Source organism: Pristiophorus japonicus, chromosome 9, assembly GCF_044704955.1.
Source record: "Pristiophorus japonicus isolate sPriJap1 chromosome 9, sPriJap1.hap1, whole genome shotgun sequence".
Taxonomy (NCBI): domain Eukaryota; kingdom Metazoa; phylum Chordata; class Chondrichthyes; family Pristiophoridae; genus Pristiophorus; species Pristiophorus japonicus.
In genome coordinates, this window is record NC_091985.1 from 148,515,779 (window position 1) to 148,782,551 (window position 266,773).

Below are 266,773 nucleotides of genomic sequence, written 5' to 3' on the forward strand. Positions count from 1 at the left end.
AGTCATTAATGTACATCAAGAAAAGCAGTGATCCCAGTACCAACTCCCAGGGAACACCACGGTATACCTTCCTCCAGTCTGGAAAAACAACTGTTCACCACCACTGTGTTTCCTATCACTTAGTCAATTTCATATCCATGCTGCCACTCCCTCTTTTATTCCATGGGTTTCAACTTTGCTAGCAAGCCCATAATGTGGCATTTTGTCGAATGCCTTTTGAAAATCCATGTACACCACGTCAACTACATTAACGTTATTAACCCTCTGTGTTGCATCAAAAAATATGATTTGCCTTTAACAAATCCATGCTGGCTTTCCTTAATTAATCCACACCTATTCAAGTGACTGTTAATTTTGTTCCTGATTACTGTTTCTAAAAGCTTCCCCACTGCCAAAGTTAAATTGACTGGCCTGTAGTTGCTGGGTTTATCTTTACACCTGTTTTTGAACAATGGCGTAACATTTGCGATTCTCTAGACCTGACACCGCCCTTGTATCTATGGAGGATTGGAATATTATGGCCAGTACCTCTGCAATTTTCGTCCTCAATTCCCTCAGCATCCTAGGATGCATCCCAGCCACTCCTGGTGATTTATCTACTTTAAGTACAGCCAATCTTTCTAATACCTCTTCATCAATTTTTATCCTATCAAGTGTCTCCACTACCTCCTCCTTCATTATGTCTATGGCAGCATCCTCTTCCTTGCTAAAGACAAGTGCAAAGTACTCATTTAGTACCTCAGCCACACCCTCTGCCTCCATGCATAGATCTCCTTTTTGGTCCCTAATCGGCCCCACCCCTCTTCTTACTACCCGTTTACTATTTATATGCCTATAGAAGTCATTTGGATTACCTTTTACGTTGGCTGCCATTCTATTCTCGTACCCTCTCTTTGCCCCCAGTATTTTCTTTTTCACTTCTCCTCTGACCTTTCTATATCTAGCCTGATTCGCAGATGTACTTGCAACCGGTCATCCGCCATATGTGCTTTTTTCTGCTTTATCATATTCTCTTTCAGTTTCGTCGTCGAGGGAGCCCTGACTTTCCCCCTAGTGGGAATGTACCTTGACTGTACCTAAACTCAGTTGTATCAAACTGCTACTGCAACAGTACAGGGCACCAACTCACCATCACCTTCGCAGGGTAACTAGGGACAGGCAATAAATGCCAGCAATGTCCACATCAAGAATGAATATATCCATCTATCTATCTATCTAATTAATTAATGGCCAGACAGTGCTTTCATACACCTGCCTAGCAACCAACTATATTATAATGCAAGGGAGAATCATATAGCAAAGGAGAAAGGAGGAGGAGGACAGGACACTTTGTTAAAGTGGGTGAAATGTGACAGGAGCCCAGAGACAGAATCTACTGGAATAAACTGATGGGAAGAGGTCTCCATCCTAAATCCGCAGAGTCAGCAACCATAACCAAATCACACACAGATTTGAGCACGAGAACTGCAAATAGTGCACTAAAATGGAAGCTTAATTCCTGCACATATTAATTGAAGCTAGTGCTGCCAACTCTGGTGGGATGTATTCCAGGAGGTTTCATCAAATGACCACCTATCTCTAACTGCCCCACCCTGCACACTGGTCACCCGACAAATCTCACTGGCCATCCCCACGGTGTGCACACATCCCACACGGATCCCGAGCGAACACACTCAGTTACCCATTTGGATGAATTTTGACCGTCAGTCAAACAGCCGTCACCCCCTCCCAAAATCTCCAATATTTCTAAAACAAAAATATTCAAAGAAATTTTAAAAATGCACAATTCTTTTAACGCCCCTATGATTCTTCTCCCTGGTTGCTTGCAGCAGTGTCCTGCAGATTATCCTTCAATTCCTGGAGACTCCCGGACAATTGGCAATCCTAATTGGACAGGAAGCACGACTCAACAGCAAAAAACAGGTTGCTTTTGGGATAAGTTTGCATGTTAAAGGACTATTGTTGTCTTAGCAACAAATCATTCCAGGAACACCGACAACAGGAGATATCAAAGGGGATTTCCATTTACTAATGGCTCAACTGCATTCACCCAAAAGTACCGAGGATGCTTGGCTGGTCTCTTGTATCATCATTTACTTTTAACAGATTGTTTAGTTACTTTGGCTGCTGAGATCACTTGGCTTCACTTGCTGGGCAAAATGCACACAGCTGCCCGTAAATCAAACACCGTCTGTTGGCACACAAGAATTTTTAAAAAGTTTTCCAACATTTTAAGTGCCACTTTAGCAGTTTTATTATGACGGCAAGCAAACTTCAAACAGTTTGTTTTAAATTGACTGTGACTGTATTCGGAGATGCTGCAATGGAACAAATCAATCAGATTTACTCCTGAACGTTAAGCTCTTGAATAAAAGCAACAAGTCAGACACAACTCCAACACCTTTAACGTAGTAAAACATCCCAAGGTGTTTTCACAGGAGTACTGCAAGGCAATTTCTTTTTGACACTGAGCCATACAAGGAGAAATAAGGGAATTAGAGAGCTTAGGGCCTAGGCAACAGAAAGCACAGATGTGAAATCAAGGTGTTGCTTAACCAGGAGCCAATGTAGGTCAGCGAGCACAGGGGTAATGGGTGAACGGGACTTGGTGCGAGTTAGGACATGGGCAGTCAAGTTTTGAGTGACCTCAAGTTTACATAGGGTAGGACTTGGGATCTAGCCAGGAGTGCATTGGAATAGTCAAGTCTAGAGGTAACAAAGGCATGGATGAGGGCTTCAGCAGCGGATGAGCTGAGGCAAGGGTGGAGGTGGGCAATGTTACGGAGGCGGGAATGGGCGGTCTTAGTTATGCCATGGATGTGGTCGGAAGCTCATTTCAGGGTCAAATATGACACCAAGGTTACGAACCGTCTGGTTCAGCCTCAAACAGATGTTAGGGAGTCAGTGGCTAGAGAACAGAGTTCGTGGCGGGGACAGAGTTCATGGCGGGGACCAGAAACAATGGCTTCAGTCTTCTCAATATTCAACTGGAGAACATTTCTGTTTATCCAGAACTGGATGTCGGACAAGTAGTCTGACAATTTGGAGACTACGGAGGGATTGATAGAAGTGGTGGAGGTAGAGCTGGGTGTTGTCAGCGTACATGTGGAAACCGATGTTGTGTTTTCAGATGACGTCACCAAGGGGCAGCACATAGATGAGAAATAGGAGGGGACCAAGAATAGATCCGGGGGGACATCAAAGGTAACAGTGTAGGAGCAGGAAGAGAAGCCATTGCAGGCAATTCTCTGGATATGATTAGATAGATAAGAATGGAACCAGGCGAGTGCAGTCCCATCCAGTTGGATGGCGTTGGAGGAGGAGGAGGGAGTGGTCAACCATGTCAAAGGCTGCAGGACGAGGAGGGATAGTTTGCCTGTCAGTCACAAAGCATGTCTTTTGTGACTTTAGTAAGAGCTGTTCCGGTACTGTGGCAGGGGTGGAAACCTGATTGAGGGATTCAAACATGGAGTTGCGGGATAGATGAGCACGGATTTGGGAGGCGACAACACGTTCATCGATGAGAGGAAAGGGAGGTTGGAGATGGGGTGGTAATTTGCAAGGACGGAGGGGGTCAAGAGTTGGGTCTTTTTGAGAGGGGTGATGATGACAGATTTGAGGGAGAGGGGGACAGTACCAGAGGGCGACAGAACCATTAACAATGTCAGCTTACATGAGCACCAGAAAAGGAAGTTGAATGGTCAGCAGTTTGGTGGGAATAGGGTCAAGGGAGCAGGAAGTGGTTCTCATGAACAAGTTGAACACTGAGAGGTCGAGGGGAGATAGAGAAAATGGAGAAAGATGAGAATTCAGGGCTAGGACAGTGGGGGGAATTCTTAGAGAAACATAAAAACATAAGAAATAGGTTCTTATGTTCCTCTAAGGATTCCCTTTGGTCCGGTGGGCGAGGGGAAGGAAGGGACGTGGCAGAGGCAGCTGAACAGATGGTTTCACTCTTAGAGACAAAGTCGTCCATGAGCTCTTCACACTTGTTGTCAGAGGTGAGGGTGAAGGAGACAGGGAAGAGGGGTTTAAGACGATGGTTAGCAATAGCGAATAGAAGCTGGGGTTTATCTTTGCATTCCAGAATGCCGGACCCGATAATGCTGTACGTGGTCCAGCCAGATCTGACGATGAATGGCTAAACCAGTTGTCCGCCACATCCATTTACATCTGCATCCGTTTGACTTAAGGAAGTGAAGGTGAGGGTTATACCAGGGGGAAATGAGTGCAATCGTTTTAATAGGAACTAGAGCATCAAAAGGTGGCCGTGAGGGTATGATTGAGCAGAAATGTCAGTGAATGGAGGGTCAAAGGCTGGGCAGTTGGGATTTTAAGTGCAGTTGAGAGAGAGTCTGGAGAGTTTTTTTTCCCCCGGGGGCGGACACAGATGGAAGTAGGGTTGGGGGTGCCTGTGGGGTTGGAGAGCGATATGAGGAAGTGGTCAGAGATGGCCCCATCTGCGATTGACACGATGGGATAGCGAGACCACGAGAGATGGCAAGATCGAGGAGATGGCTGTGAATATGGGTTGGGGCATTTACATGGAGAGAAATTAAGGGACATAGGAGGCTAGTAAACTCAGAGGAGGAAGAGCATGATGAATTGAGATGGAGGTTGAAATCACCGAGGATGAGAAGTCGCTCGGTGCAGAGGCAGAGGGAGAAAAGCAGTGAAGCTATCCCGGTAATAACATTTTTATGGTACTTGGGCCGGTAGAGAACGGAAATTTTTAAATGAGACACAAGAGAGATGGAATAAGGCAAGATTCTCAAAAGGAGGAGAAAATGGCAGGAGTAGGGGGGCAGACCAAGGTGTGATTTGCTGATGAGAGCCACACCGCCACCACGGCGGTCTGAATGGGGCAAGTGATGGAAGGTATAGCCAGGCAGGGAGGCTTCATTTAGGAGGAAGGTATCATCATCCCTCAGCCAAGTCTGAAGAGAAGCAGGAGTCAACTGTCTACAGAATTAAAGGCAAATAAACAGAGCTCCGATAATAATTTAAACACTATACTAATTCTGATACAATACACCAGCCATCTCTGCACACAAAAATGAGGATGACCCAGCACGAAGCAGCCCGTTCCCCTCCTGGCCCCGCACAGATGCACAAATAAGGATTATCCACCGCTACAAAGCAGCCCCCCGCCGCCACACACTTAAATAAGGACTACCTATGACCCAGCAGTCTCTTTCTGCTGGCTTCGCAACCTTCGGTCACCTGAGGAAGAGAACGTTTGAAGACTAGGACCTCAAATCTGGCACCAAGCTTATGATCTACAGGGCTGTACTGATACCCGCCCTCCTATATGGCTCAGATACGTGGACCACGTACAGCAGACATCTCAAAGCACTGGAGAAGTACCACCAATGATGCTTCTGCAAGATGCTGCAAATCCACTGGGGAGGATAGATGTACCAACGTCAGTGTCCTCGCTCAGGCCAACATCCCCAGCATTGAAGCACTGACCGCACTCAACTAGCTCCGTTGGGCGGACCACATCATTTGCACGTCCGACAGAGACTCCCTAAGCAAGCACTCTACTCGGAACACCTACACGGCAAGCGAGCCCCAGGAGGTCAGGGGAAACATTTCAAGGACACCCTCAAAGCCTCCTTGATAAAATGCAACATCCCCACTGGCACCTGGGAATCCCTGGCCCAAGACTGCCCCAAGTGGAGGAAGAGCATCCGGGAGGGCGCTGAGCACCTCGAGTCTCGTTGCCGAGAGCATGCAGACAACGGAAGGAGTGCGCGGCAAACCAGTCCCACCCACCCTTTCCTTCAACCACCGTCTGCCCCACCTATGACAGAGACTGTAATTCCCATATTGGACTGTACAGCCACCTGAGAACTCACTTTGAGAATGGAAGCAAGTCTTCCTCGACTTCAAGAGACTGCCTGACTATGATGATCTTTCTCCTCCTCCCATCCCACTCTTAGTGGTTTCACACTTACATAAGGATTACCCACCACCTGCAGACATCTCCATCTGTTCTCTCCATTAGACTGAGGCTCACTGAAGTAACCCTACCCCAGGAAATCATTGAGGCCCATTCAAGATACAAGCACCAATTAACTCGTTCAGCAAGAGTACCTTTAAGCATGTTTTTTTCTGGAACTAATGACAAGTTTTCAAAGGAAAGAGAATGAAAACCACCTCAGGCACATCCCTGATGAAGCTTAAATCTTGAAAACTGTTTACTTTAAAAACAGTTCCCATTTGACATTGAATCCAAGCCTGTTTTGTAGCCTCCAGCTAAATCTCAACCCCCCCCCCCGACATCTGCTTTAATCCTGGTTTGTCCGACCACAGACCATTTTGCTCTCACTAATTTTTGGGTGTCAGATGGAGGGGGGGAGGAGCAATAATTAACTGTGAATTATTTTTAATCAAGTGCAGCTGTAGGAAATCAGAGAGCCAAAGATTGCCAATTACTGCTGCTGGGCCTGGCCAAGGTGGGCCATTAACCGGTACCAGGCAGCGAGCGGTCGAGGAGGTCATTCAGCCCGACTGCCTGCCTCTCTTCCACTGCTACGTCCACATCAGGGTGTCCCTGGAGATGGAGCACACGGTGTCCACCGGTACGCGCGCAGCCTTCCGCGAGAGGTGGGCACCGGAGGGACTGGAGTGCATCATTACAGCAGGGAACAGAATTTTTATTTGATTTGGCAAGGTTCCCTTTAATGTTTATTTGCTAATTTGTGATTTAAAAAAAACATTGCCAATTACAGGAGAGTTACTGCTCCTTCTGACTGACCATTTGCTGCTAAAGTTAGTTAAATACATTTATTTTTTGTTAAAATTTATTAAACTGGGAACGGAGGAAATGGCAACCCAGGGAAACAGCAACAACTACAATCATCTTAGACAGACCCTCGGAATCGAGGAAGACTTGCTTCCACTCTTAAAGTGAGTTCTTTGGTGGCTGAACAGTCCAATACGAGAACCACAGACTCTATCACCGGTGGGACAGATAGTTGAGGGAAAGGGTGGGTGGGACTGGTTTGCCGCATGCTCTTTCCGCTGCCTGCACTTGATTTCTACATGATCTCGGCGATGAGACTCAAGGTACTCAGCGCCCTCCCGGATGCACTTCCTCCACTTAGGGCGGTCTTTGGCCAGGGACTCCCAGCTGTCAGTGGGGATGTCACACTTTATATTTATATAGCGCCTTTAACGTAGCAAAACGTCCCAAGGCGCTTCAAAGGAGTATTATGAGACAAAAGATTTGATAGCGAGCCACATAATGAGAAATTCGGGCAGGTGAAGGAGGTAGGTTTTAAGGAGCATCTTAAAGGAGGAAAGAGAGGTAGTGAGACAGAGAAGTTTAGGCAGGGAGTTATACAGCTTAGGGCATAGGCAACAGAAGGCACGGCCACCAATGGTTTAGCGATTATAATCAGGGATGCTCAAGAGGGCAGAATTAGAGGAGCGCAGATATCTCGGAGGGAGATTGTGGGACTGAAGGAGATTACAGAGATAGGGAGAGACAAGGCCATGGAGGGATTTGAAAGCAAGGATGAGGATTTTGAAATCGAGGCGTTGCTTAACCGGGAGTCAATGTAGGTCAGCGAGCGCAGGGGTGATGGGTGAGTGGGACTTGGTGCGAGTTAGGACACGGGCAGCCGAGTTTTGGATCACCTCTAGTTTACGTAAGGTAGAATATGGGAGGCCAGCCAGGAGTGCGCTGGAATAGTCAAGTCTAGAGGCAATAAAGGCATGGATGAGGGCTTCAGCAGCAGATGAGCTGAGGCAAAGGCAGAGACGGACGATGTTACGGAGGTGGAAATAGGCAGTCTTAGTTATGCTGCGGATATGCGACCGCTAGCTTATTTCAAGGTCAAATATGACAACAAGGTTGCGTGCAGTGTGGTTCGGCCTCAGACAGAAGTTGGGGAGAGGGTGGAGTTTGTGGTTAGGGAATGGAGTTTGTGGCGGAGTCTGAAAACAATGGCTTTGGTCTTCCCAATATTCAATTAGAGACATTTCTGCTTATCCAGAATTGAATGTTGGACAAGCAGTCTGACAATTTAGAGACCGTGGAGGAGGTAGAGCTGGGTGTCATCAGCGTACATGTGGAAACTGACAAACATAGGAATTACTAAATGAAAAAAGACCAAGATCCATTTACAACAACTATATGCATTTATATATCACCTTTAATGTAGTAAATCATCCCAAAATGCTTCACAGGAATGTAATTAGAAAAAAATTTGGCACCAAGCCAAAAAGGAGATATAAGGTCAGATGAGCAAAAGCTTGGTCAAAGAGGTAAGTTTTAAGCATCGTCTTAAAGGAGGAGAGAGAGATAGAAAGGTTTAGAGAGGAAATTCCAGAGCTTGGGCCTAGATGGTTGAAGGCATGGCCACAATGGTGGGGTGAAGAAAGTGGGAGATGCACAAGAGGCCAGAGTTGGAAGAACAAAGAGTTTTCGGAGGGCTATAGGAGATTACAGAGATAGGGAGCAGTGAGGCCATGGAGGGATTTGAACGCAGGGATATGAATTTTAAAATTGAGGCTTTGGTGGACCTAGTTCACCTTCTACCACCCTGGTAGTCACATGACACAATAATGGAGTTGTTGACTAAGCATGGCAATCACTCTCAATCAATGAGTCTACAACAGACATAACACAAGGAAAACTTCAGTGGTGGAGAGTTTTGGGAACCATAGGTCCAAAGTTACCTGTTCCTCCCAAGCATGTAACACTTACCACGCGTCACGTCTCATTTATCCCAAAATGTTATTTTCTGTAAGAAATCTATCTCATTTGTTTTTGAATAAATCAACACTTCCTGCTTCCACTGTCAACCCTCTTCTCAATTTTTATCACTGCCATGCTCCACCTCACAGTCAACAAGCTCCCCACTAGAGTGGAACTAAACTACAGAACCAGTGGGAACCTGTTCAACCTGCGCCGTCTCCAGGCCAGGTCCAAGACCACCCCAACTTCTGTCGTCGAGCTACAGTACACGGACGACGCCACAGTACAGAGACTGAACTCCAGGACATAGTCGACGTATTTACTGAGGCGTACGAAAGCATGGGCCTTACGCTAAACATCCGTAAGACAAAGTTCCTCCACCAGCCTGTCTTCGCCGCACAGCACTGCCCCCCAATCATCAAGATCCACGGCCCGGCCCTGGGCACTGTGGACCACTTCTCATTACTCAGGAGCCTCCTTTAAACAAGAGCAGGCATCGACAACGAGATCCAACACCGCCTCCAGTGCACTAGTGCAGCCTTCGGCTGCCTGAGAAAAAGAGTGTTTGAAGACTTGGCCCCCAAAACTGCCACCAAGCTCATGGTCTACAGGGCTGTAGTAATACCCGCCCTCCTGTATGGCTCAGAGACATGGACCATGTACAGTAGACATCTCAAGTCGCTGGAGAAATATCGCCAACGATGTCTCCACAAGATCCTACAGATCCCCTGGGGAGGACAGATGCACCAACATTAGTGTCCTCGTCCAGGCTAACATCCCCAGCATTGAAGCACTGACCACACTCGATCAGCTCTCCTGGCAGGCCACATAGTCCGCATGCCAGACACTAGACTCCCAAAGCAAGTGCTCTACGCGGAGCTCCTTCACGGCAAACGAGCCAAAGGTGGGTAGCGGAAACGTTACAAGGATACCCTCAAAACCTCCCTGATAAAGTACGACATCCCCACTGACACCTGGGAGTCCCTGGCCAAAGACCGTCCTAAGTGGAGGACGTGCATCCGGGAGGGCGCTGAGCACCTTGAGTCTCTACGCCAAGAGCATGCAGAAATCAGCAGGCAGCGGAAAGCGTGTGCGGTAAACCAGTCCCACCCACCCCTTCCCTCAATGACTATCTGTCCCACCTGTGACAGTGTCTGTGGCTCTTGTATTGGACTGTTCAGCCACCAAAGAACTCACATCAGGAGTGGAAGCAAGTCTTCCTCGATTGCGAGGGACTGCCTCTGATGATGATGATGATGAGGGTGCCTGTTCCATAGATTGACGTTACTCCCTGCCCCCTTCAAGTGCAGGTTGTGTCCTCTGGTTCTACTCTTCTGGACAGGTGAAAGTTTGTCATGGTCTACATTATCTCGTCTCTTTAGAATCCTAAAAACTGCAATCATATCACCTCTCAAGACTTCTTTTTCCAGTGAGAACATGCCCAACATATGTAATTGCTCATAATCCAATTTCTCTATCCCCTCAATCATTCTGGTTGCCGACTTCTGTATCCATTCAACAGCTGCAATATCCATTCTGTACTGTGGCGACCAGAACTGTACACAGTGTTCTCAGTGCAGTCGCACCAATGATTTATAAAGTGGCAGGCTTACCTCACTATTATTGCTCAATATTGACCTTTTAATACATCACAACATCCGATTTGCTTTACTCATTGCCACCGAGCATTGTTGCGATAGCTTCAATTTACTGTCAATCAGAACCTCCAGAACTCTTCCATTTTCCATGCATCTTATTTTCTCTCCATTTAAGTAATACCTGTAGTCAGTCCTTCCTGGATTTTAAAAATCTCCCTGTGAAGCACTGTGCATTATCCTACATTGAATTTCATCTGCCACCTGTCTGCCTAATTCCTAAGTATATTCAAATCCTCCTGTGGTTAATCCTGTTCAGCTTTGGAGCCTATTAGCTTTGTATCATCTGCAAATTTAACCATTGTGCTTGTGACTACTAACTCCAGATCATTCATGAAGATATTAAACAAAGGGGTCCTAAAACTGACCTCTGTGGGACCCCACTGGTAACATTCTCCCAGGCTGTTGACAATCTCTGTACCATCACCCTCTGGGTTCTATTAGTCAACCAATTACGTATCCATTGTCAAATATTTCCACTGATTACCACTTTCTTTATGTTCAGTACCAGCTTTTCCAGAGGAACTGTACCTTACTCAAATCCAAGTACACCACATCCATTGCCTTATCCCTTTTGAGCTCCTTTGTCACAGCCTCAAAGAAACCAGTAAATTAGACTGGCCAGACCTCCCATTCGTGAACCACAATGACTCTCTTTAACAATATTATTTCTATTTAGATGTTCTTACCTTTAATAAGGATTTCAATAACTTTACCGACAATGGACGTCAAACTCATGTAGTTTCCTGGAGAACTTTTGCAACTTTTTTAAAAAGTAGAAGTAATATTGCCTTTCTCCAGTCACCAGGCACCTCTCCAATATTCAGTGATTTCCGGAAAATTTGTGCCAGAGCTCCTGCAATTTCCTTCCTTATTTCCTTAAGAATCCTTGGATGATCCTTATCCGGCCCCTGAGATTTGTTTACCTAAAGTTTGCACAGCTGTTCAGTAACCGTACTGGTATGAATGTGAATAGTGTCACAACTTACCTCTGCAAACCCTTCTAGTTCCCTTTCCAGATCAAATAAGTTACCTGTCTCCTCCTTGATAAAAGCTGAGGTAAAATATTTATTTAGCACTGTTGCAACGTGTTATGCCCTTGCTCGATCCCACTTTCATTGGCCCAACTCCATTTCTGGTTTTTCCCCCTTTAATATAACTACAGTACAAATTTTTTAAAATTATTATCCTTCACTCCTCCTGCCATATTCAATTCAATTTTTTTCTTTGCCAAATGATGCCCTTTTTATGCTCCTGACACGTCTTTTGATATTGAATCCGTCTTAATTCTGCGCCATTTTCCTTCGTGGCCTTAAATGCTTTGTTTTCTGCTTTGTGAGTTGCTTGGTGTAATGTATGCACTTGTGAGTATGGTAGAGCTGTTGAGTTGTGAGTGACTTAGCCAGACATGTGATATTCACAAGACTCAATAAAACCCCAGCCAGTTGGGTTTGGGGGGTCCACGATGAGGCAGGTGGTTGTGAGCCTGGTGAATGAACTGGTAATGTGTAGTGCGATTGTTAAACCTTTGCTAATAAACCAACTAGTTCTTAATAGCAATGTGTTTCTATGAATTCTTAAGCAAAGAACCCATGAAGCAAACACTTTACACTTGGTAATCCCATTAAACTAGGCAGGAGTGCCTTTGAGCCTGGTACTTTGCTTTGCATGGGCACATTGGTCCACTGCATTCAAAATCACCTCTTGCGGGAACTCCACAGTTCATCCACTCTCTTAGTCATATTCAAATCTCCAGGCCCACTCTGACAAGACTTCTCAAGCACAAAGTTGGTCCTCTTAAAATTTAGCCATTTTGTTTGAGTATTTGTAGCCTCTTGAATTCTTGAAATGACAAATGCGTTCACATCATGATCACTGGTACTTAAAACCTCACCCGTCTTTGTGTTGGAGATTTAATCGTCCCGATTACTCATAATCAAGATGGGATGTTTCCTTCCCTTGGTGAGTCTTTTACAAACTGTATCATAAAACAGGCTGACATTAACTCTAGAAATCCCTTCCCTGTCTTAACAGTGAAGGTGAAGATGAAAGAAGGAAAGAAAGGAAGAACTGGTCTGGGTATACAACTTTAAAAGGGCCAACCAATGGAGGAGCTTAAACAGGTTGACAGTAATACCTAAGAAAACTTCATGTTGGATAGCTTTGAGGACACCCCAGTAAGAAATTGTTCCAGTATTATTATTATTAGCTGGTTGGCAACCAGAGGACAATGTTGTACTTGAGTTGTGAGCAATGCTGGCAAGGCCACATTTATTGTCCCTCCCGAGTAATTGTTTTACAGCCGACCAGTTTGTTGGACCACTTCAGAGAGCATTAAGAGTCAACCTAATAGTGTGCAATTGGAGTCACGTGTAGGCCAGGCCAGGTAAGTGTGACAGGTTCCCTTCCCTGAAGGGGATTTGTGTACCAGTTGGGGGTTTATGACAATCCAACATATGTTGTAGACTATTTTTGCTGATTCTACAGTTATTCCATTCAATTTCACTGTGCTGCCTTATTCTATGATTCTAGTATCACAAGTACCACACTGCTGTACCTGACACATTCACATCTCTCACATTGATGGTTTGGTGTAATGCAAACACTTTTACTGCTGAAATTAAAAGCTGAAAATAGACAGCCCATCAGTCAGTATCTGTAAAGAGAAAAATCAGGTTACTGGTTCAACTGGGTAATTAACTCTCCATTGGAACGCCAATGAAGGATTACGTAACCTGAAGATCCATTCCTCACCCGTCTTTTGTCTTTACAGAAGCGGACTGACCTGCTGTGTGTTTCCAGCTCGTTCACATTTCTGCCATTTGCATTTGCTCCTTTTTATTTTACTTTCAACATTGCAGCCTGCAGCAGAATCGGAAAATCTCTTTGATTTGATAGTAAAGATTCATTTATTGACATTTTTAGCTGTGGCTGTTTTATTATTCAGGCCCTAATGGAAAATGCAAAAAATAAAAGCCTGTGCATTACTAATCCATAATGCTTGTGGCAGCATGTTTTATTGTACATGGTTTCGCTGCAACAAAACTTGAAAAAAATATCGACTAAAAAGTGCAGTATTGTATCAGGCAGCCATTACCTATTTCTGGAATAAATCAGTGTGAATTTAAAATTCTGTTGATTTATGTGACATGATGTTTGAGCACTGAAATATATTTAAGACTGAAGCGTCAAGAAACTCACGATTAAAATAAAATATCGGATTAATTTTAGCAGGCAAGTTAGTCAGCTATAGACGATCATTCACGTGCAGACCGGATAAAGACGTCAGCCGTGGCAGCACTCTCACTTCTGAGGCCCAAGGTTGTGGGTTCAGGGCCCACTCCAGGCGACTTGAGCACAAAATCTAGGCTGACACTTCAGCCAGAATAAAGATGAAAGGAGCATTCACGTTGCGGCCTGTCAGGCTGTTAATCAGCTTGTGAATCCTTCCACTACGTCACACTGAAAGAGCGTGAAGATATAAGCAAAGAAAGACTTGCATTTATATAGCGCCTTTCACGACATCAGGACATCTCAGAGCACTTTACAGTCAATGAAGTACTTTTGGAGTGTAGTCACTGTTGTAATGTAGGAAACGCGACAACCAATTTGTGCACAGCAAGCTCCCACAAACAGCAATGTGATAATGGCCAGATAATCTGTTTTAGTGATGTTGATTGAGGGATAAATTGTGGCCAGGACAATGTGGGGAACTCCCCTGCTCTTCTTTGAAAAAGTGCCAAGGGATCATTTACCTCCAGCTGAGAGAGCAGATGAGGCTTCGGTTTAACGTCTCATGAGAAAGACAGTACCTCCAACAGTGCATTCCTCTCTCAGTACTGCACTGGAGTGCCAGTCTAGATTTTTGTGTTCAAGTCTCAGGAGTGGGGCTTGAACCGACAACCTTCTGACTCAGAGGCGAGATTACCAGTCACTGAGCAATAGCTGACATGGTATGCAATTGAAAACGCTGATGCTGTCACCCTGTCACCGTCAATCAGCCTGTGAGTCCTTGCACTACTTCACAATATTGTCCAAGGAAAGAGTGTGAAGATATATAAACAATGATGATGCCACCCTGTCATACTGTTACTCAGCTTTAAAATCCTTCCATTATTACAAAAAACAACAAGTAGGGTTGCCAACTCTGGTTGGACCACTTTATTTGGAGGTTTGATCACTGACGCTTGTCCACAGTAACCTTCGAATAGTACCATGGCTGTAACCATCTTTATACTGGCTGAAGTGTCAGCCTAGATTTTGTGCTCAAGTCACCTGGAGTGGACCCTGAACCAACAACCTTGGGGTAGATTGCTTCTTGTCGAGTGGGCTGACCTGCACAACATATTCAAATAAACAATCCTGCAGCACTAAGCTACATATCTAAATTGTAAAATTCCAGTCTCTGGTGATGTGTCACAATGCACAGCTGTTTAGTTACAAGCAGGAGCTGAATTCTACACTATCAGCTGTTGTGTCTATCATTTTCTTCAGACTCCATTCACTTTTCAGTTTGACCTAGTGCCCTTTAAATTATCACCTACACTGAAGAATGTTAAACACTTTCCCAAGTACAGCACAAATATTACATTGCAAACATCTGTCACCAAGACTGCCTTCGCAACGTGGCCAGCTCCTAGACTATTGCCCTTGAGACTCTAATCCAGGCTTTCTTTATCTCCTGGCCAAGGTGTCAGTCATGGCTCAGTGGATAGCACTCTCGACTCCAAATCAGAAGGTCATGTGTTCGAATTCCACTCCAGACCCTTGAGCACACAATCTAGGCTGATACTCCAGTGCAGTACTGAGGGAATGCTGTACTGGCGGAGGTTCCACCTTTTGGATGAGATGTTAAACCGAAGCCCTGTCTACCTTCTCAGATGGATGTAAAAGATCCCCTGGTACGATTCGAAAAAGAGCAAGTGAGTTTTCCCTAGTGCCCTGACCAATATTTATCCTTCAACCAACATTACTAAAACAAATTATCTGCTCATTATCTCATTGCTGTTTGTGGGAGCTTGCAATGTGAACATTTTCTACCACGTTTTCCTACATTACATCAGGGACTGCACTGCAAAAAGCACTTCATTGGCTGTAAAGCGCCTTGAGGTACTGATAGGCGTGATATAAATGCATGTTCTTTCTTTATTTTTCTTTTATTCTACTTCAAACATGTCACTACTCTACAAATTGGGTATCTACTTATGTCACATCATGCTGATGACAAGAAACCAATGTCATGTGATCACCTCCACACACCCTACGTTAATATTGTGTAATCTCGGGTTAAATGAGATCCGAAATCAATCCAATATTCAAACCTCAGTCGCTATTGCGCAGAGGGATAAAATGTGATCAAATTTCTGTGCCATTCAGAGAGACCTGAAAAATGAAGACACCTACCGGGGTTGAAATTGGTCTTGGCCGATAGGGCAACGCCTGATAGCGAATCAGCAGCTCGTTTTACACACCACCCACTGAAGTCAATGGAAAAGAAAAGCGGGCGGGGATTAAATCAGGTTGCTGTTTCACTGTCGTCCATTTTATGCCAATGCCCGAGACTAATTTCACCCCCCCCCCCACCCCCCAACGTATTCCAACAGCTTTGTCACTGTTGCATTAGTACAGGAAACATTTTGCTCCATTTTCCGTAACCTTAAGGCACAGAACATCTGGCGTGAATTATATTACAATCAATAGAACAAGCGCCGGTTTGTATTGAGATTCACAAGTAGGGGAATGAGTGGCAGATCAAGTCGAAGATCTTGTCCTTTCCTTTCTGGGAGGTGGGTTGGAACACAGACCAGACAAACCTCAATGCTGTCCTTTAAAGATGAAGTAGGCAGTGGCAATGGAGCAATTCTCTTCCGCCAACCCTCCACCAAAGTTATAATAGCCGATCGGTAGAATCCAGAGGAATTCCCGGGCGCCTGCCCTTATTTTATACATAAAACTTTAATTTTATATTATTATTTATAGCTAATTAGCAAAAGTTACAGCAGTTTGGAAAGTAGAGTAGTACAGTTTGATGGAGCAATGGCGTTTCCCTGCAGTACAGGCTAAGGAGCCAGCAGATGCTAAACTATGAACTACAGTGCCATTTCAGGCAGGAGGGTATAATTGCAGTGTGACAAGTTTACATTGGTTGTTTCCATTATACATTTTTACATAAGAATTTATAATGGGAAAAGTTGAGACAAAAGTGTGATTAAAACATGACAACAGGATAACAGAAAGTACATATGGATGTAATATGCTATATTATAGATAATATAATCTTTTAAAAACACCCCCTCAGTGCTGCACTGAAGTGTCAGTCTAAATTATGTGCTGAAGGTTCTGGAGTGGGTTGGAACACAGATCTGTGAGGTGGGTGATTCAACCCCCAACTTTGATTCAGAGACGAGAATGCTACCACTGAATCAAGGCTGACACCAAATAACCGAGTAAACAGCGATCAAAATGCATTCAGAAGAGGAAGACCCCCCATTTCCCAACTTCTCTACTTCTTTGAGGAAGTAACAACCCAAGTGGGCTGTGGAAATCTCTACAACGTGTTGTACCTAGACTTCCAAAAGACACCTGACAAAGTTCCACATGAGAGGGCCATTAGTTAATGTTATGTCTGTAATGCACATAAATGACTCCACGGGGCAATGTGTTGTACTCAAACTGTAGTGACCTTGGTCCTTTATTCGTAACTCCAGAATGAGGCACAAGCATGGTGGGCAGCCTTTTATACTGGGCCCTGCACATCTATGCAGGTCACCCTCAGGTCACCCACCGCAGTGCCCTCTAGTGGACAGCCTCTGCCACAGGGGCAGGAAACCCCGGTCTCCACCAGTTGCATCCTCTAGTGGTGCCAGCTTAGTATATATACAGTGTAAACATTATTAATAGTACATCAGGTAACAAGTCTCCATCTTATGCAGCTATAGAGTGACTACACAGGGAGTATGTCTATAGTCTGCGTATATAACAGTTAAAAGCAAAGCTCTGGGGATTCAGGGCAAATCTGTGGAATGGATGGAGAAATTGATTGCAGGGCAGTAATCAATGAATACTTGTTTGAGAAGTTATGTCAGGGTGAGGGGAAGTGCTGAGTGGGATGCCCCAGGGCTCCGTGTTAAGTCCACTACTGTTTCTAATTTCCATCAATGCATTGGTCTCTAGCCTCCAATATAAAATGGTAAAATGTGCAGATGATACTGAACTAAGAAGAGGAAGGGAAGCAGTGGAGTCAGCTCATACAGAATGAGCGGGACAAAATATGTAAGTGGGCTGCAGATGAAATTGAATGTAATTCATTGCACACAGAAAGAGAAATGAACAACTCATCTACCCCATGAATGGTACTGAAATAGTTAAGAATTAAGCTGAAAGTGACCGAGGAAGCTTAGTAGACTCAACACTCAACATGCCCAACCAATGCAGAGCAGCAATCAACAAAAGCAAATAGAATTCTGAATTATAGTTAGAACAGTTGAATATGAGTCAGAGGAGGTTACAATCAAATTCCATAGGAACACCTAAAGAACTGTGTCATGTTGATGCACTGGAGGCAGTTCAAAGATAAGCCACTGGGAGATCTCTACTGTTAGAGTTCTGAGGAAAGACTGATGAAACTTGGGCTTCTGAATATAGGCATCTGAGAGGTAGAGGAATGTAAGATAGTAAACAGTGCAGGAAAAAAATAAATCCAGAAATTCAATTAAAATTATAGAATCATTCAGCACAGAAGGAGATCATTCGGTCCCATTGTGACCATGGCCAGCTCTTTAAAAGACCTATCCAATTAGTCTCACTATCCTGGACTTTCCCCATAGCCTTACACATATTTTCCCTTTTAAAGTTTAGAGCCAATTCCTTTTTGAAAGTTACTATTGAATCTGCTTCTACCACCCTTTCAGGCAGTGAATTCCAGTTCTCTCGCCAATTATCTTAAATCTGTGTCCTCTGGATACCGACCCTCCTGCCAATGGAAACAGTTTCTTCCTATCGACTCTATCAAATCCCTTCATGATTTTGAACACCTCTGATAATTTGCCGCTTAACCTTCTCTGCCCTAAGAAACAATCCCAGCTTCTCTCGCCTCGCCACGTAAATGAAGTCCCTCATCCCTGGTACCATTATAGTAAATCTCCTCTGCATCCTTTCCAAGGCCTGACAACATTCTTAAAATTCTTCTTTACACAAAGACTTCAACGTAGCTGCTACCGTCCGTTTTGTGCCCTCTTGATGAAGTTATATTTTACCCTCTGTGGCTGAGGGCTCAATTTTCCCCAAACCATTTTTTTGGTGTACTTGAAGAGTTATGCCCGATTTTTTTTGGGCCTAAGTACGACAAAAAGAAATTCTAAGTTTCCCCGTTGGATTTCTTCATTTTGGCGTGGCCTAACCCAACCTTTAGTTTTGGGGACTGGAGCCTTGATCTGCGCCAAAAAGATCGGGCTGCCTTGGTAACCAGGGACACAATGTGAGCTGAGGCCGCAAAGTGAAGCATACAGCCAGCTACCAACTCTCTCTCGGAGAATGGGACCGGACCAGCAAGCCCTTTGGGTGGGATTGGAGGAAAGTTGCTGCTATGCATTTTTTAGTGTGTCCGGGCATCTGCTGCACCAATTTTCATACCTGCACCGATTTCCTTAACTCTCCAGAAGGGTTTTCTGGAGAGGCCACAAACGCTGACCTAAGCAGAACTGGAGTAACTCTCAGCTGGCCAAACTTCCCTAAATGGCCAGAATTGGCATAGCTGGCTGGTTAGGTCCCCTTTGGCTGAAAAGAAACTGACCTAAAAAAATCGTAACTAACTGAGTTACACTGGTGCAAATTGATTGGGGAAACTGTGGTTTTTCAACTTAGGCCAAAAAGAGCAGCCTGCTCCAAAAAAAACGGCGCAAATACTGGGGAAAATTGAGCCCTGAATTAGGTCTGCGCGCCCTTATCACCAGTCCTCTGACCCTGCGTCACCTGCCAACCACATTTCTTCGAGCAGTGTGAGTCAGTGCAAACGATCACTTTATTCACATACTTTACATAGAATTACATAGAATTACATAGAATTTACAGCACAGAAACAGGCCATTCGGCCCAACTGGTCTATGCCAGTGTTTATGCTTCACACAAGCCTCCTCCCACCCCTCATCATGTAACCCTATCAGCATAATCTTCTATTCCTTTCTCCCTCATGAGTTTATCTAGCTTCCCCTTAAATGCATCTATGCTATTCACCTCAACTACTCCATGTGATAGCGAGTTTCACCGCTCTCTGAGTAATAGAAGTTTCTTATTCGATTTATTAGTATGAGCCCTAGTATTAGACACCTCCACGAGTGTAAACCTCTTTTCTACATCTACCCTATCGAACCCCTTCCCAATTTTAAAGGTCATCGCTTTTCTAGAAAGAAGAACCCCAGCCTATTCAGTCTTTCCTGATAGTTATAACTTCTTACTTCTGGAAGCATTCTTGTAAATCTTCATAAATAAATCGGGCAGATCCGTGGGCAGCTCGTCTTGTGCCCAAATTACTTTGTTGGGGGGGTGGTGGGTTGATTGCTGAAAGTATCCTGTAAATCCAAGCCATGCTCTGATAACCACGCAGTAAAATAAATGGCATCAACCATACGTGACTAAGTAAAGCAGTCTCCACAGTAATTACGCAGAAATACTCCATAATTGTTTACATATTGATGCTATTTTGGAACCTGCTGTACAATTGAATTAAAAATAAATGGAGGAGGGGGGGTTGTTGGGAGGGGCGGAAACTGTCGACAGTGGTTTCAATTTACAAAAAAAAAAGCTTTCCTTTTAATTAGTAACAGGATTTAGAAGGCTGCAACCGATTTTCTCACAGACATTCACTACATAGAGCAATTTGCCACCACTGTGAGATATAATTTTGTAGTCTGTTTCGGAACACTCGTGTGGTATTTCTAAATGGGGAGGGAAGTGATGTTACAGGAATATGAATGTAGAGTTTATATAGTGATGCATTTTGCGAGGAAGAATGAGGAGAGGCAATTATTTGAATGGGGAGAAATTACAACATGCTGCGGTGCAGAGGGACCTGGGTATGTCTTTGTGCATGAATCCCAAAAAGTTAGTTTGCAGGTGCAGCAGGTAATCAGGAAGGCGAATGGAATGTTGGCCTTCATTGCGAGAGGGATGGAGTACAAAAGCAGGGAGGTCCTGCTGTAACTGTATAGGGTATTGGTGAGGCCGCACCTGGAGTACTGCATGCAGTTTTGGTCACCTTACTTAAGGAAGGATATACTGGCTTTGGAGGGGGTACAGAGACGATTCACTAGGCTGATTCTGGAGATGAGGGGGTTACCTTATGATGATAGATTGAGTAGACTGGGTCTTTACTCGTTGGAGTTCAGAAGGTTGAGGGGTGAGCTTATCGAAACATTTAAAATAATGAAAGGGATAGACAAGATAGAGACGGAGAGGTTGTTTCCACTGGTCGGGGAGACTAGAACTAGGGGGCACAGTCTCAAAATACGGGGGAGCCAATTTAAAACCGAGTTGAGAAGGAATTTCTTCTCCCAGAGGGTTGTGAATCTGTGGAATTCTCTGCCCAAGGAAGCAGTTGAGGCTAGCTCATTGAATGTATTCAAGTCACAGATAGATAGATTTTTAACCAATAAGGGAATTAAGGGTTACGGGGAGCGGGCGGGTAAGTGGAGCTGAGTCCACGGCCAGATCAGCCATGATCTTATTGAATGGCAGAGCAGGCTCGAGGGGCTAGATGGCCTACTCCTGTTCCTAATTCTTATGTTCTTATGTTCTTAAACTAAATGGTTCAGTTTTAAAGGGGGTGCAGGAACAGAGAGACTTGGGGTTGTACATACATAAATCTTTGAAGGTGGCAGACAAGTTGAGGAGGCTGTTAAAAAGGCATGTGGGCTCCTTGGCTTTATAATCAGAGGCATAGAGTACAAAAACAAGGATGGTGTGCTAAACCTTTATAACACACTCGTTAGGCCCCAGCTAGAGTATTGTGTCCAATTCTGGGCACCGCACTCAAGGCCTTCGGGAGGGTGCAGAGGAGAATTATTAGAATGGTATCACGGATGAGGGACTCAGTTACATGGAGAGACTAGAGAAGCTGTGGTTATTCTCCTTAGAGCAGAGAAGGTTAAAGGGAGATTTAATAGAGGTGTTCAATATCAGATTTAAGGTCATTGGCAAAAGAACCCGATGCAGGATGAGGAGATTTTTGATTTTTTTGCAGAGCAAGTTAAAAACATAAGAACATAAGAAATAGGAGCAGGAGGAGGCCCCTTGAGCCTGCTCCGCCATTCAATAAGATCATGGCTGATCTGATCTTGGCCTCAACTCCACTTTCCTGCCTGTGAGTTGTTGTGATCTGGAACTCACTGCCCGAAAGGGTGGTGGAAGCAGTTTCAATAGTAATTTTCAAAAGGGAATTGGATAAATAATTGAAGGGAAAAAAATTGCAGGGCTATGGGGACAGGGCAGGGAATTGGGACTAATTGGATAGCTCTTTCAAAGAGGCAGCACAGGCACGATGGCCCGAAAAGCCTCCTTCTGTGCGATATCATTCTATGATTTAACTTATTGACCCACAGGTTCCTGGCAGAAAGCCTCACTGCATCGGGATGGTGGTTGAAGTATCAGCGTCACATTAGCCCTAACTCTGACCCGTGCTTGCTTTGAGCAAGGGTCCCCACTGGACCACTGAATCCCACCCTTATGTTCCACATTTCAATCAACGTCCTTGGCTCTCTGTTTAGGAGTTTACACTTTTAATCAACAGACTGATGCAGTCCATGTACGACACAAGAAAAACTCAGCAAAGAGCAAAGGCCACTCAACTGCCCGTATACATAGAAACATAGAAAATAGGTGCAGGAGTAGGCCGTTTAGCCCTTCAAGCCTGCACCACCATTCAATATGATCATGGCTGATCATGCAACTTTAGTACCCCATTCCTGTTTTCTCTCCATACCCCTTGATCCCTTTAGCCATAAGGGCCACATCTAACTCCCTTTTGAAAATATCTAACGAACTGGCCTCAACAACTTTCTGTGGTAGAGAATTCCACAGGTTCACAATTCTCTGAGTGAAGAAGTTTCTCCTCATCTCAGTCCTAAATGGCTTACCCCTTATCCTTAGACTGTGACCCCTGGTTCTGGACTTCCCCAACATCAGGAACATTCATCCTGCATCTAACCTGACCAATCCCGTCAGAATTTTATATGTTTCTATGAGATCCCCTCTCATTCTTCTAAATTCCAGTGAATATAAGCCTAGTCGATCCAGTCTTTCTCAGAAACATAGAAAATAGGTGCAGGAGCGGGCTATTCGGCCCCTCGAGCCTGCACCGCCATTCAATATGATCATAGCTGATCTTCAGTACCCCACTCCCGCCTTCTCTCCATAGCCCCTGATCCCCTTAGCCGTAAGGGCCACATCTAACTCCCTCTTGAATATATCCTACAACTTCCTGTGGTAGAAAATTCCACAGGTTCACAATTAGCTGGGTGAAAAGGTTTCTCCTCATCTCGGTCCTATATGGCTTACCCCTTATCCTTAGACTGTGACCCCTGGTTCTGGACTTCCCCCAATATAGGGAGCATTCTTCCTGCATCTAACCTGTCCAGTCCCATCATAATTTTATATGTTTCTATGAGATCCCCTCTCATTCTTCTAAATTCCAGTGAGTATAAGCCTAGCCGATCCAGTCTTTCTTCATATGTCAGTCCTACCATCCCAGGAATCAGTCTGGTGAACCTTCGCTGCATTCCCTCAATAGCAAGAATGTCTTTCCTCAGATTAGGAGACCAAAACTGCACACAATACTCAAGTGTGGTCTCACCAAGGCCATGTACAACTGCAGTAAGACCTCCCTGCTCCTATACTCAAATCCCCTAGCTATGAAAGCCAGCATGCCATTTGCTTTCTTTACTGCCTGCTGTACCTGCATGTCTATCTTCAATGTCTGATGTATCATGACACCCAGGTCTCGTTGCACTTCCCCTTTTATTAATCTGTCACCATTCAGTTAATAATCTGCCTTCCTGTTTTTGCCACCAAAGTGGATAACCTCACACTTATCCACATTATACTGCATCTGCCATGCATTTGGCCATTCATCTAGCCTGTCCAAGTCATCCTGCAGCCTCCTAGCATTGTCCTCGCAGCTCGCACTGCCACCCAGCTTAGTGTCATCTGCAAATTTGGAGATATTACATTCAATTCCTTTGTCTAAATCATTAATGTATATTGTAAATAGCTGGGGTCCCATCTTTAATAATTGATTCCAGCATTTTCCCAACCACTGATATCAGGCTAACCGGTCTATCATTCCCTGTTTTCTCTCTCCCTCCTTTTTTAAAAAGTGGGGTTACATTAGCTACCTTCCAGTCCATGGGAACTGAACCAGAGTCCATGGAATATTGGAAAATGACCCCCGATGCATCTACTATTTCTAGGGCCACTTCCTTAAGTCCGGTAGTGTAGTGGTCATTTTACTGGAATGGTAATCCAGAGGCTGGAGTAATAATTCAGAGAACGTGAGTTCAAATCCCACAATGGCAGATTGAGAGTTTGAATTCAGTGATATCAATAAAAGAGGGCTAAATACTGCAGAATCTCGAGAGGAGTATAGAAAATCCAGGGGTGAAATTAAAAAGGATATTAGGAACGCAAAGAGAGAGCATGAAAAATTCTTGGCAAGTAAAATCAAGGAAAACCCAAAGATGTTTTATAAAAATATTAAGAGCAAGAGGATAACTAAAGAAAGGGTAGGGCCTATTAGAGAACATGAGGATAATCTGCGTGTGGAGGCGGAAGATGTGGGTATGGTTCTTACTGAATAGTTTGCATCTGTTTTCACAAAAGAGAGGGACGATACAGACACTGCTATCGAGGAGGAGGAGTGTGAAGTATTAGATGAAATAAACATGGTGAGAGAGGAGGTATTAAGGGGTTTAGCAGTTTTGAAAGTGGATAAGTCCCCAGGCCCAGATGAAATGTATCCTAGGCTGTTAAACGAAGCAAAAGAGGAAATAGCAGAGGCTTTGACCATCATTTTCCAGTCCTCTCTGGCTTCAGGTGTGGTGCCAGAGGACTGCTAATGTAGTACCTTTGTTTAAGAAGGGAGAAAGGGATAGATCGAGTAATTACAGGCCAGTCAGCCTAACCTCAGATGTGAGAAAATTATTGGAAAAAATTCTGAAGGAACAGGATAACTCTTCACTTAGAAAGACATGGATTAATCAAAGACAGTCAACATGGATTTGTTAAGGGAAGGTCATGTCTGACTAACTTGATTGAAATTTTCGAGGAGGTAACCAGGAGGGCCGATGAGGGCAAAGCGTATGATGTAGTGTATATGGATTTTAGCAAAGCTTTTGAAAAGGTCCTACATGGCAGACTGGTCATGAAAGTAAAAGCCCATGGGATCCAGGGCAAAGTGGCAAGTTGGATCCAAAATTGGCTCAGAGGCAGGAAGCAAAGGGTAATGGTTGATGGGTGTTTTTGTGACTGGAAGGATGTTTCCAGTGGGTTCCGAAAGGGCTCAGTACTAGGTCCCTTGCTTTCTGTGATATACATCAATGATCTAGACTTGAATATAGGGGGTATGATTAACAAGTTTGTAGTTTATACAAAAATCAGCTGTGTGGTTGATAATGAAGAAGAAAGCTGCAGACTGCAGGAAGATATCAATCAACTGGTCAGGTGGGCAGAACAGTGGCAAATGGAATTTAATCCAGAGAAATGTGAGGTAATGCATTTGTGGAGGGCTAACAAGGAAAGGGAATACACATTAAATGGTAGGACACTGAGAAGGGTAGAGGAACAAAGGGACCTTGGAGTGCATGTCCACAGATCCCTGAAAGTAGCAGGCCAGATAGAAAAGGTAGTTAAGAAGGCATATGGAATGCTTGCCTTTATTAGCCGAGGCATAGAATACAAGAGCAGGGGGGTTATGCTTGGAGTGGGTGGGGTGGCTTGACCCATCCACCTCCACGGAGGTGTGTGGGGTTGCTGACCCATCCACCTCCATGGCACGAACCTGGTATTGCAGTACTTCCAGGAACGGTGCTTGGGCTCTAGGCCTTTTGGCTAAGAGCATTAGCGCAGAGTGATCCTTGATGTGTGCAAGGTGACCTCTGGCGTTTGTGATCTGACAAAGAATTGGAAAGATTGGCTACGATTAAAAAAAAAGGGGGGTTATGCTTGAATAAACACTGGTTAGGCCACAGCTGCGTACAGTTCTGGTCACTGCATTACAGGAAGAACGTGATTGCACTGGAGAGGGTGCAGAGGAGATTTACGAGGATGTTGCCAGGAGTAGAGAATCTTGGCTATGAGGAAAGATTGGATAGGCTAGATTTGTTTACCTTGGAACAGAGGAGGCTGAGGGGAGACCTCATTGAGATGTATAAAATTATGAGGGACCTAGATATAGTGGATAGAAAGGACAGAGGGGTCAACAACCAGGCAGCATAAATTTAAAGTAATTGGTAGAAAGTTTAGAGGGGATTTTAGGGGAAATTTTTTCATGCAGAGGGTTGTGGGAGTCTGGAACTCACTGCCTGAAAGGGTGGTAGAGGCAAAAACCTTCACCACATTTAAAAAGTACTTGGATTTGTAATTGAAGTGCTGCAACCTGCAGGGTTACGGACCTAGAGCTGGAAAGTGGGATTAGGCTGGATAGCCTCTTGTTGACCGGCATGGACACGATGGGCCGAAATGGCCTCCTTCCGTGCTGTAAACTTCTGTGATTCTATGAAAAGTGACCACAACAAAAATGACCTGTCTGATTGTCTTAAAAACCCAACTGGTTCACTAATGTCCTTTAGGGATGAAAACCTGCTGTCCTTACCCAGTCTGGCCTACATGTGACTCCAGTCTCACACTAACATGGATGACTATTAACTGCCCTCTGAAGTGGCCTAGCAATCCACTCGGTTGTATCAAACCACTCAAGATGATGGCCCACTTCCACCTTCCCAGGGTGACCAGGGATGGGCAATAAATGCCAGCCTTGCCATTATCCCACACCCTGAGAATGAGTATTAAAAAAAGCCCATTCAGTGCATGGAAGTTGAACTCATCCACCTGTACCTTGAGCTCCCCTAACATATTTGACTCGAATATATGAAATATGAAAAGACCAGCTGCCCCACACACCCTGATGGCTAGAGCATCGTGACGAGACAATTCTGACCATCCCTGCAGCCACGTAATCTCCTGGAATTAGAGGCTTATCACCTTTACAATAAAAATGTATTTTTCTAAAATCCATATGAAGTTTAAATTTCTCTCTTCCTGTTCTATGGGCAAGCGTGGTGGCCAGAATTTCGCACAGTGTTTGAGGTCTAGCCAGTACATTATGAAAGCCTCACCACAACCTCTATAGACTTGATTCCTGTGGATTTGGTTTAATTAGTAGTCTTTCACGGGGGACTTTGCTCAGACTACAGATAAACTCTATGACAGGAACTTTCACCATCCGCCTCCCTGATCCATGCTAACTGTCACGATGAGCTCTGACTGTAAAAGACACTCCTCCAACATATTCCTTAGTAAAAATAAAGAAAGAACTTTCATTTATATAGCACCTTTCACCTTTCAGGATATTCCAAAATGCCTCACAACCAATTAAGTACTCACTATTGTAATGTAGGAAACACAACAGCCCATTTGCACACAGCAAGGTCCCACAAAGAGCAATGAGCTAAATGACTGGATAATCTTTATTTAGTGATATCACTTGAGGGATAAATATTGGCCAGGATACCGGGAAGAACTCATCTGCTCTTCTTTGAAATAGTGCCATGGCATCTTTTATGTCCACATAAGAGGGAAGAAGGGGCCTTGGTTTAACGTCTCATCCGAAAGACGGCGCCTCCGACAGTGCAGCACTTCCTCAGTGCTGCACTGGAGTATCAGCCTACATATGTGCTCATGTCTCTGGAATGGGGCTTGAACCCACAACATTCTCACTCAGAGGTGAGAGTGCTATCACTGAGCCATGGCTAGCATTTATCGGGCTAGTACCCCCACTTTTGTGATTATCGCCCAAAAACGGGCATTATTTCCGGCGTGGATGTTAAAAAAGGGTTTTCAGATCGCCGGCTTCTCTCCCATTCTCAAAACACCTAGTTTACATTTTTGAAAATGGGCGTTACCACGAGTGATGTCAAATGGGCGGTAGCGTTAAATTTTTCTGACCTTCTGCCATAAAGTCTGGCTGTCCTTAGCAACAGCATGGCAACGCTTGATTCCTGTGATTCTGGAGGTCAAGGGTCACCATGACATGCACAGAAGAGGAGACAGAGAGAGGGGGAGCTCAAAGGGACTGAAGGCGTGTCTGGGTGTGGTGTGACTGCTTTGGGAGGAAGAAGGGAGACTTTAGAGCTTCACAGCAAGTAGGCAAACAAAAATTAGCTGTTACCAGCCACATATTTGACTGAATTTGCCCTATAATGGAGGGAGGGGAGGAGGCATCACAGCACGCTGTGGAGAGTGACGCTGGAGAGAGCAGTGAGGTGGGAGAGGAGCACATTGGAGGCCGCAAAAGAGCCAGGAGGTTCTTGGACGAGGCAAATGCCTCCCTCCTGCAGGAGGTCGAATCACGATTTGACACAGGGAGGGCGTGGGATGCCCACCCCAAAGGCCTACCAGAGGATATGGACCGAGATAGCAGAGGTGGTCTCGTCGGTGACCAACGAGGTGCGTGAGGGCAACCAATGCCGCAAACGATGGAACGACCTTGTGGGATCCGCAAGAGTAAGTATTACATTGATTTACATGTACTTATGTATATATATAATTTGATTTGTAACAGTCGGGAGTGACTATCAGCAGATATGAGGTCTTGCATTTTACTGGAAATGTTTTACTCAAAGCCTGTGGTCACAGTGTACATCTTTAGGTAAAGAATGATAATAGTCATAATAATCATGATTACATCCATCGGTTATGCGTTGTATCAGTCTCTGTGACAGTACCTAGCAATGATATCATGCAATGATCTCATGCCATGTCGTCCTGTCACCTTTTACAGAAGAAACTATCGACGATGAGGTCAGTGCAGAGGCGAACGGGTGGGGAGCCACCAGTCCCCAGTGACATCACTGAGATGGAGGAGTGGGTGCTCGCACTCGTGGGGAAGCACCCCCAGACAGCCACGGACACATCTGCAGACCCTGAAGTGATGCCACGTGAGTAAAGCTTACACAATTGTGTGATCTAAAGTCAATAGATGCCATACCAACTCATATCTGAATAATCATATATGATAGATGATTTCTAAAAGTGTCATAGAGGCCTGCTTTTACCAGTGTAAGAGTTTTAAAAGATAGAAAAATGAAATGTTTTCAATAATTTTTATATTAAAAACCCTGTCCATTTGGGTAAGTGTATTTTTACCCCTATTAAAAAAAATTCAAAAAATATTTTTTGTCTGAAACATTTAATTAAATTCAATTTCAATTAATTTGAAATATATGAAGTGCTATTCTTATTTATTTAAAATGTTTGTGTTTTGGGGGATATTCTCATTCATACCGTGAATGGGGATACGCCATTTTCATTGGTTGGTCCGGCCCACGTGATCCCAGGCTCCCATACACTCCTGGAATACATGAGCCCCACACTGGAGTGCGAATGGAGACCTTGGAGCACAAGTCTACGTTCCTCCGGGACCACCAGGTACTTTCATTAAAAAATTTTCAGTAGGAGGCATCCGCCCGCAGGAAGCCTCCGACCACAATTCCTGAGCCGATAATTATAATATAATAATATGATAATAAAAATAAGTTAAATTATTGTGCTGAATGGCTTTTTCTATATGCACTCCAGTGTCCCTTTTTCAGCCATAGCACTGTTACTAACCATTTTGAACATTGAAAAAAATATATATAAACCTTTCAAAATCTTTTACTTGTAAGGCGATATCTGGAACAGGGACAAGGTCATACGTACAGACCAGTAAATTAACATCTGTTGTAGGGAAAGTCTTTGAAATAGTCGCAAGAGGTTTGCTCGGTGAACATTTAAAAATGACTAACTGGTTATAAAGGCGTAGAGTACAAAAACAAAGGAGTTATGCTAGACCTTTATAAATCACTGGTTAGATCTCAGATGGAGTATTGTGTCCAATTCCGGAATCAAGTCAAGGCCTTGGAGGGAGTGCAGAGGAGATTTATTAGAATGGTACCAGGGATGCGGGACTTCAGTTACATGGCGGGATTAGAGAAGCTGGGATTGTTCTCCTTATAAAAGAGAAGGCAGGGGGAGATTTAATTCAAAATTGTGAGAGGTTTTGATAGAGAAAATAAGGAAAATTGTTTCCACTGGCAGGAGGGTCAGTAACCAGAGGACATAGATTTAAGATAAATTAAGACCATCCTGATTTGGAAGTATATCGCCATTCCTTCATCGTCGCTGGGTCAAAATCCTGGAACTCCCTCCCTAATAGCACTGTGGGAGTACCTTCACCACACAGACTGCAGCGGTTCAAGGCAGCAGCTCAGCACCACCTTCTCAAGGGCAATTAAGGATGGGCAATAAATGCTGGCCTTGCCAGCGATGCCCACATCCCGGAAAAAATAAATTAAAAAAAAGATAACTGGCAGAAGAACCAGAGGCGAGATGAGGAGATTTTTTTCTTTGCAGTGAATTGTTACGATCTGGAATGCGCTGCCTGAAAGGATGGTGGAATCAGATTCAATAGTAACTTTTAAAAAGGAGTTGGCTAGGAGTTGAAAAGGAAAACACTTGCAGAGCCATGGAGAAAGAGCTGGGAAGTGGCACTAATTGAAAAGCTCTTTCAAAGAGCTGGCACATGCATGATGGGCCGAATGGCCTCCTTCTGTGCTGTATGATTGATCCTACAGCCTCTGTGAGTTGGAGTCCCAATGCTCTCAGAAGCCGCTTTCCATTGTTCTCCCCAAATGGTTCTCCAAGGCCTGAGGCCCAGAGGTCAAATCATCCTCATTGGATGAACCGCTCAGTCTGGAGATCTTTCTGTCAGGTGGAATCAGATCTGCATTATTCACTCCAGATAGTGCATTGCTTCAAATCCTTCTCGAGTATTAGCAATGAGATGGCATTGGACTCTGCAGTGGCCTGCCTCAAGTCCTCCATGATGGTCCTCAATGCCTCCATGCTCATCTAGGATGCTTCTTTTTAGAGTCAGACCCCAGAAATCTGAGTGCACAAGCTCAGAGGTCAGGGGCCGATGCATGTGTAACCTCCGCTCCCCACTGTCAGATCCACCTTCACCTCTCACCTCTTCAGTGACCCCTTCCTCCACAGGGATATGGAGCAAAGGTGGGTTAACGGAGCTGAGGTACAGATCTGCCCGGATCTGATTTGAGTGGCGAAACACACTCAAGGGTCTGAATGGTCTACTCCTGTTCTTGCGCTCCTATGGCATTTTTATTTGCAGCTTCCTTCCATGGAGGTCCAGCAGTATCTCCTTTTTTGCCCAATCCCTTGCAGAAGGGGTTTTGACTCAATTACACTGAAATTCTGAGCTCTTCCTTTCTGCCTCCATATACTGCCCTTGACCCTTCTTCAGTTGCTCCTAGCTGAACCTCAAGTGAAAAACATTTCTTTAAACATGACACATTACACACGATCCATCCAGTGCAGCTACCGAATATTCAACTGAGCCCAGCACTTTCTTAATGACTTGCCACTCCCCAGCCTCCTGCTGCAATCTTCAGCCAGACTTTTAATTTCCAAGCATGCCTGGTGCATTACTCCTGTTTTTCAAGGGTTTTGTGGTATAGAACTGCCAATAGGTACTTAAATGAGCTGACCCCACAAATAATTGCAGGCCCATTCTGCGAAAGGATCACTCTGTGTAGTAACCAACATCACTAAAGCAGATTACCTGAGCATTTATGTCACTGCTGTTTGTGGGAGCTTGCTGTGTGCAAATTGGCTGCCGCGTTTCCTACATTACAACAGTGACTTCACTTCAAAAGTACTTCATTAGCTGTAAAGCGCTTTGGGACATCCTGAGTTCATGAAAGGCACTATATAAATGCTAGTTCTCTTATTTGTACAGTGCTTTATCACGTCTTCAGGACTTTACAAAATGACCAGTGAATTACCTTTGAAGTGCATTTACTATTGTGTATGCAAGCACAACAGCCAATTTGCAAGTTCCCACAAACATCAAATTAGGCGAATGACCAGTTTTAGTGATGTTGGTTGAAGGATAAATCTTGGCTGGGACACTGGGGAGAACTCTCTGCTCTTCTTCAAATAGTGCTATGGAATCTTTCACATCCACCTGGGAGGACAGATGGGGCTTCGGTTTAACGTCTCATTCGAAAGACGGCATCTCCAACAGTGCAGCGCACTCTCAGTACTACAATGGAGATGTCAACCTGGATTATGTGCTCAAGTCTCTGGAGTGGGGCTTGAACCCACGACCTTCTGACTCAAACCATGTTTATAAAGTGAAGCAGAAATATTCCTTACACAGGCTCCACATGTTGCTGCCACATTTTTTTTTAAAGCTTTTACAAATAATTGTGTCACTGATCTGGGTGCAGCTCATGAGGAATATATTGCAGAGTCTATCTTTGGGCCTTACACCTACAGCAGCCACCTGCTAGCTTCAAGAAATAAACACAGAGACAGCCTTATTTTTTCTACTTTGCATCATTCCCACACACAGACAAATAACAGAACCCAGAAAACCGGCTTACCAGAATCTAGGTATACCAGAATAATAAATAATTAAAAAGGCTAATGGAATGTTAGCCCATGTTAGGAATGAGGGCTGGAATACAAAAAGGTATGGAATTTATGCTCGAGTTATATAAAGCTCTGGCTTGACCACATCTGGAGTACTGCGTTCAGTTCTGGGCACTGCACCTCAGGAAGGATATATTGGCCTTGGAGTGGGTACAGCGCAGATGCACCAGAATGATATTGGGGCTACAAGGGTTAAATTATGAGGACAAGTCGCATAGACTAGCCTTGTATTCTCTTGAGTATAGATGATTAAGAGGTGATATAATTCAGGTGTTCAAGATGATTAAAGAAGTTGATGGGGTATTTCCCTCTGGTGGACGAATCCAGGAAAATGGGGGACATAACTTTAAAATTAGAGCTAGGCCGTTCAGGGGTAATGTCAGGAAGCACTTCTTCACACAAAGGGCAGTGAAAATCTGAAACTCTCTCCCCCAAAAAGCTGTTGAAGCTGCGGGTCAATTGAAAATTTCTATACTGCGATCAATCGATTTTTGTTCGACAAAAGGGTATGAAACCAAGGCGGGTAAATGGAGTTGAGGTGCAGATCAGCCAGGATCAAATTGAATGATGGAACAGGCTCGAGGGGTTGAATGGCCTACTCCTGTCCCTATCTTCCTATATAGAACATTGTTTTAATGGCCTTCTCTTCACTAATGGAAGAAAGTCAAACAAGATTTGTTTGTTCATCCATCATGTTGCAGTTTGTTTCAGTTTTGCAACTTTAGTATTCCCACAGCTGTTTCTTAGTAGGAAATTAAGTGTTTCGGCCTGATTAAGAGTCATGATTTTACGAGTCTTCAAGTCAGACTGGTTCAGTACTCCCAAAGTAACAAAAAACATAAACAAATCGACACTCCGATCCCTACCAGCAACAGAAGGACGATTCGCATATGAATCTGTTTTGGAAAGTCCAGTAGACCCAGGAGTTTAACTGGGAGCCCTTTGCTCAGCTTCCATTCAAATCCTTGTGCCTCCTCACTGTGCTACTCTTCAGCATCGCTCAATCAAACAAGTCTCCTCACAAGCTTCGAGAAGGTCTCTTTGTCTTCTTCTCCCTTCGTGTAAAAGATTTTAATAAGTCGACTTGTGTAGTTTAACAAGCTTCGCTCCCTTCCCCCCAGTCCCCCCCCCCCCCCCCTTCCTTCCTTTTCTTGGCAACAGAAGGAAACCAGATGTTCAGATATTTTTTTTCTCTTCACAAAAAATTCTTGTCGATTTTTGCCACTTCGGATGAAGCTGCAAACAGTCCAGTTGCTGTTCTTGGCTCTGCCAGTAATGAGTGAACAAGCACCTCAAGTCTGCGTGAAATGTTTCAACTGTAGCGTACTACTCTGAACAAAACACCTATTCATTGTCACAGACTCTCAGTAACTGCATCTCAAGATGTTGCAAAATGTATTTTACGATGCTAATTGTGTGTCAACTTGTACTGGCCACAGCCAGCTCATACACTAACATCTAACTCTTTTAGTTTGTTTGGCTTTTTTTGTTATTTTTCAAAATTTGGAGGACCTGGTTGGAAAAAATACCTTTACTCAAACACAGCTGGACCTGAAAGTATTTTATATAACTTCAGGGTTGGAGTACAGATGTGTTGCCAATGTTACAAGGCGCCAGATGTAAATAGGCACAGGAAACTTTTGCCAGGAGGTAAATTTGTGAGAAGAATTCTATTTAAAAGAATGAACTTATAAAAAAAATAAAATTCCATGGCACAAGAAAGATGAGAAGGCTGTGGAAATCATTCAGAAATCAATCAAATTTAATGGAATGCAGTGCAAATAAGTATGCAAATTATCTAGGTAAACTTCCAAAATGTTGTGATCTTTGAGAAGTATTTCATCCCTCCCCAATCAAACACCACATGCAATTGTGTTAAATAAATAATAAAACATCAATAAATAATTTTTTTTAAATAAATCAAATGACAGGTTAGTATTTGCTGTCAGCTAGCTCACTGCTTACATAAACCCAGTAGGCACCTCCCGAACAAAGGAGTTCACACAGAGAAGGGGCAAAGCCTGCAAAACCATCACTGCTCCTGGTCATTACCAACACTACCAGTCCACTTCTGTTGTCTGTAAATCACCAATTATCCTCAGCTAAATTGGAATTGTTTAACTTATTCAGTTCACATGTTTGTAGGTTTAAGTCCCACCCCAGAAATGTATGCAGGCTGACACAGTACTGAGGGAGTGCTGCACTGTCATGGATGAGAACCAAGGCCCCATCACCAGCATAGACCAGTTTCCTGTGTGTTAGATTCAATGTAATTCTACAGTAGGAAGAGTTTGCGTGACTTAAAGAACAGAACAAAGCTGAATATTACTGCAAAAGACACAGCATATGTCGACTTGAGGGTTCCAAATAGTTTTAAATATATGCAGAAGAACCAATGGGGGGCAATCTGTGGTGGGTCGGGTGGGAAAGTTGTTATTTTTGACAGTGCAAATTGTAAAAGTGCCTTTCCCCCAAGCGTGTCTATCATTGCGGAGTCCACTCGACCGGCAGCAGCGGGGGACCCAATTGAGATCATTATCAGGTAGTTTACAGGCACTTACGAGCCTTTTATCATTTACTTTTTAAAATTTCCCTGCATGGCCACGGGATTCACTTAGCTCGGGAACCACGTCTGACAACCTGAGGCGGGAGTTCCGTGGTCATTGCTCCAGCTGATTATTTGACGGCATCAAATATTCAGTGAAAGCTCCCACTTGACACATGGTCACTTTCCTCAGGCAGAAGCTGTTGCTCAGTCCATTTCCAGCACAGATTCTGCAGGCTGCAAGTGTTACCAGCAAAGTCTCCATCCAGTGTCACCTCATTGGAAGAATTCTCTCACCATTGACAGATCTGTCATCTGTACTTCACCTGCCATCTATTCCATCAACATGGGTGCCGTTTATACTCTTTCACCTTGGACTTCAGAATCGGACCCAACACTAGCAGCAACAGGCACACCAGCAGCACCAACAACAATACCAACCTTCTCTGTAATTACCTGATGCTGCACAAGACAGAGGGCATCAGCACCCGAGCACATTGCTGCCTGGGTGGCCTCACCATGGCCTGATTTAGTTAACTTGATGCTGTACATATGGCTGCCACATGATGCGCCAGGTTGGCACCACCCCTACACCAACAGCATAAAGCATCCCTACAATGACAAAGCCATTCCTTTCACACTCCTCACCATTGCGGGGGGGAGGTACTGTTATGTCTCACCATTCACTGCAACTCACTAAGCCACTTCCAAAGATGCACACAAATCAGTCCAAGACCAGAAAGCATTGAAAATAAAGATGTTTATGTTTGACACCACATTACCAGAAACGTTACATAAACATTGCATAAAAGACCCAAGTGTGTTGTTAGTTGGTATGATTGCACTAGGATGAGAGTGAGTGTGAGGGGTGGCTAGTGAGATGGGGATGTGATAATGTTGATAGAGAGGGAGGGATGGGTGTACGTGTAAGGTATGTTATTGTGAGTAATGATGTGCAGGAGTAGGGTAGGGAAGGCAGAGTCATGGGGGTGTGACGAGAGGCACTGCAGGATATAGTTGAGTGTGGCTTTGTACTAACATGTCCTGATCTAATGAGATAATTGAAAGTATATGGAGGGAGTCATCGGAGAACCTGGGTGCAGCCCTCTGCCTGTGTGTAGTCATTGTCTGTTTGCAGCACTGCTGTAGTGCACTGACAGCACTATGTTAGATTAAACTTCAAATGTAATGTCCCTTTAAGGATCCCGGCTGAAAACGCGTCATGAATGACATCACCAAACCTGCTCCATCTATTGGGCCGTGTAACGCGCAGAGTGGGTTAATAGGCCCAATTAGGGTAAGTTCATTTTCAACGGCAGGATGGAGCCAGCAGCGGGATTGGGACCCATCACGGACACTGGCCACATTGGACCCGCCCACGTAGGCAAAACTCCGGCCTCTGTTTCTATCCCATCCCTTCATAATTTTAAACACCTTTATCAAATCCCCTCATAATCTTCTCAATTCTAATGAAAACAGTCCCAATTTTTCCACATATTTGGAAACAAGTGAATCTGCACTGTATCCTCTCTATTGCCTCAAGATCCTTCTATAGTGTGGAGCCTAAAACTACATAAAATACTCCAACTGAAGTCTTACTAAGGTTTTATATAGATTCACTTGACTTTTATATTCTATACCTCTTGCCACAATACCCAGAAGGAGATACTGTCCCTTTTTTAGAGGCCTGTTAGTGGGAGGTGCTAATGGGGCGAGAGACACGTTTTGCCCGTGGGACACTACCGGCCCCCGGGAAATTGCTCGGGTGTTTGCGGAGGTACTGCCATGCTGCACCCCCAGGTAGCACTCCAGGCCGCTGCACAACTGGCAATGACGTCAACGACGTGCACGGCGACCCCTCAAATGCATCACCTCACACTTACTGACATTGATTTCCTTCTGCCACTTTTTGGCCCATTCCACCATCTTATCAATGTTCTCTGGTCTTCAAAATTACTTATTGTGTCTCAAAATTTAGTATCATCTGCAAAATTGGAGACCACTTCCTCTGGCCCCATATTAGAATCATGGCATGTAGACATCGGAAGGTCGGTTTCTCTTTCCCTTCACCGCATCGGGTGCCAGGGAGGTGATGTATACCCACGGTGCTGAGTTCAGGTGACCTTTCCACTCCAGGCCATGAACATGGCTTGGACCTGTCCCTTTCCTCTCGCCCCATGCTGGCCTACTGCCTGACAAAGCCAAGCACCGGGACTGAGGGGGTTGCGGAACCCCCAAGATCTGCAGCTGCACTCCTGGCTGCCAGTGGTGGGGCCTTCTGGCTGCTACTGGAGAGCAGAAGGCCTTCAGACCCAAAGATAATGTAATTGAAGGAAGAGGAGTATCTAAGTTACAGCCAGTCTCTATCTTCGGTTTAGTCCCAGTTTTCCCCTCAGACCCTCTGCTCTGGGGAGGGTCGTGGTGCAAGCCAGCTTAATGGGAATGCACCTACGTTTGGTCCTCATGGGCGTAAGTGGCAGAAAGTTAGCCCACCTTGTTTCAAGACTAATATTGCCGGCCCAGTTACCCTCCATCTGGGGTTCAGCAGACAGGGATTTTGATAGAGTAAATAGGGAGATACTGTTTCCACTGGCAGGAGGGTCAGTAACCAGAGGACACAGATTTAAGGTAATTGACAAAAGAACCAGAGGGGAGATTGGGAGAATTTTTCTTTGCAGCGAGTTGTTATGATCTGGAATGCGCTGCCTGAAAGGATGGTGGAAGCAGTATCAGCAGCAACTTTCTAAAAGGAATTGGATATATACCTGAAAAGGAAAAATGTACAGGGCTGTGGAGAAAGAGCAGGGAGAACGAGGATAATTGGATAGCTCTTTCAAAGAGTTGACACAGGCACGTTGGGCTGAATGGCCTCCTTCTGTGCTGTATGATTCCAGCATAGTGTGAGTGATGATGGAAAGTATCTTTGACCCCTTTTGCCCCTGAGTATTCTCTAGGCACAACAAAGAGGAAAATCACTGTTCCTGGGTTCACATGTGAAGAATGACTACTTGGAGGGCAAGCAGCAACCTTGGAACTACAACCCAGCAAGACTCCACACCTTTAGAGAGGAGCCCGGCGGGGGGAAGTGGGGGGGGGAGGGGGGTGAGCAGGGAGGCGGGGGGGGGAGGGGGGGAGAAAATTGGAGAGGATGGCAGAACTGCTTTAATCATGGATACCCATCTAACGCACAAGCTTTGCTTTTTTACTTCGATTGTTAAAGATTGTTAAACACTGGTTGGGCCGCAGCTGGAGCACTGTGTGCAGTTCTGGTCACCACATTACAGGAACGATGTGATTGCACTGGTCAGGGTGCAGAGGATGTTGCCTGGACTGGAGAATTTTGGCTATGAGGAAAGATTAGAGATGCTGGGTCTGTTTTCTTTGGAACAGAGGAGGATGAGGGGAGACCTGATTGAGATGTATAAAATTATGAGGGGCCTGGATAGGAAGGACCTGTTTCCCTTGGCAGAAGGGTCAACAACCAGGGGACATTAATTTAAAGTAATTGGGGGGAGGTTTAGAGGAGATATGAGAGGAAACTTCTTCACCAAAAGGGTGGTGGGGGTCTGGAACTCACTGCCTGAAAGGGTGGTAGAGGCAGAAACCCTCACCACATTTAAAAAATACTTGGATGTGCACTTAAAGTGCCGTAACCTACAGAGCTGCGGACCAAGAGCTGGAAAGTGGGATTAGGCTAGGTAGCTCTTGGTCGGCCGGCGCGGAAACGATGGCATGAAATGGAGGTGCTGTAAATTTCTATGATTCTATGATTCTCAATGAGTTAAACGAGAAGCCAACTGTTGACAAGGAAGGCCAGCTGTGCTTGGTTCCAATCGGAAGGAAATTTACACATACACCCAGCGAACAGACCAGATTGAGTACTCTCAACCTTGACTCATGATGAGCTTCTCAACTGTTTGGTCAGAGATTGTTAATTATTCAAAAGCACAGGCTTCCCAGCCAGCCTTGACAAAATCTTTTGTTTCCCCTGAAAGCTTCCAACCCTGAGAAAAAACATTGCTTCAGGAAATGTCAGGTCACAGGCAGAAGAACTGATTGCTCTCTGTCCAAAAGACACTCGAGTCCAGTGTTCCTCTTGCCAACAGGAAACCAACTGTGAAACAACACAGGCAATGTTATCTACAAGTATTTCACATACTTCTAAGACACGTAACAGGGACTTTTACCAGGTTAGAGAATCAACCACTCGTGACAGGAAATAGAAACCATTTTCCTGAAGGTGAAAGCTCAAAACAAGGGCCTACAAATTCCATGGCATCTTTAGTTGACAATCTCGTTTATGGCAGCAAAATGGTGCAGAAGCCATTTCTGCCTGTTTTCCTTTCCCCCAAAATTGATTCCCCCTAATTCCTTCCTTCCACACTTTTTGGCTCATGCCAAGATCCACCCACAGAGTTCCGAGCCAGCTCATTTGCATATATTATAGTGAGGACCATTTCGTGCCTTTGACACCAGGAAAGCAGTTGAGGGACAGCTTAGAGCGAGAGGTACAAGGCACAGCAGTTGCCAGCAGCGGACCAGAGAGGGATTTCTGAGCCCAAAGGGCTGGCGTTTGATACAATAACCATGATTGTTGTAAAAACCAAACTGGGGGAATGAGCCCAGCCACTCCTACCCCACCCTGGCCTACATGTAGTCACACACTACACGGTTAACACTTAATGCCCTCAGGGAAACTAGGGATGGGCAATAAATGTCAGCATTACCAACAACAGGCAGCCAGGAAAATCGAAGTGGTAGAGAGGACGGGAAATAAGTTTAAATATATGGAAGTAAAGTTAATTTCAATGTGGTCACGCCATGCACTTTGCAGTGCGACTTATATTATCTATTATCTTGAATATAGAAGATTAGGGGGTGAGCTAATTGAGGTGGTTAAGGTGATCAAAGGAGTTGACAGGGTGGATAGAGAGAAACGATCTCCTCTGGTGGGGAATCCAGATCAAGGGAGCATCATCTCAAAACTGGAGCCGGACCGTTCAGAGGTGATGTGAGAAAGCACTTCTTCACACAAAAAGGGTCGTGGAAATCTGGAACTCTCTCCCTCAAAAAACTGTTGAGGCCGGGGATCAATTGAAAATTTCAAAACCGAGATTGATAGATTTTTGTTGGGCAAAGATATCAAGGGATATGGAACCAAGGCAGGTAAATGGAGTTGAGGTATGGATCAGCCATGATCTCACTGAATGGGGGAACAGGTTTGAGGGGCTAAATGGCCTCCTCCTGTTCCTATGTTCCCAAAGATCGAGACTGTGCATGGAAAGAACTCGCTGCCTGGTGGAAATCATCACCATCATCATCATAGGCAGTCCCTCGGAATCGAGGAAGACTTGCTTCCACTCCCAAAGTGAGTTCTTTGATGGCTGAAAAGTCTGATAAGAGAGCCACAGACCCTGTTACAGGTGGGACAGACATTCGTCGAGGGAAGGGGTGGGTGGGGCTGGTTTGCTGCGCGCTCCTTCCGCTGCCTGCGCTTGGCCTCTTCATGCTCTTTGCGTTGAGACCCGAAGAGCCCAACGCCCTCCCCGGATGCACTTTCTCCACCTCGGGCGGTCTGCAGCCAGGGTCTCCCAGGTGTCAGTGGTGATGTCGCACTTTACCAGGGAGGCTTTGAGGGTGTCCTTATAATGTTTCCGCTGTCCTCCTTTGGCTAGTTTACCATGAATGAGCTCCGCATAAAGCATTTGCTTAGGGAGTCTCGTATCTGGCATGCGAACTATGTGGGCTACAATTCATAGCTGTGTCTCTAGCTGCCAATTTCACCTTCATCTCTTGAGCAGTGAAACTGATGGAACTGATGGAACAGATCGATGGAAATGAAAATCCACCATTTTATAACAGGCAGGCAATCAGGGTAAAAAGAATGAAACATCTGCATCTATATAGTGCCTTTCATGACTTCAGGATATCCCAAAGCACTTTACAGGCAAATAAATACTTTTGAAATGCATTAACTGTTGTAATGTAAGAAACGCAGCAGCCAATATGCACAAAGCAAGTTCCCACTAACAGCAATTAAATAATGACCAGATAATTTGTTTCAGTGATGTAGGTTGAGGAATAAATATTGGCCAGGACACGGGGGAGAACTCCCCGCTCTTCTTTGAAATAGTGCCATAGGATCTTTTACATTCACCTGAGAGGCCAGACAGGTCCTCGGTTTAACGTCTCATCCAAAAGACAGCACACCTCCGACAGTGCAGCACTCCCTCAGTTCTGCATTGGAGCTTCAGCCTGGATTTTATGCTCAAGTTTCTGGAACGGAACTTGAACCCACGAATTTCACAGCTGACCCGGCCACCCTCACTTATTTCCAGAGAGATAAATAACATTCCGTATAAGACAACACTGTTCTCCCTGGACCTGTTGGATTAACGAACATGTAAGACTGGAAGATATTGAGGGTGCAGTCATCGTAGGTAATGGTCGATGGAATGCTGTTACTGGCACTGTTCCCTAATCTCCTTGAGCAGTAAACTATTTCCCTTTATCCCTTATGTGCTCCATCTCGTCCTTTTTTGGCACCAAGTTACTGTATAGTTTCCGAACCTAGGCTGCACTGCACGGATGACCATGGGATGTGACGCCGGTTCTTTGTTCGCAACTGTGGTTGCCAGCCCTTTCTCTTGAGCCAACTCATTGTTTTTCCTGGTTCTTAATTTTTCACGTGATCTCATTTGTCGTTCCCTCATCCCTTTCAGCAACAAGAACCCGCATTTATATAACGCCTTTAACGTATTAAAGCGACTCAAGAGGCTTCACAGGGATTATTATCAAACAAAATCTGGCAACGAGCCACAATGAGATATTAGGACAGATGACCAAAAGCTTGGTCAAAGCGATAGGTTTTAAGAAGCACCTTGAAAGGAAGAGCGGGGTAGAGAGGCGGAGAGGTTTAGGGAGGGCGTTCCAGAGTTTAGTTCCTAGGCAGCTCAAGGCACGGCCGCCGATGGTGGGGCGATGAAAATCAGAGATCTCGGAGGGTTGTCGGGCTGGAGGGGGTGATAAAGATAGGGAGGGATGAGGCCCGGAGGGATCTGAAAACAAAAATTGAGAATTTTTTTAAATCGAGGTGTTGCCGGACCGGGAGCAAATGTGTGCGATTTGAATTGAATTTGTCTGCGTTTTTTCACTAGCTCAGGCTGACAGACTGAATGAGGGGAATGGAAAGGGGAGGGGGCGATGTGATCAGTAAGCAACTTTAATGGCATCCTCCTGCCCTGGAACAGGGGGTATCGATACCACAAACACCAGCACCCTGGCCCTGACATTCCGCTCGGATCCTAGCTTCCTCTTGCCGTAACTCAGGAGACTGCAAGAACGCTCAGGCCTGCTGCACCTCACCGTGAAGAGCCATAACAGAATCTAGTGCAGTGTTCACCGGAGATGTAACGCAATTGCTACATCCGAGTCAGGGTGTCCGTACTGGAGATGGAGCACGCGGTGTCCACCGGTGCGCTCGTGGCCTTCCACGAGAGGTGGGTGCCGGAAGGACAGGAGTGCATCATCACCCCCGGCAACCAAATTTTAATTTGATCCAGTTGACTGTCCAAAAGTTTAATTTGTTTAATTGTGTCAGTTTTAGTGCCCACCCCCCCTTTAACCAGGGGGCACTTGATTTAACTCTTTTGAGTTTACCTGCAAAACATAAAAACATTAAACGGTGCCACCCGACCTGGGTGACACTCCAGACATTTTCAAGGCCCTTTTTTTTTCCCCCCCCTCTTTTTTTTTTTGTGTTTTTCTTTTTTGGTTTTTTTTTTTGGGCACTAAAATCACAATTTTCCCCAGTGCCCCCTATAAAAGGGAAGGGGGACACTAAAAGCACCGGCAATTAAAACAAATTAAACTTAAAAAACGTAAAATCAAATTAAAATTTGGTTGCCGGGCGTGATGATGCACTCCAGTCCCTCCGGTGCCCACCTCTCGCGGAAGGCCGCGAGCGTACCGGTGGACACCGCGTGCTCCATCTCCAAGGACACCCTGGACCGGATGTAGGAGCGGAAGAGAGGCAGGCAGTCAGGTTGAACGACCCCCTGGACCGCCCGCTGCCTGGACCGGCTGATGGCACCCTTGGCCGTGCCCAGGAGCAGTCCTACGAGGAGGCCTTCGGACCTACCCGCTCCCCTCCGCACAGGGTGCCCAAAGATCAGGAGAGTGGGACTGAAGTGCAGCCAGAATTTCAGGAGCAGCCCCTTCAAATAGTGGAACAGGGGCTGCAACCTTGTGCATTCAATAAAAACATGGAACACGGACTCCTCCAGACCGCAGAAATTGCAGGCGGCCTGGGAGTCCGTGAACCGGCTTAAAAATTTATTGCACGGCACTGCTCCGTGCACCACCCTCCAGGCCAAGTCCCCGATGAATACTGGGAGGACCCCTGCGTAGAGTGCCCTCCATCGGGGACCCCCGCCTCCTCCGGACGGCAAGATGGTACGCCATGGCGTGTCCGGACGGCCGGCGAGGATGGCAAAGTTGAGGGTGTGCAGGAGCAGCCCGTACAGGAAACCCCTCCGCGCGGAACTGAAAGGCACGGAGGGGATTTCCCCGAGGCGGCTCAAGTTGTGAGGCGCCGGCCCCCGAGGGAGGTTCCGGGGTTTGGCGCTGATGAGGAATTCCGTCCGGACGGGGGTCAGTTCGGACGGGATCTCCCCACGTGCTTGAGCCTCCTCGATGCACCTAACGGAGTCAGGGCCCAGAGCTGTTTTTAGCGACTCGATGGCATCGGCCGCGTGGCGGACGTTGGCAGAATTTAGGCGCCGCGCCAGCGTGTCTGGCGCCATCCAGCCCGCTCCTCCGCCATCGAGCAGGTCCCTGACCCTGGTCACCTCACCAGCCACAGCCCTCTCTTCCGACCGCCACATAAAGCCTCGGCCGTGGAGGTACGGATTCCCGAGCAGCGGTTCCTGCAGGACGGCCGCCACTCCAGCCGGCGGAGAGCTGCGCTTGGTGGAGACTTTGTTCCAGACCCTGATGAGTTCCCTGTAAAAGACAGGCAGCTCCCGGAGGGCGGTCCTGGCACCCCCCAAGTTCACAAACAGGAGCTGCGTGTCACAATTGAGGTCGCGCTGCTGGCGGAAGAAATACCTCGCCAGAGCGCACCACCTAGGAGGGGGCTCGACGTAAAGGTATCTCTGCAGGGTCTGAAGACGGAAAGTCGCGAGCTGGGCGCTGACGCACACCAACGACTGACCGCCCTCCTCAAGCGGGAGACTCAAGACCGCGGCAGAGACCCAGTGCTTCCTGTTGTTCCAGAAGAAGTCCACCAGCTTCTTCTGTATCTTGGCGACAAACGCAGGGGGAGGGGTCAAAGTGACCAGCCGGTACCACAACATTGCGGCCACCAGCTGGTTTATGACTAGCGCTCGACCCCTGTAGGACAGCACTCGGAGCAGTCCTGTCCAGCGCCCTAGGCGAGCGGCGACCTTGGCCTCCAGCTCCTGCCAGTTCGCCGGCCAGGCTCCCTCGTCGGGGCTAAGGTAGACTCCCAGATAGAGGAGATGGGTCGTGCTCCAGGCAAAAGGCCTGAGCTCCTCCGGCAGGGAGTCCACCCGCCACTGACCCACCAGGAGTCCGGAACATTTCTCCCAGTTGATCCTGGCGGAGGACGCGGCCGAGTAAATCTCCTGGCACTCACGCATCCTCCGCAGGTCAGCGGGATCCTCTACCGCGAGGAGCACGTCATCGGCGTAAGCCGAGAGGACGACCTCCACGCCCGGCCCTTGCAGAGCCAGTCCCGTCAACCTCGTCCGCAAGAGGCGCAGGAAAGGCTCCACGCAAACAGCATATAACTGGCCGGACATGGGGCATCCCTGGCGCACCCCTCTCCTAAAGCGAAGGGGCGCCGTCAAGGACCCGTTAACCTTAATCAGACACTCCGCGGCGGCGTACAAAAGTCGGATCCGGGCGACGAAATGCGTCCCGAACCCGAAAGCGCGCAGAGTTCCGAGCAGATAGTCGTGATCCACCCTGTCGAACGCCTTCTCTTGGTCGAGGGATAGGAAGGCGACCGACAGACCAGCCTCCTGGGAACAATGGATGAGGTCCCGGACCAGATGGAGGGCACTTGATTTACTTGATTTAATTGACTTACAGGTGCAACTTAAAATAGTTGTAATGCAATTGCACTGAAAGCTTTCAAAGGACGCCTGCCCCAGATGTAGACTTCGGAGCATTCCCTTCACAAGGGTGTGTGCCTTAGCTAACGGAATGCCCGGGACCTGAAATCGGCACCTCGTTGCAGCCGGTCGGGGTTCACTTAATAACGTCCAAGGAGGTCGCCTTCGGCTGTGCCTCTGATTACAGAAATGTGTTCAGCGTACACTCTCCCTGTCACTGCTTAGACACGCATCGTGTCTACTATGTACGGCTCACACGGGGGTATTGTTCTTCGCAGGTTAACAGCTGAGAGTACAATGGTTGCCAAAATAAAAGACAGCAATTACACTCGAGTAAATGCTCGATGAATTCACCCTGACTGAAGCAAAGTCCAATTTACAGGCAGTTTGCTAACTGACGTGGCTGGGGAAATGGTGCCCGAGTTAATCAGTGAACAATCCCGCTACAAGCTACCGAATGATAGATTCGCTGTCAGCAGAATCGTGAGTGAAACTTCAGGAGAAAATTAAGCAGAACCAGAAGGCTCTTGAAATAAAAACCAGAGAGAACATTTTTTAGCTGAAGTTCTTAAAGCAGGTCTGTTCACAGCTGAAGATTTCACGGGTATTCAAACAATTCAATAAGCAACAGAGCTAAAAGTGACAGATTTTATATATTTGCTCTGACTCCGGGTTTGAATCTAATTGCAGTTGAGATTTAAAATTCTCATCCCTCCATCGCCTCTATCTCTGTAGCTGCCTTCAGCCCTACAACCCTCTGAGATCACTGCGTTCCTCCAAATCTGGCTTCCTATGTATCCCCCACTCCTTTCGTCCCACCATTGGCGGCAGTGCCTTCCGCCGCTTAGATCCTAAGCTCTGGAATTCCCTCCCTGCATCTTTCTGCCTCTTTCTTCTCCTTTAAGACCTTCCTCACAACCTCCTCATTCCCTTTAACAACTTCTTCTTTGTCTCGCTGTCCATTTTTGTATGATAACAGTCCCAAGAAGTGCCTTGGGATGTTTTTCTACGTTAAAGGTGTTATATAAATGCAGGTTATTGTTCAATTCCATCCAGGACTCAATTGTTTAAGCCCGAAAATTGCGGGCGGAGGCTTCCCGCGGGCGGACGCCTCCGACCGAAAATAAAATTACGAAAATATCTGGTGGTCCCGGAGGAATGTGGACTTGCGCTCCGAGGCCGAGTTGCGCAGTCCAGCATACGGGCCCATGTCTTCCAAGAGCGTATGCGTATCCTGGGATCACGTGGGCCTGGACCACCAATCACAACGTAGTGAGCACCTCATCTCAACGCCGAGAGCATGCAGAAATCAAACGCAGGCAGCGGAAAGAGCGTGCGACAAACCAGTCCCACCCACCCCTTCCCTCAAGAGACTATCTGTCTCACCTGTGACAGGGACTGTGGCTCTCGTATTGGACTGTTCAGCCACCAAAGAACTCACTTCAGGAGTGGAAGCAAGTCTTTCTCGATTCCGAGGGACTGCCTATGATTCTCATTCATAGTAATGGGAGCTCCGAGCTTCCATTGCCATCAATGAAAATACTTCTAAAATCCAATTAAAAAACTAACATAAATTTAAAAAACACTTCACTTTTAAAAAAATTAATAGAAATTGCATTAAATGTTTTAGAGAAAAATTTATTTTGGTGAACTAAAAAATATATATATTTTAATAGTGTTTAAAATAAACTTACAAAATAAAATAGACAGGGTTTTAAATATAAAAATAAGTAATAACATTTATTTTTTCTATGTTTTAAACTCTTACGCTTTTACCAGGCGTAAGAGTTTGAAGGACGTTCGCTGGGCAACAGTTGGGCAAGTAGCCCAAATCTTCTCCCAGGGCTGCGTGTGGACATTTTAAAGAGCACAAAAGCTGGTTTTCGGCGCATGAGCATTGCACGCCGAGAACCGGCATTTGCGAGACCTCTTCGAGCGCGTGCGCAATTTTCAGGCAATTAATTTCTGCCAACCACCAGCAAGAGAGAGCATGAAACATTCTTGGCTAGTAAAATTAAGGAAAACCCAAAGATGTTCTATAAATATATTAAGAGTAAGAGGGTAACTAAAGAAAGGGTAGGACCTATTAGAGACTATGAAGGTAATCTTTGTGTGGAGGAGGAAGATGTTGGTAGGGTTCTTAACGAATAATTTCCATCTGTTTTCACAAAGGAAAAGGGCAATGCAGATACTGCTATCGAGGAGGAATGTGATATTCGGGATGAAATAAACATAGTGAGAGAGGAAGTATTAAGGGGTTTAGCAGCTTTGAAAATAGGTAAGTCCCCAGGCCTGGATGAAATGCATCCCAGGCTGTTGAGTGAAGTAAAAGAGGGAATAGCAGAGGCCTTGACCATCATTTTCCAGTCATAGAAACATAGAAAATAGGTGCAGGAGCAGGCCATTCAGCCCTTCTAGCCTGCACCGCTATTCAATGAGTTCATGGCTGAACATGAAACTTCAGTACCCCCTTCCTGCTTTCTCGCCATAACACTTGATCCCCCGAGTAGTAAGGACTTCATCTAACTCCCTTTTGAATATATTTAGTGAATTGGCCTCAACTACTTTCTGTGGTAGAGAATTCCACAGGTTCACCACTCTCTGGGTGAAGAAGTTTCTCCTCATCTCGGTCCTAAATGGCTTACCCCTTATCCTCAGACTGTGACCCCTGGTTCTGGACTTCCCCAACATTGGGAACATTCTTCCTGCATCTAACCCGTCTAAACCCGTCAGAATTTTAAACATTTCTATGAGGTCCCCTCTCATTCTTCTGAACTCCAGTGAATACAAGCCCAGTTGATCCAGTCTTTCTTGATAGGTCAGTCCCGCCATCCCGGGAATCAGTCTGGTGAATCTTCGCTGCACTCCCTCAATAGCAAGAATGTCCTTCCTCATGTTAGGAGATCAAAACTGTACAAATCCTCTTTGGATTTGGGCATGGTGCCAAAGGGTTGGAGGACTGCTAATGTGGTACCCTTGTTTAAGAAGGGAAAAAAGGATAGGCTGAGTAATTACAGGCCTATCAGCCTAACCTTAGTGGTGGGAAAATTATTGGAAAAAATTCTGAAAGACAGGATAAATCCAAATTTGGAAAGGCAAGGATTAATTAGGGACAGGGACAGTCAGCATGGCTTTGTTAAGGGAAGATCGTGTTTGACTAACCTGATTGAATTTTTTGAGGAGGTAATCAAGAGGGTCGATGAGGGTAGTGCGTAGGATGTAGTGTATATGGACTTTAGCAAAGCTTTTGATAAGAGATTCCGCAGGGCTCAGTACTGGGTCCCTTGCTTTTTGTGGTATATAACAATGATTTAGATTTGAATATAGGGAGTATGATTAAGAAGTTTGCAAATGACACTAAAATTGGCTGTGTGGAAAGTCATGGACTGCAGAAGGATATCAATCTACTGGTCAGGTGGGCAGAGCAGTGGCAAATGGAATTTAATTCAGAGAAGTGTGAGGTAATGCACTTTTGGAGGGCTAATAAGGAAAGAGTATACACATTAAGCGGTAGGCCACTTAATAGTGTAGATGAACAAAGGGACCTTGGAGTGCTTATCCACAGATCCCTGAAATTAGTAGGCCAAGTAGATAAAGTGGTTAAGAAGGCATACGGACTGCTTGCCTTTATTGGCTGAGGCATAGAATATAAGAACAGGGAGGGTATGCTTAAATTGTATAATACACTGGTTAGGCCACAGCTGGAGTACTGCGTGCCGTTCTGGTCACCGTATTATAGGAAGGACGTGATTGCAGAAGAGATTTAATATGATGCTGCCTGGAGTGGAGAATCTTAGTTATGAGGACAAATTGGATAGGCTGGGTTTGTTCTCATTGGAACAAGGGAAGTTGAGAGGAGACCTCATTGAGGTGTATAAAATATTGAGGGGCCTGGATATAGTGGACAGTAAGTGCCTATTTCCATTGGTGGAGGGGTCTATTATGAGGGGGCATAGTTTTAAAATGTTTGCTGGGAGATTCAGAGGGGATTTGAGGGGGGGCTTCTTCACGCAGAGGGTTGTGGGGATCTGGAACTCGCTGCCTGGAAGGATGGTGGATGCAGAAACCCTCACCACATTCAAAAGGTGCTTGGATGGGCACTTGATGCCATAACCTGCAGGGTTACGGACCTAGAGCTTGTAAATCGGATTAGACTGGATGACCTCTTGTTGTCCGGTGCAGATATGATGGGAAGTACTGCAGGAAATCGAATATGGCCAGAGTGATCTCCAGGACTAGTTTCGATCGCCTGGATGGGTCGGAGAGAAATTTTCCCAGCTTTTTTTTCCCCCCAAATTGGCCTGGGTTTTTAAATCTGGTTTTTGCCTCTCCCAGGAGATCGCATGGCTCCGGTTGGAGTGGAGTGTAGAATGCTTCAGTGTAAGGGGTGTCACAGTTGTGCAGGGCGGATTGGTTGGGCTGGGTGCTCTTTGCCTTTCCATCATTGTTCATAGGTTTATATGTAATCTTTAGGGCTGCTGACCGGAGGCCGTGCGGCTCTTCGTCGTCCGCCGCGGATACGATGGGCCAAAATGGCCTCCTTCTACGCTGTAAATTTCTATGTTTCTAACCTCCCTGGGTCTCACATTCTCTAGATTATCAGTCCGGGCCTCTGGATTACTAGTCCACCATATCCAAATTGTACATATTGCAAGTTCTGTGGTACCCTCCACACACCACAAACCCCGAACCTTCCTCGTTCTCCCGCCTTGTAGCTGGACAACAAGTTTCTCACACGGAGTCAGTGGTTTAGGGTATGGGGTTCATCGCCTGTTCCATTCTACACCCTATGATTATAAACCTTGAAACATTACACCAGTGAGGAGTTAGAGGTGAAGGTTTGGCTCATGGAAACAGTTTCTTGCAATATTCTCATCACATCATATGTATAAGGTGTCAACTTTGGCTCAGTGGGTAGCACTCTTGCCTTTGAGTCAGAAGGTCATGGGTTCAAGCCCCACTCCATGGGAATTGAGCACATAACCTAGGCTGGCACTCCCAGTGTAGTACTGAGAGAGTGCTGCACTGTCAGTAGGTGCTGTCTTTTGGATAAGACATCAAAGCGTGGCATTAAATCTCGGTGTGTGACAATGGATCCGTGGAGGCTGACCCTGATGTCAGCCTGCCCTCTCAGGTGGATGTAAAAGATCCAATGGCACTATTTCCCTAGTCTCCTGGCCAACATTCATTCCTCAACTAATATCACTGACTATCTGATTGTCATATCTAAAAAAAATCGAGTTCATCAATGGAAGAGGTCACAAAATGCTGCTGATTTAATCCCTCCGGGGCCTCACCCTTCTCTATCTCTGTAATCTCCTACAGCCACCCCCACACACAAAGTCTGCATTCCTCCAACTCTGGCCTCTTGTGCATCCACCACTTTCTTTGCCCCACCATTGGTGGCTGTGCCTTCAGCTATCGAGGCCTTAAGTTCTGGAATTCACTCCTTAAACCTTTCCACCTCACTCTCCTCCAAGACACTCCTTAAAACCAAGCTTTTGGAAGCCCGTCCTTTCTTTGGCATGTGTCAATTTGATACATCTGATTAGGTTCCTGTGAAACGCCTTAGGACATTTTACTAGATTAAAGGCGCTATATAAATACAAGTTGTTGGTGCTGTTGATTTACCTTACAGCTGCCTCACAAAATCCTTTCCAAATGGCACTGGGGAATGTCTGTTACAGGTCAGGTGACCAGGTTAGGGAGTTGTCAATTGCTGCAGGATATGCCAAGCTACATACCAACTTGGATATGAGCACCATAGATCGGTAAATATTCTTGGATTTGCGTCTACTGCTCCATGGAAGATCAACGCGACTCTCTGTCTCACCAGAGATGAGCAACAGATACATTTCAAAACGGAGTAAAAAGTCCCTTGGCTTGCAAAAAGTTGGGAGTTGATGAAGAGCAGCCAACTGGTTGCTCACTCTGCAGACCGAGCACTTGTAAAGGAACGGTTTGAAGACCAAGAGCCAGCTTTGGAGAGAAAGCAGGAATGGGGTACTGAAGTTACATGATCAGCCATGATCTTATTGAATGGTGGTGCAGGCTCGAAGGGCCGAATGGCCTACTCCTGCATCTATTTTCTATGTTTCTATGTTGCGACACGGGGTCTGTTTTTGCTCCAAGTGGAAACCATGCCATTCAGCTGCAATTGATTTCCTGCATGGCCGTTTCGACAGGCCAGGAAGGCTTGTAGCATCTGTGAGACAAGGAAGCATGCCTGCTGCTTGTTCCTGTGCCAGAATAAATACAGTCATCTCGGAGCTGCCAATCAGCTCAGTAAACCAAATGGCCGTTTCCCATTGCTCACATCTTTGAAACTTTTTTATGGTCATCCCCATCTGCCATATTCTGCTATGGCCTCACATGTGACAGATACTGTACTTACAGCCCACCTACTTGCTCAAGGCATCTCCAAGCTGGTCTAAATAAAATGTTTGCGTCAGCCCCCAAAATTAGGACACGGTCAATTCTATTTTATCGCCAGCTGTGACTCAGTGATCAAACTCCAGAGACTGGAGCACAAAATCTGGGCTGACACTCCCAGTGCAGTACTGAGGGAGTGCTGCACTGTCAGGGGTGCCATCTTTTGGATGAGACGTTAAACCGAGGTCCCCGTCTGCCCATAAAGATCCCACGGCACTATTTTGAAGAACAGCAGGGGATATTTCCCCGGTGTCCTGGCCAATATTTATCCCTCAACCGAGAGCATTTAAACTGATTATCTGGTCATTATCACATTGCTGTTTGTGGGAGCTTGCTGTGCACAAATTGGCTGCTGTGTCTCCTACATCACATCAGTGACTACACTCCAAAAAAAAGTGCTTCAAATAAATGCAAATCATTCTTTTCTTTCTTTCATGATTCGAGTAAGAAACTACATTTCAAGGTTTAGTTCTTCTCTCGGTATCTGATTACCACAAATGGTAGGCGAGCTCTGAATGTAATCTGTCTGTACAGTATCGAAGAGTTTCCTAGGTCAGGAGCATTTTGTTTTGTAGCTGTGTCTATGGACTCAAACTGCAAATTCCTAAACAGCTATGTAAGAACTCGCTAAGGATCCCGGCCTCTGATCCCTACAGGGGATTCTGATGATTAGCTATGACTGCTTGCCTCGTACGTCTCTGGGTTGCGAGAAGTACTGTCAATTCTTTTACTTCACAATAGAATATATCTGCGGGGAGGGGGGGGGGGGGGGAGTGGGGTGGGGGGGGGTGGAACTTGGTAATACTTGGAGCAACAGATCCGCTTTCAACCCAAGCAGCCCTGTATCCAGTGACTTTCATTAGCTGAGGGGAGAGAGAAACTGCCTCTGGATGGTTGTCAAAAATGCACTAAGAAAGAAGCCGGCTCTCAAATGGGCTCCCCCGTGTATGTGTCGGCTGGACTGGCTTCCCATTCTGAAAACAGATGCCAAACATCTAAATAAATGTCAGTGTTTCTAGACGTCGCACAAGTTCAGTTTCTATTCTTAAATGTCAGCCATGGGACCTTACAGCAGGCAAATCTGGATTTAAAGGGCGCCAGTCCTGCTCTGTATGCCAGCAGACACTGCAGCTGCACAACAATACTGCAACAGCAGAATTCCACTGCACCTAACACACATCGTCCTCCTCACTAACAGTAGCGGGTACTACATACACATAGGAATGGAAGGGAAAAGGAAGGGAGGAGGGAAGGAAATAAGGAAGAGAGAAAGAAACATAGAAACATGGAAAGAGAAGGAACAAAGAAAGAACTTGCATTTCTATAGCACCTTTCACGACCTCAGGACGTCCCAAAGCACATTACAGCCAAGCAAGTACTTTTGAAGTACTGTTGTAATGTAGGAAACGCAGCAACCATTTTGCGCATAGCAAGCTCCCACAAACAGCAATGAGATAAATGACCCCGATCAGCTGTTTTAGTGATGTTGACTAAGGGATAAATATTGGCCAGGAAAGCAAGAAGAACTCTCCTGCTCTCCTTTGCAATTGTGCCATGAGATCCTTTACATCCAGTTGAGGTGGCAGACGGGGCCTCTGTTTCATAGAATCATAGAAAAATTACGACACAGAAGGAGGCCATTCGATCCATCATGTCCGTTCTAATAACAACTCATCTTAAAGACTGTGGGGCCGAAATTGACCCTCCTGATCAGGCCTCTGGCTGCTTGAAAGAGGTGGCCACGGGGCGGCGGGATTGGCTGCCGACTCTCTGCAGAGGGGCCGCCATTTTGTATATTGCCCTTCATCAGGGTCGGAATAGTGTAGGGGACTGCTCGTTATCCCGCCAAGGCGTGCATACGCCGACCCCTTACCGACCGGCGGAAACCCCTTCCCGAAATTGCCCGGTGGAAAATATCCCTTTTGCATCGGTGCACTCCTTGTTGGTCGGCAGCACCGCCACCCTTAAAGGGGAGGTGGTACTTCTGGCGACGCCATGTTATTTTTTTAGTGTCGGCTGACTGCCAGGTCGGCCCAACAATTATGCCTCCGGGTTTGGCCGGACCGCCAACAGGCCCACTGGCATGGCTGAAACTCTCCCTGGTGGGCCAGTGGACCTAACTTAAAAATATGCAGAGCTCGCAGTGGCTCTCCCCTTTAACTGAAGGGAAGAGACGTTGTGACGCGTCAGCGCGACATGGCGCGTCTGTGTCGCGCTGACGTCATTAGCCCAGCGCTGATGAGTGATCGGGGCGGCCGAGCTGCTGCAAGGACACTTCTGCCCCTCAGCCGCGACTACATCCACACCAAGCAAAAAAAAACTTCCAAGTGCGGAATATCGACAGCATCTCTGCCGCAAACCATGCGGCGGAGAAAACCTTAAAAAAAATCAAAGGTGCGCCCCGTTTTGGGCGAAGGCGAATTTCTACTCCGGCTTCTCTGACAGTGCAGCACTTCCTCAGTACTGCACTGAAGTGTCAGCCGAGATTATGCGCTCAAGTCTCTGGAGAGGGATTGAACTCATGACCCCTTCTGACTCAGAAGCGAGTGAGCTACCCACTGAGTGAGGCTGACAGAAACAAAAAATGAGGAAAAGCTATTATTTAACGGAGAGGAATTTTCCCAGATTTTTTTCTCCCTAAATTGGCCTGGGTTTTAATCTGGTTTTTGCCTTTCCCAGGAGATCACATGGCTCCGGCTGGGGTGGAGTGTAGATGTTTTCAGAATAAGGGGTGTCGCAGTTGTGGTGAGGCAGATTGGTTGGGCTGGGTGCTCTTTGCCTTTCCGTCATTGTTCATAGGTTTATATGTAACCTTTAGGGCTGCTGATCAAGGGCCGTGTGGTTCTTTGTCGGCCGGCGCGGACATGATGGGCCGAAATGGCCTCCTTCTGCCCTGTAAATTTCTATGTTTCTATTAAAAGTGTTGCATGTGATGAGTGAATGGTACTTGGTGCGAGTTAGGAAATTAAATATTGTAGATCATAGAAATTTGCTGGCCCTGAACCTCCAGAGTCCAGAGTATGACAGCAGGAGTGTGGTGGATCGAGATTCAGGTGCCGACAGCAAGCAACGCACACCCCGTCTCAAATCTCAGCGAGGGGGTCATTAAAGTAATCAGGCTCCATTCCTGTTCGAACACCTCAGAGACGCATGCCCATTCCATTGGCAGATGTCAAACTAGCACACAGCCTGGAAGGAGTGAGGATTAAAACAGTTTTTTTTTTAAACCATCTACTCCGAAGGGAGCCAATATCCCTATTAACGAAGACAATTGATGATCGATTACCTTTGTCTGGCCTATTTTCGGGGCCTTTATGAGGAATCCATGCCATCTCTCAGCTAGTGAGATTTCTGCTTCGCCTAACGGCGGCATAAGTGGAGGAATTCCTGGGAATAGGCTGGGACTTCTCCAAGACACTTTCTTCTGCCACACCCCCCCCCCCCTACCCACATGATGGGAGGGGACCAACCAGAAGACTTGCTCAATCCCTCCAAAACTGGAATTTGATGGGAGCGCAAGTTAAATGGGGTGGAAACTTATTGCTTCTGGGTTCCACTCCAAATTTCAGCTGTGCCCACAACCCGCCACACATAGGGCAATTTTGCCACTTTCCATCATTTTACCCCGCCCCTTCACTGCAATTTCAGCCACATTCGACTTAACGTTATCATTTAATGTCAGGTGTCAGCTTAGCACAGTTGGTTCCATTCTCATGTCTGAGTCAGAAGTTCGCAGGTTGAAGATCAGGTTATAGAATCACTTTTAAGGTTCTGCACTCATAGATTTTGAAACTGAACTGATACAGTGCCACCTGTGAGTCAGGAGGTCGTGGGTTCAAGCCCCACTCCAGAGACTTGAGCACATAATCTAGACTGATACTGAGTGAGTGCTGCACTGTCAGAGGTGCCGTCTTTCAAATGAGACATTAAACCATCTCAGTTGGGTGTAAAAGATCCCAGGCCATTATTTGAAGAAGAACACGGGAGTTTTCCCCAGTATCCTGGCCAATATTTATCCCTCAAGCAACATCACTAAAACAGATTAACTGGTGACATATCTCATTGACTGCTAGTGGGACCTTGGCTGCTACACTCGCTACATTACAACAGTAACTTCAGCTCACTGGCTGTGAAGCGCTTTGGGATGTCCTGAGGACATGAGAAGCCGCATCTAAATGCAAGTTCTTTCTTTCAAAATGGACATAGTGTTGCATCTTTGATGCTAATTGTAACACTGCAATTATCTGCCAGCTAACTCTGAAATGTGATAAATATGAGCAGATTGCAAGGTAGACAAAGATTCGTTTTTAAGTTGAAATTAAGATGGCATTCTCATTTCTCTCCGATAGCTATTGTCCTCCAACTGGGATAGTCTGGGCAGGGGTCAGGCAGATGTCATTATCAAGGCCCAAAGCTTTAACACTTCATCGATCACCGTCTGCCGGGCTGACCAAGAATCAGCCCCAACAGAGGCAAGTGCATCTGGAGTACTACTGCCTTGTGACTTTTCTAAGTAAGAGTCAAGTGCTCTTGATCTACGAGGACTAGGGTTGCTTGCCAACCTTCCACGATTTCCCTGGAGTCTCCAGGAATCAAAGATTAATCTCCAGAACACTGCTGCAAGCAACACCCGGGGGGAAAAATCATATCGGCATTAAAATAATTGTGCTTTTTAAAACAAAATTCTTTGAATACGTTTGTTTCCTAGTTATACAAATATTGAACATGGCGAAAAAGGCTGTTTGACTGGCAGTCTAAGAAGCATCCAATCGGGTAATGAAAAGTTTATTCACTTTCCAATTGGCATGTGATGGTGGTGCACCGCGGGAATGGACGTGTTTGGCAATCACTGGCAGGAGTGTGGGGGCAGGGTGCTTGGAGACAGGAGGTCATGTCCAGACACCTCTAGGAATATGCCCTACTAGAGTTGGCAATCCTAATCAGGACAAAATCTTTGAAGATTGTGTCGCAGAAGACATAATCCCTATGTCCAAGTCCATTTGTTCTATCCCAATATCGGTTATGTGAAAAAGGTTACTCAGTAGAAAAGCTAGTGCGCAATCCGATGTGTAACGATGTCTCTCGTTCACTAATATAAACTGAAACATGCAGAATCATCGAATGTTCCAGCTAAGAAACAAACCCGTTAAGTCGCGCTTTTTCTCCCCACATAAACGAAAACAACCTCCATTTATATAGCACCTTTAATGCAGGAAAACATCCCAAGGCACCCCACAGGAGTGTAATCAGTCAAAAATGGACACCCAGCCAAAGAAGGAAATATTAGGAGAGGTGACCAAAAGATTGGTCAAAGAGGTAGGTTTTTAAGTAGAGTCTTAAAGGAGGCACGCCCACCAATGGTGGGGCAAAGGAGGGGTGATGCACGAGAGGCCAGAATACGTGTAATGGAGAGTTCTGTGGGGGCTTGTAGAGCTGGAGGAGGTTACAGAAATATGGAGGGGTGAGACCATGAAAGGATTTAAATATGATGAGAATTTTAAATTTGAGGCATTGGGGGACCAGGAGTCAGTGTAGGTCAGCAAGGACATGTGTGATGGGTGATGGAGTTTGTGCAGGATAGGATGCAGCAGAGTTCTGGATGAACTGAAGTCTATGGAGGGTGGAAGATGTGAGGCTGGCCAGGAGAGCATTGGAATAGCCAAGTCTGGAGGTAACAAATGCATGGATGAGCGTTTCAGCAGGAGACAGGCAATGTCACAGAGGTGGAAGTAGACAGTCTTTGAGGTCAGAAGCTCAACTGAGGGTCAAATAACACACCAAGATAGGGAAAAGTCTGATTCAGCCTGAGACAATGGTCAGGGAGACGGATGGAATCAATGTCACGGAGTTGGAGGCAGGGGCTAAAGACGATGGCTTTGGTCTTCCCAATATTTAACTGGAGGAAATTGCAACTTGTCTGAGACTGGATATCGGGCAAGCAGTCTTGCAACACAGTGGCAGTGGAGGTGTCAAGAGAGATGGTGTAGAGGTGGAGCTGGGACTTTTCGGTGTTCATGTGGAACCTTATGTCATGTCATGGATGATGTCGCTGAGAGACAGCATGTAGATAAAGAAAGGAAGTTGGACAAGGATAGATCCTTGGGAACTCCAGAGGTAATGATGCCGGGGGTGCAAAGAGAAGCTATTGCTAGAGATATACAATGAGATAGGCAAGAGTGGAACCAGGTGAGAGTGATCCATCAAGCTGGACAATGGAGGAGTGGTGTTGGAGCAGGATGGTGTGGTCACTATGATAAAGGCAGCAAAGAGGTTGAAGAGGACAAGGAAGGAAAATATACTATGCTCACAGTCACAGAGGATGTCATTTGTGACTTTGATTAGCATTGTTTTTGTGGCAGGGGTGGGGAAACCCAATTGGAGAACTTCAAACGTGGAGTTGCGAGAAAGATGAGCACGGATTTGAGAAGTTCAGGAACTTTGGAGATGAAATGGAAGTTGGAGATGGGATGTTGGTTTGCAAAGGTAGAGGGGTTGAGGGTGAGTTTTTTTGAGAAGAGGGAGCAACGTTGAAAGGAACAGGGACAGTACCTGAAGAGAGGGAACTGTTTAGCCAGGAAGGGAAGTTTGGTGGTCAGCAGTTTAGTGGGAATGGGGTCAAGGAAGCAGAAGATGGGTCTTATGGAAAAGATGAGCTTGTAGCAGACATGAGGAGAGATAGGACAGAAACTAGAGAAAGACAGACCTTGGGGATGGGGGTGGGGAAGGAGTTTGACTTGGTGGGTAACAAGAAAGGGAGAAGCAACAATGGCAAGTGAACAGATGGTTCACCTAGTTTAATCCCATTCTTCTGTTTACTCACAATACCCTTTGATATCACTCTTATTCAAGCAACTATCTTTTTCCCTTTTAAAAATGTTTGTGGCAGAAAATTCCATAAGCGGACTGCCTTCTGTAAAGAAATGTCTTTGTACCTCCTCTATAAGTTATGCAGTAGTATGACTGGGCCGTGACTATAGTTCTCCAAACAATAGCATGGAGGGAGGAAAAATCTTATACATCCTAGCGCTGCTTACACTAGGGATATTAGCACAGTCCTGGAACCGAGTAATTTCCCAGCAAATGCTTACTGGCTTGAGGAGAGAAGAAACTATGGGAAGGGGAGGAGGCAAAAGGAAGAAAATCAGCTGGAAAATGGGCAAAAATATGCTTCTATCTATAATATATTAAAAGTCTTGCGCTTAGTGACCACTTTGGTAAGTGTTACACTTACTTCCTGTCACACTTTCCCTGTCGCACTTTTTGGTAACAGCCCCAGTATTACAAAACAGTGTATCCTCTGACTCACTGTGAGCAATGCCATGGGGAATCTGCTAGAAATATATTGAAAGTCATGTGCATAATATGCACTTCTTTTAGTGTCACAATTACTTCTGTCACACTTGCCCCATCACACCTTGCTGATAACACCCCTACTGCTATGCAAGCGGGTATCCTCTGAGCAACGATGCTGAAGATCTGCTAATAACAGATTAAATACAGAGAATCCATAATGACCTATTACTTAAGTACAGCAGTGCTTCAATACTCTGCTCTGTAATTTACTAACCAACAAAATGTTTCATAACTTCATTTTTGCATTACCAGAAACATTTAGCACAAAGCTTCCAAATTATAGCACCTTCAGCAGACAAGACCCAGTGTTTCCAAACAGCCTTAGAATTATCCCAAATGTCAAATGTTATAATTCAAGTTTAAATAAAGGTCAGGATCAAATACTTGGCATGTGACTTCATTTTGAAAACAATTACTGTAAAATTTGTAGTATTTGCAGCATGATTCCTTCATTGTACAAATCATACTCAACAGTAATCCTGTTAACATTGTCAGCCTTGGCTCAGTAGTAGCATTCTCGCTGACATACAGAATCCCTGTTCAATTATTTCTGAATGCTGAAGCTGAAAGGGTTAAATTATGAGGACAGATTGCCATAAGCTTGGCTTGTATTCTCTTAAGTCTAGGAGATTGAGGATGAATTGATCGAGGTGTTTAAAATGTTAAAAGGATTCAATAAGGTAGATAAGGAGAAACTATTTATTCTGGTTGAGGACTCAAGAACGAGGGGGCATAATCTTAAAATTAAAGCCAGGCCAATATGGAGCTAAGGCAGGTAAATAGAGTTGAGGTACAGATCAGCTGTGATCGAATTGAATGGCTTACTTCTGTTCTTTATTTGTGTCCTTGTTGTTCACCTTGACTCAGTGGTAGCATTCTTGCCTCTGAGTCAGAAGGCCATGCGTTCAAGCCCCACTTGAGTGCATAATCTACCTTGACACTTCGGTGCAGTACTGAGGGAGTGCTGCACTGTCGGAGGTGCTGTCTTTTGGACAAGATGTTAAATCGAAGCCCCGTCTGCCCTCTCAGCTAGACAGAAAAATCCCATGGCAGTAATCCGAAGAAGAGCAGAGGAGTTCTCCCAGTCTTCTAGCTAACATTTAACCCTCAACCAACATCACTAAAACAGATTTATTTGGTCATTAATCTCTCAGCTGTTTGTGGGACTTTGCCGTTGGCAAATTAGCTTTGGTCGCTGACCTACATTGGCCTCCGGTCCAGCAACGCCTCGATTTTAAAATTCTCATCCTTGTTTTCAAATCCCTCCATGGCCTCACCCTTTCTATCTCTGTAACCTCCTCCAGCCCTACAACCCTCCAAGATCTCTGCCTTCCTCCAATTCTGGCCTCTTGTGCATCCCTGATTTTCATCGCTCCACCACTGGTGGCCGTGCCTTAAGCACTGGAATTTCCTGCCTAAACTTCTCCATCTCTCTTTCCTCCTTTAAGGCACTCTTTAAAACCTAATTTTGATCACCTGTCCTAATATTTCTTCATATAGATTTTGTTTGATAACTCTCCTGTGAAGCACCTTGGTACGTTTTACTACATTAAAGGTGCATATATAAATGTAAGTTGTTGTTGTTAGCTGTTGTGTTTCCCTATCATCATCATCATCATCATCATAGGCAGTCCCTCGGAATCGAGGAAGACTTGCTTCCACTCCTGAAGTGAGTTCTTTGGTGGCTGAACAGTCCAATACGAGAGCCACAGACTCTGTCACAGGTGGGACAGATAGTTGAGGGAAGGGGTGGGTGGGACTGGTTTGCCGCACGCTCTTTCCGCTACCTGCGCTTGATTTCTGCATGCTCTCGGCGTTGAGACTCGAGCAGCTCAGCGCCCTCCCGGATGCACTTCCTCCACTTAGGGCGGTCTTTGGACAGGGACTCCCAGCTGTCAGTGGGGATGTTGCATTTTATCCGGGAGGCTTTGAGGGTGTCCGCTGCCCACCTTTGGTTCATTTGCCATGAAGGAACTCCGAGTAGAGCACTTGCTTTGGGAATCTCGTGGCTGGCATGCGGACAATGTGGCCTGCCCAGCGGAGCTGATCAAGTGTAGTCAGTGCTTCAATGCTGGGGATGTTAGCCTGAATGAGGACGCTGATGTTGGTGCATCTGTCCTCCCAGGGGATTTGTAAGATCATGCGGAGACATCGTTGGTGATATTTCTCCAGCAACTTGAGGTGTTTACTGTACATGGTCCATGTCTCTGAGCCATACAGGAGGGCAGGTATTACTACAGCCCTGTAGACCATGAGCTTGATGGCAGTTTTGAGGGCCTGGTCTTCAAACACTCTTTTCCTCAGGCGGCCGAAGGCTGCACTGGTGCACTGGAGACGATGTTGGATCTCGTCGTCGATGCCTGCTCTTGTTGATAGGAGGCTCCCGAGATAAGGGAAGTGGTCCACGGTGTCCAGGGCCGCGCCGTGGATCGTGATGACTGGGGGGCAGTGCTGTGCGGTGAGGCAGGCTGGTGGAGGACCTTTGTCTTACGGATGTTTAGCGTAAGGCCCATGCTTTCATACACCTCAGTAAATACGTCGACTATGTCCTGGAGTGCAGCCTCTGTATGTGTGCAGACGCTGACATCTTCCGTGTACTGTAGCTCAACAATACAACAATGTCTACACCGCAAATACATTTTATTGGCTGTGAAGCACTTTGAGACGTCCTAAAGTCATGAAAGTTTGCTGTATAAATGCAAGTCTTTCTTCTTACTTTTACAGTTAAACTGTACATAATGTTGTACTCTATAAAGTCACTGATTGACCCACAGATTGAAGTTCGGTTGACATGAGAAGCGATGAATAAATAAGTAGTATGTTTTGGTAGAATTGAGCAAGGTACATTAAAATGTGAGAGTCACTAAATAATAGTGAGCTTACATTTATATGCCACCTCCACAGAATATCCCAAAGTCCTCTATATCCAATGAAGTATGTTGGAAATGTAGTCACCGTAGGTTTGTGGGAAAATGCTGCAGCCAATGTGCACACATTACGATCCCACAAATAAGGATGTGATAATGACCAGACAATCTGTTTTTGATGGTGGCTATTGGGAGATAAATATTGACCAGGACACCAGAAGAATTCCCTTTTTTTCAAATAATGCCGTGGGATCTTTTATGTTCACCTGAGGGCAGATGGGGACTCGGTTTAACATCTCATTTGAAAGACGTCACCTTCATTGTACTCCATTGGCTGTAAAGCGCTTTGGGACGTCAGGTGGTCGTGAAAGGCGCTATATAAATGCAAGTCTCCTTTTCTTTCTTGCCTCCGACGGTGCAGCACCCCCTCAGTACTGCACTGGCGTGTCAGCCTAAAGCTTGTGCTGAAGTATGTGGCGTGGGGATTCAACCCATAACCTTCTGGCTCAGAGGTGAGAGTGGGACCACTGCCCCACGCCTGGCGATTGGTCCCGGCGGGGACTCAAATAAAGTGTTTCAACCAGAAATAATTGAGCGGAGATTCTGGACATCTGGAAAGTGATTCAAATCTTTCAATTCACGTCAGCCAAAGTGTTTTATCTCCAAACATCCCTGTAAAATGCTCAGCAGTCCTAAAGCTTCTAGGTGACTGGCTCCATACTAAAAGTGAAACCTGCTCCTGGTTTTTGGCCGATTACTGGGTCCCAACCTCTGCCCGTCAAGTGACACCACTTTAAAAGTTTTACAGCTAATTCGAACAACTTGTGAATAAACAGACAGCACTGTAAGAAGTCAGACTACCGCTTCGCAAGGGCAGAAAAGTGATTCATGCCAAAAGCTGTCAAAATACTGTATCTCCAAACAGAAAGACATTCATTCAAAATATCCGTTGCTGCGGGACATGTCTCCAGCCTGAGAGAGTGAGAATCACTGCTTTGGAGCACAGACATCAAGCAAAGCTCCCCCACCCTGCACCAAATCTCTAGATAGTAAAGACTCGTCTGCAACAGCTTCTCCATAACTGCTGAGATTGCACTTCTCGGCTCTTCTACAAGCACTTCATGTGCCAAGTTTTACCTTCTCCCTTTACAACGGTGCTTGAACGTCCACTAGGAAAAGTTTTTGCCACTTACCCAACTCTTTAAAGTATATCCACGGTGTTTGCCGTGCTCCCAGAGCCGATCAACAATGAGGCACTTCTGAATGGGGAGAGAGCTGAGCTCCAATACACCCTGCATTTCCTCCAGTCTGCTGACGCCACTCCCTAGCTACAGCACAGCCTCTGGCTAGAACTCCACACTTACTGAAAGGGATTGTATCGACCTCCCTGGCTGTCAGCCAGCTGTACAGCTGAGCTACAGTAACATCACTGCGCTATTCAGCATGCAGCAGCAAACAAGAGATTGGGCACTAACTCGGTCCTTTTTTAGCTTGGTTACTTTTCTCAATTATCTCCTAGGAGCCAGAATTTTCATTTTAAAGCCATCAGTGGGACTTTGCTTGTTTTCTCACCGTTGAGTGAGTTTTGATTCCTGTGACTTGACTGGTTATGTCAAAATCACCAAAGTTCCAGAATTATTATGTTTCCTTTAAGTTGTTGCTCCCTTTTCAGGTCATGTATTGTGTGTGTGACGAGCTGAGCTAGACTCTGAACTGCTCCCCAGGGCCCTACTAATGCTGCACCCCCACTAAACCACTAGAAGGTGCGAGAGAGCAAGCAGCTGAAGTTCTCCAACTGTGAGGAACTGTCAACACTCCATTTCTGACACAGGTCATTGCAGCTGCAAACTATCCTGGTGCCAACCAGAACTGAGCGAGTTGTTTCAAGGAACGACGTCCTTATGAAAAGGTCATAAGAAATTGTGGCTTTCAAAAAGGAATGGGATAAGTACCTTAAGGAAAAAAATTTGCAGGGCTACGGGGAAAGGGCAGGGGGTGGGATTGTCTGAAGTGCTCTTGTAGAGAGCCGGCCGAATGGCCTCCTGCTGTGCTGTAACCATACTATGATTCTATCTCTGACCTGTGCTCGTTTCTGTAGAGGGTGCCTATTGGAAGCACACATCATTGTTGAATTTATACTCCTAGTCCCAATACTGTGACCTGCATGTGTCTTGAGAGGCTGGCAGCCTTGCTGAATTGCCCCAACAATTTTACTATACAGAAGCTCCAACAGTTTTTAAGTTGCTCCTTCGCTTGTACAGAATACAAATTCTGCCTCGAAAGATAAGCATCAGAAGTGCAGCGAAAGATTCGTATAGACCCTACAACCAGGAACACAGCGAAGTTAAATAGGCCGGACTCAGGAAGGTCCGGGCAGGGAGTCGCAGAACATTCTGTTGGAAAATCCCTCCGAAACTCCCACACTGTAGCAAACACACGCTATTTTCAGTGCTTTTTTTTATTAGCTTAGTTCATACATTGGTTCAGAGTCCATCCCAGCCGTGATCTTGGCCCAAGCCCGATCACAGACAGTTTATAGTGGTCAGGGTACAGTTCTGTGAGGGAGGTGCAACTGTTGGCATCAAGGGTTTAGAAGATTTTCCCCCTTATTGCACCTGGGTGTAAAAAAAATCACTTGGGGGGAGGAGGTACAGCGGATTAAGGAAAATTAGGCAGGCAGGCTCTGTGATGCTGCCCGATTTCCGTCCATTAATTTCAGTCGACAGGAAACCAGGCAGGCACTGGTTTATAAAACATTTCTATCACGCCTTTCACGACCTCAGGATGTCTCAAAGTGCTTTACAGCCAATTACGTACTTTTTGAAGTGCAGTCACTGTTATAATGTAGGAAATGCGGCAGCCAATTTGTGCACAAGATCTCCCAAACAGCAATGAGATAAATGACCAAATCATCTGTTTTAGTGATGCTGACTGAACAATAAATATTGGCTGGGGTGCCGGAGAGAACTCCCTTGTCTTTACTAAGAGGGCAGAAGGGGCCACGGTTTAACATCTCATTTGAAAGATGGCACCTCAGACAGTGCAGCACTCCCTCAGTACTGTACTGGGAGAGTCAGCCTAGATTATGTGCTCAAGTATCTGGAGTGGGGCATGAACCCACAACCTTCTGACTCAGGGGCTGCACTGTATCAGTTCAGTTTCAAAACCTATGCGTACAGAATCTTAAAAGTGATTCATAACCTGATCTTCACAAAAATGTGTATTACCACAGGGAAAAGGTTCCCAATTTAGATTTTTAATTGTTGACATTACCGAGAATAATTCCAATTATGATAAAGTAATTGCAGCATAGTAACTAAATATAGAATTTTGCATTCCAGTTCACCACTAGTATTTTAACAGATAATGGAAGGACATATCCTTAAAAGTGACCCACAGGAAGATATGGTACATTAGTGAGTTTAGTGCTCACTGCCCGGTTATAGAAATACCCCTTTATTAAATGTTCTCTTAACTCAAGAAATCACATCAAATAACAGCTTACACAAGAATTAAGGGGCAACTTTCAAACTGCTATAAAATGTCAGTAATGCTGGAGTGAAACAGACGAGCAGGAGCTGGGAACATAAGATTTCAGTCCTGAAAGCTCCAATTGACCTCCCAGCATTTACAGACTTTTGGGGAGAGAGTTCCAGATTTCCACTCCCCTTTGTGTGAGGATGTAATGAGCAGGGTAGATAAGGGGGAACCAGTAGATGTAGTGTATTTGGATTTCCAGAAGGTATTCGATAAGGTGCCACATAAGAGGTTACTGCACAAGATAAAAGCTCACGGGGTTGGGGATAATATATTAGCATGGATAGAGGATTGGCTAACTACCAGAACACAGAGAGTCTGGATAAATGGGTCATTTCTGGTTGGAAAAAAGTGACTAGTGGGGTGCCGCAGGGATCAGTGCTGGGTCCTCAACTATTTACAATCTATATTAATGACTTGGATGAAGGGACCAACTGTAATGTAGTCAAGTTTGCTGATGATACAGAGATGGGTGGGAAAGCAAATTGTGAGGAGGACACAAGAATCTGCAAAGGGATATAGACAGGCTAAGTAAGTGGGCAAAAATTTGGCAGATGGAGTATAATGTGGGAAATAATAGAAAAGCAAATTATAATTTAAATGGAGAAAAATTGCAAAGTGCTGCAGTACAGAGAGACCTGGGGGTCCTTGTGCATGAAACACAAAAAGTTAGTATGCAGGTACAGCAAGTAATCAGGAAGACAAATGGAATGTTAGCCTTTATTGCAAGGGGGATAGAGTATAAAAGTAGGGAAGCCCTGCTACAACTGTACAGGGTATTGGTGAGGCCACACCTCGAGTACTGCATACAGTTTCGGTCTCCGTATTTAAGGAAGGATATACTTGCATTGGAGACTTTTCAGAGAAGGTTCACTAGGTTGATTCCGGAAATGAGTGGGTTGATTTATGAGGATAGGTTGAGTAGGTTGGGCCTATACAGATTGGAGTTCAGAAGAATGAGAGATGATCTTATTGAAACTTATAAGATAATGAGGGGGCTCGACAAGGTGGATGCAGAGAGGATATTTCCACTCATAGGGGACATGGTCTTAGAATAAGGGACCGCCCATTTAAAACTGAGATGAGGAGGAATTTCTTCTCTCAGAGGGTTGTAAATCTATGGAATTCTCTGTCCAGAGAGCTGTGGAGGCTGGATCATTGAATATATTTTTGAGCAATAAGGGAATAAAGGGTTATGGGGAGCGGGCAGGGAAGTGGAGTTGAGTCCATGATTAGATCAGTCATGATCTTATTGAATGGCGGAGCAGGCTCGAGGGGCCGCATGGCCTACTCCTGCTCCTATTTCTTATGTTCTTAAAAGTGCTTCCTGATTTCACTCCTGAAGAGCCTAGCTTGAATTTTAAGGTTATGCCCCCTTGTTCTGGACTCCCCCACCAGAGGAAATAGTTTCCCTCTATCTATCCTATCAACTCCTTTAATCATCTTAAACACCTCAATTAGCTCATCCCTTAATCTTCTATGCCCAAGGAAATACAAGCCTAGTCTATGCAACCAGCCCTTATAATTTAACTGTTTTAGTCCTGGTATGATTCTGTTGAATGCACCCCCTCCAAGGCCATTATCCTTCTTGAGGTGCGGTGCCCAGAATTGAACGCAATACTCCAGATGCAGTCTAACCAGAGCTTTATATAATTGAAGCATAACATCCACCCCTTTGTATCTCAGACCCCTTGAAATAAAGGCCAATATTCCATTAGTCTTTTTAATTATTTTTGTACCTGATTTGATATTACAGATACAAGTACTCCCAGATCTCCGTTATTTCAGCAATGCAGTGCTCGGGATGCTTTTCTTTAGTTTAGGATTTGTTTTAGTTTATGTTTTTTCTCGATATATATCATGAGGACACCATCAGTCAGTGTGCTCAGTCTGTCTAATGTACGATGATGTCCCTGGGAGGACAGACGCACCAACATTAGCGTCCTCGATCAGGCCAACATCCCCAGCATCGAAGCACTGACCACACTCGACCAGCTCCGTTGGGCGGGCCACATTGTTCGCATGCCTGACACAAGACTCCCAAAGCAAGCGCTTTACTCGGAACTCCTACACGGCAAGCAAGCCCAAGCTGGGCAGAGGAAACGTTTCAAGGACACCCTCAAAGCCTCCTTGATAAATGCAACATCCCCACCGACACCTGGGAGTCCCTGGCCAAAGACCGCCCTAAGTGGAGGAAGTGCATCCGGAGGGCGCTGAGCACCTTGAGTCTCATCATCGAGAGCATGGAGACACCAAGCGCAGGCAGCGGAAGGAGAGTATGGCAAACCTGTCCCACCCACCTTTTCCTTCAACGACTGTCTGTCCCACTGTGACATAGACTGTAATACATGTATTGGACTGTTCAGTCACCCAAGAACTCACTTTTAGAGTGGAAGCAAGTCTTCCTCGATTTCGAGGGACTGCCTATGATAATGTCTACACTGAAGAATTCACGACTCCGATGCGAACACTGCAAGCTTTTTGAGTGATGATGTACTGTTGAAGACCATGATATGACGACATTGGCAGCCTTGGCTCAGTCAGTAGCACTCTTGCCTCTGAGTCAAAAGTTTGTTGGTTCAAGTCCCACTCCAGGGACTTGAGCACAAGATCTAGGCTGACTCTCCAGTGCAGTGCTGAGGGAGTGCTACATAAACTTAAGCTCCTTTAAAACTCAACTACCTGTATCCTAACTTGCACCAAGTCCCAGTCACCCATCATCCCTGTGCTCACTGACTTACATTGGCTCCTGATCTAGCAACACCTTGATTTTAATATTTTCATCCTTGTTTTCAAATTCCTACATGACCTCAGCCTCCCTATCTCTGTAGCCTCCTCAAGCCCTACAACCCTCCAAAATCTCTGCGCTCCTCATATTCTGGTCTCTTGCCCGTCCACAATTTGAATCATTCGACCATTAGCGGCCGTGCCTTCAGCTGCCTAGGACATAACCTCTGGAATTCCGTCCCTAAACCTCTCTACCTCTCTCTCTCCTCATTTAAGACACTTTAAAACCTACGTCTTTGACCAGACTTTTGTTTTCATTTATTCTAATATCTCCTTATGTGGCTCAGTATCAATTTTGTTTCATAACGCTCCTGTGAAGCGCCTTGGGATATTTGATTATGTTAAAGGCGCTATATAAATGCAAAGTGTTGGTGTTGGTGTTGGAGGCAGTGTCTTTCGATGAGACATCAAACCGAGGCCCCATCTGCCCTCTCAGCTGGGTGTAAAAGTTCCAATGGCACTATTTCGAAGAAGAGCAAGGGAGTTCTCCCCGATGTCTTGACCGATATTTATCCCTCAAACAACATCATCAAAACAGATTATCTGGTCATTACCGCTTTGTTGTTTGTGGGATCTTGCTGTGTGCAAAATGGCTACCATGTTACCTACATTGCAACAGTGATTACACTTCAATAGTACTTCATTGGTTGTAAAGTGCCTGAAGTCATGAAAGGCACTATATAAATGCAAGTACTTTTTTTATATAAAGCAATGAGCATAATCAAAATTTAGAAGGAATAGAAACATTTCTGCATGGGAAACTAACCAAAAAACAGTTCTAGTCCTGGCCTTTCTTGGACAGAATTCCTGACTCTCTGCTCCAAAAGAAGCAGTTGTTGTTGAGTTAACACAGTCAAAACAAATCTCCCAGTTCGGAGTAGGGCTCCTTGTCAACAAAATGATAAGCAATTTCTGCAGTAGAGCTATAATCGCAAAGCTGGAATCTTCCAAATTAGGTGTGTTTGCAAATTAAAGAGCAAAACACAAAGGCGAAGCAACTGAGAGAGTTAGGACCAGACTGCAAAGTGCTGCTGCTGTTTTCATCTCAGTCTGAAAGGAGGCAAAGCAACCTTTAATTCAGGATATCACACCAATCTGTGCCTGATATAGATCTTTGGATTGAAGTGCTGGAGGATGAACTTGGCATTAGTACGTCTCCATGTTTAAAGCTATGAACAGAAGGCACACTTACACTGCTCAGTCATTGCCACCTCCTCTTGTTTGTTTTCTATTGTAAAGTACGGACATTTACCAGTACCTAAACTTGTGAGCGTAAACAATGTCACACTGTAACGATTAAACTCTGGCACTGGATTAAAACCGTGTGATCTACACCATAAAATCCTAAATGTCTCCTAGTAGTAAACTGGATAGAAATTGCAGCTCAGATGTCCTCTCTACAGAAAAAAATTACGATTATTTCTGCTTTAGCTGTTAGCCAAGGCTCAGTGATAGCAGCATCGCCTCTGAGTCAGAAGGTTGTGAGTTCAAATCTTGCTCCAGAGAGTTGAGCACATAATCTAGGCTGACAGTTCAGTGCAGTGCTGAGGAGGTGCACCACTGTTGAAGGGGCTGTCTTTCAGATGAGATATTTTGTGAAACATGGTAAAATGATGCACTTGTAATCCCACTCACCATGACCAATTACGTGAGAGATCTGTTAATAATATTTTTCATTGTCAATGAATGGATCAGCGCCTGTATCATTGCTGTACTTTGAGTGCAGGTGCTCTGTGTTATCAGGTGCTAAGGCTTACTGAATGCCCATTATAAGGCGATGTGGAGGAATGTGATGCATTCAGAACTTGCTCACCAATTGTAGGGAGCAGTGTGCGGTGGCCCGGCCCAGAAATCAGCACAATCCCAGCCTGCAAGACCATCAGCAGGCCGGGGCCATTGGAGGAAGCAGCGTGCGGCGGCATACCACTGCAGGGAGCAGCTGCAGGAGGCCGAAGGCTGCGAAGTCAGGTCGCTGATTGCAGTGCGGGAAGGCACAGCAGGAGGGGCGAAAGAGCGGCAATAGTTTGCAGAGGAAAGTGACCGGGACCCAGGAGAGGCGTGAGTCTGGGGCTCAGAAGAGATGAGGGCCCAGGGGCAGCACGGGCCAGCCCACACTGCGATATGTGTGCGCGCTCGGTCTGTGCAGCAGAGCAGGTCTCCAGTTAGTCTTGGGTAACCCTTGCCACTGGACCAAGATCTAGCTCTGTCAAGCCCGTGTGGTGGCTGGTGTGCATTAAAACAAATCCAAGCACAGGCATCTTCCACCCTTCACGATGTAGTTCAGGATCTGGAATATTAGGTCCTTCATTGAAACACCTGTGAACTCATCCCTTTTTGGCGTGGAAGCAAGTCATCCTCGCTTCAAGGGACTGCCTATGATGACCAATTGTACACTAGGCTCGTCAAAGCCGTGATGAAATGCTAATGAGGGCTAGCCCAATACTGTACTTGGAGCCCCTGAATAGCGATCCAGATAAAAGCTACAAATCCAGGCTCCTTTGCCCTAACCTGCATTCATGACATAAGAGCATATCTTACTCAGTCACCTAAGGTGCAAATATACCTGTGTTACATGCCTCCTTCTCCTCCTCCTCAACCTGCAAATCGAGAGGGATGTTCAAAGTGATCTCCATAGCTCCTTGGACAGCACACAATGACAGTTCCCTGGTGAAGTTGGAACAAATTATGTTTTAAAAACTCTGAAAATAAAAAGCTGGCATCAGTAAAAATGACCACGAAGCTACCAGATTAACTGGTTCATTAATGTCCTATAGGGAAGGAAACCTGCCAACCTTACCTGGTCTAGTCTATATGTGACTTGTTTTGACCCAACCTCACTGAATTGTTTGAAGAAGTAACACAGAGAATAGACAAGGGTAATTCAGTAGATGTAATTTATCTAGATTTTCAAAAAGCCTTCGATAAGGTACCACATAATAGAATAATGAATCAGGTCAGAGAATGCGGAGTCAGGGGACAAGTAGCAGGATGGATAGCTAGCTGGCTTCAAGACAGAAAGCAGAGAGTAGGGGTAAAAGGTAGCTATTCACAGTGACAGAAGGTAGGCAGTGGTGTTCCACAAGGATCAGTGCTGGGATCACTTGTTCACAATTTATATTAACGATTTAGGCTTTAGAATCAAAAACACAATTTCTAAATTTGCAGATGATACCAAATTGGGGCGGGCGGGCGGGGGGGAGGGGGTGAGGGGGGGTTGGGGGGGATAGTCAATATTGAGGAGGGCTGCAACAAATTACTAGAAGTCATTAATAAACTTTTGAATGGGCATATCACTGGCAAGTACAATTCAACACAGATAAACGTGAGGCACTGCATTTTGGTAAGAAAAATAGAGAGGTCACATATTACTTGGAAAATACAAATCGAAGTGGGGTAGAAGAGCAAAGGGATCTCGGAGTACAAATACACAAATCACTAAAGTTGCGACATAGATTAACAAGGCCATAAAAAAGGCAAACCAAGCACTAGGGCTTATTTCTGGAGGGATTGAATTAAAAAGTAGAGAAGTTTTGCTAAACTTGTATCGAACCTTGGTTAAACCACACTTCGAGTACTGTTTGCAATTCTGGTCTCCATATTATAAAAAGGATATAGAGGCACTGGAGAGGGTGTAAAAAAGATTTACAAGGATGATACCAGAAATGCGAAAAGAGAAAGCTGAGGGGTGACCTAATAGAGGACTTTAAAATTATGAAAGGTTTTGATAGAGTGGATACCAAGAGAGTTTCCATTTGCTGGGAAGAGCAAAACTAGAGGCCATCAATATAAGATAGTTACCAAGAAATCAAATAGGGAATTCAGAAGGAACTTCTTTACCCAGAGAGTGGTGAGAATGTGGAACTCGCTACCACAGGGAGTGGTTGAAGCAAATAGTATAGATGCATTTAAGGAGAGGCTAGACAAATGTATGAGGGAGAAGGGAACATAAGAACATAAGAACATAAGAATTAGGAACAGGAGTAGGCCATCTAGTCCCTCGAGCCTGCTCCGCCATTCAATAAGATCATGGCTGATCTGGTCGTGGACTCAGCTCCACTTACCCGCCCTCTCCCCGTAACCCTTAATTCCCTTATTGCTTAAAAATCTATCTATCTTTGACTTGAAAACATTCAATGAGCCAGCCTCAACTGCTTCCTTGGGCAGAGAATTCCGCAGATTCACAACCCTCTGGGAGAAGAAATTCTTTCTCAACTCGGTTTTAAATTGGCTCCTCCGTATTTTGAGGCTGTGCCCCCTAGTTCTAGTCTCCCCCACCAATGGAAACAACCTCTCTGCCTCTATCTTGTCCATCCCTTTCATGATTTTAAATGTTTCTATAAGATAATAGAGGGTTATGCTGATAGAATTAGATGGGGAAAGACGGGAAGAGACTCGAGTGGAGCATTAACGGCAGCATGGACTGGTTGGGCCGAATGGCCTGTTTCTGTGCTGTATATCCTGTGTAATCCTGTGTGACTCACTAACTGCCCTATGAAGTGGTCTAGCAAGCTACAGTGTATCCATACCACCGTTCTCAAGCAATAAATGCTTCCCAGCAATGCCCACATCCTGAAAATGAAATAAAAGTTGTAGCTGGCTTTCTTATTATTGTAAAATGGGGATGGAGGACAGAAAAAAAAATCATTATTAGAATGATGCAGCACAGAAGGAGGCCATTCGGCCCATCGTGCCTGTGCCGGCTCTTTGAAAGAGCTTAATCAATTATTCCCACTCCCCTGTTCTTTCCCCCTAGCCCTGCAGAGTTCTCCTTTTCAAGTATATATCCAATTCCTTTTTGAAAGTTATATTGAATCTGCTTCCAGCACCACTTCAGACTGTGCATTCAGGGCCGTAACATAGAATGTAGAAAGATTCTATGTTATTACTTACATGTGGGATTATGGATAATTCAGTAGAATGTGCTTCCTTTTTATGGTAAATGAGCAGTTGGAGCGTAGGGTGCCTGGAAGTGCGACTGTAATTACCAACAGGTCATTTACATACACAGATGATTGCAGGTGCATTGATTTATAAGGACATTGTTTTGTGGGAATATCACGTAGTTGCCAACTGGCAAGCACAAAATATTACATTACATTTTGCACGTGAGCCTCAGTCATTATAGACCAGCACTAGAAAGTGAGTCATTTTAGTACAATTGCCTATCAATATTACTGATCAAAAATCTGGCCTTATCACTGGTGCCTGAATCCAGCTTGTCTGTCAGCTCAGCCTTGACAAAATGCTCAAGGATGTGCACTAGGGCCATAAGTATTAAGGGAACTGGAAAAGCTACATCCTGTTAATGCCCCTGGGACTAGTAGTAGCAGCAGTACCGGAATGTGCTCATATAACAGGCTTCCCAGCTCTCGACTGCAGCTCAGAGGTATCATTCCACGGCGTTTTTAACCCCTTAAGGGGTAGCCTATCATTTCAAAACTATGTCAGAATATTCCATTCTCCAAATCCAAACACTCGATCACTTGAACCGTGTCCATAAGCTAAGGGATCTTTTATGAACCTGTTCATTGCAATAAATGCGACGGAATTTCCTCACAAGGATCAAAAGGCTGCATTGTCTGTGATGTTTACACAGTGCACATCATATTTTGATGGGTCTCTAGAATCACTTAGGTGAGCTGGAGCTATTTCAGAGCCTGTTTCTTCCATTATAAGCTCAGCCCTGAGCTGCTTTTACAAGAGACTTCGGTGTCACCCATGGCTCAGTTGGTAGCTCTCTTGCCTCTGAGTCAGAGGTCATGGGTTCAAGTCTCACTCTAGAGGCTTAAGCACCAAATCTAGACAGGCACTCCAGTGCAGTACTAAGGGGGTGCTGCACTGTTGGAGGTGTTATCTTTCTGATGAGATGTTAAACTGAGGCTCCGTCTGCCCCCTCAGGTAGACATAAAAGTTTCCATGGCACTACTTCAAAGAAGAGCAGGGGAGTTCTCGTCGGTGTCCAGACCAATACTTATCTCTCAGCCAACATCATTCATTATCTGGTCATTATCACATTGCTATCTCTGGGAGCTTGCTGTGTGCAAATTGGTTGCCGTGTTTCCTATATTATATCAGTGACTACACTTGAAAAGTACTTCACTGGCTGTAAAGCACTTTGGGACATCCTGAGGTCATGAATGGCACTATAGAAATGCAAGTCTTTCTTTTTTTAAGTACCTTCCCACCTCAAAATAGAGAGGCCGGCGCTAACCTCAAGCTCAACCATAACTATAACACATAACAGTGGATAACTACGAGCGACCAACCTGGAAGGCAGCCTAATTAAAGAGTCTGAATGACATTATAAACCACAAAACTAGAGCTGGAGTGGTTTTAGATCAACTCAGATGCAAGCAGGACTTTCAAGATGTGGTAATGTTACTGACTTCTTGCCACAAGTAGCAATGGTAATTTTGGCAAAAAGGGTATGTTTGGTTGAACAACCACCACTTGGGAATTTTCCAGCAAGGGTTTAACACAGCAGCTACTGATCAGTTGTGTTGTGAAGTGAAAACTCCAATTAAGCACATTAGAATTTTAAAATTTCATTGTCGGGAATATGTGTGTCGCTGGCAAGGCCAGCATTTATTGCCCATCGCTAGTTGCCCTTGAGAAGGTGATGGTGGGCCTTCTTCTGGAACCGCTGCAGTCCATGTGGTGAAGGTACACACACAGTGCTGTTGGGTAAGTGTTCCAAGATTTTGAACCAGCGACGATGAAGGAACGGCAATATATGTTCAAGTTGGGATGGTATGTGACTTGGAGGGGAACTTGGAGATGATGGGGCGCTCATGCACCTGCTGCCCTTCACCTTCTAGGGGGTAGAGGTCACGGGTTTGGGAGGTGCTGCCGAAGAAGCCTTGGCGAGTTGCTGCACACTGCAGCCACGGTGCGCCGGTGGTGGAGGGAGTGAATGTTGAAGGTGGTGGATGGGCTTGATCGTGTTCCGCCATTCTATTAGATCATGGCTTTTTTCTAGGAGGCTTTGAGGATGTCCTTGAAGCAGATGAGACCCAGGAGGGCAGAGAAAACGCTTCAAGGATACCCTCAAAGCCTCCTTGAAAAAATGCAACATCCCCACCGACTCTTGGGAGTCGCTGGCCCAAGCCCGCTCAAAGTGGAGGAGGAGCATCCGAGAAGGCGCCGAACACCTCAAGTCTCTTCGCCGGGAACCTGCGGAAGCCAAGTACAAAAAGCGGAAGGAGGGCATGACAAACCAAGCACTCCACCCACCCGACCCTCCAACCACCATCTGCTCCACCTATGACAGAGACTGTAGATGCCGCATTGGTCTCATCAGTCACCTTAAAACTCATTTTAGTGTGGAAGCAAGTCATCCTCGACTCTGGGGGACTGCTTAAGAAGAGATCATGGCTGATCTATACCTCAACTCCATTTACCTGCCTTTGCTCTGTATCCCTTCATACCCTTCCCTAAAAATAATCTCTCGATCTTAGTCTTGAAAATTCCAATTTAACCCTCGCATGTTGGCCAGGTCACCAGAACTTCCTGCCCTTCATCGAACAGTGCCATGAGATCTTTGACTTCCACCTCAACAGGCAGATGGGGCCTCAGTTTAACGTCTCATCTGAAGAAGGGCATCTCCGACAGTGCAGCACTCCTTCAGCACAGTGAGGCTTGAACCGACAACCTTCTGACTCAGAGGTAAGAGTGCTACCCACTGAGCCAAGGTAGCACTGAAAGGTGACCAATACAGTTAATAATGGAGTTGAGGGAGGGCCTAGGATGTCAGCTCAATTACTAGGACAATCAGTGAGTACCAAAAAGTGCATTTTCTCCACTGTCCCCAGGGCAACTCCTGAAGTTGATGCTCAACTTTCTGTAAAACCAGGGAAAACCGGATCAAGAGCAGCGGAGTTACTGAGAACAGCAGATAGTGGTCGCTCCAACGTCACTGTGCACCAAGAACCTGTGAAGATCCAGGTTCAGCTGGGTAGGTTCAGGACATGAAGGACAATGGGTCTGTTACAGATCTGTTACATAAAGCTGCACACGGAGCTCCCCAATTACATGGCAAGATGTGTTGTGTTATCATAAGAACATAAGAAATAGGAGCAGGAGTAGGCCATTTGGCCTTTTGAACCTGCTCCACCATTCAATAAAATCATGGCTGATCTGATCTTGGCCTCAACTCCACTTCCCTGCCTGTTCCCCATAATATTTAACTCTGTTATCGTTCAAAAATCTGTCTATCTCCACCTTAAATATATTCAATGACCCAGCCTCCACAGCTCTCTGGGGTAGAGAATTCCAAAGATTCACGACCCTCTGAGAGAAGAAATTCCTTCTCATTTCCATTTTAAGTGGGTGACCCCTTATTCTGAAATTATGCCCCCCCTAGTTCTAGATTCCCCCACGAGGGGAAACATCCTCTCCTCATCTACCCTGTCAAGCCCCCTCAGAATCTTATATGTTTCAATAAGATCACCTCTCATTCTTCTAAACTCCGATGAGTATAGACCCAACCTGCTCAATCTTTTTTCATAAGGCAACCCCTTCATCTCAGGAATCAACCTAGTGAACCTTCTCTGAACTGCCTGCAATGCAAGTATATCCTTCAAATACGGAGACCAAAACTGTACGCAGTACTCTAGGTGTGGCCTCACCAACGCACTGTAGAGTTGTAGCAGGACTTCTCTGCTTTTATACTCTATCCCCCTTGCAATAAAGGCCAACATTCCATTTGCCTTCCTGATTACTTGCTGTACCTGCATACTAACTTTTTGTGCTTCATGTACGAGGACACCCAGATCCCTCTGTACTGCAGCATTTTGTAATCTCTCCCCATTTAAGTAATCGAGCACCATCCTTTGCCAACAGTTAATACATGTCTGACGTTAACATTTTCTTTCCTTTTTAGCTAAAGTACTCTTTACACAGCATCACTCCGATCACTTCTGTAACTGCTGCTGTCATCATTTTCACAAGGTTAGAATCAGAGAATGATGCAGCACAGAAGGAAGCCATTCGGTCAATCGTGCCTGTGAATGAGATATCCAATTAGTCCCACTCCCTCCGCCCTTTCCCCATAGCCATTACATTTTTCCTTTTCAAGTATTTATCCATAATCCTGCAAATTGTTCATTTCCAAGTATATATCCAATTCCCTTTTGAAAGTTACTGTTGAATCTGCTTCCACCACCCTTTCAGGCCGTGCATTCTAGATCATAACTCGCTGCGTAAAAACAATTCTACTCATCTCCGCTCTGTTTTTTTTGTCAATTATCATAAATCTGTGTCCACTGCTTACCGACCCTCCTACCAATGGAAACAATTTCTCCCCATCAACTCTATCAAATCCTGGTTAGACTGGGTTATACTTCAGGCTAGACTGGGTTATACCTCAGGTTAGACTGGGTTATACTTCAGGTTAGACTGGGTTATACCTCAGGTTAGACTGGGTTACACTTCAGGTTAGACTGGGTTACACTTCAGGTTAGACTGGGTTATACCTCAGGTTAGACTGGGTTACACTTCAGGTTAGACTGGGTTATACCTCAGGTTAGACTGGGTTACACTTCAGGCTATACTGGGTTATATTTCAGGCTAGACTGGGTTATACTTCAGGTTAGACTGGGTTATACTTCAGGTTAGACTGGGTTATACCTCAGGTTAGACTGGGTTATACCTCAGGTTAGACTGGGTTATACCTCAGGTTAGATTGGGTAATACTTCAGGTTAGACTGGGTTATACTTCAGGCTAGACTGGGTTATACTTCAGGTTAGACTGGGTTATACTTCAGGTTAGTCTGGGTTATACTTCAGGCTAGACTGGGTTATACTTCAGGCTAGACTAGGTTATACTTCAGGTTAGACTGGATTATACTTCAGGTTAGACTGGGTTATACTTCAGGTTAGACTGGGTTATACTTCAGGCTAGACTGGGTTATACTTCAGGTTAGACTGGATTATACTTCAGGCTAGACTGGGTTATACTTCAGGTTAGACTGGGTTATACTTCAGGTTAGTTCAGGTTAGACGGGGTTATACTTCAGGTTAGACTGGGTTATACTTCAGGTTAGTTCAGGTTAGTTTGGATTATACTTCAGGTTAGACTGGGTTACAATTCAGGTTAGACTGGGTTATACTTTGCTAATTAAATGTGTAAACCTGGAAACAATGCAGTGTTTGGACTGCAGATCTACCAAAGAAAGGAAACTTAAAGCAACAATACAGGACAAAGATTCTCAGCCCCTGCCTTCAGCCACGGAAATCAGCAAGAGTGAAACGATTGATGTTTGTGATTAGGACGGGATCTGTGAATTGGAAGAGAACTTGCTTACAGCACAGAAGCGAGTTTGCTGATATTTATCTACGGGGCATCGATTGTGAAAGGTTCCTTGCTTAAGGCTGCTCTAGCTTTCAAATATCCATCTATCCCAGAACAATTACCTATTCTTTTCTCAGTTCACGCATGGTTTGCTTTTCTCAATTTGGTGCTGATTGAAAGCCAGATGCTTCCTTTCCTTCACCCCTCCCAAACTCCTGTTCCGTACTGCGACCCTGATTTATGTCACGGAGAATGGCTGCCTCAGTCAAACACAAAGCGAGGGGCAAGTCGGTCGCTCCCATTCACGCCGATTGTGTCTGGAGAGCGTGTAACAATGAAAAGAGCGGTGACCAAGAAAACCCCCCCCCCCCCACCAAAAGCGCCTCACGTAATCAATCATTCTGAGTGAACATGACGGTAGCTGAATTGGCCCAAACAAAAAACATTATGAAGATAGAAATACTTACGGGGTGCTCCATGACAAGTAAGAGGGATCAAGGGAAGTGCAATCCATTCAGACCTCATAGACGTATTTAGAATAATAACGGTCATAGTAAGACCCTCAGCTGCTTCCTCTTCCTCACCATATGTTCTCACAAGACACCACTCACTCGTTTCCCATCTGGTTCATACAAAGAGAGCAGATAAAGTCGCATGGCAGGAAAGACTACAGCAGTGCACTAAAGGAGCCCAACAAAGATAAACAGCTCGGCAGCATAAATAGCACACATCCTAACTTCATCATCTTCAAAGAGGTATGGGATTGCAATTAAAAGGGAGATCTAGAAAGAAATAAAGTGAACAACACATTCTAGTATTAAAGAACAAAGAAATACTTGCATTTATATAGCAACTTTCACAACCTCAGGACGTCCCAAAGTGCTTTACAACCAATTCAGTACTTTGCTGAAGTGTAGTCACTGTTGTACTATAGGAAACACCGCAGCCAATTTGCGCACAGCAAGATCCCATAGCCAGCGATGTGATAAATGACCAGATAATGTGGGTGAAATTGCCCCGCGGCCCGATTGGGGCGGTAACTTGCTGGGGCTCGGCCTCTGCGCCCGGCGCAGAAGTCCTGCCCCTGCCGCTGAATCGCGCTTGCCGCCCCTCAAAGGATGTGGAGTGCACTCTCGGGCACTGCACTTCCTTATGGGGGCAGTTACTGGGGAGCTACTGGGATGGTGAGGGACACTCCACGAAGCACTGCCTCAACACACTCCCCTTTGCTTAAAGGGGAGGGCCGCTGTGCACTCTGCAAGGCCTCTGATGGCTTTCACTCGGCCACCAGGACATAGTGGGACTGGGTCTGCAGTCCGGCACCCAAAACGGAGAGCCAGGCTGCACGATGGCATCTGGACCACGCTAGAGCCACCATCATAGAGCCGACACAAGAGTCGGCAATCAAAAAACGATGGCGGCCCGGGAGCCCTCCCCTTTAAGGAGCGCCCCGAGATCAATTTCCCCTGCGGGGCATTAAGAGGTCGGCGCAGTGTGGCGAGGGTTCACCGCGCACGGCGATGATGTCATCGTCGGTTGCGCAGCGTCCAGGGGCGCTAACCGCAGGGCTGCAAAGGCAGCGCCTCCGCAAACCCCCGGGCAATTTCCCAGCGCCCCCCCACCCCCGGGCGAAACATCTCCTCCGCCTCGTTAGCACCCCCCAGAGGTGCTAACGAGGCTTTAAAAAGGGGCAATGTTGCCCCCAATCTGTTTTAGGTGTTCATTGAGGGATAAATATTGGCCAGGAGACTGGAGATAACTCCCCTGCTCGTCTTCAGAATAGTGCCATGGGATCTTTTACCCCCACCTTGGAAGGCCTTGGTTTAATGTCTCATCCGAAAGACAGCACCTCAGACAGTGCAGCACTCCCTCAGTACTATACCGGGTGCGTCAGTCGAGATTCTGCGTTCAAGTCTCAGGAGCGGGACTAAAGCCACAACCCGCTGACTCGGAGGCAAGAGTGCTATGACGGAGCCACAGCGGGGCTGTTGAACACATCTGGCTACGTTTACAGGCGAACAAAGTTGACTGATTGCGATTGACGTTACTCGACTGGTGATTGTACAGTAAAGGTGGGAGAATGGTTGGACTAAATCTTTGCTCCCAGTCCTGATCCTGGCCGGACAGTAACGTGGAACTTAGAATCGGGCAATGTCGGTCAGTGTACCCAAGGGGAGGCACTCCAATCGGCACGCTGCAAAATCGTTAGAATTGAGACTGCACTGCCATCCAGTGTGACCTCATTACACCTTTCGATTCCATGTGATCGCACACAGATTGTCCCTTTGCTTGTTCTACCTCGCGCACCCCCAACTTCCCCAGCACCCCGGCCTCGTAAAATACAGGTGCATGGCTATTTGGCTATCCTGGTCTTCAGAAGCTGGCTTCTTAAAGGGCACATTGGAATTCTCAGTATTGGTCTTCATGTTCCCTTTTAGCTTATCGTATTTTTATTCATGCCCTACTTCCTTGTTGCTGGTTATCTCTGATTTTAGTGAGTTATGGGAGCAGTTCACGAGGGCAGTTCATGAGGCTGCCCCAGGATGTACATTTACTAGTCCAGATGTACATTTGTCTAGTGCCATTCATGACATTCCAAAGAGCTTTACAGACAATGAAGTACTTTTTGAAGTGTAGACACAGCTGTAATGTAGGAATCACAGCTGTAAATTTGTGCACAGCAGGGTAGAGAAATTCACAACGGGGCGCAACCGGTTTCTCGTCCGGGGCTCGGGGCCGCTACCGCCTCCCGTGAAAGTCGGCGGGAGTTAGCAGAAGCATTGCGCAGCGACCCGTTTCCGCCCTGCGATAGCGCCCCATGAGACCATCGCGGGCGATGCATGCGCCAGCCTCCTGGGTCACGAACCGGGCCGCGCGTCACTCGTGGGGCAAACATTAAAGGGGAGGCGCGTGGCGCCAACTTACCGGTCCAGCCTTTCGTTGACGATTTTGCGGGGTCCGCGTCGTCATGTTGCAGCCCGGCACTCCACTTCTGTGTCGGGCCGTTGCCACGGCACCCCGCTCCCTGGTGGAGAAGTGGTGGCCCCTCGTCCCACTGCGGAGCTCCGTGTAATTCCCGCGCTTAGCGCCCCGATCCGGCCCCCCGAGAGGAAGTGGAGTGGCCGACATTGCGCTCCACTTCCTCTCAGGAGTGGTAGCCCCAATTTCGCTGCCGGGTTGGAGGAAGTCCTGCCTCACCTTAGTTACCGCCCACAAACGGGGTGTTACCGAATCTCGGCCCGCAAGTTTCTTAAAAATGCAGTGCAAGAAATAACCAGGTAATCTGTTCAGATGTGGGTTGAGGGATAAATATTGGTCGGGGCTCTGGGAAGCACTCTGTAGCTCTTCTTCAAAATAGTGCCATGGGATCTTTTACGTCCACCCGAGAGCAATGTTCCCTCTAAATGGTCTGTGTTGTGAGCGGCCTGTTTATTTTAATGCGCGGTCCCTTTAAATTTCTACGCGTGTGGCATTTCAAATGGAAAAACTTGTGAGCGGCCTGCGCAGAACCTTGTAGATTATTGCGTGGGTGCGCGTGCACGCAGCTTTGGAGAAATATTGCCTGTGAGGGCAGTTGGGCCTCGGTTTAATGCCTCACCTGAAAGATGGCACCTCCGACAGTGCAGAACTCCCTTAGCACTGCACTGGAGTGCCAGCCTAGATTATGTGCTCAATTCTCTGGAATGGCTTGAACCCATGACCTGCTGACACAGAGGCGAGAGTACTCCCCACTGATCCACAGCAGATAGTCCTACCTGGCCATGTCAGAGGAGACCTGTCTCTGCTTCACAAGGGAGGTTGTCACAGAGCCGTCTATTCCAGGCTGACCCACAGACAAAACCTCTGTCAATTGGGACAAGCTCCCCCTTTAGGTGGGAAATGCACTGCTGCCCAGCATCCTATGCCAAATCAGTCAGTCTGCTTTGCCCACGTGTGACATGAGGTTTTGTTTGGACTTGGCAACATGTTCATCACCTTTCCTCTGGCAAGTAGGCACCAGGATGACGAGGCACGGAAAGTTTACGAAGAGGTGGGGTTGCCAAGTGTGCAGGGTGTTGTAGACAGTACCCTTGTAACCCTCTGGGCACATCACACCAACCCCATGGTCAATGTGAACGGAAGGCACGCTACTGATCTCCAGGTGTTGTCAGGCTGTTGGACCCGACTCGTGCAACTCAATGCTCCATGTCCTGGGAGTACAAGGAAACGACAGAAAACCAAAGGACATTTTGATTGCAAGTGCAGAATAAACAGTACACAATACATCAGTGGTTCGGCAATAAACTAAAGCTGTTTGTGTATCAATACAGCTAAATATATGAACACATACCATCGTGCAGTCCTGCACATTGGCCTATACCAAGAATATTGTCAGATTAGGCAGATCACGAAACTCCCAAACACACATCACTTAACCAAACACACCCTCACACTGCCAAACACACCCTCACACCGCTAAACATACCCTCACACTGCCAAACATACCCTCACACCGCCAAACACACCCTCACACTGCCAAACACACCCTCACACTGCCAAACATACCCTCACACTGCCAAACACAAACACACCCTCACACCGCCAAACACACCCTCACACTGCCAAACATACCCTTACACCGCCAAACACACCCTCACACTGCCAAACACACCCTCACACCGCCAAACACACCCTCACACCGCCAAACACACCCTCACACCGCCAAACATACCCTCACACTGCCAAACATACCCTCACACTGCCAAACACACCCTCACACTACCAAACACACCCTCACACTGCCAAACACACCCTCACACCGCCAAACACACCCTCACACTGCCAAACACACCCTCACACCGCCAAACACACCCTCACACTGCCAAACACACCCTCACACTGCCAAACATACCCTCACACTGCCAAACATACCCTCACACTGCCAAACACACCCTCACACAGCCAAACACACCCTCACACCGCCAAACACACCCTCACACCGCCAAACACACCCTCACATTGCCAAACATACCCTCACACTGCCAAACACACCCTCACACTGCCAAACACACCCTCACACTGCCAAACACACCCTCACACTGCCAAACACACCCTCACACTGCCAAACACACCCTCACACCGCCAAACACACCCGCACACCGCCAAACACACCCGCACACCGCCAAACACACCCTCACACTGCCAAACACACCCTCACACCGCCAAACACACCCTCACACTGCCAAACATACCCTCACACTGCCAAACACACCCTCACACCGCCAAACGCACCCTCACACCGCCAAACATACCTCATACTGCCAAACATACCCTCACACTGCCAAACACACCCTCACACTGCCAAACACACCCTCACACCGCCAAACACACCCTCACACTGCCAAACACACCCTCACACTGCCAAACACACCCTCACACCGCCAAACATACCCTCACACCGCCAAACACACCCTCACACTGCCAAACATACCCTCACACTGCCAAACACACCCTCACACTGCCAAACACACCATCACCAAACCGTACACATCCTCACACTCCCAAACACACATCACTTAACCAAACGCACCCTCACACTGCCAAACATGCCACTGGATCCTTCCAAGCCACTGCCCAGCATCCTATGCCAAATCAGTCAGTCTGCTATGCACACTGCCAAACACACCCTCACGTCTCCAAACACAAATCACTTAACCACACACAACCTCACATTTCAGATTTTTATTGGATAATTTTGCCACAGGAGGATTTTAATGTTAGTTGTTTTTTTAAGCATAGTTTATTCACATGTTTAAAAAGGATACTTAAATGAAAGATGGTTAATGTGCCAAATGGGAGTTGTTCCCCCACAGAAAAAACCTTATGCCCATTGCTTTGGCTTTTTGAAACTGAAAAGCTGCAAGAGCAGTCACGTCTGTTAAAGGGAAAGCTGGGAGGCCTTTCACTGAGGTGAAGAGAGCTGTACTGATCACATACACCCGGCAATCATACGGTCAGTTACTCACACAACTGCTAATTCTTATCATAGTTTCCTACCTAGAATGCCATCCTCACTGGGTACTCCTTCACTCCTTCACGTACGGGCACCACTGGGCACGTCACTGTCAGATTCAATAATGGTTTGACTGCTGCTGTTGCTCCACTGCTACCCTTCCATGGGTCATTTATCTGAGTGAGTGTATGAGATAGCACGGCCAAGTCGTTCAAACCTGGGCTTCCAAATGGCTAATGCCCATTTTGGTCTGTGTTTTTTCAGAAGTGGGATGATTAAAGTTTGTCTCTAATTGCAGAAACACAACTAGTCAATCCACTCCACTCTCACTCTGACCTCTCCGTCCTCGGCCTCCTACACTGTTCCAATGAAGTTCAACGCAAGCTCGAGGAACAGTACCTCATCTTTCGTTTAGGCACTTTACAGCCTTCTGGACTCAACATCGAGTTCAACAATTTCAGACCATAATCACTGCCCATATTTTTTCCTCATTCCTCCTTTTTTTTTTTTTACAAACACCTCTCCTTTTTTTCTCTTTCCCATGGCAGCTGGTGATGATTCTGCCACTCACACCTCATCTAGACTCATCTTTTGTTTCTTAACTTGTGCCATTACCATCTCATTTTTGCCCATTATCTCTTTTGTCTCTTAAATCTTTCCTGCCTTCCACCCTGTCACAGACCTCCCCTTTTGTCCTTTCCTCCCCTCCCCCTTCCCCTGCCCCCTGCACTTCCTTAAGAAACTGTTACATCTCCAACTTTGCCAGTTCTGACAAAGGGTCACAGACTCGAAACATTAACTCTGTTTCTCTCCACAGATGCTGCCCGACCTGCCGAGATTTCCAAGATTTTCTGTTTTTAAGTCAAATGCTGTGAAGACTTGAGGATCAAGAACGGAAGCAGCTCCTCAGAGTGAGGTGACGATGATCATCCCATCAAAACAAGTCACTTTGTTGTTGGTGCACATGCCTTTAAGAAAGACTTGCACTTAAATAGCGCCTTTCACACTTCAGGATGTCCCAAAGTGCTTTACAGCCAATGAAGTACTTTTGAAGTGTAGTCGCTGTTGTAATGTGGGAAACACAACAGCCAATTTGCACATAGCAAGCTCCCACAAACAACATTGAGATTATCACCAGATAATCTGTTTTAGTGGTGTTAATTGAGGAATATTGGCCAGGAAACGGGGGAGAATTCCCCTGCTCTTCTTTGAAATAATGCCATGGGATCTTTTAGGTTTAAAGTCTGTAATGTATGTATGCCTGGGTTTACCTGCCAGGTGTAGCTCTGCCAACCGACGACACAATCTGGCACACAGTATTTGCCGTGGAGTTCTGCGAGGATATCTGCTTTGTACAATCGACCGTGGTCAGGCAAGCCTGAGCAATCATGACGGCCCTGCTCAGATTCAGCGTTTCCGCAGTCAGCAGCTTCCGCAGGATCACCTCGTGGTTTATGCCTATTACAAAGATGTCACACAGCATTGTCTTCCAACGCGGTTCCAAACTTACACGGCCCAGCGAGATGTCTCAGGTCGGCAACAAATTCCGCCACGTCCTGGCCCTCAGAACGAACATGCTGTAAAAGCGATATCTCGAGATAATGATGCCTTCTTTAGGTTTGAGATGGTCCCGAATCAGAGCACACAATTCCTCATAGGTCTTTTCCGTTGGATGTCCAGGTGAGAGCAGATTCTTTATGAGGCCATAGATTTTTGGACCATAAACCGTGAGGAAAACTGCCCAGCGCCTAACTGCGTCAGCGTCTTCGTCCATCTTATTGGCCACGAAGTACTGGTCGAGGCGATCTGTAAAATCCTCCCGGTCTTCTCCCTCCACGAATCACTCCAGGATTCTAATGGCGTTCATTTTTTTTGTGTGTGAAAGTTCGTATTGTGCCTCGTCGCCAAATGTTGCGTATGCAATAACTCAATAGGCTTAGTACCGTCAACTCAATCAGGTGTGACCTGACTCTACTTTATTAGCTCTCAAAGTGAGGATTAAACATGGAGGCTTTCTCTATATACAAGGGCTGCACATGTGTGTCCGTGTCCCAATGACCTCCGACGGTCGCTCCCCCTGGTGGCAGATAAACCCAGGCCTACCCGACTGTTTGCGAAACCTGTAGCTGCTCGAAGTCCGCCATTGGGCATGAATCCGATTTCACCCTGTTGGCATTGTGGGGGCAATTATCGGCCTCATCAGTGCCGTTTCAGGCAGTATATTTGTAGAGGCTGTGTGAGAATGGGGAACCTTCAGCGGATGTGTCCGCAGCTCAGCAAGCGTGCTGCGACACACCACGTGGATAATGATGACCGATCCGGAGCAGATCCGGCAATGTAACCCGAGATACCCGAGGAGGAATGTATAGTGTACATTCGTTCCTGACAAAGGGACAACCGATAATGATTGAAGTCAAATTGAACGGCGTGCCAGTGTCTATGGAATTAGACACGGGTGCGAGTCAGTCAATTATGAGCCAGAGGGCTTTCGAAAAGCTGTGGGACACCAAGGTTGAGAAACCCAAGCTGAGTCCAGTAAATGCAAAATTGCGTACCTACACCAAAGAGCTCATACCAGATTGGCAATGCAGCAGTCAAGTGTCGTAGGATGGGGCGGTTCATGACCTATCGCTGTGATCATTCCAGGCAATGGTCCAACGCTGTTCGGCAGGAATTGGCTCGAAAAAATAAAGTGAAACTGGAACAATATTCAAGCTTTGTCATCGGTGGATGATGCTTCGTGTGCTCAAGTGCTGAGCAAATTTCCCTCGCTGTTTGAACCGGGCATCGGCAACTTCACGGGAGCCAAGGTGCAGATCCACCTGGACTCAGATGCAAGACCCGTCCATCACAAAGCCCGGGTGGTCCCATACATGATGAGGGAGAAGGTCGAAATCGAACTGGACAGCCTCCAACATGAAGGGGTCATTTCACCGGTCAAATTTAACGAATAGGCTAGTCCCATTGTTCCTGTGCTGAAGAGTGATGGCACTGTTAGAATTTGTGGAGACTACAAGGTTATGATCAACCGAGTTTCGAAACAGGATCAGTACTCGTTACCAAAGGCCGAAGACCTGTTTGCAACAAAGTCATTCACCAAATTGGATCTGACGTCGGCCTATATGACACAGGAGCTTGTCAAATTGTCAAAGAAATTTACGTGCATCAATACGCATAAAGGGCTGTTTATTTACAACAGATGTCCTTTCGTAATTCGCTCGGCTGCAGCCATATTTCAGAGAAACATGGAGAGTTTACTGAAGTCCAACCCTTGAACCGTGGTGTTCCAAGATGACATTCTGGTCACAGGTCGTGACACTGCCGAACACCTGCACAACCTGGAAGAGGTTCTACATCGTCTGGACAAAGTGGGGCTCAGGCTGAAATGTTCAAAGTGCGTCTTTATGGCACTGGAAGCCGAATTCCTGGGAAGGAAGATTGCTGCAGACGGTATCAAGCCTACGGACTCGAAAACAGAAGCCATCAAAAATGCACCCAAACCCCAGAATGTGATGGAGCTGTGTTCATTCCTTGGTCTTCTCAACTACTTCTGTAATTTCTTACCTAAATTGAGCACATTATTAGAGCCATTGCACATGCTGCTCAGAAAAGCAACAACTGGGTTTGGGGTGTATCTCAAGAGAGGGCCTTTGAGAAGGCTAGAAATCTGCTTTGTTCCAACAAATTGCTGGTACAATATGACCCGTGCAGTATCGGCCTGTGATGCTTCATCACATGGGGTTGGTTGCGTGCTCCAACAATCCAATGAGTCGGGCAAACTACAACCCATTGCGTACGCGTCGAGAAGCATGTCTAAAGCGGAAAGAGCCTATGGCATGGTAGAAAAGAAGCTTTAGCCTGCGTATATGGGGTTAAAAAGATGCACCAGTATCTGTTTGGGCTTCGTTTCGAGCTTGAAACCGATCACAAGCCACTCATATCTTTGTTTTCAGAGCATAGAGATTTCAATACCAACGCGTCGTCCCGCATCCAGAGGTGGGCGCTGACATTATCTGCCTATGATTATGTCATTCGCCATAGACCTGGCATCGAAAATTGTGCCGATGCATTGAGCCATTTACCGTTGCCCATGCCGGAGGTGGAAACACCACAGCCTGCAGACCTACTGTTGGTCATGGATGCCTTTGAGAGTGGAGGGTCGCCTGTCACTGCTCAACAAGTTAGGACCTGGACCAGGCAGGATCCGATCTTATTGATTGTAAAACTTTGTGTCCTTAGTGGTGATTGGTTGGCCATTCCCAGGGAAGTGTATGATAAGACCAAACCTTACAACCGTCGCAAAGATGAACTATCCATTCAATCTGATTGTTTGCTATGGGGTAATTGTGTTGTTATGCCCAAGAAAGGCAGGGAGAGATTTGTACGGGATTTACACAGTACCCATCCTAGTATTGTGATGATGAAGACCATTGCCAGGTCTCACGTTTGGTGGCCTGGCATTAACTCGGATTTGGAGTCATGTGTGCATCAGTACAACACTTGTATGCAGTTAAGCAATGCACCAGTGGAATCTCTGCTAAGTCTGTGGTCGTGGCCATCCAAGCCATGGTCAAGGATCCACATCGACTATGTGGGTCCTTTCCTGGGCAAAATATTTTTGGTGGCGGTGGATGCGTATACCAAATGGATAGAATGTGTAATCATGTCATCCAGCACATCCACAGCCACCATTGAGAGCCTTCGTACCATGTTCGTCACTCATGGTCTGCCCGACATCGTTGTGAGCGACAACGGATCGTGCTTCACGAGTTTGGAGTTTCAAGAGTTTATGAGACTCAATGGTATCAAGCACGTAAGGTCAGCACCATTCAAACCCGTGTCCAATGGTCAAGCGGAGCCTAAAATGCGTAACTCACGGTTCTTTGCAGATGCGCTTGTCACGCATATTGCTTAGTTACAGGACGAGACACCACATGCTTACCGGGGTCCCTCCTGCTGAACTGTTGATGAAGAGCGGTCCAAAGACCAGGCTCTCGCTTGTCCACCCTGATCTTAACGATCACGTCAAAAACAGACGTCACCATCATTGGTAGTATCATGATCGCACTGCCGTAACACGTGACATCTCTATTAATGATCCTGTGTGTGTGCTAAATTATGGTCAAGGCCCCAAGTGGTCACTGGCACTGTTATGGCCAAGGAGGGTAACAGGGTGCTTATTGTCAGGCTCACTAATGGGCAAACATGCAGGAGGCGCATTGATCAGCCGAAATTGCGGCACACAGACGAACCGGAACAGTTTGAAGAAGACACCATTCATATTCAGCCATCAGAAAACCCTGCTGTTGTCAATGAATCTGGACCTTCAATCCCCGACATGGACACTGCCACTCCCATTAGATTGGCTACCCAACCTCAAATCATGAATGACTCAGAGAGCTCACCCAGATCTGGAATTGAATTGAGACGATCAACTAGGGAACAGAAAGCCCCGGACCATCTCAATTTGTAAATAGGACTGATCTGATACCAAGATCTTGGGGGGGGGGGGGGGGAGGAATGATGTAATGCATGAATGCCTGAGTTTACCTGCCACTAGGGGGAGCGACCGTCGGAGGTCACTGGGCCACAGACACACACGTGCAGCCCTTGCATATAAAGAAAGCCTCCATGTTTAACCCTCACTTTGAGTGCTAATAAAGTAGAGTCAGGTCGCACCTGATTGAGTTCACGGTACTAAGCCTATTGAGTTATTGCATACGCAACAAAGTCTCATCTGAAAGACGGCACCTCTGACAGTGCAGCACTCCCTCAGTACTACACTGGGAGTGTCAGCCTGGATTCTGTGCTCAAACTGAACCCAAAGCCTTCTGACTTAGAGGCAAGAGCATTACCACTGAGCCACAACTGACACCTAATATATAATTAAAACAAATATAAGTGGGGAGAAATATAAACCATAGATTGGAATACAAACTTATCTAAATACTGGCTTTGTTTCTCTACTGCAAACCATCTTCATAAACCCCTCTCCTCTGTCTCCTCCACCCTCATCTCCAACAGCAAGTGCGAGGAGCTCATGGACTTCTTTGTCACTAACATGAGACTATCCGATCAGCTGCCTCTGCCGCTTCCTTCCCTTCACCGAGCCCACCAGGCCAAACCATGGCCCCCTCCTAATTCTCATCTATATGTTGCCCCTTGATGACATCATCTGGAAACACAGCGTCAGTTTCCACATGTACGCTGATGACACCCAGCTCTATATCACCCTCCAACTAAATATTGGGAAGACCAAAGCCATTGTCTTCGGTCCCCGCCACAAACTCTGTTCCCTAGCCACGGACTCCATCCCTCTCCCTGGCAACTGTCTGAGGCTGAACCAGACTGTTCGCAACCTTGGTGCCATATTTGACCCCGAGATGAGCTACCAACCCTATCTCTGTAATCTCCTCCAACCCTACAACTTTCTGAGATATCTGTGCTCCTTCAATTCTGGCCTCATGAACATCACCCATTTAAATCACTCTGCCATTGGTGGCTGTGCCTTCAGCTGCCTTGGCCCTAAGCTCTGGAATTCCATCCCTAAACCTCTCCGCCTTTCTAACTCTTTCTTCCTTTAAGACACTCCTTAAAACCTAACTCTTTGATCAAGCTTTTGGACATCTGCCCTAATACTTCCTTATGTGGCTCGGTGTCAAATTTTGTTTTATAATGCTCCTGTGAAGTTCTTTGGGACATTTTTCTACGTTAAAGGCGCTAAATAAATGCTTGTTGTGCAGATTCGTTTAAATAATATTCATGAACCTGCTCAATTTGGATTAGATTGAACGTGCAAGTAAAATTACTCTGCAGGTCCTCATGGTGTTTTGCGCTAACACTACCAAAAACAGATTAACACCGCTCAGTGTGGGATCTTGCTGGTGCATTTGACAAGTCACTTCAAAATTTGTTTCTGACAAAGGTGATGAGGTGCTTTACAAATAGTCTTTCTTTTTTTGTATTTTGTATTCCACTAGAACTCTGCAATAAAGGCATAGTTACCAATTGCATCGAATTGTTGTCATTCACTAAGGTGGTGTGGGGAGTGGCAAGAATTAACCAAGACAACTGGAGACCAGCTCTGCTGCACGGACCTAGTGCGCACACACATCGCTGTGTGGGCTGGCCCATGCTGCCCTCGCCTCTCCTGGGCCCCAAACTCACGCCTCTCCTGGGCCCCGATCACGTTGCACCACAGTCACTCGCCGCTCCCTTGCCCAACCTCACCGCTCCTGCTGTACCTGCCCACGCTTCAATCAGCAACCTTGGCCTTGGTGACGTCCAATGCAGTCGCCCTCTTCACAGCCGTCGCTCTCCAGCACACGCTGTACCTTGAAGTGGTATGCTCCTTTGACGGTCCCGACCTGCTGATGATCCTTGCAGGCTGGGGCCGCCGCGCCGAATGCCAGCATACAGAGGTTTCATTTAAAGGTAAGGTGTCATCATCCCTCAGCCAAATTTCCATCAGGGCCATGATGTCGATGCAATCATCAATGATAGGCTCATAGATGGGCCCATGTGGTGGCTGGTGTGCAACGGCCACACGTTAAAAAAATCCACGCACAGGCATCTTCCACCCTTCAGGATGTAGTTCGGGACCTTGAATATTAGGTCCTTCATTGAAACAGCTGCGATCTCATTCCTTTTTGGTATGGAAGCAAGTCATCCTCAATACAAGGGACCACTATGATGATGATGAGGGAATCAGAAAGGGTTCCGTTTCATCAAACCTTCGGTGTCTAGTTGCATTCTGAGGAGAAGGGAATGGTGGTGTGATTCGTCCAAACTTCCAAGTTCCAGCTATCTAACAATCTGTGTGTCGGGGGGGGGGGGGGGGGCGGCATTTTATCCCCAGTATTTTTCTCCGGGGGCTACTTGGGAGGGTGTAGCCCGCTGGAAAACCCCACCGCATCCTCACCTGTGAGCTTGAGAGAATGACAATTGGCCAGCTATTCGACCACGCGCCGAGCCTGATTCTGCTGCCAGCAGTGAGTGGATGCTGGTCAGAGTCAGGCTCAGGAGAGCCAGCTGAGGGGGTCGGGGTGGGGGGGGCTGGTGAGGGGGACGCCCCGGGGGACGGATCGGGGACCGAGTTAGCGCAAAGCCGCTGTGCGTTGGGCAGCTAGTCCGGCGACGGCGGCCCTGCCGTCGGGGGAGACTGAAGAGCGCTGCCCGGGCGCCGCGGCAGGGCCCGCCATTGCACGACTATCCGAGTGGGCAAGGGGCTGCAGCGGCCCCCGGCGGCTAAGGTCAGCAACTGCAGCTACAGAATTAAGTTCCGCAAAATGCCACTTTCATCGTACCACCAGTCAAAGCCTAAAATACTGACTGACAGCAGCAATTTCAAAGCAAATCCCAGCACGAAAGTAGCAGTAACCCAAGGGCTCTGCAGTTTCTGGTTAATAAAAGAACTTGCATTTATATAGCACCTTTCGCGACTTCCGGAAAACACTTTACAGCCAATGAAGTACTTTTAAAGTGTAGCTGCTGTGGTATTGCAGGAAAACGCAGCACCCAATTTATGCGCAGCAAGATTGCACAAACAGCAATGGAATAATGAATAGATCATCTGGGTTTTTTTGGTGCCTTTCCTGTAAGGGACTATGGAGCGTCCTCCTCCTCCGTTTTGGCTGCCCCCAAAATGTTGTCACCATCTTCCGCCTGCTCCACAATAACATGCAATCCATGATCCTGACCAACAGATCCACCACAGACCCAATCCATGTCCGGACCTGGGTCAAGCAGGGCTGCGTCATCGCACAAACGCTCCTCTTGATCTTCCTCACTGCAATGCTCCATCTCACTCTCAACAAACTCCCCGCTGGAGTGGAACTAAACTAATAGAACCAATGAGAACCTGTTCAACCTTCGCCGCCTCCAGGCTAGATCCAAGGTCATCCCATCTTCTGTCATCGAATTACAGTACGTGGACGACGCTTGTGTCTGCGCACAGAGGCCAAACTCCAAGCCGTCGTCAACATCTTCACCGAGGCGTACGAAAGCATGGGCCTTATACTAAACATCTGTAAGACAAAGGTCCTCCACCAACCTGACCCTGCCACATAGCACTGTGGTCATCAAAATCCACGGCGCGGCCTTGGACAACGTGGACCATTTTCCATACCTCGGGAGCCGACTACAGGTTGAACCTCCCTTATCTGGAACCTTCGGGACCTGGCCTGTTCCGAATGAGGGATATTTCCGGATAAGGGGAGATCACATGTTTTCAGTGCGGGTGTGTGCGTCGATTGGCTGGAACAACTGTCAGTCAGACACTCTCAGCTCACATTGGAAACCAAACTATTCCAGAGTTTTAGAGTTAGGATATTCTCAAAATCTATGGAATGGTTAGCTGATCCAAAATATTCAATAAAAAGTAGGGATCAGTATCCCTTACACAAGCTGCTGGAAGTGTATTCAACAATAACTATGATAAAGGAGCCCTAGATGGAGTCATGAGCAGATGCGATGCCGGTTTACAAAATATGCAAAAAACAAAAGCACCAATATTAAGCAAAAAAGATTCACGCCCATCTGACTTAACATTTTGTGATATTAAAAAAGTAAGTACTTTGAAAACATTTTCTGAACAATTTTTATTGGAATTTCCATCAGTGTAGTGCTGATGGGCTGTCGGGCCCCGAAGTTGTTAGCAAGCCCCGAGGTGTCGGCTCTAAAGTTGAGTACATTTATTTTACATTGATATTTTTCGAGGATTTTGTGTAAATTTATTGTGGGTCTGTATGTGTAAATGGGAAAGTTTTTTTTCATTGATATTTTTTGAGGATTATAACTGGCCGCATTGTGTGCATGTGCCACCCGGTGGCCGGGAATGGTTCCAAACAAGGGGTAGTTCTGGATAAGGGAGTTCCGGATAAGGGAGGTTAAACCTGTATCAGCAAGGACAAACATCAGTGACGAGGTCCAGCACCGCCTCCAGTGTGCCAGTGCAGCCTTCGGTCCACTGAGGAACAGTGTTTGAAGACCAGGACCTCAAATCTGGCACCAAGCTTATGGTCGACAGGGCTGTAGTGATACCCGCCCTCCTATATAGCTCAGAGATGTGGACTATGTACAGTAGACACCTCAACACGCTGGAGAAATACCACCAACACTGCCTCCGCAAGATCCTGCAAATCCACTGGGAGAATAGACAGGCCAACATCCCCAGCATCGAAACACTGACCACACTTGACCAGCTCCGTTGGGCGGGCCACATCGTCCACATGCCCAACACGAGACTCCCTAAGCAAATGCTCTACTCGGAACTCCTACACAGCAAGCGAGCCCCAGGTGGGCAGAGGAAATGTATCAAGGACACTCTCAAAGTCTCCTTAATAAAGTGGAACCGCCACCTGGGAATCCCTGGCCCAAGACCGTCCAAAATGCCCCTTGGGGAAGAGTGACCATAATATGGTAGACTCTTTATTAAGATGGAGAGTGACACAGTTATTTCAAAGACTAGGGTCCTGAACTTAAGGAAAGGTAACTTCGATGGTATGAGACGTGAATTGGCTAGAATAGACTGGCGAATGATACTTTAAAGGGTTGACGGTGGATAGGCAATGGCAAACATTTAAAGATCACATGGATGAACTTCAACAATTGTGCATCCCGGTCTGGAGTAAAAATAAAATGGGGCAGGTGTCTCAACTGTGGCTAACAAGGGAAATTAGGGATAGTGTTAAATCCAAGGAAGAGGAATATAAATTGGCCAGAAAAAGCAGCAAACCTGAGGACTGGGAGGAATTTAGAATCCAGCTGAGGAGGACAAAATATTTATTTAGGAGGGGGAAAAGAGAGGAAGCTTGCTGGGTACATAAAAACTGACTGCAAAAGCTTCTCTAGCTATGTGAAGACAAACATAGGTCTCTTGCAGTCAGAATCAGGTGAATTTATAATGGGGAACAGAGAAATGGCAGACCAATTGAACAAATACTTTGGTTGTGTCTTCACGAAAGAAGACACAAATAACCTTCTGGAAATATATGGGGACAGAGGATCTAGCGAGAAGAACTGAAGGAAATCCTTATTAGTCAGGAAATTCTGTTAGGGAAATTGATGGGATTGAAGGCCGATAAATCCCCAGGGCCTGATAGTCTGCATCTCAGAGTACTTAAGGAATGGCCCTAGAAATAGTGGATGCATTGGTGATCATTTTCCAACAGTCTATCGACTCTGGATCAGTTCCTATGGACTGGAGGGTAGCTAATGTAACACCACTTTTTAAGAAAGGAGGGAGAGGGAAAATGGGTAATTATAGACCGGTTAGCCTGACATTGGAAAAATGTTGGAATCAATTATTAAAGATGAAATAGCAGTGCATTTGGAAAGCAGTGACAGGATTGGTCCAAGTCAGCATGGATTTATGAAAGGGAAATCATGCTTGACAAATCTTCTGGAATTTTTTGAGGATGTAACTAGTAGAGTGGACAAGGGAGAACCAGTGGATGTGGTGTATTTGGACTTTCAAAAAGCTTTTGACAAGGTCCCACACAAGAGATTGTTGTGCAAAATTAAAGCACATGGTATTGTGGGTAATGTATAGACATGGATAGAAAACTGGTTGGCAGACAGGAAGCAGAGAGTCGGGATAAACGGGTCCTTTTCAGAATGGCATGCAGTGACTAGTGGGGTGCTGCAGGACTCAGTGCTGGGACCCCAGCTATTTACAACATACATCCATGATTTAGATGAAGGAATTGAGTGTAATATCTCCAAGTTTCCAGATGACACTAAGCTGGGTGGCGGTGTGAACTGTGAGGAGGATGCTAAGAGGCTGCAGGGTGACTTGGACAGGTTAGGTGAGTGGGCAGATGCATGGCTGACGCAGTATAATGCAGATAAATGTGAGGTTATCCACTTAGTGGCAAAAACGTGAAGGTAGAATATTATCTGAATGCCGGCAGATTAGGAAAAAGGGAGATGCAATGAGATCTTGGTGTCATGGTACATCAGTCATTGAAAGTTGTCATGCAGGTACAGCAGGCAGTGAAGGCGGCAAATGGTATGTTGGCCTTCATATCTAGGGGATTTGAGTATAGGAGCAGGGAGGTCTTACTGCAGTTGTACAGGGCCTTGGTGAGGCCTCACCTGGAATATTGTGTTCAGTTTTGCTCTCCAAATCTGAGGAAGGAAGTTCTTGCTATTGAGGGAGTGCAGCGAAGGTTCACCAGACTGATTCCCGGGATGGCAGGACCGACATATAAGGAAAGACTAGATCGACTGGGCCTGTATTCAATGGAGTTTAGAAGAATGAGAGGGGATCTCATAGAAACATATAAAATTCTGACAGGACTGGACAGGTTAGATGTAGGAAGAATGTTTCCGATGTTGGGGAAGTCCAGAACTAGGGGTCACAATCTAAGGATAAGGGGTAAGCCATTTAGGACCGAGATGAGAAGAAACTTCTTCACTCAGAGAGTTGTGATCCTGTGGAATTCTCTACCGCAGAGAGTTGTTAATGTCAGTTTGTTAGATATATTCAAGAGGGAGTTAGATATGACCCCTATGGCCAAAGAGATTAAGGAGTATGGAGAGAAAGCAGGAAAGGGGTACTGAAGTGAATGATCAGCCGTGATCTTATTGAATGGTGGTGCAGGCTCGAGGGGCCGAATGGCCTACTCCTGAACCTATTTTCTATGTTTCTGACAATCGCCCTCAGAATCTTACATGTTTCAATGAGATCACTTCTCATTCTTCTAAATTCCACAGAATATTGGCCCAATCTACTCAGTCTCTCCTTATAGGATAACTCTCTCAGCCCAGGGATCAATCTCGTGAACCATTGTTGCACCGCCTGTAAGGCACGTATGTTCTTTCTCAGACAAGGAGACCAAAACTGTGCACAGTACTCCAAAGCCCTGTACAATTGTAGTAAGACTTCCTTACTCTTGTGCTCCAACCCCCTTGCAATAGAGGCCAACATGCCATTTGCCTTTCTAATTACTTACTGTACCTGCATGCTAACTTCGTTTTTCCTGTACGAAGACATCTAAATCCCTCTGAACACCAACATTTAATACCCTCTGACCATTTAAAAATATTCTGTTTTTCTATTCTTCCTACTAAAGTGACTAACATGACTTTCCCCACATTATACTCCATCTGCCACCTTATTGCCCACTTCCCTTTGCAAGCTCTGTGTCCTGGATTTTGACCAACGACAATTAAGGAACAGCAATATATTTCCAAGTCAGGGTGGTGAGTGACTTGGAGAGGAGGTGATGGTGTTCCCATGCAACTGCTGCCCTTGTTCTTCCAAGTGGTAGAGATCGCTGGTTTGGAAGGTGCTGTTGAAGGCGGCTTGGCAAGTTTCTGCTGTGCATCTTGTAGATGGTACACACTGCAGCCACGGTGCGCCGGTGAAGGGAGTGAATGTTTAAGGTAGTGGATGGGGTGCCAATCAAATCGGACTGCTTTGTCCTGGATGGTGTTGAGCTTCTTAAATGTTGTTGGAATTGCACTCATCCAGGCAAGTGGAGAGTAGAATCATAGAATTGGCTGTAAAATGCTCCAAGATGTCCGGTGGTTGTGAAAGGCACTATATAAATCCAAGTCTTTCTTTAGAATGGTTACAGTACAGAAAGCACGCATTCGGCCCGTCGAGCTTGTGCCAGCTCTCTGCAAGAGCACCTCAGCTGGTCCCACACCCCTGCCCTTACCCCGTAAGCCCTGCAATATTTTTTCTTTCGGTTACTTATCCAACTCCTTTTTGAAAGCAGTAATTGAGTCTATCTCCACCACCCTTTCAGGCCGTGCATTCCAGATCATAACCACTCGTCTAAAAAAGCCTTTTCTTATGTCGCCTTTGGTTCTTTTACCAGTCACTTAAATCTGTCCTCTGGATCTTGACCCTTCCGCCAATGGGAACAGTGTCTCTCGATCTATCATGTCCAGACCCCTCATGATTTTGAACATCTCTATCAAATCTCCTCTCAACCTTCTCTGCTCTGAGAACAACCCCAGCTTCTCCAGTCTATTCACGTAACTAAGGGCCCACATCCCCAGAATCATTCTCGTAAATCTTTCCTGCACCCTCGCCAAGGCCTTCACATCCTTCCTAAAGTGCAGTGTCCAGAAGTGTGCACAATACTCCAGTTGAGGTCGAACCAGTGTTTTATACAGGAACATCATCACTTCTATGCTTTTGTACTCTATACCCCTATTCATGAAGCCCAGTATTGCGTTAGCTTTTTTAAAACTGCTTTCTGAACCTGCCCTACCACCTTCAACGATTTGTGCACCTCTACCCCTAGGTCTCTCTGTTCATGTTCACCCACTTTAGTTTATATTTCCTGTACCCTTTAGTTTATTTTTCCTCTCATTCTTTCCACCAAAACGTATCACTTCGCACTTTTCTGCGTTCAATTTCATCTGCCATGTATTCCATCACACTTTTGACTTGTGCCTTGTAGATGGGGAAAAGGTTTCAGAGAGTCAGGACGTGAATCACTCGCTGCAGAATACCCAGTCTCTGACCTGCTCTTGTAGCCACAATTCGTGTCAAGTTAAGTTTCTGGTCAATAGTGACCCCAGGATGGTGGGGGAATTTGGCGATGGTAATTCCGTTGAACGACAAGGGGAGGTGGCTAGACTCTCTCTTGTTGGAGATGTTCATTGCTTGACAACTTGTGTGGCATGAATGTTACTTGCCAAACAACCCAAGCCTGAATCTTTCAAGTCTCACTGCATGGGACACGGACTGCTTCATTATCTGAGGAGTTGCGAATGGCACTGAACCCTGCAATCTTCAGCAAACATCCCCACTTCTGACCTTATGATGGAGGGAAGGTCATTGCTGAAGCAGCTGAAGATGGTTGGGCATAGGACACTGCCCTGATGAACTCCTGCAGCAATGTCCTGGGGCTGTGATGATTGACCTCCAACAACCGCAACCATCTTCCTTTGTGTTAGGTATGACTCCAGCCAGTGGAGTTTTCCCCGATTCCCACTGACTTCAGTTTTTCTAGAGCTCCTTGATGCCACACTCTGACAAATGCTGCCTTGATGTCAAGGGCAGTCATTCTCACTTCACCTATGAAATTTAGCTCTTTTGTCCATGTTTGGACCAAGGCTGTAATGAACTCTTGAGCCGAGGAGGTCCTGACAGAACCCAAACTGGGCATCAGTGAGCAGGTTATTGGTAAGTGCCGCTTGATAGCACTGTTGACGACACCTTCCATCACTTTGCTGATGATTGAGAGCAGACTGATGGGGCGGTAATTGGCCGGATTGGATTTGTCCTTTTTGTGGACAAGACATACCTGGGCAGTTTTCCACATTGTTAGATAGATGCAAGTGTTGCAGCTGCACAGAAACAGCTTGGCTAGATGTGCGGCTAGTTCTGGAGCACAAGCCAGGGTCCGTAGTCTTTGCTGTATCCAGTGCACTGAGCCATTTCTTGATATCAGGTGATGAGTTGAATTGGCTGAAGACTGGATTCTGTGATGGTGGGGACCTTAGCAGGAGGTAGCAATGGATCATTCGCACCTCTGGCTGAAGATGGTTGTAAACGCTTCAGCCTTGTCTTTTGCACTCACGTGCTGGGCTCTGCCATCATTGAGGAGTGTTTTAATACTTTTAAGACAACATTTATTTACTTACAGATATCAGTGAGATGGACGTGCCTGCTTCTCATTCCCGAGTCTGTCTATCCTTGGTGTGATGTTTGCGAAGTCATGGCCAAGGTAAAGTTCCGAGGTGCAAGATATCAATTTAAACTCGCAGCATGTCCAAAGACCTTGGTTGGCTTCTTCAGATGCTTTATATTTTGAAGCAGATATTTTCCTACTGTCTCAGCTGCCGTAGCCAAATCTTTGTTTATTTTCATTTGCCGCCGCTCATGCCCACAGGAAAGGTTTCATAGAAAAAAACTAGAAGAAATAAATCCCTAACTTTTCATTGGTTCATTGATGAGACATTGTGCGGTGATTGGATGAGGATCACATCACTCGTTAGCAGCACGTTTATGAGTATTTGAAATATTCCTGCATGAGTGCGGTGATGGTTGGACATGAGTAGGCACTGGGCAGTCACTAGTTTGCTCACTATCAGCAATAGCCCACATGCTGTTGACGTGATCTTCATCCAATCACAGCACGTTTCTGGCCACCGCTTATTTCACAGACCCCCTGGAAAGGCTCTGCGGACCCCAGTTTGAGAACCACTGCTCTAGAGGGGCTGGATCCACGACTTTGACTCAGACGAGTGCGACCACTGGGATACCACTACTCGGGGGAGAGCCCCAAGAACACTGGGTGGGAGGTTATAGGAACACAAGAGGTGGGTCATGGAATCACCTGCCAGACACCACCTCCTCTTCCTCCTCCGACCTGTCGCAGCCCATTGTATTCCCAATAATGTACCCCCCATCTTTAACCAATTCCTATCTTTAAATTTCTGCCTTAAACTATATAGATGTAAACTGCTCCTTAAAATTAGTGCACAGAAAATCGCATGGTGGTGGTGCTCACTTGCCTAACTTACATCAGGAGCAACTATAACTGTGTTTGCTAACTTGGTCTTTAATAAACATAAACTTGCTTAAATAAAAATTACCTCGTAAAAGGCTTAAAAGTTCATGATTTATGCAGTTTCCAATTTTTATATAAACATTCCTTAAGCATGCAAAAATGGATCAGGAGAGATTATGTTTACTGGATATATACAACCGAAAGGTGATTGACTAAAACAATCTCTTCGCTTTCTTTTCTAACCAACAATCCATGATAACAGCAGCTGCTCTTATCTAGCAAGTATTGTGTATGTACATGTGGAAGAGATTCCCGTAAAGCTCAAAGCACCAGTATCTGCTGTACTACACTGTACACATGGGTGAGATTCCCCTATATCAATGCTCTATTGTACTGTGTATGTGGGAGATTTCCATGCGTCACTGCTCTCTGATGTACTGTATCAGTCATGGGGGAAGAGACGTATTGCAATCTCTCTCCCACGTACAGTACCTCAGATACTGGAGACATAAAGGGGTCTCTCCCCAGAGTACCTCAGATACTAGAGCATCAAGACATAGAGGAATCTCTCCGTAGAGTTAGGAAAAGGAGCAAGTCATTCAACCACTCGAATCTGTTCTGCCAATCAACTAGATCATGACTTATCTTTATTCTTACTCCATCCACCTGCCTTGGCTCCTTTTCCCTCAACATACTTGGCCAGCAAAAGTCCATCTATTGCAGATTCAAAATTATTAATCAAGCTATCATTTACTGCTTTTTGTGGAAGAGTGTTCCATACTGCTACACCCTTTTGTGTTTCTTAATTTCTCTCTTGAACAGCCTGGCTCTGATTTTAAGGTTATGTCCCCTTGTTCCAGAATTCCCCAAAGCAGAAAAGAGTTTCTATCTACAATTCCAATTCCTTTCAAAATCCTTTTGTCAGCTGTGGCTCAGTGGGTAGCACTCTCACCTCTGAGTCAGAAGGTTGTGGATTCAAGTACCACTCTAGGGACTTGAGCACAAAAATATAGGCTGACACTCCAGTACAGTGCTGAGGGCATGTCGCACTGTCAGTGGTGCCGACTTTCAGATGAGTCCACTCTCTCAGGTGGACACAAGAGATCCCATGGCACTATTTTGAAAAGCAGGGCAGTTATCACCAGTGTCCTGGCCAATATTTATCCCTCAATCAACAAAAACAGATTATCTGGTCATTATCACATTGGTGTTTGTGGGAGCTTGCTGTGCACAAATTGGCTGCCGCGTCTCCTACATTACAACAGTGACTACACGCTAAACGTACTTCATTGGCTGCAAAGTGCTTTGAGACATCCAGTGGTTGTGAAAGATACTTTCTAAATGCAAGTCTTTCTTTTCTAAAACCCTCAATCAAATCACCCGTAACTTTCTGTATTCCAGGAAATACAAGCCTAGTTTATGTAATCTCGCCTCATAATTAACCTTGGGGCCCTGGTAACATTCTGGTGAATCTGTGTTACACTCCTTCCAAGTCCTTTCTAAGGTGTGGTGCCCAGAAATGTGCACTGTACTCCAGATGTGGTTTAATTAGGGCTTTGTATAGCTGTATCAAAACTGACTCCTATTTATATTCTCTCCCTCTAGTTATAAAGGCTAACATTCCTGTAGGCTTTTTGATTAGTTTTTGTACCTGAATATTACATTTTAGTGATCTGTGTACATAGATCCCTAAATTCTTTGAACCTCCACTGTTCATAGCTTATCATTTAAAAAAATACTTGGGATCTATCCTTTTTTTGGATAAAATGGATGACCTCACAAATACCTGTGTTGAAATCCATCGGTCACAGTTTTTCCCACTCATCTATCAATGTCTCTTTGAAATTTTATTCTCACGTCTACATTGCTTACTTTACCACCTATCTTTATCATTGCCAACTTTGGATATATGGCTGCCGTGTTTCCTACATTACAACTAGTCACTTCTCCGCCTGACCAGATCAATAATTTACCTTCAATTCCATAAGCTTTAATTTTTGCTATCAGTCTCTTGTGTGAAACTTTATTGAATGCCTTCTGGAAGTCCATATAAATTCATCCATAGACATTCTCCGACTATTTTAGTTACTTCCTCAAAAAATAAATTCAATTAATTAGACATGACGCAACCTTTACAAATCCACGTTGGCTCTCCCTAATCAGCTCAAAATTCTCCAAGTGCTCAGTCATCTGTTCTTAATTATAGATTCCAATAACTTCCCCACACAGATGTTAGACCAACAGCTCTATAATTTCCTGGTTTCTCTCACCTTTCTTAAATAATGAAGTTACGTTTGCAATTTCCCAATCTAAAGGGACAATTTCTAAATCGAGAGCACTTTGGAAGATTATGGCTAATGCAGCTGTAATTTTGCACACACTTATTTTAAAACCCTGGAGTGGAAACCATCAGGCCCTGGGGATTTGTCAGTATTTAGTGCCATTATTTTTTCTAATACTGTTTTTTTTGCTTACTTTAACGTTAATGAGTTTCCGTCCTCGATTCATTATTAGTTTCCCTCGAATGTCAGGTATATTATCCTCTTCCTCAGAAATTAGAGTATTGTGATTTAGGGCATCTCTCCACCATGCACAGTAACAGAGATATGAGAGTATCGAGCTGTAGGGGATCTCCCCGTCTACAGTACCAGAGATACTACAGTAGAGACATAGGGGCCACTCTCCACCATATACAGTACCCGAGATACTGGAGCAGACATAGGGGACACTCTCCACCATGTACAGTACCGGAGATACTGGAGCATCGAAACATGGGGATCTCTCTCCAAATGTACAGCACCTCAGATACTAAAAATCACAAATGGGGAATCTCTCCCACATATATCCTACACTAAGCCAGAGATAGTCAAGTAAATTTCAATGTTACTTTTTGTAATAAATAGCTTTTGTGTCAGAAAGACAATATACCTAATTAAAATGGAAAAGCATCAACTTAAGATATCCCATTATGTTTTATTAATAAAACGTAAAACCAGTCAATTTTCATTTAGACCTGCAGATGAAGCTCAGGATCGCTGTGTGACAATATAGCTGTTTTTATATGTACTCTACTTCTCATAATTCAAAGTTTTTTATTTTGCACTAAAAATTTTGAATTATCCAGCAAGGTCAATTGAGCAACATAAATAACAAAAGTAGAAATTTAGTGCTTAAAAAATTTGAATTATCAGGTAATTTGAATTTGTGAACTTTGAATTACGCTTAGACTGTACCGAACATGTGGCATGGCAACTGAGTATTTCTGGTCTGTTAAAAACCTCAGCTGTTGATCTCAAATTCTTCTTCAACAATTCAAAAGCTGCGATCTAGCACTTTATAATTACACAGTGCCTGGAAAGCTGTGATGAAGTACTGCACATCATTGAAAAAATAAAATCCCTCTCAAATGGATAAATTGTGTATTTTCACACATAACCGTCACACTGATGTCTTATAAACTGCATTTGCAGGTCTCTTCAAGAGCATAATTTATAGAAATGCTGTACAGAAAGGCCACAGAAAGCTGCTTTATACATAGCTTTGTTTTTTTTTTAAGTTAATTTAAGGCTTCACTTCTCATAGGTATCAAGTCGACTGAGACAATGATTTTACTAAAAACCGCTCAATGAAGTTAGCTACCAAAGTCTAAAGCATGATACATACAGGTAATACAGGAAACTCAGGAGCACAGGAAAAAAGAAGAGATTTCCCTCCCCAAGTTTCTCCCCATGGGTACGGTAACGGCAATCATGGTTGCACCAATGCCAGTCCACCCCATTACCCATTCTTCATGTGTGAATTTAGATGGTGACTGCCAGTAGGCCATTCAGTCACGGGGGGTGGGATCACCTCCAAACCCAAACCTGCCCTCACCGGATGAGCACGTTATCTCTTTCCAGCGGTAGACTCAACAGATAGGAATTAGGAGCAGCAACCCTTGCTGAAGATGTCCTCGCCATCTCTTGTACCTGAGCACACAGGAAGGAGTCAACTGCGTACCTGCCCGGTTTGTAGGGCTCAGTACAGGAAGCTTGCAGAGTAGATTGTCGGCATTGTAGGAAACTTTGAAGTAATTTGCATGTGTGACATGGTCGTTTTATTTTTTTCGTCCCAACGCTGAATCTTCTAAAAGTTGCAGAGTAGAAAGATGATCAGAGCAGTGAGGTTTGTTAGTGATGCACACGTTCTGTTCCACCCCATCCACAGGTTCTTCTCTCAGGCAGGCTTTCCGAATGACCTCTGATGTTCTCAGTTCATTTGGTTGCTTTTATTTTTTGTCAAACTTTGTTTTCGTTCCCATCTGCAACATTCTGAGAATTTATATATTTTTTCTCCTTAAAAATGTATCTTGGGGAGGAAAGTGGGGGAAGAGGACAGGAGAGACAATAAGACCCACAGCAGTTCATATAGATGTGGCTTTGTGAAAACCTTGTGTCTCGATTTGTAACAATGCATCTGGTACGGGCAAACCTGGCTTCAGCTCAGGCCCCGGCAACCGACTGCACAATCTTGAATCTGTGCGTTCAATCCCGAAAACCACTGTGCTGAAATAATAATCTTCATTAAAGACCACCTGGTCCAGACTAAATTTCTTTCCAGCATCGTATTTGCTGAGTCACTGCAGTATTTGTAAACAATTCCTTTATCCTGGGATTTGTTGGGGCATTCGTCCTTTCACTGGAACCGTTCTGGCTCAGAAATGCTTGGGCATCTCGCACTGTTCACAGCGAATCAGGGCTGGATGGTTTAGGAAGGTACAGGTACTACAGTTCCATTGAGCCCCTTCATCCTCCTCTGGATCTAGTACTGGCTTGGGTGGTTTAACTGCAGGTTTCTGCTCTGTTAGAAACAAAACGTTAAAGGGTGTTGAAAATAATGCTTCCCCCCTCAACTTTCTAAAGCCTGTTAAATTTAATGGCAGATTATTCAAGAGAAATAGTCGAGAATTCAAAAAAGATTTGATCTTGTCTACCCTTCCCTCACCTCTGCAAAGACAAATCACCACTTCTTGACTTAGCTCAACGCTGGGGTTTACTGCTTTCAGTGGTGGGTGTCTCGCTTTTCTTTTTAAATCAGCCTGAATGCACTTTGTTTTAAAATTCAACATGCAAAAAAAATCAAAAATCCCCAAGAATGATTAAGAGGGGTGACCAAAAGCTTGGTCAAAAAGGGAGATTTTGAGGACAGGTGACAAGAGCCCTCTCGTAATACAAGCTCCATTTGAAGGTGTTAAGAGTAGCTGTCTTTAAACCAATACCTTACCTTTTGGTTTGGGTGGCACAGGACCTCGAAATCCCATATTGTCATAAAAATTGTGGATAGCGCTGGGGTTAAAGTGTGGTCCTGCAGAGAGAGATCATAGGTTGGTAATATATCACAATGTTTGCTCGATGCTCCATCTTGCAGATACCGATTCAACATGTCAATAAACCATATATTATAACATTATGTTTACATTTACACTTCCTTGCACTTGATACTGGAAGGTGGTCCAACTAGTGAGGAAGGGAGAGTCAGCACACTTAAGAGGCGAGTCAGAACTTTCCACTAAACTCCTGCTCACCCAACTTCCCTTCCTGGCACTTATGTGAGCCGATATTGTAAATGGTCCCCTCTTCTCACGACACTTCCTCCCTCATTTTCAAAACTACCATCATCCCCCACTCTCAAATCTTCACCATCAACCCCGCTGTCCTCACGAACTAACACCCCATCTCCAAACTCTTGTCCCACTCCAAGGTCATTGAGCGTGTTGTCCTTTCCCAGATCCATGCCCACAACTCCTTGCTTGAATCCTTCCAATCCGATTTCTATTCCTCCCACAGCACCAAAACTGCCCTAACCAAAATCACAAATGACATTGCTCTATGGCTGTGACCATGGTGTATTATCCTTCTAAACCTCTCTGCAGTTTTTGACATGGTTGACCATACCATCGCCCTCCACTGCCCAGTTCAGTGGAACGTCCCTCATGGTTCATCGAATCATAAAAATTACAGCACTGAAGGAGGCCATTTTGGCCCATCATGTTCGCGCCGGCCAACCAAGAGCTATCCAACCTAATCCCACTTTCCAGTTCTTGGTCTGTAGCCCTGTAGGTCACAGCACTTTAAGTGCACATGTTCTAGTATGATTTATCCAATCATAGCCAGAACATCTCGAGCAATGGCTTCTCTTCCCATCCCTGCATTGACATGCTTGTAGTATCTCAAGGACTCATTCTTGGGGCCCCTGCCTCATTTACAAGCTGCCCCATGGTAATATCATCCACAGACATGGGGTCAAGTTCCACCGATGATACCCATCTCTACTACTCCAGCACCTCTATTGACCTCTCCACTGCCTCTATGTGGTCAGATTGCTTGGAGGATATCTAGTCTTGGAGGAGCTGCAATATCCTTCTGCTAAAAATTGGAAGGATCAAAGCTACTGTTTTTGGCTTCAGTCACAAACTATGTTGCCTCACAACCGACTCCATACCCTTCCTCAACCATTGTCTCCAGCTGAACCCAGTCCAGTTAAAATCCAGCTGAGCTTCCGACTGCATACCCTCTCCATCACAAAGGCCACCTACCTTCACTTCCATAACATCACCCACCTCTGGCAATCACCTCCACATGTGACAACTCTCCCAAAGCTCTCCTGGCTGGTCTCCTGTCCTCCACTCTCCAGAACCTTCAACTCATCCAAAACTGCGGGCCATATCCTATCACACAGCAAGTCCTGCTCACCCATCACTCCTGTCTAGACGCCAAACCAATTCCTCAAAGGCCTCAAATTTAAAATATTCATCCTTGTATTTAAATCCATCTATTGCCTCTCCTGTCCATATCTTTGGACCTTCTCCAGTCCAACAAGGTTCTCCCCCCGCCACCTGGGAAAATGACCTCTCTAGCTCCAGCCCCTTATGTAGCCCAATCTCCTCATCCCTCAAGGAAAGAGGAGAGAGCCAACAACCTCAGTAAAAGTCCTTAAAGAGAGGATGGGTGAGGGCCAAGCCAGTGCCAGCACCTTCAGCAGAAAAGCTCTTCCTTCTGGGAAAGAGGGCAGTTGAGTCAGTACCTTCAGGTGAGAACGAGAGAGCACGGTCTGCTTTACATTACAATTCTCGGGCTCTTCATTACATAACTATGCTCAGGATCTCTCTTACATGAAAGCATCTTTAATGTTACAGTAGTTTTCACATTGAGTTGTTTTGAAGTTATTGATGATTCTTGCACGCTATAACAAGTTACATTGCATGTGTGTTAAGGTCAGAAAGTTATCGTAAAACTTTATAATTTTTTAAAAACTGATTATTAGTGCAGCATATCGATGGTGTCAATTTGTGTGAAAATCAAACGTACCTTTTGCTTGAAACAGGTCAATCTCTTTGGTTATGCAGTCTATATCGATTTGCAGCTGTCGGTTGCTGCTTCGTAGCTGCTGCATTTCCTCTAACTGAAAGACCAAAGGGTATACTGCCGTCACGCTCAGCAATTTCAGAGACAATAAATCACAGCACTATTATAATTTTTACTTTTGATTTTATATATTATATCACTTACAGTACTTAATTTGAATCATTGGATAGTTTGTTTTTTTAGTGCAAAAAAACCCCTTCGAATTGTCATTAACCAACTGTGCGTCAATAGTTGAGTGTGTGTATTTACAAAGGGAACCCAATTATTGATGAGGGAAGGCCTTTATCAACTTTAACTTAAACACTTGACATGACAAATTAGTGCCCAGCACACAGATTATGGTATGCTGCTCTTTATAGAATAATTAGGAATCTTCAGCACTGAATACTACAGTTAAACTGAAAAAGTTATGATTTATTGCATGAACTCAAATCAAAATGATCCAAAAGCTGTTCATTAATTGCGGTGTACAATAAATACAGCAGTCTTAGCAATTTACATTAGCTTGAGCAAGAAAAACACAAAGTAAATTTGTTAACATTGTTGAGTTGTGAATCGTACCGATGGGATCTGTGAAGCTGAATTCGATCGTTTCATGCGCCGTTGGGTGAGGTCACTTTCCATCTCATTAACTTCACTTTTCAGTTTGTCCAGCTTTTTCTTCTCCAGCTCAAGTTCTCTGTGCAATCGATCCATTCTGGCTTTCTGATGCACTAATAAAGCTGCAATGCACATCAGCAAATCAACATACAGATCACTGGGAAGTGGACAAAGCATAATTTTGTGCATCATAAAGAACCCAACACAAAAAAAATACACCCTGTTGGTTTTTAACTATTCAATCACTAGGTTAATTTCATTGTACACCCAATAACTGCTAATTTGAAATAAACTAATACAGCTATTTTGAGATAAAGGTGAATAAAGACAAACTGATAATAGCAAATAAAAATTATTTTTATAAAAAAAATGTTGGTGATGTTTTGCATGTCAGGCAAAACAATAGCGGCAAATCCTAGCCGCTACTGAACTATACGTTAATTAATTCAAATGGGGCAGGTCCCAGTTACTTTTTGTCTTTGCCTCTTCTAGCATTTTAAACATTTTACATTAACATTAAAGTCTTATTTTCGTGCACGATCCAACTCTAAGCCACATCTCCATTGTAGTTACTGTGTCACATCCCTACATAGTTATCAATGCTTCCAACTCTCCAACTTTGATTTAAATTCACACATACCTCTCAGTCCTAACTCCAATTTTGTGAAATGTTGACCCTCATTATATATATATTATACACACATATATATATATATATTCCTTCTTTTTTTTTTTAATTACTCACCACCTTGAAGCCACTTTCTTCAAATCAGTTTATTTCAGATAAGCTTACTGCTTTCTATTCCAACTGATTTGTTAATATGGCTCTCGGTCTCCAGACTCGAACCATGCCGTTATCCACTTCTATTCCATATTAGTTTAAATCCTCCACCCAGAAAGGCTGCATATTATTTGACAGCAGGGAGTATAGTAGTGCTGCCACAAGATGAAATGAGAGCTGGAGATCTAGTTATAGTGTTGCAGTACAATGAGAGAGCAAGAAAGCAGCATACTAGTGTTGAAATACTACTGGAGTAAGTAGGGAGCACTGTGGTAGTGCTGCAGCACTAGACGAGAATCAGGGTACAGCTATTGTGTTGCAATATGAGAGGAAGGGAACAGCATACTAAATTTGAAATACTATTTGAGAGCAAGGAGTATAGTACTGGTGCTATACAACAGCAGGAGGTACATTTGTAGTACGGTAATACTATGTGAGAGTTCAGTTATAGGACTGTAATACATGATTGTAATATTATCCTCCTTCAGCATTACAACATGCAACTGGACTCTCCATTTCTCTGACCTCGTGCATTATCTGTTGACGGACGTGCTTTCAGCCACTTCAGCCCCACACTCTAGAATTACCTCCCATGTCCCTCCGCCAATCTGCCTTTAAATTCACCTCTTTCACCGAGCTTTTGGTCACCCATCCTAACATCTCCTCCTTTGAATCAGTGCCTATTTCATCCATACAGCTCTGTGAAGCGTCGAGATGTTTTTCTATGTTACATTGCATATATGCAAGCTCGTGTTGAGAGCAGAGAGTATAGTATTAGTGCTGCAATACTAAGAGAGCAGAAAGTACACCACAGTGGCTTATTGCAAAAAATACAACTACATAAAGTTGCAAGGAAGCATTCATTAATTCCTTTAATAAAAGGCTGTTGGCCACACTAATTGCTCCTTTAAAGCAGATTTTACAGTGATACTACTGGAACAAAACTATCTTCTGTTTATTTAAGTCCTCGCATGAATCCATTGCCCAGTGCAAGGTCTGTAATGGCATCAGCACTCAATCTATTGCTTTTTCAGTTTTTACCTACCTATAAGAAACCCATCTGGGATGCATCCAAGCTGAAACAGGTTGAAATGTTAAACCCTCAGGTATATAAACATTCAAAATTCTCTGTACCTTCTGTATAGGCAGCATCATCAGACCCCGCACTCATTCTTCGTGTGTCGCTGATCCGATCGTCGCGGGTTGAAGCAGGGTCGGCCGCCAGCTGCAAATGCTGGACAGGTTCAGGCTCTGCGTAGTGATCGGGGAGGCTCAAGACATTGGAAGGTTCAAATGTTGGGGACGCAACCCCGGGGGAAATAGCAGGCGGCTTGTTGGGCGAAACCGTAATCTTAAAAGTGTACTTGGTGTTGGGTTGGGTGACCACCACCCGAGGAGAAGTGGCAGCATTGCAATTGCTTGCACTGCGGCTCTTGGGTGGATGATGACGGATGTAGGAAGGCTGAATGAAGGCGGCTTGCTGAGGACCCATGCTGATTTGTCCTGCGGCACTCCGCGAGGACGCCGCCGACCCTGGGTTTGCCGATATGTACACAGTGGGCTGATTTCGCAGACCCGGCTCGTCGCCTGCTACCGAGTTTGCCGAGATATAGACCTTCGGCTGGCTGCGTCCAACCATCTCCTCGCAGGATGGAGGGCTGGCAGAAATGTAGACCGTGGGCTGACTCCTGACCAAAGGCTGGCTGCCCATGGAAGGTAATGGGGCTGTGCGAGAGCTGGAGGAACGCAGCATAGTTGAATTATTCCTCTGTGGCGATTCAAGTTTGATTTCAATTTGGTTTTTCCGTGGCCCTGTTGAGATATTCTGAATGTTATATTGACTGTAAATCGAAGGTTGTGCACTATTAGAGGACTGATATGGGGGCACTTGAGAATTAGTAGGGGAGCTGATAGGCATATACACGTGAGAGGTCTGGTGGCTTTGCTGACCTGGGTGCACAGACTGCTGGGATGAGGTATATGCTGAACCACACTGCGAAATAAGAGGGGCACAGAAGCCTGGCACTTGCTCTACCTGCTGCTGATGTGAGAACTGTGGAGCCTGGAAGAGCTGCTGCTGCTGATTGTGACCGTACGGTGAAGCGCTGGCATGTTGCCCGGATATCCAACCAGGTTGCTGTGACATCTGGCGGCTTGTACTGCTTTGCGCCGTCACGTAAGGTCTAATGTAGATAGAATTACCTTGAGGGCTATTAAGTACAGGCGGTGGCACACCACGTATGTGCAAAGACGTAGGGGTGGTATGGCCAGTCTGAATGTTGGGTGCCAGAGTGACAGTGATTGGGTTGAACCTGGGCATTTGTTGGGCTGTGCTCGATATTCCCTTGGAGCTCAAGGGCTGAAGAAGTCCAAGTTGCTGGGGTGAAGAAGGGCTGCGACTCATGTCCATCGCTCCAAACATATTGAAGCTTGCGGCCAACTGAGTTGGCGTTATCTGCGGCTCTTGCGTGGGCTCATAGCTACTTAGAGCAGTCTGCAGTGCCCCATCACTGACGCTATGAGGCAGAGTTCTGCTTCCATTTAATTGACTTCCTTCCTTCCAGCGCTGATACACATTTTGGGACTGGACATCCAGATTGAGTTCAGACATGTGATTGTGAAGTCCAGAAATGTTGGACTCATCCAAAAAATTCAGGTCCCCTTCTCCATAAAGATACTTAGTGCTCTCTTGAGACAAGAACTTACAGCAAGCATCCAAATTATTACCGTTCTAGAAAAAAAAAACAGCAACAGAAAATTAGGAAGCAAATAAATGTGCCTCAACATTAATAGTCCCTCTCTTTTAAATGACTCAATTCATTGATTGCAAACTTGCATGTTTAAATTACAAAGGAAAACACAAACCGCACTGCTCAAAATACTTCTGAAATTTCAGCCATCAATTTTCCTCCTCAGCGGGCCAGAAACCAGATCTATGTAAGGTTTTTCTTATGTTAGAAGCACATACATGAAAAAGAGAAAAAAAAAAGAAAAAAAAGAGAAATAACAGAAAGAAAGAAAAAAAGTAACGGTTGATTGGTTGGCTCAGGCACCAGGAGAACTTCTTGCTCTTTAAAGTAGTGTCATGAGCTCTTGAAGGTGCACCTGGCCAATAAATCTTCAGTTTATTATCTCAACAGAAGGGACAGCTGTCAATTCAGAATTCCTTCAGCACTTCCATGGAATGTCAGCCTCAATTAAGCAATCACATGGCAAGGTACAGTCAGCATGAAGGAGGGATCATGAATAACTTGCCGTACTTTTTAAAAAGACACCACTGCCATAATGAACAGGGATGTTAGATTTTTTTTTTTAAATCAATGGACCAGTTTTCAGAGATTAAAACTAAAGGATTGTGGAATCCGCTTGCTCAGATTTTACTGCACCTACCTTCAGAATACAGTGGGAGACAACACACTCGGGTACTTCAGGGAACTTTTGCCGCAGGTCATGCAGAACCTGAATATCAATTTGTTGGCTTCCCTGGGCCATTCGTATTCTGCCTTGTCAAGTGTAACACTGCGTTGGCATAAAGATGCAAGCCTCAATCACAGCAAAACTCTCGTCTGCCATCAGGCATTTTCTAAAAGATTCGGGTTGAAATAATTAGCTTCTGAATACTGGAAACACGTTAACTTAAAATATATGTTAAGACCATCAGGAACCTGTGCAGATTTCATGGAATTTACAGCATAATGGGAGGCCATTGCTCATTGTGCCTGTACTGGAGCAGTGGAACTCTATGTTGAGTGGAACTTCACACAACTCTTCACACAAAGGATAGTGGAAACCTGGAACTCTCTCCCCCAAAACGCCATTGAAGTTTGTGATCATATTAAAATTTTAAAAACTGAGTGTTGGACAAGGTTATTAAGGGATATGGAACCAAGGTGGGTAAAAAGATAAAGACCAGCCATTATCTAATTGAATGGCACAACAGATTCGATGGGCTGAATGGCCTACTCTTAGTCCGATGTTGAGTAGAAATTGCAGGATGTGGGAATTTCAAGGACCCGACGATCAGGGACGGCAACAGGCATAAGAAGGGGCTCCAGGTGGACTTGTGGAGCTCCAAGTTCCTGTGTTTGGGACACAGTTGAAGACACTGCACCACCATACAGGAGGAAGAATACTACCTGGAACACATGTTCATGAGTTGGTCACCCCATAGCGAGCAGAGTAAGGGAAATGAGTGATTGGGCACAGGAAACGGGGGTGGGGGGGAAAAAGAAAGAACTGTGGTAGAGGATCCTGGGGATCTTGCGTTTCCTGATGGATGCGCTGTACTGATGGATACCTAATGGCACAGACAAGAATAGCGCGACTATGGGGAGGGAAATCACGAGCTACAGAGCCATAGAGCAAGAGTTGACCTGCAGGTGAGCTTGGGGGAGGGAGAGGGCAATGAGTAAGAGGATACGCTTAAAAGGATTGATCAGTCTTTTCCACAGCTGCAACCAGGAACCTTGACTGGTCTGTTGCCTCCCAGATACTGGAAAAGGGACCTAGCAGAGTGGGTGAAGATGATTTTGAAGCAGACTGAAATAATGGTTTATTGAGGAACCAATGATGGTAAAGTATACACTTTTGTCGCTACCCAATTCTTGGGTCTTCGCCTACCTGGTTCTCCCAAGAAGCATGCCCAGTTTTTAACCTTTTGCAGCCACCCAATTCTGTTTCTCCACTGCATCTGCCCAATTTTAGAGACTGGCAATTAAATAATCTGTGATTGGGTCAATTAAGTAAAGTGAAATTATTAAATAATTATAGTAGACTGGTAAAATAATATTGTTTGCCTCCTGCACTCTCTCTGTCACCCTATATCCACTTAGATACCCACTGTTTACCCAATGCCCACTGGACATCTTCAAACCATTCCCTTCACCCAATTACTTGATTACTGACCACCCAATTCCCCCAAATAATACCCCCCTTTCCGCATCATTACTCACTACACCTCTCTAGTCTTCACTACTCAGTACCGAATGCAAGTACTCAACCCAAAATTATTATTTTCTTTGCCAACTACTCTCACAAACTATTCACCGTCTTGCATTATACCTCACCAGTCTCCTAAAATTATTCCCACACCAGCTCCCCACATTGCACATCTATATCCATTAATAACACCAGACACTGTCCACTTCCTTAAAAAACACTCGACCTTCCAGCTTATCAGCAGTACAACAGGAGATCCACTACCATATAAAACACACCTTTATCTATCTGTATTTAATGTTATCCGTTATCTTTTTTTGAAAAAATGCTTGAGATAAACAGCAAGATAGTATGAAACATGTACCAACCAGGAATGGGTGGGGAAATTGCTGTTTAGCTGTACTGGAAATAGGGCAGGTTGTGAGGGACTTCGCAGCAATAAGCAGGATGGCTCTGGGGTGGAGTTTGGCAACTTGCAGGGGCGGGGTAACTGTTTGTGGTTTAGCAGACCAGTGAAGGGGGAACCGGAGTTTTGGTAGAACAGTGTGGTGGGGTTTAGCTCACTGTTGGATTATTGGGGTTTGTCAGCAGAGAGGATGCAGGGGGGCATAGGTCTGACAGAACTGGTGGGTGCGCAGCCGGAAGGTGGGGAGTTTTGGCAGCATTGGTTCGTAAAGTTCTAAGAAATAGATTCTTGTGATTGTTTCCTGGAAAATGAATAAATGCAATTTTCCTTCGATAAATGAGTGTCGCAGCTGCATAAATAAATATACTGCACTCTATGTCTCTGTCTCTCTCGAACAGAAAACAGATAGCTGCTTCCAGACAGCAAACTCTCAACAATTCTTGCATCGCTTGAGCAGTAGATATGAAGAGTGGGGTTTGCAGCCAGTATTGTTTTTGCCAGGGCCCATCTCTCTGTCAATCAGACGTGTGTAGAAATTACTTCAGAAAACATTATTTCCCCAAGATCATCAGCCTCTCAAGTGTTTTTTTGCATAAAAACCTAACAATAACAAATAGATTACACTAGCCCATCTCCTGTGGCATTGCATTCAGGGGAAGGGAGAAGAGTGGGCAGGTAATGGGCCAGAATGGCAATTCAGTTCCAATTCTAAAGTCACACATTGTGTTCTTCGCTTTATATTTCCATTATAAATTCCTCTGACCACATTCATAATGGAAATTGCCTGTGTCATCTTGTCGCCCTGTAATTACACCCTCCTGCTAGTATGGTACAGCACCTCCACTGGGGAAGACGATGTAATTGCAGAATGCAAATCAACATCGGCAGCTTACAAAGTAACTATGGACACAGAAATTAATTGAAAAAGTTCATAGTTGTGTCTAGGCACTTAATTTTCAATATATTAAATAGATTGACATCAGGTTAATAACAAAAAAAAGGAATCACCTCATAAGACATCTCGGTTTTTTCCACACAACAACAAATTGATATTTCACTCACCTGCTGCAGCTGGATAAACAAATCTTATGAAAACAAATCACTGTTCCCAAAGAGTAAATGTGAACAATTTGACTGTCTGATTCTGCGGCTCTCTCTCTCAGCTTGACTCGCTTTCTGAAGTTAAAAAAAATTTGAATATTTTAAAGTTGCGTTGTAAACCTAATCAAATTCATAATTCCAGTTAATTACAAAAAGACACACGGAAATACTGTTATACAGAGATACTTTTTTATTTTTCCACTGAGAAAAATAGATTTGTTGTAATTCAAGTATAAATGAAACCAGGCACAAGTGTTTAATCGTTCCTGTCTGTCATGTTGGAAGTGGGACACACACTCTTTAAAAAGCACTCAATGTAAAATAAAACAGACTAAAGTTGTTGAAATCTGTTCTCTGTCTTTTCTTCAAATTACTTTGAAAACAAGCAGATACTGTTAGAGGCTGAAGAGACACACTGTACCAGTTGGACAGACTCATTTGCTAAAGCAGTCTTGAAAATTGTTCACTCTGCATACACTCAGATTCGTCGAAAATATAATATTCAAAGCCAGGCTTTTGAGAGGCTGAGGATTTTGGGCCGGATTTTCGGCTTTTGGGGTTTTTTGGCGAAAACGGTAGCGACGTGTGAAAATTAACATTGACGTTGCACTACCATTTTTAGTCCAAACTTTTAGCCTTTATGTTTGGCATTGCACGATTATTCGCGGCGCAAAATGCAAGTTTCGGCAACTTTAGCCCGTGGTTGTTTGCGCTGCGCTGTGATAGAGGCCTTGGGAGAGGGAAAATAAAATTGCAAAAAAAATTCAAAAAACATTCACAAAACCCCTATCTATCGAATCGCTGAAAGAAAAAATGAACTTACCTTTTTTTGCAAGTTTTCATACTTACCGCTGCTGGTAGGGCTGCACCGACAGGTTTGACCTGTCGCTATTCTGGGCGCAGCGTATGGGTCAGGAGAGAGTCAAAAGTCTGATACAAACGCAGTCCCCGGCGGTACTTGGAAGCGCGCTGCAAACAGGTACCTGAGGATCCCGCATGGGCTTTGTGACCACTTTTTCGCCGCGGAGGGTCAAATCGCGGCAAAAACCTGGTCGCAAACTTCTCAAAAATCCGGCCCTTTTGAGTATAAACATTAAATGAAAACATTAAAAGGCACAAAATACAGCTTTATGGTAAGGAAAAACTTGCATTTATATAGCACCTTTAGCGACCACCGGACGTCTCAAAGCACTGTACAACCAATGAAGTACTTTTTGAAGAGTAGTCACTATTGTAATGTAGGAAACGTGGCAGCCAATTTGCACACAAACAAACTCCCACAAACAGCAATGTGATAATGACCAGATAATCTGTTTTTTGTGATGTTGATTGAGGGATAAATATTGGCCAGGACACCAGGGAGAACTCCTCCGTGCTTCTTCAAAATAGTGCCATGGGATCTTTTACGTCCACCCGAGGGGGCAGATGGGCTTCAGTTTAACGTCTCATCCAAAAGACAGCATCTCCGACAGGGCAGCACTCCCTCAGTACTGCACCGGAATGTCAGCCTCAAATTCTGTGCTCATGTCTCTGGAGTGGGACACAGACCTTCTGACTCAGAGCCCAGAGTGCTCCCAACTGAGCCACCAGCCGACATTGTAAAATTCAATCATGTTAAGTATGTACATTTTTAATGTCCTTATGTTAAACACCTTGGCCCCAAGTTTCACATGATTTGCTCCTGATTTTTAGGAGCAACTGGTGTAGAACGGAGTATCTTAGAAATCGTAATTCTCCACATTTAGTTTCCTCCAGTTCTAGTCAGGTAGAACAGTTTCACTTTGGAACAGAATTTTTTTTCAAAAGGGGGCGTGTCCGGCCACTGATGCCCGATTTCAAAGTTTCCACAGTGAAAACGTACTCCAAACTAACTTAGAATGGAGTAAGTGAAGATTTTTGTACGCTTGAAAAAACCTTGTCTACACTTTAAAAAATCAGGCGCAGGTTACAAATTAGGCGTAGGGAACGAGGTGTGGGGGGGGGGGGGGGGGGGGAGGGAAGTCATTAAATTCTACAATCAATCCTTAGTTATACTTATACAAATATTATACAAATAAATCCAACCTGAATAAAAATTTATAAGCAAAGAAAAGATTAAATAAACCATGTTCCTACCTGTGTGAAAGTGCTTCAGGCAGGCCTTTCAGGCAACGGTGTGGCGTCAGTGGCTCGACGGCAGCGGCAGCAAGCAGCCTTCGAGCTGAGCTGCAGTGCTTGAGGCAGGCCTTTCATGTTGGAGACAGGCAGCGGTGTGGCGTCAGTGTCTCGTCTCGACGGCAGCGGCAGGCAGCAAGCAGCCTTCGAGCTGAGCTGCGGTGCTTGAGGCAGGCCTTCATTCCCCGCGAAGATGCAGCACCCGGATGGACTTGAGGCCATTCGGCCATGGGATTGCAGCGGCGTCAGTGGCTGGCCGGGAGCCGAAGAATGAACACAGGACACACGCAGCTGCAGATTTAAAATTCTTTAGGCCGTTCGGCCACGCTTATGGGGCGGCGTCAGTGGCTCGAAGGCAGCCGAAGAATCAGGAGCGGACGTGAGGCCATTCAGCCATGGGATTGCAGCGGCGTCAGTGGCTGGCCGGGAGCCGAAGAAAGAACAGCAGCAGCCTTCGAGCAGTGAGGGGGACTGACTGAAGCCATTTGGACAGGGAGAGGCAGCCACATCGACATCTTTATATTTAAATTTGCAGAATGGGTGCTGCATGGTCAACACCACATATTATTCAATGGTTTGCTTCCTCATGCAAAAAATTCTTTGTTCTTGGTGGACGTTGATCCATTGCAAAGTTGAATTGGCACTTTTATTTCTCCAAACACACAGTCCTTAATTTGCAGGCACCGGTTCTGCAAGTTTAGCAGTGAAAAGCTGAACTCACTGATTTCAGCAGGTGATTTATTCAGCAGTGCTGCTAAAAGCACTCCCTCACATACAGAAATATCAAGAAAATTAAAATACAAGCCTTTGCAGGGGTCCAAGAAACAAATCTTCACTTTTTCTGCAGTACTTTTAAAAATGGCCGAGTGCCAATGTTTACTTCAGACTGCGCATGCGCGAACGCTCCAACGCGCGCGCGCAGGGTTTCCGGCACCAAGAAGCCTCATTTCAATTGTACCCGCCCCCTCCTACTTACAAAATCGGCGCGAATGGTAGGCTCCGCCCCGTGCGCCGCGCCGCGCAGACATCGAGCTCCAAGGAGCTCGAGAATACCGCACTTTTTTTCCGGCACGAAAAACAGGCGCCCAGCTGAGGTGTGCCTTTTTCGCCGCGTGTGGAAACTTGGGACCCTTATTTTGTACTTAAAAATTTCATTACCGAAGGAAATAAATGGCATAAAAAAATGATCCGAGTCACTTAATAGGTTCACCAACTCCTTTTTATTTTTAAAACTGAGTTCACACTTCAGGTATTGATCCTTCATCAGAACCCATTTCTACATCTGAAGCATTAACACATCTGTTATCTACAAAGGTACTGCCTGACCTGCTGAGTGTTTCCAACATTTTTGGGTTTTGTTTCAGATTTCCAGCATCTGCAGTTTTTTTTTGCTTTTTCTTTTTTTTGTACTTGTTGGTTCTCCTGACTGGTCATTCAGGATTGATGGTTCTCTCAAGTCCTTAGTAGTTTCTTATTGGTATTCTTGATTCAAAAATCCCCATCCCAATCAGTTCTGATTTGTAGCTGTTTTACTTTAGACCAATCGACAAAACAGGATCGACGGGAAGTATTACACAACAGAAGCTCTGTGCAGGTGGGAGACTTGTGATGTACAACTAGCAAATCTTTTACAGCGATATTCGCAGTAAGTCAAAGAATATAGTGTAAGCCTCGGTCTCCCAAATGCCTAGGCTTGGGTGATACTTCTGTTCTTAAAGATGTATTTCTAACAGTTTGAAGGGCAAGCGGAAATATATTTGCAATTGCGAGTGAACACGGTGCAAGAATAAGTGACTATGCAATGATTGTGTAACAGAAAGAGTGCAGTACACGTGCAAGATCAAGTGAGAGTATTGTGTGCGAGAGTAAATGAGAATGCTGTGCAACAGCAAGCTCCCACAAACAGCAATGTGATTATGACCACATAATTGGTCAGAGGTAAAATTGAGCATTTCGTATTAGATGAAGCACAGGATAATGACGAATATAAAACTTACCTGGAAAACAATTGAATATTCGTTCCAAGTTTGTTTTGAAATCATTTGGGAGAAGGAAGGTACGCAGAAATACTGGTGCAGGACAAAGGGACATATGTGCACGAGGGGACACCAGCCTTCTAGTTGCATTCAGGAGAATCCTAGTGGTGCAGGATGAAGAACTACACACACTGCAACAAATCCTTACAACTAAGAGCAATAACTTGAGGGAAAATATCAAATTCAGTCCCACGCTTTTGAGAGGTTGAGGCTTTGAACTAAAAATATTAACTTAGCTACTCTAACGACAAGCTTGCTGCCAATTTTAATCCCGTTAGTTTTACATTTGTAATTTAATGCCATATGAGAAAGTTTATTTTGAGCTTGTAGTCAACAGGATGAGGGGGGAAAGAATACATTTCCACTCACCTCTTCCCCCACCCTATTTCAAATTGTTCACCTTTTTCGTATTAATTAATCTTCACGAGTGGATCACAATTACTAAATCTCCGTAGCAACATCAAGAAATTTATATACAATAAATTTGCTTCTAAAGCGTAACCTGAGATGTACCAGGGAAGTATGACACAGAAACTGAACTAAAACCTCGTTAATGCACTGTTTTATATATATTAAACATCTTGCAGATATTGTCAATCTCCTGTAAGTGTAACACTTGCTTGCATCCCATCAGTTTTCTGTCACCCTCAGTCACATTTTGTCACACTCGCATACACACTTTCGATCATGCTTAATGTTACTACTTTTAGCACTATAGCTTCCAGGGATATGACCACAAAGGAGTGGTGTGGGAAAGAGGGGTTCCATTTCATGGGACATTGGCACCACTATTCGGACAGGAAGAAACTGCACCGTTGGGACGGGATCCACCTGAACCGGTCTGGGATGATGGTCCAGCGGAAAGGATAAATATAGGGCTGTCACAAGGACTTTAAACTAGTGGCTACAAGATGGCCGCCGGAGTGGCAGCTCCCCAGCCAAATCAACTTTACCCTTGCCATCTGACAACTATCCATCCTCAACCTCCCCGATCCCACTGTCTAAATCCCGCCCCCCCACCCCCAGCCCTAATAGACCCCAATAGAGGTTGCATAAATCCCTACCTTAAACCCTAAAATCCGGGCCTACCTCAGGTTTCGCTCCAAACCACCCATTGTCGGCGGTTATTGGACTACAAGCGACGTCTGAGCCTTCTGCAGCGTCATCCTGAACCGCTCCGTCCTGGACCCCCCTCGACGACCTCCTCCTCCGACGTCATCCCAGCTGCTCCTCCCGATCCCCGGCAAGCTAGGTGAGCATCCGACCAGGCATTCGGGCCCCCAGCAGCGTCCAGGCCTCTCCCCAGCAGCGTCCAGGCCTCTCCCCAGCAGCGTCCAGGCCTCTCCCCAGCAGCGTCCAGGCCTCTCCCCAGCAGCGTCCAGGCCTCTCCCCAGCAGCGTCCAGGCCTCTCCCCAGCAGCGTCCAGGCCTCTCCCCAGCAGCGTCCAGGCCTCTCCCCAGCAGCGTCCAGGCCTCTCCCCAGCAGCGTCCAGGCCTCTCCCCAGCAGCGTCCAGGCCTCTCCCCAGCAGCGTCCAGGCCTCTCCCCAGCAGCGACCAGATCCCCTCCCCAGCAGCGACCAGATCCCCTCCAGCAGCGTCCAGGCCTCTCCCCAGTAGCGACCAGATCCCCTCCAGCAGCGACAGCTGTGCCTCTCCTCCACGACGGTGTTTGGGCCTCCTCCTCCTCCAAGACGGCAGCTGGCCTTTCCCCCTCCTCCTTCAGAGACGACTGGGTCTCTACTTCCCCACTGGTGTCCAGGCCTCTTCTGACTGGTGAGCATCATGGCTGTGACCTTCCACTTGGAACTCCAGTGGGCCACTGACCCTCCCAATGCCTGTCCCAACCAAGCCTCGGACCACCTACCATCAAGGACGCTACTCAGCACCAAGCTTGCGGCCAACATCTCGCCATAGGCAATTAGGCTTATACAGCGGAGCCTGGTCTCCACTCGTCTTGGACCCCCTTGCCACTGGACCAAGACCTTGCTCAACTAAGCCCGTGTGGTAGGTGGTGTGCAACGGCCACCCCACATTAAAAGAACTCATGCACAGGCATCTTCCACTCCGTTAACATGAAGTTCGGGACCTGGAATGTCAGGACCCTCATGGACAACTCCAACAGCGACAGGCTGGAACACCGCACCATCATAGTTGCCCGGGAACTTAAACGCTTTGATATCGATATCGCCGCTCTAAGCGAGACCCAGCGGGCAGGGGAAGGCCAGCTCAAGGAACAAGATTGAGGTTACATCTTCTTCTGGAAAGGGAAATCAGAGGAAGAACGCCGCCTTCAAGAAGTCGGCTTCGCCATCAAAAACGAGCTGGCCGACCGCCTCAAAGAATCATCCTGCAGGGTTAACGAACGCCTCATGACTGTTCGACTCACCCTATCCCGGAATCAATGTGTCACAGTCATCAGTGCATACGCCCCAATACTCGGTGCAACAGATGAGGGTTTTTACTCCAACCTCGAAAAATCCCTGTCCCGCGTCCCTCCGGACGACAAACTGATCCTCCTTGGTGACTTTAACACCAGGGTCGGCAAAGACACAGCCCTCTGGGGAGGGGTAATTCGCAGAGAGTGGGTAGGGAAAGCCAACTCCAGCGGTATCCTACTCCTGACAAAATGTCTAGAACATGAACTTTTCATCACCAACATCTTATTCCACCAGAGGGACAAATACAAGGCATCGTGGCAACACCCTCGCTCTAAACACTGGCACCTGCTCGACTATGTCATTGTTCGAGCCAGGGATCGCAAGGATGTGCGCCATGATAGGAGCTGACGACTGGTGGATGGACCATCACCTAATTCGATCCATCACCGACATCAACATAGCCCCAAAGCGGAGGGGGCAGCAGAAGCAGTGCCAAAATAAAGTCAATGCCGGGGCACTTAATGACCCAGCTAAGAGAGCCCTATACAGTCAGTACCTCACAGCTAACCTGGCGTGCCTTGATGACCCTGAGACGCAGAATGCCCACAGCGCTTGGTCTGCCCTCCAGGCCTCCATAACCAGTGCCTGCGAAGAGACGCTTGGTCACTCAACCAGGAAACACCAGGACTGGTTTGATGAGAATGATCAGGAGATCCAAGAGATAAGAGAGTGCAAGCGCAGAGCGTTTCTGAGCCTTAAGCAACAACCTAACTCGGGAGCAGCAAAGCAGCATTACAGAGGGCTCAAGGCTGAAGTCCAACAAAAAAACCGTGACCTACAGAATAGGTGGTGGATGGAGAAAGCACAGAAATAACAGCAGCTGGCCGACAGCCATGATGTGCGAGGATTCTTCATCACAGTCAAGGCCACCCACGGTCCAAACTCCCAAGGCCCCACCCCACTGCTGGCCACAAACGGGGAAACACTCATCAAGGACACTGAGCTAGTCAGAAACCGCATTTCGAAGATCTCCTCAATCGAGAATCTGCCTTTGACTCGAGTGTTCTCGACTCCATCCCGCAACATACTACCCGACACCACCTCAGTAAAACCCCAACACTGCACGAGGTAGAAAAAGCCCTAAGATAGCTTAAGAACAAGACTACGGGAGTGGATGGAATCCCCGCTGAGGCACTAAAGTATGGCGGAGAGGCACTGTTGCCGTGAATACATGATCTCATCTCTCTCATCTGGAGGGAAGAGAGCATGCCAGGGATCTCAGAGATGCAGTAATCATGACCATCTTTAAAAAAGGGGACAAGTCCGATTGCGGCAACTACAGGGGGAATCTCCCTGCTATCAGCCACTGGGAAAGTTGTCGCTAGAGTCCTCCTCAACCATCTTCTCCCTGTGGCCAAGGAGCTCCTCCCGGAGTCACAGTGCGGATTTCGTCCCCTACGGGGCACAACGGACATGATTTTTGCAGCGCAACAACTGCAAGAAAAGTGCAGGGAAAAGCGCCAGCCCTTATACATGGTCTTCTTCGACCTTACAAAGGCCTTTGACACTGTCAACGGCGAGGGTCTATGGAGCGCCCGCCTCTGTTTCGGATGCCCCCAAAAGTTCATCAACATCCTCCACCTGCTCCACCGCGACAGGTAGGCCATGATCCTTAGCATCAGATCCATTACAGACCCAATCAACGTCCGGACCGGGGTCAAACAGGGCTGCTTCATCGCCCTAACCCTCTTCTCAATCTTCCTCGCTGCCATGCTCCACCTCACAGTCAACAAGCTCCCCGCTGGAGTGGAACTAAATTACAGAACCAGTGGGAACCTGTTCAACCTTCGCAGTCGACAGGCCAGGTCCAAGACCACCCCAACCTCTGTCATCGAGCTACAGTACGCAGACGACGCCTGCATCTGCGCACATACAGAGGCTGAATTCCAGGACATAGTTGACAGATTTACTGAGGCGTACGAAAGCATGGGCCTTACGCTAAACATCCGTGACAAAGTCCTCCACCAGCCGGTCCTCGCCGCACAGCACTGCCCCGCCAGTCATCAAAATCCATGGCGCGGACCTGGACAACGTGGACCATTTCCCATACCTCGGGAACCCCTCATCAACAAGACCAGACATTGATGACGAGATTCAACACCGCCTCCAGTGCGCCAGTGTAGCCTTCGGCCGCCTGAGGAAAAGAGTGTTCGAAGACCAGACCCTCAAATCTACCACCAAGCTCATGGTCTACAGGGCTGTAGTAATACCCGCCCTCCTGTATGGCTCAGAGACATGGACCATGTGCAGTGGACACCTCAAGTGTCTACCACCAACGATGTCTCCGCAAGATCCTGCAAATCCCCTGGGAGGACAGATACACCAACATTAGCGCCCTCGACCAGGCCAACATCTCCAGTATTGAAGCACTGACCACACTTGATCAGCTCCGCTGGGCAGGCCACATTGTCCGCATGCTAGACTCGAGATTCCCAAAGCAAGCACTCTACTCGGAACTCCTTCACGGCAAACGAGCCAAAGGTGGGCAGTGGAACCGTTACAAGAATACCCTCAAAGCCTCCCTGATAAAGTGCAACATCCCCACTGACACCTGGGAGTCCCTGGCCAAAGACCGCCCTAAGTGGAGGCAGTGCATCCAGGAGGGCGCTGAGCACCTCGAGTCTCATCGCTGAGAGCGTGCAGAAATCAAGCGCAGGCAGCGGAAAGAGCGCGCAAAACTGTCCCACCCTCCCTTACCCTCAACGACTATCTATCCCACCTGTGACAGGGACTGTGGCTCTCGTATTGGACTGTTCAGCCACCTAAGGACTCATTTTAAGAGTGGAAGTCTTCCTCGATTCAGAGGGACTACCTATGATGAAACTAGTGTGTGGGGGGATGGGGAAGAGGGCTCAGGTGGAAATTGTAGTGCAAATAGTAATCGAAAAACAAAAGGGAAGAGAGTACAGTAACAATCAGAAATTGTGCTTTAGGCACTACAGGTAAAGGGAAAAACTAAAAGATGTAAAGTGATTAAACCAGGAGAGAGAAATAAGAAACGCGAGAATAAAACATTAGAGCTGAAGGACAGGCTGGGGTGTGTGGCTCAAATAAGCATTCTTTATACAAACACACAGAGCATAAGGAATAAATTGAATGAACTATAGGCGCAAATTCAAATTGGAGGGCATGACATGGTAGCCATTACTGAGACATGGCTGCAAGATGGTCAGAATGGGGAACTAAAGATACCAGATTATAAGGTCTACAGAGAAGATAAGGAAAATGGCAGAGGGGCAGGAGTAGCCTTAGAGATTAAGGATGAAATCACTTCAATGATGAGAGGATATAACGAGAGGTAAGCAGGCAGTGGAGATTTTATGGGTGGAATTAAGAAATAGGAAAGGATTTAAGACTGCAGTGGGAGTTGTGTATAGGCCCCCTGATAGCAGCTGTGAAGTGCTAGATTGTATAAATGCCGAGATTAGACAAGCGTGCATTAAAGGCAGAGTGGTTTTAATGTGGGATTTTAACTTTCATATAGATTCGGATAAGCAACTAGCACCTGTCAGAAAGGTAGTGAATTTCTTGTCTGTCCTGGATAGTTTTCTTCAACAATATGTCCTAGAGGCAACAAGGAAGCATGCCATATTAGATTTAGTAATGATCCAGATTTCACTAACAGCCTAACTGTTGGTGAACATTTATCCAAAACGATAACATGATCGAGTACAACGTAGCATTTGAAAGGGAGAAGTGCAAAACAGCACTAAGATTCTAGATGTGGGTATGACTGACTTCAATGATGAGACAGAGACTACCCACAGTAAACTGGGAAAATCTGTTGATGGGTAAAACGTCAGATGATCAGTGGGAGATGTTCAAAAAACAATTCAAGGTGATACAGAACCAGTTTATACCCCTGAGGGGCAAGAGCTTTACTTGCCAAAAAAACAACCATGAACTACTAAAGAGGTGGGGGACAGCGTAAAGCAAAGTAAAAGCATACAAAAATGCAAAACATAGCACAGATCCTAGCGAATGGCAAAGATTCAAAGAACAGCATAAGAACATAAGAAATAGGAGCAGGAGTAGGCAATTTGGACCCTCGAGCCTGCTCCGCCATTCAGTAAGATCATGGCTGATCTGATCCTGGCCTCAACTCCACTTCCCTGTCCGCTCCCCATAACCCTTGACTCCCTTATCATACAAAAATGTGTCTATCTCCACGTTAAATATATTTAAAGATCAGCCTCCACAACTCTCTGGGGTAGAGAACTCCAAAGATTTACAGGAAGAAATTCCTCCTCATTTCTGTTTTAAATGGGTGGGCCCTTATTCTGAAACTATGTCCCCTAGTTCTGGTGACTGAACACCTCTAAAAAAAACTTTTTTGAGGAGGTGACTGAAGTAATGGATAGGGGAACGTATAAGGATGTTATTTATATGGACTTACAGAAGGCATTTGATAAAGTCCCACATATGAGACTGTTAACTAAGATAGAAACCCACAGAACAGAGGGAAAATTAGTGACCTGGTTAGGAAATTGGCTGAGCGGCAGGAGCCAGCCAGTAGGGATAATGGGTAGATACTAAAATTGGCAGGATGTGCCTAGTGGTGTCCTGCAGGGGCTTCAACTATTCACAGTATTTATGAATGACTTAGATGATGGCATAGAAAGCCACATATCCAAATTTGCCGATCACACAAAGATAGGCATGTTGGCAGTGTAGTTGAAAGCATAACATTACAAAAGTGATAGACAGATTTAGTGAATGGGCAAAACTGTGGCAAATGGATTTCAATGTACGCAAATGGAAGGTCATCCACTTTGGACCTAAAAAGGATAGAACCGGGTACTTTCTAAATGTAAAAAGTTAAAGAGGTCCAAAAGAGACTTGGGGGTCCAGGTACATAGATCATTAAAATGTCATGAACAGGTACAGACAATAATCAAAATGGCTAATGGAATGTTGGCCTTAATATCTAGAGAACGAGCATACAAGGGGTAGAAGTTATGCTGCAGCTTTACAAAACCCTGGTTAGACAACACCTGGAGTACTGAGAGCAGTTCTGGGCACCACACCGTAAGAAGGATATGTTGGCCTTGGAGGGAGTGCAGCATAGGGTTTACCAGAATGATACCTGGACTTCAACGGTTAAGTTATGAAGCGAGATTGTATTCCCTGGAATTTAGACAGTTAAGGAATGATGTGATCGATGTTTTCAAGATATTGAGGGGAACAGATATGGTAGATAGAAACTATTTCCGCTATTTGGGGAGTCTAGGACTAGGGGGCATAATCTAAAAATTAGAGCCAGACCTTTCAGGAATGAAATTAGGAAATACTTCTACACACAAAGGGTGGTAGAAGTTTGGAATTCTTACACAAACGGCAATAGATGCTAAATCAATTGTTACCTTTAAGTCGAAGATAGATAGCTTTTTGTTAACCAAAGTTATTAAGGGATATGGACTAAAGACTGGTATATAAAGTTAGGTTGCAGATCAGCCATGATCTCACTGAATGATGGAATAGGCTGAAGGGACTCAATGGCCGACTCCTGTTCTTATGTTCCTAATCGAGGCTGATAGTCCAGTGCAGTACTGAGCCCCTGTCAGAGGTGCCAGTTTTCAGGTGAGACGCTAAACTGAGGTCACATTTGCCCCCTCATGTGGACGTAAAAGATCCCATGGTGCTACTTTAAAGAAGAGCAGGTGAGTTCTTCCCAGTGTGCTGGCCAATTTCTCAACCAACATCACTAAAACAGATGATCTAGTCATTATCACAATGCTGTTTGTGGGACCTTGCTGTTCACAAATTGTCTGCTGTATTTCCTACATTATAATAGTGACTATAAAGCACTTTGGGATGTTCTAAGGTTGTGAAAGGCTATATAAATGCAAGTCTTTCTTCTTTACTTGCCTCAGATTGACTCATTCTTCCCACGTGACTGACTCCTGCTCCCTGTCCTTCCAACTGCATCTCCCAGATCCAGAAGGTGGTCGTCTGCATAGATGTTCAAGAGGGGAATTAGTAAATATATATTAATCCAAATTAATTTACAATAGCATACCTATATCAAAAAAATATGAAAAATTCACTTGACCTTCCTCTCACCTAACCATCACTCTCCACTGCCTTCAAACAAACAGCTCTCCACTTCCTCAAAACTATTTTCTGACATTTATATATTATTCTTAAAAATCTTCCTATCCTATATGTTAACAAAAAAAAAGACATCTCCACCCTTCATGATTTCTCACTGCAGCCTGCAAGACAAACAGCCAAGAACCGAACACGCCCTACCTTTCTGAATGATTCACTTTTAGAGGACACAAAAAGGAGCACACAAAATCATTAACAGCGAGTCCGACCCAGACCAATACCCAAAGTGGTTCGAACCAAGACCTTAAAAATTCAGGTCAGAGGTCAGCCTGTTCTCTGAGCCTCGCTGTGCCAGAGGGCTGAGTGTTCTCCATGTCTCGCTGTAGTGTAGGCCGGTTCCATTGTACTTAGGTTTGTGCTGCTGCTCCTTTTGGCACCAATACCTGAATTTTTAAGGTACCAGTAAGAAAAATGCGCAGGAGCAGTAACGCTAAGCAAACTGCAGCAAGATCTATCAGACCACATCTAGACACAGAGCTCACCTGGGATGACTGGACAACAGCCAGTCACTGACAGCTCTTCACCCCTTCCCCCACCCAAAAGATAACCAGACCCTGACCTTTGCAACAACCACCTCTTCAAACACTTCCCTCTTTCCACATCCCTATAATCTAATTTTGGGGTTTATATAGAATATTGACATACATCCCTATTGCCCTTAAGTATCTATACATACCTATCCTTACACCATATCCTCCTTACAAAAGGGGGGCTCAAAACTGTACATAATACACCAATCGTGGATTAACAGTTTCATACAAGTTCCTTTTACATTCAGATACAAAACCAGGAATTCTGTTTGCCTTTTCCCTGACCTTATCTACTTGCACTGGTACTTTTAATGACCAGTGTAACTGTACACCAATACCCACTCTATCCTGCTTACGGTATATTTCCTTTCCCTGTTCTTTCTTTCATAAGAATATAAGAAATAGTAGCAGGAGTAGGCCACTTGGCCCCTCGAGCCTGCTCCACCATTCAATATCATGGCTGATCTGATCTTGGCCACAACTCCACTTCCCCGCCCGTTCCCCATAACCCTCGACTCCCTTAACATTCAAAAATCTGTCTATCTCCATCTTAAATCTATTCAACCCAGCCAACACAGCTCTCTGGGGTAGAGAATTCCAAAAATTCACGACCCTCAGAGAAGAAATTACTCCTCATCGCAGTCTTAAATTGGCGACCCCTTATTCTGAAACTACGCCCCCTAGTTCTAGATTCCCCCATGAGGGAAAACATCCTCTCTGCATCTACCCTGTCAAGCCCCCTCAGAATATTCTATGTTTCAATAAAATCACCTCTCAATCTTCTAAACTCCAATGAGTATAGGCATAACCTGCTCAACCTTTCTTCATAAGACAACCTCTTCATCTCAGGAATCAACCTCGTGAACCTTCTCTGAACTGCTTCCAATGCAAGTATATCCCTCCTTAAATAAGGAGCCCAAAACTGCATGCATGCAGTACTCCACGTGTGGTCTCAGCAACACCTTGTACAGTTGTAGCAGGACTTCTTTTATACTCTACCCCCTTCCGATAAAGGCCATCATTCCATTTGCCTTCTTGATTGCTTGCTGTACCTGCATGCTAACATTTTGTGTTTCATGCACAAGGACCCGAGGTCTCTCTGTACTGCAGCACTTTGCAATTTTTCTCCATTTAAATTCTAATTTGCTTTTCTATTTTTTCTGCCAAAGTGGATAATCTCACATTTTCCCACATTGTATGCCATCTGCCAAATTTTTGCCCACTCACTTAGCATGTCTACATCCCTTTGCAGGTTTGTGTGTGTCCTTCTCACAATTTGCTTTCCCACCCATCTTTGTATCATCAGCAAACTTGGCTACATTACACTCAGTCCCTTCATCCAAGTCATTAATATAAATTGTAAATAATTGAGGACCCAGCACCGATCCCTGCGGCATCCCCAATAGTGACCGTTTGCTAACCGGAAAATGATCCATTTATCCCGACACTCTGTTTTCTGTTAGTTAGCCAATCCTTTATCCATCCCCAACCCCGTGAACTTTTATCTTGTGCAATAACCTTTTATGTGGCACCTTGTCAAATGCCTTCTGGAAGTCCAAAAATACCACATCCACTGGTTCCCCTTTATCCACCCTGTTCGTTACATCCTCAAAGAATTCCAGCAAATTTGTCAAACATGACTTCCCCTTCGTAAAACCATGTGGACTCTGCTTGATCGAATTATGCTTTTCCAAATGTCCCGCGACTGCTTCCTTAATAATGGACTCTAGCATTTTCCTAACAACAGATGTTAGGCTAACTGGTCTATAATTTTCTCCCCATCTACTCATCTAATTTTGAACACCTCTATTAAATATTCCTTTAACCTTCTCTGCTCTAAGGGGAGCAGATAGAGGTCTTCATTACCACACAGGGTAAGTAGTGTTTCCACTCCGCATTGAAACGATGGTTAGAGAAGATAGATTTTAAGATAAAGTTGAGATTAGAAAAAAAATGCCTTTTATGCGGAGGCTAAATTCTCCGTCACAAATTGTGGTCAAAGCATTGCCAATAAAGTCTCTTAAAAATGGAATTAGATCATTGCTGGAAATGGAAGATCATTAAAGGGTCTGGGAAGGGAGCAGGACAATGAGATTGAACTAGGTGGCTCATGTGGACAAACACACCAGCACAGACTTCATGGGCTGAGTGCTCACCTCCTCTGCTGGACATTCTATGATAGGCCAAAAGAATTTTATAGCTCAGAAACCAGGCAATAATTCCAGAAAGGTCATTCAGTAGTCTGCAGCACACTAATACAATTTTCCATGGAGTTTGGCCTAAAAAGATACAAAATGCTGCACATATATAATTTAAGATTCATCTCTCGCAAAAAGCCTGGGTCACTGCCCTTCATCAACCAGTCACTTTCAGCTGACTCTTGCAGAGGCGTAAGACTCACAGAAATAACAGACCTGTCAAATTCCAGCTGTGGCTCAGTGGTAACACACTCGCCTTAGAGTCAAGCACCCACTCCAGGGACTCGAGCACAAAATCTAGGCTGACACTCCAGTGCTGTACTGAAGGAGTGCTCCATTGTCAGAAGCGCCGTCTTTTGAATTCCAAGGCACTATTTCGAAGAGCGAGAGAGTTCTCCCTGGTGTCCTGGTCAATATTTATCCCTCAACCAACATCAAGAAAAGCAGATTATCTGGTCATTATCTCATTTCGGTTTGTGGGACCATGCTGTGTGCAAATTGGCTACCATGTTACATTACAACAGAAACCACACTTCAAAAGTACCTCTTTGGCTGTAAAGTACTTTGGGACATCCTGAAAGGTGCTCTATAAATACAAGTGTTTTTTTCTTTAAATGTCACTAAATGTCGAAGAAAAATAAACACACACGTTGAAATGGGTTGCAATCAAACAAAAGTTAGCAACATTCACCATGTACAGACATCTTCAGTATCACCAGCATGCAAAGTCAACACCAACTACAATACATATTTTAATTTAAGGTAATTGGCAAAAGAACCAAGGGGAATGAGAAGAACTTTTGTTACATAGTGAACTATAATGATCTGGAATGCGCTGCCTGAAAGTGGAAGCAGATTCAGTACAGGTTGAACCTCCCTTATCCGGAACTTGGCCTGTTCCGGATAAGGGATTTTTCTGGACGAGGGGTGGTCACGTTAAATTGGATGGTACAGGTACTGAGCAAGGGGATATCAGGGCTGGCTGGCTTGGGCCTGGGAGTGCAGCAGAGAGATCACGGGGGGGGGGGGGGGGGGGGCGGTGGATTACAGGGTCAGGCCAGCAATTGCAGGAGCCGACATCGAGGAAGGACTTCAATTTGTTCATGTCGGAGTTCTGCGCATGCGCCACCCGGTGTCCGGGAATGGTTCCGGATATGGGAGTTCCGGATAAGAGAGATTCAACCTGTAGTAACTTTCAAAGTTATCAAAAAGGAAACATTTGCAGGGCTGTGGGAAAAGAGATGGGGAGTGGGACTAATTACATAGCTCTTACTAAGAGCCAGCACAGGCCAAATGGCCTCCTCCTGTGCTGCAAGATTCTATATTTCTTTTGGTCAGTTGGTTAAGAAATCCATCAACATATTCAGAGTCCAATCAACTTAGGCAAATGCTGAGAGAAACCAAGGGTTAGGGATCACCAAGTAGGCACTAGTGGAGTTTGATCAATATCCTGCTGCTTGCCCAGGTAGGATCGAACTGTTAGGGCATTGGCTTGCAGGCTTATCTGGAGCGGACTATTCAGAGTCCTAATCCCACAGTGACACGTCTACCTCTCCTGGGCTGAGTAATGAGACAAGCCGAGTTGTCTGATGTACTAGAGACTTGCCCAGCTCAGGCAGTGAATTATTGAGACTGCCACAAAAGGACAGAGTTGGTGCAATCTTCCATTATTAGGCATGTCAACTGCGATCTAACTCGCCACCCATCATATGCAGCTCACACCTGCGCACCCTCAGGGCATAATCTACAGTTTGTCATTAGAACAACTGACAATATCTGCTGACTCTGGGCAAACAGCAACTCACGAGCAGTTTCAAAGGAAATGCCCAAAAGGTGCAAGCTGAGCATTTGGGCCACTCTGAGCGCCAATAATGAGAGCTGGAATCAGGTACTTTGGGCACACTGTCACTAACAAGGGACCTGGGGTAGGATACTCAGGCCACATTGACTGTCACTAACAGGGGACCAGGAGAGGGTGCTCAGGCCACACTGATCCACAGTGACAGGAGGTCTGGGTACTCGGGCCACACTGACCCACACTAACAGGGGGCCTGAGTACTCAGGCCACACTGAGCCACACTAACAGGGGGTCTGGGTACTCGAGTCACACTGACCCACACCAACAGGAGGTCTGGGTACTCGGGCCACACTGACCCACACTAATAGGAGGCCTGGGTATGGGCCATACTGACCCACACTAACAGGGGGCCTGGGTACTCGGGCCACACTGACCCACACCAACAGGAGGTCTGGGTACTCGGGCCACACTGACCCACACTAACAGGGGGCCTGGGTACTCGGGCCACACTGACCCACACTAACAGGGGGCCTGGGTATGGGCCACACTAACAGGGGGTCTGGGTATGGGTATGGGCCACACTGCCCCACACTAACAGGAGGTCTGGGTATGGGACACACTGACCCACACTAACAGGGGGCCTGGGTATGGGCCACACTGATCACACCAACAGGGGGTCTGGGTATGGGACACACTGACCCACACTAACAGGGGGTCTGGGTATGGGCCACACTAACAGGGGGTCTGGGTATGGGTATGGGCCACACTGACCCACACTAACAGGAGGCCTGGGTATGGGCCACACTAACAGGGGATCTGGGTATGGGCCACACTGCCCCACACTAACAGGAGGTCTGGGTATGGGCCACACTGACCCACACTAACAGGAGGCCTGGGTATGGGCCACACTAACAGGAGGCCTGGGTATGGGCCACACTAACAGGGGGTCTGGGTATGGGCCACACTGCCCCACACTAACAGGAGGTCTGGGTATGGGACACACTGACCCACACTAACAGGGGGCCTGGGTATGGGCCACAGTGACCACACCAACAGGGGGTCTGAGTATGGGACACACTGACCCACACTAACAGAGGGTCTGGGTACTCGGGCCACACTGACCCACACTAACAGGGGGTCTGGGTATGGGCCACACTGACCCACACTAACAGGAGGTCTGGGTATGGGCCACACTGACCCACACTAACAGGAGGCCAGGGTATTCGGGCCACGCTAACCCACACTAACTCAGGCCTGGGGCCTACACTAAGGGGTGCTGGCAGTGACCAGCACCCACAGCCCCCGAGCGCACTGTGACGGCCGGTCCCGGATTCCGGGCCCCGCAGCAGGGTTCGCCCACCCACCTCCACTCCCGGTTGCGCGATGCGACACAACAACCACCACCGTCACCGCCGCCCCCCTTACCGTCACCGCCGCTCCGCCCCCCCCGCCCCTCTCTCTCCAATGGGATGGCCGCCGGCTCCACCCACCCGGCCGGGTTGCTCTCACCCGCGGCCGTCACCGATCCAAGCGAAACCAAAATACCAGCACAACATGGCGGGGCCTGGCGGCAAAACCTCGCGAGAGCTGGCGGGGCAAACACCGCGAGAGTCCCCACAGAGCCCGTGCGCCTGGCCAATCGAAACCTCCCAACCAGCACACAGCAGGCCCACCGTCTCCCTGCTCATTGAAAAACAGCTACCCAGCCGAAGCCCACTTTCCAGCACTCGGTCCAATCCTGTACATTACAGCACTTTAAGTGCACAGCCAAGTACTTTTTAAATGTAGTGAGGGTTTCTGCCTCGACCACCCTTTCAGGCAGTGAGTTCCAGACCCCAGCACCCTCTGGGTGAAGAAATCTTTCCTCATCTCCCCTCTAATCCTTCTAGCAATTACTTGAAATCTCTGCCCCCTGGTTGTTGACCCCTCTGCTAAGGGAAATAGGTCCTTCCTATCCACTCTATCTAGGCCCCTCATAATTTTATACAACTCAATTAAATCTCCCCTCAGCCTCCTCTGTCCCAAGGAAAACCTTGGAAGCAAGGAAGTTATGTTCAACCATTATAAGTCACTGGTTAGACCTCAGTTAGTGCATTGAGTCCAATTCTTGAAGGTGAAAGAGTTGCATGGATGATACCAGAACTGAGAGGTTGTACCTATTAGGAAAGATTGAACAGGCTGGGGCTCTTTTCTCTGGAAAAGAGGTGGTTGAGGAATCACCTGATGGAGATCTTTTAAGATTATGAAAGGGTTTTATAGGATAGGTGTAGGTAAGGTATTTCCACTTGCGAGGAAGACCAAAACTAGAGGCTATAAGGTCAAGCAGCATCGGTGGAGAAACACCGATCCTTGTGGAACACCACTTCCCACCTTTTACCAGTCTGCTCTTAACCCATACTCCCTTTTCTCTTTTGTAACCAGATTGCTATCCATTCTGTTACTTGTCCCCAACTCCACATGCTCTGACCTTAGTCTTGAGTCGACTGTGCAGTACTTTATAGAAGGCCTTTTAAAAATCCAAGTGTATTACTTTTATCACATTACCCTTACCTACTTTTTCTGTTACTTCTACAAATCCATGCTAACAACTCTATTATATTTTTGGTTTCTAAGATGTTTGTCTATTACATCTTTCAGTAAAGATTCCATTATCTTTCCAACCACAACGTTAAGCTAACTGGTCTATAGTTACCTGGACTTGTTCCATTTCCTTTTTCAAAATATCGGAATTGTTATGTATGTAAACTTTGTAATTGTGTAAGATTTGCCACCAGAGGGCGCACCTATTGGAGACCCAGGGGTCTCCTGCACGCCTCGTGCAAGCAAGTATAAAAGGTTGTCTGCCATGCTGCTTTGGCATTCTGGAGTTTTATTAAAGAGACTAAGGTCACATCAGTTTGAGCTTACAGTACACAGTCTTGTGGAGTTATTCTGATCATAACAATTGGCGGCGAGTAACAGATCACGAACTTTCACGCGGTTATGGCTGCCGTTGGTATTCTTGAGAGATTTGTTGAGGGTGATGATTGGGAAGCCTTCGTTGAGCGTCTTGACCAGTACTTCGTGGCCAACGAGCTGGATGAGGACAGTAAAGCGATCAAGCACAAGTCAATTCTCCTCACCGTTTGTGGGTCTACGATATATGGCCTCATCAAAAATCTGCTAGCACCGACAAAACCAACGGAAAAGACATATGCAGAGTTGTGCACACTGGTTCGGGAACACCTCAAGCCGAAGGAGAGCATCTTAATAGCCAGGTATCGCTTTTATATGCACCATCGCTCCAAGGGCCAGGACGTGGCGAGCTATGTCGCCGACCTAAGACGCCTTGCGGGACCGTGTGAATTTGCTGGATTTTTGGGGGAAATGTTCCGGGACTTTTTCGTGCTTGGAATCAGTCACGAGGATATTCTTCACAAGTTGCTGGCTGCCGAATCCCCAGATCTGAGCAAGGCCATCAGGATAGCCCAGGCTTTCATGTCCACGAACGATAACATTAAACAGATATCTTCTCAGCATTGAAGCTCATCGGCAAGTACTGTGCATAAAATAACGCCTTCAGCAGGCAGAACTGTACATGGCAGGGCCTACACGTCTGCAGATACCAGACCTAGGATGATTCAGAGTCCGCCATGGGGCGTGAATGCGAATCCATTAGCACCATGTTGGCGCTGCAGGGGTAATTATCAAGCCCATTTGTGTCGATTCAAGCACTACGTGTGCAAAAGCTGCAAAACAATATGGCACCTCCAGCAAATGTGCAAGCGTGCTGCGACTCACCGCGTGGCAGAGTCGGCAGAAGATGACCGATCCAACGCAGATCATGCTGAACGAGTAAGAGAGGCAACTCAACCCGAGGCTGAAGAGGAAATGTATGGGGTACACACCTTCACCACCAAAAGCTCTCCGATAATGTTGAAAATCAAATTAAACAGCATTTCAATTTCCATGGAATTGGACACAGGGGCGAGTCAGTCAATTATGAGCCAGAAGGCTTTTGAGAAACTGTGGGGCAACAAGGCACAGCAACAAAACGAAGCCCGATTTATACAAAACTGCGCTCTTACACCAAAGAGCTCATACCAGTCATTGGCAGTGTGGCAGTGAAGGTATCGTACGATGGAGCTGTGCATGATTTACCACTATGGATTGTACCAGGCGATGGTCCAACGCTATTCGGCAGAAGCTGGCTAGGAAAGATCTGATGGAATTGGGACGACATCAAAGCACTGTCTTCGGTGGATGACGCCTCGTGCGCTCAAGTTCTAAACAAATTTCCGTTGCTATTTGAACCAGGCATCAGCAACTTCACAGGAGCCAAAGTGCAGATCCAGCTAGTCCCTGATGCATGTCCCATTCATCACAAGGCCCAAGCGGTTCCATAGATGATGCGGGAGAAAGTCGAGATCGAACTGGACAGACTTCAATGGAAGGAATCATCGCCAGTCAAGTTCAATGAGCGGGCTAGTCCAATTGTTCCAGTGTTGATAAGCGATGGCACAGTCAGAATCTGCGGAGACTGCAAGGTAACGATCAATCTAGTCTCGTTAAAGGACCAGTACCCACTACCCAAAGCGGATGACCTGTTTGCAATGTTAGCAGGGGGGATGTCGTTCACCAAGTTGGATCTAACCTCTGCTTACATGACACAGGAGCTGGCTGAATCTTCGAAAAGATTGATGTGCATCAACACGCACAAAGGACTGTTCATATACCACAGATGCCTTTTTGGGATTCGCTCGGCTCCTGCCATATTCCAGAGGAACATGGAGAGTCTGTTGAAATTGGTTCCGCGTATCGTTGTGTTCCAAGACGACATCCTGGTCACCGGTCGTGACACCACCGAACACTTGCACAACCTGGAAGAGGTTCTAAAGCGACTGGACAGAGTGGGACTCAGGCTGAAACGTTCGAAGTGTTTTTTCCTGGTGCCAGAGGTTAAATTTTTGGGGAGAAAGATTGCGGCAGATGGCATCAGACCCACGGACTCTAAGACGGAGGCCTCAAGAATGCACCCAGACTACAGAATGTGATGGAGTGCATTTGTTCCTGGGACTCCTCAACTATTTTGGTAATTTTCTACCTGGGTTGAGCACTTTGCTGGAAACTTGCATGTATTGCTACATAAGGGTGACGACTGGGTTTGGGGAAAATCTCAAGAGACAGCCTTTGAGAAGGCCAGAAACTTGCTATGTTCTAACAAGTTACTTGTATTATATGACCTGTGTAAACGTTTAATGCTAGCTTATGATGTATCTTCGTACGGGGTCGATTGTGTGTTACAGCAAACGAATGTGTCAGGCAAACTGCAACCGGTTGCATATGCGTCCAGAAGATTATCTAAGGCTGAAAAAGCCTATAGAATGGTTGAGAAAGAAGCATTAGAATGCATATACGGGGTTAAGAAAATGCACCAATACCTATTTGGACTCCGGTTCGAGCTCAAAACCGACCACAAACTGCACACACGGAGGTTAAAGTAATAGTGACCTCAGTCTTTAATAAGACACTCCAGAGTGAGGAACAGGCCTTTGGGGCCGGCTTATATATAGTGCTCCCAAGGGATGCTGGGATCCCTTGGGACTTCAGGGGATGAGCTCCCTGGTGGCGGAACATGGGAGTGCAGGCTTTACAGATACACAACATAACTCCCCCCGCAAAGTCAAAGTGAAAACTATTTACAAGGTGAGGCGGTCGGGAGCCTTTCTTTCCCTGGTGGACCGCCTCGGTACAAATGTCTGTTCTGGTGTGTTGGCTGTGCCCTTGCTGGGCTGGCATGTTGTTGGTCCTGCAGGACTGCTAGGTGAGCCTGGCCTTGCTGGGCTGTTGGGCGTGATGGGTTCGATTTCCTGGTCCGGCGTGGTGTTGTTGATCCTTTGGGTGTGTGTTGTGGGATCGAAAAAGGTTGTGTCTGCTGTGGGTTGTTCAGGGCAGTCTGCGAACCGCAGCCTCGCTTGGTCCAGGTGCTTTCTGCAAATTTGTCCATTGTCTAGTTTGACTACAAACACCCTATTCTCTTCTTTAGCTATCACCGTACCTGCAATCCACTTGGGACCATGTCCATAGTTTAGCACATACACAGGGTCATTCAGATCAATTTCCCGTGACACAGTGGCCCAACCATCGTTTACATTTTGTTGCTGCCACCTGCTCTCTACCTGATCATGCAGGTTGGGGTGAACCAGCGAGAGTCTGATTTTAAGTGTTCTTTTCATGAGTAGCTCAGCCGGGGGCACCCCTGTGAGCGAGTGGGGTCTCGTGCGGTAGCTAAGCAGTACTCGAGACAGGCGGGTTTGGAGTGAGCCTTCTGTGACTCGTTTAAGGCTCTGTTTGATGGTTTGTACCGCCCACTCTGCCCGCCCATTGGAGGCTGGTTTAAACGGGGCCAAGGTGATATGTTTGATCCCATTGCGGGTTATGAATTCTTTAAATTCGGCACTGGTGAAACATGGCCCGTTGTCACTGACCAGTATGTCAGGCAGGCCGTGGGTGGCAAACATGGCCCTCAGGCTTTCAATGGTGGCGGTGGCGGTGCTTCCCGACATTATTTCACATTCAATCCATTTTGAAAAAGCAACCACCACCACCAGGAACATTTTACCGAGAAACAGGCCCGCATAGTCGACATGGATTCTCGACCATGGTCTGGAGGGCCCGGACCACAAACTTAGTGGTGCCACTCTGGGCGCGTTGCTCAACTGAGCACATACGCTGCATTGCCGTACACAGGACTCTAAGTCAGAGTCGATACCGGGTCACCACACGTGGGATCTAACTATCGCTTTCATCATTACTATACCCGGATGTGTGCTGTGGAGATCCGAGATGAACGTCTCCTTGCCCTTTTTGGGTAGCACTATACGCGGTTACCCCACAACAGGCAGTCTGCCTGAATGGACAGCTCGTCCTTTCGCCGCTGGAACGGCTTGATTGGCTCTTGCATTTCAACGGAGATGCTGGCCCAGCTCCCATACAGTACACTGTTTTTTTACTAGGGACAGCAGAGGATCTTGGCTGGTCCAAGTCCTAATTTGGCAGGCCGTGACAGGTGATTTATCATTTTCAAACGCTTCCATGGCCATCAACAAGTCTGCGGGCTGCGCCACCATCAACAAGTTTGCAGGCTGTGCCATTTCCACCCCCCATGGTGGGCAATGGTAGCCGACTGAGAGCATCCGCACAGTTCTCGGTGCCTGGCCTGTGGCGGATGGTATAATTATATGCTGATAGCGTGAGTGCCCACCATTGTATGTGGGCTGAGGCATTAGTATTTATCCCCTTGTTTTCAGCGAACAGGGATGTGAGGGGCTTGTGAAATTTGAGGCCAAACAGGTACTGATGCATTTTCTTTACCCCGAACACACACGCTAATGCCTCTTTCTCAATCATGTTGTAGGCCCTCTCGGCCTTAGACAAGCTCCTGGACGCATAGGCGACAGGTTGCAACTTCCCCGCAACGTTAGCTTGTTGTAATACACACCCGACTCCATACGACGACACGTCACATGCTAGCACAAGTCTTTTACACGGGTTACACAATACAAGCAGCTTGTTGGAGCATAAAATGTTTCTGGCTTTCTCAAAAGCAATTACTTGTTTTTTTCCCCATACCCAGTTCTCACCTTTGCGCAATAACACATGTAGTGGCTCTAAAAGGGTGCTTAACCCTGGTAGGAAGTTACCAGAAATAGTTGAGGAGTTCCAGGAACAACAGCAGCTCCGTGACGTTCTGTGGCCTGGGCATGTTCCTGATAGCCTCTGTCTTGGCGTCTGTGGGCCGTATGCCATCTGCCACGATCTTTCTCCCCAAAAACTCAACTTCTATTGCCATCAAGACACATTTCGACCTCTCCAGCCACAGCCCTACACGATCCAGTCGCTGGAGGACCTCCTCCAGGTTGTGTAGGTGCTCGGCGGTGTCCTGATCTGTGACCAATATGTCGTCTTGAAAGACCACCGTGCGTGGTCCCGACTTGAATAGGCTCTCCATGTTTCTCTGGAAGATCGCTGCAGCCGACCGAATTCCAAACGGGCATCAGTTGTAGATGAACAGTCCCTTGTGCGTGTTGATGCAGGTGAAGACTCCTCCAGCTCCTGCGTCATGTAGGCCGAAGTCAGGTCGAGCTTGGTGAACGTCTTGCCTCCTGCCAGCGTCGCAAATAGGTCATCTGCCTTAGGTAGCAGGTATTGGTCCTGTAGCGAGAAACGATTAATAGTTACTTTATAATCGCCGCAAATCCTGACCGTGCCATCACTTTTGAGTACTGGAACAATCGGGCTGGCCCACTCGCTGAATTCCACTGGGGAGATGATGCCCTCGCATTGCAGCCTGTCCAGCTCGATTTCCACTCTCTCCCTCATCATGTGAGGTACCACTCGCGCCTTGTGGTGAATGGGTCGTGCCTCTGGGACCAAGTGGATCTGCACCTTCACCCTGGAAAAGTTTCCAATGCCTGGCTCAAAAAGGGAAGGAAATTTGTTAAGAGCCTGGGTACATGAGGCCTCATTGACATGTGATAACGCTCGGATGTCATCCCAGTTTTTGCCCAGCCAGCTCCTTCCAAGCAGTGTGGGGCCATCGCCCGGGACTATCCAGACTGGCAGTTCGTGCACCGTGCCCTCGTAGGTGACCTTGACCATGGCGCTGCCCAGTACAGTGATAAGCTCTTTGGTGTACGTTGTCAGTTTCATGTGGATGGTGCTCAGGGCTGGTCTGAATGCCTTGTCTCGCAAACATCTTTTTACTCATGATGGATTGGCTGGTGCCAGTGTCCAGTTCCATGGCTATGGGTAAACCATTCAATTTTACATTTAGCATTATAGGTGGACATTTCGTCGAAAATGTGTGCACCCCATGTACTTCAGCATTTGCCTCCTCTCTCTGAGGCTCGAAATTGCTTTGATCCACCATGGACCGATCTTCCTCTACCACGTGGTGGTTAGCAGGTTTTGCAGAGCTTGCAGCTCATTTGCAAGCTCGTTGGAGGTGCCCCATTGTTCCACAGCTCTTGCAAACATACCCTTTGAAGTGGCATGAATAGGCTGAAAGGAAGCCTCCACAACGCCAACAAGGTGTGAATTGCCTTGCATTTATCCTATGTCGGGGACTCTCAGTCATCTGGGTCACCTGAGGCCTTCTGGCAGTTGCAGACTCGTGGGTTCTGCCCTGTACATTTCTGCTCGCAAACACAGTTCCAGTTAATTTATGAACATTGCTAGCACTTGTGTGTTGAGAGATTTGTTTGGTGTTATCACTGGTGGACATAAACGCCTGTGCTATCGCAATGTCCTTACTGAGGGTCGGTGTCTCTACAGTCAAAAGTTTTCGTAGCATGGTCTTGTGGCCAATGCCCAGTAAAAAAAGTCTCTAAGCATTTGCTCCAGGTAGCCATAAAACTCACATTGTCTTGCAAGTTGCCTTAGCTCGGCGACGTAGCTCACCACTTCTTGACCTTCAGATCGCTGGCACGTGTAGAATTGATACCTCGCCATCAGCACGCTCTCCCTCGGGTTAAGATGCTCCAGAACCAGTGTACACAGCTCCCCATATGACTTATCTGTGGGTTTCACCGGAGCCAGAAGATTCTTCATGAGGCTGTAGGTCGGTGCCCCGCAGACAGTGAGGAGGATCGCTCTCCTTTTTGCAGCACTTCCTTCTCCGTCCAGCTCATTGGCTACAAAGTACTGGTCTAGCCATTCGACATAGGCTTCCCAGTCCTCACCCGCCGAGAACTTCTCCAGGATGCCCACAGTTTGCTGCATCTTTGCGTTGGATTCGTAATCTCGTCGCCAGTTATTGTGTCCCTAACACAGATGAGGCTGCACACAGGGAGGTTAAAGTAACAATGACCTCAGTTTTTAATAAGACACTCCAGAGTGAGGAACAGGTCTTGTGGGCCGGCTTAGATACAGTGCTCCCAAGGGATGCTGGGATCCCAGGGGACTTCAGGGGATGAGCTCCCTGGTGACGGAACATGGGAGTGCATGCTTTACAGATACACAACACAGGCATAATCATGATGAAGGCAATCGCCAGGTCGCACGTTTGGTGGCCCGGCATTGACTTGGAATTGGAGTCATGCGTACACCAATGTAACACTTGCACACAGTTGAGCAATGCACCAAGGGAGGCCCCACTAAGTCTGTGGTCATGGCCCTCCAAATCGTGGTCCAGGGTCCACGTAGATTTCGTTGGCCCCTTTCTCGGAAAGATGTTCTTAGTAGCAGTGGATGCTTACTCTAAATGAATTGAATGTGTAATAATGTCATCATGTACATCCACTGCCACCATTGAAAGCCTCTGGGCCATGTTCGCCACCCATGGTTTGCCCGACGTCCTTGTCAGTGACAATGGACCATGTTTCACCAGCTCAGAATTCAACGAGTTCATGACCTGCAATGGCATCAAATATGTCAGGTCTGCCCTTTTAAACCCGCATCCAATGGTCAAGCGGAATGGGCAGTCCAAACTATCAAGCAGAGCTTGAAACGCATGACGGACAGTTCCCTGCAGACCCGGTTATCTCGGGTTCTGCTCAGCTACCGGACACGACCCCACTCGCATACCGGGGATCCCCCTGCAGAATTGTTAATGAAGAGAGCACTCAAAACCAGGCTCTCCTTAGTCCACCCAGATCTCAATGATCATGTAGAAACCCGGCGTACCACGATCGCATGGCTGTATCGTTTGACATTGAGGTTAATTACCCCGTGTTTGTTCTTAATTACGGTCATGGTCCCAAATGGGTTGCTGTCCCTGTCTTAGCCAAAGAGGGGAATAGAGTGTTTGTTGTCAAACTTTTGAATGGACAAACGTGCAGACACATAAGAACATAAGAACATAAGAATTAGGAACAGGAGTAGGCCATCTAGCCCCTCGAGCCTGCCCCGCCATTCAATAAGATCATGGCTGATCTGGCCGTGGACTCAGCTCCACTTACCCGCCCGCTCCCCGTAACCCTTAATTCCCTTATTGGTTAAAAATCTATCTATCTGTGACTTGAATACATTCAATGAGCTAGCCTCAACTGCTTCCTTGGACAGAGAATTCCACAGATTCACAACCTTCTGGGAGAAGAAATTCCTTCTCAACTCGGTTTTAAATTGGCTCCCCCGTATTTTGAGGCTGTGCCCCCTAGTTCTAGTCTCCCCGACCAGTGGAAACAACCTCTCCGTCTCTATCTTGTCTATCCCTTTCATTATTTTAAATGTTTCTATAAGATCACCCCTCATCCTTCTGAACTCCAACGAGTAAAGACCCAGTCTACTCAATCTATCATCATAAGGTAACTCCCTCATCTCCGGAATCAGCCTAGTGAATCGTCTCTGTAACCCCTCCAAAGCCAGTATATCGTTCCTTAAGTAAGGTGACCAAAACTGCACGCAGTACTCCAGGTGTGGCCTTACCAATACCCTATACAGTTGCAGCAGGACCTCCCTGCTTTTGTACTCCATCCCTCTCGCAATGAAGGCTAACATTCCATTCACCTTCCTGATTACCTGCTGCACCTGCAAACTAACGTTTTGGGATTCATGCACAAGGACCCCCAGGTCCCTCTGCACCGCAGCATGTTGTAATTTCTCCCCATTCAAATAATATTCCCTTTTACTGTTTTTTTCCCCAAGGTGGATGACCTCACACTTTCCGACATTGTATTCCATCTGCCAAACCTTAGCCCATTCGCTTAACCTATCCAAACCTCTTTGCAGCCTCTCTGTGTCCTTTACACAACCCGCTTTCCCACTAATCTTTGTCATCTGCAAATTTTGTTACACTACACTCTGTCTCCTCTTCCAGGTCATCGATGTATATTGTAAACAGTTGTGGTCCCAGCACCAATCCCTGTGGCACACCACTAATCACCGATTTCCAACCCGAAAAGGACCCATTTATCCCGACTCTCTGCTTTCTGTTCGCCAGCCAATTCTCTATCCATGCTAATACATTTCCTCTGACTCCGCGTACCTCTATCTTCTGCAGTAACCTTTTGTGTGGCACCTTATCGAATGCCTTTTGGAAATCTAAATACACCACATCCATCGGTACACCTCTATCCACCATGCTCGTTATATCCTCAAAGAATTCCAGTAAATTAGTTAAACATGATTTTCCCCTTCATGAATCCATGCTGCGTCTGCTTGATTGCACTATTCCTATCTAGATATCCCGCTATTTCTTCCTTCATGATAGCTTCAAGCATTTTTCCCACTACAGATGTTAAACTAACGGGCCTATAGTTACCTGCCTTTTGTCTGCCCCCTTTTTTAAACAGAGGCGTTACATTAGCTGCTTTCCAATCCGCTGGTACCTCCCCAGAGTCCAGAGAATTTTGATAGATTATAACGAATGCATCTGATATAACTTCCGCCATCTCTTTTAATACCCTGGGATGCATTTCATCAGGACCAGGGGACTTGTCTACCTTGAGTCCCATTAGCCTGTCCAGCACTAGCCCCCTAGTGATAGTGATTGTCTCAAGGACCTCCCTTCCCACATTCCTGTGACCAGCAATTTTTGGCATGGTTTTTGTGTCTTCCACTGTGAAGTCCGAAGCAAAATAATTGTTTAAGGTCTCAGCCATTTCCACATTTCCCATTATTAAATCCCCCTTCTCATCTTCTAAGGGACCAACATTTACTTTAGTCACTCTTTTCCGTTTTATGTATCTGTAAAAGCTTTTACTATCTGTTTTTATGTTTTGCGCAAGTTTACTTTCGTAATCTATCTTTCCTTTCTTTATTGCTTTTTTAGTCATTCTTTGCTGTTGTTTAAAATGTTCCCAATCTTCTAGTTTCCCACGAACCTTGGCCACCTTATACGCATTGGTCTTTGATTTGATACTCTCCTTTATTTCCTTGGTTATCCACGGCTGGTTATCCCTTCTCTTACCATCCTTCTTTTTCACTGGAATATATTTTTGTTGAGCACTATGAAAGAGCTCCATAAAAGTCCTCCACTGTTCCTCAATTGTGCCACCGTTTAGTCTGTGTTTCCAGTCTACTTTAGCCAACTCTGCCCTCATCCCATTGTAGTCCCCTTTGTTTAAGCATAGTACGCTCGTTTCTGACACAACTTCCTCACCCTCAATCTGTATTACAAATTCAACCATACTGTGATCACTCATTCCGAGAGGATCTTTTACGAGGAGATCGTTTATTATTCCTGTCTCATTACACAGGACCAGATCTAAGATAGCTTGCTCCCTTGTAGGTTCTGTAACATACTGTTCTGAGAAACAATCCCGTATGCATTCTATGAATTCCTCCTCCAGGCTACCCCGTGCGATTTGAGTTGACCAATTGATATGTTGGTTAAAATCCTCCATGACTACTGCCGTTCCTTTTTCACATGCCTCCATTATTCCCTTGATTATTGCCCGCCCCACCGTGAAGTTATTATTTGGGGGCCTATAAACTACGCCCACCAGTGACTTTTTCCCCTTACTATCTCTAATCTCCACCCACAAAGATTCAACATTTTGTTCATTAGAGCCAATATCGTCTCTCACAACTGCCTTGATATCATCCTTTATTAACAGAGCTACCCACCTCCTTTCCCTTCTTGTCTATCTTTCCTAATCGTCAGATACCCCTGTATGTTTAATTCCCAGTCTTGGCCATGTTTCTGTAATGACCACCAAATCATACCCATTTGTAATGATTTGTGCCGTCAACTCATTTACTTTATTTTGAAAGCTGCGTGCGTTTAGGTAGAGTGTTTTGATCCTAGTTTTTAAACCATGATTTCTAGTTTTGACCCCTCCTACAGCCCCTTTATATTCAGTGGCCCTTTTTGTTTTTTGCCTTGGGTTTCTCTGCCCTCCACTTTTACTCATCTCCTTTCTGTCTTTTGCTTTTGTCTCCTTTTTGTTTCCCTCTGTCTCCCTGCATTGGTTCCCATCCCCCTGCCATATTAGTTTAACTCCTCCCCAACAGCACTAGCAAATACTCCCCCTAGGACATTGGTTCCAGTCCTGCCCAGGTGCAGACCGTCCGGTTTGTATTGGTCCCACCTCCCCCAGAACCTGTTCCAATGCCGCAGGAATTTGAATCCTTCTCTGCTGCACCACTGCTCAAGCCACGTATTCATCTGCACTATCCTGTGATTCCTACTCTGACTAGCATATGGCACTGGTAGCAATCCCGAGATTACTACTTTTGAGGTCCTACTTTTTAATTTAGCTCCTAGCTCCTTAAATTCATCTTGTAGGACCTCATCCCTTTTTTTATCTATGTCGTTGGTACTAATGTGCACCACGACAACTGGCTGTTCTCCCTCCCTTTTTAGAATGTCCTGCACCCGCTCAGAGACATCCTTGACCCTTGCACCAGGGAGGCAACATACCATCCTGGAGTCTCGGTTGCGGCCGCAGAAACGCCTATCTATTCCCCTTACAATCGAATCCCCTATCACTATCGCTCTCCCACTCTTTTTCCTGCTCTCCTGTGCAGCAGAGCCAGCCACGGTGCCATGAACTTGGCTGCTGCTGCCCTCCCCTGATGAGTCATCCCCCTCAACAGTACTCAAAACGGTGTATCTGTTTTGCACGGTGATGACCGCAGGGGACCCCTGCCCTACCTTCCTTGCACTGCTCTTCCTGCTGGTCTTCCATTCCCTAGCCGACTGTGGACCCTTCACCTGTGGTAAGACCAGCTCGCTACATGTGCTACTCACGTCATTCTCAGCATTGTGGATGCTCCAGAGTAAATCCACCCTCAGCTCCAATTCCGCAACGCGGACCGTCAGGAGCTGGAGACGGACATACTTCCCGCACACGTAGTCGTCAGGGACACCGGAAGTGTCCCTGAGTTCCCACATGGTACAGGAGGAGCATATCACGTGACCGAGCTCTCCTGCCATGACTTAACCCTTAGATACACTTAAATTGGCAACAACAATGCTAAAGTTTACTCACTGTAATAGAAGAGAAAAAAGAAAAACTACTCACCAATCCAGCCAATCACTTATCTCCTTGGCTGTGACGTCACCTTTCTGTTTCTTTCTACTTTTTTTTTTGCCTTCTCCCTGTAGCTGCACAAGTACGCCTTTTATAGGCCTCACCAACAAACCTCCTCGACGCTGCTCCCGACTGCCACCGACGCTGGGCCCCGGACTCCCTGCTGTGCCTTTTTTAGGCCTCGCCACGCACCTCCTCGACGCTGCTCCCGACTGCCGCCGACGCTGGGCCCCGGACTCCCTGCTGTGCCTTTTTTAGGCCTCGCCACGCACCTCCTCGACGCTGCTCCCGACTGCCGCCGACGCTGGGCCCCGGACTCCCTGCTGTGCCTTTTTTAGGCCTCACCAACGCACCTCCTCGACGCTGCTCCCGACTGCCGCTGACGCTGGGCCCCGGACTCCCTGCTGTGCCTTTTATAGGCCTCACCAACGAACCTCCTCGATGCTGCTCCCGACTGCCACCGACGCTGGGCCCCGGACTCCCTGCTGTGCCTTTTATAGGCCTCACCAACGAACCTCCTTGACGCTGCTCCCGACTGCCACCGACGCTGGGCCCCGGACTCCCTGCTGTGCCTTTTATAGGCCTCACCAACGAACCTCCTTGACGCTGCTCCCGACTGCCACCGAATCATTTGGATCAGACCAAACTGCAATTCACTGACAACGAAGAACAGTTTGAAGAGGACAGTACCATCATTGATCCACCAACACACACCAAACTAGCAATTGACCTCGCTGTCAATCACGAGGATGAACCCACCATGCCCGACAGTCCAATCAGACCAGCCGCGCTGCAGTGCAGCAATGATCCAACCAACTCACCCATGCCAGGACTTCAACTCAGGTGATCAACCCGGGAGCGAAGGGCCCCGGATTGCCTCAACTTGTAAAGAACTTATATTTAAGACTTTGGGGTGGGGAGTGATGTTATGTATGTCAACTTTACCAATGTGTAAGACTTGCCACCAGAGGGCGCACCTGTTGGAGACCCAAGGGTCACCTGCAATCTCGTGCAAGCAAATATAAAAGGTTGTCTGCCATGCTGCTTTGACCCTCTGGAGTTTTATTAAAGAGACTAAGGTCACATCAGTTTGAGCTTACAGTATACAGTCTTGTGGAGTTATTCTGAACATAACAGGAATCACATTAGCTGTCCGCCAGTCCTCTGGCATTCCTTTTTTAATGCATTTTTATACACATGTAATAATGCCTCTGCTGTCTCTACCTTAGTGTCTTTTAGAATGCGTGGATGCAATCCATTTTAGACCAGGGGTTTTATCCTCCCCAAGTTTGATTAGGTTATCAATTATCTCCTTATTTTTCTATCTTAAATGTCTTTATATCTTTTTTGATCACTTCTTCAAATATCATGTCCCCCTGGTAAATTCTGAGGCCAAGTACCAAATCAATATTTCTGCCATTTTGCTGTCATTACCTGAGTTTATCTTGTGCATCCTGGAGTGGCCCTATCCCTATTCTAATTTTTATTTTGTTATTTATGTGTCTGTAGAATACGTGAGGGCTTATGGAGCGTCCTCCTCCGTTTTGGATGCCCCCAAAAGTTTGTCAACATTCTTTGTCTGCTCCACGACATGCAGGCTGTGATCCTTACCAGTGGATCCATTACAGATCCATTCCATGTCCGAACCGGGGTCAAACAGGGCTGCGTCATCGCTCCAACCCTCTTTTCAATCTTCCTCGCCATGCTCCACCTCACTGTCAACAAGCTCCCCGCCGGAGTGGAACTAAACTACAGAACCAGTGGGAAGCTGTTTAACCTACGCCGCCTCCAGGCCAGGTCCAAGACCACCCAAACCTTTGTCGTTGAACTGCAGTAAGTGGACGACGCCTGCGAATGCGCACATTCGGAGACTGAACTCCAGGATATAGTCAATGTATTCACCGAGGCATATGAAAGCATGGGCGTTACGCTTAACATCCGGAAGACAAAGGTCCTCCACCAACCTGTCCTCACCGCACAGCACTGGCCCCCAGTCATCAAGATTCACGGCGCGGCTCTCGACAACGTGGACAACTTTCCATACCTCGGGAGCCTCTTGTCAATGAAGGCAGACAGTGACGCGGAGATTCAACATCTCCTCCCATGCGCCAGTGCAGCCTTCGGCCGCCTGAGGAAAAGAGTGTTCGAAGACCAAGCCCTCAAACCTACCACCAAGCTCATGGTCGACAGGGCTGTAGTAATTCCCACCCTCCTATATGGGTTAGTGACATGGACGATTTACAGAAGACACATCAAGTTGCTGAAGATATATCACCAACGATGTCTCCGAAAGATCCTGCAAATCCCCTGGGAGGACAGATGCACCAATATCAGTGTCCTCGCCCAGGCTAACATCCCCAGCATTGAAGCACTGACCATGCTAGATCAGCTTCGTTGGGCAGGCCACTTAGTTCGCATGCCAGACACGAGACTCCCTAAACAACTGCTCTATGCGGAACTCCTTCATGGCAAACGAACCAAATGTGGGCAGCGGAAACGGTACAAAGACACCCTCAAAGCCTCCCTGGTGAAGTGTGACATCACCACTGACGCCTGGGAGACACTAACCGAAGACCGCCCTAGGTGGAGAAAGTGCATCCGGGAGGGCTCTTCGAATCTCAACATTGCGAGTGTGAAGAGATCAGGCGCAGGCAGCGGAAGGAGCATGTGGTAAATCAGTCCTACTGCCCCACCCCCTTCCCCCGAAGAATATCTGTCCCACCTGTGACAGGGTCTGTGGCTCTCGTGTTGGACTGTTCAGCCACCAAAGAACTCACTTTGGGAGTGGAAGCAAGTCTTCCTCGATTTCGAGGGACTGCCTATGATGATGATGATGATAATAATACTTTATTTCTTTTTATATTCCTTCATACTTTAATTTATACTTTCTCTTTGCTTTCTTGTTTTTTTTTGCTTCTTTCCTCATCTCTTCATATTCTCTTTTGTCATTCTCTCCTTTATTGTCTATATGCCTTTTTCTTCTGTTTCAATTTTACACATCTCTTTATTCCTCCATGGCATTTCATTATTTTTTTATTCGTTCATGGGATGTGGGCGTCACTGGCAAGATCAGCATTTATTGCCCATCCCTAATTACCCTCGAGAAGATGGTGGTGAGCCGCCTTCTTGAACTGCTGCAGTCCGTGTGGTGAAGGTCCCACAGTCGTGTTAAGGAGTTCCAGAATTTTGTCCCAGCGACGATGAAGGAACGGCCTTATACTTCCAAATCAGGATGGTGTGTGACTTGGAGGGGAACGTGGAGGTGATGGTGTTCCCATGCGCCTGCTGCCCATGTCCTTCTAGGTGGTAAAGGTCGCAGGTTTGGGAAGTGCTGCTGAAGAAGCCTTGGTGAGTTGCTGCAATGCATCTTGTAGAGGGTACACACCGCAGCCAAAGTACAACGGTGATGGAGGGAGTGAATGTTTAAGCTGGCTGCTTTGTGCTGGATGGTGTTGAGCTTCTTGAGTGTTGTTGGAGCTGCACTCTTTCAAGCAAGTGGATAGTATTCCATCATGCTCCTGACTTGTGCCTTGTAGATGGTGGAAAGGCTTTCGGGAGCCAGGAGGTGAAACACTCGCTGCAGAATACCCAGCCTATGACCTGCTCTTGTTGCCACAGTATTTATCTGGCTGGTCCAGTTAAGTTTCTGGTTAATGGTGGGGGATTCAACGATGGTAATGCCGTTGAATGTCAAGTGGTGGTAGTTAGACTCTCGCTTGATGGAGATAGTCATTGCCTGGCACTTGTGTGGCGCAAATGTTACTTGCCACTTATCAGCCCAAGCCTGAATGTCGTCCAAGTATTGCTGCATGTAGGCATAAATTGCTCCATTATCGGAGGAGATGCGATTGGCACTGAACAGTCATCAAGGAACATCCCCACTTCTGACCTTATGATGGAGGGAAGGTCATTGATGAAGCAGCTGAAGATGGTTGGGCCTAGGCCACTGCCCTGAGGAACTCTTGCAGCAATGTCCTGGAGTTGTGATGATTGACCTCCAACCACCACAACCATCTTCCTTTGTGTTAGGTATGACTCTAGCCAGTGGAATTTCCCCATGATTCCCATTGACTTCAGTTTTTCTAGAGCTCCTCGATGCCATATTCATTCAAATGCTGCCTTGATGTCAAGGGCAGTCACTCTCACCTTACCTCTGGAATTCAGCTCTTTTGTTCATGTTTGGACCAAGGCTGTAATGAGATCTGGAGCCAAGTGGTCCTGGCAGAACCCAAATTGGGAATCGGTGAGCAGGTTATTGGTAAGTGCCACTTGATAGCACTGTTGGTGACACCTTCCATCACTTTGCTGATGATTGAGAGCAGACTGATGGGGCGATAATTGGCCAGATTGGATTTGTCCTTTTTGTGGACAAGACATACCTGGGCAGTTTTCCACATTGTTAGATAGATGCAAGTGTTGTAGCTGCACAGAAACAGCTTGGCTAGATGTGCGGCTAGTTCTGGAGCACAAGCCTTCAGCAATACTGCCGGGGTCCGTAGTCTTTGCTGTATCCAGTGCACTGAGCCATTTCTTGATATCAGGTGGTGAGTTGAATTGGCTGAAGACTGGCTTCTGTGATGGTGGGGACCTTAGCAGGAGGTAGCGACGGATCATCCATTCGCACCTCTGGCTGAAGATGGTTGTAAACACTTCAGCTTTGTCTTTTGCACTCACGTGCTGGACTCCGCCATCATTGAGGGGTGATTTAATACTGTTAAGACAACATTTATTTACTTACAGATATCAGTGAGATGGACGTGCCTGCTTCTCACTCCCGAGTCTGTCTATCCTTGGTGTGATGTTTGCGAAGTCATGGCCAAGGTAAAGTTCCGAGGTGCATGACCTTTGATGATGAGGTGGTAATTGCCCAGATTGGATTTGTCCTGCCTTTTGTGGACAGCAGATACCCAGGCTGTTTTCCACATTATCGGATAGATGCCACTATTGTAGCAGTACTGGAACAGCTTGGCTAGTTTGTTCTTGCATGATAGCAGAATATATTTCTCCTCAATTCTATTGATCACCTTTTTAAATATTTCTCATTGCTGTTCTGTCTCTTTGTCTGTCAATTCTGTTTTTCAGTTTCCCTTCCCTAGTTGCATTCCAAAAATTAGCTTTTTTCTAATCTATTACTTTGGTCTTTGTCTTACTTGTGTCTTTCTCAATAATTTTAAATCTTATTACGCTACGATTGCTATTGCCTAGATGCTTTCCCTATGCTTACTTCTCATATCTGTTCTGGTTCATTTCCCATTTCTAGATCCAGCAGTGATTCCTTTCTTTTTGGGCTTCTTATATATTGCATAGAAAGGAGTCCTAAATGCACTGTAAAAACGTCATTCCCTTTCCCTACCTCTTCTTGCCAATTTATTTGGGGGTAGTTGAAATCTCCCATGATTATTATTCTATGTCTTTTACTCATTTCATTGATTTGCTTTCATATTTCTTCCTCCACTTCCCTTCCACCATTATGTGGTATGTAGAATACCCTATTAGCATGATCGATCACTTATCACAATCCATATGGATTCTATTTCTATCTTAATATTAGTTATGTTTTCTTTCTACTGCTATTATGTTATCTGTGATTAGTACAGCTTTCCCACCCAAGTATAACCATTAGTACAACTTCCCCACCACTGGCATGGACTGGTTAGGCCAAATGGCCTTTTTCTGTGCTGTATATCCCATGTAATGCTTCCTTCCTTATCCTTTTGAAATATGTTATATCCTGCAGTATTTAATTGCCAATCCTGTTCTTTATATAGTCATGTTTCAGTTATTCCTACTAGATCGAGGCCCAGATAAAAGGGCGGGGAGTCGGAGGAGGTAGGAAAAGGGAGGAGGTCCTGCAGGAAGAGTTTAGGGAGCTAGGAGAGAGATTAAAAAGCAGGACCTCAAAGGTAGTAATCTCTGGATTACTCCCAGTGCCACGAGCTAGTGAGTACAGAAATAGGAGGATAGGGATGATGAATATGTGGCTGGAGAGATGGTGCAGGCTGGAGGGCTTTAGTTTCTTGAGGCATTGGCACCGCTTCTGGGGGAGGTAGGACCTGTACAAGTCGGACGGGTTGCATCTCAACAGAGCCAGGACCAATATCCTCGCAGGGGGGTTTGCTAGTGCTTTTGGGGAGGGTTTAAACGAGCTTGGCAGGGGGGATGGGAACCTGAAAATAGATTCAGTTGGGAGGGGAGCAAAGCTGGAATTAGAAAGCAAAAATAAAGAAAGTGAGTTTGAAGGAGAGAGGAAACAAGCAGGAAAAAAAAAGAGTAAAAAAATAAACTTAAAGGCACTTTGTCTAAATGCACGTGGCATTTGTAACAAAATTAATGAATTGACGGCACAAATTGAGACAAATGTGTATGATCTGATGGCCATTACAGAGGCGTGGTTGCAAGGTGACCAGGACAGGGAATTAAATATTCAGGGGTACTTGACAATCCGGAAGGACAGACAGAAAGGAAAAGGAGGTGGGGTAGCTCTATTGATAAAGGATGGAATCACTGCATTAGTAAGAAATGATATTGGTTCAAATGATAAAGGGTGTTGAAACAGTTTGGGTGGAGGTAAGGAACAATAAGGGGAAAAAAATCCCTGGTGGGCATAGTCTTTAGGCCCCCTAACAGTAGCAACTCTGTTGGTCGGAGCATAAACCAGGAAATAGTGGGGGCTTATAAAAAGGAAACAGCAATAATCATGGGTGATTTTAACCTCCATATTAATTGGACAAATAAAATTGGTCAGGGTAGCCTTGAGGAAGAGTTCATAGAGTGCATAAGGGATGGGTTCCTGGAGCAGTATATAACAGAACCGACCAGGGGGCAGGCTAACTCAGATTTGGTCCTGTGTAATGAGACAGAATTAATAAACAATCTCCTAGTAAAGGATCCTCTCGGAATGAGTGATCATAGCATGACTGAATTTCAAATTCAGATGGAGGGTGAGAAAGTTGGATCTCTAACTAGCGTACTAAGCTTAAATAAAAAGACTGTTAGGTATGAGGGCAGAGTTGGGTAAAGTGGACTGGGAAAATAGACTAAAGTGTAAGACGGTTGATGAACAGTGGTGTACATTTAAGGAGATATTTCACAACTCTCAAGAAAAATATATTCAAGTGAGGAGGAAAGGGTGCAAGGGAAAAGATAGCCATCTATGGCTAACTAAAGAAATAAAGGACAATATACAATTAAAAACAAGGGCACACAAAGTGGTCAAAACTAGTGGGAGGACAGAAGACTGGGAAGCTTTTAAAACCCAGCAAAGAATGACTAAAAAACTGATTAAGAGAAGATAGACTATGAACGTAAACTAGCACAAAATATAAAAACTGATAGCAAGAGTTTCTATAGGTATATAAAAAGGAAAAGGATGGCTAAAGTAAATGTTGGTCCCCTAGAGGACGAGACCGAGGAACTAGTAATGGGGAACATGGAGATGCAGAAACTCTGAACAAATATTTTGTATCAGTCTTTATGATAGAGGACAGTAACAATATTCCAACAGTGGATTGTCAAGGGGCTATGGGGAGGGAGGGGGAGGAACGTAACACAATCACAATCATTAAGGAGGTGGTACTCAGTAAGATAATGGGACTAAAGGCAGATAAATCCCCTGGACTGGATGGCTTGCATCCTAGGGTCTTAAGAGAAGTAGCGGCAGGGATTGTGGATGCATTGGTTGTAATTTACCAAAATTGCCTGGATTCTGGGGAGGTCCCAGCAGATTGGAAAACTGCAAATGTAACGCCCCTATTTAAAAAAGGAGGTATACAAAAAGCAGGAAACTATAGACCAGTTAGCCTAACATCTGTGGTTGGGAAAATGTTGGAGTCCATTATTAAAAAAGCAGTAGCAGGATATTTGGATAAGCAAAATTTGGTCAGGCAGAGTCAGCATTGGTTTATGAAGGAGAAGCCATGTTTGACAAAGTTGCTGGAATTCTTTGAGGATGTAACGAACAGGGTGGATAAAGGGGAACCAGTGGATGTGGTGTATTTGGACTTGCAGAAGGCATTTGACAAGGTGCCACATAAAAGGTTACTGCACAAGATAAAAGGTCACGGGGTTGGGGGTAATATATCAGCACGGCTAGAGGATTGGCTAACTAACAGAGAACAGAGAGTCGGGATAAATGGTTCAGTCTCTGGTTGGCAACCAGTAACTAGTGGGGTGCCGCAGGGATCAGTGCTGGGACCCCAACTATTTACAATCTACATTAACAACTTCTACATTAACAACTTGGAAGAAGGGACTGAGTGTAACGTAGCCAAGTTTGCTGACGATACAAAGATGAGAGGAAAAGCAATGTGTGAGGACACAAAAAATCTGCAAAAGGACATAGACAAGCTAAGTCAGTGGGCTAAAATTTGGCAGATGGAGTATAATGTTGAAAAGTGTGTGGTCATGCACTCTGGCAGATAAAAATCAAAGAGCAAGTTATTATTTAAATGAAGAAAGATTACAAAGTGCCGCAGTACAGCGGGACCTGGGGGTACTTGTGCATGAAACACAAAAGGATGGTATGCAGGTACAGCAAATGATCAGAAAGGCCAATGGTATCTTGGCCTTTATTGCAAAGGGGATGGAGTATAAAAGCAGGGAAGTTATGCTACAGCCAAACACGGTATTGGTGAGGCCACACCTGGAATACTGCGTGCAGTTTTGGTTTCCATATTTATGAAAGGATATACTTGCTTTGGAGGCAGTTCAGAGAAGGTTCACTAGGTTGATTCCGGGGATGAGGGGGTTGACTTATGAGGAAAGGTTGAGTAGGTTGGGCCTCTACTCATTGGAATTCAGAAGAATGAGAGGTGATCTGATCAAAACGTATAAGATTATGAGGGGGCTTGACAAGGTGGATGCAGAGAGGATGTTTCCACTGATGGGGGAGACTAGAACTAGAGGGCATGACCTTAGAATAAGGGGCCGCTCATTTAAAACAGAGATGAGGAATTTCTTCTCTCAGAGCGTTGTAAATCTCTGGAATTCGCTGCCTCAGAGTTGTGGAAGCTGGGACATTGAATACATTTAAGACAGAAATAGACAGTTTCTTAAAAGATAGGGGGATAAGGGGTTATGGGGAGCGAGCAGGGAAGTGGAGCTGAGTCCATGATCAGATCAGCCATGATCTTATTGAATGGCGGAGCAGGCTCGAGGGGCCATATGGCCTACTCCTGTTCCTATTTCTTGTGTTCTTATCTGGCTCCTTGCTACAAATGACTGCCTCCAGGTCCGTTTTGTTTCAGATGCTGTTCACATTACTGTACACAATTTAATTTATTTTTAATTGTTCCACGAACTTTAATTGTGACAGTCATTTTTTATTTATCTTCTACAACTGTATCTGTTCCCTGACCGTTTATGTTACCCTTAAATCTTACCTTAGTCTGACCTTTACTCTCATCCCCTATTTCTTTTATCTTCAGGCTTACGTTATTTTCACCAGATCCCTTCCCACGTCTTACTAGTTTAAAGTCCTATCCACAGCCCTATTTATTCTTTCCGCTAGGGCACTGATCCCATTCCGGATCAGGTGGAGCCTTCCTGTCCCAGTACTGCTGACAGTGTCCAATGAAATGGAACCCATTCTTCCTACACCAGTCCTTCAGCCATGCATTCACCTTCCTGATCAGTCTATCCCTATGCCAATTAGCACGTGGCTCGGTAGTAATCGCGAAACCACCACCCATGAAGTCTTGTTTTAAAAAAAAATTTAGTTCCTTGTTTCAGATATTCCCATAGCAGGACATCTTCCCTTTTCTTCCCATGTCATTGGTTGTGACATAGACCACAACTGGATCTTCCCCTTCCAAGTTCCTCTCCAGTTGGTCAGAGATATTATTTACCCTTGCACCAGGTAGGCAACACACCCTCCTGGACTCTCGGTTGTGATTGCAGAGGATGCTATCTATCCCCCTAATTATCAAATCCTCTACAACTACAACCTTTCTATCCTGCTCCACGGTGCCATGGTTAACATTCTAGCCATTCTTCCCACAGCCTTTATGTTATGTCTTTAATACTCTTATGAATGACTCCACGAGGTCTAGTATTGTACTTGAACTGTTGTGACCTTAGTCCCATTTATTGTAACTCCAGAGTGAGGCACAAGCATGATGGGCAGCCTTTTATACTGGGCTCTGCTCACCTATGCAGGTGACCCTCAGGTCTCCCACCACAGTGCTCTCTGGTGGCACACCTTATATGACTATATAGTTAGTATACATGGTCTACATACATGACATCACTTCCCCCCCCAAGTCTTTAATGCAAATTGACTCTTACATTGACGGTGACCTGGGTTTTGCTCTTTCTGGTTGACCGTTGGAGGGTTGCTTCTAGCTTGGGTGGGTTGGTAGTGAGATTGGTTGCCACTGGAGGTCCCAGTGGTGGTCCCAGTGGTTTCTGGTTGTGAGTCCATGACTACTCCATTCTCCCCCCCCACACAGAGATCAGGCTAATGGCCCGTTACATGCAAGTTACATTCAAGTTCATCACATGGGTTTTACATTTACATCTTGATACATTTGTTGGGTGGATTATAGTCGCGTTCTTTTTGTGTTATATATTTACATGATCAGTACAGGTACACAAGGACAGTCTAGTTCCAGCACAGCCGGATGAGAGCCGGATCATCTAGTGGTGGCGCAGCGCCCCATGCTAGTGGGTCTGTGGGCGAGGTGAGCTCATTTTGCTCGAGTTGCCGGAGCTCAGGGCTTTTGCCGTTACTCCTCGTGTTGGGCAGGCCCAAAGACAGCTGATGTGTGTGACCCTCCTGTCCTTTTCATTTGCAGTGTCTCTGTTGCTCCCTGGGAAGTGGTCCGAGCGAGTGAGCGTTTCGTCTAAGCGATGGTGAGGCTGCCTCGACTTATTTAACAGTTCGCAGGGGACTGCTGAATAGCTTTTCTTGAGGGCACCATTGTGAGCACTCTCTAGTTTAGGATCCTGGCTGGTCCAGGTCCCATTCGGAGGAGCTGTAGCGGATGACCCTTCGCTCTTGGGCATTGCCGTGGTGGCGAGTGGGTTTGTGGGCTGTGCCTTTTCCACCCGGGTGGTAGGCAACAGTAGCCGACTGCGAACATAGGCGCAGGTTACTGTTTCTGGCCCGTGGCAGTTCATGCCATCGGGTGCCTGCAATGTTAAACCGATCTGAGACAGGGTATCGCTACCGTTGCCTCTGCTCTCCGGGGATCATTTACTCTGCGGCTTGTCTACTTCTGTCAGCTGTGGGGACACTTTATGATACAATCGTTCTGGTCCCGGGGACGCAGGCTACAGCATTGAGTGGCCCGCTGGACCTGTATACAACTGTTAGGTGTTCGCCCGCTACAGTGGCTGATTGCAATTTGCACCCGACATCGTTCAACAACATTTTGCTCGTTACAGCTGGACTTTTACATTGGTAACCAATTTCAAACAGTTCATTTAAAAATTGCAGGTTGCTGGCCTCCTTTAAAATGGCCTTACTACTTTTACCCCAATCGTCTTCCTTGTGTGGAACCACGTGTCGTTGTTCCATTAGCACTGCACCTCGTGCTTTGGACACTATCTTTTCACTGTCCATGATGTCGACTGCCGTGATCTTCTTTCCCAGGGATTCTGCCATTGAAGCTGGGAAGTCGCCCTCGGATCCAATCTTCCTCCCCAGGAGTCCTGCCACAGAAACCGGGAAGGTGCATTCAGGTCATCTCGGTTTGATCATCTTGTTCGGGTCATCTCGGCTGGTCCAATCGAAGGTGGGGGCTTGCTCTGCCTCTGAGCATGGGGGATGTCGATCACTGGAGGGATGAAGTCTTCCCAGTTCCAATGAATCTTCCCCATCCATCTTCTTCCAGGTAGTGTTGGTCCATCACCTGAAACAATCCACAATGGTAAATTGTGCACCGCGCCATCATGGGATACATTTACATCTGCACTACGAACAACTGATATCAGTTCCTTGGTGTAGGTGCGCAGCTTTGCTTGAACCGGGACCAGCTTGAGTCGTTCAGCTTGATCGTTCCATAGCCTCTCAAAGGCTTCCTGGCTCATTACAGACTGACTCTCCCCAGTGTCCATTTCCATGAAGACTGGAACGCCATTTATCTCGACTTCTATTATCACTGGAGGACAATCTGTGGTGAAGGTATATACTCCATACACTTCGCCCTGGGACTGAGCTGCCTCTCTAGCCATCTCCTCGTAATCCGCGCTGGATTCACAGCCATCTGCTGATTCCTCTTCCATGTGGTGAGTCACAGTTCTTTTGCACATTTGCTGGAGGTGGCCTTTTGTGCTGCAGCCTTTGCACACAGTCTCTGAACCGACACTGATGAGCCCTGTGATTACCTCCGCAACACCAGCATGGTACTACTCGACTTACGTTTGCACCCCTCGGCAGACTCTGAGTTAAAGGACGCGGGGGCCTGTACGCTCCGCCCTGGGCAGATTCACGTTCAACAGTTCTGCCTGTGATAGGCGCCATTCTATTTACAGTTCTTGCCAGGTTTGAGTCCTGAGAGTGAGTCATCATTTGCTTGGAGCTGCAGCTTGAGGTCATGAACACCTGGCTGATGCTGATGGCCTTCTGCAGTGATAGTGGTTTCGGCAGACAGTAGCCTGTGAAGAAGGGCCTCACGACCGATGCCAATTACGAAGACATCCTGCAACGGATCGGCGAGGGATGCGCCAAAGTCACACGGTCCTGCCAGCCTCCTGAGGTCAGGAGCGTACTTTGCGATTTCCTGGCCCTCGGGGCGGCGGTGTGTATAAAATCGATGCCTGGCTGTGAGGATGCTCTCCTTCGGTTTGAGTTGGTCCTGAATTAGCACTTTCAGCTCCTCGTATGACTTGGTTGTTGTTTTCTCTGGTGCAAGAAAGTCCCTGACGAGGCTGTAGACCGCAGGCCCACAACTGGTCAACAGGATAGCTCTGTGCTTATCTGCCAGCGTGGCCGGATCATCGCCTACCAGGTTGTTTGCTACGAAATATTGGTCGATCCACTCTGAAAAGGCTTCCCAATCTTCACCCTCTGAGAACTTTTCTAATGCACCAACGTTAGTCATTTTTGTGTGAAAGTTCGTAATCTTGTCGCCAGTTGTTATGTCTTTAATACTCTTATGAATGACTCCACGAGGTCCAATATTGTACTTGAGCTGTTGTGACCTTAGTCCCATTTATTGTAACTCCAGAGTGAGGCACAAGCATGATGGGCAACCTTTTATACTGGTCCCTGCACACCGATGCAGGTGACACTCAGGTCTCTCACTGCAGTGCCTCTGGTGGCACACTTTGAGACTATACAGTTAGTATACATGGTCTACATACATGACACTTTATCCATATCCTCACAAGTAGTAGGTACATTGTCCGTGATACCCTGGCCCATTTCGCAGTCACCCTCAGAACCCCTTCCCGTGAAAGCACAGGAGATGCAACACCTGCCCTTTTACCTCCTCCCTTCTCACTATCCAGGGCCCCAAATACTCCTTCAAGATGAAACAGCGATTTACTTGTACTTCTTTCAATTTAGTAGACTATATTCGCTGCTCACGACGTGGTCTCCTCTACATTGGTGAGACCAAACTCAGATTGGGTGACTGCTTTCCGGAGCACCTCCGTTCAATCCGTATGCGCGACCCTGAGCTTTCGGTTGCCTGTCATTTTAATTCCCCGCTCCACTCCCACTCTGACATCTCAGTCCTCGGCCTCCTAAACTGTTCCAATGAAGCTCAAGGAACAGCACCTCATCTTTCGTTTTGGCATTTTACAGCCTTTTGGACTCAACATCGAGTTCACCAATATCAGAGCGTAACTGCTGCCTATCTTTGGTTCTCTTTCCCTCCCCCCCTTATGTTTTTTTCCCTGTCTCCAATAGCAGCTGGTCATTATTCCGCCATTCACACCCTATCTAGACTAACCATTTTTGAATTTGTCATTACCATTTCAATTTGGCCCATCATCCCTCTTGTCTCTATCTAGTCTGTCCTGCCTTCCACCCAGTCTATCACAGACCTTCCCTTTTGTTCTTTCTTCCCCTCCCCCTTTCACTGCTTCTTAAGATCTCATTGACCTGAAACGTTAACTCTGTTTTCTCTCCACAGATGCTGCCTGACCCGCTGAGATTTCCAGCGTTTTCTATTTTTATTTCAGATTCCAGCATCCACAGTATTTTACTTTTGGCACATTGTACTTGTTGGATTGAACCTGTATCTGCAGGACGTCCTTCTCGATCTCCCCTCGGTTCTCCACCCGGCTGACTAACAGTCACTCTCCCTTTCCTGTGAGGTGTGACTATAACTCTGGAGAAAATTATTCAGAAATTCCTCCCCCTCCCTTATGTGCTGGAATGCCTCTAACTCGCAATCCTGCTCAATGACTCTGAGGTGAAGTGACTCAAGGCAGAGGCTTTTTTCCTGGAGATGTGGCAATCCAAGACAGTCTCACTGTCTACTTACTGCAGTCCCGATACTAGCCTTGATGACCGATGCATCAATCGCCTGTTTCATACATTGATACGGCAGTAAATCCCTCTGCTTGCCTGGAAAATTAAGATACTGGTGAACTTGATGAACAATGGCACTGCCATCTCTATAGTGCAGGTTGGCTCCATGTCTCTTTGCAGCAAATGGCACAATTCTGCAACTGGCTCCTTGCTGAATCACAGCCCTCAGAGGCAATTGTTCTGTCTTACTGGTAGGTAGGTGTGCAGATACTGTTGACTGCATAATACCAGCTGTGGGCAGTCCAGCACTGGTGCCTGCTGATAAGAACATAAGAAATAGGAGGAGTAGACCTCGAGCCTGTTCCGCCATTCAATAAGATCACGGCTGATCATCGACTTCAACTCCACTTTCCCGCCCGATCTCCATATCCCTTGATTCCCCGAGACTCCAAAAATCTATCGATCCCAGCCTTGAATATATTTAGAGACTCAGCATCCACTGTCGTCTGGGGCAGCAAACTACAAAGATTCACAACCCTCTGAGTGAAGAATTTCCTCTTCATCTCTAACTTAAATGGCCAAACCTTTATCCTGAGACTGTGCCCCCTAGTTCTAGACTCTCCAGCCAAGGGAAACAAACTCTCAGCATACACCCTGTCAATCCCCTTCAGATTCTTGTGTGTTTCAATGAGATCACCTAAACTCCAGAGAGTATAGGCCCATTCTATACAATCTCTCATCATAAGACATCCCTCTTATCCCAGGAATCAATCGAGTGAACCTTCGTTGCACCGCCTTTAAGGCAAGTATATCCTTCCTTAGATAAGGAGACCAAAACTGTGCACAGTACTCCAGGTGTGATCTCACCAAGGCCTTGCACAAATGTAGCAAGACTTCCTGGGATACAAATTGCCCTCCGCCTCCCACTCTGTTTCGGTGTTTTTTTTACCGCAGCTGCGGTTCAGGTCGAAACTTTCGCGAAATTGCACTTTGCTTTTTGTTTTGATCCGGAAGTTGGTGTAAACGGGGGCGGTGACACCACCTGAGGGGCAAAGACGCGGCGGTGACAGCAATTAAGGGTGCCAGGCTGCCTGTTGGCGGCCCGGCCGAACCCGAGGCATGATTGTCGGGCCGACCTGGTAGTCGACCGGCAAAAAAAAACTATGGCGGCGGCGGCGGCGGCAGCGAACCCTCCCCCTTTAAGGGAAGCCGCACTGCCACTGCAGAAGGCTTCACAGCCTCATTGGACCACTGGGGAAAAGGTTGTTTTGGCTGGTTGGGCCGAAGATTTTCCAAGGGGAATGTCGCCGTTTGGGGGGGGGGGGGGGAGGAGGTGGTGGTGGAGGGAGCGGATTGATCGGCAGCAGCGGAGCGGTAAGGGGGGGATCGGGGCATTGCCGGGTAAACCCGGGAGGGCAATTGGACTAAGTGCACAAAAAGTCGGCCTCCACTCTGCAGCGGGGCCGCCGATTTGCGGTGGCAACAGGCCTCAAGGAAAGGGGCAATTTTAGACCCCTTACTCTTATACTCCAACCCCCTTGCAATAAAGGACAACATGCCATTTGCCTTCCTTATTGCTTGTTGTACCTGCATGCTAACTTTCTGTGTTTCTTGCACAAGGACACCCAAATCTCTCTGAACACCAACATTTAAAAGTTTCTCACCATTTAAAAAAATATCCGGCTTTTCTATTCTTCCAACCAAAGTGAATAACCGACATTATACTCCATCTGCCACTTTACTGCCCACTCACTTAGTCTATCTCTATCCCTTTACAGATGCTTTGTATTCTCCTCACAGCTTGCTGTCCCTAGCTTTATATCATCAGTAAATTTGGATACATTATACTTGGTACCTTCATCTAGGTCATTAATATAGTCTTGGTGGCAAGCCTTCTTTCACCTTGTACCATTTCAACCATGAACTACTGTATTTTAAAAATCGAACCCCATCCTTAATTTTAATTTGATTTGATGACCACCACTGGATTCTTCAGCTTTCATTAGAAACATGGTCATTCGCTGTCTTGTTTATGCAACAGACAGCTTTCTGATCATTTCTGCCGGAATCCCAATCGGATTCCCAGCCCCTGCTTGCGTATTCCACACTGGTGGCATCCATCTCACGTGTTGGAAAATCAAGGGCTCATTGGCTGCTGCTGACAGAGAATTATGTATTTAATGCAAAATATGTAATCTGAACTCAATACAAATCAAGAGCTCGAGAAATGCTTTCTCAGTTTTGAAGAGAGAAACCAGGGTGGATCAAGGACCACGGATCAGGCACCAAAGTTGAAAAGATTGTGGGCCAAAAATTCGGGGGATTAGTGCAGGCCATTACCGCCCGATTTGGGACAACAATGGCGGCTGCTGCATTTCCGTCCGCTGTGGCGGATCCCGTGGTGTCTACTATTTTCGGCTTGGCGGCAGAGCTGCCGATGTCCGTACTTGTGAAAATTATGGAGATTATGCAGATTGTGACATCAGTGAGTGCCCAGCTCTCACTTGATCTCCGATCTGCAATTTTCAGCTTTTCCACTCCACCTACTGACATGCCTCAACTGCGACCAGCTGAGCAAGCGTTGACAAGGAAGGAAGGGGGCTCCAGCAGTGTTATTTAAAGGGATCATTGGCAACTACTTGGAGCCGACATATTTCTTCAGTTTGAATGGCCCTGTGGAACTTTCTGTAACTCCAGCAGCTTTATAAACTTCTTTCCAGGTCCTAAGACAGCAGGGAGTGTTAGGGCAAGTGGAGAGCACCTTCATTCTTATTGAAAAACTTCTGCTCACAACACTGGATCACATCATAGGGTTCTACTGGCAGTCACCCTCATGCTCGAGTATCTTGAGAGAGAGCGAGAGAGAGCAGAGGCAGCAAAGATGAGAAGATGCATGCAAAGTGATGAGGAGGGTGGCTCTCAACAGGAGGCCTTACCCACCTAGGATCTTCAGAGAGCATTTCTCTATCCACTTAAGTGAGGAGCAGTGTATTCGGATGCTCCGCTTCACCAAGGAGGTGGTCACAGAACTCTGCCACCTTCTCCAACCAGACCTGCAGCCTCAGAGCAGGGAGAACATGGCTCTCCCAGTGGCCCTCAAGGTCATCGTGGCCCTAAATTTCTTTGTCAGTGGATCCTTCCAATCTGCAACAGGACACATAGCTAACATCTCCCAGTTCGCAATCCATCACTGCATCTACACCCAGAAGACTACGTTTTCTTCTCATGGAGCAGAGAGAAGCAGGAGGAACACACAAGAGGCTTTGCCAGGATAGCAGGCTTTCCCATGTGCAGGGCGCCATCGACTGCGCACACGTGGCTTTGCGGGCACCGCATAACAATCCTGATGTCTTCTGTAACTGCAAAGACTATCACTCACTAAAAGTGCAGCTGTTGTGCGACCACACCCAGCGCTTCCCGATGATCAATGCCTGCTATCCTGGTAGCAGTCATAATGCCTTCCATCCTGCGTCAGTCTGGTGTGCCAACAATCTTCCAGCCACCACGTCAAACCCAAGGGTGGCTGTTCTGAGACAAGGGCCATCTGTTCTGCACCTGGCGGATGATTCCCGTCTGCAACCCTACCACTCATGCTCAGCACTCATATAATGAGAGCCATGTAGCCACCAGGAACATCATTGAGCAGACTATCGGATTGCTGAAGCAACAGTTCCCCTTCCATGACCGCTCGGGAGGAGCCCTCCAGTACTCGGCGGAGTGGGTGTCTCATTTTGTGGTGTCTGCTATACAACTTGGCCATAATGAGGGCGCAGCCCTTTGCTAGCAGGGATTGCTGGATCACCTCAGGAAGAGGAAGAGGGTGAAGAGGAACATGAGGAGTAAGGGAGCAAGTCCCCCTTTGGCATGGGCTCTCCGCGAACTTCTCATCAGATTCCGATTCTAGGGAATGAAACACCAGGTTCCACATGCTCACCACATCCCCATCATACCATCCCTTTGTCACGGAATATCAGTGTCCTCCTGGGCACAAAGCTGAAATGGGATCCACCACAAAACAAAGATTCCAAACATTATTTAATTTATCAAGAATCAATTCACACCCCCTACTATATAAACTAATCACACTCATGCAATCCCTTAGTGCTTGTCGTTCGGGTGCCTTTTCCTACTCTAGTGCTCCTACGAAGTGCTCTCCCTGTGGCTGCAGAATGGCTGCTGCGTTTCCGAGGGGGTAGACTTCAGATGGCCTTGCAGGATGACCTTGAGCAGCTCTTAACCTCGGAGGCCCAGCTGTAGACTTCACCAACTCGACATGGGCTGCAGCAGTCTGGGCTGGCTGGCTGACAGGCAAGAGCAGTGATGGGAACAGGAATGCAATCACCTTGAGAGAGGTGCTCCACTGCCACTCACCCGGGCGGCGTATCAGCATTCCTAGCAATCTAGTGGAGAACAGATTGCTGGCCTGCTGCGACACCCTGCAAGCCCTGTTTGACAGTGGTAAACCCAACCACGATGACAGCAGTCTGATCTTGTATGGTAGCAGGTTGAGACTACAGGACAGTGGTCTTCCCTTCCATTGCAGTACAAAAATTGAAAATAGGTGCAGGAGTAGGCCATTCGGCCCCTTGAGCCTGCACCACCATTCAATATCATAGCTGATCATTCACCTCAGTACACCTTTCCTGCTTTCTCTCCATACCCCTTGATCCATTTAGCTGTAAGGGCCATATCCATCTCCCTCTTGAAAATATCCAACAAACTGGCATCAACAACTCTCGGCGGTAGAGAATTCCACAGGTTAATAACTCTTGAGTGCAGACGTTTCTCCTCATCTCGGCCCTAAATGGCTTACTCCTTATGCTTAGACTGTGACCCCTGGTTCTGGACTTCCCCCAACATCGGGAACATTCTTCCTGCATCTAACCTGTCCAGCCCCGTCAGAATTTTATGTTTCTATGAGATCCCCTCTCATTCTTCTAAACTCCAGTGAATACAAGCCCAGTTGATCCAATCTCTCCTCATATGTCAGTCCTGCCATTCCTGGAATCAGTCTGGTGAACCTTCGCTGCACTCCCTCAATAGCAAGAATGTCCTTGCTCAGATTAGGAGGCCAAAACTGAACACAATATTCCAGATGAGGCCTCACCAAGGCCTTGTACAACTGCAGTAAGACCTCCCTGCTCCTATACTCAAATCCCCTAGATATGAAGGTCAACATGCCATTTGCCTTCTGCTGCACCTGCATGCCAACTTTCAATGACTGATGTACCATGACACCCAGGTCTCATTGCACCTCCCCTTTTCCTAATCTGCCGCCATTCAGATAATATTCTGCCTTCATGTTTTTGCCACCAGTGGATAACCTCACATTTATCCACATTATACTGCATCTGCCATGCGTTTGCCCACTCACCTGTCCAAGTCACCCTGCAGCCTCTTAGCATCCTCCTCACAGCTCACACCGCCACCGAGCTTAGTGTCATCTGCAAACTTGGAGATATTACACTCAATTCCTTCATCTAAATCATTAATGTATATTGTAAATAGCTGCAGTCCCAGCACTGAGCCCTGAGGCACCCAACTAGTCACTGCCTGTGCCATTCTGAAAAGGACCCATGTATCTGCTTCCTGTCTGCCAAGCAGTTCTCTATCCACGTCAATACATTACCTCCAATACCATGTGCTTTAATTTTGCATACCAATCTTTTGTGTGGGACCTTGTCAAAAGCATTTTGAAAGTCCAAATACACCACATCCACTGGTTCTCCCTTGTCCACCCTACTAGTTACATCCTCAAAAAATTCTAGAAGATTTGTCAAGCATAATTTCCCTTTCATAAATCCATGCTGACTTGGACCAATCCTGTCACTGCTTTCCAAATGCGCTGCTATTTCATCTTTAATAATTGATTCTAACCTTTACCCCACTACTGATGTCAGGTTAACTGGTCTATAATTTCTCCATCCTACTTTAAAAAGTGGTGTTACATTAGCTATCCTCCAGTCCATAAGAACTGATCCAGAGTCGATAGACTTTTGGAAAATGATCACCAATGCATCCACTATTTCTAGGGTCATTTCCTTAAGTACTATCAGGCCCTGAGGATTTATCGGCCTTCAATCCCATCAATTTCCCCATTATCATTTCCTGACTAATAAGGATTTCCTTCATTTCCTCCTTCTCGCAAGACCCTCAGTCCCTTAGTATTTCCGGAAGGTTATTTGTGTCTTCCTTTGTGAAGACAGAACCAAAGTATTTGTTCAATTGGTCTGCCATTTCTTTGTTCCCCATTATAAATTCACCTGATTCTGACCGCAAGGGACCTACGTTTGCTTCACTGATCTTCTTCTCTTCACATAGTTATAGAAGCTTTTGCAGTCTGTTTTTTTGTTCCCAGCAAGTTTCCTCTCATACTCTATTTTCCCCCTCCTAATTAAACCCTTTGTCCTCTGCTGAATTCTAAATTTCTCCCAGTCCTCAGGTTTGCTGCTTTTTCTGGCCAATTTATATGCCTCTTCCTTGGATTTAACACTGTCGGTCCAAGTCAGCATGGATTTATGAAAGAGAAATCGAGCTTGACAAATCTTCTGGAATTTTTTGAGGATGCGACTAGTAGAGTGGACAAGGGAGAACAAGTGGATGTGGTGTATTTGGACTTTCAAAAGGTTTTTGACAAGGTTCCACACAAGAGATTGGTGTGCAAAATTAAAGCACATGGTATTGGGGGGTAATGTACTGACGTGGTTAGAGAACTGGTTGGCAGACAGGAAGCAGAGAGTCGGGATACACAGCAGAATGGCAGGCAGTGACTAGTGGGGTGCCGCAGGGCTCAGTGCTGGGACCCCAGCTATTTACAATATACATCAATGATTTGGATGAAGGAATTGCGTGTAATATCTCCAAGTTTGCAGATGACACTAAACAGGGTGGCGGTGTGAGCTGTGAGGAGGATGCTAAGAGGCTGCAGAGTGACTTGGACAGGTTAGGTGAATGGGCAAATGCATGGCAGATGCAGTATAATGTGGATAAATCTGAGGTTATCCACTTTGGGGTCAAAAACACGAAGGCAGAATATTATCTGAATGGCGGCAGATTAGGAAAAGGGGAGGTGCAATGAGACCTGGGTGTCATGGTACATCAGTCATTGAAAGTTGGCATGCAGGTACAGCAGGCGGTGAAGAAGGCAAATGGTATGTTGGTCTTCATAGCTAGGGGATTTGAATATAGAAGCAGGGAGGTCTTACTGCAGTCACCTGGAATATTGTGTTCAGTTTTGGTCTCCTAATCTGAGGAAGGACATTCTTGCTATTGAGGGAGTGCAGCGAACGCTCACCAGACTGTTCCCAGGATGGCTGGGCTGACATATGAGGAGAGACTGGATCGACTGGGCTTTTATTCACTAGAGTTTAGAAGGATGAGAGGGGAACTCATAGAAACATATAAAATTCTGACGGGACTGGACAGGTTAGATGCTGGAAGAATGTTCCTGACGTTGGGGAAGTCCAGAACCAGGGGACCCAGTCTAAGGATAAGAGGTATGTCATTTAGGACTGAGATGAGAAACTTCTTCACTCAGAGAATTGTTAACCTGTGGAATTCCCTACCGCAGAGAGTTGTTGATGCCAGTTCATTGGATATATTCAAAAGGGAGTTGGATATGGCCCTTCCTGCTAAAGGGATCAAGGAGTATAGAGAGAAAGCAGGAAAGGGGTACTGAGGTGAACGATCAGCCATGATCTTATTGAATGGTGGTACAGGCTCGAAGGCCGAATGACCAATTTCTGCACCTATTTTCTATGTTTCTATGCCTAATTTCCCTTGTTAGCCACGGTTGAGCCACCTTCCTCGTTTTATTTTTACTCCAGACAGGGATGTACAATTGCTGAAGTTCGTCCATGTGATCTTTAAATGTTTGCCATTGCCTATACACCGTCAACCCTTTAAGTATCATTCGCCAGTCTATTCTAGTCTAAGACGTTGGGCTGCTTTTGCCTGTGCTGCAATGGGAGCCACGACATCACCCATCAGACGCAGCAGCAAGTCAGGGTTGACACGGTCTCTCCTGGAGATTTCCACCATGGAAATCATGGGCTCTAAGCTCTGCGCAAAGCCTCGGCCAATGTTGGAGGCGGACTCCTCCATGCTCAACATTGCCAAGAGGCTCTATGGCAAACTTGCCAATGTACCTCGCAATTCGATGTGCATGCCCACCACCCTTCTTTTGATTGCCACCCCATCAAGGTCCTCATCTGAGTCAGGTGCAGCAGAACTCACGTGTGAACTCACCCTCTGAGGAGCTAGCCCCGAGCTACCCTATCCCCCCGGCCTTGCTGCAACCCACTTGTACCCAGTTCTTCACCCTGCGCAGATCCCGCATCTACACTACCTTCTAAATTATGCGCAGTGCCAGTTTCTGAGCTGGTGTCTGCCACTGACGGATGCAGTGACGCTGTGTCTTCTCCTCCTCCTACCCCTCCCCCCACTCTTCTCCCACTCTCCTCCATCGCCTCGGGGACAGATTGCCCTGCTGCTTATTCTTGGTTATCTGAAAGCAGAAAAGCACAAGTTGGGTTATGGTTGAGGGGGGGGGGGGGCATGCGGGGAAGATGTGCATGCATACAGCATCTTGTAAGTGAGAAGATTGTGGGATGAGGGGGAAATGGGATGTGAGAAGAAGGATTAGGAATGAGCATACTGTTACTGTCCCCAAAGGCTTCAACTTTACCCATTGCCACGGCCTTGGTGACTTCTCCGATGATGTCGAGCACTCCTCCAGTTGGCTCAAAGCTGTATGGCCCCTGCGCCTGGCGACTGTGTGGGAGCTTGGCCTGCAAGAAAAAGGGAAGTGTGAATAGTGCAATATGTTTGAGTTACGTGCCTGCCATAGTTGAATAGCTGTCAGTCGGCGCAAGGTGCGAGAGGTGGGTGTGAGTGTTGCAGCAGTGGTAAGGTTGTGAGAGTGAAGCTAGGATTCTGAAGTCTGAGTGGTGATAGGTAGAGATTGTTGGTAGGTGAGTGATGGGAGTGTGGTGCTTTAAACAGTGCGAGAGGCTTGTGGTGCAGATGAACATAAGAATTAGGAGGTGTAGGCCATACGGCCCTTCAAGCCTGCTCCGCCATTCAATAAGATCATAGCTGATCTTCAACCTCAACTCTACTTGCCTGCTCGATCTCCATATCCTTTGATGGTGGGGTATGGCATTTACTGAAGCCTTTACTCACCTTGACCTGCCGTGTGAGGTAATGAAACTTCTTGCGGCATTGGATGGACGACCTGGTGACCGAAACATAATTGGATATCTGCACGTATGGGCCGATAGTTTCCAGCTGGCTTGCAGGAAGAGGTCAGCTCGCCTCCTCTCCATGGCCACCATAAGTGACTCCAGTGCCTCATCTGAGAAGCATCTTGCACTCCCCCCTCTGTTGACGCTCAGCCATCCCTTCGTAGTTGCTTGTGCTTCCAAGCGGAGTTCCAGGTGGAATGACAATGAAGTGCTGCATCATCAATGCATGTCCCCTTTAAGTACTGGATAAAGCTTAGGCTAAACATGACTGGGAATTAGGCTGCATCCGATATTGACCCAGCTGTTGAGCGGTAAGCCAATGAGCAGCCGTTTTAGCGCCAAGATCAGCATTATAATCATATTAGTAAGGACTGAGCATGAATTTTGCGTGCTACCTAGACCAGTTTGACCCGGAGCAGCTAAATAGAGCTGGGCCATGACACCGTCGTTTTCAGGCCATATCTAATATCTCGGCTTAAGAGTACATAAATCAGAAGTGGTGATTTGTCGACACCAAGCTTGAGCTTTCAAAACCTGCAGATTAAAGGAGAGGCGCCATGGTTTTGAGGTCTTGAAAAAGGAGTTAAGAGTAAGAGATGGCGCAGTGAGTAGCTGAACAGCCAAAGAAGGTGAAGTTCAAGGCAGCGATTATAATAATGCAACAGGGGTACAGTAATGGTACCAAAAAATGTTCGAACTAACCCCAGAATACCGAAGCAATCAAGGTACTCTAAGCAGGATAAGAGCAGGCCAATAGGCTACGAACACAGCATGATCCATGTGTTGGAAAGCAGTTTTTCCATGCTGAGGAGCAGATTGCAGTGTATGTGAAAAAACGGGAGAAAAAAAAACTGAAGAGCACTGTCGCACAATATATTTGTACAACCGCTGGGAATCATTTTCAGATACAAATCACGAAATGGTAGCTATTCCTTTTGCCAGTGTGACCTGAACCTTAACTGCAACAAATGAAGAAACAAGAGATTATGGAGGATTAGGTCATGCACTTCACCTCAAATCTTGGTTTAAATCCAGGGCACGCGACGAAATGAAAGCCTCCTCTGTCTGCCTCAATTCAAATCCTAGTTCGTAGGAGTGATAATACAAAACTGCCCCATAATGGCGCTAAACTGGTAATTATGTTACGAGCAGCCACAGAATAGGTGGTTAGGAAATAGAAAATTGTCACACTGGTGTAGTAGGGGCATTGTTGAGCGGTCATGGCTGAAGCACATGTTGAGGCAGAGTAAAGGGAGCTAATTCATGCAGTACCTGTCCTGGGAGTGTTCGATGGAACAGTGTAGAGGGAGCTTTACTCTGTATCTAACCTGTGCTATACCTACCCTGGGTGTGTTTGATGGGGCAGTGTAGAGGGAGCTTTACTCTGTATCTAAGCCATGTAGTACCTGCCTTGGGGGTGTTTGATGAGACAGTGTATTATGTGCACGTAATTCTATGTTAAACAATCGAACCTTGGTTAGACCACACGGAATACAATGTACTGTTCTGGTCGTCATATTATAAAAAGGATATAGAGGCACTGTAGCAGGTGCAAGAAAGATTTACAAGGAGAGGCAGCAGAAATGTGAGGGTATACTTATCAGGAAAGGATGAACAGGTTGGATCCTTTTTCTCTTGAAAAATAAGGCTGAGGGGTAACCTAATAGAAGTCTTTAAAATTATGAAAGGTTTTGATGGAGTAGACAGAGAGAGATTCCACTTGTGGGGGAGCAAAATTAGGGGCCATCAATATAAGATAGTCACCAAGAAATCAAAAAGGGAATTCAAAGGAAACTTCTTTAACCAGAGACTGATGAGAATATGGAACTCACAACCACAGGGATTGGTTGAGGAAAATAGTATAGATGCATTTAAGGGAGGCTAGATAAGCATATGAAGGAGAAGGGAATAGAGGGTTATGCTGGTAGAATTAGATGAGGAAGGACGGGATAAGGCTCGAGTGGAGCATAAACGCTGGCATGAACTGGTTGGGCCGAATGGCCTGTTTCTGTGCCGTATATCCTATGTAATTCTATGAAATAATATCCAATCAGGCCTAAACTTGTCACCAATATACATGAACCGGAAAAAACACAGAAAAAGGGTAATGTAACTAACAAACAATCTTGGATTTTGGCTAGCCTTACATATGTACAATGCTTTCAAACTGTTTATTTTGACTAATCACACGTGAGTACAGTCCTGCAAAGACTACAAAATTCATTTTCTTAAATGCTCCAGTCCAACTTTATTTCCTTGGATGGTGTCTTCCATCTGAAGATCCAGAGGTTTAGGAAAATGAGCGAGTATCTAACTGGATTAGTACCTCTCTCAGATTGATATAATGCGATATTATCTTCTTTACACTTTTTAAACACATAACTAAATAAATCATTCAATATATATTTTAATATGCAGATATAGTAGTTGAAAGTGTCTTACCTGCTGGTACAGCAGTTGGTAAAGAAACTTTAGAAATAAAAAAAATTAAAAATCATGCAATAGCATGAAAAGTGTAAGTTACAAACATCTGCCTGGCAAAGACTGACTGCAATTGTGAATGTGTTAATCTAATCTCCAGAACAGACCAGCACTGCAGCATCTCCTGACCAAATTGCAGTTCCTTGTGAAATGTTCATTGCAAAGGACACATAGAATCCCCCAAAAAACTAGTTTGTTGTAATCATCATCTATAAATATCTTTCAACCATGTGTCATCATCGTCTTCGTGGCTGGGCCCTGCAATCTCCATCCGAGATGGAATTGAGTACTCTTTATTTGGAGTGCTGCCATGAGTCTTCAGGCCAAATTTCCGTTTCAATAAATGGAACTGATCCTTGACATAGTTATAAAAGTCGTATTCGTATCGCATTCGTTGGTACAGGGCCTGAAGTGCTTCCGGGGAGGGCTTTTGTTTTTTCACAGTAATCGTCCCATTCCCAAGTTTCTTATACTCTGCAAAGGAAGCAAAGTATCATCAGCTGTTCAGAAATAGGCAACTCCCTAATATGAAAATTATTACAACAAATTATTTACTAATGATTATTATTTGTTGATGCGCTCAGCTGAAATGCTGGAATTAAGTTAAATAAAATACTCTAATCAACAGACTATTCGTGGCCAATTAAATCAAGCCCAGGTTTCCAAATTCTATTTTTTTTAAATGGAAGCAAACATATTTCAGAGCGCTTTTGGAAGTGTTACCATAGTTACAGTTACATAGACTATGGTAACACAATCACTCAGATAACACACGAGACTACAAAAATACAAACTACGCAAAAATGGAATAAGGAAGAATAGAGCAATTACAGAAAGGAAAAGGTGTAGCAGCAGAAGGGGATAAGGAATGACATAACAGCTGTATCAAGGATGGGGAGAACAGCAGCAAAGGACGAGAACGTAGCAGATATAGAACGTGCACTTGTAAAATATAAAAGCACTTGTATAATGCCTTTAACTTTGAAAAGCATTCCTAGATACTTCAGGCGAGAAAAAAATTAACGTAAAGCCAAAGAGCAAGATATTAAAGGGATGACTAAAAGTTTGGTTGAGAGGTGTGTTTAAGGAAATTCTTAAAGGAGAGGGAAGTTGAAAGATAGAGGTTTAGGGAAGGAATTAGAGTGTGGGGCTTAGATGGCTGAAGGCATGGTCGCCATTGGTGGTATGAAGGGAGGTGGTGAAATACAAGAGGATTGAGTCACGGAATGGAGACTTTGGAAGGATTTTTAGGGCTAGAGAAGATTGCATAGTTAGGGACCAGCAAGGCCATGGACAAATTTAAACATGAATAAGAATTTAAAATTTCAGGCGTCGAAGGACTGAGAGACAGTGTACGTCAGCGAGGACAAGGGCGAGTGGGACTTGAGGCAAGATAGGATAGCGGCAGGGAAGGATGGGAGGCTGGCCAGGAGAGCATTGTAGTAATCGAATCTGGAGGTAGCAAAGGCACAAGCGAGTGTTTTAGTGGTAGATGAACTAAGGTGGGGCTGGAGATGGGTAACATTTCTGAAATGGAAGTTGCCAGTCTTTGTGTTGGAGAGGATATAGGGTTGGAAACTCAAATGGTGCCAAGTTTGCAAACAGCCTGGACCAGCGACCAGGGAGGGGAATGGAGTCAGTGGTGGGGGTACTAAAGTTGCGGCGGGGACTGGAGACACTGGTTTTGGTCTTCCTAATGTTTAGTGGGATAAAATTGGGGATCCTCTGAGACTGGATCTTGGACAAGTAGCCTGACAGCACAGAGGCAATGGAGAGTGGTTCAAGTGAGATGGTGTAGAGGTAGAGCTGGGTATTGCCAGTGAACATGTGGAAGCTAATCCCTTGTCTGCAGATGATGCTGCTAAGGGGCAATGTGTAGATGAGGAAGATGAGGAGGTCCAAGAATAGGTTTAGGGGTACGGCAGCATAGTAGTTACGTTACAGAACTAGTAATCCAGAGGCCTGGACTAATAATCCAAAGACAAATTCAAATCCCACCATGCCAGTTTGTGAATTTGAATTCAGTTAATTAAATAAATCTGGAATAAAAAGCCAGTATCAGTAATGGTGACCATGAAACTATCAGATTGTTGTAAAAACCCACCTGGTTCACTAATGTCCTTTAGTGAAGGAAACCTGCCATCCTTACCTGGCTTTAATGTGACTCCCGACCCATAGCATTGTGGTCGACTCTGAAATGGCTTAGCAAGCCATTCAGTTGTAACAAACCAAAAAATTACAAGAATCAAATTGGATTGACCACACGTCATCGACCTAGGCATTTGATTCAGACACGACAAAGGCACACCCAGCCCAGTCAACCCTGCAAAATCCTCCTCACGAAAAAATGGGGAATTGTGCCAAATTGGAAGCGCTGTCCCACAGACTAGTCAAGTAACAGCCTGACAGTCATACTCACAGAATCATAGCCATCAACCAATGTTCCAGACTCCTCCATCACCACCAATGTCCCCCTGGCAGGATAGACCCACTAGAGATGGTGGCACTGTGGTTTAGTTGGGAAGGAGTGGCCCTGGGAGTCCTCCACATTGACTCCGGACACCATGAAGTCTCAACATGCACAAGGAAACCACCTACTGCCCTCCCTCAGCTGATGAATAAGTACTCCTCCATGTTGAACACCATTTGGAAGAAGCACTGAGAGTAGCAAGGGCACAGAATATACGCTGGATGTGGGACTTCAATGTCCATCACCAAGAGTGGCTCGGTACCACCCCAAGGACACAGCTGCCAGACTGCAGCAAATGGTGAGAGAACCAATATGAGGGAAAACCTACTTTACCTCGTTCTCATCAATTGATCTGTCGCAGATGCATCGGTCCATGACAGTACTGGTAGGAGTGACCACCGCACAGTAATTGCGGAGACGAAGACCTGTCTTCACACTGCAGACACACTCCATCGTGTTGTGTGGCACTACCACTGTGCTAAATAGGATAGATTCAGAACAGATCTGGCAGCTCAAAACTGGAAATCCATGAGGTACTGTGGGGGCCATCAGCAGCAGCAGAATTGTATTCCACCACAATCTGTAACCTCATGGCCTAGCATATCACTCACTCCTACCATTGCTATCAAGCCAGGGGACCAACTCTAGTTCAATGAGGAATGCAGCGAGCTTGCCAGGGGCAGCACCGGGTGTACCTAAAAATGAGGAGCTAACCCGGTGAAGCTGCAACACAGGACTACATGCATACTTAACAGCAGAAGCAGCATGGTATAGACAGAGCCAAGCGATCCCACATCCAATGGATCTGATCAAAGCTCTGCCACATCCAGTTGTGAATAGTGGGCAATTAAACAACTAGGGAGCAGGAGGCTCTATGAACATCTCCCATCCTCAGTGATGGCAGAGCCCAGCATGCGAATGCAAAAGACAAGGCAAAAGCGCTCGCAACCATTTTCAGCCAGAAGTGCCGAGTGAATGACTCATCTCGGCCACCTCCTGAGGTCCCCACCATCACAGATGTTGGTCTTCAGCCAATTCGATTCAACATCCCGGCTGTTGTGCTGAAGACTTGTGCTTCAGAACCAGCCATGCCTCTAGCCCAGCTGTTCCAGTACAGCTACAACACTGGCATCTACCTGACAAAGTGGAAAATTGCCCAGATATGTCCTGTCCACAAAAAGCAGGACAAATCCAATCCAGACAATTAAATCCCCATTAGCCTACTCTCAATCAGCAAAGTGATGGAAGGGGTCATCAGAACACCTCGTCCAACGTTTTGCCAGTCCAGGCTTACCCATTTATCCCAACTCGATTACCTGTCCATTAACCACATTTCCTCATACAATATGACTGAATTTTTCTAAAAAAAACTGCTTCTCACTTTTTCAAACATTTTAAAGATCCATATATGCTACATCTACTGCATTTCTGTTTATCTATTCAATCAGTTCCTCTTCAAAAATCTTTATAAAATTTGTCAAACATGTTGTAATGTCTAGAAAAAGGATGGGGATAACAGCAAAAAGGGATTAATATTGAAAAATGGACAGAACTGAAATGGTAATTGAGAAATTATTAAACTATTCCAGACCATCAGGATATAGTAAATACATTAAGTTCATTCTTCCCATCAATTTTCACCATGGAGGACTACACAAATTCTACTCCAAGTAAAACAAGTTAAGTAATCCGTAGTACGTTCTAAATTATATAAAGAATCCCTACCCCAATCCTTCGTTACTCTTCGACGTTCCTACTCTCCTGCCACCGTCCTAGGCTTGACTCCCTCCTAGGTAAGTCTACAGCTTCCCTCTAAGCCTCTCTCGGCATCCTACGAAGGACCCATCGAGGCACTCGTCGCTGCCTCCTTACGAGTAGCAACCCCAAATGTCCCATCCTACTCTCTCGCCGACCTTCCTACCCAGCGTGCCCACTGGGGGCTAATCTTACCAATCTCCTCCCCATCCAACTCACCTCCCACAGTGCTGACCCTGTGGATGTCGGCAGTGGGGCAGCCATCACCGACCCTCTCCGCCTCTCCCTTCAGAACATCCGTTCACTTGCGAACAAGGCCTTTCCCATCCATGAGCTTATCGTGGATGATGGCATCAACATCATGGCCCTGACAGAAACCTGGTTGAAGCGCGATGACACATTACTCTTAAACTAAGCCTCCCCGCCTGGCTATACCTTCCATCAGTTGCCTCGCTCAGACCGCTGTGGTGACGGTGTTGCTCTCATCACCAAATCACACCTTAGTCTGTCCCCCTACTCCTCCAGCACTTTCTCCTCCTTTGAGCATCTCCCCCTATTCCACCTCTCTCGCCTCTCATTTAAAATTTCCGTTCTCTGCCGCCCACCCAAGTAGCATAAAAATTTTAATTACTGATATTTCTTCACTATTTTCCTCCCTCTGCACCGAATTACTTCTCATCCTCGGTGATTTCAACCTCCATCTCAATTCATCATGCTCTCCTGAGTTCACTTGCCTCCTATCCTCCCTTAATCTCTCCCTCCATGTAAACTTCCCAACCCATATGCACGGCCACCCCCTTGACTTTGCCATCTTTTGTGGTCTCGCTGCTCCTATTGTGTCAATTGTACATAAAGTCATCTCTGACCACTTCCTCGTATCGCTCTCCACCCACTTCCCTCTTCCACCCCCCAGCCCCCCCACCCCCCCTCCCCCTCAACCCTACCTCCTTATGTGTCTGTCCCTGGAAAAAACTCTTTCCCAACTCTATTGCAACTGCACTTATGAACTCCAAATTGTCCAGCCTTTGGCCCTCCATTCACCATGACATTTCTGCAGCTACCGATCTGCTGAACCACAACCTCACCACCACCTTTGATACCCTCGTCCCTGTTAAAACAATTATTCTCTCTCACCCCGGCCGTTCCCCCGGTACAGCCCTGATCTTTGCTCCCTTAAGTCCAAGGGACGCAGACTTGAACGGATATGGCGGACAACAGGTTTATCCAATCACCGCCAGATATGGCTGGATCACATGAAGCACAATCGGGTCCTGCTCTCATCTGCCAAAATCGCTCACTATTCCAGAATCATTCTGGAATGCAAAGATAAACCCCAGCTTCTATTCACCACTGCAAACCGCCTCTTTAAACCCCTCTCTCCAGACTCCATCCGCACCTCCGACAATAAGATTGAGGGGCTCATGGACTACTTTGTCTCCAAGATTGAGACCATCCGTTTGGCCGCCTCTGCGTCTTCCCTTCCTTCCCATGGCTCACCGGGCCAAACTTCCTTTAAGGATCATTCCCCTACCCTAGCCCTGACCTCACATCTTTCCCCAGCTTCTCTCCAATCTCCACTCATGACCTTTCCGAGCTCACCGTGTACATGAGACCCACTTCCTGCTCCCTTGACCCTGACCAAACTGCTGACCACCCAACTTCCTTTTCTGGCTCCCATGTTAACTGACATTATTAACGGTTCACTCTCCTCAGGTACTGCCCCCCTCTAAAATTATTCCATTGAATAAATTTAAGTTGGAGAGAACATATTTTTGAACGATAAGGGAGTGAAGGGTTATGGGGAGCGGGCAGGGAAGTGGAACGTAGCCCAAGATCAGATCAACCATGATCTTATTAAATGGCGGAGCAGGCTCAAGGGGCCAAATGGCCTATTCCTGCTCCAATTTCTTATATTCTCCCACAAATCTGCTGTCATCACCCCTCTCCTCAAAAAAACAACGCTCGATCACTCCGTCCTTGCAAACTACTGCCCCATCTCCAACCTCCCTTTCCTCTCCAAAGTCCTTGAATGTGTTGTCGCTCCCAAATCCGTGCCCATCTTTTTCGCCATTCTATGTTTGAATCCCTCCAATCCGGATTCCGCGCGTGCCAAGGTCCAGAAACGGCTCTCATCAAAGTCACAAATGACATCCTTTGTGACTGTGACAAAGGCAAACTACCCTCATCGTCCTTCTTGACTGGTCTGTAGCCTTTGACATGGTTGACCACTCTATCCTTCTCCAAAGTCTCTTCACCGTCATCCAGCTGAGTCTGCACTCACCTGGTTCCATTCTTACCTATCTAACCGTAGCCAGAGAACCACTTGCAACAGCTTCTCTTCCCGTCCTCGCATCTGGTGTCCCCTCAGGTTCTATCCTTGGCCCCTTCCTATTTCTCATCTATATGTTGCCCCTTGGCAACATCATCTGAAAACGGTTTCCACAAATACGCTGATGACACCCAGTTCTACCTCAATACCACTTCTCTCAACATCTCCATGGTCTCTAAATTATCAGATTGCTTGTCCGACATCCAGTTCTAGATAAGCAGAAATTTTCTCCGATTGAATATTTGGTAGACTGAAGCCATTGTTTGCGGTCCACCCCACAAACTGCATTCCCTAGCCACTGACTCCATCCCTCTCCCCAACTTCTGTCTGAGGCTGAATCAGATGGATTGCAATCTTGGTGTCAAATTTGACCTTGAAATTAGCTTTCGACCACATATATGCACCATAACTGAGACCGCCTATTTCCACCGGCGTAACATCGCCAGTCCTCGCCCTTGCCTCAGCTCATCCACTGTTGAAGACCTCATCCATGCCTTTGTTACCTCTAGACTTGACTATTCCAATGCACTCGTGGCTGGCCTCCCACATTCTACTCTATATAAACTAGAGGTGATCCAAAACTCGGCTGCCCGTGTCCTAACTCGCATCAAGTCCCGCTCACCCATCACCTCTGTGCTCGCTGACCAACGTTGGCTCCCAGTTGAGCAACGCCTCGATTTCAAAATTCTCATCCTTGCTTTCAAATCCCTCCATGGCCTCGCCCCTTCCTATCTCTCTAATCTCTTCCACCCCCACAACCCCAAGATGTCTGCGCTCCTCTAATTCTGCCCTCTTGAGCATCCCCGATTATAATCGCTCAATCAGTGGTGGCTGTGCCTTCTGTTGCCTAGGCCCCAAGTTCTGGAACTCCCTGCCTAAACCTCTCCGACTCTCTACCTCTCTTTCCTCCTTCAAAATGCTCCTTAAAACCTACCTCTTTGACCAAGCCTGCCCTGATTTCTACTTATGCGGCTTGGTGTCAAATTGTTTTATCTCATTATATTCCTGTGAAGCGCCTTGGGACGTTTCACTACTTAAAGGCGCGATAGAAATACAAGTTGTTGCTGTTGTTGATTAAAGTGGAACAATTAAATATCCAAAAGCTCCAGATGGGACACATCTTAGAATCCTCAATAAATTCAAGGAAGTAGTGATGTTTTGGCTAACACTTTCGGAGTTCTATATATACTGGCAAAGTAGTAAGGACTGGAGGATGCCAAGCTGTTCCAGTATTCAAATAAGGAGAAAACCGTGTAATTATAGGCAAGTTAGCCTAATATCCATAGTGGAGAAAACTGCTCCGGGCGTTCCCCAGAATGGTATTTGAAGAGCACAGCTTTTGGAGGAAGGAGCCAGCATGGTTTAGCAGAAACAGACCATGCCTTAGAACCAACTTGGATCTTTTGAGGGCTTAACCAAGGCAGTGCAGTGCATTCGGGTAATCCAGTTGATGCAATTTATTCCTGTGAAGCCAGTAGGGAAGGTTAATCCTTGTGGAATAGTTAACACTTTGTCGACATGGATTAAGAACTGGCTTAGCAACCATGAGAAATGTAAACTTTCCTGTGAAAAAGGAACCTGTGCTGTTTCAAGGGGATCTATTCTGGGACCCCTGTTGATCACAGTATTAGACAACACTATAGCAGAGGGTGACTTGTAGCTATGTGGATCGGTAATGAGTAGAAAAACACAATTGATCATCCTTGGCTCAGTGGTAGCACTCTAACCTCTGAGTTAGAAGGTTGTGGGTTCAAGTCTCACTCCAGGGACTTGAGGACAAAATCTAGGCTGACACTCCCAGTACAGTACTTTCAGAAGAAATGTTAAACTGAGGCCCCTCTTGTCCTCCCAGGTGTGCGTAAAAGATCTCACGGCTCTATTTTGAACAACAGGGGAGTTCTCCCCCGGTGCCTTGGCCAATATTTATCCCTCAACCACCACATAAAAACAGACTCCTGTTTGTGGGAGCTTGCTGTGCAAAAATAGCCTGGGAGAAAAAACAGAATAAAGTGCTAAGAGGGTGAAGGATTCCTAAAATGTGTATAGAAGAACTTTCGAAATCAGTGCGTTTTCAACCCAACGAGGAAGGAAGCAATGTTGGATCTATTTTTTGGGAATGGAGCAGGGCAAGTGGAGTGTGTTTCAGTGGGAGAACATCTGGGTAATAGTGATCATAATATAATTAAGATTAAAGAAAAATCAAAGCTCAAAACCAACTGGAAGGTAACTAATTTCAGTGATTTGAGAAGGGATCTAGGTGCACAGGAAACAAAGGGCCCAAGTTTCCGCCCCCTGTAAAAATGGCGCACATCTTTCTAGAATAAAAAGGGCGCTGAAAAGTTACTTTGTAATTCTCCGAGCTCCTCAGGACGTCTTCGGCCTCGGCATAGCGCAACACAAGGGGTGGGCGGCGGAGCCAGGTCCTGAAAACAGTGCCGGGACCTCTGCACATGCGCGCTAGAGTGTGCGCGCATGTGCAGTGGCTTCTCACAGCCCGAATCTCTGCGATGCTGCGTGAGAGGGGCCCAAAGCACGCCACCCCTAACCCTGGCCGAATGGGCTCCCCGGGCATTGAAGATATGCTGAGTTATCGGGACTCGGGCTTCCGAGAAACATTCACACTCAGCATTTTAACACTCTATCTAGAAATAACACCAGCTCAGAATTTTCAATTTATGGAGAGCATATATTCAAGTATATACATTTGAACTTCGTGCTAGTGTTTCATTATTGCTAGGATGATCCAATTAATGGGGAGCCCAGAAAGCAATGTCTGCCTGAGATGTCTGGGAGGGAAATCGCTGGTTTCATTGACAGACCGACGGACAAATCACCCGATGGGAAGTAAGTTGGAGGGAGAGCCCACTCACTTGCTGTGGTCGGGAGTTACACAAGCCCATGTTCGGAGTCAGTCTGTGCTCCGCTCAGAAGATGGGCGCTCAGGCCACGGACGACTCTGAGCTAGACTCGGGATCCACGTCTTTGAACATTCTCTGACAACCACAGATTTCGGCAAAGTAAGGAGATGACACTTCAAGGTCGCATCTGCGGGGAGCATGCCTAGACTGGGGGAGAAACGCCCTGCTTTTATTCTGGACTGGTTGGAATTCTAAAAGTGGAATCTTGCAATCTGGAAGCACCAAATTAATAAACACCTAAATTAATAAGCGTCTAAGTACAAAATACGCCAATTCTGGTGCGTGCTCCAGTCGGCAAGGTAGGACTTCTGATTTTTATTAATTGATTTAATGTTCATTTATTGTTATTTAAAAATTATGATGGTTTCTATGCATCTTTATGGTTAAAAGTGAAGTGTTTAATGCTTTGTAAAATCCCCTAACTTCCATCTAACTTCCCTTCCCCCCCATCTCTCGGTGCCTGCGCCTAATTTATAAAGTGTAGGCAAGGTTTTTCTGAGCGTACAAAAATCTACACTTACTCCATTCTAAGTTAGTTTGGAGTAAGTTTTCACTGCCTAAACTTGCAAAACAGGCCTAAGTGGCGGGTAATGCCCCCTTTTGAAAAAAAAACTATTCTAAAATGAAACTATTCTGACTAACTAGTATTGGAGCAAACTAAATGCCGAGAATTGCAATTTCTAAGATACTCCATACTAAACTAGTTGCTCCAAAAAAATAGGAGCAACTCGAGCCAAAACTTGAGCCCAACGATTGGCCAGGGATACAGTAAATGAACAATGGCAGGCCTTCAAGGCAGAGATAGATCGGGTACAAACCAAGCATATTCCTATAAAGAAACCAAAAGTTCTCTGGAAGAGAATGGAAATAGAGGTTTAAAAAAACAGAAAAAGGGTCAGGTACAGAATACAATAGAAAACCAGACAGAATATAGTGTGTGCAGGGGGGGGGGGGAAATGAAAAAGGATACAAGGCGGCCAAAAACAGAGTATGAGAAAAGATTAGTGAGTAACATAAAAGGGAACCCAAAAATATTGTATAAATATATAAAAAGTAAAAGGATAGTTAAAGGAAGGGTGGGGCTGATTAGGGAGAAGAAAGGAAATCTTCTTGTGGAGGCAGGGGGCATGACTGAGGTACTGAATGAGTACTTTGCTTCTGTCTTCACAAAATAAGAGGATGAAGTTATTATAGTAGAGGAGCGGGGAGTAGAGATATTGGGTAGGATAAAAATAGATTGAAAGGAGGTGCTAAATAGATTGCTATCACGCAAAGTTACTAAGTCACCCAGTCCAGATGGGATGCATTCTCGGTTGCTGAGGGAAGCTAGAGCGGACACAGCAGAAGCTCTGATCACAATCTTTCCATCCTGCTCGAAATGAGGAGAATTCTTTTTCGCACAAAAGTTTGTTAAGATATGAAACACTACTTGAAAGGGTGATGGAATCAGATTCCATCGGAACTTTCAAAAGGCAACTGGACTTGAAGAGGACTAATTTGCAGCATTATGGGGAAAAAGCTGGGGTGTGGGATTAAACTGGACAGCTCTTTCAAAAGAGCCGGCACAGGCAAGATGGGCTGAATGGCCTCCTTCTGTGCTGCAAGATTCTATGATTCTAACATGTTATATTTTAAGCTAAGTTGGTGGGAGGAGGAGTTTGGGGAAAGTTATATACTTCAATTTGGAATGCAAACTTTTTCTTCTTTATCAAGAAGGTAAGCCGATTACCATTTAATGAGCAGTCAAATGAACGACTGACCAACAGAATGTCACAGCCACCCTTGTTTAACGTTCCCAGTTCTCATTAAGAGGTTCACAAGTCAGTTTAAGATGATCTTTTGAGCGGACGGGTGAAATTGGTCTTCGGCGATAGCGTGAAATGGGCGATAGCAAATTGACAGCCCGTGTTACCCCACTTCCTTCGAGACTCCATGGCAGCTGTGCCTTCAGCCATTTAGGCACCAAGCGCTGGAATTTCTTTCCTACACCTCTCCCCCACTCTCTATTCCTTTAAGACACTCTTTAAAACAGACCTCTTTTTTGTCTAAGCTTTTGTGCACCTGTCCTAATGTCCCCTTCTTTGACTCCAGTGTCAATTTTTCTTTGATGACATGCGTGGAGGCGTTTTATTACGTTAAAGGCGCTAAAAAATTGCAAATTGTTGTTCAGGCGATATCTAATAATGATAGATTCACAGAAATTGCAGAACTGGAGGCCATTTGGTCCATCATGCCTATGCCGGTGCTGACTCTTCAACTGGAGCTGACTAGTCTAATCCAATTTCTCTGCTTTTTCCAGCATCCTTTTATATTCTTTTTCAAACACTTTGAAATTATATTATAGTTTATGTCTCAGTAGGTATTTGTAGTAAAGCAGTCCATATTCTAAAAGTCTGCTGTGCGAAATAAACCTAATTTGACTCTTCGTTTTTCTAGTGATAGTCCTGAGTCTATGCCACCTTGTTACTGATTCACCAACCGATGAAAACAATCTTTCACCTTTTATCTTCTCAAAATCTTTCATCATTTGAAAACCTCTACGAGACCCACATTAACCCAGAAAATACTGGAAAACTCAGCATGATAGGCAACATCTGTCGAGAGAGAAACAGAGTTAACGTTTCAGGTCGATGACCTTTCGTTTCAGTTCTAATGCAAGGTCATCGACCTGAAACATTAAATTTGTTTCTCTCTCCAGAGTATTGAGAGCATTTACTGTTTTTATTTTAGATTTCCAGCATCCACAGTATTTTGCATTAACCCTCTGTTTTCGTCATGTGCGCTCTGTTCCAGTGATCTGTGGTTGTTATATTGATCAGTATTCTCTGGTTTAGTGAGCTGTGTGCTCTATTATCTTGAACTGGACATGAAGATTAAAGGGCATGGTTATTTCGAGAGCCACTGGCGGTATCATCACTATGTTTGTGATTTTCAACAGGTCTTTCGCAAGCAGATAAGCACAGCTTTGTAACTATCTCTCTGCTAAACCTGGGTCTCAGGAGACAGTACTTAGTCATTGCCAAGAAGCTGCACCTGGGCCTGTACTGATACAATGGATGGCATAATGGCCGATCTTGGCAGTCTGACTCTGGTGTCAGCTGACTTTTGTGGCAACTCTTCTCTTCTGCTGGTTACCCTCCACTAAATCAAGTGACAGGGGAGCACAGAAAGCAATCCCCGTGACTACTCAAACTGATCGATACTGCAGTAGTTCCCTTCCGCTGCAGATATGAGAGAACCTGCCTGGGCTCCAACGCCCTTTTCATACAGCGAGATTAGCACATTGTGTGAAGGCAGCAATTTTGCCACCCTCAATGAGCAACAATGCTTCAATTTGCAAAACAAACCAATACACAGTATGTGTGTGTGCCATAGCACAGATCACTTGCAATCATCAGATTCTGGTACCCTCAAAACTGCTGGGCAAAATAAGAATTAGGAACAGGAGTCGGCCATCTAGCCCCTCGAGTCTGCTCCGCCATTCAAAAAGATCATGGCTGATCTGGCCGTGGACTCAGCTCCACTTACCCGCCCGCTCCCCATAACTCCCTTATTGGTTAAAAATCTATCTATCTGTGATTTGAATACATTCAATGAGCTAGCCTCAACTGCTTCCCTGGGCGGAGAATTCCACAGATTCACAACCCTCTGGGAGAAGAAATTCCTTCTCAGCTCGGTTTTAAATTGGCTCCCCCATATTTTGAGGCTGTGCCCCCTAGTTCTAGTCTCCCCGACCAGTGGAAACAACCTCTCTGCCTCTATCTTGTCTATCCCTTTCATTATTTTAAATGTTTCTATAAGATCACCCCTCATCCTTCTGAACTCCAGGGAGTAAAGACCCAGTCTACTCAATCTATCATCATAAGGTAACCCCCTCATCTCCGGAATCAGCCTAGTGAATCGTCTCTGTAACCCCTCCAAAGCTAGTATATCCTTCCTTAAGTAAGGTGACCAAAACTACACGCAGTACTCCAGGTGCGGCCTCACCAATACCCTGTACAGTTGCAGCAGGACCTCCCTGCTTTTGTACTCCATCCCTCTCGCAATGAAGGCCAACATTCCATTCGCCTTCCTGATTACCTGCTGCACCTGCAAACTAACTTTTTGGGATTCATGCACAAGGACCCCCAGGTCCCTCTGCACCGCAGCATGTTGTAATTTCTCCCCATTCAAATAATATTCCCTTTTACTGTTTTTTTTCCCCCAAGGTGGATGACCTCACATTTTCCGACATTGTATTCCATCTGCCAAACCTTAGCCCATTCGCTTAATCTATCTAAATCTTTTTTCAGCCTCTCTGTGTCCCCCACACAACCCGCTAGACAATCACACCATTAGCACTGGAGTAACACTACTCTGACAGCAAATTCTAGGTTCATAGCTCAATTTGACTATTCAGTAAAGTCCTTTCCCAGTGCAGTCGCTCTATTACAATATTCAGTTTGCAAAATCCCACAAGCAGCATACGAACGAAAGGAAAGAGACTGGACTGCATAGGAGGCATGTATTGGTTTGTTCTGCATGCAAATTGAAGCATTGTTGTAAAGGACAATTTGCTTGGGAAATACCAATATGGATCTTATTGTACAGATGGTATATGGAAGCTCTCACTATTGCATGGAGACCAACCCTACTACAATTGTAGCACTCTTGCCTTTGAGTCAGAAGGTTGTGGGTTCAAGCTCCATTCCAGGACTTAAGCACATAATCAGGGCAATACGTCAATGCAATACTGAGGGAGATGCCTATTCAAAGAAGAGCAGGGTATTGGCCAATACTCATCTCTCAACCAAGACCACCAAACCGATTAACTGGTCATTTACTTCACCTTGTAAAATGGTTGCCGTGTTTGCCCAGATAATGACAACAACTGCAATTTTTTTAAAAAAGCAGCTCAATGGCTGTGAAGCACTTTGGAATGTCCTGAGGAGGATGTGAAAGCGATAAATTAATGCAAGTTATTTCTTTCTAACTGTGCACATAAAGGTTAAGTACAGATGAGGGAGGCCATTTGGCCCATCTACCTCATCCTTCCAGAAAGGTCTACAGTTTCTGCCATCTCAACATCTAAATGCAGCTTGAATGACCCGAGTATTTGCCTCCACTTCACACACCCAGAGACCATTTCTGCTATTGATCACTGTACGTGTGAAGTGTTTCTTGAAATTAGTCCTGAACTTGCCTTTTATCAGTTTGTACCTGTGTTCTCTTGCCCTGCATAGTTAATTCTTGAAAACTTAAAGGAATGTCAATTTGAGCAAAATATTAAAGGAAATAAATTCATGGCTTAACTTGAAATAGTGCTCAGGATTAATCTTTTCTTTTCCACTTGTGTCTCTATACCTTGATAATGTGTCCTCTCATTCACCTACTTTCAAAGGCTGAAGGGTCCAAGTTTTTCTAACCTTTCCTCTGACACCAGGGATCAGCCTCCTGGCCCTTCTCTGCACCGCTTCCACTGCTTGGCGGTTTCCCCTTGTGCCGGAAATAAGATGATCACAAAAAGAATGAAAGGGCTGGTTAGAATGTGGAATCATCTGCCACAAACCACTGTTGAAGCAGAGTCCATAAATTCCTTTATTTAAAAAGGGAATTAGATAGTTGTTTCCTCAGAAAAGGGGAATATTGAAGGGCACGGGGAGCGAGCAGGAGAGTGGGATTAGACTAGGTGGCTCATGGAGACAACAACCGGCACAGACGTGATGGGTTGAATGGTCTGTGTGTGTACTGGAACACCCTTTGATTCTAGCAATACCAGTATGTCCTCGTAACCACAAGGAGTAGTTGAGGCAAATAGCATAGATGCATTTAAGGGAAAGTTAGATAAACATATGAGGGAGAAAGGATTAGGTGGTTATGCTGATTGGGTTAAATGAAGAGGGATGGGAAGAGGCTCGTGTAGAGCATAAACACCATGGACTAGTTGGGCTGAATGGCATGTTTCTGCACTGTACATTCTATGTAACTGCTGTCCTCTGCATAGTTAATTCTTGAAAGCTTAAAGGATTGTCAATTTGAGCAAAATATTAAAGGAAATAAAATGCAAAGTAATATTTAGTGCTCATTTTATTAACAAAACAACTAGGTCTGTGCATCTGTTGGGCAGCTGTTGATTCACAAGTTACAAAAGCTGGATTAAAAAAAACTTGGACCATGTGACCAATAAAGACTCCCTTTGATCTACACGAGCAAAGATGCCTAAATGCCACTAACTTTTGGAAAGGTTCTAATATATCTTAAAGTACCACAGGAGCAGTGCCATACAAGTTCCTAAAAGAGCTGATGAACTACCACAGTATATCTAGGGCAGTGCAGAGGTTATATTACTGGACTGCTAACCCAGACAACGCGAGTTGAAATCCCACCAGAGCAGTTTGAGAATGTGACTTCAAAAGAAATCTGTAAATAAAAAGCTGACATTAGTACAAGTGACCATGAAACAGTCGGATTGTCATAAAAACCCAACTGGTTCAATAATGTCCTTTAGAGGAGGATACCTGCTGTCCTTACCTGCCCTGGCCTACATGTGGCACCAGTCCCACACCAACGTAGTTGATTCTTAACTGCGTCTGAAGTGGCCTAGCAAGCCACTCAGTTGTATCAAATTAGGGATGGGCAATAAATGTGACTTCCAAATCACAAAAATGAATTTAAAAGAAAAATCTAACATCCTCAGTATATACTATGGCTAGACCGCACAAGTGTAAAAATAGTTCAAATTGATTCATAGTGCAGCAGTTGAGCCAAATGTAATGATTGATAAGCAAGCTAGTTATGCACCAGACACTCTTGAGTTTGCATCTGACTTAAGGGTGAGAAGATGGGGGCTGTACGTCAGGCAGTGATTGGGGTCGATCTGTGGGAAACAAAGGCATCAAAAGTAGAGGCAAGAGAACAATTTAGGAGTTCGCAGGCAGAGAAAGTGTTGTGTTGGGTGGAAGGCAGAGCAGAGCAATTTTGTGAGGAGCTTGGGTGAATTTCTTTCAGAGGTGGATGGTGAGGATAGTGGAATTGTGTGAGGTCAAAACGAGGAAGTGATTAGAGATGGCCATGATTGACAGTCAACACCTTGAGCCCACGGAGGTAACGAAGGGTGGCAGAAGTAAGAGGGTGGCTATGGGTAGGATAGTGGGAAATTCAAATGAAGGATGGATTGTGGTTACCAATACTAAGGAGTTACTTGATGCAGAGGGTAAGAGAGGAGAACCTAGTGAGGAAGTGAGTGTGGGACTTAGGGAGGATTGTAGATAGCAAGGATTTTGAATAAGAGGCAAGAGGAATGGTGGAGGCTGAGGTGCTTGAAGGAAGAGAAGCTGCTACAGGAATTGGGGCAGAGCTGGAGGTGGGACTTGGCAACAAGGGCTGTGCCACGGAGCTTTCCTTGGTCTCACTCCAGGTAGCCAAGGGGAGCACCCACCCAATCCTATAGTAAGTGGTCAGAAACTCGAGCTAGGCTTTGTTTCAATTATGTTTACTGTTATGCTTTTTGGCTAGGCCATTTATGATCAGTTTAAAAGGCCTGTTCGGAAATGCCACTCAACATTAAAGTGACACAGATCCAGTTATCTGGATTACAAGACAGATTTTCTGCTCTCTCAGTGTCTGATCCTGTGCCACCAAAATATTTCCCCTTAAGTTACAAGCTAGAACAAGTTCAATGTCATTAATCCAGCTTCTTTTAAAGCTGAAACTGATTCTAAATCCAACTACATTCTCTCAAACTCTCTCTGTTCCAATATCTTGTGGGCAAGGAAAAGGGTTTTCGAATCTTTAACCTCGCTTAAGGCTTGTGAATTTTTGACTTGTGTCCTCTAGTCCTGTGCTCACTGTCCAAGTTAAATGGTGAGTTTGGTTCAACCTAATCAGTACCTTTATTATGCCCCACCTTAAATTAGTTTCTTCATAACTTAGATCCCTGAGGTCAAGTCACTCTTCTGTGAATCCTTTCTAATGCATCTTACAATTTTAGGCTCTACTCACATATTTCTTAGTCTCTGCGCCAAACATTACACCTGTAAGTGAGCTTTGCTCCATTACACCTGTAAGTGAGCTTTGCTCCAGAGAGGGAGGACAGCGATTTCATACATCCAATATCTGGTACTGGAGCACTGCCTAAGGGTCAAACAAAAACCCTACTGTATTTAACTTATGGGATATTCACAAGCTCGCTTGTGGTCGCCTAGGCTTCAGAGGGTGGAAAATTAAACATTCTATCAGACTGTGGCATATGCGATAAACTATGGAACAGGATTATTAAAGTAACAAATAAGTTGCAGCAAGAGATAATATAGGAGCTTGCACACTTTACAGAACTTTTAACTCATACTTTCTTCTCAGGCACAAATGCTAGCTATTTGATATTTCCAAACCTGGACTGGTGTTTGTACAGTAACCTTTATACAGGGGTATTTGTAATGGCACAAGAACAGCTTCACATGAGCTATGGTACATTGATTCAGGATATAACTGGAAAATTGGAAGCCCTTTGCCTGGGATATGCCTCACCTACAGGAAGCACTTGCTAAATTCAAGACTTGTAATATAGTATAAATATAGACACAGATTTCCACTGCTAATCTGCAATTATTCACACCAAGCACACAAGGTATAAAAGATGATGCACTTGTTTAAACTCTGGCTTGGTTAACAACCTTACTAAGCAACAGAGGCAATGGGGTGTGTGGTGAGGTGGTGAAGCACACGATGAAATCTTATTACAAGTCTGGATACAGGGGCATCAAACAGAGATGAACAATAGCACACTTTACATATCCCTCTGAGAACTAGTACTCTAGAACCAAGTTGAGGAATCTTCACAACTATTGCAGCCAATTCCAGTCAATACTTGAGCTAAAAAAGTTTTGAATTATCAGACAATTCAAATGAAGCTATTCTGAGTAAGAGGAAAAAATTGTAATGGAATTCTCAAGGATTGCCAAATTCAGACTGTCACAAGGAATGCCACTACCCTGTTTGTCACATTCTGTAAGAATTTAGAATTCCCTCCCTAAACATCTTTGCCGTTCCACTTCTCTCTCCTACTTTAAGATGATTCTTAAAATCTACCTCTTTGACCAAGCTTTTAGTCACTTCTCCTAATATCTCCTTCATTGGCTCAGTGTCAATTTTTGTCTCATTTACACTCCTGAAGTGTCTTGGGATATCTAACTACGTTAAAGACACTATATAAATGAAGTTGTGGTTGTTGAAGTTGTTGTTGTAGAAAAATGTGTTGTTGTCAAAACTTCGGGGCTTATCCTGAAATCTAGATAGACTAATGGTCTTTTCCTGCCTGGAACTGTTAAAATGTTCCACAGACACTTGGCTTGAAGTGTCACACAGATGAAATTGCTGTTGTAAAAGCTTCTTTTAAAAAAAAATGTCGTCTCTAGTTACCAACTCACCAACAAGTGGAAATATTTTTTCCCCCCATTTATCTAATTAAAACTCTTCATAGTTTTGAGTAGAGTGGAATTAGGCTAGGTGGAAATATTAAAGGGTATGGCGAGTGAGCAAGAGAGTGCGATTAGACAGAGGGTTATTAAAGGGGATGCAGAGTGAGGAGAATGGGATTAGATTGGGTGGGATATTAAAGGGTTATGGGGAGCGAGCAGAAGAATTTGATTAGATTAGGTGGGATATTAAAGAGGTATGGGGAGCAAGAGTGGGATTAGTGTAGGTGGCTCATGTGGCAAAAACGTGGAATTGACGGGCTGAATGACCCATTTCAAAGCTGTAACCGATGATCTCCCTCAAACCTGGTAACATCCCAATAAAGCTATGCTGCACCTTTTCCATTATTTTGATATGCCCCCATTCTCCCTTGCCCTAATTAGTATTTTTTTCTCCTCCAATACCTGATCCTTTGAACTAGAAACCCTCCAGCCAATTCCTTATCCACGTTCATCTTGCAGACTCTTGTGCCAGCTCATCAAACAAACTACTTGGCTGTAATGTTTTTTTATGTCAATGGATTTATCTTATCCCACCATTTCTCACTGTTGATAACCACTCCTCTTGGGTTCACTTAATCAGTTGTTACTTTTAAACCTGTTAGGTCTTTGGCATTCTTTCTTCCCAAGAGTAATCTCGATAAACAAACCTGAAATTTATTCCTAATTTTCTGGGCGATGAGTGAAAAGTCCAACTAAGGCAGAGGATAAGTGAAGCTCAGGTAAAACACCAGTCTGCTGTGCTTGCAGCATTTGGGATTTATCGAAAAGGTTTGCATCAGTTACAAAAACCTTCAAATAAACATTTGTGCAGGAATGCTATTGTAATGCTCCAACAGTTTAATGAGATGTGCCAGATAGAAACAGTGACAAAATTACCTGAACTATGATACACAGCACTAGCATCTTTGAAGTAATGAGGTAAAAGTCGCTCCAGTAAAAGCAGTACATCTTCCAACTCTTCGAGAATTCCCACAAGCAGGTAATTCTCATTCATGTTCTCTTTGGCTCTCTGCAAAGCCCACTCCCCTGGGTCCCTTTAAAATTAAGTCAGAATGTTGAATCAAGACACAATTGGTAACATTACAAACAGTGTCAGTGCTGATTAATATCCAGTTACTTTGTTAATTTGAACATGAAGTCATTGTAATTAACACAGAACATTTGTTGTGAAATCATAAATATTTAGCATTAAATAGATAAGAAAATAAAGTGTAGGCGGGCTGTACAGTCCAATGTCCCCATCATGACTTTTCTTAGTTTTGTAGGGAATCACAGGTTGATATTTTCTCCTACAGAACGGACATTTTAGAGCACATCATCAGTACAGATGATAAAGGGCATTCTACCCATCTTGGTCCATCTTCTATAGTAATCTACAGTCTCCCCCCTTCCATAACAGCAATCACCTGCCTCTTGAACGACCCAAGTTCTTGCTTCCACTTCCCTACCCAGAGCCCATTGCAGGTATTGGTCACTGTGTGGTGAAGTGCTTCCCGACATCAGTCCTGAACTTACCGTTACCCAGTTTATAGCCACGTCCCCCTGTCCTGCAGTCATGGCCTAACTTGAAATCATGCTCAGGACTAACCTTTTCTATTGCACTCTCATACGTCTCCTTTCAAGACTGAAGAGTCGGCTCGCTTCGAACCTTTCCTCATAACTCAGTCCCTCTGACACAAGGGATCAGCACCCCTTCCAGAGCTTGGAGGTTCTCCTTGTATTTCTGTGACCAGAAGTGAACACAGTATTCAAGGTGCTGCCTGACCAGAGCACTATACAGCTTCATCATGGCAGCCACAGATTTATGCTCCACCGAATAGATAAAATAACTCTGCATTCTGTTTGCTTTGTTGATTGCTCCTCTGTAATGACTGGTGAGTGTTCACTCTACCATCAGTCCCAGAAGCCTCCCATCTTCTCCTCTAGTTAACATGACACCATTCTTCCATTTAAAATTTTTTTTTTTTTTTTACAATGCTCAAGACCGTGGCCCAGAATTTGCGGTCAGCGGTGAAGCAAAGGCGTTCACCGCTGGTCCCGAAGAAAGCTACCCACAGAAGTCTGCATTTTCCGATGCGCGAGTGTATTCAGGAGTGCAGTGGGGAATCCCCAATGCGATCTGCTGTAATGTCAACAAGCTGTTTAGGCAGCCAATCACATTGCAAAATTCTCAGAGACAGGAAAACAGGAAATGAGAACCTGCTTTTATCCTGACTTTAAAAAAAAGTTTACACAGAGCAAAACAAATATTGGGGCTCTCGCATGGAGATAAGGTAGAACCTGAAATATATATATATTTTTTTAAGTTTCTTAAAAAGTGTAATTTTTATTCATAATGGAGAAATTTGACATGTCACAAAATTAAACTAGGTTCTTCAGGGCCATAACGTTTGTTTAGCAGTCAATATGCAGTTAAAACCCCAGTTACACCTAATCCAACATTTAAAGGGGTATTTAACAGCGATATTACTGCGGAAAAGCCCAAATTTTTGTTTGTTTCACTGATTACATGAATTGCCGGTGATTTGGCCGGGGGGAGGGGGGGTGCAGTGCAGAGCCAGTGTCGGAGCAGTGAATAACTGACTGCAACTTCAGGATTTCCGCGTTTAAATGCGGATTCACTACATCCTGAGTTGTGGTCAGTTTCAAAGGGGTAATAACGGCAAACGCTGTTAGTTGGCCATTTTTACAGAAAATTCCGACCACATACATTTATCTGCATTGAATTTCATCTGCCATAGTTCAGCCCACTTGTCTAGCTCCTTCTGTAACTCCTCAGAGACTCTGTAGAGTCTTGGAACAAATGAGTAGGCCATTTAGCCCCTCGAGCTTGTTCCGCCATTCAATGAGATCATGGCTGATCTGTAACCTAACTCCATATACCCACCTTCGCCCTTCTCCCTTAATACCTTAGGTTAACAAAAATCTATTAATCTCAGATTAAAAATGAATTGATCTAGCATCAATTGCCATTTGCGGAAGAGATTTCCAAACTTCTACTACCTTTTGCGTGCAGAAGTGTTTCCTAACTTCACTCCTGAAAGGCCGAGCTCTAATTTTTAGGCTATGTCCCCTCGTCTTAGATGTTCCAAGTGCTGAAATAATTTCTCTCTATCTACCCTATCAGTTCCCTTTAATATCTTGAAAACTTCGATCAAATCACCCCATAACCTTCTAAATTCCAGGGACTACAACCCTAGTTTATGTAATCCCATCTCATACTTTAACCCTTGGAGTCCAGATATCATTCTGGTAAATCTACACTGCACTCCCCACCAAGGCCAATATATCCTCCCTCAGGTGTGGTGCCCAGAACTGAATACAGTACTCCATGTGTGGTCTAACTAGGGCTTTGTATTGCTGAAGCATGATTTCTACCCCCTTGTATTCTAGTCCTCTAGATATAAAGGCCAGCATTATATTAGCTTTTTGATTATTTTCTGTACATGCCCATGGCATTTTATTGATCTACGTACCTGGATCCCCCAGTCTCTTTGGACCGCCACTATTTCTAGCTTTTCACCATTTAGAAAGTACTCTGTTCTATCCTTTTTAGGTCCAAAGTTGAAGGTTTCACATTTGCCTACATTGAAATCCATTTGCCCATTCACTTAATCTGTCGATATCCCTTTGTAATGTTATGCTTCCATCTATACTGCTTACATTGCCACCTATCTTTGTGTCAATGGCAAACTTAGATATGTGCCTCTGTATCCCATCATTTAAGTCGTTAATAAATACTCTGAATAGTTGAGGCCTCAACAGAGATGCCTGCGGGACACCACTAGTCACATCCTGCTAATTGGATTGCCTGCCCATTGTCCCTCATTTGTCTTCTGCCATGCAGCCAATTTCCTAACCAGGTCAATAATTTGCCTTCAATTCCATGAGCTTCAGTTTTAGTTAAACAGTCTTTATGAGGGACTTTATTAAATGCCTTCTGGAAGTCCAGAAAAATAACATCCATAGACATTCCACCATCCACAACTTTACTCACCTCTCTTTGATCAGCTGAAAATTTTCACGGTCTCTAGCTTGACTTTTACTTCTCTGCTTTTTCTTTGTGTGTTCTCTTAGTTTCTCTCGGTTTCTCTCTCTAACTGCTGGTGTATTTATCAGTATCACACTCAACGATTCCTGGCATCAAACGCTACCTTCGTGCCCTGTTTAGTATTGTCTCTGAATTTGACCAACTTACACAGTGCTTCTGATCCCAGACCATTTGTAGATCAGAAATTGGAGGGGCCCAGCAATAAACCCTGCAACACCCCACTCAGCACATCCCCCCATCGCCCATCTCTGGCACATGCCACTCAGTACATCTCCCCAGCACCGATCCCTGGGATATTCCACTCAGTACATCTCCCCAGCACCGATCCCTGGGATATTCCACTCAGTACATCTCCCCAGCACCGATCCCTGGGATATTCCACTCAGTACATCTCCCCAGCACCGATCCCTGGGATATTCCACTCAGTACATCTCCCCAGCACCGATCCCTGGGATATTCCACTCGGTACATCTCCCCAGCCCAACATCAACATTGCCAACTGCTTCCTTCCTTCCGGCCAATTCCTTATCCATGTTCAAGTTTTATCTAAGATACTCATTGTCTTAAATTCTAATATCCATTATGATGTCTCTTCCTCACAATATTTAAGGTTGTTTGTTCAAAGCGGAGGAAAGGACGTCTAATAATAAATTAGAAAGAGAAAAAAAATACTTAATTTATCTCACCTGCATTTGGGATGCTGCCCACAAAAATATGGGATAATGTAGAACACCCTAGGATTGTTGCATTCTGCGTAATTTTCTAAAATGCAGTCATTGATGTCCTGTAGAATAAAGGAAAAAGATTAAGATAAAGGAACACAAAATCATAGAATGATACAGCACAGAAGGAGGCCATTCAGCCATCGTGTCCATGCTGGGTCTTTGGTTGAAATAAAGACTTGCATTTATATCGGGCCTTTCATGACTTCAGGATGTCCAAAAGCGTTTTACAGCCAATGGAAGTACTTCTGAAGTGTACATAGGAAATATTGCAGCAAGACTCGATTTAACAGCTCATCCAAAAGATGGAAACTCTGACAGTGCAGCACTCCCTCAGTACTCATCATCACCATAGGCAGTCCCTCAAACGAGGATGACTTGCTTTCACGAGTTCACAGATGTTTCAATGAAGGACCCGATGTTCCAGTCCTGAACTCCAATTGAAGGAGTGGAAGATGCCTGTGCATGGATTTTTTTTAACGCGTGGTGACCGTTGCACATCAGCCACCACACGGGCTTGACAGAGCTAAGCCTTTATCCAGTGGCAAGGGTTACCCAGGACGACTGGAGACCTGCACTGCTGCATGGACCTGGTGCGCACACACATCGCAGTGTGGGCTGGCCCGTGCTGCCCCGGGACTCGGTACTGCACTGGGAGTATCTGCCTGATTTTGTGCTCAAGTCTCTGCGGTGGTACTTGAACCCACAACCTTCTGACTTAGAGGCAAGAGTGCTACTCAAAAGAACTTACTATACTGTTTCCTCTGCTAGACCTAAATTTGTGACCTAAAGTGCTTGTTTCTATATAAGTTAAGCTACAGAGCTCATTTTGTGGTACGTTGGAAATAATGGTGCATATTGATAAAGGAAATGTATTAGATATTGTGCATATGGATCTTTAAAAGGCATTTGATAAGATTCCATATAGAAAACTTGTAGATAGAGTAAAGGCATGTGGTATGAAATGAAAGGTGTCAGAATGGATATGGAATTGGTTAAAGGACAAAAAACAGAGAGTAGGGCTAATAGATGTTTTTGGACTGGAGAGATGTATACAGTACTGTCCACCAGGGGTCAGTGATATATATATATATTGAGAACAGCAATGCTTCTATGAAATAATGATGGACTTATGTCAAAATAGGACATCAAAATAGGGAGTGTGGTTAACTGTGAAGAGGATTGGAAGTGACTTCAGGAGCAAATCGACAGAATAGTAGATTGGGCAGCTTGATGTCAGCTAAAATTTAATGCAGAGAAATGAAAGGTGATATATTTTGGGAAGAAGAAAAAGGAGTGGTCATGTATGCTAAATGGAAAAATGTTAAAAGTAGAAAAGCAGAGACTTAGAGGTTCAGCTATACAAATCTTTAAAAATGGGATGACAAATTCTTAAAACTGTTTCAAAAAAACAGGTTTTTGAGAAATGGGGCCTAAAGTACAAAACCTGTATGAATCATTGGATAGGCCACAGTTAGAATAGTATATCCAGCTTTGGAACATAGAAACAGGAGTAGACCATTTAGCACCTCGAGCCTGTTCCATCATTAAATTAGATCATGGCTAATCTGCACCTTAACTCCATTTACCAACCGTTGCTCCATATCCCTTGATAGCATTACCGAATAAAAATCTGTGAATCCCAGTTTTGAAAACAGCCTTTGAGAGAGAAAGTTCCAGATTTCCACTAAACTGTGTGTGAAAAAGTGCTTCCTGAATGGCATAGCTCTAATTTTAACATGATGCCTGACAAAGTCAAACTATCCCTCTTCGTCCTTCTTGACTTGTCTGCAGCCTTTGACACGGTTGACCACTCTATCCTTCTCCAACACCTCTCCACTGTCGTTGAGCTGGGTGGGACTGCAATTGCCTGGCTCCATTCTTACCGTTCTAATCTTGGCAGCGAATCACCTGCAACGGTTACTCTTCCCGCCCCAGCATCGTTACCTCTGGTGTCCCCCAAGGATCTATCCTTGGCCCCCTCCTATTTCTCAACTATATGTTGCCCCTTGGCGACATCATCCTGAAACACAGCATCAGTTTCCACATGTACGCTGATGATACCCAGCACTACCTCACTACCACTTCTCTTGACCTCTCCACCACTTCTCTTGACCTCTCCACGGTCTCTAAATTGTCAAGACTGCTTGTCCGACATCCAGTTCTGGATAAGCAGAAATTTTCTCCATTGGATATTGGGAAGTCCGAAGTCATTGTTTTCGGTCCCCGCCACAAACTCCGTTCCCTAGCCACCGACTCCATCCCTCTCCCTAACTCCTGTCTGAGGCTGAACCAGACTGTTCGCAACCTTGGTGTCATATTTGACCCTGAAATGAGCTTTCGACCACATATGCGCAGCATAACTAAGACCGCCTATTTCCACCTCCGTAACATTGCCCATCTCTGCCTTTGCCTCTGTTCATCCGCTGCTGAAGCCCTCATTCATACGTTTGTTGCCTCTAGACTTGACTATCCCAATACACTCCTGGCTGGCCTCCCACATTCTACCCTATGTAAACTAGAAGTGATCCAAAACTCGGCTGCCCGCGTCCTAACTCACACCAAGTCCCGCTTACCCATCACCCCTGTGCTCGCTGACCTACATTGGCTACCAATTAAGCAATGCCTCGATTTCAAAATTCTTATCCTTATTTTCAAATCCCTCATCCTCACCCCTCCCTATCTCTGTAATCTCTTCCAGCGCCACAACCACCACACCCCCCCCGCCCCCACACTCCGAGATGTCTGTGCGCCTCTAATTCTGACTTCTTGAGCATCCCTGATTGTAACCGCTCAACCACTGGTGGTCGTGCCTTCTGTTGCCTAGGCCCCAAGTTCTGGAACTCTCTGCTTAAACCTCTCTACCTCTTTTTCTCCTTAAAAAGATATCTCTTTGACCAAGCTTTAGGTCATCTGCGCTAATTTCTACTTATGTAGCTCGGTGTCAAATTTATATCTCATAACACTCCTGTGAAGCGCTTTGAGACGTTTCACTACGTCAAAGGCGCTATATAAATACTAACTGTTGTTACCAATGTTCCCTTTATTTTTTTTCTTTGCGCGGTCCCTTTAAATTTGTGTCGTATCTCTAAGTGGCAGGAGCTGGTGAGTGGCCACTATGGGACCTTGCGATTGATGATCATCAAAAGAAAGGAAGAAGTTAGGATCAATTTTTTTTTATATAAACGCAGAAGGTTGTAGAATCCAGAATAGCTTTTAAAAGGGAAGTGAAGAAATATTTTTATAAAAATGTTAAGGGTGTGGTGAGCTTAATGGCCTCCTTCTGTGTTGCAAAATTCAATGATTATATGGGCTGCTCGAAAAGCCTGCAACCGATGTGCAGGATTGAAATCTGGCATGGAATGAAAGCAAGCTTCAATTTGAAGCAACATTTTTTCAAGACGATGCAAGAAAATATTGTTGGTGGCATAATTTTACATAGAATGTTACAACACAGAAACAAGCCATTCGGCCCAACTGGTCTAAGCCAGTGCTTGTGCTCTACACAAGTCTCCTCGCACCCTGCTTCACCTCACCCGATCAGCATTTTCTTGTATTCTTTCCTCCCTCATATACTTATCCAGCTTCCCCTTAAATCCATCTATGCTAATCACGTCAACCACTCTACGTGGTGGAGAGTTCCATATTCTCAACACTCTGAGGAAAGAACTTTCTGAATTTCTCACTGGATTTATTAGTGACTATTTTATATTTATGGCCATTAGTTTTGGACAAGTGGAAACGATTATCATTGAAACTTTAAGACCTACTTGAGCTAAAGACAAATGCGAGGAAACATGGACAAAGGAAAAAAGATGAACAGAGAAAGAGCTGCTGTGCTATCGAGGATGTCCCATTCAGTCATGCTGCAAGGTAACATGGCCTCCTCATGCTCCCCATCTACCAGCAGTCATGTAATGCCCTGAGACAGACAAAAATAGGGAATTCAGGGAGGAGAGAATATTCTGGGAAATTTCTCTCCGATCCCCGATGACTGTTAAAAGTGAGTTCCAGGAAATTAACAGTGACCACTGAGTTACAACCCTTAACCCTCTTGTAAATCAGTGGCCTTAATGACTAAAGGATAAAATGGAAAATGCTTCATCAACTCCTTGCAGGAAAGCAGCAGTGTGATATTGTTGTTGCCAAATGGAAACAATATTCTGACTCAAAGTTGTGGATTCAAGTCCCACTCCAGAGATTTAAGCGCACAATCTCAGACTTGCATTTCTGTACAGTGCTGAGGGAGTACTGCACTGTCGGAGGTGCCACCTTTTGGATGAGACGTAAAACCGAGGCCCCATCTCCCCTCTCGGGTGAACGTAAAAGATCCCACGGCACTATTCGAAGAGCAGGGAAGTTCTTCGCGGTGACCTGGTCACTACATAATCCCTCAATCAACAACTAAAAACAGATTATCTGGTCATTGTGACATTGCTGTTTGTGGGACCATGCTGTACACAGACTGGCTTGCCACGTTTCCTCCATGGCCGCAGAGAGTTGTTGATGCCAGTTCATTGGATATATTCAAGAGGGAGTTAGATATGGCCCTTACGGTTAAGAGGATCAAGGGGTATAGAGAGAAAGCAGGAAAGGAGTACAGAGGGAATGATCAGCCATGATCTTATTGAATGGTGGTGCAGGCTCGAAGGGCCGAATGGCCTACTCCTGCACCTATTTTCTATGTTTCTATTAGAACAGTGACTACACTTCAAAATAAAGCACTTCCTTGTCTGTGAAGCAATTTGGGATGTCCTGAGGTCATGAAAGACACTATGTAAATGCAAGTCTTTTTTTTTCTTCCCACTGTTCCCATTCCTGGGATTCCTTTACCAGATCCAGCAATGTCCTTCCCCAAGGCTCTCACACCCTACCACTGGCGCCTCCATGACCATCCTTGCACACTCCAACACCCCACTCCCAAACTCGCAATACATTATATCCAGAGCCTTCCCACTACTCCGATACCCTTCAACTCCTCCTGCAACTCACGAGCGCATTCCAACACTGCTGAAACAACATCTCTGCCCCCACATTCCTGCTTACCTGCAACCAGGAGCAGCTTTAAAAAAAGCAAGGCATAAAATTTATTGCACAGCTAAACAAAATAATAAGTCATCAAGGCCACTGATTTACAAGGGGGTTAAGGGTTGTCACTCAGACTGGCAAAAGGTGGGAAGTGGTGTGCTGCAAGGATCGGTGCAGGGACCACTGTTACTCACCATTTACATAAACGATTCGGGCGAGGGAATCAGAAGTACAATTTCAGAATTTGCAAACGACACCAAATTGGGGAGTGTAGTTCATGGCGGGGGGGGGGGGGGGGACGACTGCGACAAAACATAGGAAGACATTAATAAACTTGCAGAATGGGCATGTACTTAGCAAGTATGATGTGGTACATTTTGGTAGGAAGAATAAGGACATACTCCTTGGAACAGAAGTGTCAAAATGGGATGGAGGAGCTGAGGGATCTGGGGGTACAGATACCCAAATCACTATAAGTAGCGACACAGATTAATAAGGCTATAAGAAGAGCAAAGCACTGGGATTCATTTCTAGAGAGCTATTACTGGAAAGTAGAGAACTTATATTAAATTTGTATCGAACCTTGGTTAGACCACATTGGAGTACACTGCGCAGTTCTGGTCTCCATATTATAAAAAGGATATAGAGGCACTGGAGAAGGTGCAAAAAGGATCCACTAGAATGACAGCAGAACTGAGAGATTGTATCTATCTGGAAAGATTGGACAGGCTGGAGCTCTTTTCTCTGGAAAAGATAAGACTGAGGGGTGACCCAATAGAGGTCTTTAAGATTATGAAAGGGTTTGATAGGGTAAATGTAGAGAAAATGTTTCCACTTGTGGGAGAGACCAAAACTAGGAGACATAAATATAAGCTAATCAGTAATAAATCCAATTCAGGAGAATCTTCTTTACCCAGAGAGTGGCTAAAATATGAAATTCACTAGCACAAAGAGTAGTTGAGGCGACTAGCATAACCCATGAGATTAACCCATGAGGGAGAAAGGAATTGAAGGAAATGTTGATGGGGTTAGATGAAGGAGGGTGAGAGGAGGCGCGTGAGGAGCATAAACACTGGCATGCGCCGAATGGCCTTTTTCTGTGCTGTAAATACTGTGTAATCTTCTCTTCTTAGGCAGTCCCTCCTTTCAAGGATGACTTGCTTCCACACCAAAAAGGGATGAGTTCACATGTGTTTCGATGAAGGACCTGATATTCCTGGTCCCGAACTACATATTGAAGGGTGGAAGATGCCTGTGCGTGGAGTTTTTTAACGTGTGGTGCCCGTTGCACACCAGCCACCACACGGGCTTAACAGAGCTCCACTGGCAAGGACTGATCAAGGTTTGGTCCACTGGCAAGAACATAAGAAGGCCATCCAGCCCCTCGAGCCTGCTCCGCCATTCAACAAGATCATGGCTGATCTGGCCGTGGATTCAGCTCCACTTACCCGCCCGCTCCCCGTAACCCTTAATTCCCTTCTTGGTTAAAAATCTATCTATCTGTGATTTGAATACATTCAAAGAGCTAGCCTCAACTGCTTCCTTGGGCAGAGAATTCCACAGATTCACAACCCTCTGGGAGAAGAAATTCCTTCTCAACTCGGTTTTAAATTGGCTCCCCCGTATTTTGAGGCTGTGCCCCCTAGTTCTAGTCTCCCCGACCAGTGGAAACAGCCTCTCTGCCTCTATCTTGTCTATCCCTTTCATTATTTTAAATGTTTCTATAAGATCACCCCTCATCCTTCTGAATTCCAACGAGTGAAGACCCAGTCTACTCAATCTATCATCATAAGGTAACCCCCTCATCTCCGGAATCAGCCTAGTGAATCGTCTCTGTACCCCCTCCAAAGCTAGTATACCATTCCTTAAGTAAGGTGACCAAAACTGCACGCAGTACTCCAGGTGCGGCCTCACCAATACCCAATACATTTGCAGCAAGACCTCCCTGCTTTTGTACTCCATCCCTCTCGCAATGAAGGCCAACATTCCATTCGCCTTCCTGATTACCTGTTGCACCTGCAAACTAACTTTTTGGGATTCATGCACAAGGATCAAAAAAGAGTTTCATGCACAAGGACCCCCAGGTCCCTCTGCACCGCAGCATGTTGTAATTTTTCCCCATTCAAATAATATTCCCTTTTACTGTTTTTTTTCCCCCAAGGTGGATGACCTCACACTTTCCGACATTGTATTCCATCTGCCAAACCTTAGCCCATTCGCTTAACCTATCTAAAACTCTTTGCAGCCTCTCTGTGTCCTCTACACAACCCGCTTTCCCACTAATCTTTGTGTCATCTGCAAATTTTGTTACACTACACTCTGTCCCCTCTTCCAGGTCATCTATATATATTGTAAACAGTTGTGGTCCCAGCACCGATCCCTGTGGCACAACACTAACCACCGATTTCCAACCCGAAAAGGACCCATTTATCCCGACTCTCTGCTTTCTGTTAGCCAGCCAATTCTCTATCCATGATAATACATTTCCTCTGACTCCGCGTGCCTTTATCTTCTGCAGTAACCTTTTGTGTGGCACCTTATCGAATGCCTTTTGGAAATCTAAATACACCACATCCATCGGTACACCTCTATCCACCATGCTCGTTATATCCTCAAAGAATTCCAGTAAATTAGTTAAACATGATTTCCCCTTCATGAATCCATGCTGCGTCTGCTTGATTGCACTATTCCTATCTAGATGTCCCGCTATTTCTTCCTTCATGATAGCTTCAAGCATTTTCCCCAATACAGATGTTAAACTAACGGGCCTATAGTTACCTGCCTTTTGTCTGCCCCCTTTTTTAAACAGAGGCGTTACATTAGCTGCTTTCCAATCCGCTGGTACCTCCCCAGAGTCCAGAGAATTTTGGTAGATTATAACGAATGCATCTGCTATAACTTCCACCATCTCTTTTAATACCCTGGGATGCATTTCATCAGGACCAGGGGACTTGTCTACCTTGAGTCCCATTAGCCTGTCCAGCACTAGCCCCCTAGTGATAGTGATTGTCTCAAGGTACCTCCCTTCCCACATTCCCGTGACCAGCAATTTATGGCATGGTTTTTGTGTCTTCCACTGTGAAGACCGAAGCAAAATAATTGTTTAAGGTCTCAGCTATTTCCACATTTCCCATTATTAAATCCCCCTTCTCATCTTCTAAGGGACCAACATTTACTTTAGTCACCCTTTTTCCGTTTTATGTATCTGTAAAAGCTTTTACTATCTGTTTTTATGTTTTGCGCAAATTTACTTTCGTAATCTATCTTTCCTTTCTTTATTGCTTTCTTAGTTATTCTTTGCTGTTGTTTAAAATGTTCCCAATCTTCTAGTTTCCCACTAACCTTGGCCACCTTATACGCATTGGTTTTTAATTTGATACTCTCCTTTATTTCCTTGGTTATCCACGGCTGATTATCCCTTCTCTTACCGCCCTTCTTTTTCACTGGAATATATTTTTGTTGAGCACTATGAAAGAGCTCCATAAAAGTCCTCCACTGTTCCTCAATTGTGCCACTGTTTTGTCTGTGTTTCCAGTCTACTTTAGCCAACTCTGCCCTCATCCCACTGTAGTCCCCTTTGTTTAAGCATAGTATGCTCGTTTGAGACACTACTTGCTCACCCTCAATCTGTATTACAAATTCAACCATACTGTGATCACTCATTCCGAGAGGATCTTTTACTAGGAGATCGTTTATTATTCCTGTCTCATTACACAGGACCAGATCTAAGATCGCTTTCTCCCTTGTAGGTTCTGTAACATACTGTTCTGAGAAACAATCCCGAATGCATTCTATGAATTCCTCCTCAAGGCTACCCCGTGCGATTTGATTTGAACAATCGATATGTAGGTTAAAATCCCCCACGATTACTGCCATTCCTTTTTCACATGCCTCCATTATTCCCTTGATTATTGCCCACCCCACCGTGAAGTTATTATTTGGGGGCCTATAAACTATGCCCACCAGTGACGTTTCCCCTTACTATCTCTAATCTCCACCCACAATGATTCAACATTTTGTTCATTAGAGCCAATATCGTCTCTCACAACTGCCCTGATATCATTCTTTATTAACAGAGCTACCCCACCTCCTTTCCCTTCTTGTCTATCTTTCCGAATTGTCAGATACCCCTGTATGTTTAATTCCCAGTCTTGGCCACCCTGCAACCATGTTTCTGTAATGGCCACCAAATCATAACCATTTGTAATGATTTGTGCTGTCAACTCATTTACTTTGTTTCGAATGCTGCGTGCGTTTAGGTAGAGTGTTTTAATACTAGTTTTTAAACCATGATTTTTAGTTTTGACCCCTCCTGCAGTCCCTTTATATTCATACATATTGTCCCTTCCTATACCTTGTGGTTTACACTGACCCCAGTGCTACTCTGCTCTGTTGCCTCCTGCCTTTTGCATTCTTTCTTGGGATCCTGTTCATCTGAGCTCTCACCTATTCTAACTAGCTCAGAGCCCTCTCCTGTGTTCCGAATACTCCTTGCATTGAGGCACCGAGCTTTCATGCTTGCCTTTTTATTATACTTTGACCCTTTAGAATTTTGCTGTACAGTGGCCCTTTTTGTTTTTGCCTTGGGTTTCTCTGCCCTCCACTTTTACTCATCTCTTTTTCTGTCTTTTGCTTTTGTCTTCTTTTTGTTTCCCTCTGTCTCCCTGCATTGGTTCCCATCCCCCTGCCATATTAGTTTAACTCCTCCCCAACAGAACTAGCAAACACTCCCCCTCGGACATTGGTTCCGGTCCTGCCCAGGTGCAGACCGTCCGGTTTGTACTGGTCCCACCTCCCCCAGAACCAGTTCCAATCCTTCCCTGCTGCACCACTGCTCAAGCCACGTATTCATCTGAGCTATCCTGCGATTCCTACTCTGACTAGCACGTGGCACTGGTAGCAATCCCGAGATTACTACTTTTGAAGTCCTACATTTTAATTTAGCTCCTAGCTCCTTAAATTCATCTCGTAGGACCTCATCCCTTTTTTTACTTATATCGTTGGTACCAATGTGCACCACGACAACTGGCTGTTCACCCTCCCTTTTCAGAATGTCCTGCACCCGCTCAGAGACATCCTTGACCCTTGCACTAGGGAGGCAACATACCATCCTGGAGTCTCGGTTGCGGCCGCAGAAACGCCTATCTATTCCCCTTACAATTGAATCCCCTATCACTATCGCTCTCCCACTCTTTTTCCTGCCCTCCTGTGCAGCAGAGCCAGCCACGGTGCCATGAACTTGGCTGCTGCTGCCCTCCCCTGATGAGTCATCCCCCTCAACAGTACTCAAAACGGTGTATCTGTTTTGCAGGGGAAGACTGCAGGGGACCCCTGCACTACCTTCCTTGCACTGCTCTTCCTGCTGGTCCTCCATTCCCTATCTGGCTGTGGACCCTTCGCCTGCGGTAAGACCAACTCGCTACACGTGCTACTCACGTCATTCTCAGCATTATGGATGCTCCAGAGTAAATCCACCCTCAGCTCCAATTCCGCAACGCGGACCGTCAGGAGCTGGAGGCGGATACACTTCCCGCACACGTCGTCGTTAGGGACACCGGAAGTGTCCCTGAGTTCCCACATGGTACAGGAGGAGCATATCACGTGACCGAGCTCTCCTGCCATGACTTAACCCTTAGAAACACTTAAATTGGCAACAACAATGCTAAAGTTTACTCGCTGTTATAGATGAGAAAAAAGAAAAACTACTCACCAATCCAGCCAATCACTTACCCCCAAGGCTTGGTCCACTGGCAAGGATTGACCAAGGCTTGGTCCACTGGCAAGGATTGACCAAGGCTTGGTCCACTGGCAAGGATTGACCAAGGCTTGGTCCACTGGCAAGGATTGACCAAGGCTTGGTCCACTGGCAAGGATTGACCAAGGCTTGGTCCACTGGCAAGGATTGACCAAGGCTTGGTCCACTGGCAAGGATTGACCAAGGCTTGGTCCACTGGCAAGGATTGACCAAGGCTTGGTCCACTGGCAAGGATTGACCAAGGCTTGGTCCACTGGCAAGGATTGACCAAGGCTTGGTCCACTGGCAAGGATTGACCAAGGCTTGGTCCACTGGCAAGGATTGACCAAGGCTTGGTCCACTGGCAAGGATTGACCAAGGCTTGGTCCACTGGCAAGGATTGACCAAGGCTTGGTCCACTGGCAAGGATTGACCAAGGCTTGGTCCACTGGCAAGGATTGACCAAGGCTTGGTCCACTAGCAATGACTGACCAAGGCTTGGTCCACTGGCAAGGATTGACTAAGACGACTGGAGACCAGCTCTGCTGTACGGACCTAGTGCGCACACATATCGCAGTGTGGGCTGGCCTCTGCTGCCCCAGGGCCCTTGCCTCTGCATCAAGTTCACTGACGTAACAGTGATTTTCCAATTGTGTGTGTTGGGAACCCTTTGCAAACATTAACACACTTCTGACCATTCCCTGCCTTAACTTCTGAAAGACACAAAGGTAAAGCTGCTTTGTCATACTATATCGAAAACATTGAGCGGTGCAATGGGACACCATTGAGAGTTGAAATGTCACAATATTTGGCAAGACCTTCAGGTCTGGCACTACAGTGACAGCTGTGGATCACTTGGTAGCACTTTCACCTCAAACCTGAGATTTGAGCACATAATACCGGTTGACATTTCAGTAATACCAAGGAATGCTGCACTGTCGTTCGGATGAGACGTTAAATTGAGGCCCCACCTGTCCTTTCAGGTGGACGTAAAAGATCCCATGGCACTAGTTCGAAGAAGAAGTGAGTTCTCCCTATTGTCCTCGCCAAAAATCGGATCCCACAACCAGATGAATTATCTTCTCATCATCACATAGCTGTTTGTAGGAGCTTGCTGGGTGCAAATTGGCTGCTGCATTTCCCACATTACAACAGTGACTGCACTTCAAAAGTACTTCATTGGAGAACTTGGAGACGTCTTGAGGTCATGAAAAGCGCTGTAGTTCTTTCTTTTACATTGTTTACAAAGATTAGGCTTTTTTTTTTGCTATTTTGGGTAACTCCTGACAAATTATGAATCTAACCATGCAGTTGGCTGCACTTGAACTGAAGCAAGGAAAGAAATCCAGCAACTTTATTTACAGAAACACAAACTTACCAGGTATCGCTCCTCATCTTTCATCCCTGGTGTTCGGATTTGATGATTCTGTTCAGACCGCCAGTCCCCAAAACGTCGGAAGAAGTAGTTTGACACAAACCGGCTAATCGGATCCCTGATTATATTCATATAAACTGGCTGCTCCAATCCAAACCTAAATCGAGAAATAATTAACTTGTAGCCCATCAAACACCAATATAAAACTTACAACGCCTAAATACAGTTTTGAAATGTCAGCAAAAATCACAGCCTAGCCACTCATATACGGAACAATACAGCCCGTTGCAAATTCTTGTATGCTACTGTACCGTGTATAAATCTGATTTACGCAGTTGCATTGATGGCCACTTGGAGGAGCCACTGCTTCTCCCTCTCTACAATATAAAATATGCCGCAACTGTGACCCTACAGCTCTGCTTTCGACTAAATCTCTCCACATCTGTTCATAAACCAACATCTGGGGTAACTAATTTCAACAAAGCAGAAGGAAGCAGTACATCCTGCATTATCAGGAAGGGTTACGATCACTCGAAACAAGCTCGGAATATTCCCTCAAGTGTACACCTCGAACCTTGGGGTTGTGTTTGAATAAAGCACTAGAGCGTTATTCCATACCAAGCTCACGCCATGTTCTGAATACACATCTATCACAGTACAGCAGCTCATCAACCCAAACATCACAACAGGGTGCAAATGTCCTGATTTTTAGAATCATATAGCACAGGAGGCTGCCATTCAGCCCATTATGCCCGTGCTGGCTCTTTGAAAAAGCTATCCAATTAACCTCAATCTGGTGCTCTTTCTCCACAATCCTGCAAATTGTCCATTTCCATGTGTACATCCAATTCCCTTTTGAAAGTTAAGATTTAATCTGCTTCCACTACCCTTTCAGGCAGTGCATTTCAGATCATAACTCGCTGTGTAAAATTTAATCGCTCCTGTTTTTTTGCCAAGTATCTTAAAAAATGCTGTTGGAGATTGTCTACGATAAGCTTCAGTTTCAACAAAGCATTAAATGGGAAGAGGATTGTTTTGAAGTGAGCACTAGCCTTTTGATACACAGTACAGGGTATGTATAAAACTACTTACAAAAACTACCAGTTAAGCACTATCTAAATATCCAACACTAATTTTTAAAAGTGGCACTTAATTATTTAGGTCAGAATTTCAGTGAGAGGTGAGGTGAATATTCCAACCATGAGTTCATAAACATTATGCAGATTTGCGATACTGGGACAGCTTCAAAAACTGCCAACAGTTCTCCATTAACATTCCATGATCAATGCTGGGCTAATTCAATGCCGACGTCTATATTGAAAAATTAAGTTATCTAGGATTTGCTGACTTCTTAATATGTCACCTTTGGCTCAGTGAGTAGCACGCTCACCTCCGAGTCAGAGGGCCATGGGCTCGAGCTCCACTCCAGAGACTTGAGCGCATAATCCAGGCTGACAGTCCTAGTGCAGTACTGAGGGAGTGCTACACGGTCAAAGGTGCTGTCTTTTGGATGAGACGTTTAAACCGACGTCTGCCCTCTCAGGAGAATGTAAAAGACCCCATGGACACTATTCGAAGAGAAGCAGGGAGTTCTCCTGGTGTCTTTCTGACCCTATCTTTCCTATTTTAACTTACGACAGACATTCTGCCCTCAACTCTGTGTGAAGGTAAATTCGGCCTGGCATCCTATCCCCAATGAGCATAAATTCAGCCTTCCACTTTCCTGCAAAGAACAAATCCCCACCTCCCGTGGACTGGAAGCTTGCATCCGCAACCCTCCACTTAAAACAAATTCAAGCATATTCGTTCAACAGATCAATGGGAAATCTTCAAATACGAGATACACGGGGTACAAAATTGGTATATTCCTACAAAGTGAAAGCAGATCCATCAAAAGAATTGACAAATAGAAAGAGTAAAACGAAACTGAAGTTAATCATGTGGATGCAGAGTGGTGAGAAAGTGGAACTCACTAACACATGGGGAGCAGTTGAGGCAAATAGCATAGATGTGTTTAAATAGAGAAAGAAACAGATGGGTATGTTTATAGGGTGAGATGAAGTAGGGTGGGAGGAGGTTCGTGTGGAGCATAAACCTGTTGAGCCGAATGGGCCATTTCTGTGCTGTAACATTCGATGTCATTCCTGATCCCCAATGAACAGTAACTCATTCCCATCCCATCGCGAATTCCCCCTCCCCACATGCGGAGAAACAACTCGCGCCTCTTCCAGCCTCTCACCCAGAAGAAACAGCATCATCCCACTCCCCACACCACCCTGGGCTGCAAACCACCACCTGCCCATCCATCCCCAGAGATAGAATTGGACTCCTGGCACAATGCAGCTGCTCGCTCCCACTGAAAAGCAATTTTTTTTGTGGTTCAACTTTGGCCAGCACCCAACCCTTCTCCGACCGCCACTGCCCCTCCACTCTGGCCCCATCTCTTTTCCCCTCCCCCTCAGTGTCCACCTTCTCTGCTCTTTTCCTTTCTCTCTCTTCTCCTTCTCCTCCTCCTCCTCCCCCCCCACCCCCCCAGTGAAGGAATGGGCTCTGGTCCAGTGTCACATACACCTTTACTGGCTTCTGTTGGACCCTTTCTGTTCTGTTCCCCTCCTTTGTTTTCTTTTAACCTCTCCATCCTTTGTCTCTTCCTAAACCTCCCCCTTCTATCTCTTTTCTCCTCCTCTCTAGCCTGAGCATCCTTGCTCCATTAGGGTCCAGATATTCCACTGCTTTATAACCTGCTGAACCCGAAAACTGGATTTGGTCTAGATACCCCATGTGCAATGCCACGGGAGGTCGACTAGCAATCAGTATATAATAATGTATACAATTCTGGTCTTCATATTATAAAAAGGATTTAGAGGCATTGGAGAAGGTGCAAAAAAGATTTACAAGGATGATATCCGAACTGAGGCTATAACTGACAGGAAAGATTGAATAGGTTGGGGCTCTTTTCTTTAGAAATGAGAGGGCTAAGGAGTCACCTAATAGGGGTCTTTAAAATAATGAAAGCGTTTGATAGGGTAGACATGGAAAAAATGTTTCCACGTGGGGAAATCCAAAATAGGGGCCATAAATACAAAAGTCAGTAATAAACCCAATAGGGAATTCAAGAGAAACGTCAACACCCAGAGTGGTTAGAATGTGGCACTCGAAATCACATGGAGTGGTTGAGGCGAATAGCATAGATGCATTTAAGGGGAAACTGAAGTGTCCCTAGATGATGTGCTCAATTCCTGGAGTGTGGCTTGAACCCACGAGCTTCTGAGGGAAGAGAGCTACCACTTATGTTCTTATGAGCCAAATTTGATGCTTACATGATATGCAGAGGATTAACTGTTTGTTAGTAATTCAGATCACTTGCGGTATTTAGTTCAGAAGAGATGTAGTAGTATATTAAGGGAGGATTTTACACTGTGCAAACACAGAAAACTGCTGCATTTATTACCTTGTAAAGTTAAGGAAATGGACATGTCGTGTATACAAGTAAGGCTGTTCTCCAATGCTGATATTACTTATTAATTCCATCTGTAAAAATAGGAAAAAGGCAGAAAAGTCATGGGTCTTAAAAAGAGACGTCATTTAGCTCCTGGCACAGGGCTGTGGTAACTTTCTCACTGCTTGTCCAATCAACCCTACCCAAGGAGGGTAATGGCTTCCAGTGTTATCAGAAGCAGAGTGTGAAGAAAAATCCAGTAGCAGCTCCCAGTTAATGAGCCAGGCTGGCTGGCCAATCATGGCCAGTGCCCAGGACTACTGTGGACCTGCACGGCTTGGGGATCGGCTTACCGAGTCTGACAATGGAGGGTTGTCACCACAAAGCCAGCTTGACCCTCAAAGTTACCTCTCTTCCAGGAGGGACAGTCCCGAGTTGGTCATTAGACAATGGATGCACACGAATTTGAACCCTTGTTAGGCAGCACATCATACAGCGCAGCTTGCCGCTCTGTAACCCTGTAAGAATATATGCAACTCTGGATGCACAGGTCAGCAGGCCCTTCATCCTCCTGCTTCATGAGCAATAGGTGGCAGATGTAGCTCAGTACAGATAAGTAAAATTATTATAGAAGCAATGAAGAAGTATCTGTTTAAATTGAATATACACCATGCTGATTAGCAAAAGATCTCGCGATTATGGTGGACAAAGTCATGAAATCATCCCGTGCTTGGCTGCAGTGGAAAAAGGCAAATGCCAACATTAGCAGAGGGATGGAATTGTTGTTGGTCAGAAGCCATGTAGAGCGCAGCGTGCAGTTCTGGTCACCTCGTCACTCACTATCATTGAGAGGCTGCAGAGGTTGTGAACTGAAGATGATCATGGGTATCAGGATTCTAGGTTACCAGCAACAGTGAAGGGAGTTAGGCTCGTTTTCTTCAAAAGAAGGTGACTTGGGAAGCGTGCAGCTCACCTGCTCGTTTTTATTTAGCCTAGTTTTATTGTGAATGTCTGAGTTTATGAGGTTGAAATGGTTTCTCTCCGTTAGAACTCTCAGCAGCTGCACCACGGTCCGGCTTCCGCATTTTCCGACTCTGTTGTAAACCAGCTGGCTGGGGAATGGCAGAACCTGAACAGAACGACAAAGCACAGCTCGTTAAATAGCCGCTGTAGGGGCATCTCAACCATGGCAATACTGCAGGAAATAACGCGCTCCCGCGCTGCGGCAGTTTCACCTCTTGACCAATCTTCAGACACAAGTATCGGCCAGCCACCTGACCATACAGAATATCTTAACAAGCACAGTCGTTACCTCTCCAGATGTGCACACACGCATGGGTACCCACGCACCTACACTTTGCGGCAGGTGTCACAGGATAACAATTAGTAATCCTGGCTGATACTTGCCTTCACTACCCCCATCAACATCCCTCTTGCCTGCTACACTGGAGAAACCCAGCAGTCGCTGAGCGCCCATTGCAAACAGGTGCTGAGAGGGAGGGATGCAGGGAAATTCATTTAAAACATTCTTAGCTGCCACTAGGGTCATCCAACTTTCCTGCAGCTGGACTGCTGGAGCTCAAAAGGCCAACTTAGTTGGGGCACCATTGTTCTCTTCCCCCCACCGCCAACAGAAGTTCCTTTTGCCCTGTTTACACCCAGTAGTTTATATGCTGCAAACTCTGCCTCAGTAAACACACTGCTCTCCCAGTGTCATGCACAACACGTCTAGAGCCATAGTTAAATATTCAAATGAGATGACATTGTATTACTTGAGCGAGCCTTTGGCTCAGTGGTAGTATTCCCGTTTCTGACTTAGAAAGTACAGGGTTCGATCCGAGTGGAGACCGGAGCTCTAAATTCTGGTTGACATCCATCGGGATACCCACGTCTCCATTGTATGGGTTTTGGGAGCCCATAAATCCCTCCCACTGCACAGGACGAGTTTCCTTGTCGGCTGGCCAATGTAGGTCAGCGAGCACAGGGGTGATGGGTGAGCGGGACTTGGTTGGATGCGAGTTAGGACACGGGCAGCCGAGTTTTGGATCACCTCTAGTTTACGTAGGATAGAATGTGGGAGGCCAGCCAGGAGTGTGTTGGAATAGTCAAGTCTAGAGGTGACAAAGGCATGGATGAGGGCTTCAGCAGCAGATGAGCTGAGGCAAGGGCGGAGACGGCGATGTTATGGAGGTGGAAATAGACGGTCTTAGTTATGCTGCTGCGGATGTGTGGTCGAAAGCTCGCAGTGCGTTGTCAGACTGTCAATCATCCTGCGAATCCTTCCACTACTTCACACTGTTCTCCCAGGGAAGAGAGTGAGTAGACAAAAACAACTACCCCATATTACTATGCAACGTTAACTCCTTTGAGGGCTTTGGTAGCACCAACTCCAGCAGTGTCACACACTGTGATCCACTGTCCCAATGGTGGAGGTACTTAGCTTGTTTGATGAGACGTGTGGCACTGCCCATTCGGTGCCAAGGCACAGGAGGCAGGAGGAAGATACCATGACATTGTCTATGCAAGCATGGTTCTCCAGAACAAATGAAGTGAAGAAAGTGTATTGTTGATGGAATTGATGCAAAATTCCAAGTCATCTTGAGAATTATTTTAGATACAATAAGCTGACTACAGAACATAATTCAGTTCCAATTATTTGAACTAAAATTCACATTTGACACGCAATTTGTAAACTGTGCACTCCCAAATTCCAGACTTTCATGTGTTTCTAATCATCCTACCCACTCTCGTTTGACAACAGAATGCAAGGCAGCTACTTACAATTTGGACTAGACTCAAGAGTTTTATTTTAAATTAATCGGGATTTCTTCAATTTAACACTACTGGGTCAAAGGAGAGAATCAAAATAACACTTGATGCAGTATGAGAAATATTTAAGACTACTTTAGAAATAGTTTAAAATTAAAACTGTCACGTGGTTAGATCTGAGAAACCATGGCATCAAGTTATAAAACGTTGCTCTCAGATCCCTGATGATGAGGAAGATCAAAGTTAGATCTTTGTTCTGTATTGAGTTAGTCTATCTTGGCTCATGTAGTTATACGGGGGGTGGGGAGAAATACATGCATATTAATACCTCTGAGCTAGAGGAAAATAAAATTAGTCTGATTACCACTCCCGATCCCCATTAGGTGGCCCCAGCTGAATATCAGGTTAGGATAGGACAAGATTGGACTTGTGACGTTCTGCTTCCTCACAGTTTCTGACACACATACACACACACCCCAACCCCCACAGTCTGCTGCTCTCACTGCTTGGATTCACTGGAGATCTACTGGCACTCGAAGAATTGAACACACCGTTACTGAGCAGTTCCAAAGCGGGGGAAGAAAATAAGCATTGGAGGAACTGCTGCACAGCGTTCTCGTCTTCCTCAGGAGGAGAAATGTAATTTCCCCCTCCCCAACCACCCCCCCCCCCCCCCAATATGCTCACGAGACTTGTTTCAGAATTCAAACAGAGTGTTTGAAGCTTATACAAGCAACACAGTGAGCTGGTTCCTAAAACCAATGCTATTAATACTACAGAAGATCACTGTGTCACTTTTGTGGCTTGAATATTTGATGTAGACACAGAGACCCACAGTTCCATAACTAACCTAATGTGTATGTCAAACCAGTCTGCTTACCAAACAGTGTGTGTCTGTTCTGATCCAGGCCTGGAGTTTGCATACCTGCTGTTTCCAGAACCACTGTGCTGCATTCATGCCAGGAGCTAAATGAACGTCTTTATTTGAGCTGAGAACCAGCGCACAAACAGAAAGTTCCAACTATGCTAATTTAAAAAAAAACTAAACCAGTATCTGCTGAAAAAGAATCAGCTTACTGAGGTCACAATGCAGTATTTATGGGCACAGCTATATTCTGTACAGTCTCCAACTCACCTGAGGCTGCAAGGAACAAGACTGCGATTTTTCTCTTTGGCCGGTAGTAAGAACTTACTGCTGCTTTTGCCCTGAATCTGAATTCTTTGTTTATTGCGGTAAAAAAAATACCCTACTGATTCGGTCATAAGGCACAATTTTCATCAGCCTCTGACAGTGCACAAGGAAACGGCAGAAAACATGCTTTAAAGGAAAAAAAATCTGATTTACATCTGGAAAATGCTGACAGGGAGTTAACATAAATCATTCACCCTTCCTTATTTAATTTGTCTTTTTTCTAGCCTTGTCTCATTCGTTTCAAGATTCTATCCTTTGATTTTCCTTTCCTGTTCAACGCATTTTGTTTTTGCTCCTTTGCTTAAATCTTCCATGCTTTTTCTTCATTTTTGTTAGAAATCCCAGAATGTACGGTATCAGAAAATGCCATTGCAGTCCCCCGGACTGATGCAGAAATATAAAGCATTCCACACTGCCCTACGTCTCATGTTCATTTGCTTTCTCAGTCAAATATTTACCCAGTCCCCTCTTGAATTTGTGTCCATGGCCAGTCTGTTCCATAGATATTCGCTTTAAAAACTTGGAAAACCTCAGGAAAGCCACGCATGAGCCTTTCCTTCAAGGTAAACATTCCTCAGTTTCTATAGCCTTTCTATACTGTGGCCAAATAAGTGTAGTACTGAAGGAGTGCTGCACTGTCAGAGATGCCATCTTTCAGTTGAGTCGTTAAACCGAGGCCCCCACCTGCCCTCTCAGGTGGACGTAAAAGATCCATGGCACTATTCGAATAAGAGCTGGGGAGTTCTCCCTGGTGTCCTGGCCAATATTTATCCCTTAATCAATGCCACGAAAACAAATTATCTGGTCATCATCTCATTTGCTGTTTGTGGGACCTAACCGTGAGCCTTGCCACGTTTCCCATGTTACAACATTGACTACACTTCAAAAGTAATTTCATAGCAGTGTAGCACTTAGTGATGTCCTAAGGTGAAAGCACTACATAAATAATTTCTCTCTTACATGTAAAGACAGGTGGATGCCTTGCACAAATTTTGCATTTCTAGGGTTCTGTGCCCCAACCTTCCAGTGATTCACCTGAAGAAACAATTTTATTCACTACTGTTAACGCACACTGTACTGCTGGCTTCTATCAGCTATCCACTGTTAAGACTGCAGTCATCCACAGACTCTCGGTTACCGTTCCGCACTAGCAAGGGTGAGTATGGCCAAATAAGTGGTGGATGTTGTGGATATGGATTTTCAGCCAACATTTTGACATGTGTGCCACGTAAGAAATATGCTATTCAAAATTAAGGCAAATGTTATGAAAGAGAATGTAGCCACATGAATTTTCTTTTAAATATTTTTTTATTTATTCATTCATGGGATGTGGCCGTCTCTGGCAAGGCCAGCATTTATTGACCATCCCTAACTGCCCGAGGAGATGGTGGTGAGCTGCCTTCTTGAACCGCTGCAGTCTGTGTTGTGAAGGTGCTCCCACAGTGCTGTTGGGGAGAGCTCCAGAATTTTGACCCAGCGACGAGGAAGGAACGGCAATATATTTCCAAGTCAGGATGGTGACTTGCGGAGGGGAACTTGCAGGTGATGGTGCACCTGCTGCCTTTGTCTTTCTAGGCGGTAGAAGCTGTGGCTTTGGGAGGTGCTGTTAAAGAAGCCTTGGCATGTTGTTGCAGTGCATCTTGTAGGTGGTAGGTACACACTGCAGCCACGGTGCGCTGGTGGTGGAGGGAGTGAATGTTTAAGATGGTGGGTAGGGTGCTTTGTCCTGGTGCTCCTGGTGGAACACAAACTGAGCATTGGTGAGCAGGTTATTGGTGAGTAAGTGCTGCTTGATAGTACCGTTAACGGCACCTTCCATCACTTTGCTAATGATTGAGAGTAGACTGATGGTGTGGCAATTGGCCGGATTGGAGTTGGCCTGCTTTTTGTGGACAGGATATACCCGGGCAACTTTCCACATTGTCGGGTAGGTGCCAGTGTTGTAGTTGTACTAGAACAGCTTGGCGAGAGGCGTGACTTTGTCTGCAGCACAAGTCTCCAACACTGCAGCCGGGATATTGTCGGGACAAACAGCTGTATCCAGTGCGCTCAGCCTTTTCTTGATATCACTCGGAGTGAATAGAATATGCTGAAGACTGGAATCTGTGATGGCATTTCTGGCTGAAGATGGCTGCAAGTGCTTCAGCCTTGTATCTTGCACTCACTTGCTGGGCTCTGCCATCGTCGAGGATGGGGATGGTCACAGAGCCACCTTCCCCCGCTAAACGACCGCCACCATTCATGACAGGAATGCAGAGCTTTGATCTGATCCGTTGGTTGTGGGATTTTTTTTTAGCTCTGTCTATAGCACGCTGCTTTCGCTGCTAAGCATGCATGTAGTCCTGTGCTGTAGCTACGCCAGGTTAGCTCCTCATTTTCAGGTGCTGCTCCTGGCATGCTCTTCTACACTCCTCACTGAACCAGCGTTGGTCCACTCATTTGAGTAATGGATTTTCTGGGCTGTGAGGTCACAGGCTGCAGTGGAATACAGTTCCTCTTCTGCAGCTGCTTGCCCATTGTGCCTCGTGGATGCCCAGTTTTGAGCTGCTAGATCTGTTCTGAATCTACCCCATTTGGAATGGTGGTAGTGCCACACAACATGATGGAGAGTAACCTCAGCGCGAAGATGGAACATCGTCTCCGCTCACTCCTACCAATACATTCATGGACAGATAGATTGGTGAGGACAAGGTTAGTAGGTTTTCCCCTCGTGTTGTTTCTCTTCCCACCTGCCGGAAGCCTAGCTATGTCCTTCAGGACTCAGCCAGCTCGGTCAGTAGTGGTGCGACCCAGCCACTCTTGGTGATGGTCATTGAAGTTCCTCACCCAGAGTACATTCTGCACACTTGCTACCCTCAGTGCTTCTTCCAAGTGGTGTTCAACATGGAGTACTGGTTCATCAGCTGAGGGAGGGTAGTAGGTGGTGATCAGCAGGAGATTTCCTTGACTGTCTTAGGGATTCATAGGGACAGAAACCATTGAGTGGGGTAAATTGGTGTCTTTCAAATTGGCAGGAAGGGGTAGTGGTGTGCCCCAGGGACCTGAGCTGGTAAAACGGTTTTCCATTTATATAAATGATTTGTACTAAGACACGGGAGTTGTTGATATGAAATTAGGAGGCATGGCAAACTTTGAGTTACTCAATGCAGTACTCCAGGTTAGAATTGGGCAGTGCTCTATACAAGCTCCCACCACCTGAGATTTGTGCTCTGTTTCTCTGTGAGCCCAAGACCCTGTTTGGTCTCTCTACTGTCGCTGCCCATTGTGCTGAGGGCCTCAGGAACCCATCCAGGAGTGTCCCAATTCCTCTCCTATGTCTTCTCGTGTCCTGTAGACCAATGCCATTTAGATAATATTATCCTTTCCAAAACTTTGCACATCAAATAGCATCTGCCACTCTCGGCCCAGCTCCCCAATCTGAGGAGAGGCTGTAGAAGCTGGGAATGTTTACACTGAAGAGAAGACTCAGGGCTGACCTAAAGGGTACAGACAAGACGAGCATTGATAAGACTAATTTCCTCAGAGCTTTTCCCGTTGCACCGCCTTTGTAACTGAAACCCAATGTACATACATAACCGGGGTTTCCACTAGCGGTACGGCATCACGGTGGGATAAGATTGGAGGAAATTCACCCCTAATATGTTTAACATCATCGCAGATTCTGCAACAAGAGGGCTTATCTTCAAATTTAGAAAAATTAGGGTGTTAGACAGTTTAGATGTAAGTCCTTTACTCTAAGGCTGCTGAATGTATGGAATCGACTACCTTGAGAGGCAGTGGGGGCTAACTATCAGCAAACGAGAGATAGAGCGCAAAAAATGTAAGAGGGATATGATGCCGCCTAGACACGTGGATTGGCAAATGAAAGGCGTCTCTTCCAGGCCTGTAGATTCTTGTGCTCCTTTCTATACCTTTTGTAAAGCAATCACCTAATTCTGTAGATTTGTATCTTACTGTTCTGTCGATGCAGTGCATTCAGCATTTTACTGTATTTCCTTTTTTTAAAAAAAAACTGCTTCACTGCACCGCCTGAATATTAAAAATGAAGAATCAATTAATCCGGCTGTGTCCCTGTCTAAGTCTTACTGCACGAACTGAATTCCAGTTATGTCCCACATTTTTCTACCTGCGTGCGACACTTCACAATTATCCGTGTGAAGTTTCATTTGCTACGCCTGCCCAATTGTATAACCAGTCTAAACCATTCATCCTCTGTCCCCACCATTCTTTCTCCGATTTTATCCGCTTACAATCAGTTCCAGTATCTAGATCATTTATGTAACTGGGAAAGAACAAAGGCCTAAGCATTGATCATTAGGGGACTCCTGTAGGCAATTCCCCAAACCCTGCCCCCTCTACCACTACCAGACTGATATGACACCTCTCCTGAGTTTCTATGGTTTTGTTTGGTATCCAAGCCCGTGCTCAGGGCCCCTGTGACTTTTCCATTTAAGATTAGAAATGCTCCACTGCGGCCTACTGCTGGAATGGCAGTCAGATGGGGCTCCTCAATTAGCAGTCGCCATCTTTGCCACAGCCTGGAGCTGTGATGGCTGCCGGATAAGCAAGTTCAGCCTGACAGAGTTGATGACGAAAACTGTGCCGAATCTCGATGGAAAATCAGTTGCTTGATTAGTTGGAGAAGGCACATTCAGGATTCGTATCGTGGACTGTAACATTGCCAGTTAAAGAAAAAAAAAGAACTTGCATTGATATCGCACCTTTCATGACCTTGCAAAGGACGTCGCAAAGCCAATTAAGTGCTTTTTGATGTGAAGTCATTGTTATAATGTAGGGAAATATGGCAACCAATTTTCAGACAGCAAGGTCCCACACACAGCAATGAGAAACATGACCAGATCTGTTTTAGTAATGTTAGTTGAGGGATAAATATTGGCCAGGACACCAGGGAGAACTTCCCTACCCTTGGGAAATAGTGCCCTGGGATCTTTTACGTCCACCTGAGGGGGCAGATGGGGTCTCGGTTTAACATCTAATCTGAAAGACAGCACCTTTGACCGTGCAGCACTCCCTCAGTACTGCACTGGAGTGTGAATTATGTCCTCGAGCGGGACTTGAACCCACATCCTTCTGACTCAGAGGCGAGAGTGCTGCCACTGAGCCACATTAGGAATAACACAACAATTATGATAAAAATCAAAATACTGCAGCTGCTGGAAATCTGAAAGAAAAGCAGAAAATGCTGGAAAAACTTAGCAGGTCAGGTAACATCTGTGGAGAGAGAAGGTAAGAACATCTCAGATCTGACAAAGGGTCACTGACCTAAAACGTTAACCTCAAACATAACTACTGAAGGCGTCACTGGTGTAGTGGAGGAATGATAGATCTGGTATCTTGGCCAATACCCCGAGTTGCTTGTACACACCGACCGAGGCTACCGTGAAAGGTTGGGACTCCTGACACTCACGTCAAAAGCAGGAGAGTCCATAGTGTCAGAAGCAAGTGCACTCAAATTAATGGGCGCCAAATGCTCTCCTCCTGGTTCGGTAGCACCAGAGGTTGTGAAGGTCTCAATAAAAGCAGAGGATTTCCCTTAATCGGTTCCAGTTGGTGCAAATATCACAGCATTAGCTGGCATCGATAGGGGACAGGGCTATCCCCAGTATGTCGCATACTGAGAAAATACAGAGCTGCTAGCAAATGGTCTTATCCAGGCCATCCCAATCCACAATTGGCAGTGTCAATGTGAGCATAAGCCAGAGTAACTCAATAAATAGCAAGGCAGTCCTCCAGCTGGTAGCATCCAGCAATTCCAGTGGGATCTCCACCTTCTCCACATTTGGCACATTCAACATCAGCTGCTGAGAGGTCTCCTGCAGCATGGCAGACGATGAGGTGAGACTGTGAGTCTGCACTGCAAAGATGACGCAGTGCCGCCTGATGGGGACTGTTCTTGTGCTTTTTAATCATAACTTTCCTCTGAACAGTATGGGCATTTTGTGAATGCATCCCAAATTGGCTACGAGGAGACTTAATTTATAAAATTATGAAGGGTTTTGATAGGGTGAATAGGAAGTGACTTCAGGAGTTAGTGATGAGGAGTCACTGAGAGAGTGAGGAAAAGATGGAGAGAAATTTCTTTATGCAGTTGTTCGAGCATGGATTGACATCAACAGCTTTTTAGGATTCCAGATTTCCACTATCCTGTGTGTGAAGTTGTGCTGCCTGACATCACCCCTGAACTGCCTAACTCTTAATTTTAAGGTTAAATCCCCTTGTTCTGTACTCCCCCACCAGAAGAAATAGTTTCTCTCTATCTACCCAATCTAATCCTTTAATCATCTTAAACGACTCAATTAGATTTTAATCTTCTAAACTCAAGGGATTACAAAAGCCTAGGCTATGCAATCTGTCCTCATAATTTAACCCTTTTAGCCCCAGTATAATTCTGGTGAACCTGCACTGCACCCCCTCCAAGGCCAATATATCCTTCCCAAAGTGTGGAACAAACTGAACACAGTACTCCAGAGGGGGTCTAACTCGAGCTTTATATAACTGTAACATTAATTTCTACTCTATTGCAATCAATATTGCTTTGCTTCACTCCCTCAGTACTGCATTGGAGTGTTAGCCTAGATTTATTGTGCTCAAGTCTCTGGAATGGAACTTGAACCCACAAGCTTCTGACTCAGAGGCGAGGGTGCTAACCACTGAGTTACAGCTGAAAAGTTGTAAATTGGCTGCCGTATTTGCAAACAACAGTACTGTAATTCAAACATGCTGTCAAGCACTTTGGGATGTCCTGAGGACCTGAAAGTCGCTATATTAATGCAATTTCTTTCTCTCCCAGTACACAGTGATTAATTTCCAAGTATTAACATTACAGACTGATTAATTCTGAATGTTTTCCAGCCCACAATGATTAAAGCAGGGTCCACATTGTACGAATGTAAAATGAAAAATCAACTGAAGATAATTAATGGTGACCATTACCTGGTATTCATCCATCAGTTTCAGTTGTGACCTGGCTTGATTCAATATAATATTCCAGGTCAAAAAGATAGGCAGCCATATGTAAATATAAACAGATAAACTGGGGACACGAGAGAAGATTTTCTGTTTGCCTGACATGTAGCAGCAGAATCCTGTTCCCAATAATCCAAATTTACCTTAGGGGGTGGATGTCGATACCCGTCCAGAAAAGAGGAATTACCTGAAAGAAGAAAAAACACAAATCCAAAAATTATAATAAATCTGTTACAAATGGTGACTGAAACACACACATACTAAAACTGTGAGCAATGAAACAGCTATGAAACAATGCTGTGGGAGTTCTGAAAAAGAGTCAAAATTTACAAAGAATTCATATTTTGTTGTGAAACAAAAGCGGCTGTAGCATCAAGGACTCGCAGCACAAATTGCACAAGAACTTCTGAACCGGCTCGAGGCGTTGAATGGCCTATACCTGTTTCTATGTTCCTAGTGAAAGCCAAGAAATATCAGTACCTTAACTCTCTCCGTCTAACACCTATCTCGGTTTCAAATATCTTTGCCTCCAATTCCTTTTTTATGAGATTGGATTTCAGGATTTTTGTAAGTGTGTTGGGATCAAATTGCACAGTTCAGTTCATTTTTTGGTGAAAACTGAAACCCACTGGTCTCGCAGGGGACAGTTGAAAAGAAGTAGTTACAATGGGAATGCAGCGGGACATGAATTTGTCATTACTTAAGTTGGAGCCAAACCCAATATCGTATCAGTTAGAGAATTTGTAAAGTTTCGAACGGTGAAGTGAGCTCTGATGGTGTAAAACTTATTCCTTGCCGGGGGTGGGGGGCTTGACTTTGATGCTTTTCTTGGTTGCTGGAATTTTTAAGTGTAATGCGAGTCAGTGTTTGAAGACAAAAATAAATTATTCTAAATCTATACCATTCCAAAATAAATTACTGTGGAACTAATTATTTTGGGTTTCAAATGCTGAATCACAGTATAATTCACACTTAGAAACATAGAAAATAGGTGCAGGAGTAGGCCATTCAGCCCTTCAAGCCTGCACTACCATTCAATATGATCATGGCTGATCATTCACCTCAGTACCCCTTTCCTGCTTTCTCTCCATACCCCTTCATTCCTTTAGCCGTAAGGGCCACATCTAACTCCCTCTTGAATATATCCAATGAACTGGCATCAACAACTCTCTGCGGTGGGGAATTCCACAGGTTAACAACTCTGAGTGAAGAAGTTTCTCCTCATCTCAGTCCTAAATGGCTTACCCATTATCCTTAGACTGTGTCCCTTGGTTCTGGACTTCCCCAACATTGGGAACATTCTTCCTGTATTTAACCTGTCCAGTCCCGTCAGAATCTTATATGTTTCTATGAGATCTCCTCTCATCCTTCTAAACTCCAGTGAATAAAGGCCCAGTCTTCAGCCTAGTATGTCTCCATCAGTAACAAAGGGACAAATGACAAAATAATAGCTATTCAGGAAGGCAAATTCCCTAAGCTTTCAAGCATAAGCCACACCGTGGTAACAGGAACTATCAATCAGGCGGAGACTTTTAAGGGACAATATTCTTAAACCAGCGACATTTTCCACTTGCATCAATAGATACACTTGGATAAATTCTTTGAATGAACATCCCAGCCATCCCTTGAGATTTTAGACGGAGATAGGGGTAGATTGTTAAATAAATTACAGGAATAAAATGGTGTTTTTTGTGGTTTGACCGGAATAGAATTCAGAAATCCAAGTAGAAAACCATGCACGTTCTCTTGTAGATTTTAGGCGAAAAAAGTTCACGGATATTGTAACGTATTAACTATAGCACGTATGAACTAGGACCTGTAAAATATAGCTCACCAATTTTAAAAAAAGATTTGCACTTGTGTAACATCTTTCATGACCTCAGGATGCCCAAAGCACTTTATTGCCAATTTAGTACTTTTTTTTTTGAAGTGCGACATTGCTGTAATGTAGGAAACATGGCAGCCAATTTATGCATAGCAAGGACACAAACAGAAATGCAACAACCAGATCATTTGTTTTTAGGTGTTGATTGAGGGATAAATATTGGTCAGGACACTGGGGAGAACTCTCCTGCTCTTCTTCGAAATAGCGGCCTTGGGATCTTTTACATCCATTTGGGAGGGCAGACAGGTCCTCGGTTTAACATCAAATCTGAAAAACTGAACCTCTGACAGTGCAGTGCAATGTCAGGGGGATGCTGGGAAACTAGAACGTACCAGTACTACAAATAAAAGTTCACACACCTAATGTTGCATGAGGCCCCATCTCCTTGGTACTGATCTTGTGTCATCTCCTGGGCCAAGCATATTTGATGCTCAGACTCAGTATTAATTAGAGGTCTTCACAGTAGAAGACATAACATACAGGAAACAGTGGAGAACCAAGGGTCTAATGAGAGTGCAGGACTAAAAGTAATTAATATTAGTAAAGAAAAAGTTCTGGAAAAAACTATTGGGATTAAAAGCTGACAAATCCCCTGGGCCTGATGGCCTACATCCTAGGGTTTTAAAAGAGGTGGCTGCAGAGATGGAGGATGCGTTGGTTTTGATCTTCCAAAATTCCCTAGATTCTAGAACGGTCCCTTTGGGTTGGAAAGTAACAAATGTAACCCCGCTATTCAAAAAAGGAGGGAGAGTGAAAACAGGGAACTGTAGGCCAGTTAGTCTGACATTAGTAGTGGAGAAAATGCTAAAATCTTTCATTAGGGACGTGGTAACAGTGCACTTGGAAAATCACAATATGATTAGGCAGCGTTTTATGAAAAGGAAATCGTATTTGACAAATCTATTTGAATTATTTGAAGGTGTAACTAGCTGGGTAGGTAAGGGGGGACCAGTAGATGTAGTGTATTTGGATTTTCAAATAGCATTCAATAAGATGCCGTACAAGAGGTTGTTACACAAGATTAGGGCTCATGGTATTGGAGGTAATATATTAGCATCAATTGAGGATTGTAAATAGTGGAATGCCACAAGGATCAGTGCTTCGGCCTCAGCTATTTACAATCTATATCAATGATATGGATGAGGGGACCAAATATAATGTATCCAAGTTTGCTGATGATAAGAGCTAAGTCGGAAAGTAAGCTGTGAGGAGGACACAAAGGGATATACGTTAAGCGAGTGGCAAGAAGGTGGCAGATGAAGTATAATGTGGGGAAATGTGAAATTATCCACTTTGGTAGGAAGAATAGAAAAGCACATTTTTTTTAAGAAAGGTGAGACGAGTAAATATTGGTATTCAGAGGGTTTTGGGTGTCCTTGTACATGAATCACAGCAAGTTAACATGCAGGTACAGCAAACAAATAGGAAAGCAAATGGTATGTTAAGCCTTTATTGCAAGGGGGTTTGGAGTGTAAGAGTAAGGAAGTCTTGCTGCAATTCTATATGGCTTTGATGAGTACTGTGTAGTTTTGGTCTCCTTATCTAAGGATAAATGTCAAATTTTGTTTGATAACGCTCCTGTGAAGCGCATTGGGACGTTTTACTACGTTAATGGCACTATATGAATGCAAGTTGTTGTTATACTTGCCTTAGAGGGGGTGCAATGAAAGTTCATGAGATTGATTCCGAGGAGGAAAGGGTTGTCCTATGAGGAGAGATTGAGTAGAATGGGCCTACATTCTCTGGAGCTTAGAAGAATGAGAAGTGATCATTGAAACATATAAAATTCTTAGAGGGTTTGACAGGGTAGATGCCGAGAGGCTGTTTCCCCTGGCTGGAGAGTCTATAACCAGGGGTCATAGTCTCAGGATAAGGGGTCGACCATTTAGGACTGAGATGAGAAATTTCTTCATTCACAGGGTGGTGAATCTTTGGAATTACCAGAAGGCTGTGGATGCTCAGTTGATGAGAATATTCAAGGCTGAGATAGATAGGGATTCTTGGATACTTAGGGAATCAAGGGATATGGGAATAGGGCGGGAAAGGGAAGTTGAGGTAGAAGGTCAGTCATGATCTTATTTAAAGGTGGAACAGGCTCGAGGGGCTGCATGGCCTACTCCTTTTTCGTATAGTCTTATGTATAGCAGCAGTGATTGGAGTCATACACCGGTGTCTAGGTTTGTGATTTGATTCTGTTTTAAAATTTGTTCTAAGTTTCCTAGCTGGGCAACAGGAGAAAGAATGTGACTTTGGAACTATGAGACCATTGGAGACTAATGAGTGAATGTAAACAGCACCCTGTAGAGGTATCCTTGCTGTGGACCAGTTGCTAATTGAAGTGCTGCTACATTGGTCTAGAAACAAAACCGCTTTGGAGCAGAACGTGGTGGCTTGATCATGACGAACAGTGCAGGAAATATACCGTAGCAAAATGTCCTTAAGACTCTGCACAGCTATAAAAAAAAAGCTTATTGATCTAGGAAATGTTCAGACTTGATTCCACTGCTGCTGTTGGCAACCGTTCGAATCTAGTTCAAAAACATATTTACTTGGAAACTCCCCAAAAGCTGGGCGTGTCAAATACTCAATGGTTGAATTTAACTCAGTGGGTTACACACTGCCACGCTTTCATGGCTGATAGTAATGTTGCTCTTTGGTTTGCTGAGCGCAAGGCATTCAACGCTTCTTGCCCTGCACAGAAAATTATTGGTGTTCCTGCCTGGGGTAGAAACTACCGCCGCACAGGGATCAGATATGTGGAGCATAAATACAGACCATTAAATATTGACTTTTGGTACTGCCTTTTCCTAAAGCAAGGGCAGGGGAAAGCTTCGAGAGACTTCACGTCGCGGTTGCTGGAAGAGCTAGAAAGAATGGTAGTGGGTCAGCAGACTGGTGCTGCGACAGACTGATTTCATTCAAATTTAATTCAGATTTGTACAGCAGGAAGCCCAAATCCTTGAGATGCAATTAAAAGCTCGCCTTTCCATAATCTCCTATAATTATCTATTTTATTCTCAGTGAAAATCCCTTGTGTAGCATGACACTCAGGGGCACCGACTCACACAGGGGGAAACACAAGCACAAGCAGCAGCCCGGCCCACCATCTCGCCATTCTTGGTTTGTGAACTTAGGCAGGGTGTTGGCTGTTCAGCAAGTCACACAGCCCTTATATTGCCCTCATCCAACATCCCTGCATAAACTTCTCAGCAGTGGGCTCTAGACAGTGATCAGCAACAGGATCCTCAGTTGATTTCCTTCCTCACCCATGCATAGCACATGGACAATAATTTAAAAGGGACCACTTACAAGTATCTACTGGCTCATTACAAAACATGGATCGAGCACAAGACTTATAGTCAGTCACCACATTGGTTCCAACTCCTAGTCACGTTGATTCCTACAGCAGTTACCACATTGTCTGTAATACCTACTGCAGTCACCACATTGATTCAGAACTGAGGGAGTGCTGCATTGTCAGAGGTGCCATCTTTTGGATGAGATGTTAAACTGAGGCTCAATCTGCCCCCTCAGGTGGACTTAAAAGATCCTTGTGGCACTATTTCGAAGATGAGCAGGGGAGTTATCCCCGGTGATCTGGCTAATATTTATCCCTCAATCAACACCTACACACAGATTATATGGTCATTATCGCATTGCTGTTTGTTGGAGCTTGCTGTGCGCAAATTGGCTGCTGCGTTCCCTACATTTCAACAGCGACTACACTTCAAAAAAAGTACTTCATTGGCTGTAAAGTGCTTTGGGACGTCCAGTGGTCGTGAAAGGCACTTTATAAATGCAAGTCTTTCTTTCTTTTGCAAAGTTTTCCTTTTCAAGTATATATTCAATTCCCTTAAATCTGCTTCCTTTCAGGCAGTGCATTCTGGATCATAATAGCTCGCTGCATAAAGAAAGTTCTCATCACCCTCCTGGTTCTTTTTATCAATTATCTTAAATCTGTGTCCTCTGGTTACTGATCTTCCTGCCAGTTGAATGTTTCTTCCTATCTACTCGTTTTATTATTTGGAACTTGTTTGTGTGCCGCTTTAAAAGGGCAAACTGATGGCTTAAGTGTTTCCGATTGACGATTTAATCATCAAAACTGATTAGCCAAGAGTAGAGTGTGGTGAGAATGTGGAACTCTCTAACCACATGTAGTAATTAAGACAATTAGCATAGATGCATTTAAGGGGAAGCTAGATAAGTACATGTGGGAGAACGGAATAGAAGGATATGGGGATAGGGTGAGATGAAGTAAGGTGGGGGGCAGCTCGTTGGAGCATAAACACTGCCCTATTTCTGTGCTGTACACTATGTAATTCTATTGCATAGGCAGTGTAATAGACAGTTTCTTGAGTGATAAGGGGATAAGGGGTTATGGGGAGCAGGCAGGGAAGTGGAGCTGAGTCCATGATCAGATCAGCCATGATCTTATTGAATAGTGGAGCAGGCTCGAGGGGCCTATTTCTTATGTTCTTATTGCGAACAATGGGTAACTTGCTGGTGACTCCTGATGCTCAGGGGCCTTAACTTCAGCCTCTCTAAGCCGGTTACAATAGACACATCTAAAAGATGTATTACTTCCTCTGACAAATGTACTCAAATATTTAAACTGCAGCACACATCCTGCAATGGCATCATTTATTCCCTTTTGCCCACAAAGGAACTACCCAACAGCGCTAAAGATAATAACCCAGCAAGAAGTTTCAGGCAGAAGTAACCTAAGTAACTCAAAGTTGAACAGGCATCAAACACCGATAGCATGCAAACTGAGAAAATATCAGAAGCTCTGACTACAATTAAATTTAGTATCTCCAAATTTGCGAATGACACTAAGTTGGGTGGCAGTGTGAGCTGCGAGAAGGATGCTAGGAGGCTGCACAGTGACTTGGATAGCTTAGGTGAATGGGCAAATGTATGGCAGATGAAGTATAATGTGGATAAATGTGAGATTATCCACTTTGGTGGTAAAAACAGAGAGTCAGATTATTATCTGAATAGTGACAGATTAGGAAAAGGGGAGGTGCAACGAGACCTGGGTGTCATGGTACATCAGTCATTGAAGGTTGGCATGCAGGTACAGCAAGCAGTTAAGAAAGCAAATGGCATGTTGGCCTTCATAGCGAGGGGATTTGAGTATAGGAGCAGGGAGGTGTTACCATAGTTGTACAGGGCCACACCTGGAGTATTGTGTACAGTTGTGGTCTCCTAACATGAGGAAGGACATTCTTGCTATTGAGGGAATGCAGCGAAGGTTCACCAGACTGATTCCCGGGATGGCGGGACTGACATATCAAGAAAGACTGGATCAACTGGGCTTGTATTCACTGGAGTTCAGAAGAATGAGAGGGGATCTCATAGAAACGTTTAAAATTCTGACGGGTTTAGACAGATTAGATGCAGGAAGAATGTTCCCAATGTTGGGGAAGTCCAGAACCAGGGGTCACAGTCTAAGGATAAGGGGTAAGCTATTTAGGACCGAGATGAGGAGAAACTTCTTCACCCAGAGAGTGGTGAACCTGTGGAATTCTCTACCACAGAAAGTTGTTGAGGCCAATTCACTAAATATATTCAAAAAGGAGTTAGATGTAGTCCTTACTACTAGGGGGATCAAGGGGTATGGCGAGAAAGCAGGAATGGGGTACTGAAGTTGCATGTTCAGTCATGAACTCATTGAATGGCGGTGCAGGCTCGAAGGACCGAATGGCCTACTCCTGCACCTATTTTCTATGTTTCTATCAAATGTCCTTGGAAGCGTAGGTTGTGCCAGAGGATTGGAGAATTTTAACACTTCTTTAACAAAAGGGAAAAGGGGATAAACCTGGTAACTACAGACTCGTCTAACTTCGGTAATGGGTAAGCTTCCTATGGCCACAACACAGGATAAAATTAATGCGCCCCGAGAAAGATGTGTGTTAAAGACAGCCAAGCACGGATATGTCAAAGTCAATTGGGGCCACCAAATGTAATAGAATTCTTTAAAGAAATCACAATGTATTGAGAAGGAAAATACAGTGGATGTTGTGTGTATGGATTTTCAAAACACGTTTGATTGGGTGCCACTTAGGCGGCTTGTTGATAAAATGAAGACGCACGACCTCAATTTTAAAATTCTCATCCTTGTTTTTAAATTCCTCCATGGCCTCACCCCTCCCTACCTCTGTATTCTCCTCCAGCCCTACAACCATGAGATCTCTGTGCTCCTCCAATTCTGGTCCCTTGAGCATCCCCGGTTTTCATTGCTCCACCATTGGCGGCCATGCCTTCAGCTATCCAGGCCCCAGGCTCTGGAATTCCTTCCCTAAACCTGTCTGCTTCAAGATGCTTCTTAAAACCTTCCTTTTTGACCAAGTTTTTGGTCACCTGTCCTATCTCATGTGGCTCAGTGTCAAATTTTGTTTGATAACACTCCTGTGAAGATCGTTTTACTACATTAAAGGCACTATATAAATGCAAGTTATTGTTGAGGGTATTAAAGGAAATGTGGTGGCATGGATTAAAAGTCAGCTGAAGAACAGAAACAGAGATGTGGATTAATGGAATTTTTTTGACTGGAGGGAGGGAGGGATATAAACAGTGATGTGTCACTGTTGAGATCACTGCCCTCCCCCACCACTTATAACGTCCACATTTAAAACGGATAGTTGTTTAAATCAGCCAAAACGCAATAACCATTGGCTATTTGCATTAACGTCAATTTCAAAGTTGCCAGTTATAGCGTTGCAAGTGCTATGTTTATTTCGGGCAGAAACAGCTGTGCTTACTGTGATATTGCATCAGCGAAGTATACATGGAAATATACGTCAATTTTCTCCATTATATTAATTTATGCATGTCTATACAAAACACAGAGCGCAAACACTTTACTCTCTTTGCAGCATCCTATCTGCAATATGCTAGAAAGTTAGTTAGTACAAAAAAAAACCTCAGACGTATCTACCGAAGCTCTGCTATCTAACTCGATGCCATGCCCGTTGATGGTGTACTGCAGTTGCTTCACTCTGGTGAAGGACCTGCCCGTCATGATTCAGATTATGAAGCATCGCTGTTTAGTATTGAGCTCTGCTTCCCTTGTGTGACAACAAAAGGATAGGAACTGAAATAAGTAACTCCATGGTCAGCTATAGGGTGCACCAACACCAGTATGGAGATTCATTCAGGTAGTGGTTCAGGGAGCTGAGGATGCTGATGAGTGACAACGTGTATATATAGCATCACCACATTACTCCGGCCATTGCGTACAATGGGAAAATCATGGTTGCACAAACGTGTCCGCTATAAGTGGTGGGGACAGTGCATCGTATAAATATATAATCTGGACACAGGTATAAGAGGCACTATCAACAGTTGCAGATGAAACAAAAACAGGCAGAGCAGTTAACTGTGAAGAGGACTGTTCAACAACTTCAGGAGAATGTTAACAGGGTAATAAATGGGGTAGATGTCAAATAAAATGTAATGAAGAGAAATGTGAGCTGATATATTTTACAAAGAATAAAGAAAGGAAATATACACTAAATCATAAAACTTTAAAAAGAGTAGAGGGATTTAGGGGTTCACGTAAATATATCTTTAAAAGTGTTAAGTTGTTAAAACTAGATTTAAAAAAATCATGGTTTCTTGTTTTTTTTTTAGAAATCAGGGTATAGAGCATAATAGCAAAGAATTAATGCTAAACCTGTACAGATCATTGGTTAAGCTGCAGTTAGAACATTGTGTACAGTTTGGATGCCTTACTTTGCAAAGCATATCAAGGCCATGAAGGGGGTACAGAAGAGATTCATTAAGGTGATGCCAGGGAGGAGAAGTCTTTATCAGGAGAAACCAGAGAAATTGGGGCTTTTTCTATTGCAGCAGAGGAGATCTGACAGAGGAGGTCACAGTTAAAATACACGGTGTCTACTTTAGGTAAGATGTCATGTCAATCGATAGGGGGCAGAAGATTTTCACTATGCTTCCAGTGATGAGAAGCTTTAGGAGGAGAAACTGGGTCTCCTTTCATTAGAATAAAAGTTAAGTGATTTAATGTAGATATTTTAAATTCTGGAGATTTTGATAAAGCAAATTGGGCTCCCTGGTTGATGAGTTGGTAAATGGAGGGCATTAATTTATCAAAAGAATAAAGGGAGAGGTGAAGAGCATGTGTTTCATGCAGCGGGTTCTTGGCACATGGAATTCCCTACCAGAAACAGGGCTGGAAGTAGAATCGATAATTTTTAACAAGGAAACAGAGAAGTATTTGAAAAAGGAAAATTTAAAAGGGAATAAGTATCTCTTTCAGAGTCGACACTGACACGATGGGCAAAATGACCTCCTTCTGTGTCGCAAAGTTCTGCTTTCCAAAAATAACCCTGAAACCTATTTGTCCAGTTTCTTTTTGAGTCTCTCATGATTTTGTGTTCTCTCAGCACTTGCCTCCATCTCCAACTCATTTCACATGGGTTCCGGTTCAAATTTCAGCCGCCTTCTTTCAATGATTTGCAGGTCATTCAACCCATTAACTTGTTTGCTACGACTGAAGTATTACTGTATTCCCAATCTTACGAAAATATTTGCTTTTAAATTCTGATCAACTGTTACATCCAAAGAGTTAACCTGTCTCTTCTCTTTACAAGATGTGTTGTGTATTTCCAGCATTTTCTATTTTTTGTTTCTAATTAATCACTCTCCTTCAAGAAGATCCCATATGCATTCCTTTTATTATGATGCCATCCATTTGTTACTTAGCATGACTTGGACAATGACCAGAGTCCAGGCAGTTTTGGAATATATCAGTGCGGGGGATTCACTATCTCCGAATCCTGGGATGAAAGTTGCCAGAATCTCAAGTTTCTGCGGCGTCCCTAGCACGTACACCCTCGCGCTTCGAAAAGTTTCTATTTGACAGTTGCTGTTAAACTGCATTTTCACTTTTGGCATTTCTCCCCCTCTTACTCAACGATTCCTTTACCAACTCTTCCCAGTCTCTGGCTTGTTCCTCAGCTCCCGAGGTGACCTCCCCCCTTCCACATCACCTCCAAAGCAGCAATCCTGGCTTAATGTTATTTCAACTGCACTTTCCCTGTTTTAGTAAACGTATAGTTGGCAATTCAAAGAACTAAAAAGCAAGATTGTGGCTACAACACGACTATGTCATTCCCTGGACAGTTTTCCCGAGAGAGCGCGGATGTTCACACTAAGTGCTTCAAGCAACTAAAACACATTCTCTTGTACACCCACCCCACACACACTTCCATACGTCCCACCACAATCAGTCCAACGCACACTCTCCCGGACGCCCCTCACACTCAATTTCCCCGACGCCCCTAGCACCCTCTCGGGGACGTGTCTCACACGCTCACTCACTCTTGGGGATGCCACTCTCACATACACTCTCGGGGACACCCCTCACACACTCTCCTGGACGCTCCTCACAGGCTCACTCACTCTCGAGGATGTCCCTCACACGCTCCCTCCCCTCCCTCACATTCTTCAGTTCCTCACACTGTCCCTCTCCCCCATAGGCTCCCTCATTCTCCCGCTCACTCTCCATCCATGTGCTCCCTCACATGCTCTACCACACTCTTCACCACCCCCCCCCACACTCTTTCTCCACCCCCTCAAACACACACTCACCCACCTCCCTCACACACTCTCCCACCCCCCTCACACACACACTCTCCCCCATTCCCCTCACACACACACTCTCCCCCATCCCCCTCACAAACACTCTCCCCCATCCCCCTCACAAACACTCTCCCCCATCCCCCTCACAAACACTCTCCCCCATCCCCCTCACACACTCTCTCTCCCTCTCACACACATTCTCCTCCTCCCCCTCTCACACACACTCTCCTCCCCCCCCCTCACACACACTCTCCTCCCCCCCCTCACACACACTCTCCTCCCCCCCCTCACACACACTCTCCTCCCCCTCCTCACAAACACTCTTTCCCCCCCTCCTCACACACACACTTCCCCCCCCCCTCCTCACACACTTCTTCCCCCCCCCTCCTCACACACACTTCTTCCCCCCCCTCACACGCACTCTCCCTCTCCCCCTCCCACACGCACTCTCCCTCCCCCCCCTCACACGCACTCTCCCTCCCCCCCTCACACGCACTCTCCCTCCCCCCCCCTCACACGCACTCTCCCTTCCCCCCCCCACCACGCACTCTCCCTCCCCCCCCCCCACGCACTCTCCCTCCCCCCCCCACACGCACTCTCCCTCCCCCCCCCACACGCACTCTCCCTCCCCCCCCCACACGCACTCTCCCTCCCCCCCCCACACGCACTCTCCCTCCCCCCCCCCACACGCACTCTCCCTCCCCCCCCCCGACACGCACTCTCCCTCCCCCCCCCCGACACGCACTCTCCCTCCCCCCCCACACGCACTCTCCCTCACCCTCCTCACACGCACTCTTCCCCCCCACCCCTCACACACACGGTCCTTCCCCCCCTCACACACACGCTCCTTCCCCCCCACCCCTCACACACACTCCCCCCCCCCCCACCCCTCACACACTCCCCCCCCCCCACCCACTCTCCCCCCCCACCCCTCACACACACTCTCCCCCCCCACCCCTCACACACACTCTCCCCCCCCACCCCTCACACACACTCTCCCCCCCACCCCTCACACACACTCTCCCCCCCCACCCCTCACACACACTCTCCCCCCCCACCCCTCACACACACTCTCCCCCCCCACCCCTCACACACACTCTCCCCCCACCCCTCACACACACTCCCCCCCCACCCCTCACACACACTCTCCCCCCACCCCTCACACACACTCTCCCCCCACCCCTCACACACACTCTCCCCCCCCACCCCTCACACACACTCTCCCCCCCCACCCCTCACACACACTCTCCCCCCACCCCTCACACACACTCCCCCCCCACCCCTCACACACACTCTCCCCCCACCCCTCACACACACTCTTCCCCCCCACCCGCCTCACACACACTCTTGCCCCCACTCCCCCCCCACACTTTCTCCCCTCTCCTCACACACACTCTCCCCTCACTCTCTCCCTCCCCTACCTCACACACTCCCACCTCACACCTTCTCTCCCACCTCACACTTCCTCACTTTTTCCTTTCTCACTCACACTCCCTCACACAGGTCCAGGCCTCAGCCCCATCCCAGCCAAGCCAAGCCAAGCCACGGCGCCGCCCCTACCCAGGTACTTGCGGAGTTCGAGCAGCAGGGCCGGGGCCCCGCCGTTGAGCTGGTAACAGAGCGAGGCCAGGCTGAAGAGCAGCACCGAGGCCAGGCAGAAGCCGTAGTCCCGCAGCGAGCACTTGAGCAGCTTCCTCAGCACCATCGTCAGCCGCCTCACCCGCACCGATCCACCTCCCATCGGGCTCCGGCACCGGCCTCCCGCCCACCCGCAGCTCATCCGCAGCCACCGCAGCGCCCTCACACTCCGACTGACAGGCTCCAGGCAGGACCTTCCCGCCCGGCCCACAGCGCCCCCTGCCGCCCGGCCTTCCGCTCACAGTGCCGCCTGGCCCGCCGCCCACAGCATCCCCTGCCGCCCACAGCGCCCCCTGCCGCCCGGCTCTCCGCTACAGCGCCCCCTGCCGCCTGGCCCGCCGCCCACAGCGCCCCCTGCCGCCCGGCTCTCCGCTACAGCGCCCCCTGCCGCCTGGCCCGCCGCCCACAGCGCCCCCTGCCGCCCGGCTCTCCGCCACAGCGCCCCCTGCCGCCTGGCCCTCCACCCACAGCGCCCCCTGCCGCCCGGCTCTCCGCCACAGCGCCCCCTGCCGCCTGTCCCTCCACCCACAGCGCCCCATGCCGCCTGGCCCGCTGCCCACAGCGCCCCCTGCCGCCTGGCCCTCCACCCACAGCGCCCCCTGCTGCCCGGCTCTCCACCACAGCGCCCCCTGCCGCCTGTCCCTCCACCCACAGCGCCCCCTGCCGCCTGGCCCGCCGCCCACAGCATCCCCTGTCGCCCACAACGCCCCCTGCCGCCCGGCCCTCCGCCCACAGCGCCATCGGCTCTGTCACAGCGCCCCCTGCACCCTTGGCTTTGTCACAGCGCACTCAGGAGCGCTGGCTCTCCACCCACAGCGCCCCCTGCAGCCATCACTCTGTCACAGCGCCCCCTGCATCTCAGGCTCTGTCACAGCGCCCCCTGCATCTCAGGCTCTGTCACAGCGCCCTCTGCAGCTCTGGCTCTGTCACTTCTTCTTCAGCAGTCCTCCACAGTCGAGTGTGACTTGCTTCCACATTATTATGAGTTCTCAGGTAAATAATGAGTCCAATGTGGGATCTACAGTCTCTGTCACAGGTGGAGCGGATGGGCGGGTGGGGTGCTTCCGCTTGGCTTCCGTGTGCTCCCGGCGAAGAGTCTCATAGTGTTTGGTGTCTTTTCACAAACCGCAAATGTAACGCCCCTATTTAAAAAAGGAGGCAGACAAAAAGCAGGAAACTATAGACCAGTTAGCCTAACATTTGTCAGGAAAATGCTGGAGTTCATTATTAACGAAGCAGCAGCGGGACATTTGGAAAAACATGATTCAATCAAGCAGAGTCAACATGGTTTTCTGAAAGGAAGATCATGTTTGACAAATTTGCTGGAGTTATTTGAGGATGTTACAAGCAGGATGGAATTAGGAACAGGAATAGGCCATCTAGCCCCTCGAGTCTGCTCCGCCATTCAACAAAATCATGGCTGATCTGGCCGTGGACTCAGCTCTACTTACCCGCCTGCTCCCATAACCCTTAATTCCCTTATTAGTTAAAAATCTATCTATCTGTGATTTGAATACATTCAATGAGCTAGCCTCAACTACTTCCTTGGGCAGAGAATTCCACAGATTCACAACCCTCTGGGAGAAGAAATTCCTTCTCAACTCGGTTTTAAATTGGCTCCCCCGTATTTTGAGGCTGTGCCCCCTAGTTCGAGTTTCCCCGACCAGTGGAAACAACCTCTCTGCCTCTATCTTGTCTATCCCTTTCATTATTTTAAATGTTTCTATAAGATCACCCCTCATCCTTCTGAACTCCAATGAGTAAAGACCCAGTCTACTCAATCTATCATCATAAGGTAACCCCCTCATCTCCAGAATCAGCCTAGTGAATCGTCTCTGCATCCCCTCCAAAGCCAGTATATCCTTCCTTAAGTAAGGCGACCAAAACTGCACGCAGTAGTCCAGGTGCGGCCTCACCAATACCCTGTACAGTTGCAGCAGGACCTCCCTGCTTTTGTACTCCATCCCTCTCGCAATGAAGGCCAACATTCCATTCGCCTTCCTGATTACCTGCTGCACTTGCAAACTAACTTTTTGGGATTCATGCACAAGCTCTAAAAGAGTTTCATGCACAAGGACTCCCAGGTCCCTCTGTACCTCAGCATGTTGTAATTTCTCCCCATTCAAATAGTATTCCCTTTTACTGTTTTTTTTTCCCCAACGTGGATGACCTCACACTTTCCGACATTGTATTCCATCTGCCAAACCTTAGCCCATTCGCTTAACCTATCTAAATCTCTTTGCAGCCTCTCTGTGTCCTCTACACAACCTGCTTTCCCACTAATCTTTGTGTTATCTGCAAATTTTGTTACACTACACTCTGTCCCCTCTTCCAGGTCATCTATGTATATTGTAAACAGTTGTGGTCCCAGCACCGATCCCTGTGGCACACCACTAACCACCGATTTCCAACCCGAAAAGGACCCATTTATCCCGACTCTCTGCTTTCTGTTCGCCAGCCAATTCTCTATCCATGCTAATACATTTTCTCTGACTCCGCGTACCTCTATCTTCTGCAGTAACCTTTTGTGTGGCACCTTATCGAATGCCTTTTGAAAATCTAAATACACCACATCCATCGGTACACCTCTATCCACCATGCTCGTTATATCCTCAAAGAATTCCAGTAAATTAGTTAAACATGATTTCCCCTTCATGAATCCATGCTGCGTCTGCTTGATTGCACTATTCCTATCTAGATGTCCCGCTATTTCTTCCTTAATGATAGTTTCAAGCATTTTCCCCACTACAGATGTTAAACTAACTGGCCTATAGTTACCTGCCTTTTGTCTGCCCCCTTTTTTAAACAGAGGCGTTACATTAGCTGCTTTCCAATCCGCTGGTACCTCCCCAGAGTCCAGAGAATTTTGGTAGATTATAACGAATGCATCTGCTATAACTTCCGCCATCTCTTTTAATACCCTGGGATGCATTTCATCAGGACCAGGAGACTTGTCTACCTTGAGTCCCATTAGCCTGTCCAGCACTACCCCACTAGTGATAGTGATTGTCTCCAGGTCCTCCCTTCCCACATTCCTGTGACCAGCAATTTCTGGCATGGTTTCTGTGTCTTCCACTGTGAAGACCGAAGCAAAATAATTGTTTAAGGTCTCAGCCATTTCCACATTTTCCATTATTAAATCCCCCTTCCCATCTTCTAAGGGACCAACATTTACTTTAGTCACTCTTTTCCGTTTTATCTATCTGTAAAAGCTTTTACTATCCGTTTTTTAAAAAATCCGTTTTTATGTTTTGCTTTACTATCCGTTTTTATGTTTTGCATAAGGGGGAACCAGTGGATGTGGCTCTGTGCCTTAATGCAAGGAGTATTCGTAATAAGGTGGATGAATTAAATGCACAGGCAGCTATTAACGAATAAGATATAAGTGACATTACGGTGACATGGCTCCAGGGTGACCAAGGCTGGGAACTCAACATCCAGGAGTATTCAACATTCAGGAAGGATAGACAGAAAGGAAAAGGAGGCGGGCTAATGTTGCTGGTTAAAAAGGAAATTAACGCAATAGTAAGGAAGGACATTAGCTTGGATGAAGTGAAATCTCTTTGGGTGGAGCTGCGGAACACCAAAGGGCAGAAAACGCTAGTGGGAGTTGTGTACAGACCACCAAACAGTCGTAGTGAGGTTGGGGACAGCATCAAACAAGCAATTAGGGATACATGCAATAAAGATACAGCAGTTATCATAGGCGACTTTAATCTACATATAGATTGGGCTAACCAAACAGGTAGCAATACGGTGAAGGAGGATTTCCTGGAGTGTATTAGGGATGGTTTTCTAGACCAATATGTCGAGGAACCAACTAGAGAGCTGGCCATCCTAGACTGGGTGATGTGTAATGAGAAAGGACTAATTAGCAATCTTGTTGTGCGAGGCCCCTTGGGGAAGAGTGACCATAACATGGTAGAATTCTTTATTAAGATGGAGAGTGACACAGTTAACTCAGAGATTAGGGTCCTGAACTTAGGGAAAGGTAACTTTGATGGTATGAGACGTGAATTGGCTAGAATAGACTGGCGAATGATACTTAAAGGGTTGACGGTGGATAGGCAATGGCAAACATTTAAAGATCACATGGATGAACTTCAACAATTGTACATCCCGGTCTGGAGTAAAAATAAAACGGGGGAAGGTGGCTCAACTGTGACTAACAAGGGAAATTAAGGATAGTGTTAAATTCAAGGAAGAAGCATGTAAATTGGCCAGAAAAAGAAGCAAACCTGAGGATTGGAAGAAATTTAGAATCCAGCAGAGGAGGACAAAGGGTTTAATTAGGAGGGGGAAAAGAGAGTATGAGAGGAAGCTTGCTGGGAACATGAAAACTGACTGCAAAAGCTTCTATAGATATGTGAATAGAAAAAGATTAGTGAAGACAAACATAGGTCCCTTGCAGCCAGAATCAGGTGAATTTGTAATGGAGAACAAAGAAATGGCAGACCAATTGAACAAATACTTTGGTTCTGTCTTCACAAGGGAAGACACAAATGACCTTTCAGAAATACTAGGGGAACGAGGGTCTAATGAGGAGGAGGAACTGAAGGAAATCCTTATTAGGCAGGAAATTGTGTTAGGGAAATTGATGGGATTGAAGGCCAATAAATCCCCAGGGCCTGATAGTTTGCATCCCAGAGTACTTAAGGAAGCGGTCCTCAAAATAGTGGATGCATTAGTGATCATTTTCCAACAGTCTATCGACTCCGGATCTGTTCCTATGGACTGGAGGCTAGCTAATGTAACACCACTTTTTAAGAAAGGATGGAGAGAGAAAACGGGGAATTATAGACCGGTTAGCCTGACATCAGGAGTGGGGAAAATGTTGGAATCAATTATTAAAGATGAAATAGCAGCGCATTTGGAAAGCAGTGACAGGATCGGTCCAAGACAGCATAGATTTACGAAAGGGAAATCATGCTTGGCAAATCTTCTAGAATTTTTTGAGGATGTAACTAGTTGAGTGGACAGGGGAGAACCAGTGGATGTGGTGTATTTGGAATTTCAAAAGACTTTTGACAAGGTCCCACACAAGAGATTGGTGTGCAAAATTAAAGCACATGGTATTGGGGGTAATGTATTGATGTGGATAGAGAACTGGTTGACAGACAGGAAGCAGAGAGTCAGGATAAACGGGTCCTTTTCAGAATGGCAGGCAGTGACTAGTGGGGTGCCACAGGGCTCAGTGCTGGGACCCCAGCTATTTACAACATACATCAATGATTTAGATGAAGGAATTGAGTGTAATATCTCCAAGTTTGCAGATGACACTAAGCTGGGTGGCGGTGTGAGCTGTGAGGAGGATGCTAAGAGGCTGCAGGATGACTTGAACAGGTTAGGTGAGTGGGCAAATGCATGGCTGACGCAGTATAATGTGGATAAATGTGAGGTTATCCACTTTGGTGGCAAAAACACGAAGGCAGAATATTATCTGTATGGTGGCAGAATAGAAAAAGGGGAGATGCAACGAGACTTGAGTGTCATGGTATATCAGTCATTGAAAGTTGGCATGCAGGTACAGCAGGCAGTGAAGAAGGCAAATGGTATGTTGGCAGGGATTTGAGTATGGAGCAGGGAGGTCTTACTGCAGTTGTACAGGGCCTTGGTGAAGCCTCACTTGGAATATTGTGTTCAGTTTTGGTCTCCTAATCTGAGGAAGGACGTTCTTGCTATTGAGGAAGTGCAGCGAACATTCACCAGACTGATTCCCAGGATGGCAGGTCTGATATATGAGGAGAGACTGGATCGACTGGGCCTGTATTCAATGGAGTTTGGAAGGATGAGAGGGGATCTCATAGAAACATATAAAATTCTGACGGGACTGGACAGGTTAGATGCAGGAAGAATGTTCCCGATGTTGGGGAAGTCCAGAACCATGGGACACAGTCTAAGGATAAGGGGTAAGCCATTTAGGACTGAGATGAGGAGAAACCTCTTCACTCAGAGAGTTGTTAACCTGTGGAATTCTCTACCGCAGAGAGTTGTTGATGCCAGTTCGTTGGATATATTCAAGAGGGAGTTAGATATGGTCCTTACAGCTAAAGGGATCAAGGGGTATGGAGAGAAAGCAGGAAAGGGGTGCTGAGGTGATGATCAACCATGATCTTATTGAATGGTGGTGCAGGGCTCGAGGGGCCGAATGGCCTACTCCTGCACCTATTTTCTATGTTTCTATGTTTCTATTTGGATTTCCAGAAGGCATTTGTTAAGGTGTCTCATAAAAGGTTACTGCACAAGATAAAAGTTCACAGGGTTGGGGGTAATATATTAGCATGGATAGAGAATTGGCTAATTAACAGAAAACAGAGTGTCGGGATAAATGGGTCAGGTTCCAGTTGACAAACAGTAACTAGTGGGGTGCCACAAGGATTGGTGCTATGGCCTCAACTATTTACAATCTATAGCAATGACTGGATGAAGGGACGAAGTGTAATGTAGCCAAGTTTGCTGATGATACAAAAATTGTGAAGAGGACCAAAGAAATCTGCAAAGGTATATAGACAGCTAAATGAGTGGGCAAAAATTTGGCAGATGGTGTATTTTGTGGGAAAATGTGAAGTTATCCACTTTGGCAGAAAAAATAGAAAAGCAAATTATAATTTAAATGGAGAAAAATTGCAAAGTGCTGCAGAACAGAGAGACCCGGGGGTCCTTGTTCAGGCGATTCTATTCCCGTCCCCCCCGACTCTCTTCCCTTCCCCCCCGACTCCCTCCGACTCTCTTCCCCCCTCCCCCCGACTCTCTTCCCGCCCTCCCCCCGACTCTCTTCCCCCCTCCCCCCGACTCTCTTCCCCCCCCTCCCCTGACTCTCTTCCCCCCCTCCCCCCGACTCTCTTCCCCCCCACTCCCCGACTCTCTTCCCCCCCACTCCCCCCGACTCTCTTCCCCCCCACTCCCCCGACTCTCTTCCCCCCCACTCCCCCGACTCTCTTCCACCCCTCCCCCGACTCTCTTCCCCCCCTCCCCCGACTCTCTTCCCCCCCGACTCTCTTCCCCCCTCCCCCCGACTCTCTTCCCACCTCCCCCCGACTCTCTTCCCCCCTCCCCCGACTCTCTTCCCCCGTCCCCTCGACTCTCTTCCCCCCGACACTCTTCCCCCCTCCCCCCGACTCTCTTCCCCCCCGACTCTCTTCCCCCCCCTGACTCTCTTCCCCCCTCCCCCCGACTCTCTTCCCCCCTCCCCCCGACTCTCTTCCCCCCTCCCCCCGACTCTCTTCCCCCCTCCCCCCGACTCTCTTCCCCCCTCCCCCGACTCTCTTCCCCCGTCCCCTCGACTCTCTTCCCCCCGACACTCTTCCCCCCTCCCCCCGACTCTCTTCCCCTCCCCCCGACTCTCTTCCCCCACCCGACTCTCTTCCTCTCCCCCGACTCTGTTCCCCTCCCCCGACTCTGTTCCCCCTCCCCCCGACTCTCTTCCCCCTCCCCCCGACTCTGTTCCCCCCCTCCCCCCGACTCTCTTCCCCCCCCTCCCCCCGACTCTCTTCACCCCCTCCCCCAGACTCTCTTTCCCCCCCTCCCCCAGACCCTCTTCCCCCCCTCCCCCAGACTCTCTCCCCATCTCCCCCCGACTCTCTCCCCCCTCCCCCCGACTCTCTCCCCCCTCCCCCCGACTCTCTTCCCCTACCCCCCGACTCTCTTCCCCCCCTCCCTCCGACTCTCTTCCCCCCCACTCCCTCCGACTCTCTTCCCACCTACTCCCTCCGACTCTCTTTTCCCCCCCACTCCCTCCGACTCTCTTCCCCCACCCCCACTCCCTCCGTCTCTCTTCCCCACCCCACTCCCTCCGACTCTCTTCCCCCCTCCCCCGACTCTCTCTTCCCCGACTCTCTTCCCCCCCTCCCCCCGACTCTCTCTCCCCCCTCCACCCGACTCTCTCTTCCCCGACTCTCTCCCTCCCTCCCCCAACTCTCTCCCCCCACTCTCTCTCCCCCCCTCCCCCCCGACTCTCCCCCCGACTCTCTCCCCCTCCCCCCCGAATCTCTCCCCCCTCCCCCCCGACTCTCTCCCCCCCTCTCCCCCCCCTCCCCCCGACTCTCTCCCCCCTCCCCCCGACTCTCTCCCCCCCTCTCCCCCGACTCTCTCCCCCCCTCCCTCCACGCCCCCGACTCTCTCTCCCCGCCTCCACGCCCCCGACTCTCTCTCTCTTCCCCCCCCACCCTCTCTCTCTCCCCCCCTCCACGCCCCCGACTCTCTCTCTCCCCCTCCTCCATGCCCCTGACTCTCTCTCTTCCCCACCCCACCCCCCGACTCTCTCACTCTCTCTTCCCCTCCACCCCCCCTATTTTCTCTCTCTCCCCCCCTCCCCCCCGACTCTCTCTCTTCCCCACCCCACCCCCCGACTCTCTCTCCCCCCCCTCCACGCCCCCGACTCATCGTCTCTCCCCCCTCCTCCACGCCCCCGACTCTATCTCTCCCCCCCCGCGACTCTCTCCTCCCTCCCCCACCGACCCTCTCCCCCCACTCCGACTCTCTTCCCCACCACCTCCCGACTCTCTCTCTCTCTCCCCCTCCACCTCCGACTTTCTCTCTCTCCCCCTCCACACCCCCGACTCTCTCTCTTCCCCCCCCTCCACGTCCCCGACTCTCTCTCTCTCTCCCCCCCTCCACGCCCCCGAATCTCTCTCTCTCCCTTCCTCCACGCCCCCGACTCTCTCTCTCTCCCTTCCTCCACGCCCCCGACTCTCTCTCTCTTCCCCCCCCCCTCCACGCCCCCGACTCTCTCTCTCTCCCCCCCCTCCACGCCCCCGAATCTCTCTCTCTCCCTTCCTCCACGCCCCCGACTCTCTCTCTCTCCCTTCCTCCACGCCCCCGACTCTCTCTCTCTTCCCCCCCCCCTCCACGCCCCCGACTCTCTCTCTCTCCCCCCCCTCCACGCCCCCGAATCTCTCTCTCTCCCTTCCTCCACGCCCCCGACTCTCTCTCTCTCCCTTCCTCCACGCCCCCGACTCTCTCTCTCTTCCCCCCCCCCTCCACGCCCCCGACTCTCTCTCTCTCCCTTCCTCCACGCCCCCGACTCTCTCTCTCTTCCCCCCCCCTCCACGCCCCCGACTCTCTCTCTCTCCCCCCCCTCCACGCCCCCGACTCTCTCTCTCTCCCTTCCTCCACGCCCCCGACTCTCTCTCTCTTCCCCCCCCCCTCCACGCCCCCGACTCTCTCTCTCTCTCCCCCCTCCATGCCCCTGACTCTCTCTCTCTCCCCCCCTCCACGCCCCCGACTCTCTCTCTCTCTCCCCCCTCCATGCCCCTGACTCTCTCTCTCTCCCCCCCTCCACGCCCCCGACCCTCTCTCTCTCTCTCTCTCCCCCCCTCCATGCCCCCGGCTCTCTCTCTCTCCCCCCCCTCCACGCCCCCGACTCTCTCTCTCCCCCTCCTCCACGCCCCCGACTCTCTCTCTCCCCCCCTCCACGCCCCCGACTCTCTCTCTCCACCCCCCCACCCACCCGACTCTCTCACTCTCTTCCCCTCCACCCCACCGACTCTATCTCTCCCCCCAACCCCCCTGACTCTCTCTCTCTCCCCCCCAATCCCCCTGACTCTCTCTCTCTCCCCCCCACCGCACTGACTCTCTCTCTCTCCCCCCCAACCCCCCTGACTCTCTCTCTCTCCCCCCCACCGCACTGACTCTCTCTCTCCCCCCCCCACCCCCGACTCTCTCTCTCTCCCCCCCCACCCCCCGACTCACTCTCTCTCTCCCCCCCAACCCTCTCTCTCTCACCCCCAACCTACCCGACTCTCTCCCCTTCCCCCACCCCCGATCTCTCTCTCGCTCCCCCTCCCCCAACCCCCCGACTCTCTCTCTCTCTCCCCATCCAACCCTCCCCCCACCGACTCAGTTCCTGCCCCCCCCACACCCCCCCGACTCTGCCCCTGACCCCCCACCACCCCCCCGACTCTCCCCCCACCACCCCCCCAACTCTCTCCCTCTCCCCCTCAACCCCCTGACTCTCTCTCTCTCCCCCCCCCCACCCCCCTGACTCTCTCTCTCTCCCCCCCCACCCCCGACTCTCTCTCTCTCCCCCCCACCTCTCTCTCTCTTCCACCCCCCCACCTCTCTCTCTTCACCCCCCCCACACCTCTCTCTCTTCCACCCCCCCACCTCTCTCTCTTCACCCCCCCCACACCTCTCTCTCTTCCCCTCCCACCTCTCTCTCTCTTCCCCTCCCACCTCTCTCTCTCCACCCCCCCCAACCTCTCTCTCTCAACCCCCCCCCGCACCTCTCTCTCTCCCCCCCCACCTCTCTCTCTCTTATCCCCTCACACCTCTCCCTCTACCCCCCCACACCTCTCTCCCCCCCCACACCTCCCTCTTCCCCCCCACACCTCTCTCTTCCCCCCCACACCTCTCTCTTCCCCCCCACACCTCTCTCTTCCCCCCCACACCTCTCTCTTCCCCCCCACACCTCTCTCTTCCCCCCCACAACTCTCTCTTCCCCTCCCACACCTCTCTCTCTTCCCCCCCACATCTCTCTCACTTCCACACCCGACTCTCTCTCTTTCCCCCCCCTCCACACCCCGACTCTCTCTCTCTCTCTCTCTCTCTCCCCCCGCCTCCACGTCCCCGACTCTCTCTCTCTCCCCCATCTCCACGCCCCCGACACTCTCTCTCTCCCCCCTCCACGCCCCCGAATCTCTCTCACTCTCTTCCCCCCTCCACGCCCCCGACTCTCTCTCTCCCCCCCCCCGCACCCTCCCCGACTCTCTCTCCTCCCCCCAACTCTCTCTCCTCCCCCTACCCCCCCCCCCGACTCTCTCTCCTCCCCCCAACTCTCTCTCCTCCCCCTACCCCCCCCCGACTCTCTCTCTCTTCCCCCCAACCCTCCTGACTCTCTCTCTCTCTCTCCCCCCCAACCCCCCTGACTCTCCCTCTCCTCCCCACCCCCCTGACTCTCTCTCCCTCCCCCCCCACCCCCCTGACTCTCTCTCTCTCTCCCCCCCACCCCATGACTCTCTCATCCCCCCAAACCCTCTCTCTCTCACCCCCAACCCCCCCGGCTCTCTCTCTCCCCCCCACACCCTGACTCACTCCCTCCCCCCCCCCACCCCCCGACTCACTCCCTCTACCCCCCACCCCCCCGACTCACTCCCTCTCCCCCCCACCCCCCCGACTCACTCCCTCTCCCCCCCACCCCCCCGACTCACTCTCCCTCTCCCCCCCACCCCCCCGACTCACTCTCCCTCTCCCCACCCCCCCGACTAACTCTCTCTCACTCCCCCCCACCCCCCGGACTCTCTCTCTCTCCCCCCACACCCCCCCGACTCGCTCTCTCTCCCCCTCTCAAACCCCCCCCACCTCTCTCCACCCCCCCACCTCTCTCTCCACCCCCCCCCCGCACCTCTCTCTCTCCACCCCCCCAACCTCTCTCTCTCCACCCCCCCCCCGCACCTCTCTCTCTCCACCCCGCCCCCGCACCTCTCTCTCTCCCCCCCGCCACCTCTCTCTCTCTTACCCCCTCACACCTCTCTCTCCCCCCCACACCTCTCTCTTCCTCCCCCACACCTCTCTCTTCCCCCCCCACACCCCTCTCCCCCCCCCCCACACCTCTCCCCCCCCCCACACCTCTCTCTTCCCCCCCCACACCCCTCTCCCCCCCCACACCTCTCTCTTCCCCCCCCACACCTCTCTCCCCCCCACACCCCTCTCCCCCCCCACACCTCTCTCTTCCCCCCCCACACCCCTCTCTTCCCCCCCCACACCCCTCTCTTCCCCCCCCACACCCCCCCGACTCTCTCTCTCCCCCCCCACAACCCCACCGACTCTCCCTCTCTCTCTCTCTCTCTCTCCCCCCCCACAGCCCCCCGACTCTCTCTCTCACCCCCCACACCCCTGCCGACTCTCTCTCTCTCGCCCCCCCGACTCTCTCTCTCTCCCCCTCCCACCCCACTGACTCACACTCTCTCCCCCTCTCAAACCCCCCCCACGACTCACTCTCTGCCCCCCCCACACATCCCCGACTCTCCCCCCGCCCCCCCGACTCTCCCCCCACCAACCCCCGACTCTCTCTCTCTCCCCCCAACCTCTCTCTCTCTCCCTCCCACCTCTCTCTCTCTTCCACCCCCCACCTCTCTCTCTCTTCCATCCCCCACCTCTCTCTCTCTTCCACCCCCCACCTCTCTCTCTCTTCCACCCCCCACCTCTCTCTCTCTTCCACCCCCCACCTCTCTCTCTCTTCCCCCCACACCTCTCTCTCTTCCCCCCACCTCTCTCTCATCCCCCCACACCTCTCTCTCTTCCCCCCCCACAACCACACCCGACTCTCTCTCTCTCCCCCCCACACCCCCCCGACTCTCTCTCTCTCCCCCCCACACCCCCCCCGACTCTCTATCTCTCCCCCCCACACCGCCACGACTCTCTCTCTCTCTCTCCCCCCACCACACCCCCCCGACTCTCTCTCTCTCTTCTCCCCCCACCACCTCTCTCTCTCTCTTCCCCCCACCACCTTTCTCTCTTTTCCCCAACACCACCTCTCTCTCTCTTCCCCTCCCCCCACCTCTCTCTCTCTTCCCCCCCCCACCTCTCTCTCTCTTCCCCCCCCCACCTCTCTCTCTCTTCCCCCCGCCACCTCTCTCTCTCTTCCCCCCCCACCTCTCTCTCTCTTCCCCCCCACCTCTCTCTCTCTTCCCCCCCACCTCTCTCTCTCTTCCCCCCCCCCACCTCTCTCTCCCCCCCCCCGCACCTCTCTCTCTCCCCCCCCGCACCTCTCTTTCTCCCCTCCCGCACCTCTCTTTTCCCCCCACACCTCTCTCTCTTCCCCCCCACACATCTCTCTCTTCCCCCCTCACACATCTCTCCCCCGCCCACACCTCTCTCTCTTCCCCCCTTCCCACAACCACCTCCGACTCTCTCTCTCGCTCCCCCACTCCACACCCCCCCGACTCTCTCTCTCTCCCCCCCTCCACACCTCACTGACTCTCTCTCTCTCCCCCCCACACCCCCCCGACTCTCTCTCTCTCCCCCCCTCCACACCTCCCTGACTCTCTCTCTCTCCCCCCCACACCCCCCCCGACTCTCTCTTCCCCCCCACCACCTCTCTCTCTCTTCCCCCCCACCACCTCTCTCTCTCTCCCCCCCACAACGCCCCGACTCTCTCTCTCTCCCCCCCCACACCCCCCCGACTCTCTCTCTTCCCCCCCCCACCTCTCTCTCTCTTACCCCCCCACCTCTCTCTCTCTCTTCCCCCCCACCTCTCTCTCTCTCTTCCCCCCACCTCTCTCTCTCTTCCACCCCCACCTCTCTCTCTCTTACCCCCCCACCTCTCTCTCTCTTCCCCCCCCCACCTCTCTCTTCCCCCCCCCACCTCTCTCTCTCTTTCCCCCCCCACCTCTCTCTCTCCACCCCGCCGCACCTCTCTCTCTCCACACCCCCCCCCCCCCGCACCTTGCTCTCTCCCCCGCCCACCTATCTCTCTCTTACCCCCTCACACCTCTCTCTCCCCCCCCACACCTCTCTTTCCCCCCCCACACCCCTCTCCCCCCCACCTCTCTCTTCCCCCCCCACACCCCTCTCCCCCCACACCCCTCTCCCTTCCCCCCCCACCCCCCGCGACTCTCTCTCTCCCTCTCCCCCCCCACACACCCCCGACTCTCCCTCTCTCTCTCTCTCTCCCCCCCCATACCCCCCCGACTCTCTCTCTCCTCCCCCCACACCCCCCCCCGACTCTCTCTCTCCTCCCCCCACACCCCCCCCCGACTCTCTCTCTCTCCCCCCCACACCCCCCGACTCTCTCTCCCCCCCCACACCCCCCGACTCTCTCTCCCCCCCCACACCCCCGACTCTCTCTCCCCCCCCGCACACCACCGACTCTCTCTCTCCCCCCGCACACCACCCCGACTCTCTCTCTCTCTCTCCCCCCACACCCCCCCCTGACTCTCTCTCTCTCCCCCCCCAGACCCCCCCGACTCTCTCTCTCTCTCCCCCCCCACACCCGCCCCGACTCTCTCTCTCTCCCCCACCCCCCCACAACCCCCCCGACTCTCTCTCTCCCCCCCCCACACCACCGACTCTCTCTCTCCCCCCCCCACACCCCGACTCTCTCTCTCCCCCCCCACACACACCCGACTCTCTCTCTCTACCCCCCCCCCCCGCAGCCATCCCGACTCTCTCTCTCTCTCTCCCCCCACCACACCCCTCCCGACTCTCTCTCTCTCCGCCCACCCCACACCCCTCCCGACTCTCCATCTCTCTCTCCCCCGCCACACACCTCCCGACTCTCTCTCTCCCCCCCCACACCCCTCCCGACTCTCTCTCTCTCTCGCCCCCCCGACTGTCTCTCCCCCTCCCACCCCACTGACTCACTCTCTCTCCCCCTCTCAAACCCCCCCCCGACTCACTCTCTGCCCCCCCACACATCCCCGACTCTCCCCCCGCCCCCCGACTCACTCTCTGCCCCCCCACACATCCCCGACTCTCCCCCCGCCCCGCCCGACTCTCCCCCCACCACCCCCCCGACTCTCTCTCTCTCTCTCTCCCCCCCAACCTCTCTCTCTCTCCCCCCCCACCTCTCTCTCTCTCTCTTCCACTCCCCACGTCTCTCTCTCTCTTCCACTCCCCACGTCTCTCTCTCTTTCACCCCTCACCTCTCTCTCTCTTCCCCCCCCACACCTCTCTCTCTCTTCCCCCCCACACCACTCTCTCTTCCCCCCTTCCCACAACCATAGAAACATAGAAACATAGAAAATAGGTGCAGGAGTAGGCCATTCGGCCCTTCTAGCCTGCACCGCCATTCAATGAGTTCATGGCTGAACATTCAACTTCAGTACCCCATTCCTGCTTTCTCGCCATACCCCTTGATCCCCCTAGTAGTAAGGACCTCATCTAACTCCTTTTTGAATATATTTAGTGAATTGGCCTCAACAACTTTCTGTGGTAGAGAATTCCACAGGTTCACCACTCTCTGGGTGAAGAAGTTCCTCCGCATCTCGGTCCTAAATGGCTTACCCCTTATCCTTAGACTGTGACCTCTGGTTCTGGACTTCCCCAACATTGGGAACATTCTTCCTGCATCTAACCTGTCTAACCCAGTCAGAATTTTAAATGTTTCTATGAGGTCCCCTCTCATTCTTCTGAACTCCAGTGAATACAAGCCCAGTTGATCCAGTCTTTCTTGATAGGTCAGTCCCGCCATCCCGGGAATCAGTCTGGTGAACCTTCGCTGCACTCCCTCAATAGCAAGAATGTCCTTCCTCAGGTTAGGAGACCAAAACTGTACACAATACTCCAGGTGTGGCCTCACCAATGCCCTGTACAACTGTAGCAACACCTCCCTGCCCCTGTACTCAAATCCCCTTGCTATGAAGGCCAACATGCCATTTGCTTTCTTAACCGCCTGCTGCACCTGCATGCCAACCTTCAATGACTGATGTACCATGACACCCAGGTCTCTCTGCACCTCCCCTTTTCCTAATCTGTCACCATTCAGATAATAGTCTGTCTCTCTGTTTTTACCACCAAAGTGGATAACCTCACATTTATCCACATTATACTTCATCTGCCATGCATTTGCCCACTCACCTAACCTATCCAAGTCGCTCTGCAGCCTCACAGCATCCTCCTCGCAGCTCACACTGCCACCCAACTTAGTGTCATCCGCAAATTTGGAGATACTACATTTAATCCCCTCATCTAAATCATTAATGTACAGTGTAAACAGCTGGGGCCCCAGCACAGAACCTTGCGGTACCCCACTAGTCACTACCTGCCATTCTGAAAAGTACCCATTTACTCCTACTCTTTGCTTCCTGTCTGACAACCAGTTCTCAATCCATGTCAGTACACTACCCCCAATCCCATGTGCTCTAACTTTGCACATTAATCTCTTGTGTGGGAACTTGTCGAACGCCTTCTGAAAGTCCAAATATACCACATCAACTGGTTCTCCCTTGTCCACTCTACTGGAAACATCCTCAAAAAATTCCAGAAGATTTGTCAAGCATGATTTCCCTTTCACAAATCCATGCTGACTTGGACCTATCATGTCACCTCTTTCGAAATGCACTGCTATGACATCCTTAATAATTGATTCCATCATTTTACCCACTACCGATGTCAGGCTGACCGGTCTATAATTCCCTGTTTTCTCTCTCCCTCCTTTTTTAAAAAGTGGGGTTACATTGGCTACCCTCCACTCTATAGGAACTGATCCAGAGTCAATGGAATGTTGGAAAATGACTGTCAATGCATCCACTATTTCCAAGGCCACCTCCTTAAGTACTCTGGGATGCAGTCCATCAGGCCCTGGGGATTTATCGGCCTTCAATCCCATCAATTTCCCCAACACAATTTCCCGGCTAATAAGGATTTCCCTCAGTTCCTCCTCCTTACTAGACCCCCCGACCCCTTTTATAACCGGAAGGTTGTTTGTGTCCTCCTTCGTGAATACCGAACCAAAGTACTTGTTCAATTGGTCCGCCATTTCTTTGTTCCCCGTTATGACTTCCCCTGATTCTGACTGCAGGGGACCTACGTTTGTTTTTACTAAGTCAGTCGAGGAGGCGGGAGCTCGGAGCAGCGCGAGTCCGGGGTCGGCGAGAGGCCTATAAAGGCCAGCGGGAGTCGAGCAGTTCGAGCAGTCAGTCGAGGAGGCGGGAGCTCGGAGCAGCGCGAGTCCGGGGTCGGCGAGAGGCGTACCGGTGCAGCTACAGGGAGAAGGCAAAGAAAGAAACAAAGGTGACGTCACAGCCTAGGGGGTAAGTGATTGGCTGGTGATTGGTGAGTAGTTTTTCTTTTTCTTCTTATATTAGTCAGTAACTTTTAACATTGTTGTTGCCAATTTAAGGGTATCTAAGTGTTAATTCATGGCAGGAGAGCTCGGTCGGGTGTTATGCTCCTCCTGTACCATGTGGGAACTCAGGGACACTTCCGGTGTCCCTGACGACTACGTGTGCGGAAGTGTATCCACCTCCAGCTCCTGACTGTCCGCGTTGCGGAGTTGGAGCTGAGGATGGATTCACTCTGGAGCATCCACGATGCTGAGAATGACGTGAGTATCACGTGTAGCGAGTTAGTCTTACCGCAGGGAAAGGGTCCACAGCCAGATAGGGAATGGAAGACTAGCAGGAAGAGTAATGCAAGAAAGGTAGTGCAGGGGTCCCCTGTGGTCATCCCCCTGCAAAACAGATACACTGCTTTGAGTACTGTTGGGGGGGATGACTCATCAGGGGAGGGCAGCAGCAGCCAAGTTCATGGCACCGTGGCTGGCTCTGTTGCACAGGAGGGCAGGAAAAAGTGTGGGAGAGCAATAGTGACAGGGGATTCAATGGTGAGGGGAATAGATAGGCGTTTCTGCGGCCGCGACCGAGACTCCAGGATGGTATGTTGCCTCCCTGGTGCAAGGGTCAAGGATGTCTCGGAGCGGGTGCAGGACATTCTGAAATGGGAGGGAGAACAGCCAGTTGTCGTGGTGCACATTGGTACCAACGACATAGGTAAAAAAAAGGGATGAGGTCCTACGAAACGAATTTAAGGAGCTAGGAGCTAAATTAAAAAGTAGGACCTCAAAAGTAGTAATCTCGGGATTGCTACCAGTGCCACGTGATAGTCAGAGTAGGAATCACAGGATAGCGCAGATGAATACGTGGCTTGAGCAGTGGTGCAGCAGGGAGGGATTCAAATTCCTGGGGCATTGGGACCGGTTCTGGGGGAGGTGGGACCAGTACAAACCGGACGGTCTGCACCTGGGCAGGACCGGAACCAATGTCCTAGGGGGAGTGTTTGCTAGTGCTGTTGGGGAGGATTTAAACTAATATGGCAGGGGGATGGGAACCAATGCAGGGAGACAGAGGGAAACAAAAAGGAGGCAAAAGCAAAAGACAGAAAGGAGATGAGGAAAAGTGGAGGGCAGAGAAACCCAAGGCAAAGAACAAAAAGGGCCACTGTACAGCAAAATTCTAAAAGGACAAAGGGTGTTAAAAAAACAAGCCTGAAGGCTTTGTGTCTTAATGCAAGGAGTATCCGCAATAAGGTGGATGAATTAACTGTGCAAATAGATGTTAATAAATATGATGTGATTGGGATTACGGAGACGTGGCTCCAGGATGATCAGGGCTGGGAACTCAACATTCAGGGGTATTCAACATTCAGGAAGGATAGAATAAAAGGAAAAGGAGGTGGGGTAGCATTGTTGGTTAAAGAGGAGATTAATGCAATAGTTAGGAAAGACATTAGCTTGGATGATGTGGAATCTATATGGGTAGAGCTGCAGAACACCAAAGGGCAAAAAACGTTAGTAGGAGTTGTGCACAGACCTCCAAACAGTAGTAGTGATGTTGGGGAGGGCATCAAACAGGAAATTCGGGGTGCATGCAATAAAGGTGTAGCAGTTATAATGGGTGACTTTAATATGCACATAGATTGGGCTAGCCAAACTGGAAGCAATACGGTGGAGGAGGATTTCCTGGAGTGCATAAGGGATGGTTTTCTAGACCAATATGTTGAGGAACCAACTAGGGGGGAGGCCATCTTAGACTGGGTGTTGTGTAATGAGAGAGGATTAATTAGCAATCTCATTGTGCGAGACCCCTTGGGGAAGAGTGACCATAATATGGTGGAATTCTGCATTAGGATGGAGAATGAAACAGTTAATTCAGAGGCCATGGTCCAGAACTTAAAGAAGGGTAACTTTGAAGGTATGAGGCGTGAATTGGTTAGGATAGATTGGCGAATGATACTTAGGGGGTTGACTGTGGATGGGCAATGGCAGACATTTAGAGATCGCATGGATGAATTACAACAATTGTACATTCCAATTCTGGCGTAAAAATACAAAAGGGAAGGTGGCTCAACCGTGGCTATCTAGGGAAATCAGGGATAGTATTAAAGCCAAGGAAGTGGCATACAAATTGGCCAGAAATAGCAGCGAACCCGGGGACTGGGAGAAATTTAGAACTCAGCAGAGGAGGACAAAGGGTTTGATTAGGGCAGGGAAAATGGAGTACGAGAAGAAGCTTGCAGGGAACATTAAGGCGGATTGCAAAAGTTTCTATTGGTATGTAAAGAGAAAAAGGTTAGTAAAGACAAACATAGGTCCCCTGCAGTCAGAATCAGGGGAAGTCATAACGGGGAACAAAGAAATGGCAGACCAATTGAACAAGTACTTTGGTTCGGTATTCACTAAGGAGGATACAAACAACCTTCCGGATATAAAAGGGGTCAGAGGGTCTAGTAATGAGGGGGAACTGAGGGAAATCTTTATTAGTCGGGAAATTGTGTTGGGGAAATTGATGGGATTGAAGGCCGATAAATCCCCAGGGCCTGATGGACTGCATCCCAGAGTACTTAAGGAGGTGGCCTTGGAAATAGCGGATGCATTGACAGTCATTTTCCAACATTCCATTGACTCTGGATCAGTTCCTATGGAGTGGAGGGTAGCCAATGTAACCCCACTTTTTAAAAAAGGAGGGAGAGAGAAAACAGGGAATTATAGACCGGTCAGCCTGACCTCAGTAGTGGGTAAAATGATGGAATCAATTATTAAGGATGTCATAGCAGTGCATCTGGAAAATGGTGACATGATAGGTCCAAGTCAGCATGGATTTGTGAAAGGGAAATCATGCTTGACAAATCTTCTGGAATTTTTTGAGGATGTTTCCAGTAAAGTGGACAAAGGAGAACCAGTTGATGTGGTATATTTGGACTTTCAGAAGGCTTTCGACAAGGTCTCACACAAGAGATTAATGTGCAAAGTTAAAGTACATGGGATTGGGGGTAGTGTGCTGACGTGGATTGAGAAATGGTTGTCAGACAGGAAGCAAAGAGTAGGAGTAAACGGGTACTTTTCAGAATGGCAGGCAGTGACTAGTGGGGTGCCGCAAGGTTCTGTGCTGGGGCCCCAGCTGTTTACATTGTACATTAATGATTTAGACGAGGGGATTAAATGCAGTATCTCCAAATTTGCGGATGACACTAAGTTGGGTGGCAGTGTGAGCTGCGAGGAGGATGCTATTAGGCTGCAGAGTGACTTGGATAGGTTAGGTGAGTGGGCAAATGCATGGCAGATGAAGTATAATGTGGATAAATGTGAGGTTATCCACTTTGGTGGTAAAAACAGAGAGACAGACTATTATCTGAATGGTGACAGATTAGGAAAAGGGAAGGTGCAACGAGACCTGGGTGTCATGGTACATCAGTCATTGAAGGTTAGCATGCAGGTACAGCAGGCGGTTAAGAAAGCAAATGGCATGTTGGCCTTCATAGCGAGGGGATTTGAATACAGGGGCAGGGAGGTGTTGCTACAGTTGTACAGGGCCTTGGTGAGGCCACACCTGGAGTATTGTGTACAGTTTTGGTCTCCTAACTTGAGGAAGGACATTCTTGCTATTGAGGGAGTGCAGCGAAGATTCACCAGACTGATTCCTGGGATGGCGGGACTGACCTATCAAGAAAGACTGGATCAACTGGGCTTGTATTCACTGGAGTTCAGAAGAATGAGAGGGGACCTCATAGAAATGTTTAAAATTCTGACGGGTTTAGACAGGTTAGATGCAGGAAGAATGTTCCCAATGTTGGGGAAGTCCAGAACCAGGGGTCACAGTCTGAGGATAAGGGGTAAGCCATTTAGGACCGAGATGAGGAGAAACTTCTTCACCCAGAGAGTGGTGAACCTGTGGAATTCTCTACCACAGAAAGTAGTTGAGGCCAATTCACTAAATATATTCAAAAGGGAGTTAGATGAAGTCCTTACTACTCGGGGGATCAAGGGTTATGGCGAGAAAGCAGGAAGGGGGTACTGAAGTTTCATGTTCAGCCATGAACTCATTGAATGGCGGTGCAGGCTAGAAGAGCTGAATGGCCTGCTCCTGCACCTATTTTCTATGTTTCTATGTTTACATATCTATAGAAAGTTTTGCAATCCGTCTTAATGTTCCCTGCAAGCTTCTTCTCGTACTCCATTTTCCCTGCCCTAATCAAACCCTTTTTCCTCCTCTGCTGAGTTCTAAATTTCTCCCAGTCCCCAGGTTCGCTGCTATTTCTGGCCAATTTGTATCCCACTTCCTTGGCTTTAATACTATCCCTGATTTCCCTTGATAGCCACGGTTGAGCCACCTTCCCTTTTTTATTTTTATGCCAGACAGGAATGTACAATTGTTGTACTTCATCCATGCGGTCTCTAAATGTTTGCCATTGCCCATCCACAGTCAACCCCTTAAGTATCATTCGCCAATCCATCCCAGCTAATTCACGCCTCATACCTTCAAAGTTAGCCTTCTTTAAGTTCTGGACCATGGTCTCTGAATTTACTGTTTCATTCTCCATTCCAATGCAGAATTCCACCATATTATCGTCACTCTTCCCCAAGGGGCCTCGCACAACGAGATTGCTAATTAATCCTCTCTCATTACATAACACCCAGTCGAAGAATGGCCTCCCCCCTAGTTGGTTCCTCGACATATTGGTCTAAAAAACCATCCCTTATGCACTCCAGGAAATCCTCCTCCACCGTATTGCTTCCAGTTTGGTTAGCCCAATCTATGTGCATATTAAAGTCACCCATTATAACTGCTGCACCTTTATTGCACGCACCCCTAATTTCATGTTTGATGCCCTCCCCAACATCACTACTACTGTTTGGAGGTCTGTACACAACTCCCACTAACGTTTTTTGCCCTTTGGTGTTCTGCAGCTCGACCCATATAGATTCCACATCATCCAAGCTAATGTCCTTCCTAACTATTGCCTTAATCTCTTGAACCAGCAATGCTACCTCACCTCCTTTTCCTTTTATTCTATCCTTCCTGAATGTTGAATACCCCTGGATGTTGAGTTCCCAGCCCTGATCATCCTGGAGCCACGTCTCCGTAATCCCAATCACATCATATTTGTCAACATCTATTTGCACAGTTAATTCATCCACCTTATTGCGGATACTCCTTGCATTAAGACACAAAGCCTTCAGGCTTGTTTTTTTAACACCCTCTGTCCTTTTAGAATTTTGCTGTACAATGGCCCTTTTTGTTCTTTGTCTTGGGTTTCTCTGCCCTCCACTTTTCCTCATCTCCTTTCTGTCTTTTGCTTTTGCCTCCTTTTTGTTTCCCTCTGTCTCCCTGCATTGGTTCCCATCCCCCTGCCATATTAGTTTAACTCCTCCCCAACAGCACTAGCAAACACTCCCCCGAGGACATTGGTTCCGATTCTGCCCAGGTGCAGACCGTCCGGATTGTACTGGTCCCACCTCCCCCAGAACCGGTTCCAATGCCCCAGGAATTTGAATCCCTCCCTGCTGCACCATTGCTCAAGCCACGTATTCATCTGAGCTATCCTGCGATTCCTACTCTGACTAGCACGTGGCACTGGTAGCAATCCCGAGATTACTACTTTTGAGGTCCTACTTTTTAATTTAGCTCCTAGCTCCTTAAATTCATTTCGTAGGACCTCATCCCTTTTTTTTACCTACCACCTCCGACTCTCTCTCTCTCCCCCCCCGCTTCCACACCTCCCCGACTCTCTCTCCCCCCCAACACACCCCCCGACTCTCTCTCTCTCCCCCCCACACCCCCCGACTCTCTCTCTCTCTCCCCCCCCACACCCCCCCCGACTCTCTCTCTCTCCCCCCCACCACCTCTCTCTCTCTTCCCTCCCACCACCTCTCTCTCTCTTCCCCCCACCACCTCTCTCTCTCTTCCCCCTCACCACCTCTCTCTCTCTTCCCCCTCACCAGCTCTCTCTCTCTTCGCCCCCACCACCTCTCTCTCTCTTCCCCGCCACCACCTCTCTCTCTCTCTTCCCCCCCACCACCTCTCTCTCTCTTCCCCCCCACCACCTCTCTCTCTCTTCCCCCCCACCACCTCTCTCTCTCTTCCCCCCCACCACCTCTCTCTCTCTTCCCCCCCCACCACCTTTCTCTCTCTTCCCCCCCACCACCTCTATCTCTCTTCCCCCCCACCACCTCTATCTCTCTTCCCCCCCACCACCTCTCTCTCTCTTCCCCCCCACCACCTCTCTCTCTCTTCCCCCCCCACCTCTCTCTCTCTTCCCCCCCCACCTCTCTCTCTTCCCCCCCACCTCTCTCTCTCTTCCCCCCCACCACCTCTCTCTCTCTTCCCCCCCACCACCTCTCTCTCTCGTCCCCCCCACCACCTCTCTCTCTCTTCCCCCCCACGACCTCTCTCTTCCCCCCTACCACCTCTCTCTCTCTTCCCCCCCACCACCTCTCTCTCTCTTCCCCCCCACCACCTCTCTCTCTCTTCCACCCCACCACCTCTCTCTCTCTTCGCCCCACACCACCTTTCTCTCTCTTCCCCCCCACCACCTCTCTCTCTCTTCCCCCCCACCACCTCTATCTCTCTTCCCCCCCACCACCTCTATCTCTCTTCCCCCCCACCACCTCTCTCTTTCTTCCCCCCCACCACCTCTCTCTCTCTTGCCCCCGCCACCTCTCTCTCTCTTCCCCCCCACCTCTCTCTCTCTTCTCCGCTTCCCACAACCACCTCCGACTCTCTCTCTCTCTCCCCCCTCCACACCCCCCCGACTCTCTCTCTCCCCCCCCTCCACATCCCCCCGACTCTCTCTCTCTTCCACAACCCCCCCGACTCTCTCTCCCCCCCCCACACCCCCCCGACTCTCTCTCTCTCTCCCCCCCACAACGCCCCGACTCTCTCTCTCTCCCCCCCACACCCCCCCGACTCTCTCTCTTCCCCCCCCACACCTCTCTCTCTCTTCCACTCCCCACCTCTCTCTCTCTTTCCCCCCCCACCTCTCTCTCTCTTCCACCCCCCACCTCTCTCTTCCACCCACCACCTCTCTCTCTCTTCCCCCCCCCCCACCTCTCTCTCTCTTCCCCCCCCACCTCTCTCTCTCTTCCCCACCCCACCTCTCTCTCTCTCTTCCCCCCCCACCTCTCTCTCTCTTCCCCCCCCACACCTCTCTCTCTTCCCCCCCCACACCTCTCTCTCTTCCCCCCCACACCTCTCTTTCTTCCCCCCCCACACCTCCCTCTCTTCCCCCACCCTCCCCACAACCATCCCCGACTCTCTCTCTCTCCCCCCACACCCCCCCGACTCTCTCTCTCTCTCCACCCCCCCACCACCTCTCTCTCTCTTCCCTCCCCCACCTCACTCTCTCTTCCCTCCACCACCTCACTCTCTCTTCCCCCCACCACCTCTCTCTCTCTCCCCCCCCACCTCTCTCTCTCTTCCCCCCCCACCTCTCTCTCTCTTCCCCCCTCCACCTCTCTTTCTCTTCCCCCCCCGACTCTCTCTCTCTCCCCCCTCCACACACCCCGACTCTCTCTCTCTCTCCCCCCCCACACCTCACTCCGACTCTCTCTCTCTCTTCCCCCCCCACAACCCCCCGACTCTCTCTCTTCCCCCCCACACCCCCGACTCTCTCTCTCACCCCCCCCGACTCTCTCTCTTCCCCCCCAACACCCTCTCTCTCCCCCCCACACCCCCCGACTCTCTCTCTCTCCCCCCCCCCACCCCCACCCCGATTCTCTCTCTACCCCCCCACCCCTCCCCCCGATTCTCTCTCTCCCCCCCCACCCCTCCCCCCCGATTCTCTCTCTCCCCCCCACCCCTCCCCCCCGATTCTCTCTCTCTCCACCCCCACACCCCCCCGACTCTCTCTCTCTCCCCCACCACACCCCCCGACTCTCTCTCTCTGCCCCCCCACACCCCCCGACTCTCTCTCTCTGCCCCCCCCACACCCCCCCGACTCTCTCTCTCCCCCCCCACACCTCCCCGACTCTCTCTCTCCCCCCACACCCCCCCGACTCTCTCTCTCTCCCCCCCCCACACCCCCCCGACTTTCTCTCTCTCCCCCCCCACACCCCACCGACTCCCACACCCCACCGACTCTCTCTCCCCGCCCCCCCACACCCCCCCGACTCTCTCTCTCTCCCCCCCACACCCCCCCGACTCTCTCTCTCTCTCCCCCCACACCCCCCCGACTCTCTCTCTCCCCCCTCACCCCCCCCCCGACCCTCTCTCTCTCCCCCCCACCTCTCTCTCTCCCCCCGCCACACCCTCTCTCTCTCCCCCCCCCACACCCTCTCTCTCACCGCCCCCCACACCCTCTCTCTCTCCCCCCCCACACCCTCTCTCTCTCCCCCCCCACATCCCCCGACTCTCTCTCTCCCCCCCTCACACCCCGCTCGACTCTCTCTCTCTCTCCCCCCCCACACCCCCCCGACTCTCTCTCTTATCCCTACACCCCCCCCGACTCTCTCTCTCCCCCCCCCACACACCCCCGACTCTCTCTCTCTCTCTCTCTCTCTCCCCCCGCCACACACCCCCGACTTTACCCCCCCCACACCCATCCCGACTCTCTCTCTCTCTCTCTCTCCCCCCACCACACCCCTCCCGACTCTCTCTCTCTCCCCCCACCCCACACCCCTCCCGACTCTCTCTCTCTCTCCCCCGCACCCCCCCCGGCACACACCTCCCGACTCTCTTTCTCTCTCTCCCCCCCACACCCCTCCCGACTCTCTCTCTCTCGCCCCGCCCGACTCTCTCTCTCCCCCTCCCACCCCACTGACTCACTCTCTCTCCCCCTCTCAAACCCCCCCCATGACTCACTCTCTGCCCCCCCCACACATCCCCGACTCTCCCCCCGACCCACTCTCTGCCCCCCCCACACATCCCCGACTCTCCCCCCGCCCCCCCGACTCTCCCCCCACCATCCCCCCGACTCTCTCTCTCTCCCCCCCGACCTCTCTCTCTCTTCCACTCCCCACGTCTCTCTCTCTCTCTTCCACTCCCCACGTCTCTCTCTCTCTTCCACTCCCCACGTCTCTCTCTCTCTTCCACTCCCCACGTCTCTCTCTCTTCCACCCCCCCACCTCTCTCTTCCCCCCCACACCTCTCTCTCTTCCCCCCACACCTCTCTCTCTTCCCCCCCACCTCTCTCTCTTCCCCCCCCCACACCTCTCCCTCTACCCCCCCCACACCTCTCTCTCTTCCCCCCCCCCACACCTCTCTCTCTTCCCCCCCCCCCACACCTCTCTCTCTTCCCCATCCCCACACACCTCTCTCTCTTCACCCCCCCACACCTCTCTCTCTTCACCCCCCCCCACACCTCTCCCTCTTCCCCCCCACAACCACACCCAACTCTCTCTCTCTCTCCCCCCCCACACCCCCCCGACTCTCTCTCTCTCCCCCCCCACACCCCTCCCGACTCTCTCTCTCTCTCCCCCCCACAACCCCCCCGACTCTCTCTCTCTTCCCCCCCACAACCCCCCCGACTCTCTCTCTCTCCCCGCCGACTCTCTCTCTCTCTCCCCCCCCACAGCCCCCGACTCTCTCTCTCTCTCCCCCCACACCACCCCCGACTCTCTCTCTCTCTCTCCCCCCCACACCCCCCCGACTCTCTCTCTCTCTCTCTCCCCCCCCACACCCCCTCCGACTCTCTCTCTCTCCCCCCCGACTCTCTCTCTCTCCCCCCCCACCACCTCTCTCTGTCTTCCCCCCCACCACCTCTCTCTCTCTTCCCCCCCACCACCTCTCTCTCTCTTCCCCCCCACCACCTCTCTCTCTCTTCCTCCCCACCACCTCTCCCTCTCTTCCCCCCCCGACTCTCTCTCTCTCCCCCCCCACACGCCACCCCGACTCTCTCTCTCTCTCCCCCCCACAACCCCCCGACTCTCTCTCTTACCCCCCCACACCCCGACTCTCTCTCTCGCCCCCCGACTCTCTCTCTTCCCCCGCCACACCCCCCCGACTCTCTCTCTTCCCCCCCAACACCCTCTCTCTCCCCCCCACACCCCCCCGACTCTCTCTCTCTCTCTCTCCCCCACCCCCCCCGATTCTCTCTCCCCCCCCCACCCCTCCCCCGATTCTCTCTCTCTCCACCCCCCACCCCCGATTCTCTCTCTCTCCCCCCCCCCACACCCCCCCAACTTTCTCTCTCTCCCCCCCCCACAACCCCCCGACTCTCTCTCTCTGCCCCCCCCACACCCCCCCGACTCTCTCTCTCTCCCCCCCACACCCCCCCGACTCTCTCTCTCTCTCCGCCCCACATCCCCCCGACTCTCTCTCTCTCCCCGCCCCCCCACACCCCCCCGACTCTCTCTCTCTCCCCGCCCCCACACACCCCCCGACTCTCTCTCTCTCCCCCCCACACCCCCCCGACTCTCTCTTTCTCTTCCCCCTCACACCCCCCCCGACCCTCTCTCTCTCCCCCCCCCCACCTCTCTCTCTCTCCCCCCCCACACCCTCTCTCTCTCCCCCCACCCCCACACCCCCCGACTCTCTCTCTCTCCCCCCCCACACCCCTCCGACTCTCTCTTTCTCTTCCCCCTCACACCCCCCCGACCCTCTCTCTCTCCCCCCCCCACCTCTCTCTCTCTCCCCCCCGACCCCCCCCCCACACCCCTCCCGACTCTCTCTCTCTCGCCCCCCCCGACTCTCTCTCTCCCCTTCCCACCCCACTGACTCACTCTCTCTCCCCCTCTCAAACCCCCCCCCACGACTCACTCTCTGCCCCCCCTACACATCCCCGACTCTCCCCCCGACTCACTCTCTGCCCCGCCCACACATCCCCGACTCTCCCCCCGCCCCCCCGACTCTCCCCCCACCACCCACCCGACTCTCTCTCTCTCTCCCCCCGACCTCTCTCTCTCTTCCACTCCCCACGTCTCTCTCTCTCTTCCACTCCCCACGTCGCTCTCTCTCTTCCACTCCCCACGTCGCTCTCTCTCTTCCACTCCCCACGTCTCTCTCTCTTCCACCCACCACCTCTATCTCTTCCCCCCCCGCACACCTCTCTCTTGCCCCCCCACACCTCTCTCTCTTCCCCCACTTCCCCCCACACCTCTCTCTCTTCCCCCCACACCTCTCTCTCTTCCCCCCACACCTCTCTCTCTTCCCCCCCACACCTCTCTCTCTTCCCCCCCACACCCCCCGACTCTCTCTCTCCCCCCCCGACTCTCTCTCTTCCCCCGCCACCCCCCCCCGACACTCTCTCTTCCCTCCCCAACACTCTCTCTCTCCCCCCCACACCCCCCCGACTCTCTCTCTCTCCCTCTCTCTCCCCCCCCCCACCCCCCCCCCCCCGATTCTCTCTCTCTCCCCCCCCCACCCCTCCCCCCCGATTCTCTCTCTCTCCACCCCCACAACCCCCCGACTCTCTCTCTCTCCCCCCCACACCCCCCCGACTCTCTCTCTCTCTCCCCCCCCACACCCCCCCGACTCTCTCTGTCTCCCCGCCCCCCCACACCCCCCCGACTCTCTCTCTCTCCCCGCCCCCCCACAGCCCCCGACTCTCTCTCTCTCCCCCCCACATCCCCCCGACTCTCTCTCTCTCTCCCCCCTCACACCCCCCGGACCCTCTCTCTCTCCCCGCCCACCTCTCTCTCTCCCCCCCCACACCCTCTCTCTCTCCCCCCCCACACCCTCTCTCTCTCCCCCCCCCACACCCTCTCTCTCTCCCCCCCCACACCCTCTCTCTCTCCCCCCACCCCACCTCTCTCTCTCTCCCCCCCCACACCCACCCTCTCTTCCCCCCCCCACACCTTCCCCGACTCTCTCTCTCTCTCCCCCCCACACCCCCCTGACTCTCTCTCTCTCTCACCAACCCCCACAACCCCCCCGACTCTCTCTGCCCCCCCCACACACCCCCGAATCTCTCTCTCTCTCTCTCTCCCCCCCACACACCCCCGACACTCTCTCTCTCTTTCTCCCCCCCCACACCCCCCCGACTCTCTCTCTCTACCCCCCCCCACACCCATCCCGACTCTCTCTCTCTCTCTCTCTCTCTCTCCCCCCACCACACCCCTCCCGACTCTCTCTCTCTCCCCCCACCCCACACCCCTCCCGACTCTCTCTCTCTCTCCCCCGCAACCCCCCCGCCACACACCTCCCGACTCTCTCTCTCTCTCTCCCCCCCCACACCCCTCCCGACTCTCTCTCTCTCGCCCCCCCCGACTCTCTCTCTCCCCCTCCCACCCCACTGACTCACTCTCTCTCCCCCTCTCAAACCCCCCCCCACGACTCACTCTCTGCCCCCCCCACACATCCCCGACTCTCCCCCCGCCCCCCCGACTCTCCCCCCACCACCCACCCGACTCTCTCTCTCTCTCCCCCCCGACCTCTCTCTCTCTTCCAATCCCCACGTCTCTCTCTCTCTTCCACTCCCCACGTCGCTCTCTCTCTTCCACTCCCCACGTCTCTCTCTCTTCCACCCACCACCTCTATCTCTTCCCCCCCCGCACACCTCTCTCTTGCCCCCCCACACCTCTCTCTCTTCCCCCACTTCCCCCCACACCTCTCTCTCTTCCCCCCACACCTCTCTCTCTTCCCCCCACACCTCTCTCTCTTCCCCCCCACACCTCTCTCTCTTCC

At 47.0% G+C, this 266,773-nt stretch overlaps 3 protein-coding genes across 11 annotated transcripts in view; all 3 read right to left on the reverse strand.

The window, feature by feature from the left end:
- The window catches only part of LOC139273268 (pleckstrin homology domain-containing family G member 1), a 245,368-nt gene extending 153,103 nt beyond the window's left edge, over nt 1–92,265 (reverse strand). Inside the window, exons 1-3 of one of the 5 annotated variants that reach the window (XM_070889936.1) lie at nt 91,073–92,265; nt 78,543–78,697; nt 70,348–70,448 (exon numbers count right to left, since the gene is read on the reverse strand). In XM_070889936.1, coding sequence (XP_070746037.1) covers nt 70,348–70,448; nt 78,543–78,589 — 148 coding nt within the window. In that variant the 5' untranslated portion in view covers nt 78,590–78,697; nt 91,073–92,265. Of the gene's footprint in view, nt 1–15,768; nt 15,843–32,990; nt 33,180–54,526; nt 54,601–62,653; nt 62,751–70,347; nt 70,449–78,542; nt 78,698–91,072 lie in introns of those variants that run through there. The other 4 variants (XM_070889942.1, XM_070889941.1, XM_070889940.1 and 1 more) reach the window with 4 other exon arrangements.
- Nucleotides 92,266–103,498: 11,233 nt separating this feature from the next.
- On the reverse strand, nt 103,499–115,917 carry tab2 (TGF-beta activated kinase 1 (MAP3K7) binding protein 2). The gene is made up of 7 exons (XM_070889945.1): nt 115,736–115,917; nt 112,720–112,912; nt 110,464–112,060; nt 108,510–108,670; nt 107,892–107,985; nt 105,808–105,888; nt 103,499–105,384 (listed from the first exon to the last, which is right to left on the reverse strand). Exons 2-7 carry the CDS (start codon nt 112,819–112,821, stop codon nt 105,239–105,241), a joined length of 2,181 nt encoding a protein of 726 aa, XP_070746046.1. The 5' UTR covers nt 112,822–112,912; nt 115,736–115,917; the 3' UTR covers nt 103,499–105,238.
- Nucleotides 115,918–128,276: 12,359 nt separating this feature from the next.
- On the reverse strand, nt 128,277–237,691 carry usta (uronyl 2-sulfotransferase a). 5 transcript variants are annotated; one of them, XR_011595049.1, is made up of 9 exons: nt 237,420–237,691; nt 224,512–224,555; nt 214,394–214,549; nt 213,433–213,512; nt 209,985–210,138; nt 197,809–197,906; nt 193,948–194,105; nt 174,106–174,618; nt 128,277–128,354 (listed from the first exon to the last, which is right to left on the reverse strand). XR_011595049.1 is itself a non-coding variant. In XM_070889948.1 (9 exons), the coding sequence occupies exons 1-8, from the start codon at nt 237,637–237,639 to the stop codon at nt 189,042–189,044; spliced, it is 960 nt and encodes a 319-aa protein (XP_070746049.1). In that variant the 5' UTR covers nt 237,640–237,691; the 3' UTR covers nt 174,536–174,618; nt 189,022–189,041. The 5 variants fall into 5 exon arrangements, 2 of the variants coding, with proteins under 2 accessions (XP_070746047.1, XP_070746049.1); XR_011595050.1 differs by lacking the exon at nt 128,277–128,354 and adding an exon at nt 188,989–189,091 and having other exon boundaries at nt 174,530–174,618; XM_070889948.1 differs by lacking the exon at nt 128,277–128,354 and adding an exon at nt 189,022–189,091 and having other exon boundaries at nt 174,536–174,618.
- Between the last annotated feature and the right edge of the window lie 29,082 nt (nt 237,692–266,773).

What these genes read in the sequence shown, in the direction of transcription:
- tab2 (XM_070889945.1), bottom strand. Translation starts at nt 112,821, where the DNA reads ATGGCCCAGGGAAGCCAACAAATTGATATTCAGGTTCTGCATGACCTG. An exon ending in TCTCCCACTGTATTCTGAAG is followed by an intron (nt 112,061 to 112,719) that starts GTAGGTGCAGTA and finishes TTTTTTTTCTAG; the next exon opens with AACGGTAATAATTTGGATGC. An exon ending in TGACCTGTTTCAAGCAAAAG is followed by an intron (nt 105,889 to 107,891) that starts GTACGTTTGATT and finishes CTCTCTCTGCAG; the next exon opens with GACCACACTTTAACCCCAGC.
- usta (XM_070889946.1), bottom strand. Translation starts at nt 237,639, where the DNA reads ATGAGCTGCGGGTGGGCGGGAGGCCGGTGCCGGAGCCCGATGGGAGGT. An exon ending in CATTTCCTTAACTTTACAAG is followed by an intron (nt 210,139 to 213,432) that starts GTAATAAATGCA and finishes TTCTCGATTTAG; the next exon opens with GTTTGGATTGGAGCAGCCAG. An exon ending in TGCTGTGTATCATAGTTCAG is followed by an intron (nt 174,619 to 193,947) that starts GTAATTTTGTCA and finishes CTTCCTTTGCAG; the next exon opens with AGTATAAGAAACTTGGGAAT.